This window comes from Gobius niger (assembly GCF_951799975.1).
Source record: "Gobius niger genome assembly, chromosome: 16".
Lineage (NCBI taxonomy): Eukaryota > Metazoa > Chordata > Actinopteri > Gobiiformes > Gobiidae > Gobius > Gobius niger.
The window spans coordinates 10234636-10514033 of record NC_136867.1 but is presented as its reverse complement, the minus strand read 5'-3'; the positions used below and the strand labels follow the sequence as shown (position 1 = coordinate 10514033).

The 279398-nt window shown below is 44.2% G+C and overlaps 25 protein-coding genes across 31 annotated transcripts; 15 read left to right on the top strand and 10 right to left on the bottom strand.

Moving 5' to 3' along the window:
- The first annotated feature begins 40955 nt into the window (after positions 1-40955).
- On the top strand, positions 40956-42744 carry id2a (inhibitor of DNA binding 2a). The gene is made up of 3 exons (XM_079573801.1): positions 40956-41352; positions 41534-41594; positions 42189-42744. The coding sequence occupies exons 1-2, from the start codon at positions 41038-41040 to the stop codon at positions 41588-41590; spliced, it is 372 nt and encodes a 123-aa protein (XP_079429927.1). The 5' UTR covers positions 40956-41037; the 3' UTR covers positions 41591-41594; positions 42189-42744.
- Positions 42745-43529: 785 nt separating this feature from the next.
- On the bottom strand, positions 43530-69722 carry kidins220a (kinase D-interacting substrate 220a). Its single transcript, XM_079573898.1, has 32 exons — positions 69589-69722; positions 66829-66991; positions 66294-66392; positions 65440-65538; positions 65006-65104; positions 64766-64864; positions 64586-64684; positions 64258-64455; positions 64071-64169; positions 63806-63904; positions 63586-63684; positions 63334-63511; positions 63076-63240; positions 62779-62958; positions 62420-62585; positions 62192-62346; positions 61969-62069; positions 61633-61818; positions 61406-61546; positions 60693-60930; positions 60524-60615; positions 59206-59350; positions 58373-58535; positions 52541-52719; positions 50595-50806; positions 50102-50221; positions 49034-49066; positions 47770-47886; positions 47604-47702; positions 45615-45833; positions 45290-45463; positions 43530-44768 (listed from the first exon to the last, which is right to left on the bottom strand). The coding sequence occupies exons 2-32, from the start codon at positions 66958-66960 to the stop codon at positions 44025-44027; spliced, it is 4929 nt and encodes a 1642-aa protein (XP_079430024.1). The 5' UTR covers positions 66961-66991; positions 69589-69722; the 3' UTR covers positions 43530-44024.
- A 354-nt stretch (positions 69723-70076) lies between these two features.
- mboat2a (membrane bound O-acyltransferase domain containing 2a) lies at positions 70077-86877 on the bottom strand. Its single transcript, XM_079573148.1, has 13 exons — positions 86503-86877; positions 81081-81226; positions 79967-80044; positions 78330-78425; positions 76103-76158; positions 75707-75761; positions 75248-75434; positions 74868-75060; positions 74317-74420; positions 74168-74232; positions 73958-74090; positions 73432-73583; positions 70077-72103 (listed from the first exon to the last, which is right to left on the bottom strand). Exons 1-13 carry the CDS (start codon positions 86584-86586, stop codon positions 71953-71955), a joined length of 1500 nt encoding a protein of 499 aa, XP_079429274.1. The 5' UTR covers positions 86587-86877; the 3' UTR covers positions 70077-71952.
- Positions 86878-90671: 3794 nt separating this feature from the next.
- Positions 90672-105630, top strand: asap2a (ArfGAP with SH3 domain, ankyrin repeat and PH domain 2a). The gene is made up of 28 exons (XM_079573978.1): positions 90672-91204; positions 94514-94586; positions 96307-96452; positions 97105-97179; positions 97822-97871; positions 98176-98305; positions 98388-98473; positions 98604-98679; positions 98766-98852; positions 99143-99246; positions 99394-99463; positions 99687-99774; positions 99911-99959; positions 100125-100291; positions 100382-100515; positions 100595-100689; positions 100797-100986; positions 101086-101171; positions 101295-101410; positions 101487-101554; positions 101633-101740; positions 101859-102066; positions 102146-102298; positions 102381-102468; positions 102611-102669; positions 102801-102880; positions 103021-103140; positions 104973-105630. Exons 1-28 carry the CDS (start codon positions 91079-91081, stop codon positions 105045-105047), a joined length of 2907 nt encoding a protein of 968 aa, XP_079430104.1. The 5' UTR covers positions 90672-91078; the 3' UTR covers positions 105048-105630.
- Positions 105631-105986: 356 nt separating this feature from the next.
- Positions 105987-108514, bottom strand: itgb1bp1 (integrin beta 1 binding protein 1). Of its 2 annotated transcripts, none has more exons than XM_079573897.1 (7): positions 108352-108514; positions 107576-107680; positions 107433-107511; positions 107139-107266; positions 106944-107036; positions 106681-106830; positions 105987-106607 (listed from the first exon to the last, which is right to left on the bottom strand). In XM_079573897.1, exons 2-7 carry the CDS (start codon positions 107645-107647, stop codon positions 106536-106538), a joined length of 594 nt encoding a protein of 197 aa, XP_079430023.1. In that variant the 5' UTR covers positions 107648-107680; positions 108352-108514; the 3' UTR covers positions 105987-106535. The 2 variants fall into 2 exon arrangements, with proteins under 2 accessions (XP_079430023.1, XP_079430022.1); XM_079573896.1 differs by having other exon boundaries at positions 107576-107687; positions 108352-108513.
- Positions 108515-108646: 132 nt separating this feature from the next.
- Positions 108647-113936, top strand: LOC306976043 (cleavage and polyadenylation specificity factor subunit 3). The gene is made up of 18 exons (XM_079573890.1): positions 108647-108873; positions 108951-109014; positions 109883-109980; positions 110050-110178; positions 110240-110417; positions 110540-110629; positions 110690-110840; positions 110909-111084; positions 111150-111308; positions 111432-111578; positions 111654-111806; positions 112173-112281; positions 112348-112446; positions 112578-112672; positions 112740-112827; positions 113353-113419; positions 113513-113609; positions 113687-113936. Exons 1-18 carry the CDS (start codon positions 108803-108805, stop codon positions 113786-113788), a joined length of 2073 nt encoding a protein of 690 aa, XP_079430016.1. The 5' UTR covers positions 108647-108802; the 3' UTR covers positions 113789-113936.
- Positions 113937-114052: 116 nt separating this feature from the next.
- LOC306975430 (dnaJ homolog subfamily C member 30, mitochondrial-like) lies at positions 114053-115546 on the bottom strand. Its single transcript, XM_079572965.1, has one exon. It carries the CDS (start codon positions 115465-115467, stop codon positions 114514-114516), a length of 954 nt encoding a protein of 317 aa, XP_079429091.1. The 5' UTR covers positions 115468-115546; the 3' UTR covers positions 114053-114513.
- A 183-nt stretch (positions 115547-115729) lies between these two features.
- Positions 115730-203189, top strand: iah1 (isoamyl acetate hydrolyzing esterase 1 (putative)). The gene is given in 7 exon segments (XM_079573894.1): positions 115730-115824; positions 115904-115956; positions 116027-116178; positions 116339-116500; positions 116643-116761; positions 116900-117145; positions 203174-203189. Coding segments are annotated over 6 exon segments (723 nt in total). The 5' UTR covers positions 115730-115761; the 3' UTR covers positions 117074-117145; positions 203174-203189.
- adam17a (ADAM metallopeptidase domain 17a) lies at positions 117227-126550 on the bottom strand. Its single transcript, XM_079573889.1, has 18 exons — positions 126405-126550; positions 124697-124830; positions 124523-124611; positions 124188-124359; positions 123852-123982; positions 123682-123768; positions 123368-123493; positions 123061-123205; positions 122319-122410; positions 122077-122229; positions 121227-121426; positions 121021-121124; positions 120735-120869; positions 120373-120500; positions 120213-120291; positions 119956-120044; positions 119819-119878; positions 117227-117995 (listed from the first exon to the last, which is right to left on the bottom strand). Exons 1-18 carry the CDS (start codon positions 126479-126481, stop codon positions 117624-117626), a joined length of 2373 nt encoding a protein of 790 aa, XP_079430015.1. The 5' UTR covers positions 126482-126550; the 3' UTR covers positions 117227-117623.
- Positions 127285-132044, bottom strand: LOC306975926 (14-3-3 protein zeta/delta-like). 2 transcript variants are annotated; one of them, XM_079573738.1, is made up of 6 exons: positions 131891-132044; positions 131109-131497; positions 130111-130237; positions 129403-129566; positions 129232-129327; positions 127285-128089 (listed from the first exon to the last, which is right to left on the bottom strand). In XM_079573738.1, the coding sequence occupies exons 2-6, from the start codon at positions 131400-131402 to the stop codon at positions 128018-128020; spliced, it is 753 nt and encodes a 250-aa protein (XP_079429864.1). In that variant the 5' UTR covers positions 131403-131497; positions 131891-132044; the 3' UTR covers positions 127285-128017. The 2 variants fall into 2 exon arrangements, with proteins under 2 accessions (XP_079429864.1, XP_079429865.1); XM_079573739.1 differs by having other exon boundaries at positions 131109-131417; positions 131891-132012.
- grhl1 (grainyhead-like transcription factor 1) lies at positions 143706-153844 on the top strand. Of its 2 annotated transcripts, none has more exons than XM_079574127.1 (16): positions 143706-143841; positions 145844-146033; positions 146339-146412; positions 146544-146680; positions 147128-147276; positions 147654-147736; positions 147989-148142; positions 148222-148333; positions 148470-148564; positions 150249-150492; positions 150741-150868; positions 151726-151754; positions 151896-151981; positions 152363-152448; positions 152523-152587; positions 153029-153844. In XM_079574127.1, the coding sequence occupies exons 1-16, from the start codon at positions 143822-143824 to the stop codon at positions 153141-153143; spliced, it is 1767 nt and encodes a 588-aa protein (XP_079430253.1). In that variant the 5' UTR covers positions 143706-143821; the 3' UTR covers positions 153144-153844. The 2 variants fall into 2 exon arrangements, with proteins under 2 accessions (XP_079430253.1, XP_079430252.1); XM_079574126.1 differs by having other exon boundaries at positions 147041-147276.
- On the top strand, positions 158192-161245 carry klf11b (Kruppel like factor 11b). The gene is made up of 4 exons (XM_079574054.1): positions 158192-158373; positions 159305-159556; positions 159665-160502; positions 160590-161245. The coding sequence occupies exons 1-4, from the start codon at positions 158335-158337 to the stop codon at positions 160886-160888; spliced, it is 1428 nt and encodes a 475-aa protein (XP_079430180.1). The 5' UTR covers positions 158192-158334; the 3' UTR covers positions 160889-161245.
- On the top strand, positions 162223-164100 carry dnaaf2 (dynein axonemal assembly factor 2). The gene is made up of 2 exons (XM_079573938.1): positions 162223-163718; positions 163799-164100. The coding sequence occupies exons 1-2, from the start codon at positions 162270-162272 to the stop codon at positions 164006-164008; spliced, it is 1659 nt and encodes a 552-aa protein (XP_079430064.1). The 5' UTR covers positions 162223-162269; the 3' UTR covers positions 164009-164100.
- lrr1 (leucine rich repeat protein 1) lies at positions 164407-167862 on the bottom strand. The gene is made up of 5 exons (XM_079573818.1): positions 167370-167862; positions 166941-167039; positions 166467-166719; positions 165049-165523; positions 164407-164967 (listed from the first exon to the last, which is right to left on the bottom strand). Exons 1-5 carry the CDS (start codon positions 167550-167552, stop codon positions 164712-164714), a joined length of 1266 nt encoding a protein of 421 aa, XP_079429944.1. The 5' UTR covers positions 167553-167862; the 3' UTR covers positions 164407-164711.
- Positions 171022-181906, top strand: rpap1 (RNA polymerase II associated protein 1). Its single transcript, XM_079573887.1, is given in 27 exon segments — positions 171022-171147; positions 171289-171482; positions 171686-171834; positions 171910-172002; positions 172087-172248; positions 172252-172471; positions 172749-172913; positions 173104-173219; positions 173292-173390; positions 173495-173596; positions 173787-173954; positions 174258-174422; positions 174504-174638; positions 174793-174963; positions 175038-175195; positions 175307-175474; positions 175558-175753; positions 175820-175926; positions 175998-176187; positions 176276-176419; positions 176800-176942; positions 177070-177496; positions 177841-177959; positions 178034-178265; positions 178596-178772; positions 180566-180622; positions 181289-181906. Coding segments are annotated over 26 exon segments (4224 nt in total). The 5' UTR covers positions 171022-171147; position 171289; the 3' UTR covers positions 181457-181906.
- ltk (leukocyte receptor tyrosine kinase) lies at positions 202271-220700 on the top strand. Its single transcript, XM_079573888.1, has 29 exons — positions 202271-202415; positions 209032-209109; positions 209663-209818; positions 210084-210294; positions 210764-210897; positions 211237-211374; positions 211451-211597; positions 212004-212104; positions 212174-212334; positions 212403-212497; positions 212578-212649; positions 212802-212976; positions 213484-213634; positions 213740-213871; positions 213971-214127; positions 214590-214775; positions 214903-215001; positions 215522-215677; positions 215762-215890; positions 217100-217286; positions 217372-217462; positions 217748-217812; positions 217901-218030; positions 218106-218203; positions 218285-218377; positions 218455-218556; positions 218816-218950; positions 219100-219190; positions 219261-220700. Exons 1-29 carry the CDS (start codon positions 202364-202366, stop codon positions 220107-220109), a joined length of 4371 nt encoding a protein of 1456 aa, XP_079430014.1. The 5' UTR covers positions 202271-202363; the 3' UTR covers positions 220110-220700.
- A 188-nt stretch (positions 220701-220888) lies between these two features.
- itpka (inositol-trisphosphate 3-kinase A) lies at positions 220889-225846 on the bottom strand. The gene is made up of 7 exons (XM_079573893.1): positions 225211-225846; positions 224171-224267; positions 223486-223699; positions 222134-222338; positions 221962-222063; positions 221781-221852; positions 220889-221710 (listed from the first exon to the last, which is right to left on the bottom strand). Exons 1-7 carry the CDS (start codon positions 225541-225543, stop codon positions 221468-221470), a joined length of 1266 nt encoding a protein of 421 aa, XP_079430019.1. The 5' UTR covers positions 225544-225846; the 3' UTR covers positions 220889-221467.
- A 165-nt stretch (positions 225847-226011) lies between these two features.
- On the top strand, positions 226012-227730 carry ak8 (adenylate kinase 8). The gene is made up of 2 exons (XM_079573891.1): positions 226012-226503; positions 226691-227730. The coding sequence occupies exons 1-2, from the start codon at positions 226112-226114 to the stop codon at positions 227697-227699; spliced, it is 1401 nt and encodes a 466-aa protein (XP_079430017.1). The 5' UTR covers positions 226012-226111; the 3' UTR covers positions 227700-227730.
- Positions 227731-228808: 1078 nt separating this feature from the next.
- Positions 228809-237023, top strand: ivd (isovaleryl-CoA dehydrogenase). The gene is made up of 12 exons (XM_079573892.1): positions 228809-229086; positions 229584-229673; positions 229748-229799; positions 229884-230053; positions 230288-230381; positions 230959-231089; positions 231762-231858; positions 232305-232398; positions 232544-232625; positions 232922-233026; positions 233098-233170; positions 236802-237023. Exons 1-12 carry the CDS (start codon positions 228934-228936, stop codon positions 236933-236935), a joined length of 1275 nt encoding a protein of 424 aa, XP_079430018.1. The 5' UTR covers positions 228809-228933; the 3' UTR covers positions 236936-237023.
- An 878-nt stretch (positions 237024-237901) lies between these two features.
- bahd1 (bromo adjacent homology domain containing 1) lies at positions 237902-247383 on the top strand. Of its 2 annotated transcripts, none has more exons than XM_079573133.1 (7): positions 237902-238033; positions 241696-243138; positions 243328-243658; positions 243884-244043; positions 244136-244215; positions 244815-244906; positions 245086-247383. In XM_079573133.1, exons 2-7 carry the CDS (start codon positions 241778-241780, stop codon positions 245273-245275), a joined length of 2214 nt encoding a protein of 737 aa, XP_079429259.1. In that variant the 5' UTR covers positions 237902-238033; positions 241696-241777; the 3' UTR covers positions 245276-247383. The 2 variants fall into 2 exon arrangements, with proteins under 2 accessions (XP_079429259.1, XP_079429260.1); XM_079573134.1 differs by lacking the exon at positions 237902-238033 and adding an exon at positions 240503-240871.
- Positions 247384-247439: 56 nt separating this feature from the next.
- ccdc32 (coiled-coil domain containing 32) lies at positions 247440-251629 on the bottom strand. Its single transcript, XM_079573132.1, has 4 exons — positions 251530-251629; positions 251070-251339; positions 250750-250903; positions 247440-248694 (listed from the first exon to the last, which is right to left on the bottom strand). The coding sequence occupies exons 2-4, from the start codon at positions 251305-251307 to the stop codon at positions 248532-248534; spliced, it is 555 nt and encodes a 184-aa protein (XP_079429258.1). The 5' UTR covers positions 251308-251339; positions 251530-251629; the 3' UTR covers positions 247440-248531.
- Positions 251630-251710: 81 nt separating this feature from the next.
- pcmtl (l-isoaspartyl protein carboxyl methyltransferase, like) lies at positions 251711-254331 on the top strand. Of its 3 annotated transcripts, none has more exons than XM_079574153.1 (9): positions 251711-251748; positions 252028-252166; positions 252486-252590; positions 252678-252709; positions 252796-252900; positions 252973-253093; positions 253227-253312; positions 253606-253775; positions 253893-254330. In XM_079574153.1, exons 2-9 carry the CDS (start codon positions 252046-252048, stop codon positions 253927-253929), a joined length of 777 nt encoding a protein of 258 aa, XP_079430279.1. In that variant the 5' UTR covers positions 251711-251748; positions 252028-252045; the 3' UTR covers positions 253930-254330. The 3 variants fall into 3 exon arrangements, with proteins under 3 accessions (XP_079430279.1, XP_079430281.1, XP_079430280.1); XM_079574155.1 differs by having other exon boundaries at positions 253858-254326; XM_079574154.1 differs by having other exon boundaries at positions 251717-251748; positions 252008-252166; positions 253893-254331.
- Positions 254332-254558: 227 nt separating this feature from the next.
- rpusd2 (RNA pseudouridine synthase domain containing 2) lies at positions 254559-256713 on the top strand. The gene is made up of 3 exons (XM_079574125.1): positions 254559-255221; positions 255406-255702; positions 255794-256713. The coding sequence occupies exons 1-3, from the start codon at positions 254574-254576 to the stop codon at positions 256562-256564; spliced, it is 1716 nt and encodes a 571-aa protein (XP_079430251.1). The 5' UTR covers positions 254559-254573; the 3' UTR covers positions 256565-256713.
- A 1752-nt stretch (positions 256714-258465) lies between these two features.
- On the bottom strand, positions 258466-266383 carry disp2 (dispatched RND transporter family member 2). The gene is made up of 10 exons (XM_079573147.1): positions 266151-266383; positions 264989-265133; positions 264515-264741; positions 264384-264413; positions 264184-264307; positions 263679-263794; positions 263298-263395; positions 262179-262276; positions 261843-262004; positions 258466-261770 (listed from the first exon to the last, which is right to left on the bottom strand). The coding sequence occupies exons 1-10, from the start codon at positions 266237-266239 to the stop codon at positions 258549-258551; spliced, it is 4311 nt and encodes a 1436-aa protein (XP_079429273.1). The 5' UTR covers positions 266240-266383; the 3' UTR covers positions 258466-258548.
- Positions 266384-267153: 770 nt separating this feature from the next.
- On the top strand, positions 267154-274910 carry pkdccb (protein kinase domain containing, cytoplasmic b). The gene is made up of 7 exons (XM_079574023.1): positions 267154-267812; positions 268846-268995; positions 270577-270845; positions 271391-271470; positions 271622-271729; positions 274073-274246; positions 274406-274910. Exons 1-7 carry the CDS (start codon positions 267258-267260, stop codon positions 274510-274512), a joined length of 1443 nt encoding a protein of 480 aa, XP_079430149.1. The 5' UTR covers positions 267154-267257; the 3' UTR covers positions 274513-274910.
- Positions 274911-279398: the final 4488 nt, after the last annotated feature.

Sequence of the window (279398 nt, the reverse complement as noted above, 5' to 3'; positions counted from 1 at the left end):
CCTGACTACAGGAGAGAGGACCTGACTACAACAGAGAGGACCTGACTACAACAGAGAGGACCTGACTACAGGAGAGAGGACCTGACTACAACAGAGAAGACCTGACTACAACAGAGAGGACCTGACTACAGCAGAGAGGACCTGACTACAACAGAGAGGACCTGACTACAACAGAGAGGACCTGACTACAGGAGAGAGGACCTGACTACAACAGAGAGGACCTGACTACAGCAGAGAGGACCTGACTACAGCAGAGAGGACCTGACTACAACAGAGAGGACCTGACTACAACAGAGAAGACCTGACTACAACAGAGAGGACCTGACTACAACAGAGAGGACCTGACTACAACAGAGAGGACCTGACTACAACAGAGAGGACCTGACTACAACAGAGAAGACCTGACTACAACAGAGAGGACCTGACTACAACAGAGAAGACCTGACTGCAACAGAGAGGACCTGACTACAACAGAGAGGACCTGACTACAACAGAGAGGACCTGACTACAACAGAGAGGACCTGACTACAGCAGAGAGGACCTGACTACAGCAGAGAGGACCTGACTACAGCAGGACTTGACTTCAGCAGAGAGGACCTGACTACAACAGAGAGGACCTGACTGCAACAGAGAGGACCTGACTACAGCAGAGAGGACCTGACTACAACAGAGAGGACCTGACTACAGCAGAGAGGACCTGACAACAACAGAGAGGACCTGACTACAGCAGAGAGGACCTGACTACAGCAGAGAGGACCTGACTACAGGAGAGAGGACCTGACTACAACAGAGAGGACCTGACTACAGGAGAGAGGACCTGACTACAACAGAGAGGACCTGACTACAACAGAGAGGACCTGACTACAGGAGAGAGGACCTGACTACAACAGAGAGGACCTGACTACAGGAGAGAGGACCTGACTACAACAGAGAGGACCTGACTACAGGAGAGAGGACCTGACTACAACAGAGAGGACCTGACTACAGCAGAGAGGACCTGACTACAACAGAGAGGACCTGACTACAGCAGGACCTGACTACAACAGAGAGGACCTGACTACAGCAGAGAGGACCTGACTACAGCAGAGAGGACCTGACTACAGGAGAGAGGACGTGACTACAGCAGAGAGGACCTGACTACAGCAGGACCTGACTACAACAGAGAGGACCTGACTACAGGAGAGAGGACCTGACTACAACAGAGAGGACCTGACTACAACAGAGAGGACCTGACTACAGCAGAGAGGACCTGACTACAGCAGAGAGGACCTGACTACAGCAGGACCTGACTACAACAGAGAGGACCTGACTACAGGAGAGAGGACCTGACTACAACAGAGAGGACCTGACTACAGCAGAGAGGACCTGACTACAGCAGAGGACCTGACTACAGCAGAGAGGACGTGACTACAGCAGAGAGGACCTGACTACAGCAGGACCTGACTACAACAGAGAGGACCTGACTACAGGAGAGAGGACCTGACTACAACAGAGAGGACCTGACTACAACAGAGAGGACCTGACTACAGGAGAGAGGACCTGACTACAACAGAGAAGACCTGACTACAACAGAGAGGACCTGACTACAGCAGGACCTGACTACAACAGAGAGGACCTGACTACAGGAGAGAGGACCTGACTACAACAGAGAGGACCTGACTACAACAGAGAGGACCTGACTACAGGAGAGAGGACCTGACTACAACAGAGAAGACCTGACTACAACAGAGAGGACCTGACTACAGCAGAGAGGACCTGACTACAACAGAGAGGACCTGACTACAACAGAGAGGACCTGACTACAACAGAGAGGACCTGACTACAACAGAGAGGACCTGACTACAACAGAGAGGACCTGACTACAACAGAGAGGACCTGACTACAACAGAGAGGACCTGACTACAACAGAGAGGACCTGACTTCAGCAGAGAGGACCTGACTTCAGCAGAGAGGACCTGACTACAGGAGAGAGGACCTGACTACAACAGAGAGGACCTGACTACAACAGAGAGGACCTGACTACAACAGAGAGGACCTGACTACAACAGAGAGGACCTGACTACAACAGAGAGGACCTGACTTCAGCAGAGAGGACCTGACTTCAGCAGAGAGGACCTGACTACAGCAGGACTTGACTTCAGCAGAGAGGGCCTGACTGCAACAGAGAGGACCTGACTACAGCAGAGAGGACCTGACCACACCGGAGTGCAGAGCCAGACAGGGGGACCTCCGGCTGGCAGTGCTGAGAGGAGAGCCTGGTCCTCAGGTCAGCGGGGAGCTGGGGTTGGCTCTGGCAGCGGCGCCCACGCCCGGCCGCTCTCCCCGGGACACCAGCGCCACCTGCTTACACTGTGGAGGCAGCTTTGGAGCGCAGTGGGGGGCTGGGTGGACCCACGCACTCACAACATGTTTCGACAGTTTGTTTGGAAACCTGCAGCCGGCGAGCCAGAGAGAAGGGAAACTACTGTGGGTGAGGGGGCGGGGGTCGGTGCACCACACGGGCCGTCCACAGATCACATGACCTGTCCCATGCCCCAGTGCGTCAGGTCATGCTCTACTGCCACGATGTCACCCTCGTCTGTCCTTACTCAAAGAGCCAGAGGGAAACGGACAGACAACGCGCAGTGAATCCTCTCGTCTGCAGAAACATAAAAGCAGCTCTGTTTGCTCTGGTCTGGTGCCACTGACAAAACTTATCTTGCCAACTTCGGTCAAAGTCAAATTGGCAGAAAGATCCAAATCAACAGAATGCAAAGGCCATGAGTCATTTCATATTTCTATGTTCTGCGTGCGCTCGGTGCCAAGTATCTCATGGCACGGATACAGCAATTGTTAAGATCTGCTGAAAATAATATGGCTGTCTGCATGGGGAACACTATAATAATTATCTCATTCCTTTAATTGCTAAGGGGTCTAGATTTTGTAAAATATGTCTGTCTCAACTTTTACAACAGTCTGCACAAAAAGAAAATCTAAATTGTAGAAGTAGGTTGTACATTGTCAAGCTACTGTCCAACCACCCAGGACATTTCTTTTACTCTCACAACATGAGAGAATGCGAGAGGCTTTATTTGAAAGACAAAACAATTACCCCCAGGACAACCACACATTAATATAACTCCCACTTTCTACCTTAGCACAGGTTCAGGTGAGTGGAGCCTGTTTTTTGTTGGGAAGCTATTCACGGACTGCAGCCTGGGACGAAGGAGACGGGAGGAGAGCACGACTTCAAACACAGCAGCAGTGAACCTCCTCTTGCCAAACCTGGGAGAGACGCTGAGCACCTGGAGGACATGCCCCACACAGGGATACGCACACACACCCACAAAGCAAAGGGGATAGGGCCCAACAAGAGATGGTTTCCTTTTTAAACATGATATCATCTGCTGAAAATAGGTTTATCATAGCGTAAGGCCTCGCAGCCGCAGGCAGGGCAAAAGATGTCAACTCTACCCAGAAACAAGAAACCACAAAGATGTCAGTTTGCATCAGATTTAACTCACAATATTTGGGTTTAGAAGGTGTTGTTTTGTTGCAGATACAAGTTACACAAAAGCAAAAGAGCGTCTGGAAAAGCGCTATATAAGACTAATGCATTATTATTATTATTATTATTATTATTATTATTATTATTATTATTATTATTATTATTATTATTATTATTATTATTATTATTATTATTATTATTATTATTATTATTATTATAAATTGAACAACACCACATCCCCTCCTGGAACTGCCACCTTTACGTGGTGGAGGGGTTTGAGCACCCGCATGATCCTGGAGCTCTGTTGTCGGGGACTTCGTGCCCCTGGTAGGGTCTCCCATGGCAGGAGGAGCCATAGGGGCTGGTTTGGGCAACTCCAACAGCTGCCCCCACGATCTGGCAACGGACAAGTGGAAGAAAATGGATGGATGGACAACAGCACATGATCTTCTACCAAAATGATACACTGAAAGATCTGATTGTGCATATCATATTGGGCTTTCTTAGGAACACACTTTAAAAGAGAAGACTGATCTGCCATCATGGATTCTCTTTCAACTCATAGTTAATATTGTGAATGGGATAGAGGTCTATTCATTTCTATGTCTATAGATTGAACCTGGGACCCTGTTGCTCTGAGACACGAGTGCTATGCGAAAATGTCCAAGGTACAAGGTGTAAACAATTGCTCAATGAAGGCACATCGACAAGATCATAACACGTCCTTCAGTATATACTGTATTTAAAAAGCATGGCGGAGCTTCATGAAATACTAAAGTACCATTCAGTTTTATTACCACCACAAAATGTGGGATAGAAACATGGCAATCTTGCTAATGCAGAGCTGCAGACGTCTTCTCGATTCCTATGCAGAGGCACGGCGCACCAAATGAACCATGAATATGCAGAGCCTCGTCATGAGAGGAGAGGTCAGCGCTCTGCTCCACAACATCCCTGCGCTCTCATAATGGCCATATCTTCAGATCTGCTCTAATGCTGTATACGCCCCACAGTGTTTACAAGCAGCCCTTATTAACCTCAGTGTAAAGATGTGGATGCAGATGAATAAATCAGCAGCTATAGAAATGTGAGTCTCCTCTAATTATGCACACAAATAGTCTTGTATTACAAAGATGGTTCATTGTGTGTGTGCAGTTCAATGGTTCCAACTGATAATCAAACTGACTTTTCCTTTTTAATTTCATTGGTATTATTGTGTTTGTTGTAAGACTAGCATTTTCACACTTTGTTATTATTGCCTTTGTATCTATTCTATTCTATTCCGAGATTTTACATTTTTTATTCGCAAACCAAACTTTAAATGTTCTATGTAACAATGAATAGTAGTAATTCAGCAAAGACTACAGTAATAATTGTCCCAAAAGATTAAAGTCTCAAATGATTGATCGTTGATTATGCATGTTTCTGATCATGACTCTTTTAGATTTGGATTCGCCGACCATCCATCACAAAGGGGGCAATAATAAATGTGTTTCACCACAATAAAAATTGCCTTTAATCCAGTTCAACAATTTAGTGGAGAAGAAAGCCCAGCCACCTGTACTCAGTATCATAATTGTGTTACTACTGGTAGTGGTTGCACTGAGTTTGTCCAAAGATTCAGGTGTTGAATGCATTGTTCAGAATCACTGGCATCAGTTCCGGTATCAGATAAAGGATTTCCCCAGTGTTGCCCAGTGAGGAGCAGGCATTAGGAACCGCTCTTACCGCAGGGAGCCCCACCGCACTGGCAGGAGTGAAATATTTCCACGTTCAGAAGATTGGAGCGTTATTTTTACTGCTGCACTAACCCAGCACGAGACGCACATTAAATACACAGTTGCTTGTAATATTTGTGTCAGTATTATTATCCGTTCAATAAAATATTAAAAAAAAATACCAAAGAGTAATTATGGGAGATGCCGCGCGCCTGGTTGGTCCCCGGCTCCTGCTTGTGTTCCCTGAGGCACGCAGCAGGAACAAACAAACGGAGAGGCGCATTTTGATGAATGGCTGTTGAAAGTGTCCGCGCTCGGGCCGCAGCAGGAGCCAGTCATGAGCGTCACCCACTCAGCCTCCCGCTCTCCAAATCTCATTTTCGGAACGCTCCCGGGCCGCCGCGCCTCGAAAGGGGAGTGTTCACGTTATTGCTTTACGCGGTGTGGGCGCGGAGGACCGACAAGCGCACAGCACTCACTTATTGTTCCTGCTGCTGTGATCAATCATCTACATGGCTCACGGGTTTAAGGGGAACAAACAAACGGAGAAAAGGAGCTGCTCATAATGTGGGAAAGGGCAGTTACTAATAAAATTGGCAAGGACAAAGTCGATTTTTTGTACAGTAGGCCTGAATGCTGATCTAAATTTACCATGATTGCTGCGGACTGAACCATGTTTTTTCCCCGAAGCAACATGAGCCAAAGTTAGTGATGTGATATGCGTGATTCCGGTAACAGATCCAGAGGTGGTCAGTAACAAAGAAGATTTACTCACGTACAGTTTCTGAGGATCCATACTTTGCTTGAGCGGTACAGCGTAACTCCACTACATTGGAAGTCAATTTTAGCCAGTGTTTTGTTTATTTTAAAATCTGTAAAATGCACACTCCAGAACAATAGGGGGCGCTGTGTGGATGAACGGTCAATGCCACCGTCCGCCCACAAGGAAGGGGTTTTGTCCCCGTTGTGTTTCCATATGGGAGGTGAATTTGGCTGCAATTTTAGTGGTTCTGAAGCTGCAAAATCATTCTTCATACCACTTATTTGATTTTTCTTTCTACTTTGAACACTGAAGAATTTTCAACAGCAAATACTAAAGTACTTTCACTTAAAGAGGGGGTGTTATTCTTTTTTCAATCACACAGCACCAGTCTATATCACACTACGATGATGACGAAACCTTCTGTTGGTCTGTAAATGCAGTAAATTAGAATAACTGCCTTGTATAAAATTTCTCTCTCAAAATGGCTGTAGTGAATGTCTTGAAATAGGCCTCTGTCTCTTTAAGAACCTCTGACCCTTTCCGACACGCCCCCTCCACACGCTGTCTGTGGCATCAGTGGGGAGGGGGTTCTGCTGAGGGGCAGTGGTTGGTTACTCGGCTGGTGACGAAAGCTCGGAGGCGTCTCCAGGAGGTGGGGGCGTTCCTAGGAGGACTCAGGCAAACCTATCCCTAAAATGGCCGCCATCAGAGTTTTTACAGATTACTCAAAAATACGTGAATGTGCCAAGGCAACACTTCAGGCATGTTTTTAATGAGGGAGTCACATAATAACATGATGTAAAGCTTGAAAAAGTCGATTTCGCATAATACCCCCCCTTTAAGTTAAATTTAGCGGAGCAACCTTTACTTTTATGGGAGTTTGCCTGCTATTTGAAGCAAGTATTTTGACCATGAGTGAACTGGTCTCATTTGTTAAAGATCTATTTCATTCAGCTTTTTTTTTTTTACACAGACGTGCCCGAACCAACACAAGAAACAGAAGAGCAGCAGAATACCCTACATGACCGAAAGGTAAATCCATTTGGTTTAGCAGTTGTGGCCTTTAATTGTGGCAGAAGTTTATGAGCAGACTCGCTCCAAACAGATCCTAAATATTCCTCTCCGTTTTAAGCGCTACGAATACCATCACTTTAGTTGAAGGTGAGATTTTGCCAGTGCGCGTGCCGCTCTGTGAGCAGGCAGCACTGTGTGGAGCCCAGATGAGCCTTCTTCATCTTCTTTATTAGATTCCCGCTCCAAACCCAATCATGGTAAACACTCACTGCATCATTTTGCCATATTTTTTCCACACAGACTCCTCCGACTGCGCCGCTGGAAATATTAGATAATAAAAAACTCAGGGTGATTTACTCCACCTGCTGCACTCTTGATGGACCAAACTGTCTTCACTGAGTCTGAGTGCTGTTTTACACTAAACGCCTCACGAGTTACCATCTCCAACATGCTCTGAAAAGTATTTCTAATTCCTATCATCTCACCTGGGCCGCCGCAGCTCAGGCAGGAGCTCGCAAGCCCCGCGCAGATGTCACGAGGAAGGTGAGACTCTCTCCCACAGACACATCCGCAAACCTGGTTCTGGGCTGAGCGCTACACGGAGCTCCTCTCCAAAACAAACACCCCCATTTCCCCTAACGCTCCACGTGTGAATTCTGTCCAAACTTTGCCCGCGTTTGATGTGAGCGCCTTCCACGTACACGCTGTAAAGAGAATTATTCATTGTTTTCAGCGAGCAACGAAACGTGTTCAAAGAGCAGCTGCCTCCCCGTACTTCATATAGCAGTGCAGGGCTGATCAGAGGGGTCCTGATCATTGCCATTCCATGACAGTGGGCTTATTAAAAATAGATGGCAGTGGAATCGGCCAAAAGCATGTGAATTAAGATCAAAACGCAGCTGTGCCGTTTGCTATTTACTTCCTATACTCAACAGTAAATGGCCTATTTTATGCCTTAAAATCTCTATGCAGGACCACTCTTACTTGTGCAATCAAAACAAAACTGCACTCCAGGCACAGTTTGATGAGGGATATGCATGGTTAATCCTCCGAAAAGTAAGTTTAGTTGACATAAGTCCGACAGCATTCACTTACAAACATGGAAAAGCAAAGAAACTAAAGTAGAATCATTCTCATCCAATCGACTTTTACCAGTGCAATTTTACCAAGTCTCAACTGGCCACTGGCATCGCCGCAGACAGCGCCACACTTTCTGACAGTATTGCGGTGTGAGTGGCAGCTGCTGCAGTTTGTGAAAGAGGACAGATGTTATTCTGGAGGAAGTGGGCTGGGAGCGGCTTGGGGAGCCGGACATCGATGGTTGGATGCTGGTGTCCTTGCTCTCCGCTGAGTGCTGCCAGATCTGCTGATGCTTCACTGATTGGGGGGACTTGGCCTGGGTTTAGCCTGGACCAATCTCCACTATTGTGTCCCGGCGCCCGGAGCTCAGTGCCCGGAGCCTCAGCCACGTGCACATCACCTGCCCAGCGCTCAGACTGGGCAGGTAACCTTCACCAAACACCAGACTCCATCCAAAAGCTAAAGATGGAGTCAGCTGCGGGAAGTGATCACGGACTGAGCGCAGGCTGACTGGGGCCAAAAACACAGTTGGTTGCATTTGCAATGTGTTAGGAGTAGATTTAATATTGTCTGAACAAGCAGAATATATTGAACCATACAACCTATTGGTTATGTTGTTCAGAGTGCTCCAGTTTTCCCTACCACTAGAAAAACATGTACAATAAGGTCCCTTCATGTGGACAGGACTCTGAAAAAGAGATACCAAAATCTCAGTGTTTTTATTTTTTCAGCTAAAGGAATAACAAAAATTTGTCATTTCACAATCGCACAAAAAAAAAGATTGATTATTACCCCATAAGTTTTCTGAAAGATAAAACATTTTAAGGTGCACAATGCAACTTTTTATGTAAAAAAAAAAAAGTTCACATTAGTGCGTATTTGACCTTTCAGTGACCCAGCGGCTGTATGGGTTTGCATCTTTACTTTCCATCCCGATGGCTCCGATGATGCTTCAGGATCAATGTGCTACAATTTACATTTGTAACCATGGAAACGGTTCAATCATCAGTGAAAACCTAAAAAAAACAATTGATCCTGGAGCGTCCTACAGGCCATTGGGATGGTAGGTAAGTAGGTCAAAGACGTATTAAAGCAGTACTAAGTAACTCTTCCCCCTAAAGGCCATAAGCGCAACTGCAGGTGTAGTAGCAAGTTACGATTTTTTAATTTATTAATTGTCTTGGAGAGTAAATACTACGCTGACAGGAAAGGCGAAGGGAGAGAGGGTTACTGTGCATCCAATTATACAATAGAAATATTTTTTTTCACTCAAACTTGGCTGTAAATACTGTTTAAAGTGACGTTAGCCCGCAGTTAGCTTTGCCCATTAGCATGTTAGCTTCTTCTTCGTGATTACATTAGTGTGTATTGCTTTCTCGGCAGCGGGGGCAGTCAAGTTGCAAACATGGTTTTCTGGCCAGAGACACCAGGGGGAGATGAAAGACCCTCCAATCATCCCATAAACACTTGTATTACCCCCACAGGGACTACGGAAAGGATTTATTAAGGTAAATAAGTTACTTAGTACTGCTTTAATATCTACTTGTTTTATAAATAAAAAGTTGCATTGTGCACCTTTAACTCTATGCCTCTATGTTATGCCACGTGAACTTATCCATTGGTTGCGCTCACATCATTATGGAGGCCATTTTGATGACTTTTTGCCATTCACAAAATGGAAAGTTTTGTTTTGAGTTGCATGGCGACGGCCTTAATGTTTCATCATTCGGGGACCCTTGGATTGAGAAGTAAACTAAATAAAGTTGTTGTTGTTGTGGCGGACGAGCCGAGTGGAAGCCGTCCAGTCATACATCTAGCGTAAACAATCAAACTCACAGACCGCCCAAGTGTTTGCTGTCATCTCATCATGTCGTCGCCGAAACACAATACTTTCATTAGATGCAATAATTGCGCGCACTGTCAGCTGGAACAACAAACCAGCCGTGACTCCAGACACCGCGCAGTGCAGTCCGCCCGCCGCTCAAGCTGTCAGAAAGTTAGCGCGGCTACCCATCCCAGCGAGCTATATAGCATCTTGTAATTTCGCTTTCCTTTTCTGTTCCGGTGCCAAACAGCTTCCAGAGCCAAACGAGGAAATGAGACTCTCTCTGAACTTGGTAGACTGAGCAGAATGTGAGAATTGACAGGTATAGCGGCGCGTGCCAAGCGGTGCAGCACTCCAGATCAGTCAGGCTCCCCGCTCATACGTCCACGTCGCCCCCCATCAGGAGCCGAGCTAATCTACAGGTTCATTATCGGAGAAAGCAGCGGTTGAGCCAAGAGCAGAGAGTTTTTAGGCCAGTATTGTCCTTCCCCGCCGCTGCAGTCCCGAACAACGAATAGAGACACGGAGACGGGAGTGGCTGACAGGACACCTTGCACTGATACCTCTCAGCTGTAGCAAAGACTTCTGCACACAACGATAATGAACTAAAAGCAACAATAAGTCACTAAAAGAACCCTTGGCTTACATCTGTTTCAGCATGGAAAAGACTCTATGTGCCAGACAACAAAGAAACCAGTGGAGTAATTACAATATTAGCTCATCCAAAATGTCCACCCTCCTTTGTTTCAGACTCGAGTCTCCGACACGAGAGCGGGGGTCACGTTCCAGCTGAGACGAGGTCAGGAGGACAGGCCCAGAGTGTGCCTTCGAAGCCTTGTTAAGATGCAGACAGAGTATGCTACATGTACCTACGATTATGAATAAAGAGACAACAAACAGAGACAACAGGGTGCTAAATAAAGGATCAGGGGATATTCAAAGAGCAGCGGGGGATATCCTTATCTCTATCTCTGTCGCATCCTCAAACTAGTTATTATGAACAGGCTGTTTTTGGCTAAACCTAAAAATGTGCATTAAATAATTGGGATTTATTTATGTTTTAGCATTTCCATAATCCAGCCGCCTAATCGAGCGTAGACCATGATGTCTCTAAGTGCATGATTGAGCTCCGTTGGCCCAAACCTTCCGGCTGCAGAGGAATTATTTCTGTGGAATCAGCTGTGTGCTGGATTGGGAGATAAAACTGAGCTCAGGGACAAGTCCTGCTTCTATCCCCGCTTCAGGCCCTTTGCAGCCAAAATCTGGACCCGCGATTAAGTGGGATTATGTGGTCCACACCGAGGTTTAGTGACAAGCATGTCCTCTGCTGAGCAGGAGGATCCATGCTCGTACGGAGCTGGGAGAGAGACTCCGACGGAGTGACAGTGCAAAGGCGAGCGTGCTTTTGTTCCAACTGAGCCCCTAATTAGCCAGGCTAATTGAGCTGTTAATTGAGCTGTTGTCTTAATTAAAGATCTCCTGACGCGTCCTCACCGCTGTAGCCGGGCGTCACGCACTGCCCCAAAACATGCACGTAATCTGACTCTCACACATTATCCTGTCCCCTCACGTCCCCGTCTCTGTAGTGTCCCTTCACATCTCTGTCATCACTAATGTCCTCTCACATTCATCTACTGTCCTCGCACATCCCTGTCTCTGTAGTGTCCCTTCACATCTCTGTCCTTCTAATGTCCCCTCACATTCCTCTACTGTCCCCTCACGTCCCTGTCTCTGTAGTGTCCCTTCACATCTCTGTCCTTCTAATGTCCCCTCACATTCCTCTACTGTCCTCACATGTCCCTGTCTCTGTAGTGTCCCTTCACATCTCTGTCCTTCTAATGTCCCCTCACATTCCTCTACTGTCCTCACTAATGTCCCCTCACATTCCTCTACTGTCCTCACTAATGTCCCCTCACATTCCTCTACTGTCCCCTCACGTCCCTGTCTCTGTAGTGTCCCTTCACATCTCTGTCCTTCTAATGTCCCCTCACATTCCTCTACTGTCCTCGCACGTCCCTGTCTCTGTAGTGTCCCTTCACATCTATGTCCTTCTAATGTCCCCTCACATTCCTCTACTGTCCTCGCACGTCCCTGTCTAATGTCCCCTCACATTCATCTACTGTCCTCACTAATGTCCCCTCACATTCCTCTACTGTCCTCACTAATGTCCCCTCACATTCCTCTACTGTCCTCACTAATGTCCCCTCACATTCCTCTACTGTCCTCACTAATGTCCCCTCACATTCCTCTACTGTCCTCACACGTCCCTGTCTCACTAATGTCCCCTCACATTCCTCTACTGTCCTCACTAATGTCCCCTCACATTCCTCTACTGTCCTCACACGTCCCTGTCTCACTAACGTCCGCTACATCTCATGCCTGTGGACTCAGTCTTTTGGATTGTTTTAGTCCCAAGTCAAAGCCACCATTTCAGAGACGAAAACATATTTAAGGTTTAATCGGATCACACGACTCTATGTGAGATGTACTTTGATAAAGCTGCCAATTTTGGTCATATGAGGACTGACGGCAAAGGATTTAGCTAACTGTGATTATCCCCTCTGGTAAATATGCAGACTACAATCTAATGGACCTTCATTATTTTCAACCGTTTAATTTAAATGATCCGTGGTGTTGGCCAAAGGGAAGATGAGAGGCCTAAATACTCACTGAAATTGCTTTGCAGTCTCCAAAACATCAAACCCGAATCAAGCAAAAACTATCCATTTGCCGCATTCTTCAGTACTCGAGTGAACTGACAAGAACGCTCAAAAACGTTCAAAGTGCAGGGTTTTCAGTTTGACAGGAGAATGCCAGAGGTTAAGTATAATCAGAGTTTGACACCAGTAACAGAGGCCATTCTCACACATTATTGTCATAGAAACAGGGAAAGCTCCAGAGAAATTTGACTCGCTCATAGCCCGATGGTGCAGTGTGGTTGCACGGTTGCAGTAACAGAAATGGTACCTCTTTGTAAGGTGCATCATCTTGAATGAAATTGTGTACCCGTGTCTCATTCAAACAGTAAAGCTGTCACAAACCAAGCAATTAAGGCAGGTTTATTTGTAGAGAACATTTTGTACATAAGATAATTAAGAGTGCTTTACAGCTACGTGAAATAATAGAAAAGCATAATAAATCCATAAAACATAAACATAATAATCAGTTTTTGAGAAAAGGCCTGTCTCACATCTAAAGCCAGGTGTTCCAGGTGTTCTAGTTTCAACAGCCCAAAAATGCTAAGCCTCAGACTTATGTGCTGTTTTAAAGGGACTATATACAGAGTTTAAAAATGTTAAAATTATTTTCCTCCCCCTACATGTTCCAGCCTGTTTGTGTAGAATGAGCCCAGACCTGTTCACCACAACTGCCTCTAAAATCCTGCACTGTCACTCAGAAAGTTGTTAACTGGGGTCTGAAGTGCTGTCATGCATGAGCTTAATATAGAAACTGCAGTTACGCGTAAGACCTGAGGTGGCAGTAGTGAGTATAAAAATGACCAACTTGCATCTAGCCCCTTTAAAGTCTATTTTCTGATAGGAAGCCAGTGCAAAGGCCTGAGTACTGGACTAATATGGTCTTATTTCCATTTAGAGCAGCCGGTGAGCACGCCATTAATCTAGTCTAACCTGTGGGAGGCAAATGCATACGAGCGATCGCGATGTCGTCACATCCGTTGGCCGTGGTAGGCATTTTACATTTTCATATTTGATAAACATTTTATTAAAATTCTATAATCAGCAAAAACAATGTCCATAAACAGGGCATTGCTTCTCTTGCGCTGTAACAGATCTATCATTTTATAAAACCGAGTTAGAGGCCTGTATGCATCAGCTGCCTACCAAACATCCGGTGAAAATTGCGGAAGTAAACAATAACAGCGATCGCTCGTATGGGTTCGTCTCTCAATTAGCTTCACTTATAGCGCCATCTACTGAACAAAATAACGGGCAGTATGTTTTTTTGCTAGTCTCGGATTCTTTGTTCAAGTTATTTAAAGGGGCACTTGGCAACTTTTTATGTAAAAAAGGTTATATTAAGGTCATATTAATGTGTATTTCGCATCTCAACAACAAGTGACTGGGTGGTTAGCATAGTGCCTTTACTTAGGAGGCCCAGGACGGTCCATGATCAATTGTTTTTCATGCAGATTGAACCATATCCATAGTTACACATACATTTCATTACGAAAACCTATCATAAATGAGATAACATTTATCCTGAAACATCACAGGAACCACTGGGATGGAAAATAAAGGCGCTAAGCTAACCACCTACACCTACAGCCACTGGGTCACTGGAAGGTTAAATACCAACAAACATTATGACGCAAAGGCCACATTGCGTTTTTAAACTTGGCACGAGGACCGGACAAGTTGCGAATGGAAATGTTTCAAATGATTAAGTTATTCTCAGACAGACTGCAACAGAATAGCGGCTGTTATGTACAATCTGTCTTTATGTAAGAGAAACATTTGTGGTTTTCACCTTTTTAAGCCAGTGCATATCAGGCTTGATCTGGTCTAGGCCTGACCAGGACTGGATCATCCCAGGCCCGGCCAGATTGGAATACGCTGCACCAGGGTAAAGTCTGTAAAAGCATTTGGGGTCATCCCTTTAGGTTTCATATTTATGAGATTCATTTATTCGGTTACTTACGATGTCCTGTTCCTTTTTATTGCGTGCCTCACTATAAAGGCGTTCCGCTCATAAACCCTTATTTGAATGGGCTCCAGCTTGACCCACATGACTGATCAGCTGACTCACACCGCACATGAAGGCTGTACCTGCCGCCGCTGCAGTCTCCGTCTCCCTGTGCTCACGCTTCACAAGATGTTAAGTCTTTAATGCATTTCAGAGAACATCTGCTAACTATCACTGAACCTCGTGGGATTTCCATTTAGCCCAGTTAATTACTCTATCAAGCCAGGTTCATTATCATATTCCTCTTTTTAAAAATGCAGCCGCCACCGAGCGCCGGCGTGCGCAGGAGCAGAGGTGCGTGTAGAGCTGAGCGCACGGACACCCTGGAGGACAGGAGGTGTATGCGCGTCTGTCTTCAACACTTCCTAATTGCCAGTGTTTGAGCCGTAATCCGTGCGTTAATGAAGCAGAGATGTTTAGAACAGGCTGAGGAGTCACCAAGGACCTCTCCGGGGAGGAGGAGCAACAACAGGCCTCGCCATCAGCAGCCCCTCTGAGGTTATTCCAGGTAACTGATGGTTAATACCCTGACGTGTCAAACCTTACAGTGCATTTCATTCGTCTATCCCGGCCCAAACATGATCAGGCCAAACTGCAACTGCTGTACTTCATCTGCTCTATTCACCTTAGGTTTTTCACCTTTTGTCTCACTTGAAATATTGTAATTGTGGCAACAGAACAGCTGCTCTCTACTTATGTACCTTGTGAATGTGTTAAAAGTGTTTTGTCTGTCTTCTGGGTTCACGTGTGGATATGTATAGAAACATTAACATCATTAAAATGAATATTCATATGGTTTAAACCAAATGTGCATGATCATATGAAGAATTGACTCGTGTGCTTAGAGCTTTGGTTAACAGTTTACAATCAACGTCGCACGTGGTTTGAGGAGCTTTGTGTTTATTGTTTGCCGCCTGGACCAAGCTTGAACAAACTGGAGGTCTTTGTAAAGGGGATGCTCAGTGGTTCTCAAACTTTTCACATCAAATACCACCTCGTCAAATATTCGACCTTCCAAGTACCAACAGGCCTGGACTGAGATCAAATCAGGACTTATAGGGCTGCGTACTGCCTTCACGGTACCTTTTTTCGATGTTATTTTTAATTTTGGGGGGTATAAAAATGTATCGCTCAGGGTGTCATGAAACCAGCAGCGTCACCTACAACCTTTGAGCAGAATTCCCCCTTGAGCGGCGATAGAAAGAGAGAAAGGACGTTATTACCTCCGGAGCTGCAGGGACAGATCCACATCTGGACACGGTCTTCAGCTAAACTTTTCTGAACGCGTTGCGCTGCGACGAAGCGAAAGCACTTCATACGTCGAGGATCTTTAGAAGAGAGCGAGCGCTCACTCCATCACTGATAGGCCCACTTTACCAAAACTGTACCAAAAATGTGTAGTGCAGAGTGAGCGCTCATTTTTCCACAATCAATCTTCGATATTCCCCTCGCTGCAGAGTTAACAACAGCCGCGTACGCTCTGCGTCCTCCGTGGGTCTGTCGCCAAAGGTAAAGACGTCTTTCTTGTTGTCACTGCTCTGTTTTGCTTTTCAATTTGTTCCCCATTCAGTCATGGTTTAGTAAGTCCTGGTTTAGACCTGGTCCTGCTCAGACCGCTCAGACCGCTTATAGGTTATTGCTTTGCTTTAAGAAAACACCTGCATTTGCGCCAAAGTGGTTTAATTATGTGCGCACACGTTCATGTCCATGTCCATGTCCATGTCCATGTTCATGTTCATGTTCTTCTCCTCCTCCTCCTCCTCCTCCTCCTCCTCCTCCTCCTTCTTCTTCTTCTTCTTCTTCTTCTTCTTCTTCTTCTTCTTCTTCTTCTTCTTCTTCTTCTTCTTCTTCTTCTTCTTCTTCTTCTTCTTCTTCTTCTTCTTCTTCTTCTTCTTCTTCTTCTTCTTCTTCTTCTTCTTCTTCTTCTTCTTCAGCACAGTTTAACGGTACCCAGCTCTAGTCTAAAATAAGTCTAAATTGGACCATGTCTGAGCTGGGTCTATACCACGTTTACCTCATAAGAATGCCTGATTAAATTCATGATACAACAATAGCTCTAATTAAAAAGAATGAAGTCTAAAATTGTAGAGAAGAAGCTCAAAAACCAGTGGTACACACACCGCAGTTTGAGAGCAGTTGGCTCATTCTGAAAGAGGAGCCAGTGCTTGACGCTTTGCAACATTATCCTTACACACACTTTTATTGTAAAATTGACATTGCTGTTATTATATAGTTGTGCACTGATGTAATTCATCTCAATAATGATATTAAAGGGCAAGGGTGCGTGGTGTGTACAAAGTCCTGGAGCACATTATCAAGCAGAAGGTGACATTTCTACTTCAAGGATCGACTGACGATTTGAAAATCCATCCAGAAAAACATGGTCTCTCCAATAAGGGGGGTGTGCACTTAAGAGTGAGGGGCTTGGTAATGAGCAGCCGTCAGATCATTTATAAAGAGCTTTACAGAGACTGACGATTGTTTCACCAGAGGTCACAGGATTTAAAGAAGCACCAGCTGTTCACCAAACAACCACCAAAAGCAAAACAATCAAAAATGCATTAAGTCAAATGTATGAGCTGGCAGCGCGTCAGATGAGCCGCACTCAGGCGAAGGGTCATACTTTTACAATAACACAGTTCGTTCAGCGTTATGGCAGAGTTACGCATCGCCAGTATGTGGAGTTGAATAATTAATCAAACTTTTAACGTTACTGTCTTTGCCATTTGTACTCGGATCAGTACAAAATCTGGATCTGATCATGTGCGTGCACTTTTTCAGCCATCTAAAGTTTGTTTGCTAAAGAACCAGTTGGATGTTCGCACTTCTCAAGAGGATCCTGCTTTGTTCTGCTGACTGTCACATTAAAGATGCTTGATGTCTGTGTGAAATTGACTCATTAATCTCAAGTGGAGGGCAGGGATAACCTTATCCATATGAGACATTTACTTTTCAGGCTTAACTTTTCTAACAGGAAATCCACAAATGTTGAACTTTATTTTTATTTTGTCCTCAAATTGAATTGAAATAGGAATTTGTGAATAATTCTGCCATTTCTTGCAGCTGTCGTGCGTATTGTGAATAATTGGTGCAGACAGAGACGTTTGTGTAAGCTATTCAGATGTTTTCCAGTGCAGACAAAGGTTTACAAGCCGTCATCTGTGCTGCGTTGTTTAACCTTTTGCCTCTCACCACAAGAGACTTCATCAGCAACTCAGGATCTTTTTGTGAAGAAAGAGAATTCCTCTCTCAAAAAGTCTAGATTTTTGACAGTAATCAAGTGGGAGACAGTTTTGCAAAAAGAATTTACAATGTTTCGGTGTACATGAAGCTGGCTTTCTGTTGTGTGCAATGGTTAAAATCCTCGAGCCAAGAGGATTCATCCTGGGGCCCGATGTTGCTGCTGTTATCACATAGACACCAGATAAATGTAAGTTATTGATACCAATGCTCACTAAGCTATAGAGGCCATTGAACAGGCTCAGAGTAGTTATGATGATAAGTAAACCCCTTTATATGGTATGAATACAACCTGCAGCTAAAGGATCATTAGCCTCTTGAGGCGAGAGGGAAACATCCTCAACACTACTAAAACAATTCAGGACTGATGAGCTTGAGAACCTTTGTCTATTCTAACAAAGAGAAGACATTGCACTTTCCTGGATATGTGTCTCTAAAAGTTTGAAATGAAGCAGGTTAAGAATGGCCGTGTGCGTATTTGTGAGCGTTTGCGTTTTTGCTCCAGGAGGGGCTCGCTCTCAGCTCATGTCTGCTCTTTGATGAGATTAGCTGAGTGCTGTACTTGAAGTAACCTTTCATGCGCTGCCATTATTGTATTAATCTATTCTAAAACAATTTGGTTGAATTAATTAGGCTGCACATATTTGAGCGGCGCTCGCAGGCTGCCTGGGAGCAGATGGCTGTGAGGGTAGACAGTGTGTGCAGGGAGAGAGAGAAACGCGTTTGTGACGGTGAGCACAGCCACTATCCACGGCCCCCCAGCGGCGAGGACGCCAGTTCAGACACCAGCGGCACGTGGTGCAGGGACGACACCATCCGAGAGAGGACCAGTGCTTAAAAAAATAACAAATGACACATGTAGGATAGACATTCACTATAATCTCAAAACAAGGCACCACAAATATATAGAGTGATGATTCTAGTTTGCCATACAGTCTGCACATTCTCCTCAGAAAGTCCATCTGGTATCTCTCCATTGGGGTTTGTTTTCCTCCGAAGTGCTTTTTGCAAACCAATTACAGCCAGGGGGTGGAGCCATATTATCCCGTGCCAAAATGTCTTTATCCAAAAACAGTCAAGATGGCAATCCCTCAAAGCGGTTATTTGCTATATCTTCTGTGTGAGTAAGTCCAGTGGAAATGAGAGCTTAAAACACACACACAAACACACACACAACTCTGTCCCTATTTTGTCCTGTACACTTAAACCAGTTGAGTGGCATTCTTTATTCCTTTGGAGGAGCCTGTACTCCTGTAGAGTAATACCGCACTCTTCCTGAGCCGCTGACACCATTATCTGAGTGCTGCAGAGCTGGATGCTTCACCCTGGAACAGCTTGTAGATGATGAGGCTGCCCATATGGTGCTTAAATCACTCAGCGCTTCCTGAGCCATTAACCTTCAGGACACCTTGCTCTTGTCCTACTCTTTGATTGACAGCTTTTTGTGAATTTCATGAAATAATGCTCTAGAAAGTTTTGAAGAAGTAAACGGTACGCGGAATGAAACGGCACGTCAGCAGAAATAGCAATCGCATAGCCCTTTAAATTGCCTTCTGTCACTGTCAGGCTGGACTGCAGAGGCAGGAGAAAAGCGTCCACGATAAAGGAGGAGGGTCATGGTTTCTTTGTGAAGCTAGTGTTTGTTAGTTTACTTACTTTAGTAGTTAGCTAGGACTGAGTCATAGTGAATACGTCAATGCCTGTATCTGAAACTTGCTCCAAAATGCAGGAGTGAGTAAGGATGTATGCTCCCTCATCCCAGTTGAGAGACCTCACTCGGCTTGCTTATGTTTCCCTGAATAGGATAAATCCTTGAGATGCACCAACTTGTGCTGAGTTGGAGGCAATAGATCACGAGTCCCTATTGTGGGGCATTACATTTTATATGTTCAAAAATACGGATCATGCTATAACAGTCAACAAAAAATTATTAGTAATGATTTTAACGTTAAACAAGCGTCACTTTCCAGTTATGTAATTCAATAAGAAGATCCAGTTTAGTTTATTTCACAACTTCACACATACAATCAGGAAATTCAGCTTATAACCCATCAAGCAATGCTACATTGTGAAAATGGACACCCAAAAGCTAAAAGCTTATCAACAGGGGTCCATAACCCACCACCCTGGGCAAAGATACTTTGCATAAAACAAGTAAGAATGGCTCAAGCAAACTAATTCCCACTGACATCTTCCAAAAGGTGAAGGCAGACAATATCACCACAAACAGGTGGCCTGTCAACAATATATAATGTTCATTTAAACATATGTTTACATATGTCTCTATCCCCTTTTTTTTTTTTTTTTTTTTTTTTTTTTTCAGTTGTTTCTAGGTGAGAGATACTTCATTGATCCCTGTAGGGAAATTTGTCCTCTGCATTTGACCCATCCTTCCAGTGCCAGATGTGATTTCAGGCTGATGGTCACCTGGGTGAAGGATTAACTTATTGATTGACTGCGGAATTCTTCCGCAGTCAATTATTGGTTTTCATGTTCTTTATTATTATTCCTCTTCCATCTTTTTCCCGATTTTCTAGAGCTTTCAGCACCTTCATGCTTTGTGCAATTTATGCAAGTTATGCATCAAAATGTTCCGCATGTTGAGGAGAAGGGTGCTATTACTTTTGGGACTTCTGCAACTTACGTTTTTTCTGCAATCGGCCAAAATGTCGGAGATTTTTCCCATTGACTTCTAATGGGGCTTCCGCAAATCCATGCTTTTCTGCACTTTTTTCTGCATTTTCTGCAATTTCTGCACTTTGTGCATGTTCAGCTTCTGCAACTTGTGGGTTTTGAGAAAAAATTGGCCTTCTGCAGTTTTCCAGTTTTTTTATACGAGAGTTTGAAATGTTTGCATTGGTGTGTATGTGGACCTGTCGCATTAGTGTGTATGTGCGAATCCAGCCAATCGGGAGACTCCAGGCCTTTCAGCCATTTGTGCAGCTTCTGCCAATCAAGCACTGAGGCCATTTCAACAGTTTGACCAGTTTATGGAATATAAAAGTTTATGCAATATTAATAATTTATGCAAATTAACCACTTTATGGGATTTAACCAGTTTATGCATTTTAAAGCATTTATGCAACTTAAGAGTTTATGCCATTTAGGATTTATGAATTTTAAAGAGTTTATGCAATTTACATAATTTATGCAAATTAACCCATTCATGCATTTTACCACTTTATGCAGTTTATACAGTTTATGCAACATGACATTTTATGCATTTTACCAGTTTATGCAAAACAGTTTATGCAATTTGAAGAGTTTATGCAATTTTCTGCATTCGCTTCCCGCATTTCCGCAGTCAATCGCAATGGCGCAGCCATTGCATTTCTTGTTGTAAATGTTTTAGTGGTTTGGGAAACCGGAGCACCCAGAGGAAACCTTCCCAGACACGGGGAGAACTGCTGCGCCACCGGTTCATCTTGATCTAAGCCTGGTGGCAGTCGCTGATCAACTACTTTATGAGGTGGTGCTTGTGAAAAGTTTGAGAACTATCTGCCTTTGACCTTATTGGTCATGAAAAACATCCAAGTGCTGTGGCCTTAGGTGTTCACATTAAAAGAGAGGACTGCGAAGATGTATCGGAGACTGTAAGGAACTTCAGGCAGGACAAGTTAACGAGCGGCACAAAGCAGTGGATCATAATGTACTGTGTGGCCCGGTGCCAACTCTCCCTCCACTTTCTAACAGGAACCTTATCTGTGCTGATTGGGACACAGCCGCACAGGGAGAATGAAAGGAAAGACGATCCATGCGCTGCGGTCCACCTAAGCTCCGGTTTCAGCGCACACTAATGGGCTTCAAACCTCTGGCAGTGGTCGGTGTAGGAGTGTGGCAGGGGCAATGGCACGTGAGAGCTTTCAAAAGAGCAGGCAGCCTGGAGACTGGGATGGCATCACTCCTTTTTATCAAAACCTAAAGTGTTTATGGAAGTGACAAGTGTGAAACAAGACTGAAGGAAACTGATGTTGCATGGCAAAGTACAGAAAGAAACATTTTCCGTATAAATGAACGGGTTTCGCGCTTGACCGGAAGTGTCTGGACAACGGAAGTGCCGAGACAACGCAAAAAGTGGCAAAAGTGGGCGGGGCAGAATAAGGTGAATACAATGGGAAGTGAGTGAGTCAAACTGCTATGGAATTTTACCTCTAGCTATGTCATGTATGTAGCTTCCTGTCAGCTTAAACATTCAAATAAAAATAACTTTTCTGCCCAACATTTCTACATTAAAGTTGCTGCTTCACCTGTCGTGGAAGAACTTGAAAAGTGCTGAAAATTAATGTAAATTCCTCAAAAAATTCCTGGGGGAGGACCCCAAGTCCATTAATCTATTGGAAAAAGGCATTTATGTAGCACAGACTGAGTTTGGGGCACCTTCGGGAGACTTGCCTACCTGGATGGGGCCTTTCTGTGTGGAGTTTCCCTCCGCTAAAAACATGTACAACAGGCAACAATGAATGAGAGTCTGTTTGAATGTGTGAGATTGGGACAACGAATGCAAACTAGCCACTGGCCACAAGCCGGTGTGGTGTGTTCATTAACATCCACTGTCCCGACCAAATAAAGCAATAGATTAAATAAATAAATAAAAATAGGCAAACACTACAACTTGCTATAATATATATATATATATATATATATATTTGCCAAAGTTAATTGTGGCCAGTAAAAACCCTAACTGGCAAGTGATTTGTCAGAAACTTGACAAGTAACAAAGGTTGTTGTCAATCGTGGAGACTTACTGCAGACATGGCAGACCACTCCCTCACTGCCTCGCTGTGCCGACTGTGGCCCAGCTGAGGCAGACCCCTCCCTCGGTTGCGGCCGGCAGCACGCGTTTATTACCTTGTTGACAGCAGCTGTTAGTTTGAAGCACTTTTAAAGCTGATTCGGAGTGGTGGCACAAATCACTGAATTTCTGTGCAGCGTCTTCTTGGCAGAGCTTTAAGCCCCAGACTTAACAACAAGCCTGGGTTTGCTGCTTTCAGACAGCTGGTGGGACTGAGGCAGCTGCCAGTGTGTTTGTGTGGGAGGGCATCTGAATATTAAAAAACGCTCTTTTAAAAGTTCCTTGTCACTTTTCCAATTTGAAAATGGCTGATTTGTCATACTGGTCAGTTTTTGTGAACAGGGATTATCTTGTGCTAAGTGTTTGGCATGACCAAAGGTAGGGAGTTGAAATGCAGGGAGTTGCAGACTTCGCCTTCTTCTTCTTCTTCTGCAGTTTGACACTTAGTGCATCTCTCGGTGTTGGCACGCTCCAGTACTACTGCGCTTGTGTGAAGCCACTCGGCTCCTTTGCCGCTCAGAAAAGTGTATGCCCCCCCGGTACGTGCCCACTGCCCTCCCCCTGACTTCACACTTAAAGCAAGCAGCTGTAGCTCTCCGTCTGTGCACAGTGTTGATCCCAGCTCCACTCGCACTCTCAGTCAACATATGTCCTCACAAACACGGCACACTCTGTTCTGCTCTGGGAGAAACTTCCACTTTCCAACTTAGCATGCAATCCTCTGCACCACCTCCGTTTTACATGCACACGGCCCAGGAATGGTGTGGAGAGTACCATTCACGACGACTCCAATTTCCAATTACTGACTGCCTGAATTAAGAAAGCAATTGGTGGTTTATGTTCCTATACTCAAAAAGGATGGAAGCGCATCTCTAGAATGTGTCAGTGCAGACTAGAGAGTACAGTAGTGGCCCACAGTTAACAAAGTACTTCTTTCATATCGTGGAGGGAGGCATAATCTGTCTCTTTTATAATGATCTCCCCAGATAGAGCAACAGAGCAAATCCCAACAAAGTATAAGTGACCGAGCCCCCTTTTGTTTCACTCCCGCTCAGAGGGTTAATGAGTGAAAATGGTCTTTGGCCAAACTTCAAGACGAGAGCTGAAAACCATCTTGACAATATGCCAAGATTGATCACATTAGCGGAGTGAAGAAGCGTCAGCGAGGAGAGGCCAAACATCCTTGCTCTATCCAGATGACAAACTTGGAAACCTGTCCTACCAGGGGAAACCTCAGGACGACTGAGAGCTTACACAAACAACGTGTCAGTACGTTATGTCCTGGTCCTCCCTGAGCTGCTTCGAGTTGAGCTGTGGGGAGCCTTCAGCAACAGAGTGCTACGATGCCAGGAGCACCTGTCGGATTTACATTTCCTAATCACAAACAAATGACCAAAGATGCACAACGCACCACACCGAACTAGTTTGGCTGGAAGAGGAAGATGTGGGCTGACTGTCCCGTCTTCAGCTGTTTCAGTGGCTTTTACTTGAGTGACAGTCTCCTCACCCTGTTACCAGCAGATGGCGACATACATATGATCCCCAAAAGAAAACTTTATTTTCTATATGCATGTTGGAATACTATGAAAAAAGGCATACTATACAGGCTCTTTAATGAAAATGCACTACGTTTTGCCACAGCTTGCTGCAGAGAGCACACCAGCCCTCATGACTCCCCGTCCAGGTGTGTGCTAGCAGGGGGGAGCAGCAAGACCACCAGCCAAACATCCGCTGGGAGGTGGAATCAAAGGCAAGTCCAACCGCTGATTGTTCCATAGACTCCTGCACAGCTGCTGCACCAGGGCCGCGGTCCCACAGATATTAGACGGCGGGGAAGGGGGCGTGCCGATCGCTCTGTACGTTGTGAATACAAATGCATAGAGCGTGAAAATGTTAAGAGAGCACAAACTGTTAAAAGACTCGGTGACACATAGAAAGCAGTTTACGTCACACACTAGAGGCAAGGTGTTAAGCGTCTTGACAGCAGCACACGCCAAAAGAAGGATGTCTTTCCCGGTGTCACGCCGTGCCCTTGAACAGAGCCAGCGCTGAGACTTGACTGAACCCTGACATATTCTCATTTGATAGCTCCTCTGCTGTGGGATGTTACAGCGATTAATTTGATCGGGGCTCCATTAATCCACATTCTGCCGCCCACCTCCCCGTCCTTAATCATCATTGAAGGCACTGCCAGCGTGGCCTCAGGTGGCCAAACACAAACGGGGTCACAGCGTGTTCCACCTCGCGCTGGGACCGCGGCGAACACGCGCACATTCATACGAGGCGCTCACAATGGCAGCCATCATCCATCTCCATCACACGCCAGCAGAGCTTCTTTCACTTCATCCTTGTCCACTGAGTGGGGACGCATGCTGTAGTTGGGGGATTATTGTATGTTTTTGGTTGAAAGGGGGCGGGGGATATGGTTCACGTCTCGAATGAACTTCATGTTGTGAGGCAAGAGCGCGTAAAATACTGATAACGGTTTGCATTTGAGCTTGGCCATGTGTGGAGAGTGGGCGCAACGGTTATCCGTGAGGCTTTCTTTAGGCCGCTGGGGCAAACCCGATAACAACAATGCAACACCTCAGGCCTCAATCCACAGACATCGGGCTGAGGCTTCTGGTCAAGAGATTATTGCAGGAAAGGAGAGCAGGAGGAAAGCTTCTCGGGCACTGGGAGAGCAGGCAACTCCACACAGAAGGCCCAAATCAATGATGGTGCCTCTGGGTCGAAACGTGTAGGCCATAGGCTGGTCCTATTTCTATGCATGTTCAGCCCTGTCCTTGATGAGCGCCGGTCACTGTCTATGTGATTTCCACTCGCCCTCATCTGCTTGACATTATTTCTGCCCAAATCAATGAATTGATTCTGGGACCTTTTTCACAGTGAGGTGAAATTGTGACAGTGAGCTGTATTTGGCGAGTGCGCATAGAGTGTGGGACTTGCTGTTGTCGTCAGCCTGATTGTGTAATAAACTTTATTCAGTTAAGCGTGAATTATTGTTAATTGAACTAAAAAGTAATTTTCTTAATTGAAACGCAGGGGTGGGTGTTGGGTGCAGCGGGGTATGGGGGGCTAAGACGGTCTAATTCCTGTGCCCATTACTGCGCTCATCACCATCACTTCCCTTCCCGCTGCAGCAACAGCAGTCAAAGCCTGTAATCGACTTAGCCCCAGCACACGGCAAACTGACACTGGCTGCACATTGTGAAAACCGTTCTTTATTTCTGCATTAAGCAAAGTCCCACAGAGAAGTATTTCCACGGGATATACGTTATTATTGGTCATGTTGGTCTTTGATTTTCTTTGTGTTTGAGCTGTATGATTGTCCTGCTGTTTACATACTTTACATGACCCCATCAGTCAAAGGACCCCACTCAAAATCCTGACCCTGATTCTTCTGATATCTTTACACACGGACTAGCGTGAAAATGCACATTGTAATGCAACAATCTCTCCCCCTGAGCGTGGGCAGATTGAAATGCTCTGGGACTCCACTGGTGCTCTGACTGTGCTCTCGCCGACCGGACACGACGCTAATCCTCCTGTAGCAGAAAATCAATACACCGCTATTATCTGAGGAGGGAACAAGTGCACAAGGTGTTCCCTGTCACCCCTCTCCCTCTGCTGTCACTTGCCGCGGGAACAGAGCATTGAAATGGGTCGGAGGAAACAAAACGACTCCAGGACTAATCCAAATACTACTGTACCACCACAACATCAGCGACTGCAGCACGGTGTCGTCTGCAGTAACGCACAATGCAACAGGGAGACACGTCGGAGTAGTATTTGGATGAATGGTGATCCATCGTTGTGAGAGTCGGAGGAAGCTGGGCTGGGGCCAGATGGGAGCGCTGTGCTGTTCACAGAGATGACCTTGGGTGTGTTTAATCAGAGAGAGAGGAGGAGTGGGGGGGGGGGTAAGAGGCACCTGCCCTGGCCCTCAGGAGACACAGAACCACCATGTAGGATTTTGACTTCCACACCATGACCGAGGTAAATACAGAAACAGAAAATGCAAAGATCTTGACTCTTGTAATTATGTTTGTGATTGGGTTCAGTGGATATTACTGAATGTTTTTTGTTTGTCTACTGACAGTAGTAATAAGTAACATTCAACAGACGTTGAACTTTGTGCCAGTTTCTGTTTCACGTGCATAGGTTCTAATAATAACAGAGATATTAACTATGATTAACCATAGTTAATCATGTCGAAACATAATTTCATTCCATGACACCATTCACATCAAGTTAATGGCCTATACTCCCACTCAATGTATAAAACAGCTAATGTATCCATTAATGAACATAGTTATAGTTTTGTGTGTTTCAAACCCCCATTTGCGACCTTTGGTACTGGCTATTTAAAGGGGTGTAGGGGTCAAGAGGAAAGGAGGAAAGTTCACTAGTGAACGGCCGGTGGCCCCTAGTGGCACACTTCTCATTTGGAAATGAAGGGAAAGAGGAAACAGGATTTAGGGGCAAATCATGAAGCGACTTACTAGAGCTTTGTCTATGTTTTTTGGCCCTGCATTTTTAAAACTCTATTGTTGCCTCAAAAGTTTCAGTGTTTGTCATTCACTGAACCCCAGCGTTGTCACTTCTTGTAATGCAGGCGACCATAATATTGACATCAAACTTGGATCATCAGGCTTCATGTGCGAGTTCGTGATTTGACACTAAGCTACTGGCTCAATGTAATACCGCAATGGGTGATGTATTATAAAGCGACATAATAAAAATGTAATTCTTACAGATAAAACAGCCTCGTAAATCTCCCTGTAGTGAAGGCAGCTGTCCAGTCCCTGAGGTGGCTGAACCGTGACCTACACTCAAAGTCCCAGCATGCTCTGCAGATGTGGGTCAATCGACATCTGTTTGGCAGCGCTCTGACTCACCCCTCTGCCATATTCATCCTAATAACCGCTGCCATAATCACCAGGGATTATTCTAATATTAGTGCGCACACGCTCTGATAAGGTATAGTGCTCCATATGCTCTGGAGCGGGGTTTGGGGGGATTTGGGTGTTTTTAGCCTTCAGTGAAAAGCTTTGAAAAAGCCAGCTTAGAGAGCTAAAAAGAGTCTGCATAAATAATACTGGAAAATAGCCCGGGCACAGGGGGTCAGAGTGGGGGGTCAGATTGGGGTGAACTGAGGAGAGCACCAGAGGTGTGCGACAAAGACTGCACCAGGGATTGTGGGTAATGAAGTTTAGGCTGAGAGAGACATCCCAGCTCTATTCTTGTCTATAAAGAAGGGATTAGGAAAAGAATCAGGATGGCACTAGAAAGAGGCGCAGTGGGGGACAGGCTTCAGTGTCACAATGAAGAAAGACCTGAGGAGTAAAAGGCCGAATGTGGCCACGTAAGAAAAGAAACATTTGTTACTCATGTCTCTCAAAGAGAAGCAGGCTTCTTATGATTCTAGTATTGGTTTTCAGGTGCCAAATGCAGCTTTATGGTTATGGCTGATGGTTTATTCCGTTTTTAACCGAAAACCCTTTATCAGAATGAATTGGATCACATTATTAGATAGAGCTTGAGTCTTTAGAGGTCATTACTTTTGTTGAAACAACAGGTTACAAACTCACTTCCCTCTGCTTCAGACATCCAGAATCTCCGCATCTCCTCTACAACACTTGGACAACATTAATACGCATCGTACTACTGTCTACATATTGGGATCTTCATGGTGTGAGCCATGTTCCTGTGTCATCAGACCAACTCACATTAACTGAGCCTCTCCACCTGCATGAGGAGGAGCTGTGAGGCCGGCTAAAGACTGGACTCTGTTGATCCCCCTCTAATGTCTTCATCTGCACCACAGCAGAGTCTGGTGCCACTCAGGGCTTTGACAAACATGCTCCCTCCTCTCCTTATGTTGCCGCTCAGCCTCCTCACTGGTCTTTATGAAGCGTAACCATGGCGTTTTATGGCTCTCCTGTTGTGAAGATAAAAATCTTTACTTATCCTCGTCTTGTCTGACTAGGAGCATCTGCTGCCAGAGTGTCATGTCTGAATTTAGCAAATGCCCAGGCACGAGGTGGCTGCGTTCTAAACGCCAATGCTCAAAGGAGTGTCTGTGGTGCTGCAGCTTGGCATGCCAAATGCGAGCTGGCTAGGATCTCCCTATAGGAGAACAGATGGCCATTACTATCATTTAGAACTTATTAGGGCCTATAATCCTACCTGCGTCAAACACACCCCGACGCATGGGCGCACTCACTTCTCGTTTCAAACTATTTTATGTGCCAGGAAAGTCCTCATCACCATTTCTGTATTTTTAATCTGCGTGGTTGCCCCATATGTGCAGGGATATTATAATATAGGCTTATCTTTCTTAGAAATCAACAGATTGCCCCGTTGTAAAGACCAGTTGGAGGCTAATACTGGGCGGAAATGCAAGTGCAGCATGTGGTATACCAACAAAAGTCATACATAATAATGTATATTTTCAAAACACTGCCAGAGTCAACTGTATGGAGCAATAAGCAACAATATATTGATCATATGTGCACTGCAGATGGTGCGAGTGTCCCACTCATACAGAGCTGATGAGTGTGTAGTGGCAGCAGATCGGTGCAAATAGAAGTCGTCCTGCTGCTCTGTCAGAGGCCCGCTCCGGAGGCAATCGCCAGTGATGCCGCACATTCAGCACCAAGCAGGTGTGGGCATTGACGTTTCTGCTGTGAACAGGCTGCGTCTGTCATGTGGCAAAGCAGAAATAGCTCCAATCAATGTCCCCCTTGGACACACTGGCTCCTCTTCCACACACACCTCAGGCACCGCTGTTCCCAGCAAACCAGGATCCAACCAGCAGGCGGGATCCATCTGGCCAGCTTCTGGAGGCTTCTGGAGGCCGCAGAGTCCAGCGCCTTTGATTCATATTTATATATGTATATTTATGTCACAGTGAGATATGTGTAATGTGTGCGAACTCTAAATTTCAAGCTTATCAACAAGTCTAAGTCTAATAGCAAACATTAAAGCCACACAGTGTAACATTTCAAATACAAACATATACTATGTTACAGATATTTTACTGTCAAAAAACACCTAAAAACCTCAGACCTGACAGTAACTTTACTGGGAACAGGGACGTCTTCAGCTTGTCATGTTGACTAAAGGCAGTCAAATGTGAGATTTAAATAGGTTAGGTCGTCATCCAAATCCATTCTTTGATCACCTACTGTAACAATAGCACTTTCTGTCTCTATGGTCATTAGGAGCATGTTTTGTATTGGAAACAATGTGATCCACAATGTTACGTAATGCGCCTTTAAATGGTATGGCCATGCATTTATGCAGCACCTTTCAAGTCACCCCTCTCTCACTGTGGGGGTAAGCTCCTACTGCCCTGGGGCTGACGTACACAACATTCATTCATATGCAGGACAGCGGTGTCTTGCCTAAGGACACAACAACAGTATGCACTGGACCAAACTGCTCTACCATCGGAGCCATTGTCACTTAACATACAAACAATACATCACCCATCAGCCAGGAGATGGACAGACATACAGGCAGACAGTGAGACAGAAGGAAGGCAGCTGAGCGGCTTTGTGGAGCTTTATGAGGCTGTGCGCAATAGCACAGGTGGACAAATGTGTGGGGACAGATGGACAGGCTGAGGGACAGACAGACGGGGGGACAGACAAAGGGACAGATAGACAGAGAGACAGAGACAGGAGGTATGAATGTGAGTGCTGGAGCTGAGAGCGGATGTCAGAGCAGGTTGTGTGTTCGGCAGTAGCAGAGATGAGAAGGAGAGAACAGGAAGCGTCCTCCTGGAGACAGATGGACTGCCATGCTGTGGACACATACGCACGCACACCAACTGCATACCCACAGCACCACGGATCAGCCCATGGAGCACTGTGCATGACTGGTCTATCCACAGAAACACGCCACAACATGTCGACTTAAAATGAAATTATAAGAAAGAAGAAATGGCACACTTTACAGCAAAGTTTACTCCACCACTGAGTGAAACTGCCATAAAACACTCAAACACAGCACAGCACTATCCCATGCTCTCAGTATCACCTTAAAAACATGTTAAAAAAACCGTAAATCCTCCAACAAGGTGCTCTGGAGATGGGTCCCCAGGCACTGTATTGCCCTAAAAGGTTGCCCTAAAAGCATCGAAGGACAATGAAGTACTTCACCTTATTCTCTGTGTGTGATGTCATGATATCCAAACTTAATCAATAATACTTTCCGCACTTCCTTTATCAGTTATGCATGGAGACATAATGCAAGCTTGTCTGAGGTGTAGAGCTCCAGAGGAGTGAGTGACTGAAGGGCAGGTGTGATTTGCACAGGTATCGTGCACTGTCGCAGGACGTGTTGTCTGTATACTCTCACCCTCGTTAGAACAACCAGGAAGAGGAAGCCGTCTTCACAGTCTCCTCTCCAGCAGCGCCTGCAGTGTGTGCATCATGTGAGGTGTGTTCACAGCACTGCCAGCACATCTCAGCCAGAGCCCTATAGGAACAGACATCTGTGGAGCTGAGGACGCCAGCTTGCACGGCCGTCTCTGGAGGAAGCCCGCCATGGTGAGACGAGGAGACTGTCAGTAGATAATTAGAGGAGAGCCTTGGACACAGATGAACATGTTTAATCCGAACAAGGCGCGAGTCTTCAGGCCGGACCAAAAACTGAAGCACATAGCGGGGGTTTGCCCGGACTCGGAGCTGATGCTGTTGGGCGACGTAACAGCTGAGCTACTGAGGGGCAGATGTGACTCCAGAGAGTTCCTAACACATCTTCACTAACATCAGCTGCTACAGCTCTAAATTAACATCAAATGAAAAACACTCAAATTGGTTACTTGTCTTTTTTTTTTTTTAAGGCTTGTCAATATCACAAAAAGAAAGTTTGGCCATTCCTTCAAAGCCAGTGGGGCAATCTGTCATGGGAGTTGCATCTATGGGGTGACCGCAGTGCAGCGCCGTAAAACCCATCTTGAGCTATGGGTTTAGATCAGGACTGCATCGCTATATTGTGCGTTTTTAGGTTGAGGGGACAAACTGATTAACGGGAGGAAACGCACCCACGCGCAGAGAGGACATGCAAACTCCTACACGGCCCAAAAAACAAACCTGTGACATGAGGCCTTCTGACAGAGTGGAGCTAATGTCACAGCGCCCAGACAGATTATAGGAGGGTTCAAGGGCACCCTCACAATAACAGTTCATTGACTTCTGTTTGGGATATAAAGATACTTATTGTCTTTACAAATGTGCCATATTTCTGCAGTCCTCACCCTCCCACACACTTGAACGTTTCAATGTTTGTTTCTCTACGAAGCTATAAAAGTCAATGTTAAAAATGTAAGTACCGTTATTTTGAGTACAAGCTATTACAGATTAGACATTCATTTTCCTGTCTAAATCCTGAGCCTATTCTATTTATTATATCAGATGTTGTTGCTTCTAAAACTCCCACACACCCATCACCCTACGCTACCTTTCCCCACTCCACAATTGCAACCCATAGTTTCAACTAAGGTTCAAAGTGGCTGGCGTCTTCAAACTTACCTCTAAATATGAGTCCAGGCCTGAGGCAAACTTGGACCGCCGAACGAAGAAAGCAGCACAGCAGCGCCTCGTCCTGGGGGCCGCTCTCTGTAACCATCTTGCTGCCACACGAGGCTCGGCGCTGGTTGCCAAAGTGCGTTTCCAGCGCGGTGAGCAGGTATACAGGAGAAAACATGTGCAGCCGGAACTCTGCCAGCGCCGACAGAAGGTCTGCAATGATGTTTCAGTACATAGATTATGCAGATAGCACGGTCCGAAATGAGGAACAGAACAGGAGCCAGACACGGCAGCGATGGAGAGGAGGTGCTGCGGGCCACTGTGCACGAGTTTGAAGGAGTTCGGAAAACATCATGGAAATCTGAAGGAGAAGGCTAAATACTGCATTATGTTAATATTATTAATTATACTTCTCTAAATCCTGTGACCAAAGGGCCTCTGACATAAGATAATTTAACAGTTGAACTTCTCATCTTTAATAGACAATAGATAGACTTGACTAGTGCACAGACCCCCGCAGGTGTCGTGGCGTCAAAGATACGACAAAGAAAGAAAAGAATTGACTTAATGCCGTATTTGGATCTAAATGTAACCATGTCTTAGGCCACTTGATATTGTAAATGTTCGTCAAAACTTTGCAAGACTGCATCATGAGAACAGAACTGCGGAATTTGTATTGAGCCGCGCTGGGACACAGGGGCCATTATGTCATTACAGTTAAGAATTTGCATGTCATACACAGATCCTGCTTCTGTCTGCACAGCTGCCGCTTGGCACAGAAGCGGCACCAGCTTTCATCCCAACAAACATGAACGTTTCACCACAGACCAGTGTTACAGACCCTAGACCTATACATCACTCAGAAAATAAGAAGGTGGGGTTCTTTGAGGGGGGGAAAAAAACCTTCTAAGCCTCTAATTCCACAATCTCCACCTGATCCTTTAGCCCAAATTGCTTCTCCATTCATGCCATGATTATCCGCCTGTTAGGATGAGAGGAGTGCTGAAGAGATAGTGAGTAGGCATTGGGATGGGGGCTTTGGAGATGCCTTCAGAGGGGCGGGGTGGAGGGACGCTTCCACTGGACGTGGAGATGTGTAGAGTAGTATAGAAGTGTGCACTACTAACAAAGGTTTAGGGTCCTTTAAAGTCTGGATGCGTCGCCGTGCCGGACCACCGCAGCACTGCGCTAATGGTCGGGCATTAGCATTTCAAGGAGCCTCCATTAAACGGGCCAAGAAAAGCTGCTCTCGGTGGGGGGAATCCATTCTGTCCCAAGCTCCAACATCTGCTGCAGCCGTCCCAGCCAGAAGGATGAAGCCGCACAGCCTCTGATTTACTGGAATGACAGACAGACAGGCAGAACGAAGGACCATATGCGGAAGAGGGTGAAAAAAGGAAAAAGATAAAAATCCTCCTCAGTCAACTGGGACCACCGCTCTATCACATGTTTAAATCCAGCACCGGGGAGCTCAAACTTTTTTTTTGTTTGGAGTTCCAAAACTGTCTGTGTTGGCAGGCTGAGGGCAGTGATGTTCTGCGTGTAAAGAGATCATTCGCAAACAGATCTATAATATTTTCCTCAATTGTGTTTGAATGGATGACTTAAAGGTGCATTACGCAACTTTTTATGTGGAATTAAAATGTTTATATTTGTGTGTATTTGACCTTGTAGTGAGTGGGTGGTCAGCATGGCGCCTTTGCTTTCCATCACAGTGGCCGCTATGACGCTCCTGGATCAATTGTTTGCGAATGGACCCTCTCACCAGAAAACTTACGTAACAGTCGATCCTGGGGTGTTGTAGAGACTCGGTCACTGCGAGGTAAAATACGTTAAAAATCTCAACCTTTTTGCAGCAAAAGTTGCATAATGCAGCTTTAACTACTGAGTCTGACAGTGCAGCTAAAGCACAAATTTAAATATATTCTATAGCCAACCCCTCGAAGACCAAATCAAATCCTATCGAGAGTCTTGCTTTTATAGGCCATGATCTGTAGTTTGGGTGGTACTTCGAACCTTTCTTTGTCGGTATAAAGTTACCTTCATGTATCTGAGGTGTTTGTGTGTGTGTGTGTGTGTGTGTGTGTCTGTGTGTGTGTGTGTCTGTGCGTGTGTGTGTGGTGGCATTGCAACATTGCAATCCCACAAAAATGAACTCCCAGTCTCAGCAAGTTTGTCTCCCCGTATTTACTCCGCAACAGGCGTAGACAGTGAGGCAAGCTCCACCACAAGGTCTGACGCTACAAACAGTCGCGAAAAACACACCGCGGACAGGTCTCTACGGAAATCAAAGGTCACGGAAAACAAGAGAGGAGTCTGATTATCAGTGTCATGAGGAATTACTTATGACGACGAGTAATGAAATAAGCAAATAACATTCACACTGCAGGGCGGTTTTTGACAGAGTGACTTTTGGCATTTGTTTTGAGCTGATTATAGTAGGATTTTTGCATTCTCATGTAACAAAAAGCACCATCATGATGAATTTACCTCCCCAAGTGTCTGGGAATGACATGGAAGGATTTTCAAGTTGATATTTACAAACTCAGAAAATGCAGCCTTCAAAGACTTCCTGGGACACGGCAAGATTTTTTATTCCTCTGCAAACGGCCGTGAGTTGAGGTCAGTCCAAGTCGAGACGCGGCTTTTTTATCAGTTTTAAAACTCACCACAGTGTAATAACACGGCGGACTCTAATGACAGGCTCTAATGGCAAGTTACACAAGAGGCGCCCACAGGTTGGTGATGTCATGGCACCACTCGGCAGACAGTTTCTCCTCATGTGCCCGACCCAGAGATGGAGAATCGACTTTGTGCTACAACGGAAGTCATTGATCGAAAAAGACACCTGATGAGCTAGGGCTCTCAGAAGCATCTTTTGTGTTGCTTGGAGCACCCTCGGCTGGCAGCAGGGGAGAATCAACATGACCCATTAAAAAGGAATAAGACACAGTAACAGGATTGCTAAAACCTGTATAAATGATGAGGGAACATCTTAAGCTCAAAAAAGTAGATTTCGCATGACAACAACATGACCAGACGAGAAGAAGGCCAAAGCCACTGGTCATTGGACACAGAAAATCCCTTTTCAGTTGCCAATGTGCCCTTCATTAAAACACTTGGGAAAACATTGTCTCCATCATTCCACTAGATTTGTAACTTTGCTCAAATTAAAGGGAAATAAACACCATACTTTTTGTCAAGAGAAACGCCTGGGGGAGAGTTGTCAATGGTAGTATTTAGAACAGCTTTTTGGATGGGGTAAGTTGTCCCGATAGGCTGTGTGTCTTTGGGGTTAGATAGAAGAAGACTGACAGCATTGAGATAGCCTGGCACCTATTTATAGTGCCAGGCCATCTGCAGCGCTCCCTCTTGTCTTTGGTCATGGTGTTCACAAAGGCTGCGGGCAGATTCCAACAGCCCCACTCCAGCCGCCCTTTTCAGCGGGGATCCAGTGCAGAGAGACCCCTCCATTCGCACACACGCACACACAGCCCCTCTTACTCCACGGACTCCATGCTTGTCGGACATTGGATTTGAAACAGAGACGAGGAGGGGAGAAAATGGGACGGGTAGGATAGCTTCCATTCTAGGCCTCAAAAACAGTGGGGTTTTGGTCAGCGCGTTGGTTCCAGGTCGTTCAATGCAATGTGTCCTCTGCCAAATCACGATGTAACAAAATGAACATTCATATTCTGACAGGTCCATAAAATATATTATGAAAGAGGCCGTGATTCAAAATGACCCAAGGAGTCACATGTCTGGATCCTGTGACCGCATCCTCTTTCTCGTCTCACATCCTCTTTGGCCTCGCGCAGTGGACTGGCGGCAGAGGAACTGGTGCTCCCGGCTCCCAGTGCTATGTGTCAACTTGAAATACACAGTAATAACGGAATCTTGTGCTTTTGATCAAGTTCTCAAATCATCCGGTGCTGCTGAGAAACTCCGCAGCTGCATAATCAAGACCCTTCTACACGTGATGTAAATACTCAAAGCTCACAGAAAAAATAATTAACATTATAACACAACATACATTCAAATGAGACAAAGTGGCAGGCATTACAAATACTTGTCAACAGAGACTTAAGCAGGTCACAGCTGTGAGACAATTATACCTGAGGTTGTGTTGTATGCAAATGTTTAGATGACTGATAGAAAACATTAGTGTGAGCTGCAGAGGGACAGTCGCCATGGGAAGTGGAGCCCGAGGCCTCGAGTAGCCCACTTCACTGCGCTGCACTGGCTTTAACTTGATAGAGACATCTGCAAGTCAATGCTGCTATGAGAGAGAACTTTCTTTGAGTGAACCTTCATCACCGCCACAAAGATGGTTTGTACTGAGGGCGCAGACCTTTGTGCTACACCTCTGCTTCTATCAACTCAGTGTACACATCTACACATTGGAACTACTTTGTTAGAGCACTCATTGTTTCATTTGACCTTGAGTCTCCAGGACAATAAACGTTCACTTGAGTTTTGTTTTACAAAAGCGATGCATAGAGGGACATACGCACACCCTCTTTCAGATTTCAGTCGTCAAACCAGTGACTAATTCCATTTACAGATAAAACACAGCCAGATTACCTTCTACACACGTTTCTCTTTGAGTGTGAAAAGATGGCACACAGCCACATCCTCCCACTGCTTCTTAGTTCATTAAAATACAGATGAGAGTGTAGAGCGCGGGCCAACACGACGCCTCCCAGCTAATCCAGCAAACACAAACATCACATGAATTATCTGTAATGGAGAGGCCTGTGTTCTGGCAGCACTGACGGAGAATGACACAAAGACAGTTTATTTTGGTAAATATTTGGATTTCATTTTGTTCATCTTTTCATGTACGTAATTATCTGGCAAATATAAATGTGATTAGAAAGGCTCTGCCTTTCATCAACAGGCTATAAATGTCTTTAGGTGTGGTTCCAGCGGTTTTCTTAGCACTGCTCCTCTCTGAAAACAAAACTTGGGGAAAGTTTGGGGGTTTGATCAACTTCAGCTTCTCTAAAGCCAGAGAAATATGCAGAGGGGAAGCTGCATCATCCACCTGTCTGAGGTCAGATAGCTCCTCCATAAGATCCACAGCCAACTGTGCAACAACACAAGTGCATCTCTGCCACGTGGCAATCTAATCTACTTAAAGTGCTATTTCTTCAGCACACTGCCTTTTAATGCCTAATCTTGGCAACAGCACATGAAATCTAGCACCTTAATTCCATTAGCTTGTTACTGTGTAAGGTCCAATAATCTACAGCTAACTGCTTCACATAAACTGAACCTGCACCTACAATAACCTCTGATCCATTTTTATTTCACTAAGAGCGTCAAAGAGCTGATTCATTTTGTTTTAGCTATGCAACCTATCTCATCAATGTTATGAGCCAAATTGCGGGGCGACTTTCATCTGAACGCATCAGAATTACAATCTCCAATTTATAAAAAGGTTCATGTCTCCACAGTCCAGATTCACATGGAGAAAGGGGAGTTTCTCTCCAGACTACAGACTCAGACAGGTACTGTAAGAACTATAGTCTGAGCTGCTCTCTGGTGAGTGTGAGCTGCGCTCTCCTCAGTGAGGCTCAGAATTTAACTTTAGTGTATGTCTGGAGTAAATGGAGAGATACAGTGACAGCTGTGCCTCACTGATAGGTGGGCGACACATATCTTAACGTGTGATGCTTTGCCAATGGGCAATATTGCCCAAAAGTAAAACAGTGGCCAACTTTTCCACTCTGCCAACTGGTTGGTGGTTGCCTGCTGGCCAAGAGATCTAAGAGTTTCATTTCTAAAAGAAATTTGTGGGATTTTAATAACTTACACTATTTGATTTAAGTAAGAGTAGTCAGTATACTGTACAGACATGTTAAACAGGTGAATGAGAGATTTACAGTAGGCTCCATTACAAGCACAAACGACCGTAATCCTCTGGTCCTCTCGTCCAATCTCAAGGCCTCATTCACCACACTACTCCACCACTGTCTCCCCATCAATGAAACTGAGATAAGAGGATTCACCTGGTTGTTCAAAAACTTAAAATGCATTGTAGGCAGCCTAAGTGAAGTTGCACTCAATGTAATGATGTACTAATCCTCTTACTGCCTCATGGCAAAACAAATTCAGGGTTTTGATTGAACTTTTGGTTTAGGCAACTAGAGCCTGATAAAAAAAAACCCTGCTCATTTGGCTCTATTTAGGCATCCTCTCCCCCCAAATGTAACGAAATAAAACCCCAATATTTTCCTGAAAAAGTCACAGAGCTGAGTTGGCTTCTACGTTTGAGTCAGACGTGTCGGTTCTGAGAGAGGAGAATGTCACAAATGTTACAGAAGTGCACATTCCCGCACACTGCGTGTCCAGTTGGAAACTCGGAGACAGAGGCCTGTTGTTCACTTCCTGCAGGTCTGAACTGGCCTCGGACCGAACTCGCCCCGGTTCGACTTCGCTGAACAGGATCAGCTGAACCCGAGCTCTCCCTCACAATCCCCGAAACCCCGTTTCCGTGGAAACCGTCTCAGCGGCGCCTCGAGGGCTGCCGTGAATGGGGTGACGTCACGGCAGCGGCGCCAGAAAGTCTGCTTCAAAAACACACATTACCAGGGAAAGAGCGGAAGGAGCGCAAGGAGCGGTGCAGGTCCGCGCTCCGGTGTCGGCATCGGCGTAAAGAGAAAGCACCTCCACTGTGGACACGAGGGTAGCGCAAAGAGCTAATTCATATGAACATGCTGTTGTTCCGAATTAGCCTAACAAAGATCTCGCTGTAAAGATCAGAAGTGGCTTGAGGTGATGGGGCGATAGGGTGGCATGTTAGACCATAGCCCAGTGCCTCTGTGGCCACAGCTACAACAATCATCTAGTGTGGGGTGTTTCATCATAAAGTGGACGCTGCTGCGCTGGTCCATTGCGCATTATTCCTATGTGTTCTCACTGTTCCCCAAATGCATCAGAACCCACAGCGCGCATTCTATCACAGCCTTCGGGGCCATTAGTGCAGTGTCCTATGCGCTCTCTTCAGTTCCAGACGGAAGAATGAAGTGTAGCAGACACGAGGAAACGCTACAGTGTAAACAGGATTAAATCAGCCCCGCACGTGCTTGGGCCGTGACTTAAGACAACACAACACATCAGCTGCCAAATAAGAGCATCATGACGCATGCCCCCGCACCTGCCTATATCTTAAGGCCAACAGATGCACAAATGTGCACATGCAAACCCTAAACAGAATAGTATTTTCATTTTAAAAAGAGGCCAACTTTGAACAAAGCCATATCTCAATACGAATATTCAGGATATGAAGGTTGAAAAATTAATTAAACGGCTCTTTAAGCTCATTCATTTGACTAATGCTAAATTGTAACATATGGGTTAAACCCACACCGTGAAACATTTCACCCAATAAATAGAGTAAAATACAAGCATATTTTTACCATTGCAAAATGCCTTCAAATGAACAAACATGTGTTTGCAGTGAGTGGCTCACCTCTATGACTTGTAACTTTACAGGAGCGGGACGTCTCCAGTTCGTCTCCATGAAGATGTTGACTAAAGAGATGAGATTTAAATAGGTTAGGTCCTCATCCAAATCCATTCTTTCATTACTGTAAATACAAATGCATTGTCTGTGTCTATTATAAGGAGCATGTTTTGTATTACTGGCAATAGCATGATCCAAATAGTAACACAGACCGATCCCTGTGCGATTGATATGACTTGAACATAAATATTGCAACCTCTGGCAGGAGCTGCTAATCAGTGTCTGTAAAAGTACAGATTGAGGACTCACATGCATTTGCAGTCATGCCACTCGAACCGGACCAACATTTGTGTATTCATTTGGTTGGAACAGTGCATGCTCATATGCTCTGCTTCGGCCAAAGCAAACCCTATAAACACACAGACCATAATTGCACTGTGCAATGATGTTGTGTACATGCAGTTTTTATATTGCATTATATTGTACCAGTGTGGGCAGGTGGCCTTTCGATTTCAAGGCTGGATTCATATGCGTAACTTGCATTTGTATCAGTTTGATATGCTGCTTGATGTTGAGCCTATCTGCTGAAGGCCTCTGGAAGACTGGCACAAACACGCAATTGCCTCTGATGTTTATTTATTTACTTTCCGAGGCTGGTCAGTTACTCCTCACATGTCACTAGTGTATTTATTCGTAGATGACTTACAGGTGCATTTCTCTGATTATTCTTCAAGATTACTTTTAGTGCAGCGTAGTCTTTGGTGTTCCCACCACAACGGCTCCATTTCGATCGCGCGGTTCCCGGCTGTGCCTCTCACACACCGGGACTGCAGCCGTGAATTAGGAATGATGAGACGCGCCTGAGCATCCTTATCATCACTGCTCCACACCTCAGCTCCAGCCCGCCGTGTCACGAAGCAGACGTGCCCTGAATAAAAGCATTAAAAGCATGAGTAGAAAGGTGCCCCCGTTTAAACCCCGTGTACAATCACGTGCCTGACTTGATTTGGAGCTGCGCGTGCCCACACTTGGCCATACGCAATTGACAACCATGCAAACCATTAATTTTCTTGATCAGAAACAGGTAAGGGCTTAATTTTCCAAATTGCCCACCGGAGCTGCTGAAGCGCCTTTTTGGCCCAGCCTCCAAACCGCGTTGCCCTTGGTAACGAACGGGAAAATAGGAGAGCTGCAGAGCGGTAGCCAATGGCCGAGCAGGAAACGCGTTGAGCGACACACCAGAAGCAACCAGTGAGTGCTTTCGTCCCGCCCCTATTGCACCTCCAGGCTGCTGCCTATTTAAGCCGCTCTGACAGCTCGCTAATCCACTCTGAACACTGGTCGTCTGGCATTAATAGGATATAAAGAAAACCGCGCGCGCAATAACTACACTCTATCAGAATGAAAGCAATAAGCCCTGTGCGGTCTTTGCGAAAAAACAACGGGAATTTTTCAGACTTGGGGATCTCTCGGAGCAAGACCCCGGTGGACGACCCCCTGAGTCTGCTTTACAACATGAACGACTGCTACTCCAAACTGAAGGAGCTGGTGCCGAGTATTCCCCAGAACAAGAGCGTCAGCAGGATGGAAATCCTCCAACACGTTATCGACTACATTCTGGACCTGCAGATCGCTCTGGACTCCGGTGTGGTGCTCTCGCGGACCCGGACTCCCCTGACCACGCTTAACACAGACATCAGCATCTTGTCATTACAGGTAAATACACTCCACGCGTCCTTGTGCGTATGCGTAATTGTCGGGGGAAAAAACAAAAAATGTTAGTTAAATTGATCGATGTGTTTTTATGAACCAAACACTGACAAAGCGGACTATGTGGCCAAATGCCAGAGAAGTACGCGCAGTAAACATGTGTGTTTGTTTGTTTGTTTGTTTGCAGTCCCCGGAGTTGCACACGGAGCTGACGGCAGATGACAGGCGGACTCTGCATCGTTAAAGCGGTAAGTAGGGCTGTGCGTGTCTGCGCGGCTGCTGCTGCTGCTGCATTCAGTCCAGGGCTCCGAACACACAGCCTGTCCATCAGCCTGTCCCTCAGTCTGCCGCAAATGCCCTTCCCAGACGCTCCATTTGTCCACTCCACTCGCAATATGTTCCCCATGACATTTGGAACGAGACTAAAGACACAAAAGCGCGGAGGCTCTCCTTGCGTATTCCGCGGCTGTCACCGGGAGTGTATTGTGCCCTCTTCGCCTATAATGAAGAGCATCTGCAACAGGGAAATAATGGCTGTTTGGATTGCTGCTGCTATGATGTCTGCACATAATTGGTACAAGAAGTGGGTAGGCGCCAGCTGAACGGCAATTACACTGATTCTTCCCCAGATTGTAGGCTCAAGTTGTGCGAGACGGGGCCGTATGTGTGTGTGCGCGCTCGCTCGCTGTGTATTCCTACATCTGGAGCGCAGCTATTCGCTCAGTATTGGGAGTGTTTTGTGAAATGTTAAAAGTGTGGCTTCCTCCCTGGCGCCACTCTGTCCGGAATCCCTGCCCTGTTTGCACTTTCTAAACACGCCTCTCTTTCTCAATCTCTTGCAGGTGTTCAGAGGACGCAGGGAACCACAGCAGGCCAGAGCAGGACTCTACCCTCCGTTCACTTCACCAAGCCCTTCAATGCCCTGGCTGGATTTTGCTTTTTTGGTTTCCTACTGACGCAAGAGACTTTTCTTATATTGGGACAATCTTACGTGACGTGATTTGTGTTTGGACACTTCATTATTATTTAATTTAAGAGTATTTTATTTGCGACTCCTTTCTGGAAAAAGGAAGGCAAAGTGTTGTCCCAAATCTATGGGAAACTGGAGATTGTCGCACGGATTATTGATCTTTAGACCCTTGTTGAAGACTTGGGTCTCTGTGGAGGTGGGGATGGAGACTGGTTGGTAGCTGTAAAAAGTTGAGTCTTGTCAGAACCGTTGGCACGTTGTTTTTTTGAGAAGCAAGTCAAATGAGTCTTGAACCTTTCTCGGGAGTTGATTCTGTACAGTTGCAGACATTTCTGCAAAAGTTCAATGATGTACTTAATAATGCTGAAACTTTTTATAAAAGTAATGTAAATTGTACATTTTTATAGAAAAATAAACAAAACACTCAACTCAAAATTGTCTTATTTGATAGTGACGCCCTCAGATATGTTGTGCGTGTAGAAGTGTTACACGAAAATGGGTGAGCAAATTTATGTGACATATTTAAAGTCTCTCAAAGACCGCACGAGGAGCAGCCACTAAACAACGTGAGCTCCTGGAGTTTCCACTTTTACTTTCCCACACGCTGTCTAAAGAAAATCGGATTAGAAGGTTCAGTTGTGCCAGGCGCACTGAGCGGCCGTATCAGTTGACGGAGGTGTATCAGGACAGGCTCTGGGTCAAAGTACAGGCTGTTAAATGAAAAGAGTTCAAAAGTTAATTTTTACTTGAGGAAAAGTTGGTGCAACTTTATTTCACAGCCCAATTAGAACACTTTAAAGCCCTTCTGCATGTTACACGGATACATTCGGATCTTAGCGGTTTAGTTTGCTATCACTGATCATCCAGTTCTCTGTAACCAGTAGGAGAGCAAAACGTGTCTATCTACAGCTGCTTGTCCTTGTTTATGCGCGGATTAACGCACGTGCCACTGCCAGAGCGCGGTTCCTTGCAGGTACACTCCGGTGGCTCGAGTCACAGACTCTGTGCAGTCAGGTTGACGTGGAAAGTGCGCCATCTATCGGATCACAGTGCTCAAGTAATATTCTATTCAGTGGCAAAATGATTTGCCAAAACAGAAAGGAAGGTAAACATGGGTAGTATAGGCCTACTCTTTACTGTATTTGATGTACTAATAATACAAAGGAAACACTTTATTTTACAACCACAATATTTATTGCATTCACAATTAATAGCCACAGAAATGTGTAAATGCTTCATGCACAAACATTTCCTAAATCACAGTAGGAATTCTGGCACACCTCAAATCACAATCCAACCTGTCAAAACACCTATCACTAAAGATACATGTCACATTACAACACATGTCTACTAACACTGACCTCTTAGTAACTGCATTATGCACGCATATCTACCTGGGGAAACAACATGGAAGTTTACAGCAACTTCAGTTAATTCAAAGACTGTCAATTTTGGCGTTTGAGATTCAAAGTATAGAATATCAAACCAATGAGGCACACACACACACACCAGCTTTTACCTTACAGATATCTAACACACAGAGGACTCTATAAAGGATTTTTGAGCCTAGCAACATCAACACAGTTTAATCATGTAAGGCGGTACACGGACATTATACTAGATTCTCATCAGATGAGAATGTTTTCATCTCAGTAATTAGTAATTCTGAAATCATCCCACAGGCCGTTTAAGGTTGGTGAGGTGTGGCTCAAAGCACGCTCTCCCGCTCGTCCCCCAAGCTGATGGAGTGCAGGTTGCGGTTGTGGTGCACGGTGGCCGTGGTGGTGGTGTTGCCTGGGGTGATGATGATGGTGGCCGGATCACTGCTGTGGGCTCGGTGGCTGTTGTTGGCGTTGCTGTTAGTTGGTGGTGTGTCTGAGCCATTGTTGTTGAGGTTGGAGATGGTCTCTGTGATGGGCCAGTCTGCATCAGGGCTGCTAGCCATCAGGCTGGCCTCAGACGCAGCCTCAGAGCAGATGGACATACGGGCCACAGTGCTCTCCTGCAGCCCGCTCAGGCTCCTCTTCTTCACCAGCCCCTCAAGCTCCGGGAAGTTGGCTTTGGACGGGTCCACCTCCTCTAGTGAGGGGTCGGATGAGCTGTCGCTGGAGCGCATCCCGGAGTCAGATGACTCCTTCTTGTCCAGCAGGATTTCTGAGAGGAAAGCGGGCTTGTTGAGCAGTCCAGTGGTTCTGTGTGTGGGAGCCCCTTTCTCTTTGTGCAACAGGGGCGTCGTGTTGTCCTCTTCTGGGCCAGAGTCCTCATCACTCGGCAGCTTTTGGTACGAGTCCCCTTTGACCCTGGACGAGGTGCTGTGGTCCAGCCTCTCGTCCTCCTCGCTGATGGGGTCTAACTGCTGGATGTCGTTCCCGGAGAAGTCCGGTGCATCACCTCCCTTGGGGCCTTGTTTAGAGAAGGGCTTGCGGGAATCTTGTTCAGAGCCCTCCTTGGCCTGAGGAATGAAGTGCAAAAAGATCATAGCCCAGGTGTTGTGAGAAGTGAAAACTAAGCAGAATAACCAACAACTAGGGAAGAGTAACTGAAGCACATGGCACATGTAAGACTTTTAACTGTTTCAGCATAAAATAAATAACGGTTTGTCACAAGCCAAGCAGTACATGTTTTCAAAAAACACACTTCAACATAGCAACATTTCTTCCACTAAAGCGTAGTTACAGTAGCCACTTCACAAATTATTGCTTTTTTTCCTTTCTAGCGGGTTGTTAAGGCTTTTACAAAACTGCATATATTCTCAACGTAATTTTAAACAATTTTCACTAACAAAAAACAAGTTGGACCTCCATGTGGATTCGTAACCATCGACAATGGCTGAATAGGATTACATTTTACAATTCTGTAATTCTTCATGAGCTAGGTATTTATGAAGCAATAATGTCATATACAGCATTGGCTGAATTTGCTTTATGTTTGTTCAAATCTTGTGAGGCTTGTGCTGCAGCGCAGTATACTCACTGGTTTGTCTTCGATGCGCTCAGGCCCGGACCCCTCCAGCTGTCCCACCTGAGAGATGTACTCCCTGTAGGCGTCGTTGTACTTGGCCTGCTGCCGGTCGCTCAGTTTGCAGAAGTCCACGGAGGATTCCTGGGAGGCGAGGCTGGACAGGCTCGATGTGCGGTAATTTGTCACCTGTGTAAATAATAGTTTTAAATACATTCAACCCCTGCTAACAGATACAGAAGCAACAGTTCTGTTTGCTCTGGGTTGGTTTGGGTCAGAGTTATGTGGGGAGCAGTATATTTCAGTAGAGTAAGTCAGTGTATGTTCATGTGAGACTGACCGGCCAGTGGGAGCTGCTGTAGCTGTAGCCGTTGCTGTGACGTGGTGGTTCTTCTAGACCCGCTCCGCTCAGCTCTTCGAAGCTCAGGTTGAGGTTGAAGGCGTTAGGTTCACTGTGGTCCCGGGCCGCAGGGGGGACCACGCTGCTGCCCTGCTCACTGGGGGCACAGGAGTCATCCTGGAGAAGGGCCTGGCTCTCACCGAGTCTCTGCTCCACCACCTACACAAACAGCAATCTGAGTGAGATAACTGCCTCTGCCCCGTCTGATAAGGGGTACTAAGGAGTGTAGGCATAACTACACAATGTCCATTAGCGTATCAATTCAATATTTATAGCTTTACAGTTTATAAATCAAAATTATACTTTCAGTTGTAGCCAGAACAAAAGGCAAATTATAAAAACATTCTCGATTCATTTTCAACATTTATCATTATTGTTATTTTATATATATATATATATATATATATATATACATATATATATATATATATATATATATATATATATATATATACATATATATATATACATATATATATATACATATATATATATATATATATATATATATATATATATACATATATATATACATATATATATATATATATATATATATATACATATATATATATATACATATATATATATATATATATATATATATATATATATATATATATATATATATATATATATATATTTCTTATACTTTCCTATTATAACAACCCTGTGCAGGGACGGCGAGTAGACATCTTTGCTAAAACCTGGCACATGACATATTATACTTTTTTTTACACAAATGTATTTTGTGCTTTTGTCCCTGATCAAGTAAAAGAAAAAAAAAATCTATTAAATTCAATTCCTGTGGAATTTCATGAGGTTTCAATGAAGTTTGCAATCATTTCTAAAAGCAAATGCACTTGCTTTGTCCGATCAATTGGCCGTCTAAAAAAGAACACCAATCCCTGATTACGATTGTTGCAATGTCCAGCAATTAGTTACTTTCATTCTCCTAACAATGGAAGCAGCTCTGTGAGCCACAGCGCGTCACCTCGAACAAATGTGTTATTTGTTGATTAGTTGCAACACATTGTGCGGTAGGACAATTTTGTATCCTCTCACGGCCCACAGAATAAGAGCATAAGTACCGGCGCTGTTTTGAAAGTGTGCTTATAAAAGTGTACCAGCAGCTCTGTCAGTGTGTGTTGAAAACACCAGAACTAAAGTAAATCTCTCAGGGTCCACGTGTGCAACTGCATCCTGCGAGACACTTAAGTACAAACACAAGTGGGCCCTCAAGAGGGAGACGGCAGCCTCGGCTCACAGTTAAACAGACCAATGTGTGACAGAACAGGCACACGTGGGAGTCATTTCGACAGTAGCCTCAGCTAATCAGACTTCTGGCCCACTAACAAGGGCCTTTCTTGTAATAGGCATTGTAAAATGTGTGTCCGAACATGTCATGGCAGCTGTAAGTGTAAACTAGTGTACATCAGCAAGAGGCAGTGGAACAGGAAGTCTTCAGACTATTAAGACCTTAATCTGTATTTTACTGCCCTAAATTTACTACACACTAGGGGAGTCATTTACAGAGCGTTTATACATTTTCTACTTTCGCAGCATCAGATTTGGGGTCCTGATACTGTAATAGAGGCAACTTCAAATGGTAAATTAAGTGCAACATGCAAGACAAGAGCATTTTTCATTTTTCAGCTTGCACCCGCTATTTAGCACCTGCCTTGATAAATGACCCCCTCAGTGCGTTTATATGTCTTTACGAGTCTAAGCAGACTATGCTAAATTTTCATTTTCCCAGTAAACCCTGTCAAACCAGTCTTGTCCCAGTCTGCATGACAGCCTGGGTTTACACGGGCTTGGTCAATGCTGTTCTAGTCAGACTAGGCGGGAGATCTGTCTTGTTCGTCGTCCATGTAATCACACTGATTATCCAAACCCATTGCACCCAAACAAAAGGCCTTCACTCACCATCCCCCTGAAGAGCTGCCAGTCACCAAAGTTCATGCCCATCTCCCTCTTTAGTTCGTCCAGGTTACAGTGCATCAGAACGCGGCCGTTGATATTCGCCTGCGACAGACAGAGCACAGTTAGATCAAACCGATCAGCGCTTGAGGCCGTGAGAGTGGGCGAGCACCTTCTTAATGGTGGCAGTGTAGCGAGGCAGCATGTTGGGATCTATTCCATCGATGACTTTGATGCGCTCACACACAGCCTCTGTGCTAAGAGAGCTGAGGGAGGCCCCCGGAGGCACCTGCGGATACAAATATACAGCTTCAGAAGGCATTTCATTAAGATGATTTGAGTCAAGTGTGCTAGTGCAACATAAAACGGTTAGCATTTACTGTTAGAGCCAATGACAGTCAGCATTTTTTTTCTTATCGTACCGTTTTTGTACAGTCTTTTACCGCTGATTTGATTAGGGCAAGACCAACAGTTCAGAGCAGGAATGTGGCAAGAAACCAGACAGTCCCCACAGTAACTCTCAGTGTGAGTAAACGTGCTGCCAGCCTTTCCAAATACTCCCATACCCGCTCTAATTCTTAGCCGTGTGTATACAAGGGAGAGTGCACCACACTTGGGACGGAGCCTTGAGGTCTGCCTGTGAACCCCAGGCACAGTACAAAGAGATTTGAGGCACGGCACCCACGGGTCCGCGCGCTGCCCATTGATCAGCTCCAGTAACATCATTAAGACATGCCGTGTTACTAAGCTCTCGGCTTTGTCGCAGCTTTCAGGGGGAAAATAGAGGAGCTTAGTCGGATATTAGGCGGAAACTAACAGCTCGTTCGATGTGGGGAAAAGACATAAGGTGCTAACTGGAGGAGAGTTCAGGGATGAGAACAGGTGCTCAGAGAGTTAAACAACAATGTACTGCTAAGGCATTCCAGTCTACAGTTAGTGGTTGGACCAGACGTCTACAGACATGCGCTCGGCTACTCTTTACATGGTAGTACATCATGCTGTGTGTGGTGAAGAAATGACGGGCTTGTTTAAGATGATGAAGACACAAATACAGTGGGTTCAGAGAGTTTTCAGAACACGTGAAATTACTGCTCTTGTATTATGTAGACTCACAATAACTTAAAGCTTATTTTCTGTTGGTAAATGTTCTACACTTATTACGCCTTATTAATACAACATGTTAGATATCAAAAGTTAATGAAAACACCCCCAGAGTCTGCTAAAATGACTGTTACCGAGCTGATTTCAGTTTTACAGGCTTGTTTAATATTTCAATAAACAATAATTTGTGGGGAAATACAGTATTTTACACTAGATATAACATATTCAAACTTAATAATAGATTGGAGTAAATGGACTTCAACATAATAACAAAAGAATAAATAAAGTGGTCTGAACACTTCCTGCACCCACTGCATGTGAAACCAAATGTGTACCTTTTTTACTCTGTAAAGCAGGGACTTTAAATGCTTCATAAGGAGAGAAAATACAACATAGAAATCAGCCAAAACACCAGTTCAACAATCGCATCTCCTCCTTAAAAAAAAAAATCAGAGCCTTGTAATCGTTAAACGGTCGTCATCCATGTGTGAGCTGCAGCCGGGCTGGGTAAAGGGCTTGGTGGGGGCATGTATATGGGCGGGGGTGGCAGTGCCAGGGAGGAAGTGTCTTGTGAGCAGATAAGCTCCCCCAGCGCAGGGCTCATTGTGGGGCTGTGGATGTGAGCCGCAGCCCCTTCACTGGCTCTCATATTAATCCCAGCAGACACACGTATATCAGACGCGCACACGCAGTCGGGCAAGATTACCAGAACATCATGTGACTAGACACACCACAAAAAGGTCTGCGCGGAATGAAAACTGGATACATATACTGTTGAACCTTTTTCCACTCGTCTGAAGGAATGAAGGAGTTTTTTGGGTGTATTATCTAAAATACATTTAGTTTGATCTTTTAAGAGGGTTACAAAGTTGTTACTTCGTCAAAATGTACAATCAGTAGTTTTATTTCTGTGATTAACTTATAAATATTGTGGAAGAAATGCATTCTGCTGCCCTCTGCCGTACATTCAACCCGTTTCTGAGCTGGGAGAAGGCGGTTTTAAGTTTGTTAATGTTTTGAAGTCTGTGAATTAAGCCATACTGTTCAAAGGGTAAATGGGTATAGAAAGCCCCCTTTAAAGCAGTACTAAGTAACTTGTTTCACGAAGAAGAAGCTAACAGGCTAACGGGCAAAGCTAACTGCGGGCTAGCGCCACTTAAACAGTATTTACAGCCAAGTTTGAGTGAAAAAAAAATATTTCCATTGTATAATTGGATGTACAATATCCCTCTCTCCCTTTGTCTTAGGGGCATAAGTTACTTAGTTCTGCTTTAAAGCACGTGAAGGGGTTGTGTTTACCCCTTGAAACATTTCATTCATCGACAACACAAATATATTAGACACACAAAACAGCTGGGAGGAGTATAGCACACAGTGAGATCAGGCTGTCTGGCGATACTTACAGGTTCCCCGGTGCTGTCCTTAGGCTGAGCTGCTTTAATGGAGGAACGCGAGGATGAGGAGGGGGGGTGGTGGTGCGAGTAATGCCGGGGCAGGTGATACACATGTTGGGGAAAATAAGGCTATGAGGAGAGAAAGCAATGGGAGGGACGTGAGGACAAACGCTAAAACAAAATCTAAGAAACACCACGGACAAATGGAAAGGGAGAAATCATCTAAAAAAAAAATAGAAATCTGAATAGAATGGATGTGAGAAAACAGAGTGAACCAGCGTGTGTGAAGATCTGTTCTGACTTACCAAGTAGGCTGATGTAAAGATAGCAGTTGTCACAGTGACGGGTTTGTCAGAAAAAACCCTGGTCTACTCAGTGCTGTCTTTGGCAGTGGTTAAACGTTATGCACAGTGCTAATGTTTGTGTAAAGACGAATGTTCACATTTCGATCAGCAGTCGGTGCAGTGTATGTGCATGTCCCCCCTCGGGCCTGCAAGCTCACCCTGTTGTAGAAGGGGTGCTGCGGGCCAGTCATCCCACTGAAGTAGGCGCTGTGTGGCTGGGGGGGCATAGACCCGGTGTAGGAGGTGCTGGGGGAGCAGGCGGACGAGTGCTGCCCGTACACGGACGGGCCCCGGGTCCCCGCCTCCTGCAGGGGCAGCGTGGGATAGGTCACCCCTCCCATATGCATCTGCTCCCGGGCCGCACGCACATCTGAGGGAGGACAGAGCCGGGGGACACAGCCAGTGAATGAAAAGACAGTTTATCAGAGGAAGTTTTGGCCATGACTGTAAAGGGCCCTTAGATCCACCCACACATTTTTAATATTTGGCACGATTTCAGATTCTTGAAGAAGTTCAGACAGTTGTAAATTTGCCGGAAGAAAAAAAAAAAAAAAGTCATCCAAGAAATAGATGCCTAGAACTGGAAGAATGCTACGAAACTCAAACTGCAAGTGGGAATACAGTACAAGTACAAAACCGTTTACACAACCAACAAGCGGCTAATGTGTGGATAAAAAGATTAGGGTGGCATTAAAAATAAAATGAAAAAAGGATCATATTTAAAGTGGCTCAATTTGTGAGTTTCGGAGCACGCACTGTACATTCGCTCACTCTGTTGGATGATGATGATTAAAATGACTTCAAAAACACTGAACCCTCGCATGCATTTGACTGTTCTGTCCACCAGCACATTGCTAGTCTGTGATAGCACACATTCACTGGTATTTCAAGAGGGGGACTTCTGCATTTTGCTGGAAATAATGTCAAACACATCTTTATCACTATCTGCACACTTAGCTGGTTAGAAAATAGCCACTGGAGAAGATTCAAAGATTACCCAAAGATGCGCGAGAGGGGCGAAACACAGCTCCGGGTCTGTTTACGATGAGAGAACCACATAGTACCATGATAAAAAGCTTTAAAAAGTGAACACCCCTCCCTTTTATGATTCTACAAAGGCATTGTTTGACAAGTAAACATAGCACTTCAGAGACAACAGATGTAAAACAGCATTTTGTCAAACTCTGGAGCACTTACTGTATTGATTCATTTACAATATATCTGTCAAATAAACCGTGAAGTCAAATTAAAACACAACTAAGGAAGACCGAGAGGGCATCACCATGAACTCAGTCACTCCTATTGTTGCCATTTCAGAGCTCAGTCCTGTAGTAAACTTGGCTGTAGTAAGTGTTCTCCCTGACAGCAGGTCGTACGCACGCTGACGCACACAAACAGCACTTTGCTTCCCTCGCAGTCACCAGGCCCTGTGATGTCACTGAATTTGCAAACTGTGAAATTCGGTGAGGCGCCGGTGGCACATCGGTGGGAGCGGGTGAAAATATTTTTGCCGACCTCGAAGTGTTAGCGCGGAAACCTGCTCGACATTTGATTGTTTGGAAATGAGGAGCGGTCCGTGGGCGTCTGCGAGCGCCGGGCGATCGCAGAGCATAGCCTGGTGCAATGTTCGGAGTAACTGCCAAAATGAGCGGGCAGAATGCACATCATGCAAGGACGGCCCTCTCCAGTTCTCTGCGCACAACTACACTCGACTACGACGCCAACATCTACATGGGAGAACAGTCACCGCTCCACTGTAGTTAAGATGGACTGTTCGCCTGGAGCTTCCATCTTATCTGTCTTGCTTTATCTATCTTTCTGCTGTTCAACAGGGAAAAAACGTAATGTGGAGAAATCAATTTGAAACTTTTGCTGTAGATTACTGACATAAATTAGAAATAATGTGGGTGATTTTCATATGTGTTACCACAACAAATGGCAGCAATTAGCCTTTAACCTACATTATAAATCATATTTCTAATAAAACGTCCCCAGAGCCAATCAAAGCATCTGGGACCAGACGCATCACATTTTTGAAACAGAACAACAATAATACGATGCACAAGGCACTATCTAATGTGCGCTGTAATGCGTGTGCTCTTACCTGCAATGATCTCCCGGAGCTTGGGGTCCAGGTTGACGGTGCAGGGCAGGAACATCTCCACATCACGAGCGGTGAGTGTGGGCTGCCTGGACGAGAGGAACACCTCGAAGCTGCGGATGTCTCCATCGATCTCCAGCAGCGGCTCCACGTCCTTCGTAGTTGGGATGCTCTTGGACATCCTGCACCCAAAGGAACAAGTCTAAAGGTTATTGTTTTGTCCTTTAAATCTTGATTAAAGTCAGTTACAGCAATAGAATAATACAAAATAAGTAAAGACCTTGAGGGGTCTTGTTTTAGCCATGTCGCTCAGCCCTTAACACACACTAAATGACTCAAATGATTGTAATTTGGAATTTATGTTTATCATTATAATGTCCATTTTCTGGAGTTCTGTTTTCTCTGTAAGCGCATTAAAACGCAGAGCAGCATATTCAGAGAAAAACAGGAGGAAATGCTGAGAAGTACTGCTCAGATTGTAGAGATATGCAGCAGCAGCAGCCGCCGCCATGATGAGAGCGTGGCGTGGATTTGGAGAAGGTGAGATAGAGAGGGGGTGTTAGAGGACTGATAGAAGAAGGGCTGTTATCTGGCCTCAGCAGAGGAGGAAACCTCAGAAGATGACAATCGCAGCATCATTTAGCGAGCAGCAGACGGAAGCATGATGTGAGCTACATTTAGCATCAGACCGTTATCACCAAATACAGCAGTCTGTGAGAATATGCCGCCGGATTAAACTTTAGTTTGTGAATAACCTTAGTACAACAAGCTACAAAATACCAACTTTGTTTTCATTCTTTTTATTCATCAATTCACTGACAGGTGTGTGAAATCTTGTTGGCCATTGTTTTCGATGCTACATTTGATTCAAGAGATGGTCAGTGATGGTCAGCAGTAGAAGCCAACTCATTTGTTATCAATACGCAAATATACTTCGAAGAGCAGAGGAGGGACATTCAAATGGCAATTTTGCGCAATATTTCATAAAGCCTAGTAAATGTGAATGTTGCATGCAGAGTGTTTATCAGATGAGACCAGAGGGAGGTCTTAAACATATCCTGCTTTGGGAGGCCTTTCTTCCCAGACAAACAGCTCTGCGATACCCTCTCACTGATAACTCCTAAACATATCCATGTGCCAGATGTTTTATGATCAATAGCTACATGAGCATGTGTCAAAAAACTGTGTTTAAGAATTAATGTTTCAAATACTACTGATTGGAGATCATTTCTTATACTAAAACACGAGGCTCTGAGCTGGGATTTTCCCTCTTACTATAGGCTCTAATAGGGTTGATAATCGGGGCAATTGTTGGAAAGTCAGATTGAGGTCAGCTTCTCAGAACTCTTGCACTATGCAGCAGCATATAGCTCTCTAGTTAGCTGATTCATTGAACAAACTGAACCAGAAATCCCACTAGTAATAGTCATATCCCAATAGTAATACAGTATCCCAATAGTCACTACAGAGATTCCCAACAGAATACTCTGAGTGCATGATTCAAAGTAATCATTTAGTTAAGAAAAGGAAAATAAAAAATATGGCTACTTTACAGGGCGTTTACCTTCACCACTTTCTAAATGGTCATACTTAGAGTATGGCAGATGGGGAGGGATGCACGGACCAAAAACGTTGGAAACTGCCGCCCTACACAGTAAGCATGTATCTATCGAAGCATGAAAGATTTAGAGAATCACTAAAATGTATGACTAGTCAGGGACAACACACAGTGACGCTGACGGACACTTACTTGGATTAGGGACAACAAGCTGCAGTGCTAATGTTGCAGAACACACAGTACCCATTTAAGGACAAGCAGTTTGTTGCTGAGGTTTACCACTCTGAGTGACATCATTAGCAGTCCACTAGTGATGAGCCACAGCCCTGGCATTAAGCTCTCGCACACATCTCAGATTTAGTCATCCTAACAGTGAACAGACGATACAGACCAAATGAACAAAGCCTTCTTATCAGCCAGCAGTTGCCAAATGACGAGATGAATGCTCGGTTAGGAGTGCTAAGGAAGCCAGTCATATTAGTTTCAGACTGGGACTACTTGCAACCAGGCGTCCCGGCACAATGGGCTCTTTGACAGAAGCAGCTTATAGCCACAGCATGGCAGTCTCAGGCCCAACTGCTCTCATGTGCTGCTGCCAATGGAGCTTTCTGCACTTATCCAAAATGCTACTAGGTCACAAGGATGACACACACTGCCCTTCAAACTCCCACTCACAGCAGGGAACACGAAAAAGCTAAATCATCCTGGTCCCTTCGATCCAAGAGCATACATACAGGCTGCAAACAAAATGGAGGTCAGATATTTCCTTTTAGGGTCAAAAAAGAATGCAGGACTGCACAATAATGTATGGCACTGTATCAACAGTCTGTATCCTAATAACTAACTAACTTTTGTCCATCTGAGGGTTTTTTTATAGAGCCACAGATCACCTCCCTTTAGTTTAACTTGCCATGGCAATAGCATGTCACTATTAAATGCTACACAAAGATAGTGAGTGTTACTTCAGAGGGCGGGATTGTGTACTCAACAGCCCTCTGAAGCGATACACAAGTTGATAGTAGTCACTAAACCTGGAGCAGGCAAGACACTTTGAAAAGAACTGCTCAGTAACAGTTCATTTCAGCGCATGGGCCTAGAGTGAAGGCAATATTCAAAGTGAGTAAACCAAGGTCAGCCAGGTATTACCTGAGTCAGCGTTCAAAACTGAGGCTGAAGAGCCGGAGGCACAAACTTATCACTGGTGGTCTGTGGTCGGCTACAATGTTCTGCAATGTGCTACAAAGTATTACTATGTGCTGAAGCGAGACAGCAATGTACTGCAGTGCACTGTGATCTACACGTACTGTGGTGCAGAGCAGTGTATTGTGATGTACAACAGAGAACTACACAGTGCATTACAGTGTGCAGTGGTGGCCGCTGTGTGCTCTGGTCTGGCTTCACCTCCGGAGACTGGACAGTATCACTGTGCTCTGTTCAGTGTCTCCCCACCTCAGCTCAGGCCCCCCCTGCCTCTGTGTCCCATCCACTGCTACAGAAGTATCAGGACAGTGACTGGAAAGGTCTGCAATATTCCTCAACATAGAGTTTTAGGAAGTTATATTTAGGTATTTAACTAAACAGAGACTTCACACAAAGGGAGTCAGCCGCATAAGCTCAAGCATCATTGTGACAGACTAACATTATCAGTGACTTTTACATACAAAGGCTACTTATAGAGCATTCATTGCCCATGTATATATTCATTTTAAGTTTGATCAAGAAAAAAAAAAAATGTAAACTGGGGTTCTCGTGGAAATAGAAAACTAATGCGAAAGGCTTCATTCTTTTGAATTTATGTCTGACAACTGTTGTACTGGACTGTTGAAAAGGAGCGAGTTATAAAAGAGGAAGCTGTATTTGTGTATTAACACTTCTATATTGATGCTTGTAATTCACTTGTCATGTCATGAAGCTAAAATAGTGCTAGTTCTATTACACAGGCTTCTGGTAACTGCAATACTCCATTTACATGATGAGCTTTTTGCTTTAAGTAAAGAATCATAGTGCAACAAATAACCATAAACCTGGAGAAGATTATCTGCAGTTATTACAGTGCAATGGCAGCCAAAACCACACAGCTCTGAGCAGAGTCAATAACAAGGCCGTAGGCTCCAAATCTCATTTACATGTGACAAGAAGCATTTTCAAAATTAGAATAAGGGTTGTTAATTTGATGGCTACAAATATGAGCGATCCAAAACACTTGTTTTGTTCCATTTCTGTCAGTGGGCCAAGACGCTGGCTGCCGTGAGCTGAAGTGCTCCCTGGAGACTGTGAGACAAACATTTTCTCTATGTTTGTGTGGAGGCTTTGTGACAAGAGCCAATATGTGCTCCCACAGTAGCACCTTTGTTCCCCCTCCTCTAACCTGCATTAGTCTGGGCAGTCCCTACTCTAACTGTTAATGGTAGGAATCGCTGAGGTTATTAACCGATTACACATTCTCCATCAGATTAGCAGGGCTGTACTGGTCTCACCACACTGTTCCTCTGAGACTTTAAACAGCTCATTACTAACCCAAGCTGCTAAAATAGAGTAGCAGGAATGAAACACTTTTTAAAATGCTACACCACTTGTGACAATCTTTTATTAGCTCTGACAATACAAGCACACGAGTGGCACTATGCGTGTTTCATACATACAGTAGCTAACATGTAGAGATACCAGTCAAGACACATAAAATACTCTATACTGAAGACATAATCGACATTTGTTTTGCTAAATCCCCAATTTGGTCAGGATGATCTACCTTAACTACTGCTCAGGACACAGATATGCAGTCATATCAAAAAACAACATTTTCAAGAACTCCTTTGTGCCCAGAGCAGTGAAAGCTGCTAACTCTTTAAATCTGTAAGGGAAGCTGTTCTTTCTCGTGGCCTGATTGGGTATAAGCCTGTATTACTTTGCCTTTTTAATCAAAGAGCAGTTCATGTTTTATTAGTTGCAATGACTTTGGCAGAGGTGATAAAAGAAATGTAGAGCCACGTGATAAACCGTTTGGATGCTGGATGTTGATGTGTTTTATGTGTTTTAAGGTGATAGCAAAGACACATTTCCACCTTGGTGGACAATAAGTTAAAATTTTTGTATTCGTATTCGTATTCATATTCATATTCGTAAGGACACAGCTAAATGCCACCAAACAGAAAACGCTCAATAACACACACAACACAAATGATAAAATATAATTTTGTCTATCTACAGATCTCTGATGTATCCAATTTTCAAAAATAGCAACACTGCAGAGGGTTTGAAATACCATTGAGACAACAAAGGCTTTTTAAAATGAAAATATGTAGCTCATATCAGCTGAAAAAAGCCACTTTGTGGGCTTTGGTCAGAGGAAGAGAGCAGCATGCTGCCGTATGACTGAGATCTGTGGCGACAGTTGACCTATAAGGCTGACTCACCCCCATGTTCACTTCAACACTAATATATTCACTTAGGAACGGGGGATGTGCACTTGTCTTATAGCAAACAGCACAGCAAAACAAGTTGTTTATTAAGATAATGCTTTTGAATCCAGAAGAAGAACAAAAAAACAAGGAAGCATTTCATATCTATCTATAGATAGATAGATGTCCGGCACAAAGGCAGAGGCCTGAGGTTATGAGAGGCTGCAGGAAACAGCAGCCTCTCATAACCACAGCACTGAAGCAGCTAAGAAAGAGGAAGAAGCGCAGAGAGATGCACAGACCAGCGCCTTATCAGCAAAAGATCACAGTTCGAGATAAGGGCTGGAGGCAATGCGCTGTCTTTAGGACGTTTGAGGCTTCCTGTCATCATCATTAAGATGTTCTTTGATGGCCACAGCAGAACAGAGCAGACATTCGGAAACACACAGGAAGAGGTAGTGATCATACTTTACTGAGGCCCTGTATCTCTTCACTCTTGACCTATTTTTGTTCATCTACAGTAGTTTGTAAAACTAATGTGTGTAATGGGTCTGGGTTTAGCCGCTGTGTGCTAAAGACAGTAACGGAGAGTGACACTTTCTCGCCACAGGACACAGGGCTGAAGTTTACTGTGAGAGAGTAACCTTTAAAGACCGGTCACTGATGCACAGAAGCACCCAAATTCAGTGTCATGGGCCCAGTGGTCTGCTTTCCTACAAACATCAAACACTCAATTCTTCTGTTGCTTATTTTGGGGATTGCCCATAGTGTAGGATCATGGGTAAGACATTCTACTCTACTCTACTGCCACCCGGTGGTTGCATTTCAATCAAGAACATGAAAAATGTTGAAACTATGGAGTCAATTGAGACTGTGTACCTCTCGTAGATAGTCTTGAGAGTGACCTGGTCTGACACACCATCTGTTTCCTCCAGGAACAAGATGATCCAGGAAGTCCGGTACGGCCACTCCTCAGTCAGGTTGATCCACGAGGCCAGGCGGTCCCAGTTAAAGAGGATCTGATTGGCCCGCAGCAAGCGGCCTTGAGGGGGTTACAGAGTGACAATAAGAATTTCAACAGGAGACGTTAACTTCTTTCTTTTATTTCTTTTATTTCTTTTATTTAAAAATTAAGAACCTAATTCAAACATATCGACCATTATACAGTAACATCAGCCTCTTGGCATAAAGTTATTTTTTTTATCAAATTTACATTTAGATTCATTCTAATCTTTATCCTCAAACTCTATATATATAACACTATATCTTTAGGTATTTCAGAGCACGTCCTTAACCAGAACATGTGTTACAGCCAAATACAAACACCTTCTATTCCAGCCCAGAAGAAGCCCTAAAATGGTCAAAACACGTCCTTTTAAGAACTCCCTCATATTTATTGAAGTGCCTGGATTTGTAGTCTGTTTTCTGTTATATTTTTCCCCATTTCCAAAAGCACCTTGACCATTTTTGCCATATTAGATCACCAAGCGCAACCACCCATGTTTTTATATACAAACACCTTCTGTTTAAGTCATTTTTATGAAGGTTCAGATTTCTTTTACCCTTTACTCCCGAAAACTAATGACAAATAATGCTATGGTAAAAGTACAAACAATTTTTATACAGAGATAGACGGATATTATTTAATTAAGTCTCTGAAAGCCAGCGAGTTCTGTTTTCGGAAGCATAAGTATAACAGTGCAGAGCGTTACCGGTGATGGAGACTATGTTGAGCAGCCTTCTCATGGTCTGAGGGCTGATGTCACTGAACCAGTCCTCAGTCACCAGGAGCTTGGTCAGGTCAAAGGACATCTGCCTGGTGATGGACCGCTGCATGTGCCGCCGCCGGTACGTGTCCTTCACACACACACACACACAGGCGCAAAGGGAACATGAATGACGTCCGCTTGTTCTACAGCTCCACAAATGATGACAGTGTGCCTCAGATATTAAAAAGCCTATTTCAGCACATTCTTTGACTCAACATTTAAGTGAAACTAATTTAAGAGAATTCATTAATTTGCTGCACATAATATCATCTGAGACACCCTCCAAAATCATGCATTTTCAGGCAAAACATGGTGAGCGTGTGTGTGTGTTTGAGAGAGAGAGACAAATGGGCAAGTCAGATTTGTAGACTCAGATCTAGCACAGAACATCTGTGATGATATCAGACAGCTGCCGTGGTCATGAGCCAAGCCCAGGCATTTGGTGGACTTTGAAGTTGTAATGTGGGTCTCATGACCTCTTCCTCGGAGAAATAAAGATGGCGTCCGCTCTGGCTGCTTCATCATACACTAAAAACAGCCTTGCTTTGTGCCCCATCACAGTGAAGTCGTTCTCTGTATAATGTTGAGAATGACTAGAAACATTGCCACTGTGTGCTTCATTTTACCTTCATTCTATTGGCATTAACCAGAATGTCATCAATGGTGTGAAACGATGAGGATTTCACACTGGATTCAACAACACAAGAAGCCACATTAAATGGAGAGCCACTGCATCACTGCCCCATTTTAACCTCCACTTGACGAGGAGAGCCCTCCTGCAAGAAACGGCGCGTGGCAGGGGGGTGGGCGATGAGTGCACGCCACCCCATAATGACAGGGCACACACTAATAACGGAGGGCAGTAAACAAAGCACCAGTATAAATAAATGTCAAACAAATAAACAGTTGGAGGTGGGGGGCATCGGGACTGTGGGCAGAGCCACTTAGCCTCCTGCCAGCAGACCTGTGCCAGCGCTCTGTCACAAAGACCCACTGCTGCTCAGCCTGTCGCGAGGCAGTGGCATCGCTGCATGAAGACAAACCGCTATTACAGCCATTCTACCACGACGCACACCAGAGATTACGCTGTCTCCTTTGATTGAATTTAAAGACGCCAGCATCGTGCAGATAGGGTATTAAACAGGATATACAATAAACAAATGCCACATGAACAAATACTGCCAGAGAGCATTTGAGGAGGAACCCATCATTGATTGATATGTCTTTTCAAATATTATTGTTAAAAGTTTTGAAACATTACCCTTCGGTTTAAGGCGTTTTTACTTCCCAACTTGGACTGGTCTTGGCCCAAGTTGTTTTGAGACACTTTCCTATCCATATCTTCATGCCATCCTAAAAATACATGAATGAGTGAATGACTTGGAACAAAGTGCAGAGACAAATGCGTGTTTGTGCTGTGAAGGCCTTACCCTCAGCCATCACTCCCTCCCCGTTGGTGGGAGTGGCCATACAGAGCTTCTTGGCCGTGCTCAGGCCCCTGCTGTTGAGGAAGACTGGCAGGTGGACAATGTTTCTCATGTAATCGTGGCCGTTGATGTTGGAGTCCCTCAGCACACTGTTAAGGTTTTGATTGATAGCTTTGATGATGATGTGAGGGTCACTGGCGAAAACAGAGATAAAAGGGCCTTTGGAAAATAGCACGCGCACCTGTAAAATACAGTAAAAACAGCATGAATGCATTTCTTTGACGCTTCTCGCTTGTGCTGCATAATTGTCCAGTGTTATGCAGCACATGGTTAAGTCATGGCTGTGAGAGGCGAGTGTCAAGCACATGCAATGGGGGATTTCCTCTGTTCTAACTGGGGACATTGTCTCTATGTCACAGGACGGTGATTTGGTTTAACCCCAGAGGCCTTGAGTTTGCAAGTCAATAGGTCTCATCCCAGAGAATAAAATACCACAAGATGACTAAATGGCGACAAACATCTGGACTGTGTTATTTGACTCTTTTAAGGGAACATATAACTTGTAACTCGAATTTTCTGATGGTACTGACAGAAATATATCATTGGCAAAGAATGCTGATGTTGAATGTTGAAGCTGGACTAAACTAAATGTTGTTTAGTGAATTCTGGAACAAACTGATAAGTTGACAGATGCACAAGCGGTCAGGAGTACACACCGTGTCCAGCATCTGCAGCACTCTGTCTTGTTCACAAGCGTCCAGTCCGTCGATGATCACAGCCATCCGCGTTTGGTTCTGTGTGAAGCCATCTATGGTTTTGGCCATTTTGGACATTAACTCCACCTCCTGCTTCAGAACCTAAGACAGACCACAGCTTCATAATCCCCATGCCAATGTAAAGTAGTCACAGGAAGGCTTGAAAAACGATCTGCAACTTTGTGTACCTTCATAAATCCTTCACTCTTGAGTTTGTGCAGGTTGTTGGCGGCGCTGTGCAAACGCTTCCTTTGAGAGTTGAGCACCGAGTCACCAACCTGCCACCAGGTTCTGCAATTCAGCAGTAAGGCCAGACCCACCACACTGGCCATTGCTATCAACACTGCATTCACCGTCAGGTTCCCGGGGTCCACCTGGAGGGCAGACGATAAATATCTAAACATCTCACTTCTAAATAGTGAAACTGCATGAACTATGACCCAAAATCCCCAAATCAGAATGTTGAATAATCCGTGAGGCAGGATAGGATTTATTAACAAAGTCATCTTTTTTTTTTTACACACCTTGAATATGGCCAACAAAGCCACTCCACTGATGAGGCAGCCAAACGTGATGGCAAACAGGACAAATGAGGGAACACAGCAAGTCTTCTTCCACTTTTTGCCTTGGTTTGAGAAACAATTTCAATTTAAGAAAGATTATCAAAAATATTAAACCTCTGGGATGAAAATGAGAATAAACAAACAACCAGATATTCAGATATAAAAATTTTAGACTGCCCCACACCTTGAATTTGATCATCATTCTTAAAAACCCTGAAAAGCCTGGTTGCCATGAAGCCAAACTCTCGCTCACAAGCATCAGAGAGCGTGGCGATCATCTCTGCCATTGACGTCTCTCCTCCAACGCTGGACAGGCGGTTATAATCCGTGAATAAGAACCTGTGGGAGGCAAATAAAAGGTGAAGAGCTTGGATGATAGCGTTTGCTCTCATGTTTCTGCTGTGAGGCTGACCGGACGGGCAGAGCGCGGGTGGTCTGCTCGGGCAGCTCCGGTGGATTCACGAACATCAGTTTGAGCAGCAGCTCCAGGTATCCCACTTGGCGGGCCAGGCGGGTACTGATGACCCAGGCCCAGTTCCAGCTCTCCCGTTCACGGCGACTCCCAAAGTACACCAGCACTGGGGTCACAAGAGGGGAGACATCAACTACTGCGCCCAGTCTGGGTTTAATGCAAGGAATAGCTTCAATACAATGGTGCCCTCTAGTGTTTCTTCACAGCAACAGCACAAACAACTATCTAGAGTTCATTTTCTATATATTCATTCAAGGTGGATTCGTGTCTGCAAATGTCATTAATATCAAGAGTCTTACCAAAGAATATGTAGAGCAGGGCCAGGAGGCTGAGGGACACAGCGATGGCCAGTTTAGGGTCCACAGTGAAACCCAGCACCACAGCCACAGAACCACAGAGCAGCAGCGTGAGGAAAACCACCAGCCACGAGAACTGGAAGAGCGGCTCAATCTGCTGTCCGGCAAACGTCTTCATCTCGTCTGAGGGCGGCAAGGACAAACTTTTCATCACATCGCAAACATGTAAGTCTCAGATATTTCTGTTGACAGGTTAAAATCAACTGCGCTGTTGTTTTAGAGCATTTGAATGGCTTTTACCTTCAAGTTTCTTGAGCAGAAAAGACTTTCCGCTGCCCCACTGAGCGTACAGTCCCACACAGATGGGGGGCTGCATGGTGGGCTCACTCAGGATGTCCGCGAGAGCACTGCTGTACAGGTCATAGCCGAGCATGTCTCCATCAGACTCAGACGGGGAAAGGTGCTCTGAGGCAAAAACAAACATTCAGATTTGACAAAGCCGATACATGGATGGGTAGGATTGAAAAGTTGTATCATGGAAGAACAAATGCGTCGTACTTGCTCCGAAGATCTGCGTGAGAATACTCTTCTGATGGGTGCAGTCGATGTTGTATGGAGTTTCTCCAGCCTTATTGGGACGGTACAGCAGGCGGCCATCTTTTGGGTTTCTCAGCAGCAGCTCGGCCAACTTCCGACTGCGCCCTCTGATAGCAATATGCAGCGGTGTGTCCCCTTTCTGAACAGCGTGGAAAGATCTTGTTGTATAGAATTGGTAAAATCTAAATAAGAATGATGTGTGTTTCTGTTTACCCTGTCCATTGCTGACACTTTGGCTCCTTTATCCAGCAGCAGCTCCACTATCTCTATATTACGCATTTTTGTGGCTTTAATAAGCGGAGTTTCACCCTCCTTGAAATCAAGCACACGCAAAACAGTGTTTATGGACATGTAAAATATATCTGATAACTTGTTTTTATAAATGCACGTCTTCTGTTTGACATAATAGATCAAGTCAAATGAATTTGAATACCTTAGTGCAGCTCTCTGTGTCTGGATTACACTGAAGGATGTCCCGCACCATAGTTGCGTTCCCTTTCTCAACTGCCCAGTAGAGGGCGGTCTTGCAATCCTGAAGAGAGAATCCCACAACAGTAATTATACAAGTACTGCAGAAGGTGCTTTTACTTTATGATAGAAATAACATCATGCACGAGACGATTATGTTCATGAAATAAGTCTTTCAGCTAAAAAAAAAAGACAGTTTGTATTAACATATCTATGTCGTTCCTTCTTACCGTGCCTCTGACATCAATATCAGCATATTTGTTGAGAAGCGCACGCACAATCTCCACATGACCTCCTCTCACCGCTCCAATCAGCATCGTCTCCCCGCTCTAAAGAGAAAAAAAGGGAATGAAAAGCCCATGTGACAGATCACAGAAGAGAACGAGATGGAAAGTGAGTTTGAAGAACAGTCCTTACCCTGTCCGGGATGTTGACATATGTCCCAGCGTCAAGCAGGTCCTGGACTATCTCAGTGTGGCCCTCTTTGGCGGCAATGGCCAGAGCCGTGTTTCCGTCTTTGTCCGTCATATTAACGTTTGGGTTTCGCTTCAGCAGCTCCTTCACAACCTCAGTGAAGCCTCCCTTCACCGCCACAATAAGAGCCGTCATGGAGTTCTGTCAAAAACAGGGTAATTTTAACCACTTGCTAAAATAGTGTACATTTCAACCTGATGTGCCACTTTGGCTTTTATTATCTGACAGAAAGGTCATTATTTAATAAAACATGATTATCTCCAACCCATACCGCTCCTTCTTGGTCTATATCAGCTCCATTTGCCAAAAGGTGCATGACGCTGTCGTAGTGGCCCTTCCTCGCCGCCCAGATAAGAGGGGTGGTGCCATACTGTACACAGAGACCAGAAAAAACATGAACGCATGGTCTCTAAGCACAGGACTCTTCTTAAATCTCTGTGAATATTGGCACCTTATCAGAGCAGTTGACCTTGGCCGAGTGCTGCAACAAGAGATGGACGATCTCCCCATGGCCCCGCCCTGCTGCCCAGATGATGGGATAGACACTGTACTGTGGAGAGGAGGACAGAATCACGACATGTTCAAATCAGTGTGTTGAGGCTCTGAGGTGCAACAAAACTGGATTATTCCATGATTCATTTGGTTCCACAAACAATAATGATCAAACTATAACAATCTACTTCTCACATACCTGCCCAGTAATGTTGGGGTTGGCGCCCTTTTCCAGAAGCAGCCGCGCCACCTCAGTCCGACCTTTATACGCTGCCCACATGAGAGCAGTCCAGCCTCCCTACAGCAGAGAGGATAAGCACAGGCTGATGAACAAATCAGACACAAGTTTAACAAGAGATACAAGTCATATTTGTGGCTGTTGCCGTCAAGGTTCTAAGGAACAAACTCCTTGAGTCTTTGTCTGTCTCCTAAATCCTAAATCCTGACTCTAAGCACACATTAACAGGTAAAATTCAGGTCAATTTCATCCCCTTTACAAACCCATAAGATAGTAGAACCATTAAAAAAAATAATGATCTGTTGATCTGATTTATACATATACATATATAATCATAAAAACATTAACACATAAATTATGGAAATCAACATACAAAGTAAACTTTACACACTCACCATGTCTCTGTGTTCTAGATTGGCCCCATTCTCCAGTAGCTCCTGGACCACCTCGATGTGTCCCTCTTTAGCGGCACAGATGAGTGACGTCCAGCTATCCTGTTCACACACAGAAGCTGCCATAAGAAAAAAACGAACTTGTCCACAGTCCGCTCTACAGTCCTGTCTCCCAGAGGACCTTGTACCTACCAGCTGGTCGTACCAGGTGCTCATGGTTCTTCTCGTCTCTTAAGTTTCTCTGTCAGTGTGAGACTATGCCATGTATAATACCAAGTTACATGTGTGCATGCGTGTGAACTACGTGAGCCTGTGGGTGTCTCAGACGAGGGCCAAAGCATTAGTGAGTGTTTTGAGAAGGCTAGCGTCGATGTCAGGGCGTTGGCCAGTCTGTGAATCCTGTCATTTAGCCAAAGGTGTTGGTAAATGTGTGCAGAAGTTGTCATTATGGTTCATCAGAGCTGTGGACTAAGCCCTGGTCTGCTGAGCTCAGCAAAAAGAATATAGAGTAACGCAACATCCTCCTTAAAGAAAAAAAAAACTGGTGTCACCTATTTCCATGACTTCACAGTTTCTGACCTCAGGAAATGCAAGTATTTCCTTTGACCAATTCACCAGGTTCAAATCCCAGGATGAATGGTCAAAATCCCCTGATTCATGCCCAAAAATAGGTCCGAACACATGATGGGATTAAACTGAGGCTGGGACATTATTTTGAGGCCAGATTTAAAATCTGCCAAATGAACTAATATTGCATAATTATTTTTTTCCAGTGATGCCTCCTGTTGGGCAATAATTCAGCTGGTAGCCAGCCAACTCTTTGTGACATCAGAGAAAGGGTCCATATTTAGGCTTACTATGTCATCCAAATTAACGTTGGCTCCTCTTCGGATGAGCTCCTGAACAATGTCCAGGTTTCCTTGTTCTGCCGCTACCATCAGAGGAGTCTGTCCATTCTGAAAGCACAAAGTTCACCCATCAGGCCATAGATGATGACTTTACATTAACACTACGTTTGTAGTCTATGCACAAATATGAAAGATTGTCTGATTTGCAGGTAGTTTATGTTAAACAGTGATTCCCCAGAAGCACAAACTGAAGTTTAGATTTTCCAGACAATCAGTTGTAGCATTTACATACACTTTACATGCAGATCAGACACTGTAGAAGCACATTTCACATTTCTACATTAAACGGTAAAAAAAACAGAAAACTCAATATCTATGTCAGCAATCTACCGCAGACCTTTTAAATTGATCTCTCTAAATGTATGCATTTATTTTTTCAATTCACCAGTGTCTTACACTGAACCTCGAGGAATCTGTGGGTTCAGACAACCCCACATGTGCAGGTTTGATATTGTCAAACTTTTGAGATCAGTGATTTACGTACGTCGCTTCTGCTGTCCACCTCTCTGAACTTGTCGAGGTGAGCTTTGATGGCCGGCAGGTTCTCCTCTTCCACATATCCAAACAGGCTCTGCACGGCCAGAGAGGTCATCTTCAGGGATGTGGTGGTGTCCATGGCTGCACGCTAAATGCTGCTTACACCCCACCTGTTCAGGCCAGAAGACAGGAGCAGGTGAGCAGGTGAGCACTGGCCTGATATAAAGCAGCTCATAAAAGGTGCATTAGTGCATGAGAAAAAGATCAATATATTGATTGGGCCTTTGAGTCCAAGCTTTGGCCTAAAGACTAGCTCAGGACAACTTTCTGACAAAAAAGCAACATTTCAATACTAAGTAATTCAAAGTTCTCACAGGCAAAATGAGGCTATATTAAAAGTGCATTGTTTATTTTTTTTTATTTTATTTATTTATTTGAGCATACATTTTGCTCAAAAGGAGTAGGCTGAAGCAAAAGCTTATGAGCGCCTACCCCCAACTCAAAATGATAAACTTTTCATTTCTCATAGTACAATCAATGTAAACAAAACAACAATGTATGAGTACAAATAAAACAATAATTATAGGGAAACAACAATGACTAAATGGAGATCAAATATGCTGTATGTTATATGTTATAGATATGTTATTATGCACAGCTAAACAGAAGTAAGATTAAGATCATTCTTATTGTTTTTTGTTCAGAAATCTGATTCTGATGTTACAACAAAACATTTACAGCCTTCAACCATTCAACCATGAGTGTGCATTCACATACTGAAAAGACAAAGTGCAACCCATGTCCTCTATTCCCTCATGCTTTTATTAACAGACTGATGGACAGAGGGACAAACGAGTTTAATCAAGAGCTCATCATCTTCTCTTCTCTTCAGAAATAACTGTATAAACTTAACTTGAAAAAAACTGAGCGTTAAAATCAAACCTCAAAACTGAGCATTGGCTATAGCTTGACAATGACAGCTGCTCTAAATTTGGGAAAATACTCATTGCAATCGACCCATCAATACAAGAAAGACAAAATATCACGAAATAGGATTTATTGGGATGTAGTGAAGAAACACTAAATAATCTATTCATCATGAGACCACTAACTACTGTTTAAACAGCCTTGACATCCACTGAAACAAAGTCAAACCATCTGAATGTTTCCTTATCTATGACCAACTGAAGGAATCAATGAAAAGACTGTATCTATCAGCACATTCCAGGCAGTTCAAGGTTCATTTCTGAAATTGTGCCACAAATATTGTGAAATAAAATAACAAGTACATATGGATCTGGACCCTTTGTTTGATAGATCAGAATGGCAGATAAATTATTGATCAGGAGTGCTCAGACTTCCTGTCTCACCTCCCCACAGTTGCCTGTGAATTATCTCTAACAGATCTCTAACAGATACAAGTTGTTTCTTCTACCTCTGTCCACTCAGTTGATCTGGGGAGAGTAAAGGGCAGATGTAGTTTGTCACATATATTTTTTTGTTAAATGCCCACGGTTTTTCCAATACAAATCCTTTGTTTACTGATGGGAGCAGGAGCCTGTTGACACACCCTCACTGTCACAACGGGACAGAGCGCATCATCACTGCTCCCTCTGTCGGCCAAATTAGATACAGGAAGCACATTATTGACCACACCATATAGAGTAGAAGATAGTAATACCTACGACAAGACCAGGAGACAAACTGGAGCTAGGAAAACTTCAAAATGTACACAGAAGACTTACCTCGATGCAAGCTGGAGTATGCTCCCCTCACTATGTTCTCTATCCACAGCACCGCTCCACTCACATCCCCCATACCTCTCAGCTTGAATATTAGATGAGGGGCAGCCCACGCCCATGTGTGCTACACAATAGGCTAAGGCCAGTCTGACAGATCAGGACCATGCTCAGCATCCGCAGAAGCCATTTAGCCACTCTAATTTAATTGGTGGAAACCCAAAGGAAGACTCAGGCCAGTAGCTCAGATCCTCAAACCATTACTCACACACAAACACAGCCCAATGTCTCATCTCTAATCTAGATTTCCCTTTCTCAGGTTGGTAAAGCTTTTGCACAAACACAGACATAGGTGAGAACAGAAAAGTGCTCCTCTCTGATGATTACAAGTGCAGGAGGGTCTGAAGTGGCCAAACTGGATCTGATCTCTAAATTTAACCAGTCAGCAAGGCCGTTTTCCAATGAGTCATGTGGGAACAGCTGCTGACAGCTCACTTCCCTAAAACCTGCTCTTCTGTGATCTTCAGAATGACAGAACTGCTTAAACATACAAAGCATTACTAAATAACAACATCAGGAGAAACACTTGTTCAGTAGCCAACTTAAAAGCTGAAGTTAAGCATCAAATTCCCAGATGATGAACTGACGAGCCTGACAATGATCGAGTCACTTTAATATAACCAGGCTCCTGTTTTTCAAATGGCACAAACATTTCTAAACACACTGAGGATTGCACAACACTTTTCACAGAGTTCAGTGAGTTGGCTGTGAAAACAAACATCTGGATGTCAGCCCTCACAGTTGAACTTTCCCAGAACCACATAGGACATGAACAACGATCTTTACTTGAAGACAACCCTGCGGACGCCTTTCCCCCTTCGTGTTTTGTGTCGTAGCCTGGAAGCAACACCAAAACAGCAACTCCCAGCGGCTAACAGGCTAGCGCTAGCTACGCTCCACAGGTCCTGTCTAAAAGTAACATGTCTGAAACAAGCAAGCGTGGATCAAGCAGTCGAAAGAAGACTTACTCAACTGTGTAGCTCTGTTCTGTTTCTTTTCCCCCTTGAACCCGCTGGTAAAGTGAAAAACACGGGTTTATAATACAGTAACCATATTGTATTAGATTGCTGTAACAGTACTCCGCTCCAGTGGTAGGCCCCGCCCACTCCTGTCACAGCCAGCCACAAGCCCCGCCCCGAACATCATGTTAGTGATTCAGCCAACAACCATAGGAATCACGTTTAGATTTCTTGATGTGTAAATTAAAACGAATTATTAAATATTAAATAATTAAATATTAAACAATTAAAAAAAGATACTCTCCTCCCTCCCCTTTTAAAGTCAAATACTGAAGCATAGCCCTTTTAAACATTTATGATTGTGGGGCAAAGGACTGGGACATATCAACATCAATATGCTGAAAATGCAATGACAATGAGGTGGCAGCAATAGTTTTACTTTCTCCACTGATTGAAGTGGTATTACAACTAAATTAAAATTCACAGCATTAGTGTTTAAAAATAATTCTCTTTATTTTCCACATAAATCAGAATTTGAATGTACTGTTATACAAATCTTTCAATAAAGTTCCTTTTTTCCCACACAAAAATAACTTATGTTAGCAGACACATACATACTACATGGACATGTGCACACTCAGTCGCAGGCTTTCAGACAGGTAACTAAGGTCGCGCCAGTCAGGGTTTGGCACTTTGAACACATGGAGCACTTTGCATTGATGTGCTGGTTCAGGGGACCATGCAGTGCAAGAATCGCTGTTTGGAAAATGACATCTGTTTTCCTTTGAGGGCCCCTTTACTTCAGCAGGCCCTGGCTACAAGAGTTCACTCCAGACAAATAGACCAGCCACATGAATACTAACACACCGTAATGGATGGCAGGAATACATTATACAACACAACTGCACCAGAATCCAGAATTGGAGATGTATGGAGCTCCACAGACTTGTCTTCATCAACAAAAAAATGTAAAAAGGATTCAGAAAGATGACCACTGTTTTACACACAGAAAAGCTCTGTAACATGATTGACAGAGTGGCAAGGATTTTGGCATCATAATGGCAGGACAAGATGGAATGATAGAGTAACAAGAGAAGGACTCAAACTATAAAAACATGGTGTGTGGCCCCGTACAGTGACTCAACCTTTGTACATCAAGCATGGCTATCACTGCATTCAAATTACATTGTGAAAGTCTTTTGTATCTTTCCTCATAATAGCTAATTGAACATTTCCAAATTTGAAGCGAGTCTATCCCCAGGGTAAAACATATATATTTCAAAGAAGTCGAGTCAGAACAGAGAATAGACCACAGATGAGTGAATAAAATCCCTTTTTAAACATGTAAATGATGGGTTACGTCGGCCAGAAAGCAGCAGATATGAAAGAGGCTATGCATTTACATCATTATCATTCTAAACAGAACCCTCAATGGACCGAGTGTCAAAACAAATACCGGTAATAACAAATGCCATAACTCAACGTCGACACTCATTTGACCTCTGTTGCCGTGCTGTGACATCATCTGCTCATCCTTTATAGAAGAAATGACAAGCTCATCAAGTAATTCTTGAATGCATACTTAAGGCCAGTGGTTCTCAACTGGTAGGTCGTGACCCCAAAGTGGGTCGCGGAACCGTTGTCAGTGGGTCGCGAGCCTTTCCCTTGTGACATTTCTTACAATATTCATCTTCTGAGAAAGTAGAGCACCACCATCAAGTCTTGTCTTCACCATGGTGCCAGCTTTTTCGGCTTATCTAATGCTTATTCAACAATTTAATAATTTGTGGTGAAAATACAATATAATACTAAATAACATGATAGTGGGTCCCGATGCCAAATCAGTTGAGAACCACTGCTTTAGACCATCTAAGTTGGACAAAATCATCATCCCACTTTAGAAGCCTAGCGGGTTCACAGTCTCTAAAATGAATGATGAGAATGGATTTCAAAGATAGTGTCATCACGAACATCTAAATACAAAACACATACGACATGAATTAATTTTCAGTTAAACTTTAAAAAAGACAGAATCAAACTAAGCTGTAAGGATTGTAAGGCCTGTTTGTAATTGGCAGCTGATAATAGGAGTTGTTTGTTGAACGTGATAACATTTCCCGCTCCTTCACAAAGCCTGTATCCGCCGTCTTTCGCTTCCAGTACACAGAGGGTTCAAGGCAACATTGAATCAGTTTGTCTTTGACTTTATACAATGCGCTCACTGCACTACATGTGATCTTCCTGTATCCAGATCGAAGTGGAATAGTTGTAATCCTTGCTACGGGACGATTTGACGGGACGTTGACTTGTGTTATTTCAACATTTAGTTCTTTGTAAACAGCCCGCTGCTCGCCCCAGTGCGTGCGCTCAGTCTCATGAGCTCTTGTCTTTCTGGTTGCAGTTGTTGTCTGTGCTGCTGTGCTCAGCCTGCAAGTCGTCCTGCTGTTTAGGCGGCCGGCGCCTCTTCACGGGCAGAGCCATTACCAGTAGTACACACAGAAGATGGAGGCAGAAGTACCAAGACCTGAAAGAAAACCAGAGCCAAGAGGTTTTAATATCATTTAAACCAGGGGTGCCCAAAGGGGGCCAAATTTGGCCCTCCGAAACAATTCTGTTGGCCCGCCTGAGAGTGACCTACTTTTGCGCCAGTATGATTAATACCAACTCTCTCCCATTTATTCTCAATGGTAAATATGGTTGTTGTGGTGTTATCAATCACAGTGTTGTAGCATCAACTTTCCCAGTTTTCCAATTTTTATTGTAAAGGTTGTTGACATCAACAAAGGTACATGTTAAAAATTTACTTATAAAAGAATGTATGCTGAATTGACACTTTCAAAATGATCTATTTTGGCATTTTCTTTGAGTTAACAAATTAATGATGTAAAGTCACTGTAGGTACTGTAGATATAGGTGTATTTGTTTACATTTTGTGCTATATTGCTACAATAGTTGATTTTGTTCTACTAAAACTAGGCTTTTGTCATAGCATGGTATTTGCATATATAGACTTAAATGCAAATGTATACCGAAAAGGAAAATAAAGTAACTATTATTATATCCAGTTATATGTGTTTCACGCTGGACATCGCCATGTTTGGCCCACGACCCACAGGCACTTTTTCAATTTGGCCTCAGAGATAAAAAGTTTGGGCACCCCTGATTTAAACATTAAAAAATCAGGTCCTAAATTGAATCCAGAGATACATAAGCTTCAGAAATACACAACTTCCTGAATTTCTATGTTTGTGTTAATGCAGCTAAATATTACTTCATGTATATTTGGACGTACAAACGTCAACACAGAACATAGCTCAAAGAAGTTTACTAAACATAATCCGGTATCTTCATTCCTCTTCACACAGTGGTCTGTCCAGTAGCTGGGAGGTTTTCTGTCAGCGGCCCAGTGATGTAAAGACTGTCCTCTCAAGCCGGGGCTCATTTAAGTGCCTCGTTAACTTTTACTATTACAATGGAGTGGTGCTAATGAGAGTGCAGCTCAATCTGTACCGCTACAATTGTACTCTAACATCAAGGCTACCAACTATTTAGGCAGAATATCCATTAGCCCTGTCGTGTATAGTCAGACTGTTTAAATTTCAAGAAAAAAGTACAAGCTACATTTTCTAGACTAAAGATTATCAATATAAATTTCATGACAAATTGACCTGTTAAATCCTTACATTTACCGTTACATTTTCTCTTAAAAGTTTTCCTCGCCTGAAATGACAGGCTATACCAACATCTCACTTATAGATACTTTTGATATTGGCAGATATTCCAATTCAGACAAAAAGTAAATTAAGTCAAAATATGGCAAGACATGCAATGAGATATGTTCATGGCGGGTACCTGTAAAATTTGAGCGAGGGTCCCACAGCGAGGAGGACGAATGGCACCACTGTGTAGCTGATGGCCACTTGAGTAGCAGCCCAGGTCATAACGTCATACACTCGTTTATGTGTGTCAGAAACCAGGAAGTATGGTCTGATGTTATGCCGCACCTGAAAAATAAAATAATAATCAGTTCATTCAAAAGGAACTCAGGAACTATGAAAAAAAAATTGATATCCAAAATTTGAAAAGTCGGATGATTGTAAAATGTTTGGTGAGATTTCACAATCTCTGAGTGGAATGTTCATATCATGTGTGATGAAGGAGAGTGATAAAGTGATGGAATAGACAGTAATGCTTGTTAAGCAATAATGTGTGAAGCCTTGATCATAACAAAAAAGTCTGGAGCCTTTTCTTTATACATTTTCCCCCCCATGTTTTTATTGTTGCCCCGTCTGACCTTTTAACTGCTGTTCTAAAACTTGATATTAATAATAATAATAAAATAAACCCAGTCCTCATTGAAGTCCATATGATTACTTACTGCACGTGCAGCCATTGTCACCACTATTCCAGTGACAAAGGTCATATAGTAGCCCGGATACACTCCATGCCACAAGGCTGACAGCAGGAAGGTGGCTGCTGTGGGATTGACTGGACATCGCTCATAACAGACCCTGTGAATCCACAAATATATTAAGCCACGAAAAGTAAAAGTAAAAATGACCAATTCACACAAAGAAAATTACTTTACCTTTTGAGCCAAAGGGAGGTCTGGATATTCCAGTTGTCTAAGAATAATTTAAAACTTGTGGCAAACTAAACAAATAGAAGGACAAATGTGTTGAAAAGACAGATCTATACTGCATTTATAAAGTAAATAAGTGAGAAAAAAAGATATACCTCAATATCGAGAATTCTAAGGTTGGAAATTAGGTCCCAGCGTGGGGAGCCATCTTTATTGTAGCCATTAAAACCAAATCCTGCTGCATTGTTTATGGCATCAGCTGCACAAAAACGAAATGGTTTTAGGGACTGCAAACAGTCACTGAACACTAGGTGGCACTGCAGTGTAGAAAATGACACAAAGGGCTACACTTCAATTTGCCCAGACATCCGTTTATCACGAAGTCAGGCCTGGTGTGAGCAGGATGATATAAAAATGCCTACATTTAGATAATAAAATAATAAAATAAATTAAGTGAATTTAGTTGCCTAAATCTGAAAAGAATTTATTCAACTTTACATTTTCCTTATTGTATTCAAAGCATATTTAATCATATGCACTGCTCTGTAGAGCTTCTCTCACATGGACAAAGCACAGATCTGTTCCTTTGACAGTAAATTCAAATGATATGAGGCTCCTTCAAACTGTGTCACAATAGATGTTTTTAGTCAAAAAACAAAAACTGTGACAACAAATTTCAGTTGATAAAATGAACACTGATACTCACCAAGCGTCCATACAAAGTAGTATTTGGGCCTGAGCGCCAGCATGGACAGGTATAGGTAGACCACCTGTGTGTGTATTGGCGTAGAAGAGAGGAACTTATCATCAAGGACATGTTCCACTGGGAGCACCTTACACAGTGACAGGTAGATGGCAAGTGATACTGCACACGTGCACAGCTTGGACACCACCACGCTCTACAAGAGAGAATAGTAACACCAAATTATGTATTCATACTCCACAAGCTTTCATTTTGAACATATTCACATTAAACAGTCTTTTTCAGCTACTCATTAATTTTGCAAGATCCATATGGATATTTCTGAATAGGTTCATTTTCAACGTGTCAAAATTAGCATCAGCACAAAGATCGGTATGTCCTACCTGAGGAGACGGCTCACTCGTCTTCCATTTGCCATTCTCTTTGCCATTGGCATTGTCCTGATGCCGAGGCTGGTAGTTTGTTCCTTCAATAAAAGCCTTGTAGTCATTATAAGAGCAAGTGGGCCCTGCCAGAATGCCCATGAAGTTACAGTTATAGCTGAGGTACTCCAGCAGACTGGGCATCCTCCTGCAGAAATAAGTTATGTACAGCAAAAGAATGTTAAATAGAATATAAATATTACACCATGCACTTCAATAAATCATTTTATATCATATATTATTTTTAACAGCGATTGTCTTTGAATAACCTCTCCAACCCTGGGTAACACAAATGCTGTCATTCAATCCTATGTAATTCGCCAAATCAATGACAAACCACTGCAGCGTCTGAAGGTTTATCAGATTTATAGAGGTGTTGATCTCACCCCACAGCAGCACACACATACCTGAGCCACATACCTGATAGCGAGGTACTTCTGACTGGGGCTCAGCTGCGCCTCACGTTTTGTCAAACCTATAACACAAATGGTACGTTTATTGTTCTATTAACACGACTGTGTTTCAGTGTTTGCCTGAACAACCAGCTAGTGGTATTTGAACATCCTGATGGAGCCTAAAGCCACTATGTTATTGTTAGTAAGTGATTGTTGCGCTCGTCAGGTTTTCTCACAGATAGACCCCACACGTCTGTGTACTTAGTTACACAATAATGTCAAGTTAACATTGGTTCACAGTACAATGTCAGGACAGGCCACATGTGATTGGTCGTGAACTCCCGAGGACAAGGGTCATCTTCAATTCTTTTCAATTTACACAATGCAACGGACATGCTGACAAACTTGGCCTTCAGCTTACCATCATGAATTTCAAAGACCATGCTCGTGATCTTCTGAGTTATAACCATCATCGGCCTGTGGATGAGAAGAGCAAGTTATGAACTTTCCAGTTGTCATGGCAATTTCTACAGTGCACTGTAAACCAAAATCTAACCCCATCATTTGGCCTAAAGTGGGGGGTGAGAGGTATAGCCTCCTGTGATGATGGCAACTGAGTAGGACCAACAGTACATTCAGAAAGATGCATGATAGGAGAACTATTCTCAGAGGGATAAATGAGTTGTTGTGGAGCACAGAAGCGCCCATCATCTCCCTCCCACCATCTTTCAGCAGAAAACCACCCACACAGAAAATTCACAAATGTTGACGGACAGTTATCAAATTGTCGGGGGGAAAAAAGTGATATTTCCAACTTAATTGAAGAGAAACTATATATGAATATGTAATCATAGTATTGCATTTGTATTCGGCATAAGCTGGACACAGGCTGCATCTAAAAAAGTGTAAATAAGCTTAGGAACCTCATTCTCCTCATCGTTGACCCGGATGTGCGTCATTGTCACAAGGAGCCTCCAAATGTGCCGTTGCAGTTAGGAGGGAGTTGGGAAAGAAGTTGTATGTTTCTTTTAATACTACTTTTGGCAGAGGAACCTCAGGATGTTCCTAATCAGCCCATAAGGAGCTAAGAACAATCCCACAAGCCCCACTGGCACCCAAAGGTTACTGAGTTCCAAGATCTCCGTACAAGTGTGAAATGATTGACAGTTGTGCTGCGTGACATTTCATAAAATAAAAACCTTAGCTAGCCTGCTATAAAGCAGGTCATGCAGAGCTAGAGCCACAGCAGCTACATTACACACTTTTATTTACATTTTACAAGAACAAACTTAAGCCACATGGCTCATTTGCATATGATCCACTGTGAAAGAACAGAGTGTAGCAGCAGCTGTCTGTAGTGAACTTAAGGACAGGATTTGGTGAATATCAGTAATTATTGAACAGTGATGTGTTCAATCACATCATTTTGACTTTTGTGCAGTTGCTCGGATTATGTTGGTAAATACTATAATACATTACATTCATTACAGTGCAGAAGGATATGGTGCCTATATTTTGTACCACGTAACTTCCTGGTTGTTTCCTCCATTGGGTTAAGAAGGTTCAAACTCTCATGACAGGCTGAAGGAGCAGCTGAAGCTCTTGTTCCTAACTGCAAAAGGTTCCTCAAGGTCGACCTCATGACGTAGGCCTCACACGTTAAGGAAAATGAGAAAGGAGAATGGAAAAGGATAGTTCCTTTGACACTGTTTAGATGCCGCCTTAGGTCGATTAGAAACAGAGAGAGAGAGGCAGTCTGCCTCGACTGTCTGACTATCTGGAAATTAACTTGATAAGCATCCTATTCAGACATTTGATTTAGCTTCATTTCAATCAGTATGACAAGTGAAAACTGACATAAGGGGATGTAACATGCCTTTACTGTAAACATACATGCATGTAGATTATGCCTTTAACACCAGTGTACATTACACTGTGGGGGCAATGAGTGTTTTGTAACATGTTACACAGATTACGTTTTTAAAGTAACAAGTAATGTAACCCTTTTACGCATTCACAAGTAATCTAGTACATATCACTCTTTTAACACAGTTAGTTGTGGTCATCTCCTCTATTCATCCCAACCTTTCCCTGCTCTTACAACAGCCACAGAGGAGGCACAGGTTATTGACTTATTTTGCTCAAAATTGATAATAATTGTTGGTAACACAGCAGTATTCTTACGAATTACTTTCACATAATACTTTACATACATTAAAAAAATTACTTTCCAGAGGAAACATTACTTTAAACCGTAACACTGCCCAATACTGATGCTTAAAGGAACTGTATGGAGTATTTTCCTCTCCATACATGTTCCAGCCATGTCCTAATTTGTAGAATGACCCCATACCTATTCACCACAACTGCCTCTAAAATCCTGCACAGTGACTCATATGACAGTGCCGTCATGCACAAGCTTCATATAGAGACTGCAGTTACGCATAAGACCTGAGGTGGCAGTAGTGAGCATAAAATGACCAACTTGGATCTAGTCTCTTTAACATCTCTGTATGCGTTGCATTGGCTACTGTAGATTCCAGACACTTTCGATAAGAAAGCAGGAGGAGCAGGCAAGACAGGCTGCTTAATATGATAATGCTACCGTTTTGGTTTTCTTGTAGTGCGTTTTTGTCAGCTGTGCTTACCCTGTGAAATCCGCAGAGTACATGCCGTAGTCAAAGACGTAGACACGAGTGATCTGACACAGGATCAGATAGCCCAACGTCACAATGAAGCAGTACCTGTAAGAGACACAAAACACATGAATGAAAGATAACTGTGGATTGGTATAATATCTGCTCTGAATGTAGAAATGCATGGAAAACCAAGACACTGAAGAGTACACTAGATTATTTATTTTATTATTTGAGTCTTAGACCCAACAGTCCATCCTGACTCTTTTGTCATTCTTATGTCATTCTCCCTGACATTCTCTTTTTCTCACAACTGGGACGGGAACAACAGCAGCTGCAACATGGGATGTCCAGGGACAATCTATTTGCCTGTTTGCCTTTGTTTGTTCCCTTTTTTCCAAAGTCACTTATACATAACTAGTACATCTCTCTCTGGGGCAGCAGTGGATGTGATATTAAGTTAAATCAATAGAATTGAACTGAACCAGAGTAAACTGCAAATCAATACACTATTGTTATAGTATTGAAGATGTAGTAAAGCGATGGCTCAGCCAGAAGGCTAAAAAGGGATGGCTCAGAAACCAGACAAAGGACAGTGTCAACACAGAGACAAAGGGCCAAAGACAGAGCCCCAGTCAGCTGGAGCCAGAGGAGGAGCGTTCAGTACCAGCTAGTCCAGTCCAACACATCCAACTCACACTGAGGAGTCGACTATAAATGTCCCAAAGGGATCAAATTACAGCCTAACTGGCAGCAGCTGCATTATAAACCTTTGAGAACAACTGTGACTGTGTAATGCTGCTCAAAACAGCCTTCAATTGATTTATGATTAAATATGAAAACCTTCTTTGCCATACTGTCCTGTGAGTGAAGCCACCAGAGCCGGCTAATGTTCCCAGCTTCCTGGTTTATCACCAGCTGATTGTTGATACTGGAAATGAAGTGGCAAAACACGTTGTACAGGTTTTATACGCCTTTCTCCTCTCTATGAATCTCCACCCAACTCAACACTGCTTTGATTAATGAGCACCACAGTGTATATTTATCCAAAGCTATAAGGCCTCTCATCAGACTTATAGAACAGTCAGGTCCACAGTGCTTCCTCATTTGCTCAATTCTTTACTGTTTGATATGAGTGTTTGAGGAGCGCCACTCCCTTCCTAATGTTAAAGCTGTAGGACAGCACTAATAATGCTGTTTGGTCTTGTCTTACCTCCTCTTCTAGATTAAAAGCTAAAGGAGACAGAGCGTTTGCAGTCGCCGGCCCCAAACTGTGGAACTCTCTCCCACTAAATATTAGAGTGGCTACATCAGTGGAGAGTTTCAAGTCACAGCTTAAAACACACTTTTTTGCTTTTAATTCAAGTTGAGCAACCATTAAATGTTTTACATTTTTGTACTTCATATGTTTCTCTTGTGTGTACTGAACTTTGTAAATGTGGTATATAAATAAACTTGACCATGACCATGTTATCATATGCCAAGCAAGCCGTTTGCTTATAGTGACTAGATTACGATCCATGTCCATCTAAATGTTGTGGCTTTCTTCAAACTCAATCAGCAAAAACAGGATGCAGATAAGGGCATGGCTATAAAAGGCAGCTATTTGTCCTAAGGGTGACAGTATGAAACTCAATGCTTACACTTACTTGTGCATGTGCTCCAAGCCGGCAAAGATCATGACGCCGTAGGAGAGGCCGCTCTGCACGAGGAAGTGGAGAGAATACCTGTGAGGGGCAGACAGGCGCAGGGTCAGGCTGAGTCCGGGGCTATATCTCATCGCACTGATAAAACTGTCTAATGAACAGCTCATTCCTTTATTACAACTAATTCAGACATAGAAGGCCCGATCTTGTGTCTCAAAACGGAGACGATAGCGTGACATTTTGCGCTCAGTAGGAGCACTTTGTGATCTTGCCACTCCAGACTTAGTGCATTTAAGTGGGTGGAGACAAAACACATTTTCCTCCAACCAGATCGACTCCGCGTCCAGGAGAGTGGTTGTGTGGGGTAAACATGTGCTTTTGTTTTGCTTCGCGTTCACGCCAAGCGCGGCTGATCCGCGCCACAGCGGACGCTGTAGCTCTTTTTCTCTCGAGACGTGAACATCGTTTAGCTCACGATGGGGTAAATAAAGTTTTTAGTTTGACCTGTGAGAGCCTAAGAAAGAAAGAACGCAAGACAGCGCAATCTAAACGAGGAAGTGAATGTCAGCCGTGTTTCCATCAGTGCAGTCGCCTCCTCTTGTGACGCCCCCTCACAGGTGGCGGAGGCGAATGGCACATATAGCGCCGCCACTCGGAAAATAATTCGCCAAGAGCCTGTGCCGCCCCGTGCGCCGCCACAAGATCTGGCCCTTAATCTTTATTTGGGGATTTTTCTGTTCGGTAAGAGATCTGCGGTCCGAAATATTTGGGTAACACCTGTATTTGGTAATAGGGAATGCACTTTTGTGAAGCTTCGTTTATTCGCCTCATTAAGGAAATTGCTGTTAAGACAGTCGGGCCTCGCTTTCACTCGAACATGACCTCAGTGTGACTCTGTGTAATACAACACTGTAGAGCCACTGGTCTCATGCAAATGATCGTCTGTCACAGCACCAGCTGACATTACACCTGCTGCACTGGCTAGATTCGTACCACTGTCTGCACTCCGATATGAGACTGCCACACAGACACAGCAAACCACTAAACCAACACAGGAAATCACTTTCTGAGAAGATAAGCATATGCGCATGCTTACTTAGTCAGAGTCGACACTTACCAGCCAAAACAGAACAATGCCAGGTAGAAGCCCAGCAGCGTGGCCACTACATGTCGGACAAAAGGGCTGGTCTTGTTGGGATGGAGGTAGATCCGGAACCACACAGCCATGAGAAGTGCAAAGAGCTGGCAGGCCACAAAATTTACCTGGACAAATGGTGACAAAAAGTTATGTTAGTATTATCCATGATAGTGTTGACAGAATCTTACAAGCATCACAGCATCAGATACTAGCTGAGAAGAGCTGTTTCACATTTAACTTAAATTCAAGCTATGGTCTTTTTTTGGTGCTTACATGAATTTAAGATGAATATTTTACATTTTATTTTACAAATGCAAGTATCATTTGAGCACCAGTGTTGCGGCATCAGTTTTGGAGATGTCACTGTCATTTCAACTGAATTTCCATAGTTATTATTAAGTCCTACTTCACAGAAAGTATCTTTATTTTCCGGGTCATAGTGGGAGTGGTGGCCACGCTGATGCTGTAAAGGGGTTTTGCAGACAATTGTGTGATTGACCCGATCCACTCAGAGCACAATAGTGGCCTGTGGCTGTGATGTATGCTCCTCTGCAGATGTGGGTTGAAAGGGAGAAGAAAGATCTACAGTATGTGCTATTGATCCTCCCATCTACTTGTGTTAGCCAGACAATCTAATTGTTCTACAGTGTCCATTCTCCAAGTGCATATCACAGCCACGCTCAAGCTAAGACTCCTTTATGAAGACCGTTTCATGGGCCATAAGGTGCATAGTGATTTGATTAGTCAGATCATATGCATGCTTTGCTTTTCTTGCAGAGATCATTTACAAATCATAAATCGGTGTGAAAGCATTTCCTCAAAGGCAGAAGCAGCACCAAGTGTTAGCTCACAACAAGTTGTACATCTGCTAAATGCGCAATTGAGTGGACAAAAACTCACACATTGCAGTGCACTCTGAATATCATCGTTGTGGTTTGTCCTTTAAAAATATAACTTTATTGAAAATTTTACTTTCTGTCATTTTCATGTCACTTTCAGCGTGCACAGGTTTGAGTCCTGCGCACAGATATGTCTGGCCACAAGCAACGAAAGGCTCTAGACATTATCCAAGTCTGCTGCAAGATTCATGAGACACATATTCCCTGTCTGGCCTCGTGTTCCTCACACACAGAGTTCCCAGAAAAAAGGAACTCTCTAAATGTTACAATACTCATTAGTGTCCGGATAAACAGTACAGTTCCCTTCTCTTTTTTAACTGATTCTCAACAACACACTTTGACCTTGCCCTCTGAGACTAACTCTGAGCTTCTGGGATACCGTTAGGAGCTGAGGGCTCTGACTCAGAGCAGTGCGAGGGGTGTGTGGACAGAAAGGAGAGGAATTTCACATGGAGAGAGTGACAGTGAAAATGTGGACACGGGCAGAGAGGGGAGGGGGGTTGTGACGGACTGTTCGCGAGGACATGGCGAGACTGTTTATGGGGAGAGGGAGTGAGAAGCTGCTCCACGATGGTAGAGAGTCAAACTGTACATGGGGAGAGGGTGTGATACAGGAAGTGCTCAGGAAAGGAGGGAGTGGCAGACGCTTCACAAGAGGAGAGAACGGTGAGCTGCTCAGGGAGTGTGGGTATGACACGGTAAAGTGAATAAACAATTTGCCTCAGACTGATTGTTATATCAGAGTGCCTTGTTTTATCATTCATAATACATGGACGCTCTTGAATTATTTATTTACAGACAGCAACTATACTCTGGGGTTTAAGTTTTATTGCTCAACTTTAGAGAAGCAAAAGGTCTCCAAAAGGTTCCTCTGAGAGAACACCTCCATTTATCAGCCCATCTGTCTACGATCCCCAGCATCTTCCTCTTGAAATCTCCAATTTGCAAATGTTTCAAATTGTTTGCCATCAAATCTAACAATAACTAGTTAACAATAATTAGAAAAATTTAGTAGTATTAGTATTATTATAGCTGTGATCGTTGGGATTCACACCAATGTTTTTTTCTCATCTTTAGAATTGTAGGAGGATGGAGTGGGAGAAGAATACTGCTTTGCTGACCAAACACTATCAGTTCCTATTCATCCTCACCTTTCAAAAATTGCCAAAAAATAAAGCAGAGATTTTTTTTTTCCCCTAGTTGACACCCTCCGGCTCTCATCCTCTGGTGGAGCGGTGGCAGGGCCAGTGCAAGAGGCGCACATGTGCAAAAACATGACAACTCTGAGTCACAACAGAATCATGCTCAAAGCACCTCTGGCCAGAAACAGTAGTTGGAAGAGTATCACTAGTAGGAGTCAAACGGAGACACTAAATAAAGCGCATGAGGTCGGTTGAAGCCAGGCATTACATAAGGCTGTTAAATAAGAGGCTGGATGCTTCGGTGGTGCAGTATCTGACCTCTGACCTAACAGCTTTCGACTGTTGAAGAAGTTCAACTTTGACCGTGTAGCCCATCCAAACTCAAAGCTCTCTATTTGTACTCACTCCATTGTGCTCATGCTGAATGGTGTTGTTATTACTCCACGTGAATAGCACTGCCGGCCGGTCGTCAAAGTGTTGTCTTTGTAAAGTCCTTTGGTAACGATGGTTTAGATTAGACAAATAAACTGCTGTTAATCAAATCAACAGGCAAATTCATGTTGACGAGCAATGCTGAATAATGTCTAACTGCAATGTGTGTGGTATTTTTACAGGCAAAAGAACTGCTATGATCATGATTTGTATTTTTTTCCACTTCTGTACACTAAGGTAACCAGACTTTGGAAAACTAACTATCAGAGCCTCTGAGAGAGTACTTTATTTTTATTTATTTATTCCAGTTTCATAGAATAAAGGGCATCGTTTATCCAGTGAGAGTGGGTGGCTGGATGAGGGAGGGAGGGTCCGTCCCGCGCATCAGAATGGCTCTCCTGGCCAACAACGTAAGGAAAGCTACAAGTTCAGCAAAATGGGATCAGGGCAAAGAGTAACCGACAGAGAGAATCCCAAAAAAAGCCGTCTCAGGACACAGTGGGACTCTTCCAGACGGGACAACTGAAAGTGCATCAAAAACTGAATCCCTTAACGTGACAAGGCAGGGCAGGTCAAAACATGTGAGCGAGATTAGCTAGCCAGCCTGCTCCTACACCAGTGTACCGATGTGCCCCTTTTGCACAGGGGGGTGCAATGTAGGAATAGGAATTCAGAATAGACTGCAAAACAGAGGTGAAGTTACAGTGAGATTAGAGAGTAAAACATTATAGATTTGTGATATTGCTCCCCTCAAAGAAGCCCTTCTATGCACTGTCTCTACACTTCATGACATCACACATCCCCATGTTTGGTTAAATCCACCTGTCACTCAAGAACATGACGGGGGGAGCAATGTGTAAGGAAAGTAGACGATGTGTGTCTGTTGAGTTCTCAAAGTGTGATCCTCAGAGGCTTGTCTACACAACAAGAACATTGAAGAGGGTTATTCATCAAGACAGGTGCTAAATAGTGGGTGCAACCTGGAAAAAAGCTAAAAAATATAGCTAAAGGACATGTTCTACTGTACTGAATTCAACATTTCAAATTGCCTATATACGAGTTTTAGGGTCCAAAATCTGACATGCAAATGAGAGAATGCTGCTGTTATAAACGGGCTTGACACTCTCAACTATAGGAATCACTTTTTAGAGCCTCATAAAAAGGCCTGAGTCATTATATAGTCTCTACAAATTGGGAGATTATCACAGAGTCAGACCTCAATGTGATTTCTTTATTGTTATATTGCCCAGCCCTACTAAACACAGTTATTTATATAAATGCATTGCTAAAAGCACATTATTCTGACAAAAAGAATAATAAGGAGAAAGAAAATTGTGCCATGTTTGATTATTATTTGAGCGGTCATAACAAAATTTGAAGTTCAACATATTGAATAGGGAAAATATCTGGATAACTGATGACATTGAAGGCCACGCCACCATGCCTCTAAATATACTACACTGTATATTAACACAAGAGGCACAATGAAAAACAAATAAACAATTTGCATCACTAACATTGTGCAAGGATTAGGAAAAAATAAGAAAAGAAATGCACTTGAATGTACAGTACTATTATTGGTCTCTATGGAAGAACACATGATCACACACATCCAAGAGACCGGAGTCTGTTATGTCAACACTTAGGGTTGACGCCACAGGTACCAAGTGTTTGAACTTTAGATGATGAGGTCATTGTCCAGAATAGGCAATTGTGGGAAAATCCTGTTAGTGGCAGTGTCCCGGAAGTAAAGCAGCATTACCTAAAAGACTAATACTTTTCATTTAAATTATTGGCTATATATTTCAAATACAATGTACTCCCTAAAACTCAAAAGTTGGTGGCAGCTATGCCCCGTCTCCTTCTGGATGTGTGTCCCTCCACTGGGACCGGTCTGCAGCCCTCTGCTCCTCCCTGTCTCTAATTGGTTGATCTCTAGAGAGTCGTCCGTCTCCAATTGATTGCATCCCTTGGCTCCATGCTGTATACTTTAGTACTGTGCAAGATGTTTTTGTGGAAATCAGTTGTTTACCTTGAGTTGACAGGTAAATTATGAGACACGGATAAAGACAGATTGATGAAACAATACTTTGCACTGTCATACCACACAAACCCGTCTTGCACTGAACCTCACTGACTTTACAAAACAAACAGGAGCAGTTAGTCCAGTCATGTTTGTGCAAGTATGTGCAACAAAAAACAAAAAACAAATCATTAAAAATTAATTTTAATAAAATGTGGTCCGAGCAGTTGGTGAAGATGTTAAAAGTCTAACTATGATGACTGGCCTCTTGAGAGAACCACATAATGGCACATTCTATGCTTGACATGATGTGTTGAACATGGCCAGGTGTTGGCTACATAGTACCAACATTAAACTCACAAGATGACTCTGATTCCTGCCTCATTTCTGTCTCTTTCACTGGGCTGTTCCCCCACCACATCTATTACTGAAAGTCCTGCACAACTTCATTACTTAGAGGGCATGTGTCTTGCCATAAAAAACAACAATATGAAGGATTACGTTTCGGCCTAAAAGCACACTCACTGATGACATCAAGTGACGGAAAATGAAACTACTTAATCCAGATTATGATGTTTCTGATCCAATGGGAGTGGACCAGATATCAGACAGCAGGCGCAATTTACGAGACCCTGAAAAGACCCTCGGATTAGACGGGGGCAGAGGGGAGACAAAGACAGCCTCCCCAGGGCTGGCCAGATGATGATACTCGCACACACATACACTGATTTCGTGCACGCCTTCCGCTAAATGCGCAGCGTATAGCCATGGCTATGCTAATGTTTTGGAATGTTATATGACTACAAATCAAGCAGCAGGCACACAGACTACACGAAGACGTGCTGTAATACAGTAATTCGAGCCAAACAGACCCTGTAATAACGCCTCCTCCGACATAAACCTACCTGGTCGAGTGGGAGGTTGATGATTTCGCTGATGGGCTGCAACAGAGTGGATCCAGTGCATGATGCTGTCGTTTGGGTAGCCATGCTGGCTCGGTGTCGTTGAGTCCTGCGCCTGGTCTGTGGCCTCAGCCGCCGCCGCTGCTGCTGCTGCTGCGGTGATAAATCCTCTCTGTCCGCGGCTGCTGCTGTGCCGAGGGCTGGACGCTGGTCAGCCGCGGCTCACATCCAACAAAGAGCCGTGCGTCAGAGAGCGCTCCGTGCCCCCGCGCCGCGCTTCGTCAGAGGTTCGGCCTGAGGGCGGGGCGACGGCGACGGGACGGGCTCGGTACACCGTGTTCGGGAGCTACGGGAGCGGGCACAATGCTAATAAGAAGAGAAAGTGGTCAAGCTTGTATCAAAGCTCAGTGTTAAATGTAGGCCTATATTGGTGCAAAAACACGCAGGCTAATGGCAGCGTAATCCATGCTATATTAAGGTTTCCCAGCAAGCCCCTCTCTCTTCCCTTTGTGATAGAGGAAGATAGTGATACCTCTGTAGCAACATCCCTGAAGCTATCGACTCTAGCTGCTTGTGTGTTAAACATTTGACATCGGTCATTTCTTTCAGGTCATATCTCTCATTCTGTTGGAATCTGTTGTGGACATGCACCGGCCAGGGCTGTGAGACTAAAGGCGCATCACGGTGCTGAAAGAGCGGGTTATCTCTGCTGGCTCTGACAGAATCCCACACATGTTACTGAAAGGAGTGGACAGCGAGACGATGTACAGTTTTAAGTCTGCCAGATGTGCACACTGCTCATCTATGGACTATTCAGCTCGTTACCGCCCTCCAGTGGTGAGACTCCTCCTCAGACTGTCCTCTGATATCACTGCTTTCACCTCCTGGACTCTGTACACAATCACCGGTAGATGGCAGCATTTGCGAGCAGGAGCTTTAATGAGATAATCAGTGCAGTCGCAACATTCAATTTAGTTCTATTTCTATTATTATTTTTGTAAAAGTGCCACTCTAAAAATTGGCCTCCATTATATTTGGACTTTTCACATGAAACTAAGCACTAGCAGTCAGCAGAAGGCTATATTAGGATGAGAAACACTGAACTTAACTGCTGACTAAGCTGCATGGAAGAGTTTGCCAGTGCTGGTGTCAAAGTCATGGGTTGTTCTCTGAAAGCACAAAGTAAAGACAAAACTTGCCCTTTAACCACCTGTAACGGTCTGAGCCTGTGAATAGTATGATCTGATGCTTGCCCTAAAGTGCTCTGCAGCCCAAGCCCAGATGTGATGTTCAAAAGTTAGAAGTGTTGAACCTTTATAGTCCCCCTTGCCGTAACTCTGAATCCCACAGGACCCCACTTTGCAAACCAGTGGCCTCCTTCCTGTATGGACACAAGCTAAAACCAGCTAAAACTCCAGGGAGTTGTACAATCACTGTAAAAGCCTCAGCCCTGTCGGCATGTCATGTTTGAGTGCCCTTCAAAACTACAAGGTTAACTCAGCATGGTGTCATCAAGAAAGACGGCCAGCGAAATGGGTTTACTGTGGGGTCAAGGCTGGAGCTGCTACATTGTAATTAATGAGGCTTTTAGTGGACAAGGATTATTAAACAATCAATCATCTCAGAGCACCATAAAGAATACAGCAGAGTAAGCCACAGCGGAAAGAGGGATTTGGCTCTGCATCAGCTCATTGGATTTTCATTGTTGACTGAACAATGAGGAACTGCATCCAGGGCCGACCTTTTGACCTCACTGATGGATCATGTGTGAGTTCAATACTATCACACTGCAGCAGCTATAGAAGATGATGATGGTGGGGGGTCTGTGTTCACCACCCAGCCAGTGTCAATAAAAGCAATATTATCATTATGCACTGTCAAAAGTCTGTCAGAAATAGTGATGTAAGCGCTGGACTGTTTGCTCTCTGAACATACGTCCTGACTCTGGAAACAAACTGCCTAATCTTCACGATAAGAGTGTTCAGATTGTGTCACCAAAAACATTTTTACACATAAAAGCTATAACGTCTTTATGTCGGCTGTGTCTTTTTGCTTCTCCTTCTGAAAATGTGTGATGAATGTTATCATGAAATGCTTGAGGTTTTATAAACAAAAAGGGGAGAATACTTTGAAATTGTATTTAGTTACAGAACACTGAATACCTGCCTTAAAATGTGTCTAGTTACGTATTCTGTTACTTTGTATAATCAGAGTACTGTATTCCAGGGGCGGACTGGGACTGAACAACAGCCCTGGAATCTGACCAATCTGTCCCAAATTAGCGTAGACTTCCATAAACACATATTTTAACCTCTTGCCCCCGGGAAAAGAGTGCATTATCTTCAGTTCGGCTTTACCCAAATATAAAAGCTTCTCGACTGGAGAGCAACAGAGTAACGCCTCATTTGAACACTTAAGCCAAAAGGGATTCTAACTTTTTCTCATGTTGCCGCGTTTTTGTCACATTTTTGTTGCTTTTTCAGTAGTTGTTTTGTGGCTTGATGTGTTTTTTTGTCACGTTTTAGGTCACTTTTTGTGGCTTTTTTCATTGCTTTGTTGTTGTGTTTGACATGTTTTTTTGGTCACTTTTTGTTCCAGCACATTTTTGTTCCGTTTGCCTCCACTATGTTCATGCTTTTCATTTAAGGTTTTAGATTTGGGTAAAGCTTGGTTAAGGTGGAGGGTAAGAGGTTAAGGAGACCGGTGGCCCTAAAGCCAGTGGCCCTTCTGTGCTCTTCCAGAATGGACATATGGTCAGTCCGCCCCTGCTCTATTCTAAATACTTAGAATACTTTCACGTTAATTGACATGATATTGCATAAATGTGGCGATTAAGAAGATGTTTAGGCTACACTTGTTCCAAACTTATTACCACTAATTTGGAATGCAGCAAAAGCACTTTGCAAATGCCCACAGCCCAGAAAGACAGAGCTGAACTTTTCCATGGCTGTTTTGATCCTTTTTGTCTTACGATTTTGAAACTGAAATTTAATGACTAAGTACTTTGATGTATTCCTTTGACATCAAGAAAGTAACTGTATTCTGTCTCAAATGAAAGTGAGTAGGCTGCATGTAACCAACACTGTGGGGAACATTTATTTTCATGTTGATACTGAAATAGAGTATAATAACTGTAATGTGAGTATAGGCCCATAACAGATTCTTCAGTAATGCACTTAAGTTAGGTGTCTTTTCTGGTTTAAACACTGTTTACACCAAGTTTTAACATAATTCAGTTCAATTTAGGTCTATTGTGGACACGGTTAGGCAGTAAGGGCCTGATTCCATCTTGATCTATTCATCAACCATAACAGTAATTGTTAGGCGCCTTTCTAATCACTCTAGGTCGCCTTACATCAAGGAAACTCATTAAAAGCACAAACATTAAAGTGGAACATGGTGTGAAAGGTTTGAGAACCTCTGACCTCACCCTTGTCCCAGCCTTGTCATCTTATGATCATAGACCGTGGATCAGGATGCCAAGAACCTCTGGTCTATAGTAACACAAATACAGTGGGGGGAAAAAGTATTTGGTCAGTTTCACATAGACATTGTATTGGATTTTGGCCAAATACTTTTTCCCCCCACTGTATGTCTTAAATTATACAAAGCATTTCTATACAACTTTTATGGGAGTAACGACGGCATTAAATAAATCAAAGAAACCACTAAAGAAAAACACAATTAATTACAGACACTAAAATAAATGTAATTGTTCTCAAATGCAGACCCCAAATGCAGCCTACTAATAAAAAATACAAATTACCCCCAAATTATGCTTGATTAACTCACCCATAGTTTTTATGAGATGGTTTATTGAGCCAATATATTTTACTGGCAAGTTTATTTGTCGTCGTAATCGTACAATTCAAAGGATGTGTTGAATGTAGGGTACATGCAATTACTAAAAGGCAGATGACATCTTTTAGTAATTGGTCAGTTTTAGTCATCCCAGCCTGGGCTCTCTCTGTGGTCGGCCCCACGTTTATTTATTTTCACTTAAAAAAAAAAAAAAAGGCCCATATTTGTGGTCTCCAATCTGCAATTCGAGGCAGATTCTCACAAAGTATTTATTTGTCAGAACTTTGAAGACTGGCAGTTACACAGGAACAGTGAAGGCACCGCGAACGAGCCGCTGCTGCCCCATAGGCCACTCCTTTCCCATCTAGTCCCTCCTCTACCTTTGTCAGTTTTCGTGCGCTCCCGTGGAGACGCCAAGGCTGCTCTTGTTCCCCCGCGCAACTCTCGAAGGAAGAACTTCTTTTGATCAGATAAATCCGCGGATCCTGCTGATTTAAACCCGCACTGGCCAACTTGAAGGCGACAGAAAGTGAACTCTCATTCATTGTTTGGAGCGAGTGGTCACCGGAGCAGGATCGTGTCGCGTAAAGAGAGGGAGAGAGAGAGAGCGAGGGAGCAGCGGTCCTGACATTGGCGCCGCGCGATGATGCACATTTTGGGGACAGCTCTACTACGCTCTCCTTCGTTCCTTGCGTGAACTTCTTCGCCCTGACCTCTCTCCAAACTGGATTAGGACGAGTTCTGCGGATAGACTGTGAAGAAGAAGAAGGGGTCCATCATGCCGGAGCAAATCACAGTTTCTGAGTTTGTGGGTGAGACTAATGAGGATTACAAGTCTCCCACCGCCTCCAACTTTACCAACAGGATGTCCCACTGCAGAAATACGGTGGCTGCACTGGAGGAGGTAAGAGTTATCCCCCCATCTTTCCATCCACCCATCCATCCATGTTATGAGGAGGTGATGTAGGTGAACCAGAAAGAAAGTTGAGAGCCTACACAAACCTGCTCTGACAGCTGTCAATAGCTGCCTGATCATTTACATTTAAGTAGTTCATGAAAAGCCTTTGTTGTCCAGTGTGTCCATCAGACAGTGCATTGTAGAGGTTTGATTGGACAGAAGTTGTGTTGAGCTGCACTTGCTTGTGTTTTAAGCACTGAACAGCAGGCCTGTCCGCAGTGATCCTCTGTGGTCCAGTGTTGTCAGTGCAGGTCAGCAGGAAGGACACTTCCGCTGGCTCCACAGCCTTCCACTGGCTCCTCCTCTGGCCCAGTTTCCCTACTTTTGTGCTCACAGCAGCAGCCTCGCCCTGTCTCCCATAAAAATAGATTTTCCCACATGAGCAGAATGGTGTATGTATGTCAGAGCAGTGGAGGTGTTTGCAATGTGAGTTAACTTATTACTCCATAGATAAATGAAGGCATAAAGACATAAATTATAACACGAAAGGCCCTCTTTTTAGAGTTTGTTTTCATTAAAAATGGCCTGTTGATTGATGTTTAAAACTGTTATAAAGAGTGAGAGAAATCCTTTGCGGTTTCCTGTCCAAAAGAATAAACGTTGGCATGAATGACCACTGTTCTGCTCCTCTCTGCTTTTGGCTGTGACCTGTTTCAGTGGGAGACTGAGGCGAGCTGACTGACTCCCCACACCTGCCAGGAGTTCAGCCAGCCTCACAAGATCATTAACAGAAGAGGGTCTATGTTTGTAGATGTTGATACTCAGCACCACTCTGCTTACTACCCTTTATTTCTCCGATCTGATATTAGTTTATTTTGTGCGGCTTTCTTAGATTTATCTTACAGCTTCTTTCTCCCAGGCTTGTAGCAGAGCCAGCCTGGGACAGCTGCCTCTGAACAGGTGTCCACAGAAAGTCTTACTGGCTTCAGACTGTGATTATCCCCACACACACACACACACACACACACTCACACACGTGCGCGTCCTGTTCCAGGCTGGCTCCGTGGGGCAGGACTAACTGTGGAGTTGTGTTTTCCTAAGAAGATTACCTCTGCCCAGGAAAGAGGCAGCATTTAGCTTAATTTGCAGTTTTATACAGACTGTTTCAACTTAATTTGTTTCTTGTGATTTAGTTCGTCATGCTATTGTTTTAGGTTGTCTTTGAATAGTTGATAATAGTTAAAAACTGAAGAATAACCGTTGAAGCACAGTCTGTCACAGCGGACTGGCAGCACCTGCTCTAATGTGTAATTCAGTGGGTCACAGAGTCATGACTCTCTCAACAGACTGGAGTCTTTTTGAGAAGAAAAGGGCGCTCTCTTCAGTCAGGGATCCAGAGTGTGTCGTTGGCTGTAAAGTAGCCAGCCTTGTGTCCTGACTAGAATGTTGTATACAAAGCTAAAATGTTGGATAACTCTCTGAGGGTTTGAGAGTGTAACTCGGTGAGGTTATGTTAGATTTGGGGTGCGTCAGATTGATGTGACGGCTCATTTTGTCTGTCAGATACTTCTGCCAAACATGGTGGTGTGATCTGTTTTGGTTCACGCCACGCGATTTGCTCTGAAGCAGACGCCCTGGCAAACGCTTTGGTGCTAACTGCAAAACCAGTGAGGTAAGATCTCACACAGGTCTGAAGTTAGCCCAATTAAAAGGAACAGTCCTCTGGCATCCATGTACTCCACAGTTAGTTGATGGCAAACGCTGTGTATAGTATCACTCCAGAGCAGATACTGGACTGAAGTCTCTTCCTGCTTTCACTTCTCATACACTTTGTTCAGTTTTCATCTGACTATACACAAACGAAATAGGGATATAATATTCAGGGGTCATTCCTGTTGCCAATTTTAATGTGTCAATCCAAGTATGATTCTATTCACACTTTAATCAATAGCTACAAGACCTTTAGTTTCAATGGGTACAGCATGTGCCTTTGCATTAGTTAAGTTGGTCTACTTTTGTCATTCCTGTTAGCGTCATTCCTGTTACCATTCTGAGGAAGAAGAAAAGGAAAAATCCATTCAAAAAATAAAAAAAGAGAGACCGAGTTGGCCCACATAAACACATGCCAATTAAAAAAATATCAAGAAAAATACCAGGCTGAGTTTGAGTGCAGTTGACGGACAATGGATGGAAATCAGTTAAATCCTCTGTGCCGTGTTTACATGCGTGAGTGAGTCCAACGTGTGTTGATTAACATGCACTGTCCCGACCAGATACACAAATAAATACATAAACTTCCATTCCATTGCTCATTGTCCATACCACAGAAACCTACAAGTAGAGTGCACAGAGGTTTTAAGTCATTATGTAGATAAATAGAGGGGCATGAACACTTCCTACTGCTGTACCTACTACAGTAGCATTTGTACTTCAGTACGTCATTGCTGTGCTTTTCCCTATTATTCCCTTGAAGCCGTTTGGAGGCTTTAGTCCGAGCAGCTGGAATCAAAACAGCTGAGCCTGCACTTGCATTGTGTGGTAATGGGCTTATACTGTCTACGCTGTCTACACTGACTGATTAGCTTGTTATAATGTGTAATGATGACATAAGCTGATTTTGTGAAAACATTCAGTGAAATGTAGGGATATTTGATGTCCTTTCTTGTACCTTATGTTACATACGTAAGCCCTGCCATTGTCTGGGCATGTTCTAGCAGTTTGGCTGCAGGACACATGTCACAACATTTCCAAGTTAAGGTGGTTATTTGTTGTTCAATGTGCCATGTGCAGTTTCTGTGTGAGTGTGGTTCTGGTAAATATGGGTGCATATAGAGATAGAAAACATACAATAGTTTTCTGACGTCTGACCTTAGACGATCAGCTGTTCTTTCTGCTTCCTCTGCTTTTCAGTAGTTTTTGTTCACGCTCTTGAGGTAACCAACGCCTGACTATGAGACGGGCTGGTTTGAATGCTTTAGTGCAAGTCTGCAGCATTAGTTTCAATCCTAGAGAAGGAAGGGGCTTTTCACTTTAAATTATTTATTTAAAACAAACTTTCATGGGTTTCAGACACGTGACTTTTTTTATTGGACTCTGTTTTGACCATTAAACATTTTCAAGAGCGCTTTTTCAAAATGTGCATAGTTTTCTTTGAGAGAGTTTTTTATGATTTTATGTTATTTATAGATTGGAGGAAAAATGCCAGATCTGTGAGAACCAATGCATTTGTTTTCCCATTGCTAACAATTTATTCAGTGTATATAGCTCTCCTTTTTTTGTTTGATGATGAAATGATTCTTCCCTTTTTGTTTCCAGGCCCTGGATGTTGATCGCAGTGTTTTATACAAAATGAAGAAGTCTGTGAAGACCATCTACACGTCTGGACTGGGTGAGTCTGCACTAAAGTAGGACTGGAGTTAATCGGGTTGGTCCACATTTGCTCAGCAGTCGGCCTAACCTTAAACACAGAATTTATTACGAAAAAAAAACAAAAAACTATACAATGGAATGATGGGTGTATTTAAATTTAGTTGAATTGTGGCTAGACCGGCGGTCACCAAATTGGCCTACCAATCGAACTTTGCCTGAATTCATGAGTTGAAAGTGCAAAGCAAGTCTGTATGCTACTTGATTATGCCTTTTCCTCTAAGAAATATGAATTGGGCAGGTTTTAGGTGTCCTTCTGGCAGGAAATTAGGAATTCTATTTGGAAACACTCTATACTCTCTGTACTTAATACCAGTAGCAGTATTGTAGTAGTATGCATCAATTTTAAACATCAATTACCTCAAGAAAACTATTCATAAGCATTTTTTTAAATATTTGTCAGGCCTATTTACAGTGGGAGGTCTTGTCCCTCACTCTAAACGAGCTTGGTGATCTTTGGCTGAAAAAGGTTGGGCACTCACTGGGGCCCAAGGGCCCACCCCAGTCACAGTCCGACCTCTGATGAGAAAAGGTCGAGCCATCTTCTTTACCTGTCGTTTCAAATCCAAAGTAATGTGTCTTTGTTGTAATTGCTGCGACTAAACGCTGGTCAGTTGGGTTCCCCCAGCTCGAAGTCCGAGAGGGGCCCTGTTGAAGAGTCTTTGTTTGGTGAAATACACGCTGCCCGCTGAGGGCCGCACACAGCCAGAATAATGTGCCAGAGGGACAGCTGCGGGCGCTGGGCCCTCAGAGAAGCCACTGGGAGGGGCCAGGGTTTGTGTGTGGCTGCTCAGGCATGGTGGGCCCGTCACACTTTTACATGTGTTTCAGCATAAACACCAGAGTCTTTGTGTGAGCTCAGCTGGACTTGTAGAGTACTCAGTGCACAGTACCCACACTTGACTGTGCAGTTTGGGATTTAATGCTGATCATTCAGAACATAACATCTAAATAAATGTACTAAGTCAGCACATCTGATAACCAGTTTTAGATCACCTATATTCATCAACACCAAAACCACACACAGGAAACTGCCCAGGCTTTGCCTTTTCCTGTAACCTGGCTCCATTAAACTGTCCCAGACAGAGGACAAGCAAGGGCAGTCACACTGTGATGAGAAAGGGTGTAAAACTAAACCTCTCTGTCCATCTAATTGATATGAAGAAAAAACAGTAGATGCTCCTATTAGTTGAACTGTGTAAGGGCACAGGAGATGGACTTTATCTGAAACTGCACAAATGAAACCTGATATATTTGAGCTTTCTGAAGTGAAGTTGTTCAGACACTGCCGTCTCCCTTCGATTGTTCTATGTTAACTTAAAGCTGAGTCACAGTGAAGAAGGAGGCTCCTGCTGCTGCCTCTCTGAGTTCAACATTCATCTGCTCAGCCCATGGTCGTCATAGTGACACCCCAACCCCACTGTCGGCATCACCATGGCAGCAGCCTGTCCCAGCGCTCCTCCTCGGCTCCAGACTGTCCCAAGTGTCGAGGTATTCACAGTAGCTCTGGAAAAGTCTCCCTCTGGGGTCGCGGACGTGGAACTGAGGAATGAGAGGCATCATTCATGACATAGTGGTTCTTCAAGTGGTTCTTCTGTTTGCTAAAAGAAAACATAACCATGATGACCATATCATCTGTACTGTTGAGAAGTGTGTGTCCGACTAACTATCTGTGTGTGTAGCTCATGTGGAGAACGAGGAGCAGTACACTCAGGCCCTGGAGAGGTTTGGAGAGAACTGTGTGTACAGAGAAGATCCAGACCTGGGCTCAGCCTTTCTCAAGTTCTCCGTCTTCACCAAGGAGCTCACAGCGCTCTTCAAAAACCTGGTGAGTCTCTTAATAATTCAATAGTTTCAGAGAGGAGTAGGTGATGAAGCACTGTGTAACTGTAGCGCTTACTTCCTAAATTAAGTCTTTTTATGGCCAGTGGTTAAACAACAAAGCAGACGATGTGTTTGGGACTTAATGAGCCTGGCTGAATGCTGCGTTTGATATTCACATGGCATGTCCCACAGGGGATTTAAAACAATGATAGGGGAGTGTCAGCATATCGCCAGTCTGTTGTGCGCAGTAATGGTTAATCTTGCATGCACACCACATTGCAGCTATGTTTTAAATTAGATTGGATCAGAGAGTGCTTTTACTTTGTGTGATTATAATCTTCAATGGTTCAGCTCTGCAGTGTTCCACACCTGAACTTGTTTAACCTCACTCTCCAATGATTCCCCAAAATGCTAGATTTCTGTTAAGTGCTGCAACCCATTTTAATTTGTATGTCTACTGTAAATGTGAGGACTGAACCGGGGTAAACCTTGGACAAACTTGGGTCCAAACAAAGAACTTGTTCCAGAAACGTAAAGCCAGTGAGCAATGCAAAAGAGCCATGAGCAAGACCATAGGCTATTCCTACCTGATCTACACAATGTCCTTCAGACGTAATACTTGTGGTAACTGTAGCATTTCCTGTGTCTGTGCTCAGTTCCAGAACATGAACAACATCATTACGTTTCCTCTGGACAGTCTTCTCAAAGGCGATCTGAAGGGAGTCAAAGGGGTAAGGCTTCATCGCTAAAACTGTTCAGTACTGTTTGACTTCATTAGTGAACATGGCGACTATATTAGTATTGACTGTGCCTAATGTGTGGTCAGCGCCTGTGTCCAGCCAGGCCCAGTATTTTTAGCTTCTGTTGCTGTTTTTTTGGAGCTTACACTTCCTTCCTCTGGTTCTTGTTTTTCGGAATTCTCTTTGACCTTCACTCAGAGCCGTTTCCTGTCTCTGCTTTCTCTCATTTTTTTTTCTCAAAGTTTGTCTTTTGCTCTAAACGAGATTTTTCTGCAGAAGTACGTCTCTACAGCGAAGCCTTTCTTTCACTCCTGTGCTACTGCATGCTAACACAAGTTAACACATGGGCCCTATTGAGCACGGTGGCAGTAGCAGTAGATGACTGTCAAAGGCCAAAACCCTGTTAAAAGCCCCTCTAGTGTCCACAGCTGCTGAGATTGTCAATCTCAGTGGGACTTTGCCGGCTAAATAATTGTGGTATGAATTTTCTGGCATATCGCCCAGCTGTTCAATTAATTTAATACCCCCCTGTCACCCGGAGTTTGATATAACTAATTCTCCAAAGAGGCACCTGCTGATCCAATGCGGCTCATATTTTTATGAACTTTTCTGCTTTTTTTTTTATCCAAACAGGACCTGAAAAAGCCCTTTGACAAAGCCTGGAAGGACTACGAAACCAAAGTGTAAGGAATCATTTACATTTTATGGATTAAAAATTGTCAGTATTTGGTTTTTTTTCAATGACAATAATTAAGACGGTTGTCGTCACAATAATTAACGGTTTATTTTATAATTGTGACACCAGTAATTGACCTTGTTACATTCTGAACATGCAGTTTGCTTTGCCACATCCACTGCATTTACACATTACTGTTGAAGCATTTGTGATGACAAAGCCTCCCACATAATTCTCTGTAGACCATGGTCTCTTTGTTGGGATTTCAACTTTAAATAAGTCCAATAAGATTTGTTTTTACTTCTTGTTAGCACCAAAATTGAAAAGGAGAAGAAGGAGCATGCGAGGCAACACGGCATGATTCGCACTGAAATCAGCGGGGCTGAGATCGCAGAGGAGATGGAGAAGGAGAGAAGGTTCTTCCAGCTGCAGATGTGTGAGGTGAGTCCGTGTGGCCTTTGCACTGACCGTTTGGAGTACGTATTTGGATCGGAGTAACGATGTGTTCTTCTCAATCTTTCAGTTTCTTCTTAAAGTCAACGAGATCAAGATCAAGAAAGGAGTGGATCTGCTGCAAAATCTCATTAAGTACTTCCACGCGCAGTGCAAGTAAGGCTCCTCCTGAAGGCATTTCTTCCAGCTCAGATCCAGTGACTGTGTTTTGATTCATGTGTCGACTCTGCACATTTAGTTACTGTATGAGCAATAGATCTGAAACAACTGACCTTTTGTCTCTCAGTTTCTTCCAGGACGGTCTGAAAGCCGTCGACAACCTCAAGCCGTCAATTGAAAAGTTGGCCACGGATTTGCACACGGTGCCCTTTTTGTCTTTATAATGATGCATTGTTATATTATCTGTCCTGTTTTGTTCCTTACACCAATCATTTCCATGCATTTCCAGATAAAGCAGGTGCAGGACGAGGAGAGGAAGCAGCTGACGCAGCTACGGGAAGTTCTGAAGTCTGTTCTGCAGGTGGAGCAAAAGGAGGTAAGACGCTCCTGCCCATGTATTGGTGCCTCAGTGCCAGGTTCCTGCGGCTTTTGAGGATTGTCATTTTAGAGTCACTTTAGAAATTATTATTATCTTGGTCTTGGTTTCATCTAAATGTACCTTTTTCTCTTCTGCTGCTTCCAAACCAAGTCTAGGAGAGTAAGTGCAATTTGCTGTGCTTGTTTGTCCTAACATATTTCATTTGATATTTACACTTTTTATTTGTCGGCTTCAGTAGATTTCTTAATTTAATGTGATGCTAATCGCCTTCCTCCTGTGTGCCTCAGGAACCTCAGGTGCGGCCGACTACAACCTACAGCCTCCACCAGCCGCAAGGCAATAAGGAACACGGCACAGAGCGCAGTGGATTCCTCTACAAGAAGAGTGACGGGTAACAAATACAGTCTGAATATATATGGTTCAGTGTTTAGTTAAACACTCACACTCTTTGCTTTGTTATACAGCATATATTTGCATGCTAGTTTTGTAGAACTAAATCCTATAGTTCCTCCACTACAGATTGACTTTTGTGCTGCAGGTTGAGAAAAGTGTGGCAGAAGAGAAAGTGCACTGCGAGGAATGGATACCTAACGATTTCACATGGCACAGTGAGTGAACTAAACTGTTGCTGGCCTGCACTCACAGGATTAGCACTGTCTGCGTGTGTTGTTATTTTAGATGTACAGTGTCTGATAATACTGTCCCATGACTACAGGCCTCCCTGTAACCTCCCCCCCACTTTTAACTCTGTGCACAGATGAACGAAAAGGCCTGACTTCACTTTAGAATTGCCTGCGTGCCTTTGATATTATTCCCATGTGTGTTTTTCAGGCTAACAGACCGCCTGCTAAACTGAACCTGCTCACCTGCCAGGTCAAGCATAACCCTGAGGAGAAGAGGAGCTTCGACCTCATCTCTCGTAAGATCAGCTTCTCCGACACCCCATTGTGTTTACATTACTGTATAAAGCTACATTACATTTTATACCATAGTATAATCAGACTCTTTAACAGACACTTTATTTGATCACTCTTCTGTCTGTGTGATTGTTTCAGATGACAGAACATATCACTTCCAGGCTGAAGATGACCAGGACTGTCAGATGTGAGTATTTCGACTGCAGCAGCCCTAAAGCCTCCAGCACACACTTGTGCCTAACACACGGCCCATCTCCTGCCCATTACAGAGCCATTCCAGTATCAGCTTACTCCTGCACCACTCCTTCTACCTCCTAACTCACTTATCTTCTCATTGTGTGGTCCATGGCAGCTGGATCTCAGTGCTGCAGAACAGCAAAGAGGAGGCTCTGAACCAGGCGTTTAAAGGAAACCAACACCTGGGAGAGAACAACATCGTGCAGGAGCTGACCAAGGCCATCCTGGGGGAGGTGAAGAGGATGAGTGGGAACGGCGAGTGCTGCGACTGTGGGGCACCTGGTGAGTGCAAAACATGAAACTTAACTCGCTGTATGTATGGCAGTAATACTTGCTTTTGTGTAAACCTCTGTGCTTCTCCACCTCTCTCAGAGCCCACGTGGCTGTCCACAAACCTGGGAATCCTCACATGCATCGAGTGCTCAGGGATCCACCGAGAGCTGGGGGTTCACTTCTCTAGGATCCAGTCTCTGACCCTGGACGTCCTCAGCACCTCAGAGCTCTTGGTGCGTCCTGACCTCGTGTAGCTTCAGCTGATGACGGTAAAATACTCAGAGACTGTTCTGATGCGTGTGTACTCTACAGCTGGCCAAGAATGTGGGGAATGCAAGCTTTAATGAAATCATGGAGGCGGGTTTAGCTGCTCAAAATGTGATGAAACCCAACCCAGCCAGCGACATGTAAGTCACCCTCCCTTTTATGTTTCTAGATAAATTACGTCTTTTTAGGGATACATCAGCAATTCTTTGAATTAGTGTGAACTCAAAAGCCTCCTGTGTGTCACTAGGCAGACAAGGAAAGATTTCATTGTGGCTAAATACACAGAGAAGCGTTTTGCACTGAAGAAGTGTCCGGATGCAGTGTCCCGGCTGCAGGCACTGTGTGAGGCTGTGAAGACTCGGGACATCCTGGCCCTTCTCCAGGTCTATGCAGAGGGGGTGGACCTGATGGAGTCCATTCCTTTGGCCAATGAACATGTCAGTTCGAGAAATATGAACATGATTATATCATGTTTAAACTTTTACAAACTAAAATTTGTAATTATTCTTACAATGTCACTTTTATTTGTTTTTTAGGAGCCAGGAGAGACAGCCTTACATCTGGCCGTGAGATTGGTTGATAGAACTTCTCTTCATATTGTGGATTTCCTCACACAGAACAGGTGAACTGCAATGAGCTACACTGAATCCTGTAAAAGTTGGCTTTACTGCTCTCTTTCATGTATTTCCTACAAGATTATGCTTGTCCTTCATTCTTCCTTCCTCTGTGTGTGCTGTGCTTGCAGTCTGAACCTGGATAAGCAGACGACCAAAGGCAGCACGGCCCTACATTACTGCTGTCTGACAGACAACAGCGAGTGTCTGAAACTGCTGCTGCGAGGGAAGGCAACCATTGAAATTGGTGAGAAAATGTGCATTAGGACATGTGATGCATTCACTGGACATCTGTTGTGTCATGTGTTGATGGTGTTTTACAGCTAATGAGTCCGGAGAGACGCCACTCGACATCGCCCGCAGACTGAAACATGTCCAGTGTGAGGAGCTGGTGAGTTGGACTGTCACACACTGGACTCTTCTCAGAGACAGAACTAATCAGTCAGTGCCCGTCCCTCTGTCTGTGCAGTTGACCCAGGCGCTGGCTGGCAAGTTCCATGGTCATGTTCACGTGGAGTACGAGTGGTGCCTGCGTCATGACGACCTGGACGAGAGTGATGAGGACCTGGATGAGAAGGTAGTGCTTTCCTTTGCTCTAGTTTTCAATAACATGCAGTGGTGATTGTTTATGTTTGTTATTAAGAATCACATGAATCTGCTCTGTCTTGAGTCTGACTATTACCTGTGTGGAACAGCCCAGCCCGCAGCGCCGAGAGGAGCGCCCTGTAAGCTGTTACACCCCCAGCACTAACACCCACCCCTCCAGCACTCGAGATGGCTTCAAAGACAAGCACAGAGCATTCATGGTCAACAATGAGACGTATGGCACAATCCTGAACAATAGCCCTCAGTCAGGACTGTCCTCCTCTGGCTCTGCCCCCCCACTGCCCCCAAGAAACTTGGGTATGTGCCACAAAAGCATCATAACACAGTATACTTAGGGTTTATGAATTTATTCAGTAGTATTTGTGCCTTGTTTCAGCTCAGCTGCCTGGTCTGGGAGAGTCAGCTCGAGCATCAGCATCCAGCAGCTGGAAACCCAGTACTTTGGACCTGTGTGGGCGACAGAGGTCCTCCTCAGACCCTCCCAACATGCACCCCCCTGTGCCTCCTATCAGACTGGTTTCAGCCGGAGGTATGAAAGCATGCCAGTACTACTGCAGTATCTGACTGTGTTGAGGTTCCCGTTTTCTGGACAGTTCACTTTTTTGTTTCAGGACTGACGAACTCTAAGACAGCAGGTTTAATGGAGACCTTACAGTCCAAGTCAGGCTCTAGAGCAGCGCCCCCCAGGTCTGCTGCAGGGTACGTGCACTGAGTGTTCCATCTCTCACTTATGCTGCAGGATTCAGTGGTTGATAATGGGTTTTACTTTTGTATTTGTTTTGGCCCAATGATTGTATAAGGAAGTTACTATTACAGGCATTGAATGAGTTTGTGTTTTCAGATATGATAAAAGCTTTATCCGCGGAGCCCCCAGTCAAAGTGAACCTACTGAGAGACTCGGTGAGTAAACCAATGCCAAAATGGCGACTTTTTTCTGCCCACTGTGCAGAATACCTTCCTGTTTGACACAGAGAGGAAGGGAAGCCCGTTTATTGTCAAACATGTGAAGTCATGGCCTGTTCCTGTTCCAGCAAAGGAAGTTCCTGGCTGCCCTCACAACTCCAGTGGTCAGGGTGTGACCCAGGGTCCCGCGCACAGAAAGGCTTTCACTGTGAGTAGCTCGCTCTCCATGAGCTGCTCACTTTTCTTTGTTGTTGGAGTATAATTTTATGGCCATTTGTTTCTAATATGATCAAGATTAAAGTTATCTGCCTTAAACAGTTTTCAAAAAGTGAATTGTGTCTGTTTTAGAAGCAGAGGCCAAAGAGAGTCAAAGCCTTGTACAAGTGTGTCGCGGATAACCCAGACGAGCTGACGTTCTCGGAGGGCGAGGTGATTGTTGTGGATGGAGAGGAGGACCAGGAGTGGTGGGTCAGTATCACTGCAGAACAGCATGAATGTACCACGGCTTGAGCACACTTGGGCCCTGTTTAAAGAACCAGGTTTAGAAAGGTGTTATACGTTTCAGAGATACATAACCTAAACTTAAGAGTCCGTTTCCACCCTGTTAACTCCGAGTCTAACTTGATCAAGTGCAGGTATACGTAGTTCCTGACGGCCTGCGCCTTGATTTTCAATTTCAGGAAACCTTTTTTTAATCTTGTTCCCTGCTAACCATACTTGAAAAGATAAGCTGTCTGATTGGAGCACTCATTTTTTCTGATTTCAGGTGTGAACAATATTATATGGTTTTGTCTTGAAAGAAAGGTAATTGCTTTTGAAGTAACCACCTACTGTTCCCCAGTGGTTGTGATAGTGATAGTGATAGTGATAGTGATAGTGATAGTGATAGTGATAGTGATAGTGATAGTGATAGTGATAGTGGTTGCAGTTGCAGTTGCAGTTGTAGGTGACATGTAGATTTCTTAAATCTGACCGAGTTGGCATCATCGACTCATCAGGTCACTTTTTTCTCCACGTAGCTTCTTCCAGTGACCAGAACTACCATAGGTGTGAAGTCTAAATGAGCTGTAACAGTATTGAGAGAGTTGTGCATGTGGCTGTATGTAGTTCGGGGCTCTAATAACCTACTGGAGCATTCTCATGTTATAACACTCTAAATACCCCATAGTTTAATATAGAGATTAGGGCTGCACACGCAGTATATTGCCATATTGTGGCGTCTTCCATCTGACTTAGATTTACACATTTTTTGTTATTGTGACCTAAGACCAAAAGACGTGGCAACTTGATGTGCAAAAGTAAAGTTTTGCTCTGTTCAATTTTGCCTCATTTTGATGCACGCACAGACTGAATTAATTTGAACAAAAAGCAAACAAACTATATTGCAATGATTTGTACAATAATGCAATAAAAAAATATCTGCAATATTCAATAAAGTGATTGTGCAGCCCTAATGGAGATTGACAGTAGCTAATAGTTATTATATGTTTGAATTTGTCTGTTTTGTCCAAATGCAGCTGTTTGGACCTGGTTTATAGTTAATATATCTTTAATTATCTGGTGTGCCCTTCATGATACAGATCCAAAGTTTACCACAGTCGTTATCTGAAAAGAAGGTGGTGTCATTTTTTTTTTTTAATGTTGCAGCTACAATCAGTCACACTGATGTGGTCATCCGGACCCAATGATGACAAAATCATTGGTCAATCGTTTGGAGATTTGTGTCAAAAACACTTCCACTCCCGCACAGTGATACCGTGTTCGTGCTGTCTCGGAAACTGAAAATTCCAACATTCGACTCGGAAAAACTGCACAAACTGAGAATGGAAATGTTTGCTGAAGTGTTTGGCCCCAAGTTACAGGAACTCTGTTTGTGATGGGACAACTGTTTTCCAATACTAGAGATTAATTGATTGATTTACTTCATTTATTTGATGGGACAAGTGTGAACAATTACCAAGCAACTCACTACAACATTTATAGCAACGGTTTATTTGCAATGTACGTCCTTAGAAGGGCTTTTAAAATGCAATGCAGTTAGAAAATACATTTACAGTAACATTAATTGCTTTTGAATGCATTTTGAAAAATTATTGTACACTTAGTTCATTTTTAAAAGCCACCAGAACACCTTTGAACTAAAATGCAGGTTTGCAACTATGAATAGTTAACAGTGATACAAATTCTCTCCATCTAGAATTTCAGCATGATCAAACTGCAAACCCATACGATAGAAGAAGCCGTTTATATTTCCATAGTTTGCTAGTGATTGGTCTATTAAAGGTGTGTTTCATCCACAGTTCGGACACATCGAGGGCGACCCGACGAGGAGAGGAGCCTTTCCGGTTACATTTGTGCACTATATCGCAGACTGAGGAGGGCGCTCCCACAATACTGCAGTTGATCCCTGTGCACGTGTCATCACAGGTGTCACAAGCACATAGTAAAACTGTGACTGCGGCCGCATCGCAATTCTGCCTCTGTACATCCTCAGTTCAACAAGTAGCTCCATCCACAGAGGAGCGCCGCACACAAGAAACTCTCTGTCATACGTTTGGAGAACTGAGACACACCCTCAGAGTCTGATTTGCCCTCACTGAATGAACGGACTTCTGATTTGTGTAGTTCAGTCTGTCATTGGTGAAAATTGACAAAACGGACTGACATGAGCGAATCGTTTTGCCGTTGATGTTGAGCCTGTATTGGTCAACTTGTCTAGAGGCTATAATAAATATTGGTGAAGATTGAAGCAGAGTCTTCCTTGTGTATTTCAGCGAAGGATGTGATTGAAGCTATTAGTAAGTTAACTCACTGGACAGTTTTGTTTTTCTAATGTAAATAGAGTTGTTCATATTTTAATGTTGTAATGGAATGTAATATTGACAGCCCTCGGCTGAAGCATAATTGTAGCTTAGCCTCAGTTAGAGTTGTGTGCATAAGAAAAAACAGGGAAATAAACAGAACTGATTAATACTTTCTGTCTTCGGATTAGTTTGTGTATGTTTGTGTACCCCTGCTGGAGAGAAGTGGTACATCACTTAGAGAAGTGGTGCAGATGATGGAGCGGGTCATCTCATGATTGGAAGGTCGGGGGTTCAAATTTCAGCTCCTGCAGGTGAAAGCTGCTGTTGTGTCCTTGGGCAAGACTCTTCACCGGCCTTGCCTCTAGTGTCTGTAGGAGAATGAATGGGTGTGTGGTTTCCACCTACATGAGTGCCTCATGTAGGTGGAAAAGCAATGTAAGTTGAGACCATTTACACCACATCATAAAAATTCCAGCACAAAGGGTTTGGCTCAGCTAATTTTATTGAAAATGTGGCCCTAAAATGCTTTGTTTATGTTTTGGGGACACGTTTGCTTAGTGACAAGATGTACCACAATTGTATAATGGGGAGTTCTCCAAACTCGACAGCAAAAACATTACTAATGGAATAAATAAAAATGACGTACCAAAATTGCACATCTTTTAGTAAAGATGAATTCAAAACAGAAGGTACCACATAAACAAGAGGTCTGGCTTTGAATAGCTTTGGTCTATTAAAGGTAGAAACATACAGTCTCTTCATCTCCCTTGTAAGTACAAAACAATCAAATTGCTGAAATGACAAAAAAGGGATGAGGCCTGGGTCTTGCGTACCAATTTCCATGTCCTGAAGTACAAAGTACCTGTGTTGGTTCAATCTAACAACATCCCTGATCCACATAGATTATGTTCTGCACACACTGATTCTTGGGCATCAGCGTGTGCAAAACATTTTGTACCAAATGTAAAAAATCTATGTATAAAAATACTTTGCATTTTAATTCACAAAAATAATTCTATTCTCTTTTCCGGAGAGGGTGGTGTATTTAGTTGCAGTCGGTCAGGACTTCTCAGACGTCAGAGCACAGTCGAATGCTGTTGACAGTACCTTACAGATGGCCTGGGCCTGCTCCTGCACACAGCAGAAGGAGAGTGGTTAGAACCGTGACCCTGCATTTACAGCAGGTCGGAGTTTACATACTCACTGAGCTGTGGCACTGGTAGACCCAGATGCTGCATTCTTTTTGGTTTATGTCTGTAGTTTTTAGAGCCAGAAGGTTCTTTCCCGCTCCGAGGCCATCATCATAACACAACATTCGTACAATGAGGTACAAGGGGTGACGATGCAAGACATCCTGCTCAAGGGAGCACAAAATGTATCACTGTATTAACTGCTGATCCACTGCTACAGGGACAGGACATAATACCATTAAAACATAAATAAAATGCAGTAATTTAAAGCACTCACACACTGGTCAATGGAGGCCACTTTGACTCCATACTTTGACACCACCAGAATCCTCTCCTCCTCAGCAGGCACAAAAGGCAGTTTCCCATCTTGCTGTAGAAGTCCACCAGCATCAGTTTCCATTGTGGTTCAACAGTGACAGTGCTGGCACCTCATTGGTCAGTATCAGCATATGGCATGTGTAGCATATGTTACCTGAGCCGTGTCGATGTAGTTGATGAGGTCAAGAGGCTCCTGAAGGGTCCTGCTCATGTCAAACTGCATCTTCTCTAAAGCCCCCACATACTTCACCCTGAACTCCGCACAAGCCTCAGAGCTGTTCCCTGCACACCAACAACCCATGAACATTCGAGCACACGCTCAATAATGTGCTGAACATGTATCTGAGCTATTGGTACAACTAGACAGAATGTGACAGCTGCTAAATGTAATGGGTGTATTATGATTATGTAAAGTTAAACCTGAAAATCAGACATCACAGTGGCGCACCTGAGCTCTTGGCCGAATCTGTGTCGAGGCTGGCAACAGTGCTGGACCTGGACAGCCCTCCCAGACTGGACTCCACAGACTGAAGGACAAGGCAGAGTTATCACATTACTCCAAAATACCACATCTGCGGCTGTGGGCTGTACTTTGCTCTTGGTGCTGATCTCGCTGCTCTGGGAGCTGCTGCTGCTGTGGCGCTTCTTCACTTTACGGAACATCCTTCACCATAACCATCGTATCCGGGCTTGTACCTGGGAACTGCACGAACAACATGGTCAAAACCAACCGTGGAAATGCCTCGACAGTGACAGGCATCACAAACAAAAAGAAGAAATCACTGTTTCAGAAATCTATGTGGTGGGCAGAGTAACCAATGTGTCAACAGGTAAGGATGTTGTTACTGTAAATATTAAAAACTTGAAACTGATATTACTCAAGCTGTATGTTAAATACTAGAAATAACGATGTCATTTTCCTATTAATGAAAGACCAACCCAAAAACACAATGCAATGTCTTCATGTCCTTAAATTTACAATGATAAATTCAAGTAAGTATCTATAGGACACAAACACCTCTGCCTCACGCACCAGTTTACCTCTCAAAGAAAGACCACCATGCTCTGCTCAGCTGTAACGCTGTAACTAATGTAGACTCGCAGGAGGGCAGAGTCAACATGAAATATTTACAACCTTAGCAGTTTTGCATTATTAATTCAATGGAATACGACTTGTTTTCCCTTAAGTTATATCAGTGTGTGTATCAAGCTCGAAAACCGGCAGTATCTAAGATGCATTTACAAGTTCAGAAAGGTGTGTAGTCCTAGAGCAAAACTACACTAAATGTCCATGTTGCTTTAAGGGTATGAAACGGTAGCGCCAGATCCGGAACCCCGCACTGTAATGTATTCGTGTGTAAACCAACCTTTTTTTATTTTTGAGTCAAATCTCCCTTCACTTTTACTTCATCTTGACTGTGCGAGCTGCGGAGCCTCCACCCAAAGCTCTTAAAGAGAGCGCAGCCGAGGGGGCAAACACATAAAATAAATCAACACCTTTTCTTCATTAATTCGCTAAAATATGCGTAACATTCATCTCTAAATTAATCCGAAGTTCTCTGATAAAAAAAGAAATGTGAGAATGAATGCCCTGTTTACGCCGAAACTAAACGGTAATCTATTCACGCGGAACCTTTGTGCTGGCCGCGGTTTCTCTCCGGACGTATTTTGGCTCTCTGGCGGAAGTGCACGGTTTGTTAGCGACAGGCCCTCCCATGACCCTCCCACTCATTCAAAATATGAACAGGTTCATTATTGGACAGTGATTGACAAGTGTCTCTGCATATTTACGTGTATATTACAGCTTATAGTAAAACGATGGCTGTGAGGCGTAAAGTTGAAGTCGTTGTCCCCGCCGAGGAGAGTGACCAGCTGCATATTCGCCCACTGTAAGTTCCCTCACTGTGCTTGTTTTATTTTATATCATTTTCAGAGCTTTCTTAAACTCATGTTGTTCGTCACACAGTGGTGCCGGTCAGGAGGTTGGCAGGTCCTGCATAATCCTGGAGTTTAAAGGAAGAAAAATAATGGTACTGTACAAAGTGTTAATTAGCCATATAGCCAATCTGTTGCAGTATTATTACCACTCTCATTCATCCTGGCCTATTGTACATGTTTTAATGCCCGCTTCAGTTGTGTCTCATGTGAAGTGTATATTTTCCCCTTCGCCATCAGATTCACGAACGAAAGCAAGACCCAAATAACTGTGTATCAGACTCATGAATGTAATAACCTGTTCCAGCCATTTGCACTGCTCTATTGCACTATGTGGTATGTCCACACTCATACCTGCTGCTAAAACTCAATGCACCCGCACATCTGTCAATTTTAATATCATGGAACTGTTTATTTATTTCCATAATTCCATTCAAAGCGTTAAACTTCCATAGATTATAGATTCGGGGCCCACAACTTCCACCATTTCAAGTATTTAGTTGTTTATTTGTACATTATTTGGGCTTCCAGCTCACAAAGCCCACAAAAACAGGAGAAATCGCCCATTTACTTCTCAGTTTTTGCAGAAAATATGATGATATGTCAATCTTCAATACTTTGTAGGGAATCCCTTTGCCTTAATCACTGCCTCGATGTGCCGTGGCATTGAATCAATCCAAATTATGGAAATAAATCAACTTTTTTCCATGGTATTCTAAGTTTTTTGGAAAGGTTCTGTACTCTCACGCTGTTGTTCTGTGTCAAATTCTTATCTTAATCATAGTTTAAATGTAATCTTCGTTATGCATGCCCTTATAGTCTTTTAGTTTTTATAGTTTATTATTTATCTGTCATATGTTTTATGTTTCATGTTGCACAATTGAACTGTAAAAACAAATCCTAGTTGTGAACCTGTTCATAACAATGGCCAATAAAACAATTCTGATTCTGATTCTGATTCAGCTGGATTGTGGGATTCATCCTGGATTGGAGGGAATGGATGCTCTTCCATACATTGATCTGATAGACCCAGCGGAAATAGACCTGCTGCTGATCAGCCAGTAAGTCCTTTGTTCACCTTTGTGTCTCTGCACCACTATCCCAAGTGTTTGATTAGATTTTTTGGGCAGTTTCCACTTGGACCACTGTGGAGCTCTGCCCTGGTTCCTGCAGAAGACCAGTTTTAAAGGTCGAACCTTCATGACGCATGCGACTAAAGCTATCTACCGCTGGCTACTTTCGGACTACGTCAAAGTCAGGTTGGAAAAGATAAACTCTAAAACTTGCTCTGACCGTCCCTAACCTAAATATTTCCTGTAGTAACATTTCGGCTGATGACATGCTGTACACGGAGACAGACCTGGAAGAGAGTATGGACAAAATTGAGACAATCAACTTTCATGAGGTCAAAGAGGTGGCAGGAATCAAGTTCTGGTGTTACCATGCCGGTCATGTATTAGGAGCAGCCATGTTCATGATCGAGATCGCAGGAGTAAAGGTGAGAATTTTCGTATGACTTGATCCCATTTCAGTAACAATCACAAAGCCCTGGATCCTCTTAGAAGAAGTGGGTGTTTGTGATTGTCTTGAAGGGCTTGACCTGGTCTTTTCCTTTCAAAGTTGCTGTACACTGGAGACTTCTCTCGACAAGAGGATAGGCATCTAATGGCTGCTGAGATCCCCAGCGTTAAACCTGACATCCTCATTATAGTAAGTCCATTGTATTTTGGAGAGCAACAAAAAGCACGGATTAAATGTGGTGAATTTCAGGAGTCTACTTACGGCACACACATTCATGAGAAAAGAGAGGAGCGAGAGGCGCGCTTCTGTAACACCGTCCATGACATTGTGAATCGAGAGGGCCGCTGTTTGATCCCAGTCTTCGCCTTAGGGCGGGCCCAGGAGCTGCTGCTTATTCTAGGCAAGCACGACCCCCGTGACTCTCAGAAGTGAAAAGTCAGGTTTAATAGCTGTTTTTTGCCTCTGTAGATGAATACTGGCAGAACCATCCAGAGCTCCACGACATCCCCATTTACTACGCGTCGTCACTGGCGAAAAAGTGCATGGCCGTCTACCAGACCTATGTCAACGCAATGAATGACAAGATCCGCAAAGCCATCAACATCAACAACCCATTTGTTTTCAAACACATCAGCAACCTGAAGGTTTGTTCCCATCAGCTCCAGGTGTCAGCTTTTGTGCAGAACGGTCATGCAGTGTTTTTCCACAGAGCATGGACCACTTCGATGACATTGGGCCCAGTGTGGTGATGGCGTCTCCGGGGATGATGCAGAGCGGTTTGTCCCGGGAGCTGTTTGAGAGCTGGTGCACAGACAAAAGAAATGGGGTCATCATCGCGGGTTACTGTGTCGAGGGGACACTCGCTAAGGTCATTTGACTTTCATAACCCTCTTGTTCTTTTTGTATATAATTTATTGAAAAATAATATATCAGTGCAGATTGAGTGTGGTATTTTGACTGTTTGAATCCCATTCTTGTTCACGATGTGCAGCACATAATGTCTGAGCCAGAGGAGATCACCACCATGTCCGGACAGAAGCTGCAGCTGAAGATGTCTGTGGACTACATCTCCTTCTCGGCGCACACAGACTACCAGCAAACCAGCGAGTTCATCCGGGCGCTCAAACCCCCACATGTCGTAAGACCAGCTCCAGACCGCTGCGGTTTATGCATCTGAAGTACAACGCTTCCACCATTTTCTTTCCTGTCTCAGATTCTGGTCCACGGGGAACAGAACGAGATGGCCCGGCTGAAGGCTGCTCTGATCAGAGAGTACGAAGACAATGACCAAGTGCACATTGAGGTCCACAACCCCCGCAACACGGAGGCAGTTACACTCAACTTCAGAGGAGAGAAACTGGCTAAGGTCATTTTCCTGAGTATTATAAAGTGGTTTTCTACACCCATTTTAATGAACTTTTATGCTGTATTAGGTAGAAGTCTATAACTAAAATCAAGACAGTTACATAATACAGTAATAAGTGCTTCAGTCATATGAAAACTACCAATTCATAGTCTAGTGCAGCCTCTATATAACAATTAAGATAATAATAATCCAAGGACAAAGGTAATAACACAGACCGCGAGGTGTGAACAAGGGAAAACATATTTGGGGCAGTGTTTAGAATGTTTTTGTTTGTTTGTTTCTTCTGTAAGTAACTGTAGAAGATCTGTTACGTTATAAAATCATACAGTGGATGTTTCTAGAACCGGCTTTTATGTCTCACTGCAGGTGATGGGCTCTTTGGCTGATCGGAAATGTGTCCAAGGGGAGCGAGTTTCAGGGATCTTGGTGAAAAAGAACTTCAACTACCACATCCTGAACCCCTGCGATCTGTCCAGTGAGTGCCTGCCTCTCAACCACCTGCTATGAGTTCAGCTTGTGCTCAACTGTTTGTGTTTGACAGCGTACACCGAGCTGACCATGAGCACAGTGAAGCAGAGTCAGGCCATCCCCTTCACTGGGCCGTACTCGCTCCTCGTCTGCCACCTCCGCAACCTCACTGGTACGGTGCAAATGTGGACTTCTGTTGTATTTCAGTCTTCTCTCAAATGTTAACACTACTGGACACGTATAATGTGCACCATGAACATAATCTAGATAATAAAACAAAGACTGTTTTGCACTTTGTGTCAGGGGATGTGGAGGAGCTGGAGGGTACGGAAAAAAACACTCTGAAGATCTTTAAAAGCATCACTTTGGTACATGAAGCCGGCATGGTGCTTCTTGAGGTTTGTTTCTAACTATTTCTCCAAAACTGAAAACTGTTGAGTAATTCAATGCTTTCGGATGTTTTAGTGGATAGCAAATCCTCTGAATGACATGTACGCTGACGCAGTCACAACAGTGGTGCTGGAGGTCCAGTCTAATCCAAAGGCTCAGAAAGGTTAGTCTGTCAAGATTTGATGGAATGGAAGCTTATTTGAAGAGCGCTTTTCACATGACACAAGTCACCCAAGTGCTTCACACAGTGTAGGGGATTTGTACTTCATTCACTCCACACATGGTGGTGGTAAGCTATGTGCTGTATGTAGCTCCAGTTTCCCCTGGGTTAGACTGACAGAAGCGTGACTGCACACATCTGCACCAACCACAATTCATCCACAGACACACACACATCATTCATTCTGGCCAATTTTACATGTTTTTAGTGTTAGGGGAAACCAGAGTACCCGGAGGAAACCTCTCACAGACATGAGGAGAACATGCAAACTCCACACAGAAAAGCCCCGGGACCTTCTTGCTGTGAAGCAAGTGCTACCTGCTGCGCCACCATGCCACTCATTTTAGATTAAGATAGTTTCACAACATAAAACCACAATGTCGTCCATGTCATTTATCTAAAGAGAGAAAAATAATAATTTGATGTTGATGCTTGACGGCCCATTTCTTTGTTTTGTTCAATGATCAGTTATGGAAACTCAGAGTAACATCATGGACATGGATGTTTTCCAGGCACGACTCGAAGTCATGCTGCAGTAAGCATAACTACCCCATCGTTTGTTTTCTCTCTGGGCAGCACTGTGATGCACTGTGCCCCGTTAATGGCCTGAGTTTTCTGTGCTGTCTAGGGACATGTTTGGAGAGGAGTGTGTGGCTTTCGTTGATAATAACACCATAGCTGTGACCGTCGACAGGAGAACAGTCCACGTCTGCGTGGAGAGCAGGGTAAGATGCTGCACAACAACTGTTCAATACAGAAGTGCTTCTTTCATGAGACAGACTGTAAACGCTTGTGTGTGCAGACGGTGGTGTGTGAGGACAATGGCTATGAAGATGAGCCTCTCAGAGAAATGGTGCAGCTGTCCGTGCAGCGGCTCTATGATGCACTCAACCCTGTCATCTGACACCCCATCTCAGTCGTTACTGTCCAACTTAATTTATTTACATTTGTGATTTTACTGTTATAGTTCATCTATATTTGTACAGTGTTTATTCACATAAGTGTTCTTTGTAATGTTTTTTTTTATCTGGTCTGTTGAATTAAGAAAACAAAACAAACAAAAGAGTTACTGTATGTAATATGACATAGACCAATGTGTTAGATTAACTTTCTGTACTGTATATTTTATTGTAACAGTAAAATAAGTATTGCACATATTTTGTAACTAATTAATGTGTTTGATAGAAGAGAGAAAATGTGCAATGGTTTTACTTGACACCCATTTATTTATCATCTGGGAATCACAAGCCCATATCCCAGTTTATCATTTAAAATCTGCATATTCTATTTAAAATATGTTTCACAGGTGTCTGGGCACTTGTGGCGCACAGATCTCTTAAATACACTGTGGCATTGTCTATTAAATAAAAGGGACAACTTTATAAAAGTCGTAGAGACAAAAACAGTTAACATACTTGACAACGGTGAATCTTGACATTAGTTTCTTACAGCTGTCTGAACTCTCAAAACAGGTGATATGAAGATAGAACGTGTTTGTTTGGCCCCTGGCACTGACAGACTAGTCAAGCGTTTCAGGGGGCGTATTATTGCACAACTTAAGACCTATTCAAGTCATATCTTTGAGTGAAAACCTGCTGAACAACGTGCATTGCCCTTAGCATTTCAGTCCTATTTGAAGCTCATGATAACGCACACAGTCATGAACAGTATAAGTCCCATTGTCAACTCCATCGTCCGGTCCAGATTCTCCTCCTCGAGGCTCTCCTCTTTCTTCCTGCGCATCTCTCTGCGCATACGGAGGTCCTTCTCCCTCTGCAGCTGCTCACCGTAGTGGGATTTGTAGAACTTATCAAAGTCGAACATCCGCGCACTTTCCTCCTGGTCCATCACTGATCTCCTGCTGCCGGTTTGCTGCTTGGTGGAGCTGGCCGCGCGGGTGTCTTTGGCGGAGGGTCTGGCCCCGGCGGTGAGGTCTGAGGAGCTTAAAAACCCTCGGTCGTACTTCTTGCGCAGAGCCTTGTTGCCCAGAACAGTGTACGCCTCGTTTATCTCTGAGAAGCGCAGCGTGGCCTCGTCACTGCCCGCATTTCTGTCCGGATGAAAGGCGAATGACTGCTTGTAGTAGGCGGTTTTTATTTGGGCCTGAGTGGCACTCGCAGAAACTCCTAAAATGTCATAGTAGGCAGTTTTGCTTTTGTACAACGGTCCTTCGTAGCCGCCATTATCGCTGTATGCCCTGCTAAAAAACAAGTCGTGTCTTGACTTGGAGCGTTTAAAAAGTGTCACTCTTCCATAATGAACCCGCCACATCGGTGTTGATCCAGAATGCGCTCCTCGTTTCCTTCGGTTATCAATGTCTTGGTCAAAAAACAACGACTTTACCCTTGTGTAACTGCCCCTTTGGACAGCGGCGGGGGAGTCCGACACAGTTCTGAGTCCATTTTCGTTGTCGTTTACGATATTTTTCAGTAAAAATCCCACCGACAAAGATGACACTTGCCGCTTGCCTTTAAACCACTGTGGTCTAATCTTTACATGAGCACCGAGCCCTGTTTTGAGTCCAATGTCAGACACTCTCCTTGCCAGACGCAGAACTTCATCCGCCATGTTTATGACCATCATAACAAGGAAGCGGCTCTTCCGCGTGCCTCGCACTACAGCGCCCTCTGGTGGGAAGGAGTGCACGTGCGCTGATCATACACACGTGAGCTGAGCGCGCTGCGATGCCATGTTTATTATATTTATGCCAGAATTATATTATTGGGCTAATAAGATAAGATAAACCTAATGGGCTGACTACGTCTACAGGAAAACACTGGCAGACACCCGTTATTGTTCGTTGAATAAATTATCGTCTGTAAAGAAAAAAGCACGACCAGGCGCTTTGCCATTTGAAACCGGAAGTTAGTTTTAATAATGTCCAAGTGCAGAGCAATCGTGTGGCCCAAAGTGATATTATTTGGAGATTCTATAACGCAGGTAGATCTGGCACGTGTGCAGCCTTTTCTGCATTTATTTCTAACCTAACAGCTGACAAAATGTATGCCCTTTGTTTCAGTTTTCTTTTCAGCCAAACGGATGGGGTGCAGAAATTGCCAACAAATTAGCGAGGTAAGTTGACCTCATACTAGCGCCAGTGTTTTACAAAGGGTTGTCCTGTAACGTGCATGTTTCGTGTCAGGAAGTGCGATGTAGTAAACCGGGGGCTGTCCGGGTATAACTCCCGATGGGCCAAGATCCTCCTGCCGCGGCTTCTGGAAACCCACGACTCCAGTGAGGGCCATATCGCAGCTGTCACGGTTTTCTTTGGGGCCAATGACTCCGCCTTGAAAGGTAATCGCTTATAGGAGCTGGGTGGTAAGATAACACTGTCCCATTGTGATCTTTTTCTATTATTTCTTTATTATTATTATTTCCAACCCCTTCACACCACCGTTTCCACTTCAGCTCTACTCTTCAGGTAGTCACACAGCTTTGTTCCTTGTTCCTTCAGAGGTAAACCCCCAGCAACATGTGCCGCTGCAGGAGTATTCCGAGAACATGAAAGAGCTCACCAAGATCCTAGCATCTGCAGGTGTGGAACCAGACAAGGTCATCTTCATCACTCCCCCACCAATCCATGAGCCGGCCTGGGAGAAAGAGTGCATTCTTAAAGGTGTTATAGATCAACCTTTTTTTTTTTTGTACTTTATAAATGTGTATTTGAATTGGCTTCCATACATAAAGGTGGTGTTTTTGTAGTGGTACAGGAGTAGAAACCGATGCCTACAAAATGACCCAGTCTAATTTTGTTTCAGGAAGTGCACTGAACCGATTGAATGCGGTGGCAGGCCAGTACGCTCAGGCATGCGTGGAGGCTGCGGGTCAGTGTGGCGTGAACGTGCTGGATCTATGGACTCTCATGCAGAAGGATGGATAGGTGCGCCCCACATCAGTTCTAATAATAATGCATTAGTCTTATGTAGCGCTTTTCCAGGCACTCAGTCGCTTGTTGAGTCATCATACAATTCAATCATCATTGTCCAATTATGGCGTTGTTTCTCCCTGACTTTAGGATTATACGGAGTACCTGAGTGACGGCCTGCACCTCTCACAGAAAGGCAACCAGTTTGTGAGCGAGCACCTGTGGAGGCTGCTGCAGAGGCGATTGGAGGAGCTGCCCTTTATTCTCCCATACTGGGCAGACGTGAACGCTGCAAGTCCCGAGACCACTTTACTCTGTGACTAACGCAGAGCAGAGTGGCCTCTTGTTCTATCATCACTTTGGTGAAACAGTGTATATGTAAAAAGATTTCTAAATGTAGTTGAGTGAGATTTGCAATAAACATTTTATTTTTAAGCACTTGCACTTCATTTACATAATCATTAGAAACAATCTGACATCACATGGGCCCACATATACCAGCTGTAACAGTGAAAGCACAATTGTTCTGACCTAAACATTGAAAACATTATTCAAGGCATAAGTGGTGACACAAAAGTGCATTACTCAAAAGAAAAGCATGAAGGAATCACCAAAGTCTTTAACAAACTTAAAAATGGATAGATTACAAAATTGGAAAGGCACAATAAATATACAAAAGACATTCCTGCAGGAATAAAGAACCTTCTGAAATGATGTGAGAATTATCATTTTAACACTGATGTGAAAGTTAGTTGTGCCCAGTCTACGTATAATACAGTAGAAATGTGATTAACTGAGAAGCTATAAAAACAAGCAATCCAGTGTATTTAACACTTGACAAACTTTAGACTCAAACATGTTTAAAATATCTGACTCAGCACTCCGTCTCTTTGGTGTCAATGCAGTCCTGTCTGAGCAGGCGGCGCCGCTCCCGGGCCGTTTGGTTCTCGCTCAGATCCTCGCAGGAGGATTTCGTAGCCGACGAGGAGGCTCCTGCGGTTGTGAAAGCGCCGGGCTCCTCTCCGAGGGGAGAGTCGCTGCCGTCCTCCTGGATTGTTGTCAGTCCTCCGTTGTCCGGACTGAGGCTGCAGTTCTCCTCTGGGGCCAGGGCTCTGCTGGGCGTGACTGGCTGGGTCTGAGGGCACAGAGAAGAGGGCCCGGTCCGGTCGGCGGGGGAGAAGTGAGCTCGAGGAGGCTTGACGATGCGCACGGATGTGGAATCCAGGTTGCTCAAGATTTCTTGACTCTGGAAAAGGTAAAACAATAAGGGCCTCAAGTCAGATTCATCCTCAGCAACACACATTTGAAACTTGATACTAAAAAGAAAAATGTCTAGGCATCAGGGATCAATCATTTAATGCCAAACTAAATTTGATTGGAGCATACAACAGTCACTTTCAAGTGACCAAGAATCTGAATATTTAGCAAAACAAAAAGCTTTCTGAAGCTAATTGTCTGCAGTGAAATGCACTGACAAGAGCAATATGTCAGACCAGCTTTTTATCTGATTCCTACTGACCTGGTGTCTATTGCATTGAAACAATGGCTCAATGGGTTAAGTGTTCACCCCTGAACCAGTGCAGAGTGTGAGGTGAACTTAACACTTGCTGAATTGGTACACAAACTCAACTGAAAAAAAAGCTACATAACCTTTGTTTCATATTTAATTTTGGTTGCTGTCAAATCCTAAGGTTCAATGAGGTTCATTAGGTGTTCTGATTGGGACGTGTATTCTTATAGTCCTATATGAGACATACTGCATAACACACAGGTCTGACTATAAGCATACATAATCAAACCTAAAGGTGTTCCGTAAACAGCGGAAAATAAATAGATGATTTAAACCGGGTATTAAAAAGTAAAAATTGATGAATGTCCGTTCTTTCTCACAGTGGACAGGCACCGAGTGACCGAAGCATGCTACTCCAGTGCTTCTGACTGTCATCACTCAACACCACCACTTACTCCAGTTTCCATCTGTGAGAAAGCTTTGTGCCAGAACCATTCAAAAACCTGACACAGAAAACCCACAGGACAGAATGTTGTGGCTGACAGAGCAGTTAATGCAAACTGAAGTGTCGACAGACAATGAAAGTTGACACAAGACGCAGTGTGGTGGGCTCAGTCCTCTCTCCATACTCATCACACTTTACTGTAGCGGCTCCCATTTAGTCTTTCTGCGCCTCGGGCCTCGCCAAGACTCAGAGTAAATGGGCAGCCAGAGCAGGCACAACATTAAGCAGTGAGTGAAGTGAATATTCAAACAGTGGGCCACAGACCATGCAGCGCCCTGAACGCATGGCAACACAAGCTCCACACACTCACCTAGAGCCGGAGCACGACTACAAACCTCCACCATCCGCTGCAGTTCCACAGTGTGTGAGGGGGTCAAGGCAGAGAGCAGGTCAGTGTCCCACCCCACCATGCACACAAAGCCCTGACTACAGCCCAGTGCGCATCCGTCTAACCTTTTGTCTGGGACTAGTATGTTGTAACTCATGACTTAACAAAACCAAACTGGGGAACGTGTCGGTTATCAACTTCGTCACTCTGATATCACTGATCAGACCAGGGGTTCCGAACCTGGAGGGTGAACTCTCTTGGCCATAAAAATGTTTGTGCAAATTATTTGGAGAAGAAACCTCACACTAAACAAGTACTAAACAGTTGCCTGTTATTTTTATCTTGTGATGTATTTGTGGTCTTGGACCGGGCGGGGGAATTCTGTCTCCAGTACAAAGGGAGAGCAGAGAGAAAGAATATCTCCTGTGTGTTTGTTTTACAGCCACTTGTGTGTGCTTTAGATTTGTTGATAGCTGGTAAACTGATGAATTTGGAGCAGCTCCAAAACAATGCTGTATTTATGAACATTGAGTTTGACAAGCATATAAGATTCCATTCTGTTTTTTAACCGAGAATCTTAAACTATTGTACCCCTAAAATCACAAACCTCAAAAGGACCAATGATTTCCTGATTAAACATGCGAGTTAGAAGTTCTGTTAGTCATGTTAGTGGGTGAGTGAGACTAATGCACATCATTTAGAGAAAAGCTGTTAAAGTGGACTTACACTGGGAGGATAGTACATGTTCTTGGCATTTTCCTCATACTGGAGGTCCAGCTTTTTGTCCTGCACACATAAATTGGTGAGCAACATGAATGGGTACAGAGAATGTGCATGAGCTGCTGTGGAAATCCGAGACTCACCACGCAGTGCACCAGGATGCTCAGAGGGATCCAGAAGACCAGGGAAAACACAACCACTGATCCCACAATGTTATCAGCGAGAAACTTCCCTGGATACAAACACAGCTTTAGAAGTACAACAAAAACCAGCCAAAGCCTCATTTTAAAGATGGATTACCCAACTTATTTACTTGTAGGACATTCTTTTTGCTCTTTCAATGGTTTGAAAATGAGAAAATCAGATATATAAATCGGAGCTGGCCGTTTTCTATACTCACCAAACGTGTTGATGTCGAGTTTATCAATGAAATTCCACAGCCTCTCAATCACATCCTGGACCTGCTTCATGCATTTGCCCTGAGGTCAAGCGATAAATACGCAGAACATCAGTGATTTTCAGATCTTTGGGAGTCTTTAAAAGACCGGCTGCAGCCTTACTCCTTCATCGCAGAATCCCACAGTGCAGGGCTTCCCTTTACGCAGATACAGGAAGCTCCCGTTGGCCTGGACAAAAGGAGAACACCTGCCGTCCTTCCTGCAGCACACTTTACACGAGTGCTCCGTTTCTACAGCAAACACACACAGTCACGTCAAATCAACAGTCATTTTATCCGACTGGCTTAAGAGGGGTCTCCTTTAGGCTCATCACCCAAACTGTGACATTATAGACCAAGTTAAGAATGTGAGTCCATCTTTGCTTTAACAATCTACTTCAACAGACTTTGAAGTGGCTCAGTGGTTAGAGCTCTGTCCAGTCACACTCGTGCTAAAAGGTTGAGTCGAGTCTGGTGGGTTAATACCGTTGCAAGCGCAGGACTGGAGGTTCTGCATGGCCTCGCAGAAAGGGTTACACTCTCCATTTCGACACCTGCCGTTGTCCACACACACCATATCATCTTCCGCGTTCACTGGAGGAGGGCACTTACTGCTGTTGCCTAAACATAAAAAAAAAACGATTATTCTACAATGGAGTTCCTGCACTGCAATCTAATATCCTACGCACAATATAAACCAACATCAAAGGCTGTTATGAGGATATAGTGAATAACAATGTAGCTATAACAGTTTAAATATGATTGTTCACACCTGTACAGGACGAAATGCCTTTACACGTGGCATTGATGGCCTCTTGGCACCTTCTTCCCATTGCCTCAAACATGCATTCCCGACAACACGCACTGTTCCGATCACTGTGTTAAAAAAAAAAGAAAATGGAAGTGTCACAGTGAAGGATTTTTCTGAAGAACAAAAGAACATCCTGTGAAGTTATGTGGCGTCTCTGGGAGCGTTACCTGCACTGAGCGGCAGGTTTGAACTTGCAGTCAGCCGTGCAGCAGGGGTCATCATTGAGGTGGAGTAGCCCGGGGTCACACTCCTCGCCCTCCTCCACGCGAGAGTTCCCACACACTTTGCTGTTTCGCTCCTTGAAGCACGCTGGAGCCTTGAACCGCAGCGTCTTCCCGATGGAAGTCTTGCTACAGTTGGAGAAACGCTGGAGAGAATGAAATGTTAAGATTGCATCGTCGTACCTCAACAGAATAATACCACAAGATAAGATCAAATGAGACAGAAACACAACTACACAACAACGCCTGTCATATACAACAAAAGTTGAAGTTCGAGATATTGAGGCTGGAACATTGCGATAAATGATATAATGAAGGATGCCACTGAAGCCAACTTAAAAATTGGGAATCTCAGAAAAAGTACAAATTAATATATATTCAAAAACAGATGAAGTAATAAAAGAAAATGTACTTCTGTAATATTGCATTTGCAAAAAATAGGATTCAAAAACAAGGTCAATATAAATAAATGTACCCATAATAAATATTGAGTGTAAGATTACATTGTATGTTGCCATATTGAAAGTCGATATAGTAATTATTATGACAGACCTATACGCAACATTATGTTTAAGTATTGTATTAAGAATTCTATTTCATAATCAATATTAAGAACATCAGGTAGAGTGGCTGCCATTAAATTGGCAGCTAATGGCATCCTAATAAAACAATGAACAATTAAGATACTGTATTGCTTTTTAACTATACGTTATTTTCACTGTGTTGTTCTGATGTGAATGCTACACTTAGATGTGAAGTACATGAAGTTATGAAAACAATCTTGAATGGACAGTACCTTATTGTTGACATGGTCGCCGCTCACAGCAATGGGGTACATGACAAACTTGCCCCCGTTGTCGTCACTGGGGGCACACTGACGGATGTTGTCGGGGTCGTGTTCAGCTCCAAAGTTGTGTCCAAGCTCATGAGTGGTCACCAAATCCGCCTCCTAATTAAGCCATTTAAAGCCTTTTTACTCTTAAAACAAATTTAATGGGTTGTGTTGCCCCCTCCCCAAAAAATAAAAAACACACCGACCTTCGTTAGAATGGTTTTGCCATAGTTCTTGGTGCTTGTCAGGCCTGTATTCAGATAGCTCGGTTTCTTGGCCGAGGCAGAAGGGTAGTATGCTGCAAAAACAAAACAAAAACAGAAATGTAGATGATTTAAAAGTTATAAAAGTTATCCAGAGTGTTGTTGATTTCTGGAGATTTTTTTTTTAATTCATGCAGTCCTTATATTTGAAGAGTTTAGTGGTGCTAGGCTAGTGCTAGGCTAGCGCATGTCTATGGTAACTAGTAGCCTGCATTAAAAACAGTCTGACCCAAGCAGTGTTATAAGTGAGGCAAATCACTTATAACACCAGACTACTGATAGAAGTGTCTGTGTTGACTGAATATTTGTTTAATATAATCATTTTGCATTAAAAGAACTTATATTTGAGCAGCATCAGCTTCCTGGTTGTAGCTGCGCAGCAGCGGAGTGATCTGCTCGGTTACTGGATCTACAGCAGTTTGTTTACCTGCAGCCGGCATTACTACACGTGGAATTCACAAAGGAGCTTTCTACAAATCAGATATGGCAACGCTTGGAGGACGACCCCATGATTTTGAAGAGGTTTTTAATGCAGGCTACTAGTTACCATAGACATGCACTAGCCTGGCACTAGCTAAGCACTAAACTCTTCAAATATAAGGACTGCATGAATTTAAAAAAAAGAAAAAATGTTAAATACACTGTCAAAAATCCTGAAATATCCCTTTAATGGCGAATTGCTTACGTTTGGGGCATAAACCCCCCAGAGCATGAGGTTTGGAGGGAGCCACGTAGGCCAAACCCAGGGTGCCCTCGTCAAAGTCCTGATATGTAAACAGGTGAGCCAGACACACACTGGAAGCGTTTGTTGCTATGTCTGCGCTGAATTGCTGAGGGGGAAAAAAGCGCATGTCAGACACACAGCATTTTGCATTGACTACTGTTTACATATTCTGTAGTGTTATGAAGGATTACATCCACACAGTAATATTAAAATAGCAAATTGAAAGACATAATCTGAATTCAACCTAGTTAGTCATAATTCAACCTACCTCCAGGAGCCTCTTCACGTCCCAAGCCTCCTTTCCCTTCACGTTGCCGTTTTTCATGTTGTAGTTCAGCCAAGATTCGGGGTCACGGTCCGGTGGAGGCCTTGTGGGTTCTTTGTTGATAATTATCTAAAAATGTACAATTATTACTTTGGCTAATTTCACAATATTAATAACATCATAATAGTAAAGAAGTTGACCACTTATGTGTTTTAAATCTAATTTATACATACGGTAGCTGTAGCAATGAAACTTGAAACAGTTTTAAATGATCATTTACATCTCTGGAAAACTGTAAAAATGAAAAGGAGAGATACCTGTGCGATCTGTACTCCATATCCTTTGAACTCATCATCCCAAGTTGTGTTTCGATAAATGTCATCAACTCGATCAATCAGCTCGATCTACAGAAAAAAATAAAAAAATAATGCAATTGTAAGGGGTTGTAATAGAGCAAATACAAAACAAAACAATGTAAAGTGAGTACCAGGTAGTTTAGAGTGACACTCTCCTGCCCTCTCCCCATGTGTTCGTAGAAGCGGTAGTCGGCCACCAGCAGCAGGGGACACGTGTTCTTCCTGTGATCATGGACGTGTCTCTTCTCTCGGCTGAGGGACTCTAAATTCAAACAAACAGGTTCAAAAACCTTCCAGAACAATTATGTGGCACAATATGACAAGAGGCAGCTCCTGTATTTACCCCATGTGTAAAACCTAATTTAATTGATTTAGCAGCTTAATCTCTACAATCTTTCTGGCCAAAACAGCATGCCACTTGCATAATCTATGAATATACGAATTGCACTGGAATGTCCGCTCCATACCATTCTTCTGGGCCCTGTGTCCTGGCAATGAATCTGGCAGAAGGTAATGGTCATCGGCGTGAACGTAGCCACACACTTTTGGAGAAGCAACTCGGCTCAGGTTTTTGATGTCTTCAGAACGATACACAAGGAGGCTGCCATCAGCTGCTGCGTTAGTGAACCTCCATAACGGCTGCAAAGATGTGAAATAAAACAAGTTTCATACGTAAATCAGCACGTCACTCATTTTGCCAAATGTGTTTTGTGGATTTTTTTAAATTTGATTTCAAGGTTGCAAAACAATCTATCAATTCAAAGGGTATATAATTTTGTGCCAATATGCAGTGTGTAGATACCTCTACTGTGTATTCAGATTCCTCGGTTAGTATGTGTGCCGAAAACTCATCCCCGTCTATGTGTGCTTGGACACGAGAATGCTCTTCTCCTGAAAGACAAACAACAAAAAGCAAAAATATAACCAACTGTAACAATCCTGCACACTATACACAGAGTTCAAGTCCTTAACTCACCTACAACATGGCCTGTAAAATAGTTTTGAAGCTGAACATCATAGTCTTCCTCTTTTCCATTTTTATCGACAAACACCGCCTTAAAGTCCTCCGTGAAGAGTTCAGTGTTAGAGGTCAGGTACAGCTTGAAATTCCTAAATAATAAACATAGAGAGATTTTCAAACAAGGTAGTGTAGGTAGGTTTTGGTTTTTGTAACTGTAAATTCTGAAATGTTGTTTACATGATCTGAAAGTTGCTCATGTTTAATTCTTTTTGTTTTGGTTCTCAAGAGGTAAATATCAGAAAGAAACGCAAGTTGCCAGATTCTATATTTAAAATCAGTTTGGAAATTAAGATAAGGGGACTTCCTTCTACTTCCACAATTCTAGCACGTGTCCCCAACCAATTCTTAATAACCGTAATTAACGACTGAATTCTGGAGGCTTTCATATTAGGAAGGGCTTTGTCAGTGAAACTTTCTACAACCTTGAAGGATTTGGAGTAGCACCAACAAATAATACTATGCTAATACAGTTGTGGCAATAGGTTTACACACCCTGGTGGATTTTTTTGGCCGTTTCTCCAGGAATATGAACGAAAACACAAAAACGTTTTTTTCACTCATTTCAAATCCCCATAACAAAATAAAATACCAAAATGACTCTGGTAAAAAGGTTTACACACCCCAGTTCCTAATACTGTGTATTGCCCTCTTTAGCATCAATGACAGCTTGGAGTCTTTTGTGGTAGAAAATTTCTCCATTGTGAGATCAATAAAGGGTATCTTATCTTATCTTATCTTAGTTGTGGAGAAGGTTCTGTAAATAATCTAATGGTAAAGCGGCCCACTCAGCTTGGCAAAAAGCCTCCAGTTCCTGTAAATTCCTGGTATTGTTGTTCACAACTTATGATGAAGTGCACCATACCTATAGAGGTGGTTCACTGATGCCACTGGCTCCAGCAAAATAAAGTGAAGGTCCTGTTAGTGGCCATCTCAGTCTCCTGACCTTTCATTTCATTCATGTATTTATTTGAATGGGACAGTGCATATTAATGGACAGTATCATTGAACCACTGTGGGGAAAGCTCAAATGCGCTGTTCATGCAAAACAGCCCAGGAACTTATAGGAACTGGATGCTTTTTCACCAAGAATGGGTCGCTTTACCATTGGATTACAGAACCTTCTCCACAACTACCACAAAAGACTCCAGGCTGTCATTGATGCTAAAGGGAGCAATGCACAGTATTAGGAACTGGGGTGTGTCATGGTGGTATTTCATTTTGCTATGGGGATTTGAAATGACTTCACCATTATTTTTCTAAATAAATGGCTTCACAACATCACTGACCATGAATGAAATTTTTTTGTGTGTGTTTTCACTCATACTCTTTAAGAAATGACACATCGGGGTGTGTAAACCTATATATTATCACAATATTGTGTTAGGTGATGCAATAATTTATCAGTTAACCAAGGTTCACCGTTAGTCTTTTGCTTTTCCAAAGTTGTTTTAATTTTAGCCTTTGTGGGATCCTGATGTAATATTTGTTGGCTTGCATTGATGAAAAAATCCTTTCTGAGAGCAAAGATGTGTGGAGAGGACTGTGCTGAGATGGTTTAGTAAAACAATATTGTGACAATTACACACTACACTAAGAATTGTGGAGGAGCATCAGACAGCCTTCTTGTTACAAGCATATTACGACTTCCTAAAGCAATACAAACCTGTGCAGAGCAGTGAAGCTGACCAGCCGCTCCAGGTGCGAATGGGTGTGAGTGTCTCTTCTTCTCACAGAGTGCATCTGCAGAGTAGACAGCGGCAAGACCTCGAAGTCCGAGAGAATTGAGCGAAGATCATCTAAATTGTAATGCAGAGCAACTTAATGTTAACGGAAATAAGTCGTTTGATCGGTGTCCTTGCAGATTATTAAGTGCATCTTTCTGAAGAGTAATTACATTAAAGAGTCATATTTCATGACAGCTCGAACACAGATGCAGTGACATCTAAGCACCTACCGTATTTCTGGCTCTCCTTTTTGTCAAAAATCGTATTGGCGTTGATTACCCAATAGGGAACCACACAAGCAAACACAAGTATAATTTTCATCTTAAGCGTCTCGGTGTGTTGGTTATAGCCTGAACATGATCAAAAGTTTGGCCGTTTGCCCATTGGGCTCATTGAAGTAAATATTGGGCTTGGCTTGTTTTCGGTTCACAGTAACCCGGAAGTGGACAGGCTGCAAATCATCCGCAGTAAACGGGTCGGCCGGAGGGACAATTCAATTGGCAATGTTGTAATGCGTTTTTGAACCATTTTGCATATTTGTACGTTCAGTCTTCCATATTTCTCTTATGTATGTTGTAGTTTGTAATAATGCCAGTAATGTATTTTATGCCTCAAGCCGCACGTGACGCGTCAATATAAAGGGAATTTCATTAAAATTGCCTTTTTTTTTTTGCGTACTTCAATAATTTATCCATCTATTCTAGATCAGCCGCATGCTTTCACGGTCACTGCTCTAACTGCTCATAGCCAACTATAAAATTAGCACGCTTTCAAGGACACTTCATAAAACACAAGCCAATGCAGATTTATAAAATGCTTTATTTTTAATGTTAGCCAATACACTGGAATCCAAACAGTGCCTCAAAGTTTTGAGTACTGCTGAGTGAATATTAAATCAATAGTGGTTCTGATCTTTTATGACAATCACTGGACAGATGAACAACTGTGTAAAAATCTGTATGGAAATTTACCAGTTCAACCATTTACAACGTGATACAGCATTTGCTCCCATTCCAGTGTGAAATCTAAGACAACCAAGACAAATGCTTATAATAGAACCCCGTTTGATGAGAAAAGCGCCAGAGCCATGCTTCAGTGGACATTGGATTGAAACAGCAAAGAAAACCATTTAAAACAACCGTTCTTAACAAGGTTGGATTACAATTGTTGCCAACTTGAAATGAACACCGGATTCTCCTGCGCTGTAGCCATTGATAAACCTCAAATGCTCCAACCGTACCACATAATCGTTGAGATGGAAACAAAAGGTTGGAGAAGGCATTTTATGTGCAACAATTTCTGTAAAACAAAAGTCCAAATGGCGTTCATTGAATTTCCAGTCAAAGGAACATTTAAAGTTAATGGCAGGTTATGCAAGTAGAGGTAAAACTGCACATATACAAGACAGTACAAACCAAAGGAATGGACGAGTTTTTCCATTACTTCAAATCTAAACAGTGAAATATTTTATTGACATTTCCATTCACAACTCTAAGCAACGGGAATCATAGGAAGAATGAGAAGAGCATTCAGGAATGATGATTAAGTTGTTTTAGTTCTCATTTTCGCCGGCGTCTCCGCCATCTCCATCACCCTCTTCACCAGCGTTGTCTGATGTCCATAGCTGTGAAGGCAAGAGAGATTAGATGCTGGGAATATACACACACATTGCATTTTGCATCAATTTTGTTCATGAAAAAAATGCTTTTGCCTCAGACTGGAGGCAGCCATTGTCAACCAAGTACTCTTGGGACAAGCCCCATGTCATTATAGACATATGTGCATTACATTACATTATGTGTCATATTAAAAATAATATAAATATATCAGTGTGGCAGGCGATGAAGTGACATGTGCCTTATATTTGGGCCATCAGCTGATAAATTAACCGCAAATCGCACAATTGTGATTAACGAGAAATTGATCAGGCTTTTTCGCTTAATATACTTTTACAATTACAATCTTTAGTATTGTAATTGTGATTGTTGTCACCAGATTCTTTTGAGCGGGACAAGTACCTGAAATGATTATAAATCGCATGTATACTTGAGGGTTGTTTAGTTTAATATGTGAACAATAAGTATACTAATCTTTAAAATTGAAAAGACTTTACTTTATTCCATTTCTAAGATTGTTCTTTCAAGTACAGGATTATGGCTGTGTATTGTTAAGAACAGTAACAGTATGGTATTGGAAATAAACTTCAGATACTACTGATGATGCTGAAAAGAATGATATCTTTTAGATATCAGGCTTTGATGTCTGGTGGTTCCTCAGATTGCACAAAAGAAAGTTACTTGGTTGTTCCCACTTCAATAAATGACTAAAGAAAGTTATGGATAAAATTGACACCGTTTCATGGTTGTAGATGATACCAAGTATAGTTCAGGTGTCGGCATCGTAAACCAAGTACCCTTAAAATATTGGCATCTCGAAAAAATTGAAAAGGCAGCCCTTGATATTGCAATGTCGGTGAATAAAAATAATTCCCCCTCTGAGCTTAATATAGCAATTCTCAATTCGGGTGCCAAGGATGTTGTCCATGATAGATTTTGTTATAAATTATATGAAATGTTCATTCCACAACAGATGGCATGTGGAAGAAAGAGCTCACAAACTACCACTGTGAGATGACACCATCTTATTCAAGATTAACACAGCAGTAGTTCTGATTAACTAACGCTCAAGTCGTTGGTGCAGTAGACAGAGTGCACACAGTCAGACTCTGTCACTCTACAGTGCAGCACAGTGAGAGCAGAAACTTACTGTCAGGTTGTCTCTCAATAGCTGCATGATCAGAGTGCTGTCCTTGTAGGAATCCTCACTTAGTTTGTCCAGATCAGCAATGGCATCATCAAAGGCCTACAAGAACGATGTGAAGTAATATTGATCAGAACTGACTGGTAATGGTGAAGTTATCTTGTGTGAAATACAAACCTTTTTGGCCAGGGAACAGGCTTCCTTGGGCGAGTTAAGAATTTCATAATAGAAGACCGAATAATTCAGAGCCAGGCCCAGGCGGATGGGGTGAGTAGATTCCATCTTTTCCTTACAGCAATTCAGTGCCTCCTCATACGCTACTTTGGACTTGTCAGTAGTTTCTGAGAAAATAAATAAATAAAAGATTTGGGTGATGGCACAGATTTGGACGGTTTGAGGTTTTCCACAAGAATTAAGATTAATTTTATGTCTCTTCAATAAAAAGCCTGTAGCAAGGCACATTGAGAATTTACAGTTTCTTACCATATCCCACCTTCTAATTTAAAAGATTATAGTGATTTGTTTTATTAAAACAGGGAAGAGAATCCACTTGTATAGCGCATTTTACAGGACACAGAGCGATGAGGATCTCCTCATAGCAGCTGGTGACTGAGTAGGTGTGGCCCTGCCAAAATGTTATCTTTCTTGAATAAATATACCTTGGATACGAGTGTGCGATGCGCCATTGTGTGAGGGATTGGGGAACATGCTAGGACAGTTACCAAAACACACCCATTAAGCACTATTGCATAATCTAAAATCTTTACCGGATCTTCAAAAAAAATCAAAACAGAGGATCAAATGAAGCACTTCTCTAAGGGAGAAGCTGAAACTCAGCTGAAAGTACGAACAGTAAGAACAACGGTGTCTAGGGAAGGAACCTACCCTTTTTATCAGCTTCACTGGCTACCTCAGCCAGGTAACGGTGGTAATCCCCCTTCATCTTCAGATAAAAAACATTACTATCTGGTTCATCCTTTGATTTTGGGATTAAATAATCATCCAGCAACCCCTGTGGAGAGAACGAACGGGTCAGCTGCTGCTCTCTCATGGTTTCACTTTGTGAATTTTCCAAGCATCATACAGAACACACAACTCCAGATTGAGAAGTTTGATTTCAAGAAATGGAGGAAAATAATGACAAGAGTCTTTAAGTGACTTAGGTATGCAAAATATATACTTTCAGTTTCAACTTTAAACTAATAGATTAATAAAAGTTTTCTATTTACAAATTATGCACATTTCAAAAACATACAAATTGCATTCATCTATATATTTTAACAGCAGAGCTTCCATGGCCTTAACAGAGTCAGGCTGTAAGTCTGCAGCAATGCCACAGACAAGTTAAGGCACGAGCTCTGACACATTTGGGCGTCAACTTCATATGAACAGGTACCATTCTGGGAAGAGGCTCAGAGGGGATAAAATGAACAGTGCAAATAAATCTGTTTGTAAATTTTAGAAACAATAGTTGCCTTATGTCAAATTTAAACATGAGGTGACATGATCATGACATAATCAGCATTTTAATCTCCCAAAAATCATCCTTTGATCCTCACACCGAGGTGCTCAGTGACTCTTTGTAAAAACAAACCCCAAACCCAAAGTTGAAACCAATTGTTTCAAATAGCCAAAAGGCAAGGGCTGCGGGAGGACTACATAACACTTCCTTGTGCTCCCTAGGCCAGTAGGCAACATTTAGCCAAGAGAACAACCTACAGAATATAGAAAAAGTGATATAACATTAGATTGTTTTTTGCTTATATAATATCAAAAACGAAGATAATAATGCCTTTTAAATATCAGGTCTTCAGAAATAATATGTTCGGTTATAATCTTTGGGCAAAATGTGAAATGTCAAAAATAAGAATGTAACAGATTACCAAGACAGTGTTGCAGATATCCCTCAGCTCATTCTCCACTTTCTCCTGATACTCCTTGACCAGCTTGTGTTTCTTGTCACTCGGGTCTGTTTTGGTGCCGATGCTGGACAACATCCTCCAGGCAGACCGCCTCGCCCCGACCACGTTCTTGTAAGCCACGGACAGCAGGTTCCTGTGCTCGATCTCCAGCGGCACTCCCGACTGTGTGACGGTCTTCATGCAATCTGCCATGTCTTCATAGCGCTCGGCTTGCTCTGCCAGCTTGGCCTTCTGGATGAGCTCATCTGTATCCATTCTTTAAATTGCTTTCTGGCCGGGACAGAGAAAAGATGTCGAGTTTCTGTGGTGCTTGGCTGGGAAAGGTAGCGATACCACTGCAATAAATTAACCTGGGGGAAAAGGGAAGGCGTGTGAAAAAACACATGCTAAAGAACGCCGTGTACGCATTAGAAACGGCATATAGTGACGATGTTTTGTTCGGATCAACAGACTGTGTTCAAACACAAAAGCTATCTACGATTATTCACGCAATTCCGAGTAAAATACCAGTGGAGTTCGCGTTGAGCACACGCCACAAAGCTGTCTGGAGAGGCTAGCTGCTAGCGAGGCAGGCTAGCCTGAGCCAAACCTAGCAAGAGCACACTGGCCACTCCTTTCTCCTCAACTCGACCATGAGCACTTCGCATACACTCACAAAGCTTTCACCACACTGATCTCGATCCAGCATAACCAGATCGCGAGTATGAACATAAAACAGTAAAATAATTTGGGTTCCTACCTACCGAATTTCAATTTTGCTTCACGGATTGATACGGCTTGAGGGTTGACCAGAGAGACAGAAAACGGCGGTGAAAAACCACCTAAACTTGCTGAGACGGAGCGGTAAGCCTGTGCGCCAGCACTCCAATTGTAAATCTGGATCGCTGTTGATTGACAGTAAGACCCCAGGGTATTGACCAATCACGATTCTGCTGTGGGAAAAGAGGCGGGTCTTGAGTAAAGGTTTGACTGCAGTAGGCGGGGCTTCCTACTTGCAGAGCGCATCGTCATGGCACTGCCATGGTGATAATCAGCCAATGAGCGCCCGCCTTTTGTCGTGGTTTTTACAGCCTCTGCACTGTGTAGTAGGCAGGCGTGGCACCCCACACAGCCCCACGCTTCAGCTTTTAATATAGACACGATAGACTGTGGCCTACACACATCACACGGCAGCTTAAATTCACCTGTCCCTGTATGTGAGGATTTTTAAAGCCACTTGTTTCTTGATCAACATTCTCCCCACTGCAAAATATCTTGTACTATAGGCAAATCATCTGTCGCGATTTGTCTATAGGCTTAGATTTCACAGCAGTGGTACCGGAGAATGTGTATTTGTGGGTGTATAGACACACAAATATCGTGATCAGTGACACCCCCCAAGCCATTCTCTTTTTAAACAGCACCTTTGTTCCAGTCCCACTCATGGTGCAGCATGGTCTGCTGTCATATACGGATATGGGTTGGGTTGGGTGTGCAATCGACAAACGGAGCCTCAGTATGGCATCGCTGCTTCTGAAATCATGGATGTATTATTATACGAAATGTGAAATGTACTGAGAACTTATCTTTGACAGTTCATGGACCACGTCACAGAAACATTTTAAATGGTCTCGTAGTGAATTGGAGGATTTCTGTTTTGGAAAATGCCAACTAATATAGGAATACCAGATCCTGTCCTCACCTGAGCAAAAGGGACTTAATCTGAACATCTGAGTCAAAGGTGAAATTGCGCAACAACATTACTATCATACGTTTTTCTTTTCAGATAATACATGACCATTATTTGTATTGTCATAAAGCATTCAGTGTTTGACGCATTTTCTTCTGGCTGGGTGTCTAAATATTGCCTTTTAGTACATACCATTCTCTCGATGGTAAATATGAGAAAATAATGCTCTGATTGTGATGTGCTACAAATGATTCTATTTCATTTTTCAATGTTTACAAAAATATTCCATAACAATGGCCAAAAGAAACATATTTATTATTATGCTGTGTCATCATTATGTGACCTGAGCAGAAACAAAATTATGAAATATCACTTCATGAGATTATGAACAGGAAGTCACATTGGTCATATTCTCTCTGACATAACCTGGAAAAGGATGTGTCCTAAACTCAACAAACAAATCACTGCTCGAGATAACCTGAGCTCACAAAAACATCCCAGCCTTTGCCCTGATCCCACTGAAAACAGGAAGAGATCACTTTATCAAACTGGATGCAATTTGGGGACCTATAGATTTTGAATTGAGAAAAGGACTCAAAATCATGCCAATGTTTTCGTCAGCTATTACGGTTTCTTGGCCAAAGGAGGCAACACAAAGCCTTTACAGGAGAGGTCAATGTGACACAAACCAACTGCATTTTAATTTTTATATTTCCAACTATTTCTATTTGGAACTTCTTCTTTTTTGGTATTGAGTATTTTTTGTGAATTATTATTATTTTTTATTACAATTATTATTTTTCATAAAAGCGGCGCTTGGGCAGAATTAGAATCAACCGAATATGTCCAGGTTGAATGTGTCCGCCTTGCATACTGTATCCACAGTAAATAAACAAATAAATAACCTATCTGCTAACCTTTTTCACTATGTCTTCTCTGTTACATATATATTACAGAGCTACACAACTGACCAATTGTCTTATTCCCAGACACACTGTCTTTGCTGAGATCATTGCACAACACTGCAGCACTTGATCATCTAATTACAGTCCTCATAAAACACTGTCCTCAAACGTCACAATGACTATTGTTAGTGTTATTTCAGTGATTCTCACAAATGAAGTACCTTGTCTGCAGTAGGCCAACAGTCTATAAATAGCGATAGTTAATAGGTTGGGTATTCCCAAGGCTTTAGTTCTAGTTTCTGAACTGCTTGTAAGAATGTTAGTAGCACATGTCTGGTTCTCATGGCGTGCACATAAGGGAAGAGTGTGAGCTAAGGTTGTCTGAGAATGAAAGTGAACAAAAATGAAAGGTACAGGCAAAATACTGTAGCAGCAGAAGCCTTCACAAAGGAGCTGATTTAAGGCAAGGTCCATGGGGTGTTGGTAGACCAAATAGTTTGAATGTTTATTATTTTGTTCCTTCAAACAATTATATTGAAGTTTTTAAAAAATCTAATCTCATCTAGATTCAGCTTCTACACCCATTTCTTCCAATAGCAGCAGAGGCATCAGCCTGCTCAGCCTCTCCATCCAATCGCTTATTCTCAAGGTGCAGTGGAGGTTGTTTTCCTATACTGAACTGAGTAAAAGAGAACTCACGTTGTACCTTGGCATTTCTTAAATGAAGCAGTACCAGTCAGACGACTTTCACTGATGAGTGATAGTGAAAAAGTCGTCTGGGTATGATGTCACATCCTTATATCTGCCAATGAGTAAGCACAGCCTTTCTCCCTAGCAGCTTATTTTAACACCTTACTCATTTAAATTAGCCTGGTCAGTCACACTCACTTCTTTCTCTTTTAAATTTGAAATGTATTCAAAAGTTTAGAATAAACAGAGAATATAATGTAGTATGGCTGGCTAGGCTACATTTAAACCCCATAGTGGAGGATCAAGTAGCAGCATCGCTCATGACACTCATCTTTACAGCCGGAACTCAGCTCAAAATGTGACCTCAGGGAGGACTGAGTGCATCATTATGACAAGTTGTAGGTTTGTTTGTACAATTTAGTCTGGTGTAAAATTGCTTTACAGGACATAAAACACAATCCAAATACAACAGTTTGTGTATTAAATGAAATTATGTTAGCTGCTGTCAGATTAGCAGTCACAGTGATATGTTGACTCAATGTTCCTCCCTCGTCACAGATGGACAGTTTTATGTTCTGCATTTGAGAGGCATCCTTTTAAATGTGGAGCAGCGGGATGTGCAGAGGTCATTTCCCGTAAAAGGGTCAAAGTGTCAATGATTCAGCAGCAGCCTCTTGTCCAAGCATGTTGTCCATATATCGATTAATGGGATAGCACAGCTCATTTGGGTTGCATTGACCTGCTGCTCACTCTGGTGTAAAGACATGTATTTGAGCTCTGGAGCAAAGAAATGTGACAAACAAACTAAAGTATCCTTTTGACTTACATGTAAAATCTCTCTCTCTCTCTCTCTCTCTCTCTTTCTCTCTCTCTCTCTCTCTCTCTCTCTCTCTCTCTCTGTCTCTCTCTCTCTCTCTCTCTCTCTGTCTCTCTCTCTCTCTCTCTCTCTCTCTCTCTCAATGTATGTATGTGTGTACAGTATGTACAGGCTTATAGAGCGACAGCGAGACAGAAGATATTTTTAGATGCACAGAAGTAACTTGGAAAAAATTGGGCAGGGCTGTTAGAATGTGTTGTCTCATACTGCCCTCTGCTGGATCAAAGACAAAGTTCAGAGCTCTCTTCCTTAAGAGAAAAAAAGGCTTTCCCTAAGCCCTCCTTCTTTGTAACTGTCTCTCACCTAACGGCTGTGTATCGGAGTCCTCAAGAGCTCCAAGCCTCAGAAACTTGGCCTCAGTTCAACAGAAACCTCCCGATACCAACTGACACCAAAAAGACCATCTTAACCAGAACTAAAGCAAGAGCTTAGAAAACAGGACCTATGATGACTGAATCAGGAACCACCCTTACTCCCTGCAGACTCCGACCCCCAGCAGACTCTGACCGACAGAAGACTCTGACCTAAAGAAGACTCTGACCCCCAGCAGACTCTGACCTAAAGAAGATTCTGACCTAAAGAAGATTCTGACCGACAGCAGACTCTGACCGACAGCAGACTCTGACCTAAAGAAGATTCTGACCGACAGCAGATTCTGACCGACAGCAGACTCTGACCTAAAGAAGATTCTGACCGACAGCAGATTCTGACCGACAGCAGACTCTGACCGACAGCAGACTCTGACCTAAAGAAGACTCTGACCGACAGCAGACTCTGACCGACAGCAGACTCTGACCCCCAACAGACTCTGGCCCACAGCACTCTGACCCACAGCACTTGTCTTTGGCCCACAGTAGCAGGCTGCATCATGACCCACCGCAGACCCAAGGCAGTCTGCAGGGCCGTGGGTTGTGCTTGAGCTGAGACGGTTGGACTGAAGACAACAGAAACTGGTGCAGGCTCATACTTGTCACAGAGATTCTACTGAATGTGTCACACGGGCAGACTCATGCTCAGACAGTGTAGTGTGAAGGAAAACTGAGTCAGTGTAGAGGCCTGTAGCATTCAATCTAGCAAAATCCATATCTGATCTATTTTTTTCACACACGCGCATGCACACACAAACACACACATACAAAAAACAATTTCCCATCGGCTGAAACATTGATAAATGACAACAGATTTGTTGGGTGTTTAAGTTCCACGCACCTGTAGAGTGACCCCTACAATCGGATTATTCATCCATCCATCCCAAAAGGAGGCATTTAATTCAATAATTCAATTGTAATCCAAACACCAACTCTGAAGGAAAGACTATTTTGTGGACCCGAAGGTTAGATTAGTGTGATAAAATTATAAATTACTCCCTTTCATATCGGGAGAAATAATGATTTATCTCTTTACGTATTTGTTTATTCATGCTACACAGCACCACCAAAATGGAGTGCCTCAAGGGTATATACTTGGGCCCTTGCTTTTTACACTGTATATAAATGGCATTGGAAGAAATATCCTATTCAGCTCCCAGCCCTGCAAAGGCCTTTGAGTATCTTCAATCACCCTTTGATCAAGTGCAGGATCAGTCGTGTCATCTACGACTTGTTTTGAATGCAGAAAAACTAAACTGATGTTTTTCTCTTTGTTGAAAGAGAGAATTAGTTTGTGTGAGTCAATCTACAGTACACTAAATCTGGCCAGAAAATTTAATTGGTATTGAGTTTTAAGTTTTATAATTGATTATAAATTGTCTTTTAAATTGCATATCGAAAATTTCAATAATAAGCTGAGTTTTAATAGGAGTTTACTATCGAAATTCCTGCCTATTATTGACTATAAACTAAACTAAACTGTGGAGATGTCAGTGTCTTGGATTTGTTGGACAGTGTATCATGATTTCATAACCAACAGTCGGCCTCTTACTCACCACTATTTGTTACTCTACTACTAAAGTGAATTGGCCTGGACTTCAGGCTTGACGACTCTCTCATTGGTATGTTTTTATTTACAAGGCACTTCTTGGAAGGCTGCCTTCTTATTTATCTTGTCTTTTAAAAATGAAGCAGAGTCAGCGCAATCTTCATTCTGAGCATGACACAGTATGTTGTGCCTAAAGTGCAGACTGAAGTGGGAAAGACTGCTTTCAGTTATTCGGCTCCATTTACATGGAACTCACAGAAGGACTTAAAAATCACGGACCTTATTTCTTTAATAGTTTCAACTCTCGTGTGATATCAATCCAGTCCAAATCATGTGTTTTATGTGCTGATGTGCATGATCTGGTCATCTCCAACGCTGCAATGAAGTTGCTTGCATTACATTACAAATTGAAGGGATGCAAATCAAAGTAGAGTGGAGTGTTTTTAGCACCCAGTGCCATGAGTGTATTATTGGGCCACCCAAGTAAAAAGTGTCTGAACCGTAACAACGAGGGGCCCATAAACACAAACCCATTTGTTAAATTATTTCAAATGGACATATTTCTAAATGTGTTTTTTTACCCCCCAAATTTCCCACATAAAAAGCTATGGGCAAAAAACCTGATATATCAAATAAGTGTCTGAAGTGACCCATATCAAATAAGTGTCTGAAGTGACCCAGGACCTACTCTGGTCCTGAACAGTCCGAACCCTAAGAGGCTGTTAGAGCACTCCTCCAGGACACTGTCCACTCACTTCAAGGATGATATCCTTTATTCCAAATAGATGCCTTGTGGCACAGATATTGGTGCCTAAAATGACAATTCATGGTTTCATTACTGGAAATGCTGTATTCCAGCATCTCACTGACCTCAGCCTTCAACTGCCTCTCCTCCTGAAGACGTCTGTCAGGTTTGACTGCAATTCTGTTCTGGGAGGATTCTCAGCTGCGCCCTGAACATGCCATTAAAAACCTTAGCATTAATATGTTAAGACTGCAAATCAGAGTGGCTCAAGTCAAACCAAAGTATATATTTTGCGGACAAATTGTCAAATTCTAAATCTTTGACTTTAGTAAGGTCATTTGTGACTTATTTCACACAATTATGTTGAATTATTGTTTTTGTCATCTGGGTTTGAATTTTAGTTTTAAACTCACAGTCCTTGGTCCATGAAGCTTACAATAGAATGATTATATGACTGACTATCTTCCTTCATATTCATAAAGTGGGTGAGCTGTGATTTGTGCTATGTTGACTTCAAATTCACCCACAGAGAGCAAACCTGACGAGCGAGAGCAGTTGTCACAGCAAGTGGCAGAGCTGGTTTTCAGTCCTTCACTAACCTGTTACCCAATGGCCATATGTGCATCTAGATTTGTGCAGGAGGAAATTCATCATGGACTAAAACTATTGAACCCTCTGCATAAATAATATCAATAACTTACAAAATATAATGAATCGATCAATTTGTTAAAACGATAGAAAAAGTAATCAGTTATTCAAATAATATCGACACCACAGTTTGAAAGGGAATTCCAAGCAGTGCAGTTAAACACAGCATTCCTACATTTCTATAAAAAAAATAGACTACAGACAACACATTTCCCAGACACATTTTCCCATAGTTTCCCAATCATAGTTTTCTCTGGGGTGGCCCCGAGGGAACCCCCCACAGTTGCAGCACAGTGGAGGCGTCATAAGAGGCGCTACAGGAAACAAAAAAAAAGCCACACATGCCTTCTATTGATCTGGCTAATGGATGTTCGCTGGAGAATTTTTGTTATTTTTAATTTGTCCTTTATTTAGCCAGGAAAGTCCCACTGAGATTAAGAATCTCTTTTAAAGGGGAGTCCTGGAATAAAACAGATTAACTGCTAAACTCTTCCCAGAAGATGATGAAAGACTGTTGTGGGGCAGAGGGAGCTGTGCAGGAAGATGGAGGAAGGAGGAGGTGCTGACCAGTGCAGGACACCACGCTCTGAAACAGGGTCAAACCCAGGAGGCAGTGTACTGTTTCAAAGTATTTCAGGGGTGGCCGTTTATAAGATTTTGCTTCGGCCCACTCCTTTTGAGCAGAATTTCAACTGCTCAAATAAACAAATAAACTTAAGGATCAGAGGAGCACTGAAGGTGCTGGCCAGGTTTTCTCCGGGTGCTACGGTTTCCACGACCTCCAAAAACATGCTGCTAAGGTTGACCCACGAGTGGTGGCACGGCAGCTCGGGACTAACACCTGAACACTATTTCGTTGTACGATTGTACAATTAAAAAAATAAAGCACTTACTTACTTACAAATGCATTATTATTATTATTACTGACTTACTTACTGTATGTGAGTGACCACCCCGATAGACATACTGTATACACAGTCAACAGTGCTGGCAGCTGCCGTGGAGAGGATGGCCAGCTCTAAGTTCCTGGCTGTGCATATCACAGGGGATACTACTCTACAAACAGTATGCCAGACGCAACACCCATCGTGTACACCTTCTACATAGGGACAGCAGAGAGCACCCTGACCAGCTACATCACTGTGTGGTACAGTGCCAGCACTTCATCCAGGGACAGTGCACAGTCAGAGCCACTGTGAAGATCATCAGAGCTCCTCCACCCTCGATTCAGGGCCACCAAGCCTTCTGAATTGTGGAGGGTGCGGAGTCTACGGGCCAGGTCCAGCCAACTGAAGAACAGCTTTATCCACCTGACCTGAAGCATAAGCAGGAAGACTATCACCCATCTCCTGTCTGTCACATGTCCATCACTGACAGCCTGCCTCTCTACATTAACAAACAAAACAAGAAACATCACAAATCAAACCAATTGTACTCATAACCTTCTCCACTGCAGGAGCAGAACAGGCAACCTCGTCAACCTTCCAGTCTGCATTCATGCCAACTGCCCCCTTCTATTCCTTCATTACGACACCAAAATCTATTTATAAGTTTATTTGCCGCCACGTCTGTTAGTGAAAAGATACTGATCTCATGAAGACTGGAGTATTGTATTATTACGCAGTGTACTTTTGACACCTTTTCTATGGTGTTGGAATGCAGTGCGCTCTGTTTGACTGCGTTCCTCGAGCAACAGCCTGTTCAAAGTGTCTCTGAAAACAGAGCTTTTCAATCAAAGTTGTAGGTGAAGTGACTTTTATTACAAAGTACTTTTCACTCGTACGTGAGTAAAAACATTCCCCTCCCCGTGAGTAAATCTGTAGGTGACCAAAGCTATTGACATTGGAAAAATGTCTTTCTTGTACCATATCTAAACATTTATCTTAATGATGTATTCTTTAAAAAAAAAAGTATTTTAACATTGTTTTATATTTTGTCAAATTATGTCAATACTCAGTTCTCAAGCAGTAATATACTCTTACTTGAGTGGTTATTATTATTTTTATTTGAAGTTACTTTCTGAATAAAATATTCTGTCTATTCTAATGAGCTCTGTTGCTGTGAGAACAAACAGACAGGGCTTTCTTAATGTGTGTTGGCGTGCACAAGCAAGACCGTACGTGTGTGAGAGTACAGGTGTGCCAGGCCCTCACTGTCTCTAACTGTTTTTACTGTCATCACTGAGAGGCTTGTGATAAACATCTCAGGCCCTCAGCAAAACGCTTTCACTCTGTCCCCCTCCCAGCGGCAGGTATAAGGCAAATAGACTCTCACCAGCAGGACCAGCCCGCAATGTCAATACCGACATGAGTGAACATCTTCCCCTAGTCCCGCTACTAAATTTGGGGAGAAACACTGCTGCTCTTTCCGCTAATTTAAAAAAAGAAGAAGAAGGAAGGGTCACATGTCTGAAAGCATGCCAAAAAGATCCATAATGTCTCCTCTGCAATGCAATGTTTACTGCACAACACCACAGCCCACTCAGGCACAGGTAATGCCTCCTCAGATGGGTGCAGACATGTCCCACTGTGTCAAGTGGGGATGGATTTGCATCTGATTTCCATCCCTACAGGAGGAGTGACAGGAATAACGGTCTAAAAGGTATCTGTGCGATTGATGGAGGTGCCAAATAGAGAGATCTTCAAAAATCCAGTTTTGGCTGCTGCCCATCAGTGTTTTCTCAAGCCAGTACGACAGCAACAAGTGACCATAACGTTTTAGGCAGTGGTTCTCCTTGGTGAAACCTTCAGCGTATCTCCTTTCAAGTCCAAGTTGTGAGCCAAACAAAAATAGCAATTTAAATTTGCAATGAAAATATTTCACAGTATAGCGAATATTGTGAAAACACTATTGTTGATTCGAACAGTGATCATAAGTATTTAGAACGCAGTGTCCGAGGCACTATGATGATGTCGTTGAAAGTCCTCTATTGAACGAGAGACACTTCTAGTGACGACAAGCCCTGATGAAGAAAAAACGATCCACGACTTTTAACTACTTCAGTGCTTCAGACATTGCATTTTTCTTGCAATTTTAGGTTTTCGCATCTATTTTTTTACTGGACCCACTGATGCCCTTTTTTGAATAAAAACTGTTAATTGACAGTCAAACATGGCCCCCGAATTACCAGTTGAGCATGACTAGTTTAGACTTAAAACTATAGCAAGGAAGACACTAAAGATCACCAGAATCATACTCATTACTTCATAGTTCTTTCTCTAACTGGCGTCTTGGATATTGAGTGCTCTCGAGGTTAAGGGACAAAACCATTGATCCTTCACCAGAAAGCCGGGGAATGAGGTATTCACAGCATCATCATTAGATGGCTTACAATGGTCAAACATCTTCAATTTGCATGTTGTAATAATTGTATACTAGCTGAATGAAAAATAGTTTCTTAACATCACACAAACTTCACATCTGCTAGGTTTTCCTTGTGTGAAAAGCCTGTTTTCTGTTTTGACTTGGAGAACCGTGTCATGTCAGCATCCCAGAGTCCTCGTGCACACACCCCTTTCCTGGTGAAGCAGGACAGCTAACAGAGAGCAGGATGCAGAGCTCCGGGGGAGGGGTGGGGGTTTCAGTCCCCCCCCTGTGATGGGTTTGGGAGGGGTATGTACTTTGAATATGGCTGATAGCATCTCTTAAGCCTCTTCTCTTCTGAACAAAGCTGTTTGTTTTCTCTCCTTTTAAGCCATGCATCTGGGTTTCAGTATTTGTCGTACATTTGATTCCAAAGGGAAGATTCAACAACAGGCCTGCATGTGTGGCCCTTGGGCATTGCGATACCTCAGAGCAAAAGACCCAAAATGTGAGCCCAGTAGCAAATGTTTCAGCAGCAAACAGAAAGTCAATGGAACTCCAGGCCAGTCTTCCACACTTCACTGCCATCAAAACGTTTCGCAACAAGGCTTTGAAATCAGACAATAAGCCGTGAGCCTCTTCGATAACGCTGATAATATGGTCAGATTTGTGCAGTGATACGCTGACAGCTGGTGCTTGGGAGCCCCTCTACGGTTTATTTCTGATCAAACTGTAGCTCAGCTTAATTTGCCTGCTCTTCACCTGCAGCCACTGTAAGGGATCTGAGCCAAGACTGAGCAAACAGCAGCTTCACGGATGTGCACCAGACACATATGAGTGAGGAGAGGGCCCCACCGCTGCACATCCTCAGCATCAGTAAAAAAAACACTAAAGTCTAAAATAAAAAACAACAACTTTGCACTTGATCATGTAATTAATACGCTACCCTTGTACTTCCTTGATCTTGTATTTTCAATTGCTTTGTTCTGCTTGGTAAAATATATATACTTTACACTGACAATATTCTCCTGCCTGCTTGTACACTCTGCATGCTCTGGGGGGAGGGGTGATGATGCCTGAATCAGAAGCATGTGTCATGGCATCACCACTAAACATGACAATCCACCTGTTACGTGACACTGTGTAGCTATTGTTTAAATTCACATCATTTTATCCACACACAAATCGACCAAAACCAGCACCAAACATTCAGCTGATTGAGTTGAACGTGATTAACGCATTGCAACACCGTAATAACTGTGAGTGAGTGAGAGTGAGTGAGTGAGTGAGTGAGTGGGTGAGTGAGTGCAGAGCGCGGTTTCTCTCACCTCTGGCTCTGGTCTCATTCTGCTTTCACCTCAGCCTCTGCTCTCACCACCGCCTCAACATCTGCAGTAAACACACGCGGCTCTAAGATGACCACAAGCGAGTTCACTTCATTTTTACCCAACATGCAGTTTTCTCACAAGTCAACCGACTGCTGACAACTGGCACGGTGGATCTAATTACGCGAAATAAACAAGCACGAAACACTTAGACTTTCTGTAGTTTATTTGTGCGGGACCTAATAATAACTCCCGATGACGCAATGGTCGCGGTCTTGCTGTGCCGTTCACCTGCAGCAGCACCCCCCCCCCCCCTGCAGCTCAGGTTGGACAGCTCTCCGTCCAATCACAGAGCGCACGCACAGACTTCGCGCGTTAGGCCCCGCCTCCCGGTTCACCTGTAATCCAATCCGCGGGCCTGTCACAGGTAAAACCGGCCTCAATTTCTCCGTGTTGCCCCAAAAAGCGAGAAAAGCCGACAAAACGGGTTCTCCTGTTGTTTGTTGCCGCAGCCCTCATCCACTGCGTTAGAGTGAGCCAAAGAAGACGGATCGGATTTTCAGTACCAACTAGAAAGTCCAGTTCGACCGTGGAGATGTCACAGGAGCATGACAAGTAAGTCGTCCCAGCTCAGACCGCTCACAGCCCCTTTGCCCTGTCCCATGTCACTGTGGGCACTTTTCTCCGTTTTAAGGGTTTTAACCTTTTCACCTGTCCATGTACCTGCTGCTGCTGCTGCTGCTGCTGCTGTCCGCTGATTTCGGCTCCAGCGCACAAGGCCTTCGAGGCTTCATTGGGTGCTAAAGATTTCGGAGATTTTAATCTTGTTTAAGTGTGTATAAGGGGGTTGGAAAAAAAGTCTTAAAATCCAGCAGTAATTTCCACGTCGCCTACTTAACTTCTGCCCAATTTCTGTGTACATAGCCTTTTTGACAGCGGTTATTTTGTTCCTTGCATTTTTGGCTTTGGCAATAAAAAACTTCTATCAATTTTTTTCTTTTTTTTCTTTCTTTTTTTTCGGTTTCTGTTTTCTAAATGCTTTCGCGCATTTAGAGGGGAATGCTGATCTTTGGCACGGCCCCGCAGGTCCAATGTGCGCGTGCAGCCCCCCTTTCGTTAGTGCTGTTACGGTTGTGACAGGCTCGTTCATCAGAAAGACCCCGGTGAACGGGAAAGATCTGTCTGCGGTCGCGGTGTTTTTTTTTTTTTTTCCCCTTTCTTTTTTTTTCCCACGCAGAGCCTCGCGCGTTCACCTGTCATGTCGGAGCGTGTACAGGTGTATCTCCACCTGTCGTGCTGAGAGCGTCCCGTGATCGCGCGGGGCGGTGTGTGTGTGTGTGTGTGTTTGGTTTAGCTGTAAGCTTCAACAGTTCTGTGGATTTGTGCTAATTATGTGTGTTTAGCCAACTGAGCCACAGACATAATTACTGTCTGTTTGGAGGAGATCGCTTTCCAGTCCCGGTCGCGCTGGACTGAAAATATGTTGTGAAAAATGATCTGAATTTTGAGGGCATATGACAAGACTTTTGAGGGGAATGAAACTGTACACCTGCTAGGCGTTGGCTCACTGCTCATACACACAATGTAAGCAGCAGCAGGCTTCACTCTTTTCACTTCTCTACTAAACCCACCCCATCCCCAAATTATTTCAGCCACTCAAAATGTCAAACTTTAAGTAGGCTTACTCAATCCAAGTCCAATTTTGCCAAAACTGCAAACCCATACTGTGAGTTTTACTGAGTTTACTTTTCAAAACAAATAAATCCACATGAGCATGGGTCTGTTTAAATGGACTCTTTGTATTAAATCTGTCTTTGTTCGAACTGAGGCCCACTAAATGGTTCTTATCAGGTTGCAATTTGTCAGTGGCACAATCAGATCTAGGATTACTAATCATCACTTTTGTTGGACTGTGGCGTTTAAGAGCAGTATTTGTTGTAGATACTTCACTTGGAAACTGAGTCCGACCGTTTACTCCTAACAGTGAGATTTCCATAGCAGAACATGAGCTGTGCTAGAGGCATGTGGGTGTCACAGAGCAACCCCGACCGAGAATCACGACGTCTTTGACATCAAAAACCGGACCAAAGATAAAACTATGAGATGTTTTTTTTTAAAAAAGGCATTGTATTTGTGTGACCCGGCTTAAGAGGAAGCTGTCTGGTTAGGGAGCTCAGAGGAGTCTATGTATAAGGCTGCACTGGGAGGCATTTTCTTTGATTGAGATTCATTTCATATTCTAAACAAGTTCCTTCACAGCAGTGGCACGACTTTAGTAAAGTACAGGAATGTGGCTGGGTCACCTGCGTCATCTGTGCTCAGCTCCCAGCCAATCAGACGTACCTGAGGTCGGCTCCGAGCCAATCACGGGCCGCACGGAGGTGGCAGAGTTGTCACACTGGACAGGGCTGTGGAGCATCTTTTCCTTGCTCAGACCATGGCTCTGATTTGTTGCACAATCACTGAAAATCTTGTACAACTGGTCCAACCAATCCACCAAGTCCTCTGTCAGACCGCTCTTCAGTGTGTTGCGAACCAGTAGCTGACTTGATGAACTCTTGTGAACTTGTACAAAAATAAGTTGCATTCGATTTTCTTTTTTGTTTTGCTTTTGCAGTAAGCGTGCTGTGCTGGTTCTCCAAAATGAGGCGGGATATGGCGGGCAACGCCGGTCCTTCACCAATGAAGACGAAGCGTGGAAGTCGTTCCTGGAGAACCCGCTCACAGCCGCCACTAAAGCCATGATGAGCATCAACGGGGACGAGGACAGCGCCGCCGCCCTAGGCCTGCTCTACGACTACTACAAGGTTCACACAGGACTTTTTATTATCGAATACTATGTTGCTAAATTCATCCATTATAACACTTCCAAAAACAGGGCTGCAGCATCCCACTTTGGGTTGCACAATGTTGGCAAATTATGTGGTGTTGCTATGTACATATCGCAAGAAACCAAATATACCCCATTACAAGGTTACTAAGGCCTTTGATCTGACTTAGATTTAGACTTTAGATTTATTATTTTTCTGCTCCTATGGTCTCTCTGACAAACACCAATCAAAGACCCTGGGGCTGAGTGCTGTGGTCTAAGCGTATGTTTACCTTCTCACAGGTGCCCAGGGAGAAGAGGACAATAGCTCAGAGCAAACCAGAGGCAATGCTCTCTGATGTGGATCCCAACAAAAGGTACAAACAAGGCCCTCTGAATACAAGCACGAGATGTAATATCCGCTATTTACTGAAATTACACATTTTAGACCGCGTTAGAGTGTAGTAACTTGGTCATAACCGAGAGTAACCTGTGTATTTGTTCGCAGGCAGCAGATTCAGACAGCACATGGCCTAGTGCCGCTTCAGGAGGCTACTGGGATGGAGAGCCGCATCCAGGTCCTCAAAGGGCCTTTCAACCTCCTCCAACTAAACGCGGACAAACGGGGCCAGTTTGCCTCTCCAGGTGAGACTGCAATGGACAATGGACCCGTACTGTGGTAGGGCAGCATGATTAGCTCACAGTGCACATTTTCTACATGTGTCAGAGAAGTAACATTTGAGAGAAGACTGACTGAGAGATGAACTGCAACACTAATGCGAGAATCACATGTATCTGAGAACATGTTTGTGGAGGTCAAAACTACAGTCTTTTACATGTTAACATAGGGTAATGTGATTGCAGTCATTATTAAGTAATGAACTATTCACATTGAAATTTCAATTCAATTTCAAACCATTATGCAGCCCCTCGCTGTGATTTTGAATTTGTGAAAGATCTTTGCTTTGCACGTGGCAACAAAACAAAATCTCTTGCTTGTTTTAGACACAACGGTGACAGTGTCCATTGCCGCCGTGCCAAACTTCGGTCCCATCAAGACAGAAGTGCCTACTCACGGTTTCTCTGTGACAGTGCCCAACAACTGCAACGAAACAGAGGCCCATGTGGGAGTGTTTGACCGGCCGCTCAGCCACAACACGGTGCAGTTTAGCCCCAGCACCCAGGTCCGCACACCCCCCGACACCACCTTCTCCGAGAGCTTCAAGGACGCTTCCCATGAGGTACGTTTCCCTCTCACGTCCACGGAACAATAGAACCTTTCACCTGATCCATGCAGCCAGTGGTGGGCTCAGCCTTCCCCTGTTTTATTTCTGTGTTATTATGCCATTGTCTCACCAACACAATAAAGTGCTGTACTTACTCCCACAATAGCCAAAGCCCTGTGTCTCCTCTGTGCTCTGTTTAACCTAGAGGGGAATTACCTCAGAAAAAAGTAACACAACAAAAGGCCTGTTCGGGAGGGGCACGGTGGGGGTAGACCATAGAGAGACAAATGAAAAATGTTTAGGAATAATCTTTAAAAACATAGACTAAAAACAGTAAGAGGCACTTTTTGAGCTGAGTGGACCTGATATGATTACGTATTGTGTTGTTGCAGGTATTTTCCTTCCCTGGGGACCTCCAGCTGCGGATGAACTCTATGACGCCGGAGGACTACACTAATTTTGGCAGCGTGCCAGGGTAAGGACAACAGCGCTGCCCCCAAACAAGCCTCCACAACAATCAATTGATATGATAAGACAAGATAGCCTTTATTGACCTCACAATGGAGAAAAAAACACAAGGATTTTAACACTAACTCAACAACGCAAGAACGATTTATTTAGAAATCAAAATACACAGTAATGAGGCCAATCTAGAACCAAGGAAAAACATGCACTTACACCTGAGTGATGACTTTTTGATGATTTAATCTCCTTTTCTCTGACACAGGAATAATTTTGAGTACACGTTGGAGGCATCCAAGTCTCTTCGCCAGAAAACAGGTGATGGGACAATGACCTACCTGAACAAGGGACAGTTCTACCCCATCACTCTGAGGGAGGCGGACAGTAAAGGCCTGCAGCAGCCCATCACCAAAGTGCGGGTGAGTGTGAGAGCGCAGATAGCAGTGGTAGGTGCGCTTTGAACCTCTCTCAGGGACTAAAAACTGGTCTGTGTGGCAGAGTGTGGTGATGGTGGTGTTCGGAGAGGAGAAGTGCAGAGAGGACCAGCTGAAGCACTGGAAGTACTGGCACTCCAGACAACACACTGCCAAACAGAGGTGTCTTGACATCGGTGAGATATTAATATCTATTATACAGTAGCCTACTACACGTGAAAGGACAAGCAAAGCCTTTTACTAAAGCGTTTCTACAATATACCTCTCTTTCCCACACCGGCCTCCAAGAATTCAAAATCTTTTGTTTTTCAGCTGACTACAAGGAGAGCTTCAATACCATTGGAAACATTGAGGAAATTTCATATAACGCTATTTCCTTTACCTGGGACACCAATGAGGAGGCTAAGGTAAGATGACAAAGTATGCATTGAGGGGGTTGGGGAAGCGTCCAAGGGCTGATATTTTGCAATGGTGTGAAATGGAGACTATGAATGTGACAGGCATATACTGTAGGTGTGCAGCTCAACCACTGAGCCACATGGCAGTATGTGGAAAAAAACGTTCACATTCATTTACATTGAATCCAGTCATGAGGAGCGTGTTGACGGAAGCCCTTCGTACCCAATCACGCGGCTGTTTATTGTGATCCAGAGGGTGATGTCATGTCTATGTGCTGCTGGGAAAGAGTGTCTGGACTGGTCCAACCTGCCTGTCTTCACTATTGTAAAAGCCCAATGAAATGTGAAGGCATTTTTGTGCAGGAATGAGGAAAGTCTCTGGGGTGAGAACAGGTTGGGACAGTCAGTTGTCCTGTTCAGCAGGTGGCTGATCTGATGTTGAAGTGACAGGCGAGACGACCAGGGTACAACCAGAACACACGGCTAAACGTGTGGCTCCGACATTTTGCTTTGACACTCATGTTCGTCCAAAATACTTTGCGTGTTCTTACTTTAAACATTTTAAGGTGCTACTGACAGCCTCCCCCTCTTCTCCCCTCGCAAACAGTGTGCTGTGTTTACTAAGGGCAGGTCTGTTTACCTGCTGCACAGAGGCTGTTTGTTCAAATGATCTGTGATGAGTCTTTTCTAACTGTCCTGACGCCGCAAGGCTCAGTGTGTGCGTTTGTTTGTGGCCCCGGATGAGAAAGGTTGCATGCGGAAGGCGGGGGATTAAGTTCTATCTACCACTCCCTTTTCATGACCTCAGAGAAGAGTATGGCTGACAGTGCATGTGGGGAAAAAGGCAAAGGCAAAGATTTAGTTTTCTTTGAGACGTAGTGGTGTAATATTTTGTTTGGCCTGCAGAGGGAGGCAAATAACTGTTAACAATTGCATGGATACATAAAGCACACAGGCTGCAACGAATCAATGACCTGGACATGGAGAAGGCCTTGTTACACTGTTAGAAATGAAATATGGCTTGGCATATTTTTTGCATAATAGCCTAGACTTCAACTATTTAAAAAAAAAACATGTATCAAATTTCCAAAATAATGAGGGGAAAAAATGGCACACATCTGACCTAGATTGAAACTGTAAATAAAGCATAAAGTTTGCAACAGTATAAACACTCCAGTAGACCCTTGGGCTGCTCGATTATTGAAAAAATAATAATCACGATTATTTTTGTCATAATTGAAATCACGATTATTCAAACGATTATTTGTTCCCTATAAAAAAAAAAGGCCTTTATTTTATTTATATATTTATTCATAAAAAAAACTATGCTGAATATTTTCTGTTTTCTGAACAGTCATAAAAGTACAAATGATTTGAAGTTTGCCTCGATTAAGGAGAGGTCTCTGTTTCACACCTGCCCCCTGCCGGCCAGCCCTCACACCTGCGCAAGCAAACTGAGCAGCACTGTTTGTTTTTAAGTCAGGCAAAAACATGAGCCATGACACGTGAAATGCGAAGGGGAAATAATCCCAGCGCCATGAAATATGCAAGTCTGCTTTGCAAAAAAATAAAAAAAATGATTATGCTAATTTTGTAATCGTTTAGTGGAATAATCGAAATTGTAATTGAATTTCGATTAATTGCACAGCCCTAGTAGACCCCACTCTTAATAACTTGCTCTGCCGCCTTGCAGATCTTTGTCTCCGTGAACTGTCTGAGCACAGACTTCTCGTCTCAGAAGGGAGTGAAGGGCCTTCCTCTGAACCTCCAGATCGACACCTACAGCTACAACAACCGCAGCAACAAGCCCATCCACCGCGCCTTCTGCCAGATCAAGGTGTTCTGTGACAAGGGCGCTGAGCGGAAGATCCGCGATGAGGAGCGGAAGCAGTCCCGGCGGAAAGGCAAGGTGTCTGACCTCAACCCCAGCCTGTCCTGTGAGTGCTGCTCCCAAAACCTCATTGGAACTGTCCAGGGTGTTTTAGATTTGCATTACTACATTGACCAAAAGCAGGTAGACGGTCTTATAACATTTGAAAAAGATTAGCCTAAGTGACTTGGCAAGGGAAGTTTATTTGTACAGCATAATTTATACACAAAGTGCTTCACAGTTAAAGCAGGGATTAAGCTAAATGGCCCTACTACTGCAATGGGCTCAAGCTAATATCTACATATCTGTGTACAGTTGTGGATGTGAAAGTGCCCATTATCCAGAAGCGCAACGACGTGACCATCTTCAAAATGATGAACGACCTGGAGACGCAGCCGGTGCTCTTCATCCCAGACATCCACTTCAGCACCTACCAGCGCCACGTGAGTGCCCCCTACCCCATTAGCCAGGCGGCCTGATATACTGGAGGGAGTCATACCCCTCTCTTTAGTTAGTATGTTGAAGCCTGTTACTGAATTATTGCTTTAAGTATTTAAAAAATAAATCTTGTTTTTAATCTTTGCAAAGCCATGAATCATCCACAAAACAAGATCCACGTCTGTCTCAACTTGTGGGCCGTGCCCCACTTCACATGTGCCTACATAATCCCACTAGTGAAGCTAGTAGTGTGCCTCCTGATGGTGGAGAAGTGCAGTTTTCCTTCGTCTCTGTGTGAAAGGTCTGTGCATGCGAGGCCCACGCAGCAGAGGCGCAGTATTTTTAGAGCCTCTGCCGCTGTGAACGTGACTGGCCTGTGGGAGGCTGGAGATAAGGCCGGGTCATTGCTCAGAGCAGACTTCTATTAATGGCGGCACCTCGGATCAATGTGTGTTTGCAGAGTGAAAGGTCCCATCCAATTCTTGGAATCCAAAACAGGCAGTATATAATGCAACTCCCGAAGAGATTTCACAACATTGTTTTTGTTGAAAACGTAGGACAAATACTGTATAACGAAGAGCCAAAAATGGTTTACCTAAAACAAATGACCCATGTTTCCAATACAGAAGTGTCAAAGTAGCAAAGGCATAGTTATTCTGCACTGTGACCTGACTTTAAGGACAGTTGCATAAAGCGGGTTGGACGTTACCGTCGGCTTCACCTTTGGCCCAGTTTGCTCAACATCCAAAACGCCTCAGATTCCCCCGCTCACTCTAAGAGACCTATCTGTAATTTTCCTATTGCACATAACAGAGTGACATGATCCGTGTATTAAAAGCTAATGTCCGTTTTTATTTTGCAGCCATTCGCAGCAGAAGAAGGAGAAGACAGGTGAGAAACATTCGGCCACATTCCTGTCAAACTTCTAGGAACTGGAGGGCTCAGTGACCTCCCTCACCTCTTGTGTGCGGGGGTGTGTGTGTGGGGCTGTGCGAGGAAAAACTAATGATGTGATTTATGTCTCCGCTGCAGCTCGGGCATGAAGCGATTACCCTTCAGCGAGGATGAGTTTGCTTCACCTCCCAACAAAATGGCCAGACAGGACGAACCAAAGAAAGGTATGTGTGGTGGTGCTTTCTGGCCGTCACATGCTGATCAGGGGAAGTTCACCCCACCCCCAACCGCAGAGCCATGTGACCAGGAGCTCTTTCAAAACACACACACACACGTGCCCCGTGCTCGCTGTCCCAACAAACACCTCCACTAAAACTGTCCTTTCCCCCGATTCACACTGGCCTGCTCAAAGCGCCGCCTAATCTGCAATGACACTGCAAGCTCATTGTTTTCCACCGCACATTTTCGTAAAAGTTTTTTGTTATGAATACTTCCTGAACCCTCTGTACAATGCCCAATTCCCATGTGCTACATACTGTGACATGCTCATCTCAGTGTGACGCAGGGAGATGACAGACGCGCTTTTCTTGTCTTTTCCCACACAGTGCTGCTGTACGTGCGCAAGGAGGCAGAGGAGGTGTTCGATGCCGTCATGTTGAAGAATCCCACTCTCAAAGGCCTGATGGAAGCGGTAGGTGCACATGCAACTGAGCTGCTGCACACTTCTTGTTGAACTTATTAGACTAACAACATGTGTTTTTTCAGATATCAGAGAAATATGACCTGCCTTTTGACAAAATGGGGAAAGTGTACAAGAAGTGTAAGAAAGGGTGAGTATTCTGTCCACCGACTGAGGTACTTCCGAGTCAGGATGTGCTGTGTTTACTTTTTAAAAATGCATAAAAGCAACCAAGCAACCCTACAGAAAAGATCAGTCGTGTTCAGCCGCACATAGAGTCATACACAGGGGTCTTGATCTCCATTATATATAGTTACAGGTACTGTCCTGACTTTGATCCATATGTGGGGTATCTATGAATACTGGCACGTTCACTTCTCAATATGAGGTTTAATGATGCAGGTTCACAGTCAAACACCCAGCAAAGAAGAAGACTGCAACACACTTCTTATACAGTAGATTCTGTTCTGGTCCAACATCACATCTCCATGTTAGGATTAACTATTTTTGCAAGGCACAAGAGCTGCATTATTGCTTGACTGCTGTATATCTAAGAAACAGATTTAAGGAGCTGAACTGTTAATGTGTGCAGAATCCTGGTTCACATGGACGACAACATCATCCGACACTACTCCAACGAGGACACCTTCCAGATGTCCATAGAGGAGAGTGGGGGCCTGTACAAACTCACTCTCACAGAGATCTGAGCGCCTTCACTGGACTAACGTCTCAGGAAGTGACTAGAACAGGTTAGGACAGTGTCTTCCGGAGGTTTACATGTCCCAGGACTTCTCCTTTGTGTCAAACTTAAATCCACAAAGCCATATAGCTCTTAAAACAGACACTGTGTGTTGTACATATTTACCTGATTTGTCTCTTCTGTGAAAGTATCACTTGCATCTGAGGCCTTCCTTTTGAAACCTTTGCACTGATTTCACTGTTAACACATACTCTGGGCCCTCAGGAGCCACTCACTGTATTCATACAGCAGTATTTGGTGTGTGATCATGTTCAGCAGCAGACAATATAATTATTGTAAATATTTTTTAAAAGTAACATGTTTTGATGATGGACTGTAAGTATTACATGCTGGGAAATTCCTGTTGTCCCCTCTGACAGTTTTAGAGGCATCATGAGGGTCTGTTTTTCTGAAAGTTTCAATTCATACTTGGAACCTTCAAAAAATGACTATAATTACATTTAATATAATATAATTGAAAAGGTATTTCTTGTATATATGAAGTGGTATCAAAGTACTTATCGAGTATTTATTATGACACGGGTATGGGTTGATGTTTTTCTTTTATCTTTTACAATATATAGTATATTTGTATTATGTACATGTGTGTTTTATAACAACATATCCGTAACATGCAAAGGGCACCACAATTTAAACTTTTCTAAAGGTTTGATGCACTAAGTACTGAATTAAAGTTCTGAGCTGTGCATCTGTGTAAAAAACGTCTCTTCATCTTTTGCCACAGAGAGTAGAGGCCAGGGTTCATAGATTGTTGCATCATAAATGACTGGTCTACACTATCCTGAATGGTACGAGAGTGAGATGAAGGCATGTCAGCTGACAAGGCAAAGGAAAACCTTTCAGTGGTGCAAGTCAATACAGCACTCTTCATCCAGAGAGCATGCGGCTACCGTTGTCGAGGACGTTGTCAAAATTCCAGTCATGTCAGATGGTTTTAGCTGTTCTATGTAGCCAACATGTCAGAACAACTGCAACGTATGTTCTGGATGGGCCTGGAAATTACAACATATTAACCACAAACCAAGCTCAAATGTCTGCTTTTGGACAGTTTAAAGGGTTTCACACAGATGTAACATGAGGGTTGTTAACATAGCAGAGAATTTAAAAAAAACATTCCTATATCCAAAAATATCTTTTGAAAGGTGAAAAGTCTCCGAAATGCCATTGATAACGGGAAAAGTCACATGATTAAGACCTATCTATAGTTCTTTGTGTTATGAATGTCATGTAAATGCAACTTAGTGATAACTTAAATAACAACATTTTATTTGCTTATAACTAATTCATTAATGATAAAATAGGTATAGGAGCTTGCAAAACAATGTGAAACACGGCTGTGAACTTCCTACGGAGCGTTACATAACAGCGTGTCCTGATTCAGTGATTCGAGAGTGCCAGTCCTCACCATTCACAGGCTGGCACAACCGGGGCACGTTTAGTAAGCACTTGTGCATCTGTACAGGCAGGCAGTTCAACTATTAGCTTTGCACTTGCTCTGATGCTTCGGGGGGCTGACTGTAAGTGGAGGCTCAAACCTGCCTCTCGCTGCTGCTGTTGCCAGGACGACAGACAGCAGCTAGCAACACACCGTCACCGTCTCATAGCAACAGATTGGCTTTGGAGTCTGGCCTGGACCAATGGCAGCGCCGGCTCTTGCAGCATCCGACAGTGGGGAGTGAGGGAGGGGCAATATCAATGGGAGACCAGTGATGTAAGACTACGAACAACCAAAACAAAAGGATTATGAAACCGAAAGATCACGTTTATACTGTACATACTGGAATCCCATTCTCGGAGCTTTATATTGTGAAAAATGCATATTCTTCATATTTCTATGTGGAATTAATAGGAATTTTAGACAAATGAATGTGAAACAGCTATTAAGACAAAGCACAGAGCAAATGAAGTGCATTTTTAAAGCCACACCGCCAACATTTCATCCAATAAATGGAATAAAATTACAACCATTGATTTTATTACAGATATTATTATTGTTGAAAAATCACATATAAATGAACGAATAAATGTATGTTTGCTTTGAGCCTCTTCTCAGACCTAGCTATAATTTTACTGGAGTGGGGACATCTCCAGCTCGTCTCCATGGAGATGTTGACTAAAGGCAGCCAAATATGAGATTTAAATAAGTTAGGTCCTCATCCAAATCTATTACATGTTTACCCTGGCTAAATGGCTGATATATTTGGGGCCAAACTGGTAGCACTTCCAGCCATGGGACATGGGCATAACACAATAAGGAGATGTAGATTTTAAATATATTATTCACTTTAAGGCATTTCATAGATTATTAGCCTCAATCCAAAAGATGGGGATGCCATTCTCTGTAACTTAAAAGGCACTGAATGTGGTTACATTATCAGGAAAAGTATCTGTAGGGTTATTATACTTTTCCAATGCAGGATCAGGAGTGAGTAGCTAAGACAATAAAAATCTAAAATGCTGACAGCTGGTTGGTTATTTGCTGCTCTGGTTGTCATCAGCTAAGAAACCAAAACAAAAAATACATATGAGTTAGCATCTAGTTTTAAAGCACATCACATTGCCCCAAATTGTCTTGACCAAAAGCAATAAGCATCAATCTGCAGTGTCTTGTCACAATAAAACCAGGACAAAATGCAGTGCAACCCATTTATTTGAAAGTGAAAATACAATGAAATGTCTGAACAACAATAAAAATATGTTTATCCACCTGGGTAATTATTGTTCAGGTAATAGAGGTCCCCCCCCAGCTGCTCCTTTCATGTCATGTGGAAGTAACATTGTGGACATGACAGTGGATCTATGCGCTGACAAAGCCCGAATCTGTATAGTATATTTAACTTTTTCCTTTTGGAGCAGAGTCCCAAAGAGCAGTGTAGAGTCGAGAAGTTGCTTGGAGAGGTGGTGCTGAAAGCTGAGGCCTACGTCAGTTCGTAACCTTTCCTCCAGATTTCCTGACTGGCCCACTTCTGTAACAAACAGGCAGCTGCCAGGCATCACGCACACCGCTTTTCCTCAGAGCGCCGCCCTCACCACCTTATAGCTCCACCCGCTGTCCAAGACCAGTGAGGTCACAGTGTGTGGCAGGCTGCTGCTCGCTGCATGGCACTATCCAACACACCTGCTGCATTCCCGCTGCAGAAGGCCAATCTGATCCAAGAAACTAAGGGCAACAAGGCAAATGTAGAGTGAGTTACCAAATGGCCAAGCATTATCTGTGGGCATCAGCAGAAAATCTGTATCTGGAGACAATCTACTGTAACAAGCATGTGACCTGAGTTGCACGGTGGCTGAGTGGTTAGTGCTCTTGCCACACGACAAGAAGATCGCACGTTCAATCCAGGCCTAGTAGCACTAGGCCACTTAGGTCACTTTCTGTCCCACTAGTGCCTGTTTGGAGTTTGGATGTTCTTCTTGTGTCTTGATGGGTTCCCTCCAGGTGCTCTGGCATCCCCCATCAATGCAAAGTATGCATAAGTTTAATGCTCTTCACCTGGATCACCATCTGGAGATTGGTCCTGCACTGTGGTCACCCTCCTATCCTCACAGGTTGCCCCAGGGGCATCAAAGGATAAAATGTGAGACAAATTTTCCTCCTGGGACGATAGAGTACACAGAGGTGCCCAAAGTGCAGCCCTCATTTTTGTTGGCCATCAGGCTTCTTCTTTAATTGGAAAGCACTGCCAAAGATAGTTATTTTACAGCATGTTGAAACATTACAATTCCAACCTTGGACTATTTTTTTTAAAAAGAGAGACAGAGCTGGTATAAGGTTCCAAGCATGGTTAAAAACTCAGATAAATGTACCCATTTTAAACTTCACTGACATCCGGTCTGTGGCCCTGAACAACGTATGCTTCAATATGTGAAACGTCCCTGCTTTAACTTGACTTCTTGATCCAAAAGGATATTATGGGCCATCAACATGAACCCTGTGGCCATATTCAAACTCATTGGAAGCTACTCATATTTGCATATCAAAAAAAAAAGATCTAAATTTCATGGAGGCCTGACAATGCCCCCCCTGCACTGATAGGCAGCGTGCACACATGCCTAACTTTCAGGACACTGTGGTATCAGAGTAGCCCACTTTGCAAAGGAAACATTCTTTTCAGCCATATGTGTAAGATACATTAAGGGGTGCTGCAAGCCCCACCCAGCCGCTGCTCCAATGTGGCGACACCCAGGGCCCGAAAAACAACCTAAAGATGAGATCATGAACGTGTTAGTAGGTCAGCAGTTACACAAGACCTTCATTTGGTTAGTGTTTGGATTGAGACATCAGCACTTGACTTGAACCAGTATCAGAGTTGATGTGACATAATAAACAATTATGTCATTTTTACTCGTTTAATTGAATTCAGAAATTAAGGAAGCTGTTCATAACACAATAAACTGGCTGGAAATTAAGTCTATGGTGAGCACATACTGGCACTGCTGCTGCCTTCACTGCATGTGGTTAAGAGGAACGCTGTTGCCATTGCGGAAGGGAAATTAAAATATGCTCTGTTGATGAGAAAAACTACCCACAGCCGTCGCTCAGACAAATACACCTATAAACAAAAGCCTTTCTTCATCTAGAAAATATGTGTTGTGCTTTTAATCCATTAATTTACTGATGTGTTGAAGTTATTGTTACGTGATGCACGCGGCACCGAGGAAAGAACGAGGCGTCTCCGATGTTTCGTGAACGCCTCATAGACTCGCTCGACCTTTTGCCTAGTTTAGCGGGCGGCAGTGGCGGAGGTTCATCGGGTTTACTCTGACACGGCTGACTCCTCTGTGCTCCGGAGGCCCCGCCCAGGCCCCGCCCCGCATCAGCCACGCACCCCGTTTCCTCCAACCGCCCCGCGAGCACGCACTGTTCACGCGGCCGCAGCGCGCGGATTGGCCACCGCCCCGCACACACTCCCCTGTGATTGGTGGAGTGTTGCCACCCGCCGGTGCGTGTTGTGAGTTTTGTTTTTCTTTTTTTTTCTCCTCCCATGTTTTACTCACACAGCTGAGAGAAAGGGGAGCCAGTCAGAGAAAAAAGCAACTCAACCTCCAGCCGAGAACAGGCAGCGGCGCTGGAAACCGCCACCTCTTTGTTCTGGACGGGCTTTGACAACTTCAGACACATTTAAACAGTTTTTATCTCCATGGCATTGCGGAATTTCGCTGAAATGGACTCAGACGGGGTAAGGATAGTCCTTTACTACTGTTTTAGCTTTACCAAACCTTTTGTCTTGTGGCGCACCATCATAACATTCACTTGTTTACGCTCTCTTATACTTAAGGGTTTGAGCTACAAAATAACTGATTATGAACGAAATTTAATCTTTGTTTGAACTGGTCACAGTGTATATTATTGTACATGAAAGTCTAATAACAGGCACACAGCTGTAAATCAAACAAGAATATATATATAAATCAAATGTTGCGTTTTTACGGCTCAGTTACTCATCTGTGACACGTTTACCAAAGACAATCAATATGTGTGTATTTTACAAACAACTTGAAGGGTGTTGTTCTGTGTTTTGTTAGTCCACGTTTATTCAGAACGGTGACTTTACTAAATATTCATCTCCAGTGTGGTTAGGAGAGCACTTCCTCATGCAGTCCCGCTTTATGGGGATTTCACATGGCTCATCCAGCAGCACGTCACTCTGTTGGTCTATATTTGGCGATGGGAGGTGTCCTGGCCCCGAGCCAAAGGCAGTGAGTGCACGGTGCACTGGGGTGTAGTCCCAACACCCCCTGCCTGCCTCTTCTCCCGGTGCAAATAGAGAATTACACGCATATAGGCAGACTAAACAAACTTTCTGATTAGTCTGCCTATTTTGACTCTGAAGCTGGTTCTTGTCAAATTACAAAGACACATCATGTCAAACTCATATGTGTCTTATTCCTTTGCACATTCAAACAAACTAAAAAAAACATATTGCTGTGTCTTTGTGTGAATGTGAAGTATTCCATGGAAACTAAACTTAAGAAGATTTATATTCATAAAAAGAGAACATATGAATATTGTTGTACTGTGCGCCTCCAAAAGTAGTGTACTTATACAGGCATAAGTTGTTAAACAAGTGGTTGAATTGAGTTTAATACTCGTTCTGTTTGTGTGTACAGACTGTTTGTATAGAAAAGAGCGGGCCCCAGTCGAAGCGCAGGAGACATGACAGTGAGCAGTGCGGGGCGGTCACAGGGCTGGAGTACACAGACTTAGAGGCTGCAGAGGCCCTGGTGTGTATGAGCTCATGGGGCCATGCTCACCCGCTGCGAAAACCACGACCCCTCACACCAGCATCGGACTCCTGTGACTCACTGCTGCCTCCAGAGATGTCCGAGTCGCCCAAAGACTTTGTCTCACTTTCCTCTCTGGTAAGACATTTGAAATTGAACAACATTTGTACTTTGATCAGCATTAGGTTTGTTGAAAACGTTTTATTTGTTTTTAAAGCCTAACTGATGTTTGCCTTGTTTTTCCAGTGCATGACTCCTCCTCACAGCCCTAGTTTTGTGGACTCAGCAAACTCAGGTTCTGCTCAGCGGTGTTCCTCTGCTCTGGCTCATACTACAGAAAAGACCCCCACTGTCCTCCTGCTACCACAGCCATGCAAAGCCATGGCCACCAGTGTCATCAGACACACAGCCGACAGCAGCCCCTGCAATAGTCGTGTTCCAGCAGCACCCAGTTCAGAGAGTCCAACTGTTTCAGTGGTTTGCTTACAGCAACAGCCAAAGACTGTGTGTATAAACAGCCCACCCTGTGCCCCCTTCTCTGCTGCACAAACACAGCAGCAGACCACTTCCATAAACCCATCTTTGGACACTATTTCGCCTACCCTGCCCACCATGTCCTCTTCTCCTGTCACCAGCTCCTCCATCATCTGCCAAATGTTTCCTGTTAGCACCCAATCAGGCATCATCTCAGCATTCATCCCCAACACAGTGCAGACCACGTCTCCACTACGGCCTGCCTCTGGAAGCTCCACACCCACGATGTCACATTCTCCCTCTGGAAGCAGTTCATCCCCCGTCCCATCGCTTCTGGTTGGTTCAGCGGTACCTCAGGGGACTGTCATGCTGGTACTACCCCAACCCACTGTTCCCCAAACCCATCACTGCCCTCAGACTGTCATGACCCTGGGCAACACCAAGCTACTACCTCTGGCACCAGCCCCTGTATATGTACCGGCAGGGCCGGGGGCCGCCGCTACAAAAATGGACTTTTCTCGCAGAAGAAACTATGTCTGCAGCTTTCCTGGTTGCAGAAAAACATACTTTAAAAGCTCTCACCTCAAAGCCCACCTCCGCACACACACCGGTATGTACTCCTTAGCACTGAGACATTTTAGAGCTACTATGCAACTGCTTATTTACTATGATGACTCATGTGATTCCTTTTTTCTAGGAGAGAAGCCTTTCAGTTGCAGTTGGGATGGCTGCGATAAGAGATTTGCTCGCTCTGACGAACTGTCCCGTCACCGGAGAACCCACACAGGGGAGAAGAAGTTTGTGTGTCCAGTGTGCGAGCGCAAGTTCATGCGCAGTGATCATCTCACAAAACATGCCCGACGTCACATGACCACCAAGAAGATCCCCTCTTGGCAGGCCGACGTCAGGAGCCTCAACAAGATGACTGTTGGCAAAACAACGTCCAAACCGGCCCTTGCCACCCTCAGCATGCTGGTACCTGCTGGCTCCAAATAGACTCTAAAAATGCCATGCTACACTTTGTGTTCATCAGAAAGACAGGGAGCAGCCAAGCACAGACGGCTGCCACTAATCTGTTCATGAGAATATATAAAAACATGCACTGGAAAGACATTCTTTACTGCTCATTTGTACATGAATATTTGTTTACTTTAAAAACCTGAATATCGATGCACATTGCCACATTGCCAAAGCCTTTGTATGAAGAGTATCTTATACATTTCATCCTCTACACCTGTGTCTAAGATGTGTCATAAATGTATATGTGAATGTATAGATTGTTGAACTATGAAAAGCATTTATTTGTCTCCTTTGGGGAAATATAACAAGAGTACAATACATTTATAATCTATATTAATCTTTACTTTAATTAAATATTCATGTTTAACTTTTCATATTTAATACATACCTATTTGTAATAAAAACGTTGAAGAAACATGCTTGTTTGTTACTCATTATTAGTCATCATAACCAACCATTAGCCACTTCGTTAACAAAAGTATGACTGAGAAGACGTGCGTTTCTTTGGCCTTCAGTGATGCCCTCACATCCCGTGTGCGTCACCGCCCTCAGCCTCCTCCAGGCCGGCTCGAGCCCAATGTGCTGACTGGTCTGTGGGCGCTTCCTGCTGTCCCACTCACTTTTTGGTGTTATACAAGCGCTGCTGGAGAGGCCGTCTGTTGACTTGGGAACTGACAGACAGAACGCGGAGTGATTCAGAAATTATATTAAAATAAGCTGGTTTATCAAGTGTGGTAAATGAGAGCGCGAGGTGAGAAAAAGCGAAACCTCCTTGCAGAAATAGCTCATACAAGCCTACGTAACCCCTAGTGTGGGTTCATGCCGTACACACACATGCAGTGGTCCCACACCTAGTAACAGTGCAACATAACCAATCAGATTGTGGGGAATATGAACAGTTGGGGGCGCGCCCAATCAGCTCTCTACCCTTTGGACCCACCCCTATGCCTTACTGACCGACATCCAGCGACTCAGAGCGGCCTTACCTCGCCCGCATTGAGCTCGCGCAATCCGCAAGTTATGGCGCGCAGCGGCACCTGCTGGCGAACCACTGCAACATGACGAGGTAAGACGGAATCCTTATCATTTTTGGGGGTACAGTAGCTTTAAAAAGTCACTTGCTTCTCGCTGATCAGAAATACAGTGTGAGCTATTTAACTATGGTTATTTTATTTTCGTTCCTACGTGTTTCGAGGGGGGAATATTTTGACGCAACACTGCAGTTCGTTGCCATGGCAACATCAACACTGTCCAGTCACTGGCCGTATTTCGGTTTTTACTCACCGCTCAGCTTCATCTCCAACTTTTTGTTTGTTCTCAGATTATTACAAACTTCTAACTCCAACACACGATAGCCATGGAGCACGGAGACAAAGTTTCGGAGCTGAATTTGACAGAAGAGGAAATGGGTAGATTCACAAAAGCGTTCAAAGATGAGAACTTCAGAAAAATGCTGCGAGACTACGCCGAGGAGATATCCGACCCAGAAAACAGGAAGAAATATGAAGAAGAAATTGCCATTCTGGAGCAGGACCGAGGCAACAGCGTCCAATTCATTCACCCGACTCCATTCAAATGTGTGAGGACCAGTGTCAATGGTAAGATGAAGTGCTTTGTTAATGTGTGCGCCAATGACAAAATAGCAAGACCTTCATGTAAATATGGAGTCTCAGAGAATGGCAACAGCGGACATCACTGGTCTCTTCCCCACAGTCTGCACCCAGAGAGGAAAGAGATGAACGCAAAAGGGAACAAAATACTTCTTTATGATGTCGTTTTCCACCCCGACACCCTTCACATGGCCAGTACTAACGAGAGGTTTATGGATATGGTGACGAGTGTGGCACTGGAGAGTATTCAGGATGCTTTTAACGTCCGTCTTGATAAAAACAACATCAGAACCATGAAGACGAAATATAAAGGGAATCCACAAGCCTGTGTCATTCGTAAACCGATACCTGGATTTGAGGCAAAGGATGCTTCAGACGGTCCTGACCCTCTGGCTTTCCCATATCCAGACAATAAGGCTACAGTCTACAAGAAAGAGGGGTCGCAGAATAGCCAAAGTCAGTCAGAAATGTTTCAGAAAAGCCAGGAACCAACAAAACCTCACCACTCCATTAAATATCGCTCATTCATCGACCTCCAAGACTTCAGGTGCTCTCGAGATTCCTGCCAGAGTCCAAGGCCCAGAGAGATTGTTATAACCATTGAGCTACCTCTTCTTAAATCTGTGTCAGCCGCAGCTCTAGAGGTCAAGGAGAAAAGTCTTCTGCTGGAGTCACAGGATCCTGCCTACAAACTGGAGCTGAATCTAGCCTATGCAGTAGATGAGGACAAGGGAGAGGCCAAGTTCAACAATCAGACCAGGCAGCTCGTGGTCGTGCTCCCGGTACGGCCTTCAGAACAGGGGTTCCAAATCAGTGAGTCTGCCGATGACAGCGAAGAGGAGGCACAGGAGAGCACAGATCTAGCAAATGAGGAGAGGCAAGTAAACTCACGAGAGAGCAACGCTGCGGAGAAGACTGGTGGATTTATTGAAAGAGAAGATGAGGAGGGTGCTGCACAAGATGTGAAGCAAGTCAGTGCAGATAGAGGTCAGCAGCAGGACATCATAGCTCAGAGACAGTGTGATGGCCACCAAGATGGAACAAAAATGGAGAAGCATGAGAGAGTAACCTATGACCAAATAGGAGAGACGACAATCCAAGCCGGCGGCGAGGTGAAGGAATTAGAACAGGAAGCAATACAAGGGACAGAATCGAAAACTTTGCCAAAGTTAAAAACAGAGAACGATCCGCCGAAGGTAAATCGTAAAAATATAACACAATTAACTTCATTTGAAATTTGTGGAAATTGTTGACATGTGTGTGTTCTGTTCGCTAGGCACAAGTGTGCACAATGAGACCCTCAGGGCTGGTTGCAGCAGCAGAAGAGATGGACCACCTGAAATCAGAGAAGAGCGTTGATAAAGCCAACGTTCTGCCGGTTTTACTGAGGGAGGTGGGCAAGGATGGCTCACATACGCTCATCAGCGATCACGTGACCACTGCTGGCTTCAGCTTCCACAACTCTCTCCTGTTCGAGCTGGACTAGAGTAATACACACTGGACTTAGAGTAAAAACTTTGTTAATGTGTTCCCTACGCTTCCATGATGGTACATGTTATATGGCCTTAGGCAGAGAAATTCAAAAATCCAATGTTGGGGCAATATATTACCAATTACAATTTTTTCTCTTAAAAGTTGCAATATGTTACTTTTTTTTGCAGAAGAAAAGTTGATATTAGTGCGTATATGTAGCATAAAGGCGCTATGCTAACCATCCAATTAGCCACTGGGTCACTGAAGAGTCAAAAACACATAAAAAGATTAACTTGGGTTTGGAAAAAAAATAAAAATGTTTTCAAATGAGCCAGCCAAGTGGGTGGAGTTTGTGCTTAGGTTTTCCCTAAAAAATCTTCATGTACTGATGAACTGTTACTACAGACAAGATCAAGAATACTTTCATTTTATTCAATGTGTAAACATACAAAAGTTGGACAAAACTGCCAGCTCATCTTAAAAGCTTTCAAATGTAGTGAGGTGCATCTGAAGCAAGGACAATCATTTTTGCACTGATAAGGTTCTTACACAGATGTCGTAAACAGTTATAGATACTGTTGTCTCATGATTGTTACTTGCTGCTTTAAAAAATATATATATGTAAATCCTAGCGCAGCTATGTGGATATTTTGCACGCCATGTTTAGGAAAAGGATAAAACAAGCAGCATATCAACAGTTCAGTCTTTAAAAGCTCTTATCTTGGTGCTCTCTGAAGTGAGCCGTCTAAGAACTGTGAGTAACAGGTGAGTGAGCAGAAGTACTGCTGTACAGGGGCGTCAGTGCCCCCCATGTCGTCCACTAACACCACAGTGTGGGACACCTGGTGCAGGTTCATGCTTACGCTGCTCTGGATGTACAGGCTGATGCACACTTGTCCACAGCAGCAGGTCTTAGCCACATCCAGGTCCCGACAGAGATGAGCCGGGATGAGCTGAGGGCCGAACACTATCCTGTCACAAAGCACAACCATGCCTAAAGTTACAATTAATTCATCAAATTTGGCACAATAAGAGCTAAAATATGGTTCTGACCTCTGGTTTGCGATGGCTCTGAAAGCGAGCTCCTGCAGAGGGAGAGGGAACGTGAGTTTGATGGTGTGGTCTAGGGGGTTAGGTTGGATAAAAGGGTTCCCAAAAAGGTCAAGGTTCTCCAGACTGAGCTTCCTGAAGTCCATCGGCAGCACAGACAGTTGGTTATGGGCCGCAGACAGGAATCGGAGCTTGGACAATCGGCCAATGTGGAAGGGTAAACAAACCAGCTGGTTGTCGTCCACTTTGAGTGTGGTGAGCTCTCGGAGCTGACAGAACTGTGGAGGGAGAGAGCGTAGTCTGTTGTGGGCCAAATCCAGGGCCTGCAGGGTCTTCTGAAGCGTGGACAAACACAGCGCCTCGCTGAACGCCTCCAGCTGGTTGTTCCGCAGGTTCAGCTGCGACAGACAGCTCAGGTCGCCAATAGTCGCGGGGAGCTTCTTTATGTGGTTATTACTGAGGTCCAGGATACGCAATGCTACACACACAAAAAACAGTAGAGCAAGATGTAACAATTTTGGCAATAATGAAAACTCAAAAGTTTGATGATAGTTGGATATTTAACTGTCAAATCCGGAGAAGATGAAGCTGGGAACGCATTACAATTTTGTCAAAAGTGGGGTATCAGTGTACACAGCCGGGGAATTAGTTTCAAAAATGGATATTCAAAGTTTCAACTGAGGGGAAGAAGCTGGAAAGGCTTCCCGTAGGTTTTATACAAAGAAAAGGAGGAGAACAAATGCCTGGACAGAGTCCTGTGCAACTGAGCAGAGTTGGGTGAAAACTGGAACGCAAAAGCACGGTGGCGCAGTGGTTAGCACTCACGCCTCACAGCAAGAAGGTTCGATTCCCATCAGAACGGGGCCTTTCTGTGTGGAGTTTGCATGTTCTCCCCGTGCCTGCGTAGGTTTCCTCCGGGTACTCCGGTTTCCCCTACCACTAAAAACATGTATAATAGATTCCCCTCTGGGGCCAGGACTCCCCTGAAAAAGAGATTCTTAATCTCAGTGGGACTATCCTGGTTAAATAAAGGTCAATAAATAAATAAAATAAAGCCTTATAACCACAAGTGTCTGGTTAAGTTTGTTTGCTTTTCACATCTTGTTGTGAAAGCTGTTCTTATGCCCTGTTTGTAATATAATATGACACAGTGAGGCATGGTCTGTGTGAGGCTCAATGTGGCGCTTGTATCGCCGTTTGGGCTGCTTTGTTATGATATGGGAATAACAAGGTATGTGTAATAACAGTATGTGTTTAAGCAGTATCTCCGTCATTGCATTGGCCGTAAGTCTCACTCTGTGTGTGTTCATATTTGGGTCATAATTAATTTTACATTGGTTTGAAATCATGTATCCCCCGGTTAGTACAACTAACAAACCAACACTTGCTCTGCTCTTTCATCTGCGGTAGATGGGACTCGCCTTTCAAGGAGAGCATGCGCATGTCGACCCGCGTCAGTTTGCACCAGGACACCTGCAGCTGCTCCAGAGAGTACGGAAAGTTGGAGGTTAGAGGGTAGTCCTTCTTTGACTGGATAGTGAGCTTCTTCTTGGGCTGCTCCACGTCCCGGGCCCGAACAGGAGTGAGCGTGGACAAGGGCAGGCTGCTGGTCTCACTGCCCCTATCTGCCAACCGCGCTGCCGACAGGAAGTTCTTCAGGCTGTTTGGATCTGCCTAAAATGTTAAGAAGACTACATTTACTTCAAAACAATATAAAAACAAGTCTAATACGTATCTGCGTTTAGCTTAAGCTGTATAATGGTAGAGTGGTAATCTATAAAGAAGTCAGTAATACACATGTAGAGCTCACACTATGCGATCTTACTTAACACACATTTGTGAGATCCCTCTTTAAAATGGGAAAGAGCGATTAGCATGATGGGGTATGGCAGTACCTTGCTCAAGCAGATGTCAACAGCTGGCTCCTTTAATCGAACTGTGGCTTTCCCCTCCTCTACAAACCATGTGAAGAACTTCTCAATGTTTCCTTTGAGCTGCAACAGAGAAATGGCAACATTCACAGCTCACAGTGACTCATCACAAAAGTGTCACAATATTGTACTGAGACTAAAAGAAAACCACCTATTTTTGTGAGGTCGGGCAAGTAACGTGAAACACTGAGAAGTACCATTTCTATAACAGTTTCTGTACAGCCATGGGCAAACTAGAGTTCTTAGAAACCAATGATTTATATAACAAGGTGTTGAACTATGATTACTGAGCATCACGAGCACAAACCCACCAAACAATGAGAGAATAAACTGACACTCATGCTGCTTCTGTCGCGTCATTATACATGTTTTAGGAGGTTTCGCAGGACAGACCTTGTACTTGGAGCCCGCCCGGTCCTTGGCGGTGCAGATCAGCAGGTAAACACCGGCCCGTTGACTTGTTTTGTCTAAATGTTTCCCGATGGACAGAACAGCTCGCGTCCCCTTTCCCCGACCTTTTATCCCATATGAAGGAAGCTGACGATTAAGTACTTCCACGTCACACTGGAGCTTCATCTCAATGGCCGCACGGTGGTATTACTCTGGTTGGTGAAAGTGCAGAGAAGTCGGCAACATTGACAGAAATGTTCGGGTGTCTTCGAGCTGCCGCGGCTTCTTCCGCTTCATGGATGGACGTCAACAGAACAGCATTTCCTCTAAACAACGTCTAACAGCCTCAGAAAACACGTGGCCAACGCAGAAATGCTTCCCCACCTGCAGCAGAGGACAGTATAGTGTCAAGGGTTTGACTCGGACAATCCAAATATCCAAATAAGATAAAGTTTTGGTTTTGTTCCGACAGATAGCAACAGCCCGTTAGCGGGATCTCGCGCGCAGGAAATGACGTCACGGGTGACGTATATTTATGACTTTTGTGATAGTCTGGAAGTCTACATAAAACGTTATTTTTTGTTTCTACTGAAAGTAAAAGAATGAAGACGTCTATTTTGTTTTTAATTTACTATCCTTTTGACCAAATTTTATATTCACAAACGTAAATATTCTAAGTAGAAACCCAACTTTACACATTTTCATAGTGATACTCTCTCATATATAAAGATTTTGGAAGGTTTTGATAACATAAAGGCTCTGAAAACTATCAGTATTTACTCAAAATACAATATATGTGTAACTGAATAATTGTATTGTACAATTCTGTTAACCCCTGGCGTCATTTGTACTCTGTATATGTTTGTATATTCATATACTTTTCATTGCAATAAATAAAAATAAATAAAATAAAAAAGTCTACATGTTACAAATGTTATAAACCACCTGGTCTTGCATTTTGATGTAAAGTAAGTAATAATATATATTTATTATTTTTTGCATCAGAGAAATTATATGTTTCAATCATAGAAATATTCAATACACTTATGAAAACACGGATACGGACACAATAAAGAACACACGACTTTACAAACCTGTTTAAAGGGGATTTTATCATGACATGAGGCTGGACAGACAGGTACTGCACAGTCCAAACCATACATATCGAAATAATACCCGGGGGAGGCACAAGGGAGGAAAGTGGCGAGATTTGCCAAAACACTGTCAATAATAAAATCCATGGAGTCAAAAATGTGCAGTTAAAAACTCTTTAGTGAGTAAAAACACTGCGCCCCCCACGAATGCAACACAGCATGCAGCGTCATGATATAGAGACATACAACCAAACAAAATATGACAAAACCAAAATACCAAACTTATGATTATGAAAATGATTACTTCACCAAATAATTTGAAGAAAAGTAAATTAGGCCAAAACAACCATCAACCAAAACCATAACAAAATTACCAAAAAGTTACTAAACAAAATAATTGTGGCTTAAACTAATAAACTATTTACAGAAAAAAACATAATTTAGGCTCCTACAGTTGCACTGTAGACACAAACAATCACGTTCTCTCTAAATTTCATTGTCTTCAGCTCAGCTACATGCCCTCTCTGCCCTGCATGATGTCGTCATACAAACCCTCCACTTCAGAAAAGCATCTTGCCAGTATAACTGATATAAGGACTTGTGAGGTGGCTGAGTGGTTAGGGCTCTTGCTAGTGAATTTGTTTCTCTCCCCGTTTCTCTCCCATCAACCCCCCAAAAAACAAACATGCACAATAAATCAAGTGACGCTGACCATTAGCCGGGCTCGACATTTGGAGATGGGCCCCAGAGCGCTGCACGCAGGTGCCCACTGCTCCATACGTTTTTCCCAGCAGCAACAAAGTATGGGTCAAAAGCAAAGAGCAGATCTTTGTACAGTTGTATAATAACAAATAAAGCACCTTAACCAAAGTCTTGTGGCCGTGTGCACTTCTAACCCTTGAGGTCATGAGAGACGTCTCTCAATCCACAGCGGTTTTAACCAAACTCCCTTTTGGCGAGGCGCGTGATCATGTAAGACACTTCAACACTCCAATACTGATCATCAGATGAGTCCGCTGGAATAAGTGGCTTTCCTCCAGATGCTGGGCTTGTTTGCATCCTTAGTACACTCATAGTCTCTGTCAACATCAGCTGTACGCTGCAGCTCACTGCCCACTCCAGACGGACCAGAGAGGACAGCGGGCAGTCCAAAGGGTGTGGAAGGAACATTTTAACTAGGGCTGGGTATTGTTAAAACAAGTATGATCTTTGATGCACGTTTTAATGCCTGGTAGGTCCTGAGACAGCTCTAAAGAAAGTAACTACCAAGTTGTAAATAAAGTATCAAAGTATTGGAATGGTGCCCATACCCAGGCCTGCTTGAAACTGAGCTTGGTGACAGTGGTGAGTGGACACCAGCCCATTGCACCCACACAGATGTACATGAGCGGGCAGAGGAGCAGGCAGCACCAGTGGGCTCCGAGACTCCCAGGCACTGCTGCTCCAGACGCTGCTGTAGAGACAACAGAGGCATTAACAAATGAACATGCACATAAATACCATTTAATACGACTTCGTTTCAGTGGAAAATTACTGTAAGTATAGTTCTACAACAGCTAAGTGCCAATTTTAAGGGGAATGATTTTGACCTTCGTGTACACTATGGCTTGCATGGAAACCATTATTACTTCTTCACGTCCTGCGCCCATGTCCAACAAGGCAGTAAAACAATAACATTAGAGTGCATCATCATGGTTAATGCCCTCCAAGTGATGTCCATTTAACCTACATCTACTGCAGGGCTTGACTGTTACATACAAGATCGGGTCCAACCACAATTTGTAAGAAATCTGTATTCTAGATTCTATTCTATTTGAGTGTAAATGAACAAAAGCAACAAAAATGAACTAAAGCATATCTTTATCTTCCCTTGGTCCCATTGGATCTCACCTTCCCCCAATTGTCCCAGGATCTTCCGCTGGAGCAGGTTTCCACGGGTTCCTCCAGTCCACACACTCGGGGAGCTCATCCTGCACTCTCTCGGCACGCCTGAGGATTAAGTTTAGCATGTTTTGTTTATTTGCTGCTTAATGATGGTTTTGTCTCTGAGCGACTCCTTGGAGCCCTGTGCGCCGGGGATCATGGGGCCTCCACTGTGCTGGTGCTGATGCGGCTGGGAGTCCTTTCGCGGAGGTGCTGCTCGAGGGAGGGTCCGTGGTTCAGGGATTTCCCCACAGCAGAGGCAACAGAAGTTAACCATGGTGCAGCTAATCAACCAACCAACCACGTATAACACGATTCACTTGAGCGTTTCAATGAATGTGAACAAAGCAGCTTCCAGATTTACAGCGTCTACAACGTGGTCTAGTCACAAAAATAATCAAAAGAGCAGCTTAACGTTCATTTGTGGCCAAAATGACCACAAATGTGGCCTATCCGAATGATGAAAACGCAAAAGGCATCCTCACGACGTCCTCCTGTATCCGTGCGCTGTCCGCCTTTATTTTGAAACCGGAAGTCCATAAAGCGCTCGGTGTCACACTCAAATATTTCCGTCAGTTTGCTTGTTGTGGCTCGTGAGAGCTGCTCTCTGTCAATTGGAACAACTTTTCATATGATTGGGATTTCTTTTTTAATGTAAGGCTTGCAACCAGGCGCCTAAATACGGTTTGGCTTTATTCAGTTCACGTTAGTTTCTTTCTCCGATGTAAACTTGCAGTTCCACGTGAGAGTCATCCTCCTTCAAGGTAACAACTATGTGGGCAGTATTTGCAGGTCAATTAGCATCATTATTTCCGAGTGACTCTATGTCAAAGGGTAAAAACCTACGTGTGTAAAAAGTGTGTAAATAAATACAAATGGTTAAGTAACAGCTGAATCCTGTTAAGGATGCTGCGGCGCCCCCAGCCCACAGACTCAGAGGCGGATCTACTGAGAGAGCAGGAGCGCTTCCTAAACTCAGGAGCCCAGGCGGCTGTCAGTGTGATCCGCCGACCGGACAAGAGAAGACCGCAGGGTGGAGGAGCAGAGGACCAACGGGACAGCGGAGAGGGGCAGCAGAGGGATGTGGTCTCCATTGAAGGTCTACATTATTCACACATCCACCGGCTCTTGTAGTTAACATAAGAGAATGCAGAAAAGAAACTAATACACGTCAGGCATACATGTGTGCTGGCTGTATATAGCTGATTGTAATGCCTTTAATGTTGTAATAATTTATTTGAACTCAACCCTACACGTCTGTTTTATTGCAGTCACATGTGTCTTCCTTCATATCTGTTGTAGACCTACCAGATGAAGTGCCCGCTCTGACCCCGGCTCCACCAAAGAAGTCTCGCTTCAAATCGAGCCGTGTGACCTTTGAGCATGAGGATTCAGAGGACTGTCTGGACAGACATGACACGCACATCAGTGCGGTTCTCTCCAGGATCATTGTATGAAAACTAAAAGCACATCTGTTATTCTTGTTTTGGGGACGACTAATCAACATCACAATATCTCTCTTTAAGGAAAAGGATACCAGCTCTGTCCCTGTGACACTCCCTGAATTTACTGGGATGGCTTTCCCTAAAGTACTCCATCGCTCTCACCATGAAAATACTGTGGGTATAGTCTTTGAAATTAAGCACTTTGAATAGATATCACTCACATTGGAGTTTGTGCGAATAAATTGCTGTTGTTAATAGATGCCTGCAGCTTCTGGTCCTGGTCGCAAAAAGAGCATCTTTGCACAGCAGATCACTGCTCAAAGACTAAAAGAGGGAAAGGTGCCATTAAATGTCTCAGGTTTACCTTCTCAGGCACAAACCAAGAAAGTGTCACTGATGGACTGCAGTGCAGATACAGGTTAACTGCTTCATAAACAATTATATTTGTCTTCAACGTCTCTGCCTAACAGTTACTGCATGAATGTGTTCTCAGCAGGCTCCAGGCTGATTTCTGGACAGGGTCTTGGAGTGATAGGAGGCTCACAGGAGACCATGAGAATCCACAGAGAGAACCAGGAGAACCTGCAGGCTATGTCAGCATCCGAAATCATGGACGAACAGAAGAAGCTCCTCTCCCGGCTTGGTACAATATGTTAACACAGACCTGATTGATATTTAGGCATGATCCTAATCCAGTGAAATCATTTCCTTATGATGCATAAAAGGATTTCGCTGGATCAACCTAATGTTTTCTTGCTTTTATCAAACTACCAAATCAGCATTTAATTCAGTCTCACAGTCTCATCTATGACGAAACAATGAAGTCATGATCTCTGTAATTTGAACTTTATCACTTCTAACTGATCCTGATCTGTATTTTGAATTAAAACATTTATATCTAAATTGTATGTGTTCCCTAGATCCGAGGCTGGTGGAGTTTGTGAGGTCACGTAAGGCCCAGGACATTCCATCCTGTGCATCAGCGACCCATCCGTCTGGAGGCCAGCAGCAGCAGGACATTGTTACTCTGCCTTCGAGCACTCATGAGGATATGGAGATGGTTCCAGAGCAAGGACCTGTCACTGGTGAAATGTCTTTTAAATAGATGTTTTTATAAGAGCTATGACTGTTTTTAAACAGAATCTCTTTGCAAAAACATTAAGGAAAAACTTTTAGATACTTTGAAAAACATTGTTTTGATTGGATCTACAGTCTCAAAAATGCAACACACAGTGTAGTGATTTCAGCCGTGGGTTTGCTTTGCTCTGTGTGTAGAAGCTGATCTGCCCGTGAAGCCACATAAGGAATGGGTGAATATGGATAAGTTGGAGCCTGAGAAGCTGGAGTGGATGAGAGACTTGCCTCCACCGAGAAAAAAGGGAACAAACAAAGTAGGAAAGTTGTATGCTGGAGTTGTTTTATGTATCTATGGAAAGCTCAAAACTGCTGTGTTGTGCTCATAGGCCATGCAGGCGCGCTTTGACTTTGCAGGAACATTGATCCCACCAACAGAAGACCTGCCCACTCACCTGGGTCTGCACCACCACGGAGAGGAGCCTGAGGTCAGCTCTGCTTCATCACTCAGGCCATGCTCACTTTTGGACAAAGAGGAAATACATTGATCAAATCCATTCAGTCTCTTTTATTGTGACTTTTTTTTTTACAGCGTGCAGGATATTCTCTCCAGGAACTCTTTCTGCTCTCTCGGAGTCAAGTGATCCAGCAGAGGAGTTTGGCGCTGGGCACCCTAGCAAATGTTATATCTAAGGTAATCTCTCTTACATGTTACAACTTACATACGGCATAGTATGTTTATGTATATGTGGGGGGAAACCCATTAAAGACCCTATGCCACAACAATGAACCATGATAATGTGTCTCCATGTTCGCCTGATTGCTCTTAAATCTATCTGTTGTACAAGATTAAAATCTATACATACTGGATCCTGTCCTTCCAGGCCCGGTGTGGCGAGTACAGCTCTGCCCTGAAGGGCTCTGTGCTCTCCTCGCTGCTGGATGCAGGTCTGCTCTTCCTGCTGCGCTTTGCTCTGGACGACAGCGTGGATGGCATCGTGTGTGCGGCTGTTCACGCACTCCATGCTCTACTTGTGTCTGCCAACGAAGAAGTAAGTGGTTCTACCTGTGACTTAACAAAGCACGGCCTTTTGTTTGGAAGTGTTGTTTTGAAGTAATATCAGCCTAAAATTCCCTCTCATGGTAAAGATTTAAAATTTGTAATGCTTTTGCAAACTCTTGACTCTTCACCATTTTGTTAATCCTAGCTCGCCCCCTAGTGGTGACTGCGCATTACTTTACAGCCCATTGTCACCTCAGGAAGTTTGGATTTTTTTCCCCGTGCATTTAGTGTTTGCCTAAGTCTCCATCCTCAAATCAGAGGCTTTTAATAATGCACATGCTTTTTCCTTTAGGCCTGTTTAGACAATACTTTCTCCTGGTTTTGCGGCATGTCCTCGTTTCCTCTGCTGCCAACAGCTGAGGAGGAGGATGATGACGAGGATGAGATTCTGAAGGAGGCGCCCGAAGAGAAGCAGCAGAAGAGTGACTATAAGGTGGCGCGTCAGGATGTGGTTAAGGTAAGACAGCCGTGCAGCCAGACCATGCCCTGTTTACCAACTGATTACTAATACTGCTACTCCTTTTTTGTGTTTTTGAAGGGTTTGATCAAAATAAATCTTCTTCCGAGACTTCGTTACATTCTGGAGGTCATGCGTCCCTCTCCTCGTGCCGTCCATGACATAATGGAGATCATCATCCGACTCGCAAGGCACTCCACTGCCTCTGCCACTCAGGTGCTACTAGTTACATTACAGTAATAACCGTTACACAGTGTAAAGTATTAGATCTTGTCTGAGATGTTCATGTTGCTGACGAGGACATATTTAGATCCTACTATGCCTACAGCTGCAGTTTTGGCAACACTAATGATGTACTGTGTCCTGTTAGGTGCTGGACTGCCCTCGTCTGATTGAGATGATAGTGCGTGACTTCCTGCCCACCTCTTGGACAGCCCCTCCGTCAGACCCCCCTACGTCTTTGTATGGTGTCCCTCAAGCCAGTGCACTTAAGCTGCTCAGAGTGGTGTCCACCGCTGGTCGAAATCTCTGCGCGAGAATTGTGAGTGCCAGAATCCGAATGCCTGTCCCGACTCCAGATGAGACAGCAGCTTTAAATGTTCCTGTGTGCTGTAGTTGAACTCTGCAGGGGTGAAGGAGCGCCTCTCCTGTCTGCTGAGTGCAGAGCCTGGTGACCTGCTGCTGGGAGAGGCTGAGGCTCTGAGGATCTGCGCTGAGGCCTACAGACTGTGGGCTGTGGCGGCTCGATACGGACAGGCCTGCGACTTATATGTGTGAGTGAAACTATTTCTGATCATCCAAGACAAAAAATGATTTTGTTGACTTCTGTTCTGCATGAAAAGCACATGTTTAATAATTACCGTATGTCCCTTTGCCACTCCAAGTGACCTGTATCCAGCCCTAGTGAAGTCTCTCCAGTCTGCCGGGCCCCTGTCCCCATCAGAGCCTCTGTTACAGGAGCGGCTTCAGAGGCTCCTGGCTCTGGTGTGTCTGCTCACTCAGATCACTCACACCGCGGGCTGCCACCAAGAGCTGCAGTCCACTATGCTCAGGTCAGACTATTATTAAGATGATGGTTACACGTCAAATAAACATGATAGTTTAGATTATGTATTTTTTAATTGTGTTTTTTTAGTTCTGGGGGTGAGGAGTGCCTGCCTCCTCCCCCTGTGTGCTGGAAGCATGTCTCTGGACTGCAGCAGACTCTGGTCTCACACTTGAAAGGTTTTGTCAAAGGTCTTGACAGTGATGCACAGAGAGAGATCTGCCTGGTTCTTATTCCTGCGTACCTCGTCTACCTACAGGCCTATTACCATCAACTGTCCCTACAGGTACGGAGTACACAGTAGCCCTCATAAGTCACTCTTCATTAATTTGAATAACACGCTACTCCACAGAGTAGCTTCAGTCCAGTAGAAACCCTGGAGGAGCTGGAGAGCCTGGCCTCAGAGCTCGTCACGCTGCTATCCCACCGTGTGGTACAAGCCCTGATCAAAAATCTTAAGTGGGTTTTATGAGAAATGTCATAGTAAAGATGCTATGTAGCTATTTCACATACTCCTCATATTTTCACAGGGCAGTCTCTGTAGTGTGTGACACTCTCCCGTGCAGGGCTGAGACCACTGGCAGTCTTCCTGGTCTGGTTTGTCCCGGTTGGAAGGACGGTCCTGGGCTGGCTTCTTCCACATCATCTTTCCCTCTGCTGACAGGACTGGCTCTGGTGCTGGACGCGGTCACAACCATCCACAAAGGCCTCACTGCCAAGGCAGGGACACTTCTGTGGACTCTTTTGGATGTCTTTCTGGTCCTTTTATGTCTGACAGATATCGATGTGTGTGTGTCTCTGACTCTAGTTCACTGCTCTTTTTTCTGAGCCTGTTCTTGAATACCTGCGCTGCACTGCACGGGCCACCCCTGACCTGTCCCTCAGCAGAGCCTGGCTCCTGCGCCACGAGCACAACCTTCTCTACCTGCTGCTGCGGCTGGCACACAGGCTGGTACGCTTCACTCCGTCTGCTGTCCAACACAATATAAAAGCAACATAGCAGTTACTCCAATTACGACTGTTGTTTTCAATCAGAAAGAAAGAGAGCCATTTCTCCAAAAGCTGATGTGAACATTTTTGCTGAACATGTTGCTGACATATGAAAGTTATAATTTTTACTTCAAAGCAATCACTGTAGGCAAAGGCTTGGCATTTGTAAACACTTATCTCTGAAAGTTCAATGCAAAATCTTAGAAAGGGCATAAAGCTGCGTACCTCTATGTCTATCAAGGCCAGCTTTTCTGTGACAAATACCTCATGTGACCCTCGAAGATTTGACATTGACAATTCGAATTTATTTAAGATTAAATTTTGGGTGTTTTATATTTGCAGATTCCTGTTGATCCAGAAGTAGCAAAACAAGCCCCACTCTTCCACCAGGTGGCGCTGGTTCTGTTGCCATGGCTGTTTCCAGGGAGTGAATTCTTGGCTCATGAGCTAATTTCAACCATCATTTTCAGCAAGCCCTTCATACCGTGAGCACTTCAGATTCATCACCCTATATGTGTAGTACAGTATAAGCATGAACCACTTTCTCTGTAACTTATCAAGTCTTATGAAGGTCCTGTAAGTTTGGCCGTTTTGTTGACTCTTTGTCCTCAGGGAGGGCCACAGCGGAGGGCCTGAAGCGGTTGAACTGGGGGCGCTTCGGCTGCAGGAAGAGCAGGCTGCAGGCTTCAACACCTCCCATCAGGCCGTGGGATCTCTGCTCAGAGAGGCCTGTGTACAGCTGCCCTCCATCCGGGCCTGCTACCTGACCCAATTGGCCCATTTAGAACCAGCCGTGGTGGTGTCCCAGAACTCGCTGCTCGGTAGAAACCCTTGGATCTCATCCCAGTTACTCCCAGAGCTTAGTGGTCCCATCCTGCCCTCAGACTGGCCCTACCTGCCCCTGCTGAGCCTGTATGGGCGGGGCCCGGTGTGCGATGGGCTGTCTTTGCCTGAGCTCCCCTTGGGAGCGCTGCTGGTTGTGACCCACTGCCTCCAGTGGATACTGGTGCTGGAGGTCTGGAGAGAGGAGGCTTTAAAGGTACGCGCTGAGGCAGAGCACTGTATTAAACAATGTCACCTGGAATATCATTGCTTTGCTAACAATTATTAGTGTTCAATTCATTATGCTAACTCTATCAGTAATTAATGCTTTTTCAGTTTATGGAGTTATTCCATTTCAAAGAGCTGCTACAAAAATGCTCCTCCCATTCCTACCACTGCTAGCTTAAGATTTATGAACACCTAATGGAATTTAGAAAAGGTTTTTATTTATTTCTGCTAATACCCAAAAATGAGTTAATGAATAATTACACTCCTCTCTATTGCGCTTGTTCTGTGAAGTCACTTCTCGGTATTTGTGATTACATGTTGTTGCTTCTGCAGGTCATTCTGCCTGTAGCCAAATTGGCTCGCATGTCCTGTGTGTTCCTCTGCTCCAGCGACCTGTTTTTGGAGAGACCCATCCAGAACCTGACCTGGGCTCTGTTCCGGCTGCTCTCCAGGTGACACCAAAGCCTCCCCCTCCTTAAATCAGACGTGGTCACAGGAAATGTTACTGTTCTGTTTTTGTTTTCAGACCGTCCCGACTGGACTCCCTGGACCTCAGCCTGGCTCCCCCGGGTCTGGCCTCTTTCCAGGACCTGTACTCGGACCTGCTGGCCCAGTATGAGGCCGTGTCATTTGGGAACCCTCTGTTCGGCTGCTGGATGCTGTTGCCTCTGCAGAGGAGGTACAGTGTGGCCCTGAAGCTGGCTGTGTTTGGAGAACACGTGGGGATGCTTCGCTCACTCAGTGTCACTACTGAACAGGTAATAGCCATGCAGGAACCTACGGCGCACCAGTGATACACACATTTATTTGTAGAAGTCAATAGAAGATCTGCTACAAGCAACTACTGGGCTACTGGCCTTCTCGCCCTCTCTGCTAATACTTTTTTCTCACCTTTACTATGTTCTAATATGCAAATTTGGTATTTCTGTTCCCTGCTGCCCTCTGCTGGTCATGTCATTTACTGTACATTTTGTGATGTTGGAAATATAAACATAACATGCTGTCCTAAATATGACAAAGATTTGTTTAGAAATGCAATCGAAATCATAGCTTCCTGTCTTTAATGAAGACGTTTCTGTGTTTTGTAGCTGTCCATCCCACTGGAGCGTTTCACCTCTCCCCCAGAGGACTGCCTGGCTCTGCTGCGCCTGTACTTCCGCTGCCTGCTTACTGGAGCTCTGAGGCAGCACTGGTGCCCTGTGCTGTATGTGGTCGCACTCTCTCACCTCAACGCCTTCATTTTCTCTCAGCATGCTGCTGCACAGGTAATAAATGCCATTCACTGCACTACTAAATCTATCCACTCATCAGATGCATCAGTACTATTGTAGGTGACTCGCTGAACTAGGACTTCACAGGGATAACATTTTTACAGTACTTAGTAAGTCTCACTTTACCACAAAATATTGCTACTTGTTGCATCTCAAGTCTTCTCTTGAAGGCAGCTGTTTCCATCCAAAATGTGCACCGATTATGTTCTTTTTAAGCTCCCCAATTCAGAACATAGCATGAACATAAAGACTGAATGATGAATGATGTGAGTGATTTAAAGTGTCAATTACTGATTAGCCTACCCTACTCTAACATTTAGCATCACACATTGACCAAGGGGCTGCATGTGTGACATAGTTGGAGGAAAATGATTATTAACGGTCACTGCACAGCCATTAATATAATTGAAACCATGCAACAAACTGTAAAATGTCTCTTTCTCACAAACATACCACAACCACAACCATGTTTCGGCTAAAACTAACAGTAGCTAGTTTATATGACTGCATATTCATTCATGAGCAGATAATTTATGTCACAACACTTCTATGTTGTGTTTCACATCAAAGACAGTATGATTAGCTCTGAGTGGTGATGAGACAATCGGAAGGTGAAAAGGCTGATTATGATGATGCGGATCACAACCAGAGTACTAACTAATTACACCAACACAGGGAAATGTCCATCTTTACTAGAGTAAAACCAAAGGCTCACAAACACACCATGGAGGAAAATAAATAGTTTGATAAACTCACTCACTCCATTTTTCCATCCTGTAAAAGTTCCAAAGGCGAAGTTGCCAATGTAAAATGACCTAAACTTAATGAAAGAAAGTGTCTCACGCACATGTCCTGCTGTTAAAATATTTACACTCAGAAATTAGTGTACAGCAGAAGTCAAATTAAACTACATGTGAAGCCTGTTGATCACCCAGCGACAATGTGAAGGGGCTTAATGAAGGCAATGTAAAGGCAATAAATGGTTGTCCTGTGGTTTTTCAGTTCATTAGACATTTGTTTATCCCAAAAATGTTGAAAAAACACATGTTTGGCTGTGAAGAGAGTTTTTTAATGAAAGCAAAGAATTATATAAGCATTGTTATATAATAAAACAAGCTGCGCATTCCTCTGATCTGAGTAACAGTCCCCTACATAGTTGTTCATTTGCACAAGTATTTTTAAAGCCTCCAAACGCACAATTGGGTGCAATTTTCATATGATATATGATCCAAATACCTGATCATAGTGTGATCGAGGATGTTTGAAGCTAATAAATACCAGCAAGTAAGTGCACCCTCTGCTGTCTCCTCAGTCTCAGCAAAATCACAAATGAACAGTCTGACGTTGTTATTTCAACCATAGATTATATGAACATTTACCTCACAAACTGCTATTTTAATGGTATAAAACTATGATTATTTCACACCACAGATATTATCCCACCGAAAAAACATCACAAAGAGATCACAAGAGTGATTTGCACTTGATCTTGAACTCATTGAAGCCTGGAGCTCATGTGGAATGGTTTTGCATATTTCACTTATCCAGAGAGATTCTGTAGCTGCTACATTGAGGGAAGCTCAAGTGTCCAAGAATGATTCCTTGTTGTTTTTTTCCTTTCTGTGTCCAACATTAGCCAAGTGGAGGCCATAAGTCTCCATTAAATGTACTCCCTTTCATAAGTGTATCATTTCCATGAGTTTGTAGCATATGTCCTTATGCACTCAATAAGGTGGTCTAAATCTAGGAATGCACGGGAGCCTGCAGTGATGATGTGTGTGTTACAGGAAGTGGAGGCCGCTCGCGTCAGTATGCTCCGGAAAATCTTCTACCTGACTGATGAGGTACCTCTGGAACAGACTCTGCACATTCACAAACACTCCGCTTTTAACTTCACATCCATTTTCAGCTTGATCTCTGTTTCACATGGTTCCTGCTGTTAGATCTGCCTTCCTTCACACAGTCGCACAGTACTTGTTGCAATTTCAGGACGTAGCTCGGAATGACCCACAAACATCTGATCTCAACCCAGGGAACCTGAGGGGTGCGAGAATTGCCACTCAAGTCACCAGATAGCGGCACATTTGCGGAAACATTACTTAAGGGGATACAATACCGTTTTTGTTGAGCTTGAAAAGAGACGTGTCATTATTCTGACTGTCGTGTTCTTGGGCAAGACACTTCACCCACTTTGCCTGTGTGACTATAGTGTGTTAGTGAATGTATGGTGGTGTTAATGTAGTGGAGAGACAGATTGGCAGCCTCACTTCTGTCAGTACAATGGTAGCTTACCCCACTTAGTATGGAGTGAAAGAATAATGACAGTGTAGTGCTTTGAGAAGCTTGTCAATTCTATAAGAAGTAATAGTAGTGCTTCTGTTGTGACGTTTTTTTTGTGACAACATGAGTATGTACATATACAAACTGTCGACTCATGAGGCGCATCATTGCCCGAATTCTACGCTCTGAGGACACATGGCTAACTGTAAATCTGTTAACTTTTTCTGCAGGTTCTGAAAAAGCACCTCCTGCTGTTCCGTCTGCCCCAGCAGCCGTCTCAGTGCGGATTTGACCTCTACGAGCAGCTCCCTCCCATCAGGGCCAGGCGTCTGGAGCAGGTCCTGGGTTCACAGCACAGCTGCAGTGACCCGGGCCAGCAAGATGAGAACGAGAGGTGAGACAGGGACTCTCTTGTTCAAGGGCCCAGCTCTGTGTGGACAACCCTGAGCAGCACTGGTAAAAAGAGAGACTCTGCATCTGAAGTGCAGTTTCTAATTGATAGCAGAAATGTTTACATACGTGAGATTACTGGCCATAAACCTCATCTGTTTTGTGGATATTTGTGGTTGTTTTGAAACCACAAAACAGCAAATGTTCAAAGTAAAAAAAACTCTGGGATGAACTGCAGATGGGGTGAAAAATGGGTTCCACAGATTTGTCCGTCGGCCAAACAAGAATGCGAGGTTTTTCCATGATTTGAAGTCTGAATAAATGCTCCCTGGTCCCCTGGATTTGTTTGTCTGGGAGTAAAGTCTGGATCTCGCAAAGCCTCATGCGTTTTCTCATTATTGATTACTAGTAAAAAAGGAAAAATGTATGGTTTCACTTTGTCACCACTAAATAAACATTGTTATGCTTAAGCCTTTTGTAGATGGCCATGTATTATCTTGTTAAGCCATTGATCAGTCCCTCACTTAGCAGAGCTGTAATGACGAAACCCATTACTGCTCATCGATGCTGGATTAATTGCTGTTTTTTAAAGTAGGAGATTGGAAAAATGCCCAGAGGGGGAGTCTGTACTCGGGGTTTGACAAAAGCCGGTGGTGATCAATGCTGCTCAGTCAGAGTGCTCAAAATAAGTTCCATCACTCACATTTATGGACTGCTCCCCACAAACAAAAGTGAATCCCATGAAAAACAAGCGACCCGACTGAAATGAAGAAAAGTGTATTGTTTGTTAGAGAGATTGGTCCATGTTCTTCTCTGGGCCTCGAGTACAGTCGCCCTTTTCTCCAACCGCTGTATTTTGTTTAATGGAGTTGGGATCAACCGTGTACAAAAGCTACTTTTTCTTTACTTTATAAACAAATTGCTTTTTTTTTCTTGCTTTTTTTGAATACTCCTTGTTAACTTCAATTTGGCTACTATGGTCATAAAAGAAAACTCTCTCTTGAAACGAGCACAATTGTGACGACACCACCCACTAGCACTGAGACAGGCATTATACATTCAACTTGGAATTTGATTTTTTTACAACTGTATACACTGCCTGTCCAAAAAAAACTGTTCTGATCTGGGGCTGCTACAGTTGGTCAGGTCTAGGTTCAACAACACACTGTGCCCAAAGAATGAGGTCGACGACGTGAACATCCTGAAAGACCAGGTTGTTACATCAGGGGATTTCTTCTTCCCAGATGGCACGGGTATATTCCAAGATGACGATGCCAGGATTCATGGGGCTCACACTGTGAAAGAGTCCAGATCTTACCCTCATTCAGAATCTTTGGGATGTGTTGGAGAAGGCTTTGCGCCGTGGTCACACTCTTCTCATCAACACTAGATCTTTTGACGTTGCAGAAGCTCATTGAAACAATGCCACAGCGTATGCATGCTGTAAACGAAGCTAAAGGCGGTTCAACAACAAAAGATTACAACGTGTGACTTTTTCTTTTTGTCAGGTAGTGTATGTGTGGTGTCTGCTATTAGTGTGATACGTAATGACATAACATAACATTACATAATAATTATCCCACACCAGACTTTAATAATTACTTAATATTTGCCATCTTTGCACCTAACATGTGTTTCTTATTCGTTAGTACTTATTTCTCCTGATGGAGGCAGATTCATCTGGTTCTTGTCAAACTTGACGAGTTTTCTATAGACGAGGTTCTCAAATGTTGCTTGTGGATAACAATGGGCCTTACTTCACTTTCCAGTAATAAAGTTGATAAAGTTACTTAATAATAATAATGATAAATCTTTGAACCTACATAGAGTTTTTCACAATACTCAAAGTTGCTTTATCTGGCATTATTCATTCATTTTCCACTTTGGTGGTTTTTGTTGAAACGCCTGCCCTGCGGCCGACTGGCGGAAAGCGTGACTGCTAATCTGCACCAACAGCAATCAGACACACACCACATATTCTACCATGGCATCAAACAAAACAAAAAAGATGCATGGTCCCAGGACAGGTGGGCTGTTCTGGTTCAGAGTTAAACACATGTGTATGAGCTTGGAAATGGTCTAGTAGCATGTAGCCCTTCAGTGGTTGGTGTGTGTCCCCAAACAAACGTCCCTGTCTGCTTCCTACGGGAGGATTCAAGACCGTCACACACAGCCTCTTAAACTCAGTCATAGATACCTCTGGGGGAATACGGTCATAAGAATTAAGAGATTATAAGAGAATAAGTAGGTCTACACGGAGGCTAATGCTCCGCGGTGCAAGGAGACCTGAACAGTCCTATAAAAATAGGCACTGTATGGCACTATTACAGATGCAGCCACTGTTCTGTTCTAAGATCTAAAACAAAACAACACTCATGCTGACTACTATAGGGGAAAATGCAAAAACCTCCACATCCCGATGTTCTCCACATGCATATATTGATAAAACTAACTGAATACTGGAAATGTCACTAACCTCCCTGGCTCTGCTGCTGTCTGTATGTAGCCCTGGGAGAATCCGGTTGTCACCACTTCAGAAGCAGAAATGTGGCCGGGGGATTAATGCCCTGACGCCTGGAATTCATTCAGCTCTGCTGCTTTTTTCAGCTGATTGACGTGCGACGGCTTGTTTGAAATTGTATCTGCTTTTTCGTGATGTATCCATTTTAATATAGCCTAACATCGGCCACACACACGCATTACATTTTTGAGGAAAATATTTGATCTTTGTGAAGTTGAAAGAAAGTTTGAAGCTGCATTGTCTCAGATGAAATGATTATGGAAAGCAGTGAGGTCGGATGAATTACTTGGATATTACAAAATGACAAAGATATTAATTTTGAATATGTAAAGTCTGACTTGGCCTGCAGATAAAAGGGCGCTCTGTTCTTTTTCCCCATGAATATGTGTCCATGACTGAAGGCACAGATTATTCATAATACATTTAGATAGCATTTAGAGCTGGGAGTCTCTTTAGTCTTTTCTTGTTTTTGTGAGAAGAACTCATGTTGCTGGCTGAAGGTGTGTCACATGTCCTGGTGGTGGCGCTCTTTATACTGTCCTGTCCAAAACCAAGACATGCTGGACTGGGCTAAATGAGTGTCAGCAGGTCCTAATGCCATTAGGCTGCAGTAATTCAGTGAAACTGATTTGATTAGGAGCAGGACACATATGCTCTCATGTTGGACCTGAACAAGGGCTCATTCAGCGGCAGCTTCAACATAGCTCTGAAAAACAGAGAGGCCTCCTGCAGCGGCTCACACCTGAGAGAGAGAGAGAGAGACAGACTTCAGCTCTAAAGTGCACTGGTTTTCCACTTTTCCCCATGTCCCTTCATGCTGTGCAAAATTTTGTGAGTGAATAATTTAGCAGCTTGTATTTCCAGCATGTAGAGCAGAGCAGGAGAGTGAAACACACTCATTTAAAATGACTTTTAATGAATCCTTGATTAGTCATGTAGAACACAAAATAGTTTAGTTTTTCTTAATGTTAAACAATTAGTACAAAAAAGGGAAATAAATCTTGCTACAACTTGACACTTTGGGTTGGGGTGCAATAAATCTGATGAAGATGTGACTTATGTACAGTTTGACGTCCTGATTAGTGCTAACTGTTTGCTGGAGTGTTGCTCAGTTTTTCATCAGCAGCACAAGGGGACGGCTGCGTAAACAAGCTCTATCCGAGAACTGGGCTTTCAAGTCATGAACGAAACACTACAAACTGTGCTTGTTTTTCATCTTTCTAAAGCCAATGATTTCAATTGCTTCTCACAGTCACAATAGTGCACAGTGAAAGCACTTACAGTATGTCATAATTTCTGCATTATTTCCAGAGTCAAAGAATATCTTTGTGGGGCCACATTTATCAAGTGGCCCCATGGGGTGCCCCGCGCCCTCTGATAGGGGGAGGAATGAGCCACTGCTGCAGCTTGGAGCTTTGAAGCTGTTCATGTCCAGCTGATTTTGGTCTAATCAGTCCCAGTGGCTCCAGATATCAGCAGCACACGCCTCTCTGCAGTGCTTTTATAACATGGGAAATTGGGCATACAATTCAGACGTGGCGTTTTGCAAAAGAGTGATTTAATTAAAACATGAATGAAAAATAAATGTATATTTATCCATGCTGTGCACAAATGGAGACCAATTGCGTAAAATGCCTTGCCTTACGACACTATCAGCCGTGTCAAACCTTTACCCCAAGAGCTCCCAGTAACTCCAGCCTTTTCTACATTTCTACGTCAAGCTTTATATACATTCATCAGGTCACATAAAGATACATTTTCTATGAACATGTGTCTTTGAAACCATACTGCATATTGCTGTAACCTCCACCATTTTAAATTCATATTTGCTAAAGGTATATTGTATTCAATTCAGTGAATCGTCTGCTCTGCATCCTGTGCCCTCACAGCAAGTAATTTTCTTGGGCTTTTTCCCAACATGCGGACGGACCGCTGTGCTTGTTGTGAGGTGGAAACTTCACTGAAGCTTCTCCATTGATGGCATTGCGCGTGAGGTCAGGGCCTCAAATCGCTCAGCACTAATGAATTGGACTGAGAAGCACTTAGCACAGGCCAATCAATGCTCCACAGCGTGCAGCCTACTGCACAAACCCACATCAGCATACTGCCACCTGAAGCTGTCGCGTAGCTCGCTGTGCCTGGCACGGATGGAGGGTAAAACCATGGTCTAGTGGTCCATGTCCTTCTCATATTTTATGATAGTGAAGACATAATAATAATGTAAGAAATAGAGCTTTAGAAGGTGCGGTCAGACCCTGAGTAACGGAGTGGTCTGGTTCTGGTCCTCCTGAGTCAGAGGCTGGACAGAGGCTGACGTCACAGGGCGCTCGCCTCCCACTGCACTGGGCCAGCTGGCAGTGACGACCAAGTGCACAAATCTATGCGCACTCAGCCACTGCACTGCATAAGCCTGTCAGATCAACTCTGTGTATGTTAAACAGATACAGTGTAGCTAAAGGAAGCTCTGCAACAAAGGACCAGAGCTCAGAGACTTAAACTCTTAAGGTTATTACAGGTAGACACTGCATTTCAATTAAAGTCTTTGAAAATGCAAGGAGTATCAGCGTGAGTTACTGCAGTGCACACAAAAGCACACGTCTTTTGCGATATATTGTGATACATTTTTGTCATGATATTATTATTTCAAATGTCAATACTACAATATTTGAACTTGAAGTAAGTTCAACTATACTTAAATGTAATAAAAACAATATTACCATGAAATATTTCTCAAAATGGCCATATGATTTTATGTCACGTGTGCCTATTGTGTTTGCCAGACTGAAACTCAATATGTCCTTCCTTTTTCAATTTATTCAAGGTAAAGTTTTGCCATCAATAATAGTGACATCTATTTTGATTTATAATAAGAATCGTGTTGGCCCATAGATGTATTGAGACAAAAGCGTATCATTTCATTTAAAAAAAAAAATTAAAATCCCTTGTATTTGTTAGTGCAGTTGTTCCTAATCTTGATTGACCTGTTTAGACCCATTTTTTAGAGGGTGATGAACTAAACACAGATTCATTCATGTATATGTAGTAGAATGTAGTGTTCATAATAAAGCCAAAATCATCAACTACTTTTACTGCCAGACATCATTCAAATGACCCATCCTTTTAAAAAAGTTATTAAAATACGATTCATGTATGGGGTATGGGTGTAGCCTCCCAGGCTGGGAAACATATTTTTATGAACACTGTTGCGGAGGTTCATACTGTAGTATGTGGAATCAGCTCATCACATGCTTGGACTCATTATCATCTGGTAAAAGAATCATTATGCTGCAGTAGAGACCAAACTCTGGTTGAGTGGGCCATTATTGTGAGAACAACACTTAATACTGTGAACTCTTATGGGGGTAAAAGCTGCAGGTCTTGCTTGGAATACAGTATATATATATATTTTTTTTCCAGTTTAGTGACAGTTGTGGTTTGTGGAGCTCAACTTTCAAGTGTCATGCCTTATTCTTGTACACATTCATTTTCATCTTGAGTATGAAATGGACAATTGCTTTTTACATTTTGAGAGAAGTAAAAACTGACAAACAGTAACTAGTTTTGCGTTTGAATTACGTCCACAGATGATGGAGCCAGTGACAGCAGTTTAAAGCAGTCTGCGTCTTGCATTGACTACAAATGAATGCGTCACAAGCTAAATGAAGCTCGACTGTAGTGTTAGTGTCTGTGTTACACCTCAGGGAGTCAGCCTGTCCCCTCTTTTTACCTGTACAGCTGCACTCTGTTGGATCTAGCACTGGTTCTATAAATAGAGCCTAAAACCTTTGTTTCACAAAGAAGGATTCACGTCAAAGTTACAGTAAATCTCATTTGGAACTCATTCAGCTAAACACTGCTGACTGGCACGAACTGTTGTTTCAGCAATTTGTAGAAACGTGGCATAGTGGATGAACTACGATTCCTAGTGTGACATGGTTCCCTCTGAGTGCACTTCTGCATCCAAATCTGTACAGGACTGCCATACTGTAGCTAGAGATATTTAAAACCTTTAGCATTCTGTTGTATCTTTAAAAAGATCCCTCCCCTCACAGCACACATCTAAAAGTGTGCTAGATATATCCTTTGTCTTGATGATGGTTAGATACATTTATAAATCTAAAGATGATTGGGTTTGTATTTATAGAACAAAGTTATATTTTTAGATTCATTTCTCAATGAGAAATATTTTGTGACTTGAGTGATTAGTTTTGAAAATAAGAGAAACATGCCACAAACATGAAAAATGTGCCAAAGCAATCGTAAAAACGGAGAAAAGCCATAAACAGATATTTGTTCAAAACAAGCATCATGCGGTGCTTTCTAATGATTTAATCATGTTTAATTTTTCCTCACAGACCACTTTTGTTGTTTTTCAAAATGTAATTGCCTTTTCTTCATTGTATTTTGTAGCACATGGTTATTTTAATTGAACACATGTTGTTGTAGTTTTTTTATTCTATACATGACTCCTTTTTGTTAAAAATATACAAACTGGCTAAAGTGAGAATGGTAATGCCAGGCCTCAATGTGAACTCAGACTGAAGTAAGGGGGCATTTGTCACGCTCTCTTCCAGAGGGGCTGGACTGCAGTGTCCCTGAGCTCAGCATTTGTGCCATGTGACAGCGTCTCCTGTGGCTTAGTGCTTGTCCCGTCACCAGACGCTTGACACTTTGATCCTGGCTCCAGCCAATCAATCAATCAATCAATCAATCTGACCCACTACCTCATGCTTCTTGTTTGTTAGCTCTGCATTCACCTTTACTCTGCATTCTAATGGAGATGAGCAATGGTTCCTAAAGTGGGGTCAGGTGGTTCCCTGAGTTGAGGCTTTGAGCACTGCTTCTTTACTAATGGTTTTAGTGTTTCTTCAAGTATTAATCTCTTGCCATGATCATTTTGTTTACACTAAAATGCTCAAACGAGTCGTCCGTCTGGAATTTCTCTTTGAGAAGAAAAAAGATAAACAGGAAACAAATGACTTGCCTTCATATCTTCAAAAACCTGCATCTACATACTGACATAGACAGTTTTTGCCCTTCTATTTATTTTGAGCCCTTCTAGTCTAAGCTCAGAGACGTTTTCCAGTAGTGATCTAATGATAATGAAAATAAGGATTCATTTTACAATTCAACATGGGGTTTTAGCCTCAGTGGTGCATAAAATGTTAGACCAAAGAGGTCGCTATGTAACCCATTATTTATAATAACTGTATCCAAGTGAGCCTAATCCCAGTGTGTAATTGTACAGTCGCTGTAGCTGCTTTCATCCTGATGTGCTGCCCAGTTAAGTATAGTGGAGTAATGAGGACACTTTACTGTTGTAGAGTGTTTACTGCCACAACCTCCACGTAATGCATCATCTTTCATGTTTTTGCTTCACTGCCAATCATCTGCATCTCTGTAGTTTTCAGTTCTAAGTAATTCAGTGTTTATGTGTTTATTTATTTAAGCCTTACGTCAGTGGTTCTCATCTTTTTAGTCACGACCCCCCATTCAACAACTGCTGGAGTTTGCAACACCCTCCAGTTCAAATTGAAAACTTTTTTTACTGATACACATCGTTTTATGTGTGTGGCCATCGCAAAGTGAGGACGTTACACATGTGGCTTAATAATAGTGAGCGTGGATTATGACAAAATCTGACGGTGCTGGATATTTAGAGCTATTTTTTATTGTAGTAATTGTATTATTTGCCTTGACTACGTTTGTTAACTTGAGTAAACAATGTTTCAGACAGTGCAGGAGCATTAATCTGCGAGCCTCCCAAGCAAGCTCCTGACCGCCAAAAAAAATAAATGTGGCCAAATTGATGCTAATTAACAACGTGACCACGACAAACAAAACATGAGGTATACTGCTACATATAGCACAAACACAAATAACATCTTTCAAACTTAAATATTTCATACATTTTCACTCTGCTTTATCCAAATTCCAGCTCTTCAAACCGGAGCGATCCCAGATTGGTATCAGTGCTGATGTTAATGGCAATTTAATATCAATCAAGCGCATGTATTTTTGGCTAAAAAGGCTGTTCTCTTACATCCATCACCCATAAATCCTCTCTTTGGTGCTCTCTAAGCCTTCAACCCGCAGCTCTGTTGTCTTCCTTCTTCTCATAATATCCCTGTCTTGTACTCCCTAAAGCCTTTAAACACATCTGATCAACCTGCATGCACTATATTATCCACCCTTTCTTTGTTTTTGACATATTTTTCAAACAGATTTGAGCAGAGTTAAGGCAAGGCTTGAATACGTTTGAAAGGCAACTAGTTCATTTTGGAAGAAATGTCAAGAAATTAAACCCAAGACAAAGCATTAATTCTGCTGCCAATTCAAAGTAACAAGCTTCTTGTAATTCAATCAGCTGATTCGATTTAAGATGATCCCAGGAAACCGCGCATCTGTAAAGGTCAGGGGCGCACGGCGAAGCAGGGCTGACTGTGACCTAATGGTTAAAAACACCGGAGAACCCAAATGTAGCATGACAATATGGCTTTACTCAGGCAGTAGTCAAAAGTACTGTGGTACAAAAGCTAGCCTTCGCAAAAATCTTAAAAAAGTCTATACTGTAATTGTAACTGAGTGCTACCCACCTCTTGATGTGGTAATAATAAGAACTTGGTGACATATTGTTTAAATTTGAGCGAACATACACACCACAACAATGAGGTGTGATCAGTAATTTGGTGGTGGGTTAAGAAGAGCAGCTTCTCTTTCAGTTGATCCAGTTTTCAGCTCACCGGGTTTGGCCTCTGACTTGATCCAGGATTGATTATTGTTTCGTAGTGGACAAGGCTTTTAACTGCGCTGTCCTCTCATTTACCCGGCCACTGCTGATTTGGGCTGAACGATTTTGGAAAATTATCCTAATGGAAAGAAGCAGTTCCGCGGCACACCTACAACACGCTCTGAGGTCCAAAGCATGTTTCCAAGTATTTGGTATTTTCTTTGTTGACATGATTTTTCTTGCTCATGATGTTTTGAGGGGTGGTCACGATCCACTGGAATTGTTCTCTAGGCCATGTGGGATTGCATTGATTGCAGAATTCACAAATAGACTATTATCGTATATATATATACAGCAAAACTAGCAATCTGTAGATGGCATTGTACATTACCTAAATTACTGCCGCTTCTGCACCCATCCGTTCACATTGTTATTTCGGTTCATAGGGTCAGGGAAAATCCATGTGAGCAAATGATCAAGTCCTACAGGAAAACAAGCAATTACAGTCCAGTAAAGTTCTAAGTAACCAAACCAGACCTATTTTTTCACAGCAATACTATTATCACAACACATAGAATTACCCGTTTCGTTAAACCATGCTTTAAGTTCAAGTGATGTTGTGGTTCCTGTTTGTTCAAAGTGTTTAAAATAGATTCCCACTGCACAGGTCGGCACTAGACTCCAGCCTGACCCAGTTTTCCATGTGTAGGTTTTCAAATTTGGCTGTCAGTGCATTGTGTGCGACCTCGAGGAAGTCGTGGTGGTGCACAGTTCTTTGGTTGTTCTCTTCCAGTGCAGCATTACGCTCTTTAAACCCTCCATCTTCTGCTTCAAATCAAGCTGTGACTCCAGCTCATTTCTCGAACACAGTTGAACCGAATCAGAGCACTTTGTTCTACTTTCAGCGAGTTGATTGCGGCCTTAGTGGCTTTCTTGAACCATAACTGCATCTTGTCTCTGTCTTTAATTACTTTGTGGAGATAAATTACTTCGTAATTCATTCATGTTTTTTGAGATGGACTGTTACTCACCCTCCACCGGCTGTTTGCATTCTAGCTGTAGATGCACATGCCTCATGGATTGTCATATGCAGACTCTGATTTTCAGAGCAGATGTTCTCATTTTTACTGTCCACTGCGTCATATCACTCGAGTTGAAGCTTTTAGTTGCTGCACTTTTCAACTATCTGCTTGTGCAACTCATGGAGGACAGTATTTTCTCGCAGCACTTGAATCACTGGGCCAGCTGTCTGTTTTCTTCATCTATGACCTCTGTCTCCCCCAATCTGTAGTAGAAAGCCTGCAGCTCCTCCACTTCTCCAGACCTGTCCTGAGCTGTAATTCTATCACAGTTTGCCTTTAGGTCGCTGTTTGACGGATCGCCCGTTGATGACATCAGCTCAGTTCTTCCGTCAGGTTTTCTGCCTGATTGGACGACTTTTGCACTTGTTGAATCTTTTGAGTGGAGCCAATTACATGTTCTCATTTTCTATTTCCTCTGGTTCCTCTTGCAGAGAGATGTTCTGTTGTTCTGAACCACGTTGGCTAGCTCCTGCCTTGGGAGCTCAGTGTTCTTCAGCATAGTATTCCCTACTCGATTACAGCATTTCCATTTGCTTGAGTTGAGAGGAAGTTCTGCTCATCCAAGTCCCTTTTCTCAGCATTCATCTCGTTGTACTTGGCCTTGTGCTGTTTCACCTCATTATTCGTTGACCTGTACTCTGGTTCTGCATGTGAGGGTCCTGATTTTGCGCTGTCAGCTTGTTGCAGTTATCTTGCAGCTCTGTGCACGGGTGGACTTGCTGCCAGAGCAACTTTGGAGACTTCTAGGTGTGTGAGCAGCAATGTGTCGCGCTTCTCCTGGAGTTTCTTTCATTAGTTGGGATTGGACAAGAAGAACTGAAGCTGGACTGGCCAAGGACTGGACGTTCTTCTCTGATCTTTGCTCGTCTGCTGAGGGACTCCCATCAGCCCTGGGTCTATCAGTAGCCTGTTCATCCATGGGAATGGACCTCTCCTTCTGTGGTTCTCCCCGAGGATTCTTTTTTCTCCCACTGGGATTCTAGAGTCTAAGGGTGGGGGACACCAACACGCCTCGTCACCACCTGCTTCTGACGCTTGCCTGGACAGTTTGCCTGGATACTTAATTTGCCTGTACATTTCATTGTCTTGTTTACTGTTTTGTTTCATTGCTTTAATGTTTGTACAGTGCTGTGAGGTATACAGGTATACAAAACAATTGATTGATTGATTGGTTGATTGATTGAGTCGTCACTAAAGTGTCGTCCATTTCCAGTTCAGCCCCGATAACTTCATAATTTTCTTTGACAGCGCTGTAACAACTTCTTCATTTAAGTTTCATCATTTTAGCCCTTGTTGTCTTGATATGGCATTTCAGGAACCACCTGCAGCACAGGAATGTGAGACAGTGTCATGATATTCTGTTACCCTGTTTTGGTTTGTTTTCGTGTTTGTATCTGTTCGTGTCTTTGTTTTGTTTTAACGTGTCTTTGTGAATTTCTGTTTGACTTCCCTCTTGTTAATTGCCTGCCCCGCCCTAATGTGTTTCCCTTGTTCTTTGTCAGTTCATTGTCTTCATGTCCGAGGCCTGAGTTTGGTTTTTCAGTTGCTCCTGCTTTACTTTGGGTTTTCGTCAGTTTCTTGTTTGGACTTTTTCACTTATCTTCATGAAATAAATAAACAAGGAAACACCAGCGATCAATTAGAGTCAACACTGAGTTTTTGCTGAGGGTTATCAATGTAATCATTACTCACTGTATTAAAATTTCTAGTCAAAGCAAACCAGTTACATCCCCATGGAAACGGGCCGGTGATGTCCTGTTCCCCACGTGTCTGGTCTGCGGAAAGGCCACGCAAATAAAAGATGTTTTTGTGATATTTCTCACTAATAAAGCCACCTGAAATTAAATAAATGCTTGAACTGTGTTTTATTTACTGAGTGAAATGGTATGCTGTATACACCTAAATATTAAAAGGTTTATTCTTAATAAGACATCATTATTTGTACAAAATAAAAATCTATTGGTTTGATTTTTTCACACTTGCTCAAAGAAACAGTGCAACTATTTAATTCACATAAATTCTCCTCTTTAAAGCAAGACCGTGATTTTCCTGATAGCTGTCATCAGGGTTTAGTTAAGTCATTTGATATTCTTTATTATTTTATGAAGTGTTGAAGCTGTGTAAAATGTTTTTAACGGTTAGTTGTCGTCCAAACTCATTCTGAACTTTTGTAACACATTCACCACTTATTTTACATTTCACAACTTTCAGCGAGCAAGAACAGTAACAAGTTCACCAATAAAAAGGCTTTATAAATAGATGCACAGCACTCTGACTTTTTCTCAGATATCTTTTACAATACACAGAGGATAAAATTATATTTCAAACTACTTGAAAAGAAAATATGTGATGAAAAAAAGCAGAAAAACATGTCATTGGGATTTACGTTAGCAATCATTTCTTATGATGCTGGTTTTTCCCTGTCACAGCATCAAACATCAAGAGTGTGACTGGATCTGTTCTTTGTTCAACAGGACAATGGCTCAGCTCCAATGAGGAGGGGACTTCAGGTCAGTTATGATTTTCCTCTAAATCATTGAAACTCAGTAATAAACAAATCAATCCTTCACAACAACAGTCACAAGGTGTGTCATGGAAATGTGAAGACAAACTGAACAACAGCAGTGTCCTGCAGGCCTGGTCAATACTGTCATTTCTCACAGCAATAGAATTAAACCCATTAGACTCCTGCTTTCCTCACACTGTGTTTTTGAGCACTATGAATGTCATTAGGGCAGAGGTGCAACAAAAGGCCTACAATTGATTAGTTCATTCAGAGAATGTGCTGTGTGGATGTTAAAGGACTAGTTCACCGTTTTTCCATGTTGTGATATGTTCTTACCTGAGCTTAGACGAGTTGATATGTACCTGTCTGGTCTTTGTGCGTGCCTGTTGAAGAGCTTTGTCGCTTCTAACTTCACCCCGTTTGGAGCTATAGGAATATGCTGGGAGAGGCCAAATGCTAACAACATCTTTGGTCTTTTTGCGTGACTGAGGGCACGCACAAAGACCAGACAGGTATGCACCAACTCATCTAAGCTCAGGTAAGAACATAGCTCAGTATGGAACAACGGTGAACTATTCCTTTAACTCCATTTGCCAGACTTATCTGTTCTATGGATTGGAGTTAAAGGGGTAAATTGCACGCAATGCTAAATAGGGTGGCCTAATAGCCCATGGTGTGGGGTATAAGTCAACACTCTTTTGTGCGTTTTAAGCGCTGTGTGCGCTCTGAACGTAAACGTTCTGTTTCGTATGGGCTTCGCCCTCTACGGGCTTCGCTATTGGTTATAACCCGAGGCATCGCCTCGCGCCTGAGAGATTAAAACATCTACCCGCTCCAATCATACCAAGGTGATGGCACACCCACCTGGGGTATATAAACCCCCTCTGCCCACCGCTCATCTCCTTTTTTAACTCAGCGTTTGAGAGAGCAAGTTCTTCTTAGAACTCACTTCTACGAGCACGTTCTTCTCAGAACGATACTTCGACTTACTTACAGGATCTTCTTGCCGTTTCTCCGCTCGAAGATGTCTTCACCTGCCGGTGTCGAGCTCCGTAGATGCGGCAAGTGTCCCTCCATCCTCCTCCCTGAAGACCAGCACGAGTTGTGCTTCCGTTGCCTCGGTTGGCGCCACACAGCGGAGGATGCTGACTGCCGGGCGTTCTTGGCGCTCTCCAGGGAAGAGCGCGAATGCCGCCGCGGCTTTATGGGTCCAGATCATGGATCTATTATAAACTGGATAAGGCATGCTGTCCCAGCTCCTATCTCTTTACATAGGGGTGCTCAGTGGCGCATGAAACCAGTTTCGTCCGCCATTGCGGCCCAAAGTACCCGTATGACGCGTAACCTGTATCTATGCTCCCTACGGCCCAAGTGGGTGAAAGCAGCGTGAGCGCGCACGGCTGCCGACGAAGCTTCAGAGCGGAGCGGACGCCATTACGCAAAAAGTCAAATCTCTTAATATCATCGTTCTTTAAACACAAAATGTTTTTTTAAGGCCATTTCAGGCGAATAAGCTACCATGCTACGATGACTTTGGGGGTTAGTTTGTCAGTGCGGGGCTTAAAAAGCTAGTTTAGCCCGCTCTTTGAACAACCGGGCGCTTAGCGGCCCTTCGGACGTACGTAGCCGCGCTCATGAACTTCCGCTCGGTCACTTTTCTGGGAAGTTTCGTAAGTGCTGGAAGTCTTGATATTGTGATAGAATTGATAAAAATCGAGTTGTTACTTCACTGTATTTGCTAGTATAACATCACAACTAGAATTGTTTGGCTGAAATACAAAGAATGAGCACTGCAAAAGTGTTTTATATTACATTTTCATTGGTAAAATGTGATAAATTGTTTTTTACATAGCATTTATCTGTACTGTACTGTACTGGATCCAGGACAGATGCAGAAATCATGCATTTTTTTGTGTTTCATTCTAATTACACAAATAATGGTGTAAGTACATAAGTACATTAAATGCTGCTAGTATTTTTTTAATTAATAAAACAGTTACAGGTTATTAGTGCCATTATTTAATTTTCAGAAATGAGTTTAATAACATGTAGACTAGTTGTTTCTTATTAACCATAATCCAATGCTATAAACACATGCTATATTCATCATACATTTCGTATTTAGTTTTTGGCTAAACTTACTTGAGATGTTTGTTATTTCGCGTTTATCCTTGTTTTTAGTCCAGTCCGTTCATTTGTTTTGCTCAGACTTCAGCCGCTAAATCACACGAGGGATAACTCTGCTCGTTCATGAGTCATCACGCACACGCTCGCGCACGTCTGCGGCCCTGGTGACGTCACGTCATTAGAACACTTTTAAAAATGTATTTTTGATGCTTTACAATTTTTTTACGAAGAAAAAAAGTCCATGTCCTAAAAATAGTAATTTTAAAGAAATATATTTGCCTCAGTCTGAAACTCCAGATGCCCTGTGGACCATTTTACAGGCTGCTCCTTTTACATGAGTGTCTATGACAAAAAGGGCTTTTTGGGCTGCTGGCTGCAATATCACGGCCTGCCACTAGCACGTACTCATTTCAGAGTGAAGGGGGCGGACCCCCCCACTGGTCCAGATTCACCGGGACGGCCAGCTCAGGACGCTGTGCCGCCGGACCAGGATCTGGTGCCTCCAACAGTTCCCGGGAGGAAGGATTGGAGTGAATATGATGAGGAAGATGATCGTCGCTGTTACGAGGAGGACGTTAACTCCATCTTCTCCGAGACGCCGTCAGAGGGTCAGGGGGATCGTTATCCTCTGGATTATCTCCCTGCACTGTTTGCGTCTGCCGCGGACCGTATGCAGGTTCCACTGCCCCCGTCTCAGTCCGCTGCTCCGGTGGAGGATTTCACGGAAGGCTTGGCTAGTCGTTCCCGCCGAAAACCTCGCCCTGTTGTGATGTGCCCGGCTATGCCGCCTATCATGCACTTTGCTCAGCGCGAATGGGTTCATCCGCTCGCGGCGAAACATCCTGCGCTGGGGTACGGGCCGTATTCCACGGTGCAGGATTGGGCGTGGCGGTCCGGGGTCCCGCCGATTGAGGACGGGGTCAGGATGTCCCTCCTTCCGTCCTCATCCCCTTGGCTGGGGGGTAAATCGTTGCTTCCCTCTGACAAGGACAAGCTAACGATGGCTGTCTTGGACCGCTACTATGCTAACGCCGCTCAGGTAGTGGCGTTAGCTAGCAACATGGCTTTTCTGGCGGGCTCGCTGGATAAGCTCGTCCACGGGCGCACCGAGCTGGCCCTGGAGGAGCTTGAGGAGGTGCAGACTACAGTGGCGGCCTTCCTCCGCATGTCCCAGGCTTTCGCTATTGACGGTGGCCGGTCAATGGCAGCGGCTCAGGTGGGATCTCGTCACTTGTGGCTGGGGCTTTCCTCGTTGAAGGAGCAGGATAAGCGTCAGCTACTGGATCTCCCTGTTTCCACGGCCTCGCTGTTTGGGCCTGACATCCAGGCGATGGTCGAGCGCCTTGATGCTGCTTCCAAGGCTTCCCAGCAGCTGGGTCCTCATCTCCGTCCCCAGTGGGACCGCCAGCGCTCTGAACAACGGCGGAGGTCTCAACGGCGCGAGCGCCGCTTTCAGCCTCCGTCCCCTCCGCGGAGACGCGACGCTCCGGGCTCATCCCAGACGACTCAGGCGCGCTCTCCGAGGCGGGATCAGCGGAGGGACCGTGGACCTGGACCAGCGCGTGGACGCCCGGGCGCTGTCTCCAAGGGGGGGAAGCAGGGGCGCTTTTCTTTCAATAAAGGCCATGCTTCGGCCCGTTACATTGTAAAAGAGCATGCTTCGCCTCTTATTCACAGCGGAGACGCGCTGAGAGCGTCTACTGCTTGTACTTCTTCTATACCTTTTGCTGTGTTTCGCAGCGCGCCACGGAAACGTATTCTCCTACCAGACCGTACGGAGGATGCGTCACGGCGGCCGGTACCTATGACCCATCCGCGGGGCGGCGGTGCGGCCTCGGTTAAAGAGTACAGCGCTTCACGGTCTGCCTCTAAACCCCCTATTGACAATAGGCGGGACGGCTCCCGGGCTGCGCGGGGAGATGAGACGGGTCAGTCTAAGAGGCTTAGGTCTTCTCTAGGCTGCACGCTGTCCTTGCCCGCAGCGGCGCCGTTGTCCGGGGATCCGGGTTTGGGACCCCCGCGGCCCTTTTCGGCAGGGCCCCCCGCGTCCTCCCCCGCAGGCCGGGGTGGAGGTGGGCGGGCCCGCTCCGTTTCTACTCTCCGGGCCGGTGAGGCCCGTGACAGAGTTTTACCACGAGTGGAGAAGCCTGGGGCTTCTCTCCTCTCCCTGGTTGGACAGGACGCTTCGCAGGGGCTACGCGTTGCAGTTCGCTCGAAGACCGCCGCCTTTCAACGGGATCCTCAGGACGAGGCTCCAGGGTCAGGCGGAGGCCGCGGTCATCAAAGAGGAAATAGCCTCGCTGCTGCGGCGCGGGGCTATAGCAGAGGTGGCTTCGGACGCGGTGGGAAAGGGATTGTACTCCCCATATTTCCTAGTCCCCAAGAAGAGCGGAGGTGTGCGTCCGATTTTGGACCTGCGCGTCCTGAACCTCTGCATCGCGGAACGGCCTTTTCGCATGCTGACAGTCAGGCAGCTCCTGGAGTGCGTCAGACCAGGCGACTGGATGACATCTGTGGACCTCACAGACGCATACTTCCATGTTCCTATTGTGTCGGAACACAGGAAGTTTCTGCGCTTTGCAGTGGGGGAGAAGTGCTACGAATATCACCGCCTCCCCTTCGGTTATTCACTGGCCCCGCGCACGTTCTCCAAGTGTGTGGAGGCAGCACTGGAGCCGCTCCGTCGTCAGGGTATCCGAGTTCTTACATACATCGACGACTGGCTCATCCTGGCCTCCTCTCGGCAGGAGGCGCAGACTCACACAATGGCCCTGTTGGAACACATCTCTCGACTGGGCTTTGTGGTCAACCTGGAGAAGAGTGTGCTGTACCCCATCCAGCGTGTGACGTATCTGGGCCTACAGCTGGACTCCAGGAGCATGCGCGCCTCCCTCTCGGCCGCGAGGATGGAGGCGCTGTGGACGCTGGGGAGGGCAGTCTTGGACGAGCTACGGATACCGTCCCAGTCCATTCGCTCCCTATTGGGCATGATGGCTGCCGCTCACCCTGTGGTTCAGTTGGGTCTACTCCACATGAGGGGCCTTCAGCGGTGGTTTGGTCGCCTCAGGCTGCACCCAGTGCGGGACAGGAGGAAGGTTGTGGTAGTCCCTCCGTCCGCGCGGAACGATGTGGAATACTGGCTGGCTCCAGACCGTCTCCTCCTGGGGGTTCGGCTGGGGTGCGTTCCTCATTACACAGAGGTGTTCACGGACGCGTCTCTGACCGGTTGGGGCGGAGTACTTGGACGGTGCTCCACCGGGGGGACGTGGGAGTCACCTTTGGGGCATATCAATCTCCTGGAGATGGAGGCTGTGCGGAGGGTGCTCCTGCATTTCTCCAGTCAACTGGCGGGCCGCCATGTCATGGTGCGGTCGGACAACACCACTGTGGTGGCCTACCTGAACAGGCAGGGGGGGACCAGGTCTCCCACCCTGCACAGGAAAGCGGCGGAGATTCTCTTGTGGGCGGGCTCGCACCTGTCCTCACTGAGAGCCCGTCACATTCCCGGCCTGCTCAACGTGGGCGCGGACGTCATGTCCAGGGGAGGCCCACTGCGCGACGAGTGGAGCCTAGCCCCAGAGGTCGCAATGGAGGTCTGGCGCCGGTTCGGAGAACCAGTGGCCGACCTTTTCGCCAGTGCAGAGAACGCACAGTGCCCACTTTGGTTCTCGCTCAGGTGGGCAGACGCCCCTCCACTCGGGGTGGACGCCTTGGCCCATCGGCCGTGGCCCACGGGTCTCTTGTATGCGTTTCCGCCGGTTCGCCTCATGCCTCCTCTGCTGCACAGGGTGAGGACGGAGGGGTTGGTCATTCTGATTGTGGCCCCAGACAGTCCGAGCGCCAGGTGGTACCCGGACCTGGTGGGGATGGTGGTGGACGGCCCCTGGCCTCTACCGGACAGAGTGGACACGTTGGTTCAGGCGGGAGGGGCTCTGCACTCCCGCCCAGTGTTGGGACACAGGCTCTTGGTTTGGAAGCTGAGAGGGGGAAGTTGTTGCGTTTAGGCCTTCCCTCTCCGGTGGTGGCCACCATTCAGGGTGCGCGTGCGCCGTCCACAACGCGAGCATACAGCGCTCGCTGGCGGCTCTTCGAGGAATGGTGTTCAGAAAGGGCACTTGATCCCACTTCTTGCCCAATACGGGGAATATTGGAATTCCTGCAGTTCCTCTTGGATAGAGGGCGTGCTGCTGCCACTCTGGGGGTGTTTGCAGCAGCCATTACGACCGGCCACGTGGGGTTTGGCCACCTCACGGCGAGGAGCCATCCCCTGGTCAAGCGTTTTTTGCGCGGCGCACGGAGGCTGAGACCGCCTGTGCGATGTACTTCGCCCTCATGGGACCTTCAGGTGGTTTTGGAGGGTTTGTCTGGCCCTCCTTTTGAGCCCCTGGACAGGTCAGACCTTAGTTGTCTATCGTTTAAGACGGCGCTTCTCTTGGCTCTGGTCTCTGCCAAGAGGGCGGGGGACCTGACTGCGTTGTCGGTGCATCCTTCCTGCATGTCCTTCCGTGAGGATGGGGGCCTGCTGGAAATGTGGCCTAATCCGGCTTTTCAGCCCAAGATCGTCACTTCTTCTTTCAGGTCTAGGGTTATCAGGATTAGGCCCTTCTCCCCCCCCCCACATGCGTCTGTGGAGGATGAGAGGCGGCACCTGCTGTGCCCGATTCGGGCCCTGCGTTGCTATTTGGACCGCTCAGCGACGTTCAGGCGATCGGACCAGCTATTTGTGGGTTTTGGAGCCAAGTGCAAGGGTGCCCCACTTTCCACCCAACGGTTGGCTCATTGGGTCTGTCATGCCATTCGTATGGCATACGAGGCTCGAGGCCGTCCTGTTCCTAGTGTCGTCAGGGCCCACTCTACACGAGGGGTGGCTGCCTCTACGGCGTTGTTCAGAGGGGTGTCGGTAGAGGATGTTTGCTTGGCGGCTTCTTGGTCATCCTCGTCAACCTTCGCCCGTTCGTACTTAATGGACGTCACTTCTGGGTCGCTCGCTCATTCGGTTCTGAGCGGCGGCCGTGTTTAGTTTGTAGTTAGCTGCCCAGTACAGGTGCTCTTGGGAGAGGCTGCCTGTTGGGCGTGGAGGTGCGGGCGCTCTTGGGAGAGGCGGCCTGTGCACCTTCACCATCTTCTTGTCGGTTGTGAGTACGCGTGTGCTCTTGGGAGAGGCGGCACGCGTACTTTGCGTTGTTGTGGTGGCATAGGCGCTCTTGGGAGAGGCAGCCGTTATGCTTCCTTCTATATATATAGGGCATTAGGTGCCTTGGTGCTCTGGAGGAGCAGCTCGAGGCCCTTGCTCTTATTGCCCATGGGTGCGTCTAGTTAGTGACACTGACTTCATGACGTTGTCCTGGGTGCGCTCCAATCATGGGCCGTTTGTGCCTGCTGGGAGTACATTCATCCCTACGACCTTCGCGCAGGTTTTTAACCAATAGCGAAGCCCGTAGAGGGCGAAGCCCATACGAAACAGAAATGACAGTTACTTAACGTAACTATAGTTCTGTGAGTATGGGCGTAGCCCTCTACCTGCACGCCCAGCAGGCCCATCCTGTCTCCTATGGCTGAGTTTCAAAGGAGATGAGCGGTGGGCAGAGGGGGTTTATATACCCCAGGTGGGTGTGCCATCACCTTGGTATGATTGGAGCGGGTAGATGTTTTAATCTCTCAGGCGCGAGGCGATGCCTCGGGTTATAACCAATAGCGAAGCCCGTAGAGGGCTACGCCCATACTCACAGAACTATAGTTACGTTAAGTAACTGTCATTTTTGCTCGTGCGTCATGTGGAGGAAACGGAGTGAGAGAGTGTCGTCAGACACGCTGCTGCATCAGCAGCTTCAGCAGACGCCCAGACAGAGAGAAGAGGGAGAGGAGAGAGCAGCTTCTCCCGGAGCCCCGGGCAGTATTCATCCATGAAGACGCACCGTGGATAAAAGTGCACGGACCTCCGCTGGAACCATGGAATATTTCAAACTCCTGTCTGCTCTTCTCTCGATTGTTATTTTGACAGGTAAGAAGGAGTTTTTAAACTCGGCCCAGAGTTTTCTTCAGAATGTTACAGCCTCATGTATTTGTGTTTCTGCAGTTTTTGTGTCGCTGCATTTCACAAATAAACTTTATTGTCTTTACTGTCTACATAGCCTGTAGGCTATAAAGCTACTAAACCAGTTGCTTATTTAAGTCTGCCCATGCCTTTTTTTTTCTGTTTTTCGAAACCTCTAACAGGTAACGTCACATGATGAATTTCATCAACCTAATTTTCAGCTATTTTTGTACTTCCCAATGCTGTGTGCACTAGCCTAAATCCAGCAGAGCTGACTTTATGGCATTGCTCTGGCTCCGACTGTGGCTGCTGTGCTTTATGTACAGCAGCTCATTCATTACGTTTGTTAATGCATTTAACTAATGGGACGAGAGCGGCGAGTGCGCGCGCTGCGCTGGAGTCTATTCGTCCAAGGTTTGATGACTCTTTAATACACTTATAATAACTTGACATTTATTGATGTAGCCTATTTAGGTAATCTATGTTTGTTTGTTTGTTTGTTTGTTTGTTTGTTTGTTTGTTTGTTGTCTTTTTACAGTAGCATATTGAACTAGTACTAATTATCCTACATTCTATCTTTGCCAGATTATGTTTGTGTTTGGATGTGAGGCTGGTGCCCTGGGGCTTGACTCAGGACAGAACCAAGTTCAGTCATGTCGACCCTTGGCCCAGTAGACTTCATGACAGGCAACTCAATAGGCGTCCAAGGAAAGCCTGTGAAGCAGATTTTAAATGTGGTTGCAATTGTATGGGCTAGCGATCATATTTTTATTGAATCATTCTGTTGCAAACTAGACTATGGCAACTATGGCAAATATACTGTATGTGCATTGAACATTATTTCATCAGAATTGCTGCACATTGCATTACAAAAATTAGTATTTCCTGCTCAAAATAAGCAGGAAATAAAAGTAAAACTGAAATCTGTTAAAATCTGTTTTGTTGCTGTTTATTGGTGAGATGTACTACTCATGCTCATACACTTAATGACCTACAGGCCTCTGTTCACACTGTAACCCCAGAGAGGCAGGTTGAGAAGTAGCATGCTTCATGCAGGCCCAGGTGGGATATCAAATGATTTTTCTTGTAGTAGTGACGAACTCCATCACGTTATGTTTGGCCTGAGCCCTATATGAGCAAGTAGACTGGCTCATAGGGCTTCACGTTGAAATGGCAGAAATACTTGCCACATACCTCAATTAATACAGTCTTGAAAGGAATATACTGTTACATTCTTCAAGCAACACCTAGGCCAAGGGTTTTCATGTTTTACGAATTAATGGGAAAAGCCGGTTTTTCATGCTTGAAGATCTAAGTTGTTGTTGTTCATGTGACTGATGGGTGAAGATATGACAGCTGTCCCTTTTTACTCAGCCTTGTAGCCCCTGGATCCTCAGCTGAAGCTTCTCAGACTCTCTGAAGCATCTACCACTCATTTTGAGCTGTTCTGTGGCAGGATGCGCATTTGTGTGTGTTTTTGCTTGTTTTCTGTTATTGTTTTGTTCAGGCGCTTCACGTAAACATCAGGCCTGCCCAACCCTCGACATTTTCAATCTCCTCTTGCCTGTGGAACTTTCTGTATTATGGGCATTGCCAAACTCTTTCATTGGGTCAGCTCTGTGTTGGCACCAGGGCAAATCTTTAAGGTTTGATGCACAAAGAGTAAAATTGACCATGCAACAAATCTCAATCGAATTTCAATAGCAATTTGAATGATTATATTTAGAAGATAGAAAGACTGCCAGTATTTGGGCAGTATGCGGCTTTCCCAAACAACACAATATGTCTCTATTTGGCATTTTACTCCTGGGTGGACCATGCTGCTCCTGGCCACCCTTCGATACGGCCCTGTTCTGCATCAGTCTGCTGTGGCCATTCATATCGCTGTATACAGTGCCTCTCGAAAGTATTCATACACCTTGAACTTTTGCACATTTTGTCATGTTTACAACCCTAAACATGAAGATTTTATTTAGATTTTTTAACTGAACGTTCACACACAAGTAACCAACAACTGTGAAGTGAAAGCAAAATGATGCATGATTCCGTTATTTTTCAAAAAATAGAAAAGTGAAAAGTGGGGCGTGCATAAGTATTCATACAGCATTTTCTAATTGCATTAAATTGCCTTTATAACATTCCTAATGACTCCAGAATGTTCACACCTTGGCCTAACGGTTAAATAGAGTTCACCTGTGTGTAATCTACTCTCAGTATAATTTCAGCTGTTCTTTTAGGCCCTCAGAGCTGTGGTCGGAGTGTATCGGTCACTAAACAACATCATGAAGGCCAAGGAGCACCAGAGAGGTCAGGGATAAAGTTGTGGAGAAGTTTAAAGCAGCCTTAAGTTATACAAAGATTTCCCAAGATTTAAACATCTCCCGGAGCAACTGTTCAATCCATTGTTCGGAAATGGAAAGAGTGTAGCACCACTGCAGACTTACCAAGACACGGTCGTTCACGTAAACTAACAAACTGAACAAGGAGAACACTGGTGAGAAATGCACCCAAGTGCCCCATGATAACTCTGGAGGAACTGTGAAGTCCTGCCGCTGAGCTGGGGGAATCTGTACATGGGACAACAATAAGTTGTGCTCTACACAAATCTGGCCTTCATGGACGAGTGGAAGAAGAAGGCCATTATTGAAAGGAGGCCATAAGAAATCCCGTTTGAAGTTTGCTAGAAGTCATATGGAGGACACAGCTCCATGTGGAAGAAGGAGCTTTGGTCAGATGAGAGAAAAATGTAACTTTTTGGCCCAAATGCAAAACCTGACACTGCTCATCGTCCTGAGTGCACCATCCCCAGTGTCAGATATACGGGGGGGAGCATCATGCTGTGGGGCTGCTTTTCCTAAGCGGGGACTGGGGAGATTGTAAGAATAGTTGTGAAGATGGATGGAGCCAAATACAGGGACATTTTGGAGGAAAACCTGCTGGAGTCAGAAAGAGAACTGAGGCTGGGGCGGAGATTCACCTTCAGCAGGACAATGACCCTAAACACAAAGCTAAATCTTCAATGGAATGGTTCAATAAAAACATATTAATGTGTTAGAATGGCCCAGTCAAAGTCCTGACCTATATCCTATTGAAAATCTGTGGAATAATCTGAAAACTGCTGTTCACAAACGTTCTCCTTCTTATTTGACAGAGCTTGGGTTGTTTTGTAAAGAGGAATGGGCTAAAATGTCAGTCTCTACATGTGCAAATCTTGTAGAGTCAGACCCCAAGACTTGCTGCTGTTATTGAAGCAAAAGGGGGTCCCACAAAGTATTCATTCATGCTGTATGAATACTTATGCACGCCCCACTTTTCGGTTTTCTATTTTTTGAAAAATAACAGAGTCATGTATCATTTCACTTTCACTTCACAGTTGTCGGTTACGTGTGTGAACGTTCAGTAAAAAAATCAAAATAAAATCTGGATGTTTAGGGTTGTAAACATGACAAAATGTGCAAAAGTTCAAGGTGTATGAATACTTTCGAGAGGCACTGTACATCCCTGTGGATAAATCACATTTGCTCACGCTTTTTTTACTCTCGAATGTTAATCCCAGCACCTCCTGCTGCGTAGTTACATGATGGAGAACGCGAGGCAGGATTAGTTGGTGACAGCGGAGGGTGGGCTATAATGAGAAGTGGGCATCGTACTGATTAAACAGCAGGAAGTGTCTGCGACGCTTTAATCACCCACTGATTTACCTGCACCAGAATGCCTCACAGGAACAAGAAGATCCATGGTGTGTACGTAACAAGGAACTTAAAATGACTTCATAAATCCACCCTGATGCTTAGCTGGGGTGAGAAGGTGGAAACATTTGTCCAACATGATTTATTTGTTTTTCAAAATAGAATACGCTCAGGAAATGGCAATAACAGAGCTGACACCGAGAGAGAAAACAGAGAGTCAGTACTGAGAAAAGCCAGGATTGAAGCCACGTGTTACTACATCATGAGACATGCTCACACTTTACCATCTGTGTCATGGTGATGTCCCGACTTCTGCAACGAGGTGCTTGCTGAAAATTCCTGGTTCATGAGATTGGTGTGTGTGAAGCAACATATTGGTGATGATGGGACAGTTCACTTGTTTTTTGTTTTTTTCCTCAATTACATAATGTACGAAATTGACTTTGATGTAGTACTTGTTCTTTTTCTTTTTCGGCTCTCTCAATAATTGTCTAATGCATTACAGTCTTGATAATTGACTCTAAATGCATCAGCTGAACTTTGCACACAGTTCCCAAACCCGTACTCTCTCTTTGTCAGAGCACTATGCACTTTTTTCTCTTTATCAAGCATAGTGATTCACAGCACATACGATGGAAAAGTGAACATGTTTTCATTTGTAGCAGCAGTTTCTTTCAAAAATAAGTGAGGGATCGGTGATCAAGTGCTTTTCAAGGAAGCATATACAGTGGGAAGAAAAAGTGAGTGCACCGTTTGGAATTTACTGGCCATAACATGTAAACATTCACAGGAGAGTGTGGAATAAGTAAGTGCACCCCCTGAATCTCACTGAACTGCTGCAGTTTTGCAAAGAGGAATGGTCCAGCATTCATCCTGATCGTTGTGAGCAAACATCTTTGTTAAATTGAAAACTGGTGATTTTGTGATATATTGCAGCTTCTTAATAAATGAATATTGCGTCAACTAATATTGTAATCGTGCTATAAATTGTGCAGCCTTAAATTGGGTTCTTGTAAAGAAATAGTGTATGTGTCAAAAACTCCCTAGATATTGTATGTGTTCTGAGAAACTAAAAATATTCGACCTCCATAAACAAAGCAGGTTTGGTGCATTATGTTCTCTAGTACTTTAAGTGTTCACTGCACTCAGAGCCCCAAGCCCATCAGGCCTAAACAGATGCACTCATTTGTATGTTCAGCGTCCAGGGTGTTTCTGTGTGTGCAAGAATGTTTTCGTAGACGGCAGATAATTTCACCCGAGCTGCAGCCACTTACATCTAAATTGAATTACAGGACTCTCGACAAAGCGCAGAAGACATGGTGGCTCGCAGGCAGAGGCGCGCTGTGACCTGCAGGAGCCGAGCCGTGATGCGCATTTGCAACTGTATATTTGGGAGGTCTGAAGGATCTCTGGGGAGCACTCCGGGCGGGTGACACCTGTGGCCGCTGTGTTTAAAGCAGGACACACATGATAGATAGACCAGTCTTTTACTTTTACTATTGATAATCCCCGTCATGATGAGACCCAATGAAATTACTGAGATAGAGCCTACTTAACAAAGCAGGTCTGCAAGAGGACAATAAGTAGTAGACCATATGAATGTAGAATTCTTTCAAATCTGTGGAAATCTCTAAATTGAACAGATATTTGCAAAGTATCCTGCATACTACTGTTCTAAAGCTAGTACTTTGGAGGCACCTGTTTTTGTCTTCAATCTGAAATTCAAGATTTGGCTTTGTTTTGTTTTTCATAGAAAGATTAATGGACTAGTAAAAGAACATACTCTGGGGTCTTTTCCCAGACAACATATGACGGGCTATTTTGCAACACTTCAAAGGAGAACTGGAGCATTCATGTCTTGGACAAGTCAATTCTAGCTGTAGACTTTGATTCAAAGTGATTAAAGTCTTCGAAATAAACAACATATTTTTTGATTTTCTGAGTTTGGTCATACAGCAGCCACTTAATCCAATAACTGCAATCTAATTATCCAAATAACGTGCGTATGACTATAACCATATTTAGTTGATATACCACTCAATTGATCAACAGAATTACAAACATTGCTATAATGACGAGTAAAACATGAAATGCATGCATTGATTCGTACCACTGCGATCCTGCTGCACAACACACCTCCTGTGGCTTCAAAGCAAAAGAAAAAACAATTTCTGAAACGTTGAATGGTTTATTCATATTCCTTTTAGTCTTTCAGTATCTTTTCGTCTGCTGCAGACGGAGCCTGTGCTCTGATGAATACAGCCAGTGTTTCGCAGACATCAGTGCTGGGTCCTCTTAGGTAAAACCTTTGGTGCAACACTCCGCACACTCTTACCTCATGCTGGACCGAAGGAGGCACACACATGTTTTACAGTTGCACATGCACAACACAAACACTGCTAAATGACAGTGTGACATAGGAGATCATTTTGATGTTATCGCTGAGTTTGATGGGAAGATATGGAGATAGAATAGACTTACTGTATTTCAACGATCATTTTTAGAAGTCATAATGTTTTTGTTACTTTTCCTTTGTGATCCACTGAAAGGATCCTTAAGGACTCTGGGTTTTCCCAAAAATCCCGGATTGTGTGTCTTTTTTTGGCCAGTTATTACTTTCCGGTTCAAACATTAACTAACTATAGCCCATTTGTATAATAATAAGCTCCCACATGAGAGGGGCCCTCCTAATAATGTGTGTCTCTATGAAAGGCGCTGGTCACGGCTGATCTTTGACCCTCCGCACTCATAGATTAAAGCCCTCTTTAGGCCCATTGTGTGACGTTCCCCCTCACCATTTTAAGTCTTTTTTCATATTTTTTTTTACATTGTAGTGTTATATTTGTGTCCAAAAATTAACTAAAATATTCTTCGCGTCCTGTTCTCTGCTGCAGTGATCGGCTCGTGCCATGCCTTGAACTATCACCTGGAACCGTTCCTCTCCGATCCACTGGACTCATACCTCCATTACGGTAAGACACTACTGCTACTACTGCTCCTACTTCTACTACTGCTCGTTTAATCATTATTTTTAACTTTGGCTCGATGCCTGGAGGCGGTTGGCCCTTGTACATTAAGGGCCAGTTTCCTGTGTTGATGTCACATGCTGTTTGCCCCCTCCCCGTGTCCCCACCCCCGCGCCGCCCTCAGAATGTCGCTCAATCTATCAGCCTTTAGTTTCAGGGCTGTTAATAGCTATGAACTAAACTGGGCACGTGCACAAGGCCCCACAAACTCTGTACCAAGGAGGTCCCTCAGTTTCCATCGACATAATGTACGGCCCTGGTCCTGTTTATTGACTGTAAGAGGTCTGTGGAGGACCAGCGCCGAGGTACTTGGCCGCAGACAGAGAGATTTGATTGATTTGATTTTCTCACTAATCCATTTGAGATGCATGCATGTCTGGAATGTTCAACGGTGCTGCTCTGAAACCTGGAACAGTCGAATAGCTCCGGCGTGCATTCCAGTCTGTCGTTGCTTCGTCTTTTGACAAAGTTATACAAACACTAACTTTATTTGCCACAGATCCTGCAGTTTCTTCTTGTGACTTTGAATCTTCGTGCCTCTGGACTACTTCTAACCACAGTGAGCGGGGTGACTGGTTCGTGGCCTCTGCAGATGACGGCGAGCCGAGCAGAGAGTCAAGGCCCCACTGTGACCACTCCCTGGGCTCCTCTGAGGGTAATCCACTGCTGCTTTTCACTCCAGGCCTTCTAATAAACATTCAAGCTGACATTCTAGCCTGTACCACATTAGCCGGCCTTTGCCTTGTATGTTTATCTCAACTATTTGCTAAATTTCTCTTCTCACTTATAAACTCCTTTCATGTTGTCTATTGAGCTGTGGTCAACACAACCGCGGGAGACACTGCAGTTCACCTAAAGTGAAAGGTGCCTGTGTCAGTGTGGGGCCTGTATGTACATGGATATCTCTTGCCTTTGCTCAGGACACTTCCTGGAGCTGAGAGCCTCTCCGGGCCAATGTGAGTACCACCTGACCAGTCCAGTGCTGCCCTTCAGCTCGGAGCTCTGCAGCCTGCACCTGGCCCTTTCGGAATGGACCCCAGCGGTGGGAAACCTCAGCCTTCTGATCGTCCCGGTGCACCCAGGCTCTGCCCACAACCTAGTGCCTCTGTACCCCCTCCCACACAGCACCAGGTGAGCAGTTCATACTCCTCCACAACGTGTGGGTGGATAGTGAGGCGGACACAAGTCTTACAGACCAAGGACAGTCCCAGCGACCTGTTTTTGTTCCCGTCGCAGACATCACTGAGGAAAGCATACGTAATTGATTGGGACAGCGGAAAGATGAGTGGTCTTGCTCTTGCACTTGTACAATGGCTTTGGTCTCTATGGTCTGCTGAGTAATAAACTGCATACCTTTGTTAAAGCTGACCTTACTTAAACAACAAAAGCTCTGGTGCTGGTATCCTTTCAGTGTGACCCACAGAAAACTCTGTTCAGTGTGTGCACAAGGTCACAGAGCCTAGTGGGAAATGACTGCAGTAACTTTTTCTTTCATCAGTGGTCACATCCACAGTATCTATCTGAAAATTCCTGTTTTATTGCCATAAGGACAGTGTGTTCCTCTGGTAATACTGGGATTCGGTGTGGTATGTATGCTCAGGGCACAGTGGGAGGAGCTGCAGGCTGTTATTGGGAGAATGGATGAGCCCTTCCAGGTCACTGTGCTGTACTCGTCCTGCCAGGCGGAGGGCAGCTCTGTGGCTCTGGACTCTGTGGAGCTCCGCAACTGTGAAGGTGAGACCTGCTCAGCTGGATGTCTACATCACTTTGTACACACATTTGTCCAGTACCACCTCTGCCCCACTCTCACCTACAGTAGTTTCACTTCATGTCTGTCGTGACTTCTACAGCATTTCTCTGGAGTACCCCAATGTCTGTAATTAATGTCTGTAGTCTTCAGTAAATTTTACATTTAATATTTATGAATAGATCAGCTTCAGTTTGTTAATGCAATTCTGTCCTTCACACTGACACCTGAATTTACCCAGATTTTTCTCCTGTCTCTAAAGTTAGGGTTCACTGACCACATATCATTTGTGCAATCCTGATTTTCTATTGTGACACCGTGTGCAGAGCAGCTGTTGTCGGAGCCGAATGCAGCGTGTGGTGATTCCTTTCACTGTGAAGACACAGGGGACTGTGTGGAGCCAAGTCGTGTGTGTGACTTCCACACAGACTGTCCGTTTGGAGAGGATGAGGGCTTCATCTGTGGTGCGACACTTGCCTGTTTATGATGTTGTTCATGTTGTGTACATGACTGTAACTGAAACTCCATGGTGTGACCCAGGCGCCCTCCCTGCTGGCTCCTACTGTTTGTTTGAGCTGGACGACTGTGGCTGGTCTGTCTCCACGCTGCACTCTCACTGGAGGAGGCTATCTGCACATGAGCTGGACCCAAAGGAGCGGCTGGGAGCGGCTCTGCTCTCCACTCCAGGTGAGATAAGACTCTCCGCTCACACACTGCATGGTTGTTGACTGGCCTCATTTATAAACCTGTTATACTCCAAAACCAAAGCTGAAGTGCGGTGAATTATGGCACTGAAATATGGCGATCCATAGCAAGGCAGATCACACAGTGCAAACCCCACTAACAAGGTGAGACGGTGCAGCAGAGCTACGGAGAGAAGGACAAGTATGGGATTTTGTAATTCAGAAGTTGCTTGCACCCATTGTGTGTGTGCAAGCAACTAGGGTTGGGCTTGCTAACCTTTCTCAACCTTTTAAAATCCAGGTCAGGCTACTACGGTGTGTCTTTCTTTTGTGTATGTGCCTTGTGGTGTGGACACTTGTCATGTTGTGTACTGTTACTACACTGAGCTTGTATATTGTGTGGCCCACAGGGCACTTCCTGTTTCTCCAGGTGAGAGAGAGCAGTGCTCACAGACAGGCGTCCATCCTCAGCCCATGGTTCCCTGCTCCGGTCTCCTCCAGTGACTGCCAGGTCAGTGTCTCTTGACTCTCATCACTGATGACTGACCTGTGTTTATATCTGAACTTTGTGTCTGTGTAGATGCATTTCTCCCTGTACCTTTATGGAGACTTTAACGGGACTCTGGTGGTGGCCGTAGAAGAGAGTGACACTGCTAATAGCCCCCTGGTCTGGGAGAGGAATGGCCAGTGGACTGATGATTGGGAGGATGTGGCCCTACAGCTGACTGGCATCGAGCACAGGTATGCAAAAGGGAGGGGTCGGGTGTGGGAGAGGAAAAAGCTTGTCCTCACCTCTGCATTATGCACAGGTTTCAGATGAAGGTGACTGCTGAGTGGGGTCCTGGCTCTGGGGCTGACATCGCCCTGGACTACATCTCTCTGGGTGCAGCCTGCTTTCACACAGGTACCACTGACCAATACGCTTCCCATACATGGCTCTCAATAACACTGTGTTGACTGAGTAGTGTCTCTTTACCTTGTCAGATGTAAATGAGCTGATGCCTGTGGTGGACCTGGAGGATCTTCTGAGCCCTCTCCCTGAACCTTCAGCTTCAGGTATCTCCGCTGCTGCAGATTTTACACACTTGCAATCAAATCGAAGTATAAACAAATCCGTCTGAGCTACTGGCTCTTTCACCAATAGTACATATTATATTTACCTCCAGATGTGCCCTCTCTGCATTCTGTGACTTTGTCTGTCTGTGCAGATGTGTCACTGATGACATGGTTCTTCAACTCGTGCGGGGCCAGCGGTCCACACGGCCCCACCCAGACTCAGTGTGACAACACCTACAGGAACAAGAACGTCAGCGTCACTGTGGGAAAGGAAGGCCCGCTCAAGGGAGTCCAAATGTGGAGGGTCCTGGCCACTAACAGATACCTGTGAGTCTGGGAGGGTACTCATGATTCAATATATAGACACTCGTTTTCCACATGACTGAAAATGCGTAATATAATCAATTTGAATGGTGTTTTTTCTATTTGAGAATTTGTTTTTATGTTTTGCTTTTTTTTACTATATATATTTACTATTTAATGTTTAGGCAGAAACCCCGTTATATGCCTTTAGCTCTTGTCAAACTGCGCAGCACAACTTAAATGACTGCAGCATCACCGGTTTATCAAAAGCATTGCCTCCTTTCACAAAAATGGATTGTAATCCCGGGACACAGCAGAGTGCATCGCTACAGTCAACACAGTAGTAGCTTCTGCTAATAGTACCACAGATGTTCATTAGTCTTCTGAGCGAAAAATCACAATCTGTCAGACATAAGTGGTTTGCTCAAGTGCGCTGCAGTCTGATATAATAGAGGGTGGAGGAGTGCCAGAAAACAATTTCCTTCAGTCACTGCATTTCATTTTCTCTGTGGCGCAATGCTGTCCCCCCAGGATCACAGCATATGGAGCCGCAGGAGGGAAAGGAGCCAAGAACCACAACAAGCGCAACTACGGGGTCTTCATATCGGCCATATTTGCTCTGGAGAAGGGGGACACTCTCTACATCTTGGTGGGCCACCAGGGAGAGGACGCGTGCCCGGGGGTGAGTCATGGGGCAGATTCGGAACGATAAAGCAGACGTTAATTAGGAAGTGTCATTAATAATCAGCTCATGAAAGATGAAGTGGCCTTTTTTCCTGTGGTGCAGAGAAACCAACTGACCCAAAAGATCTGCCTGGGGGAGTCCTCAGTGATAGAAGCGCAGAACCTGCGGAGAGGAGCTAACGCTGAGTGGGCAGGGGGAGGAGGAGGCGGGGGAGGCGCCACGTATGTCTTTAAGGTAGTTCTGCAGTGCTTTCTTGTGGCACACATAGAACTTTTTAAAATGGAAGTGTGGCTGCGTGTGTCTTGGGATGGTGAGGATCTGCTCTCCCGTCAGATGGAGGAGGGTGAGATGGTGCCTCTGCTGATCGCAGCGGGGGGAGGAGGAAACGCCTACCTGGAGGACCCCGAGTCCAGCCTGCACCAGATCCCGCTGGAGCAGTTTGAGAACAGCACCGCCGCCCCCAGCATCAGTGGGCGCACGGGGGCAGCAGGTACAGCGGCGCCACTCTTGCTCCGAAACTGGAACCTCAAAGTGAAAGTGTAGCAGGAGCTAGCGCATACAGATGAGGAATTGATAGTCCACTCATATCGCCCTCTTTGACAGAAGCCCACAGTCATCAGAACACTCTTAAGTTCAAAAACGAAGAGCAGGCAGGGCAGGATCAAAGACATGTTGGTCTGAGATTTTAACTTGTATCAAGGCAAAAATGCTACATTATACATTTGTTTTTTCCTCTTTATTTTAGCATACTACAAGGGGCTGGGAATAGCGTTGTTTAATAACATTACTCATGAAGACCAGGTTGATTCCTTTGTCCCTTTTTTCCCGTAGTTACCATGCCAGTCCAATCCAATGTAATAACTGACCTGTACATTTTAAGTGTAACTCTTTTTTTTGTCTTCACTGAGGCTTTAACTTTTTGTCATAAATATTTTGATAATTTGATCTGCAGGTGGAGGTGGGGGCTGGAGGGACAGCTCCAGTCCGCACTCCCAGGCGGGACAGTCCCTTGTGGATGGTGCTATGGGAGGGTCTGCCTGTCCCCTGGCTCTAACTAAATTTAGCTGGGCCACATACGGAGGCTTTGGCGGCGGTGGAGGGGCGTGCACTGCAGGGGGAGGTGGAGGAGGCTACAGAGGTTTGTCTCTAAATGACACTTTGTCATTTCCGATGCTAAGCTTGTTTTAGTTTTTAAGGATGTGTTTGTGTTGAAGTCATTGTAAAAGCCCGATCATTCCACAGAAGAGAAATGGTTTCTGTTGTAGGAGGCGACGCTGCTGCGACTGACAAGATTACGGCTGACGGCCAAGACGGAATCTCCTTCATTCATCCCTCGGGAGAGATCTTCCTGCAGCCGCTGGCAGGTGCGCCTCTGTGGAAAAATGCTTCTGAAAATATTATTTGAAAAGCCATTAAATAAAGACTTTCTAGTGGCAGAACAGTATTTCACTAACAGTTCTCAGAAAACTATTCTACAGAAAAGAGAAGGAGACTAGAGAAGTGACTGAGGAGAATTCAATTCAATTCAAAAGATTTATTGTCAATTCATTGATATGAATCAAAATGTTCATTCTCTCAAGTCCTTGGTGTGGAGTGGGGGGTGGGGAGGGAGGGGTGGGAGCACAAGGAAGGTAGGGAAGGGAGAGAGTTCAGCTTCCTGTTAGCCTGGTGGCTAAAACTGTTCTTTAGTCGACTGGATCTGGCTCGTGAAATGAAGGGGAGCTACATCTGATTTCTTAAAAACAAATGAATGGGTCCCTTGTTTAATGTCACCTCTAGTCAATTTCTGTACACACAAAATTATTAGTGTTGTTTATGTAGGAAATCATTTGTTCTGTGGTAGATGCCTGAGGGCCATTTGACATTTATGTGTTTGTGGTGCAGCCGTGGAGAGTCACGGTGAGTGTGAGATCAAAGTGCAGCTCAACTGCAGCCACTGTCAGACGCAGAGCTGCAAACGGGACAATCACCAGATCCTCTGTCTGTGCCATGATGACGAGGTGCTGGCCAGTGACAACGTCACCTGTGTCAGTGCTGTAGGTAGGACATCACTGTGGCGCTTGTATTCACTAAGGTGTTTTAGCCTGTTTACCATGGACTAACTGAACCTTGTGTCCTCTACAGCTGCCCCCCAGGGCCCTGTCCCTCTGGGCCCTGTCCCACAGGGCCACATGTCCCTGACGCTGATCCTGGCGGTGGTGGCCTCCACTGTGGCCAGTGGCATCGCCCTCATCTGTGCAGGAGTCATCCTCAGTAAGAGGCTTTTTCACTTCTGTGTGCAATCTGTGCCGTCCACGTTCCACCGGCTCTGATGGAGACGGGACATTGTACTGACCTAGAGTACTGACATGGAGTGAGCACAATATGGACATGTACTCAATGACCATAATGTAAAAAGAGAGAAATAGTCTTTCATCGAGACCTTAAACGTGAGAACTGTCGGAGAAACGTCTGATTACTTCTCCCTAATGGCACTGTTGGATTTCAACTCTTTGGTTTGTGGCTGATAAAGGGATTGTTACAAACCAGTGCTTCTTTGTTTTCTCTCCTGTGCTCAGGGATGACTTAATGGCACATGTTACACTATTGTCAAAATGATGAAGTACACAGGGGTGGTTTATGAGTGGGAGCTTGTGCTGCCTAAGGGAGAGTACGCTGTGGAGTCTGTCAGTCTATGTGATAAAAAAAAAAAAGCAAAAACAAAAACATACATACAGTACATTTGCTTTTATTTCGTTGTAATTTAACATTAGTTAATGCAGGGTCTCTTGCTAAATACAGTGTACACTGTATCACACTTTATTAGTGTAACTGTTTTATGTGATGTTGACCTTTCAAAGGGCTTTAAAGGGCAGGAAGTCAGCTGTAGTCCATTCAGAGTCACTCTCTCCCCCATGCAGGGAGGTAGTCTGTTCCCTGGACCTCTCTCATCTCCCATCTCTCTTTCATCATTTCTCCTTCCTGCTCCCCATGGATCCCTGAGTTCTGCATCAGCACCAAGCCAAGGCTCATCAGCATCCCTCATATGCACGCACCTTTCCACCCCCTCCCATTCAGACTACCATCTGTACCCCAATATTCCCCACCGCCCCATCTACTTCCCAGGCACCTGCCAACTGTATCACCCAATCACCCACCACCTCCTCCAAGGGGGTCTTGTATCCCTGTTCCTCCATCTTCTGGGCAGATCCCCCCCAGGCAGACTACCACCTGCATCAGGGACATGGCTGCCTCAGCGGCGGGTGAGTGCCCCTCACTTGCCCCGGGTCTAGAAGCTGTAACCAAGGAGACGACAGTTATGTGGATACATTTTGACTTACTACATGACATTAAAAATTAAAAATCCTTTCATTATTTTACAAAAATGTTGCCAGTGTGACCATTCTTGCCTCTCCTTGTGTTACAGCTTCAGACCAAGGCTCTGGTAGATTTTATATTTCTGACTGAAACTTGTGTGTGCAGTGTGGTACCGTAGGAAAAGCGACCTGCATGCTGTCAGAGGGCGTCTGCAGAGTCCAGAGTACAAGCTCAGCAAGATCCGCTCCTCCACCATAATGACCGACTACAACCCCAACTACTGCTTCGCTGGAAAGGCCACGTCACTTAGTGAGCTGAAGGAAGTTCCCCGGAAAAACATCACGCTTCTTAGGTCAGTTTGATATTCTGTATCAATACTTTCATTCATTACAATGCATGTCCCCCTATTAAAAGATGGTAAATGACTGTGTTTTTAGGGCTCTGGGTCATGGAGCGTTTGGAGAAGTGTATGAAGGACAGCTCCTGGGGATGAGTGCTGATAATAGCCCAATGCAGGTGGCTATAAAGGTCAGCTCCCACTGTGGTTTCCTCTCTCTGCATTTGTTCAAACACATCACTATGACATTAAAAGGTCATAGAAGATATATTTTCCTCCAAACTTAACACAATTGTTTGTTTGCTTTTCTTTTTAAACCTCAATTAAGAGACTGTAGTGCTTTTTAAACAGGAAAGAAAATAATTTCGCCGTTACTGCCATTTACTCTATACACTATATCTGGCTCCGATCATAACAAAGGATCACAAATATCATGCTTTTTTTGTGCACTTTGCTGTTACAACATGTGTCCCCAGACTCTTCCTGAGATCTGCTCGGAACAGGACGAGATGGACTTCCTGATGGAGGCGCTGATCATGAGGTCTGTCCCACATAACCTTTTCAATTCTGCACTCTCGCACCGTAAGCAAAGGGAGAGGGACTTGAGCAAAGATGTGTTTCTTCCGCAGCAAGTTCAGCCATGAGAACATCGTGCGCTGCATCGGAGTGAGCCTCAACATCCTGCCGCGCTTCATTCTCCTGGAGCTGATGACCGGGGGCGACATGAAGAGCTTCCTGAGACAGCACAGGCCGCGAGCTGTGAGTGTGACAATAGTGTGTGAGAGCCGGGTGTGAGACAATCTTCGTTCTTTTCACGCGTGCTGTTGTGTCCAGGGCCAGGCGTCCTCCCTCACCATGACCGAGCTGCTGCGGATGGCCCGGGACATTGCCTGTGGTTGTAGGTACCTGGAGGAGAACCACTTCATCCACAGGTTCAGCCCCACATGACTCCAAACAAATGACAAGAATGTTCCCCTTGATTAAACTACCTCTTTTTTTTTTTCATTCTGTAGAGACATAGCTGCTCGAAACTGCCTGCTCACCTGCCCAGGACCAGACCGTGTGGCCAAAATAGGGGACTTTGGGATGGCCCGAGACATCTACAGGTCAGTCCTCAGTCCTGTGACAAACATGGAAGTCTCTGGAAACCTCCTCTCTGTGTAACGGCCCGTGTCTCCATCAGGGCCAGCTACTACAGAAAAGGCGGCCGAGCCATGCTTCCTGTCAAATGGATGCCACCAGAGGCTTTTTTGGAAGGAATTTTCACCTGCAAAACTGATACATGGTAAACAAAATTACGATCTTCACAATGTATGTGGAAGTTAAGCATGACAATCCAGCATGAAGCCAGCCTAAAGGCATTAAAGCAGTAAAGACAGAGGTGCTTCTCATTCTCCTGACATATTACGGCATCATCCAGCATACTTTAGTGCTTATCTGGAGATGGAAGTTGATGCTGAGAGACACACCAAACATTTAGTCTTTATACATCACTTACCGTGACAATTCTGAGGTTATGTTGTTGTGCATGTCTCCCCCTGGAGGTCATTTGGAGTGCTGCTGTGGGAGATTCTCTCGCTGGGATACATGCCCTACCCCTGTAAAACCAACCAGGAGGTTCTTGAGTTTGTCACCAGTGGAGGCCGAATGGACCCCCCTAAAGGCTGCCCTGGCCCTGTGTGAGTTACATCCTGTGATGTTGCTGCAATCTTTATATCCAAATCTTATCTTTTTGGACTATAAATTAATCAAACGCACTAAGACAGTATGGAATATGTGCCAAATTAGAGCAGTTGCCTGATGTTAAGAACCATTTCACTTTGTTTAGCTATCGGATCATGACCCAATGCTGGCAACACTGTCCTGACCATAGACCTAACTTCTCCACAATTCTGGAGAGAATCAACTACTGCACTCAGGTAAGAAAGGTTTTGATGATAAAGTACTGTAGTCTTGTTAGCAGTAATTTACCACAGACTGCCTCTTTAGGACCCAGATGTGATCAACACTCCTTTGCCAGTGGAGTATAACCCAGCCCAGGAGGAAGATGCAGTGTTACGTCCCTCTGTACAGCCCTTCTCCTCTCTGACCCCTTTGCCCTCTCTCAGTGTGTCTCCTGCTCCTGTTCCCTCACATCTTTCCAAACCGCGTTTACTCCTGCACCGGGGCCAGCCCCTTCACAACACTCCAGAAATTACCCCGGGCCCCTGGATCCACCCTGAAGCTCAGAACAAACTCAGCTCTAGCGATAATTCATCCTCAGGAAGTCAAAGAAGTCAACTTAAGAATAAAACAAAGAATCTGTGGAACCCCACGTACGGCTCCTGGGTGCTAGACAACTTTAGGGGGAAGAAGGCACTGGCCCACACTCAGTCCATGCCCCTGTCACCTACCAGCCGCCCTTCTGAATGCACTGACACAGCCAGTGGTGGAGCAAATGACCTCAGCACTGGGGTCCCTGCGGTGGTCTCCCATCGTCTCGCTGCAGGAGGTGCCTCAGGGAACTCTAAGGCTGGAATTGATCTGGCTAAGCTCCAGAGCTTCCCTTGTGGAAATGTCAACTATGCATATGAGGAGCAGAGCTGTGAGGCAGAGAGCCTGCCTTTGGTGAAGGCTAAAGCCCCCGAGGCCATGACCAGCTGCGCCCTGAGTGTGTCTTTGGGCAGTGGCCTGGGGCTGGGGCTCCACAGCTCTGCCACAGCCCCTAAACTACTCCTAAAGAGGCACGCCAGCTACGGGCACGAGGATGTAAAGAGGCACGCCAAAGCAGACAAACCACCTCGTGACCGTGACTCAGGATTCTCTCTGTCTGAAGACCTCAGCGTCACCCCAATCTAACCCACAGGACCATACTGTCACATGTTCAGCTGATCTGCTCACTATGAAATGCTGGAAGATCTCTCTCCTCAATAAGCGCTCCATGCATCAGTTTGCTGTAAGGTCTTTATTTTATATGAAGTTGATATGTGATATGTAGCATTTAAGGACATTTTTTCTTCAGAACAGCTTTAAAACTACTGCCGAGGAGCCAGTACAAACACACAGTAATGTAGTTTACTTTCTGGGTCCAGTGGATATTTGGTAGAGATAGTGAAGTAGCATTTTAGAGTAGGTCAGAGCCTGTGTTTGGTCCATGAACTAGTATGAGCCTGTGTTCAAGTTTTCATAGATCGGAGATAACTATTGTGAAAATGATATTTTTGTACTCACACAAGTAGGCTGTATGTAGTTTTTTTTTATCTTTATTTTTATTTTTTCCTTTTTTACATTGCCTCATAAAGTCGTAGTTGACTTTGAAGCAGATCACTGCCATTAGATGCTGTGTGCTGTCATTTAACTCTGCAGGGAGCCTTGTTTAATCATCAGCCACCTGCTGCTCACTTTGGTGTATCTTACTCTGTTAAATATTCAGGGTGTATTTAATAGTTTGGTAGTTGTAGCTATTTTGTGTTTAGTTCCTTTATGATCACTGCATGTTAAACCTTGTAACAGGTTGCTTTTTGCAACCACTTTTAAAGATATACTATTATGTCTAATTGGAATGACATTTACATTTTATAAAATAAAATCTATTTTTTACAGTGGAATGATTCTCTAATTGATTGTTATGTATGTAGCTTGTGGACTATTCTATGCAATATGTAGTCTATCGAGTATGAACTATCTCACTTGTCCCAAACACCAAAAACAATTGTATATACAACTTATGCAAATAAACACACTGATAGTTTGTTCTAAATGTTGTGTTTGTCATTGTTACATTGTTACACTTGCCTTTTGAAGGTCATATGAATAAAGTGAATGTTCTATACAGAGAGATCATAGCTGTCAGAGCGTGACCAGTTGTTGTGCCCGTTGTCAGCGGACAATCTCTCTTCCAAAATAACTCCCAATAACAATTCCATAGTGTTATTTACAGTTGACACAATGGTCAGAGGTTGGCGGTACAGTGGCTGAGTTACACAGCAAGAAGGCTCTGGATTCGAGTCCTTTCTGTGTTGAGTTTGCATGTTCTCCCTGTTTCTGGTTGATTTGTTACTTTTGTGACCAAACCTGGCCCAAGATCTGGAGATGAGTTCTGGGAAACTGGACAGCGTTCACCAAGTGCTTCTCATAGATTGCCCAGAGCGAGTCACCCAATGGTTGAAGAATGGGTCAAATACAAAGAACAGCGTTTCCCAGTGGAAACCTGGTGCTTAATCCCTGTCTGTTGTTGGCACAGTTTGATTGTTTAGGCTGCAGGACTCTTTGGCGACCTCTATGGTGCGGATGAGGTTCTGTAGGCCCCACAGGTACCCGTCCTCACGGTTTCCCTCCTGCCAGGGCACGTTGTGGAGCAGTTCTCCCTCTGCTAGAGCCGTCGTCTTACCAAAGTCTATCATCCAGACCTCTGCCCTACCCGACAAGTCATGAAGAAAGAGCAGAGAGCTGCCAATCACCTGGGGACATCCACTTCATTGAGATCATGATTTGTTTTAAGTCATAATCTAAATAACAAAAAGAGGTTACCTCATGTTGCTTGAAAAACTGGGACTTGTGCAGAGCCTGCTGAATCTCTGTGAGTCTGCACAAGTAGGCTTGCTGTGTTAATGAAAAGAGAAAACAAATCTATAAACACAAAGGCTAACCAGGGAATAACATTGTCTGTGTGAAGCGTGCTGAGTGTTTCTCCATGTTCTGTGTTGGATACCATGATGTCAACGCTGCCAACAACAAAGTCCTGGAACACTTGGATGACATCATGCTGTGAGTGTGTCCTCTTAAAGTCAGTCCGACACGTCCCATCACTTTTCTGAGGACAAACAGCGGCCTTGTTATTATCTGACCACTGGCCTCACCTTTGTACTGCTGGTGCCGTTTACCTTGACGCCTTCGATCCTGTAGCCCAGCGTGTGCGTGGAGCTCATTGTCTCCCTCCATTGCATGTAGCGGGGTTTGGTGACTGCACGCTGGGCGTGCTCCTGTGCTGTGGGCCCCCCACTGTCCACCTCCACCATCTTCTTGTACAGGTCTTCTCGAAGGCGGGGCCGCTCTCGAGCCCGCGCTAGATCATCCTCCAGATACGTCCTGGAATAACAGGGTAATAACTCTTTAGATGTACAAGCAAAGTACAAAGTACCAATCAGCTATTAATATAGAGAGCCATAAATTAAGATGAGCTTCAATGTTTAATACTCGTTCACCGACTGCAATACAATAGGTGTTGTATTGTTTGGATTGTTTTTGAGTGCTTCTATATTGGCAGAACTAAAAGAAAGGCTTGCTGAATATAAATATGCCATTAGGACCCGGAATCTTGATTACCCAACCGCAAAACACTTTAAAACCATGGGGCACTCAAACAAACAGGATCTCAAAATTATGCCAAAAGTCATTCAGAGCAACCCCAGAGGGGGACAATTCAGCCCGACCCGAGCCCACGGGCATAAAGCCCGACCCGACCCCGACCAATTATCGTAAAATGTAGACCCGAGCCCGAAATAAACCCGACGTTATTTTTTCATTTTATTGCTGCCAGAAGCGCGGCGCCTCGCGGCGGGGGTGGGGGAGGGTGGGATGGGCTCGCGCACACATGCACCGCAGCTCTGCCCAAAAGGTAGGCAGAAGACCAGACAGGACAGCCCGTGCGTGGAGTGCTGCAGAGTCAGACCTGACTGAAGCGCGCAATCATATTTGTGTGCACTGCATGCTCTGCTCGTGCTGCTTAATAACAGTTGTTACTAAAGTTTATGTCTTTCCACAAGTGTAGTAAACTATTCGTCCATTTTAAAGAAGGTTATGATCAGATTTCGTATTAATGAAACTAAAAAGGTGATGCGTGTATCTTATTCGAGATTAAAAAAAATTAAAAAAATTAAAAAAATTAAAACCCGACCCGACCCAAACCCTACCCTCATGCATGATATCTCGGGCCGGGCTCGGGCCTAAAATCTAACCTCTAATTGGGTGTGTGAGTGGTTGGTGGTGGTCGGAGAGGCCGATGGCGCAGATTGACAGCCTCACTCCATCAGTCTACCCCTCGGCAGCAGTGGCTACAATAGTCATTTACCACCACTGAGTTTGGTGTGAATGAATAATACACAAAATTGTGAAGCATCTTTGAGCGTCTGGAAAAGCCCTGTTGCATTTACAGTAATGAATGCATTTGGATTGGTGTTTGTGGGCATGACTAAGGCCGATATCAAAGTAAAATCAGAACAGAAGACGTTCTCACCGAACTCCCATCTTACAGTCCATGACACAGGGCTGGTGGAAGGGGACAAGCAGGTCATTCAGGTGGAGAAAGGACTGTCCGTCACTCTCCACCACACCATGGTACTGTGGCACAAAGGGCAGCAGGACGTCCTGTTGGAGCTTCTCAAAACACTGCCTCTCGTTCTCTGAGAGCTTCTTCAGAATGGTGCCCTCTTGTGCTGATTTAAAGTTCCCTGTTGAGCATGGAGCAAGTTCTGTTATTTCTCAGACTAGATTAGCGGCTCCCCAACTTTAAAGTGTGAGATGCTGTTTTTGAATAATTGAGAGTTTTGCCTCTTCATCTGCACCTCGAGTAGGACTTTCCCCCAACTTTTCACATCACATAGCACCTCAAAAATATTTGACCTTCCAAGTCCCACCAGGCCTAGATCGAGATCCAATAAAGCACTAAAAACATGTCTAACAATGGTGTTAATAAGACTTAAATTGGACTAAACTGTGTGTGAACCATGTGTAAACCAGAAAAAAACAATCTCAAATGCATTACCCAATCTAAAATGAAATGATCATGATTAAAATGAATAAAGTCTAAAATTTACAAACCATTAGAAGAAGCCAAAGAACCGCTGGTAGTACATTCATATACTTAAATAATAAATGTAATAAAACTAGAATTATGAAATATAGAATAACATGAGAGTTACCTTTGTGACCGGCCAGCTGCACCCAGTTGACTTTACTCTTGGGAGAACCACGAAATGGCCAATGAACCAAAGTCTTCAGCTTCCACCACGACTTGACCTGCACACACCAAAAGCATCTTTACCTTCACACCTCTGTTCAGCATATAACATCATCAAACTAGATTGAATTTGCATGGCTAGGTGTTTTAATTACAAAGCAAATCAGCTAAATGTCTTTGGGCAACTTTAGTAGTGTGATAATAAGCATGCAATAACAGTTATGATATAGATAATATACATCGCAAGCCCTCAAGTTGTCATTTCGCTCTGGTCTATGGTCCTGTGTGGAGGAAATGAAGCTAAAAATATTGTTTAAAAAAAGTGTGTGTTTCAGCTGACTGAGTGCGCTCTGATTCAAAGAGGAAATGAAACAGAGACAGTTTACGCTCAGGCAGAAGCACTGTTAAATGTCAACTCTCAATATGTAGCCCTGGTTGTAGGCTCTCAGGCAGTAAGGGTCCACTGTCCAGACAGACAGAGAGAGCAAATACAACAATCGAAGGACCTGATCGCGGCATGCTTTGGTGTGATGTGGGTCACATCGGGCCACACCTTTGACACTTCTTTTTTTGTTTTTTGTTTCTAAGTGTCATTTGGCTGTTCAGCCTTTAGCACCTAGACCTGCCAGTCAGACAACATGATGTTTGTCAAAGGAGGGAATCCTAAATGTCACAGCAAGGGAATGGCGGCTTCATTGTGCATTCACACAAGAAAGATCTTCTAAACTGATTACCGAAAAACATATTAAAGGTCATCTGACAAGTGAACTTAAATGGAGCCTTTCATCAGGCCTAAACATCCAAACAAACGCACTGACTGATAGGAAAAAACGCCAAGCTTTTAGGAGTATAATTTTGTTATCTTTCACTAGACTTTCCTTTGGCTTTACTCGCACATTGATGTATGTGGAGCCTTAGCTTGTGGATAGAATGTGCACACCTAAACCCTTTCAGATGCTGTGCACAAGGTATTTGTGATTAGTGTGTGTGTGCTATATTCACCTCTACCGGGCCCCCCAGCTGTTCCAGGGTGACGATGCCTCTGCTCTTGCTCTCGTTGTCACTGAGAAAGTCGTCCTCCGACTCTACGGCGGAGGAGCCCGTGGATGACATGGACGAGCAGGACCGTGTTCTGGGGAGCGTCCCGTCCACTGGGAGTCCCCAGTCCTCCTGTTGCAGCTCTCGTGACGAGTCCTGCTCCTCTCGGGTGATGGTAACCTGCGGGATGTCCATGCTCTGTGCGTGCAGCTCACGGTGTCTCCTCTCCGAACTGGATCCCTCTGAAGGTCTCGCAGCAAACAGGTTGGTACTCTTCTTGCGGATTTGTTTGGGCATGTTGGAAGCTTACTTGTTGTTTTCACCTCCCCTCATTCTGCTTTGACACAGCGCTGAACAGTGCACTGTCCACTTCCTGGCCCTCTGCAGCGCGCCCTGACGCATGTGAGTCCCAGCTGCAGGGAAACCCCTCTGGCCCTGTTTCCGTCAGCGCACTCTCTAGTGTAACCAGTAACCACAGTCTGCAGGCTTCACCAATCATCTTCCGCGTAAGTAACTTTCTCGCTTCCTGAGTTCGCATGACCTCGGGTAGGCCTTATAACTGGAGATTCACAGCGCAGCTGTTTTCACAGAGCATCACCATAGGGCTGCACATTGCGCAAACCAACTTAATAGTCTTCCAAGATATAAAGAGATAGAGTTAAAAAAAAAAAAAGAAACGACACAAGGTTGAACAACAGGATAGATTTTCCGATAAACTGACTATTCAGGTTCCGCTATTTTGTTGTTGTTCTTTTGCGCGTCACGTGTGTGCACTCAGTTTCCATGGTTTCAAAGCGTAAACAGAAACCTAACGAGCGGAGACGCTTCTCTCTTATCTGCTCTAACCCAATCGCCTTGGTAAACCATGGACGCGGTGAACCGTGTGAGGATTCCTCCTGAGATAAGAGCTTACGCTGAATCCCATCACATTGTGGAGCTAATTCAGGAGCTGGTGCGCGGTTTGGTGATCGAGCAGCCGGAGGACCCTCTGGAGTGGCTCATCAGAGAACTGAAGAGACCCGAGCGCCTTCCCCGAGTGCTGCTGCTCGGACCCCCGGCGGTCGGCAAACGCACCGTAGCGTCCCGTTTAACCTCGGATCTACGAGCTGTGCATGTGACCACAGACAGTTTGGTGGACGGCTACACGGAGGACAGCGTTCAGGCGTGCTCTTATTTAAAAGAGGACCAGGACATTCCCCCCGAGCTGCTATGTTCTCTAATTCAAAAAAGACTGAGAGAAACGGACTGCTTCAACAGGTAGGCCTATGTTACTAATAATACGATTTCCAGAATGGTGTTCGGGGCCTCTGGGGATCAAAACATTTAGGCCTGATTGATGTCTATGGGCTAAGTTAACACAAAGTCTATAAATGTATTGTGCTTGTTGCATTAAGACATAGTCTTTGTTGCGTATTCTTCTATGACTGAGTGACTATGTTGACAGAGGCTGGGTCCTGGATGGAGCTGTCCAGAGCAGACTGCAGGCTCTGGCCTTACAGAGAGAGGGAGTCCTACCTGAACATGTGGTTCATCTGTCAGCTCCTGAGGATGTGCTGCGGGAGCGGAACCGAGGGCGAATGGTCGACCCAAACAGTGGAAACGTGTATCATCAGACTTTCATTTGGCCTGAGGACCAGACTATTGCAGAGCGACTGGTGAAGGGCCAAGTCATGAATGAGGAGACACTCTCAGCCCGTTTACATCGATATCACTGTGAGATCACCGGACTGAGCGCCGCTTACAAGCCCACCCTGAAGACGTTCAACAGTGACCAGCCGCACGAGGATGTGTACCAACAGGTCCTGTCATTTGTCCAGACACGGTCCTGCCAGCGCACCCCCAGAGTGCTGCTGCTGGGTCCTCCGGGCGCAGGGAAAAGTCTGCAGGCACAGAGCCTCTGTCTCAAGTACAACCTGGTCAACATCTGCTGCACCGAGCTCCTCCAGGCAGTGGCAGCTGATGGCTGTGAACTGGGGGCTCAGATAAGGCCGTATCTGAGAGCGGGACATCCTGTGCCAGACGCCTTGGTCCTGCAGGTCCTGCAGAAGAGGCTGGATAGAGATGACTGCTCTAGAGGGTGGGTCCTCCATGATTTCCCAGAAGAGATTAGTCAAGCCCGGGCTCTGAAGAAAACCTTTCACCACCCAAACAGAGTGTTCTTTCTGGATCTCTCAGATGAGGAGAGCGTTCACAGAGTGTGTCTGAGCGCGACAGACCCAGTGACTGGGCTCAGCTATCACTCCATGAACAGTCCAGCCCCAAGTGCCGAGGTCCAGAGCCGCCTGCAGACCAGCCCTGCACACTCCAGAGAGGCCGTACTCCAGCAACTGCAGCACTTCAGCTCTCAGATGGCTGGCCTCAGGGCTGTGTATCCCGGGGCTATCCACATCGATGCACAGCAAGACCCACAGTCAGTGTTTGAGATCCTAGAGAAGAAACTCACCACAAACTGAGAAAAAAAACAAGACTGTGAGGAAAGAGGCTTGCAAGCCTTTTCAGTTGATAATTTAAGAATGTAAAGTTACATTAAAATAATATGTGTGGACTGCTGCTCTATATTCAAATAATAAATAAAAAATCTAAGAATAATCAGAAAACGTTCTCCTTTTCGGTTGAGAACCTTAGAGGAGGTGGGTCTTAGCCAGGAGAGGGATCTGAGCGACTTTCTGCAATTCTACAAATTAGTTGAGTCATAAGATGCATTTTGAACATCTTGAACACAATCTACTAACATTAAGGTAACTGTGACATACAGAGCACACTCAAGTCATTTTCTGTGATCAAGTTGAAAGATCATCTTGGCAAATAACTCCACTGAAGTCACACATGTCTGGGAAGTAAGTAGCACCCTGCATTTTTGTCGTATGAAAGTCGCTCATATAGAGGAAAGGGTTTGAGATAATGCATTTGTCTACTCTTGACAACATTTCCATGAAAACTCCTACGACAACAGCACATTTTCCAGTCTTAAACTATGTTTACTTACTTTTTTTTAATTTATTACATTTACTCAGTATATCCAAAGGCCTCATTTGCAGGTAGCGAGTAACAGTTCGGCAAGTTCATGTTCAAAAAGGCCCACAAACATATGCTTTTAGCATATTGGAGGACATGTTTATTTTGTTTTACCTCAAGAAAACTACAGACTTTGCTAAAGATTGTACCCAGCTTTCTTTAATTTGACCATTTTTGTGATGTTTATAGATCACTTCCTGATTGGACACTGACAGGAAGTGACATAGATGAAGGCAAACAATTTAAAACTGCTCTCGTGTCAACCATGTTAAGTCAATAAGAAATTTGTGAGTCAAACTGCAAACTGTACCTCATCTATGACACTTCCTGTGAGCAGCTTAAAAATAACTTTTCTGCCCAACATTTCTACATTAAAATTGCTGCTTCACTGAAATAAAATGATAATAATGCAACTGATGAACTTGCAACTGATGTGTTCCTTCTAAATACGTCATATATTCAAAAGCATTAAAACCTATCACAGAATGAGTCTCACCTTGCCGGACTGCTGTGCTCCCTTCTGTCCACCAGACGGGGCTGCAGCAAAGAGTAGCTTTTAAAGGCGAAGAAGAAGAAGGTTGGTTTGTTGTAGCAGCAGGTAGCATCGGCAGAGAAGTCATCAAGAGTCTGAGCCGTGTTTCTCAACTTGAACTCCCGTGACACACTGACCCAATGGCCGTGAGCATGTTGGCCGTCCGGACTGCGCTGCGCGTCGGCTCCAGACTCTCCCTGTCCCCGGTGCAGGGGCTCCAGAGACGGGGCTGCGCGGGAGCCTCTATCCCCGTGGACGACGTGGTTAATGGGCTCACGGACGATCAAATCCAGGTCTGTCCGCCTCGTTTGGTCACTGAGAGGAGAAAGGCACCCTTACCCTTGAGTTAGAGTCTGAATGGCAGCGGTGCACGCGAGTCTGATGACATAACCTGACGTGACCTGTTTGGTAACATTGTCTGGGAAGGACTTCAATGACAGGGCAGTCAAATGTCTTTGGGGAGGGGGGGAAAGTGGTCATCTTTCCACAAATGAAAGTCACCATGCATAAATATGAAATGAAGTGAAAGTTCACTTGGTTAAGAGGGTGGGGGGTGGAGTCTAGAGGACGAATTTCATTGGACGTAGTGGACCTCAAATCCCACGTGACCCTAAATTATGCCATAACAACAAACACATCATCAATAGTTTTTCTTACTAGTTTGACTGCATTTTTGGTGTGATAAAAGTGTAATCTCACGAGCTTCAGGCATAAACAGTATCCATTGTGTGCTTAGTCTTTTTTTTTTCTTTTGCAAACATATTCAAATGTCTTTTCTTATTTTACACAGCTCCGACAGAGTGTCCGTAAATTCTGTGCTGAACAACTGGCTCCACATGCAGACGAGATAGACAAGATGAATGAATTCCCAGCAATGCGAGTAAGTCATCAAAAGTGTTGGTATTGTAATATGGACCCAATACTCTATATGTGATGTGTACGTGTGCTTTTCAGGATTACTGGAAAGCTATGGGGGAGATGGGGCTCCTCGGCATAACCGCTCCAGGTATTTTATTTTAGCGCAAGACCTATTTGGGATAAATCTATGAAACTTGTATGACACGATTCCTCACTGTCCACCTTGTCCCAGAGGAGCACGGCGGCACCGGGCTAGGTTATTTGGACCACGTTATCGTGATGGAGGAAATGTCCCGAGTGTCAGCAGGCATCGCCCTGAGTTACGGCGCTCACTCCAACCTCTGCGTCAACCAGCTGGTCCGTCACGGCAACGAGATGCAGATGGAGAAATACCTGCCCAAGGTTGGTACTGAATGTGATGTTCTGATAGTACAGGATGTCACAAAACAATATTAATTAAAGCATGCCCTGAGCTCTCAGAAGACGCAGATAGATTAGCTCTTGAAGGCAATATAAAGCTGCATGCACGAATTCTATTAAACCCAGCGCGGTTATGTAGCCTTTAGGAACATTTGGGTATGACGTTTTTGCCAGAACATTCACCGCTGACTTGAGCATCGTCAATATTCTGTGTAGCTGCTGACGGGGGAACACGTGGGGGCCTTGGCCATGAGTGAACCGAATGCCGGCTCTGATGTGGTCTCCATGAAGCTCCGGGCCAACAAACAAGGTGAGCATTTATGGAGTTTTGAGACTCCCTCTTGATATCCCCGCTTAAGTCTTAACTTAAACTTACCATATTTTATTCCTTCAATCGTTTATTTGATTTATGTGACAGAAAGATCATGGGCAGCATATCATTGAAAAGCTTAGTTTAAAGAGAGGATGCAAGTTGGTCATTTTATACTCACTACTGTCACCTCAGGTCTATATTAAGCTCGTGCATGACAGCGCTTTGGACCCGAAGTAACAACTTTTTCAGTGAGTTTTGAGTGCAGGATTTTAGAGGCAGTTGTGGTGAATAGGTCTGAGCTCATTCTACACATTAGGACATGGCTTGGACATGTAGGGGGAGGAAAACACATAATTCTAAAATGTTTAAACTCCGTATAGTCCCTTTTAATATTAAACATACCAGATAATCCTATTGTAATTATTGTTATTTTATCCTTTTACATAGATGAATCTTGTAAAAATGCATTGATAGGGGTAAAAAAAAATAAAAAAAATAAAAATACAAGATGCATTGCAGGATATCTCTGATATTGTTTGTAATAATCTGTATCCAATTCTCTGCTCTTTTCTAGGTGACTACTATGTACTTAATGGCAACAAATTCTGGATCACAAACGGGCCTGATGCGGATGTCCTGATAGTCTATGCAAAAACAGATCCGGAGGCTTATCAAAAAGGCATTACTGCTTTCATTGTGGAGAAGGTAAGTTGTTGCTTTCTCTGTACATTGCACATTAGTGATGCGCGGGTCAGGGTTTTTTTCAACCCGCGGGTCCCGCATTTGGAGCAGGTTCTAACCCGACCCGGCCCGCCCCGCAACGTTGTTCTATTTTTACAGCCCGCCCCGCCCCGCACCCGCAACCATTAAAAATTACGCGTTACAACTATGATCCGTATGAACAGCACCGGCGTGTCAGCCCCTCGCGCGCGCGCGCGCTCTCTCTCTCTCTCCCTCCGAAGAGCGCTGGACAAGAGGGAGAGAGGAAGAGCAGAGGTCGGCCTAACGCGAAGTCACACACAGTCGCACATACGGTGGAAAATAGGAAACATGAGCTCCACAAAAGCGTTCTCTGGATCACAAGCTGCAAAACGCTGCTTGTTTTATGAAAATCCGACGTATATTTACGCTAAAAACCTGCTGTAAAGACGACGGAATAAGTTGTGAATGAATTCAATGAATGCACGTACGGAGGCATAGAGTGCCCGCGACCGGCATTTTTTGACCCGCCCCGCGATCGAAGGAGAATTTCACAACCCGACCCGACCCGAACCGCGGGCAGACCGCGGGGCCCGCGGTGGAACCCGCAACCCGCGCATCACTATTGCACATCCATTTGAAAGGGTGACCTGGTGTGGAATCTGATTCTTTGTACAGGGGATGCCTGGGTTTTCTACGGCACAGAAACTGGACAAACTGGGCATGAGGGGCTCCAACACATGTGAGCTCATCTTTGAAGACTGCAAAATCCCAGGTTACTTTAAAGATTTACAAATGACACTAAAAAGAATCAGCAATGTTTTTTTCTCCTAAATGGCATCAGAACTGAGTAGGCCGTGGTTCCTTAAGTCGGGGTCGTGAGCACTGAGCTGGGGTCCCAAGTGGAAATAAAAATATTGATGATGCATTTAATAGGAGAGCAATTGTGAATTAAGACCTAGTAATGAGGTAAATAAATAGCCTTATACTAAACTACTTCTATTTTCCTTTTCTTTTTTTTGCTTGATATCGTCTATATCATTATTAATTTGTTTTTACTGTGGGGGTCCCAGATGGTTCGCAAGGTCATTTTGGGGGTCACAGCCTGAACATTTTGATGAGCCCTGAATTAGGAAGGCACTACCTTTTTTGTTGTTTTTTATAGTATTTAAACGTTGTGCTCAGAACATTGACTATTATGCTGTCCCTGTGTGTGACCAGAGAAGAACATACTGGGCCCCCTGAACAAAGGAGTGTATGTGATGATGAGCGGGCTGGACCTGGAGAGGCTGGTGCTCGCAGCCGGACCTGTCGGGTGAGTTTACATTATAATCAGAACTGCAACATAGAATGTGCGCTCAAGCATTGTCAGAACGGCTCTGTTGTTAAATGTGGGAGTGGGAGAGTGGGATTTGAGCAGGACAGTGCAGTGTTACATTTGATTGCTCTTTCTGTCCCAGGATAATGCAGGCTGTTCTTGACTCTGCTGTGCCCTACCTCCACATCCGAGAGGCTTTTGGCCAGAAGATTGGACACTTTCAGGTTTGCTATAACCAACAAGTAATGTGAGCAGTTAGACTTACAGTAGCTTTGACAGATGAAAATTCAGCGTAATTAAGTTCTGGACTTTGCTGGTGAGCCAGGTTTTTTACTGCTTTGAAAAAGAGACTTAAGCCTGAAAGTCATCTGGTGAATGATGAACTTTAAAACAGCCTGATGACCCTGTTAAACTTTTTAAATTAACTTCTAAACATGTGCTGTAAATCAACATTATCAGTAGTTGCTGCTTAGCCCCCTTGTTTTATCCACTCTATATGACATTATGCATGTGTTTACAGTTAATGCAGGGAAAGATGGCAGACATGTATACCAGGTTGAGTTCTTGTCGACAGTATTTGTACAACGTGGCTAAAGCCTGTGATAAGGGGCACTTCAGCGCAATGGTAAGAAACACTTATTTGGCCTATATATTGTCAGACATCTGTGGTTTTAACTGTACTTCTCTGTTGTTCAGGACTGTGCTGGAGTCATCCTGTACTGTGCTGAGAATGCTACACAGGTCGCTCTGGAAGGTATTCAGTGTTTAGGTGAGTACAGCCTCAACATAAAAACTCATACATGCTGACAGGGCCACTGCTGGCCATGTTCTTATTTATTTATCTTGCGGCATTTAGGAATATAAAAAGGCTATTGTAAAATTATGATTAAATCAACAGGATTTAAAGGTTAAGTGTCAATTTCAGACGAGCATGAGACACAGATTTCTCTCAATATAAAAGGCAAATTTTAATAAAGGCTGGTTTATACTCCAGCAGCACCTTCGCTTTGTTTAGTGCTGTTCTTCTGATGGTCTGTGTTACCACACAGTGACACACAAAGGGGCATTGAACAAGTAAACAGGCTGTCAGTGTTTTATCATTAGATAAAATGATGATAAAACACTGATGATACCTCATGATTGTGTCACTCAGTGTCTGTGGGCTACACTGTATAGGCGCCGTCTGGTGCAGCAATGAGCCTGAAAAATAAACTGAACATTGTCTTTATTCTCGTTCAGATATTTGAACCAATTGGTCATGAAAGCTTGTTTAACCAGCTAATAATAAAACTATTTGGAGATAGGCTTTTAAGTTGTTTTTGGAGATATAGGCTCCTTCCGAAACCATCAAATTGCTAAGAGCTCTTACGCCAAACCGGATGTGCGTCAGCGTCCGCCATGGCAAGTTGCTTCCGAATTGGTAAGTCAGTTAGGAAGTAGTTAGGAAAAGGAGCCTTGATGCTAACTATCATAGCTACTTTAGCATAGGGACCTCTGATGCTAACTAACCAGTGATTAGGAGCTATGTGCCATCCCATAAGCCACTGCACCAAACCCCCCCCCACCCCCCTCGCCCCCACCCTCGAGTGATTCATGCGCAACCACTGTTGATTGACAGGAGCACATTTAATAATAAAAATAATAATAATTAAATATTAAGATTCTGCACAAGCCAAACTTTATAAAAGTGATAAATCCATGTTGTCGTCCCCACAGCTCAGTCACATGTCAGTGTTAAAGAGGAAACTCAGTAAACGGATTAAATGCTTTTGTTTTCATTTAGTAGAAACTTAAGCCACATGGATCATTTGCATAATGTAGCTTTATGAAACAGCTGTTGAAATAAAATAACACTAAAGGGAAATGTATGGATCATTTGGATTTATTTTTCTCCTTAAATGTCTTTGTTTGGACACTATGTTGTTGTTGTACACTAGGGGGCGACATGCACTTTTGTTTGGCCTCACTCCACCAATAACTTTAAAGAAGAAGAAAAACAGCTGTTGGTGATGTCACTTCCCTTTCCCCTGTTTAAGGACGGACGGATTGTTCAAATTCTGCTGAAGCTCTAGTTCACTAACTGCATAGATCTAACAGTCGACCCCATGAAAGGTTAAGGAGTTAGTTGCTAGTGTTAGTGCTTAGAGGCTACAATTTGATGGTTTCAGACGCAGCCATAAAGTTTGCATAGAATTCAGGTATCAGAGTTCCCCTGTCCACTAAGGGGTGGTATCGCAGCAATGTCAGCACCTCGCCAAGATTACCAAAGAGAAGTGCTACCCTAGGCCCAAACCTATGATTACTGAGGAATTGATTACATTTTAGTCTGTGGTAAGAATGCAAGATTTGTCTGTGATTTTGGATTGTTAGCGGCACTGGCAGCAATTTCATGAATGCTTCTTCTTCATCGTTCTCTACTACAGGAGCCAAGATAAGCCTATGCACATTGAAGTGTAACATCTTCAAATTTACAAACCCAGTCCAGGGGATGATATTTAAAATCTCTTCAATGTCTGAGGGGCTACAATAACATTTGTATCATAGATTAGTAAAGACTGTGTTCCTATGGCTCTTTCGATTATATTTTAACTGAAGGGTCTTAAGGCAGTGTTCGGGAACCCCTGGGAGTCCTTGAGCAGTGACCATGGAGTACTTAGAAGTATTTTTTAAGTGAAACTATGTAGTATTTCAATATTAATTTCAAAGGAAAGTTAATTTTAATTATGTTTTTCCGTAAAATATTTTTTGAGAACGTCTGATCTACACTGCTCACAAAAACTTAGGGCACACTCAAAAAACACATCCTAGATGTCAATCAATTCGATTTTTCGGATGAAAATCTTTATTCATAGTGTAGGGCAATGTGTTGAGAACAAAATAACATAAGACTGATAAATGGAAATCAAATTCTCAGCCCCTGGAGGTCTGGATCCAAAATTATAGTCAAAATCAAAGTGACAAATCAGGTCACTGGTTGATCCAAAGTCTGTAGAAATTCCTCAAAACGAGTCTGTATCATCCTCAGTAGTGTGTGTGGCCTCCACGTGCCTGAATGCACTCCCTACAACGCCTGGGCATGCTCCTGATGAGACCACGGATGTCCTCCTGAGGGATCTCCTCCTAGACCTGGATTAGAGCATCAGTTAGCCCCTAGACAGTCTGTGGTGCGACGTGGCGTTGATGGATGGACCGAGACATGATGTCCCAGATGTGCTCTATTGGATTTAAGTCTGGGGAACGGGCAGGCCAGTCCAGAACATCAATACCTTCATCATGCAGGACCTGCTGACACACTCTTGCCACATGTGGCCTGGCATTATCATGCATCAGAAGGAACCCAGGGCCCACAGCACCAGCATATGGTCTTACAATAGGTCTGAGGATCTCATCTCAGTACCCAATGCCAGTCAGGGAACCTCTGGCTCGCACATGGAGGGCTGTGCGGCCCTCCAATGAAATGCCTCCCCAGACCATCACTGACCCACCACCAAACCGGTCATGCTGGATGATGTTGCAGCAGCAGAACGTTCTCCAGGGCGTCTCCAGACTCTGTCACGTCTGTCACATGTGCTCAGGGTGAACCTGCTCTCATCTGTGAAGAGCACAGGGCACCATTGGCCAATCTGCCAATCGCTGTGTTCTCGGGCAAATGCCAATCGGGCTGCACGGTGTTGGGCAGTAAGCACCGGCCCAACTTGTGGATGTCGGGCCCTCAAACCACCCTCATGGAGTCGGTTTCTGACCGTTTGAGGACCAACATGCACATTTGTGGCCCTCTGGAGGTCATTTTGTAGGGCTCGGGCAGTGCTTCTCCTGTTTCTCCGAGCACAAATGAGCAGATAGCGGTCCTGCTGCTGGGTTGTTGACCTCGGTCGGCCCCTCCCAGGTCTCCTGGTGTACTGGCCTGTCTCCTGGTATCTCCTCCATGCTCTGGACACTGCGCTGGGAGACACAGCAAACCTTCTTGCCACAGCACGAATGGACGTGCCATTTTGGATGAGCATCACTCCCTGAGCAGCTTCTGTGGGTTGTAGATGCTCCTCATGATGCCTCTAGTGGTGAGAACACTGGACAAATGCAAAAGTGTTCCAAAAATACGGTACAAAGGATGAAGACAGGGAAATGGTCTGTGGTCACCACCTGCAAAACCATTCCTCTTTTGGAGTGATCTTGCTAATTGCCGCTCATTTCCACCTGTTGTCTGTTTAATTTCCACAACACCAAGTGAAACTGATTCACAATAAGCGTGGCTTCCTAACTGGACAGTCTGATATCCCAGAAATTTGATTGACTTGGAGTTACATTGTGTTTTTTGAGTGTGCCCTAAGTTTTTGTGAGCAATGTAGAATATCAGAGAGGAATTAACGGGTAAAGATTTGTTTGCTTTCATCTCTCCACAGGTGGGAATGGCTACATCAATGACTACCCAATGGGGAGGTATTTGAGGGATGCTAAGCTGTACGAGATCGGAGCAGGCACTAGTGAGGTCCGTCGCCTCATCATCGGCAGATCCTTCAATGCTATGTACAGATAAAAGGACTGCACTAAGTCCTCCTGCGTGAATGAACAGTTACTGATACCCACTGCCTTACGCGTGACTTCCTCATCCAACAAATAATAGAACCAAGCAACAACGATGAACAGCCTCTTTATCATTGGCCAGAAACAACAACCTGTCCTGAGTGATCACATTTGCAACTATACAATAACCACGGGCTAAATGTAATGATGATTTCTAATCCAACACTCCACCTTAGCTCAAGGCAGCTCCATCAAATACTGCAAATATACGGTTTTATCTTGTTGAATTACTTCTGAAATGTGCATAACAGAAGAGGATGTCGCAGTTTGATTGGTGGCTGGTAAATTCTCTGGACTGTATAAGCCTTCAGCAGGGTATATGTGTTTCAAGCTGCTGCCTGAGAACTATGTGTTTAGCAACATTGTTTCGCTGAGATTCCACTCTGATTCCCTGTGATGGCTATTTAGTTTAGCCTTCTGTAGTATTTGTGTATTTGAATAAAGTTTTTATTTATGTCTACACTGATCACGGCAGTTTAATAATGTCCAATAGTAAAAACAGTGTTGGTGTACCACTAATACTAATACTTTGAAATTGGATTTGTATATTTTAGTGTATTTAGTTGCAGGATATTGAATAATCACCTTAAAATATATTTTGTAAATGCCCCTCCCCCAAATAACACTGAGCTAAACTTTCCCCCGGCTGCTTTGGCCTTTTCTATTCTGTTCATGTTATGATTATGAAAATAAAATGTAATGATTTAATGAGTATTGTAACGTATTCCTTTGATTTTTAAGAAACTTTTCTATTCCCTCAAATTAAATAGTAACTGTACTTGAATACAGTTACGCAAATCGAGTATTCTAAATACATGTGTTACGTTACTACCTGAGACAGTCTCTGGACACTACTCCACATTAAGTACAGAACAGTGTGAGACTCGGACATGCACAAAGCGCTGTGTCATGGCCCTTTAAGAAACTCCATGTTGTTGCTCCGAGCTCCGTGGTGCGTCACCGTGGAAGAGGATGATGCTGTTATGTAAAGCACGCTGAGCTCAACTTAACCGGAGCCTCGCCGTGTCACCGATGGCTGGATCCAGCTCAGGTTTGTATTTGATCTAGAAATGTGATTTTGGAGCGGTGTTTCTTGGGGAGTGTCGGCCGCGCACTCGCGCACGGGGAAGCTGCGGACTTCGGACCACCGCGCCAGTCTCAACCGGAGTTGCTCTCCGCTCCCAGTTCCTTCTCGTTTTGTTTTGCGCGAAACGCACACCTGAGATATCGTTCTAGCTGCTTCCACGAGTGACCCCGAGGCTTCCTGGCTGATGTTTGCCTTTGGCGATGTAGTAGCAGTTGTCTGTTCGCGGTTGTCACGCGGCTGTCACACTGCATGCAGGAGGAGAGCCGCGCGACCACCACACTGGTCGGAGCTGCAGCCTGCAGGTAACAGTACCTTCTCGTGACAGATATTGACATTGAACGCTTAGAATGGAGCTTCCCCACAAACTTCCATCAGCCTTGTCTTGTAGCTCCAGGGCACACAGAAACGTGTGTCTAGAAAGGCGCAGTTAGGCTTAACTTTAGCAGCTCATGACATCTCGAGAATACATAGGGCTAAAAAGTATTTCACACACATTTTGTAAACTCTGTAAAGCCCAAACCATTAAAAAAAGAAGAAGAAAAAAGATTATTTAGGAGGGCTCAGAAATGTATCAAATATGGCACAAAATGCAAAATGGGCTGTTTGTGTTGTAGGCTATTATTAAGCTGTTCAAACTTCAAATATTAAATGCGAAACTGTTTTTTGGTCAGAACAAGGTGATCACTGACACACAGAAACACTCAAAATACTTCTATGTTTAATCTCTTAAACAATGTTGTGGTCTGTACTCATACAGGTAGTAGTGAAGTGAAAGTAAAAAGTATTCATGATAACATTTCAACATAAATACAAGTAGATCTATCTAAAATGTACAAGAATATAGTCTTCTGTTACTTTTACTGGGATTTCTATTGGGGGAACAGGACTGCATGGCCCTCACCCACCAGATCAGTAGCCCTTAAGTCCTGACCTATATATAAAACAATTCACTTTCTTGCATCTAGTTTCTTGAAAAAACTTTTTTTTTCCTGTTCTTATAACCACCTATTGTTGAATGACATGAAACAAACACACTACTAATGGAAGTTAGTTAAAATAACTGACTTCCAGTAGCCTATTTAGCCTATTTAACATAAAAGTTTAATTTTAAAATGACTTTTGTGTCATCAGACGAGCACAGATGTTTTGAAATTCCTCGTATCTTTGATCAGTTGAAGATGCTTCTGTTTTGAGTATAGAGGCTTTCTGTCAACTCTGGTGGTGACATCCACATGCGGACTAGAGCAGGTCTTCTCCAGCAGCGAATCAAGGAGAGCTTTGAACCACTGTCAAAGTCATGATTCATGGGCTCACATTTAGCTTATTATATTTCAAAGTCAAAATATGTTTCTACGGCATTTTCCCCCCTCATATTCACTATGGTAAATGGTAAATGGTGTGTTTGGAGGCATTGTAAATATTTATTTATTTTTATTTCAGTCATGTTAGTTACATGTTTTCACATTTCAACAACTATACATGCTTTTTTTTTATACATGATTGAAAAGGAGCACGATGAAGACAACGCTTATGCTAAGTGCCCCTTTCTTCAAATACAAAAAGTAGACAAAAAAACAAAACATAAATGGTCTGATTCGCAGGTATTATTCAAAAGCTAGAATAAACAACACAGGTACTACTGTTTTTAAAGTTGAAATCTAATATTTACAGTAGTGTGTAAGAGTTGATGTTTGTTGATTTGAACTGTTTTTTAAATTGGTGAACTGTGGAGGAGTTCTTTAAATTCAAGGGCAGGGTGTTCCACAGTTTGATGCTCATCCGCTTCTGGGTTGTTCTGGCAAAAGGGAGAGTAAAGTTAAGTTTTCTACGACTGGATGCATCGGCGTTGAATACAAACATCAATTGTACAGATTGAGGCAATCGAAAAAATCTTGGTTTATACATTATTATCAATGTTTGTAATTTAATGAGATCTTGTAATTTTAATAGTTTTGATTTTATAAACAGTGGATTTGTATGTTCTCTGCTATGCGTTTTATTTATTATTCTTATAGCTTTTTTTTGTATTTTTATCAGCGGTTGAATTGTAGTTTTGTATGTGTTTCCCCAAACTTCTGAGCAATAAAGTAAGTGAGGAAGTATTAAAGTGCAGTATAAGACCCTTAAAGATTCACGATTTAAATAGTGGGACACACCAGCCTGTCTCTAAAATGTCCCCTGTCCTCCATGGACATGAGACAATTTTGAGTAGAGCCAGTTATTCACCTCCTGTAGAGCTACAGGACAGAGGTGAAGCATTAAGACTCGGCCTAAAACAGATAGCATGACCACCGTTGCCCTGGGGCAGACTGATGGAAATGTGGCTTTGTGTTGTCTTTGCCTAATGGCTGTAGCGGGGATCGAACCGCCAACCTTTCCCGTTAAAGGGCGATGAGTAAGCGGAGTTAGTGCCGCCCATTCCCTCCCCCTGGAGTCTCTTGATCGGAGGTCAGAGCCTGTGTGTAGAGGCTGTCTCCATTACCATAAAGCGGACAGTTTCCCCTGAGGAGCAGCTTCTGGTTTAGCGCCACGGCACGGTAGGAAGTCCCGGTGCATGAGCGCGGCGCATGAATATCATCTCCACCGCTGCCACTTCGGAAGTAGGTCACCGCTCGTGGGTTTGTTAACCACGTCTCGAGCTTCAGGGGTCTGCTTGCCTCGTGGATGTGATTTTGTTTCGTCATGCGCCTCTGGAAATTATTCGAACTGAATCCAGAACCGTACGAAGAGGGCCTGTCAAATAACGAAGGCACTGCTGCTTCGAAGTTGGCGACAGCGAGCCAGGTCCGGTGTTTTGTTTGGGTATGCGTGTTTTTGACTTCGCCCTCTGTTTCCGTTGGCTGTGCGCTGTCACATTCACCCGACTCTCGCAGCGTGTCTCGCTCAGCTGTGGGTGTGTAGGGCAAGCCCACATCAGTCTGTTTTTTTGAGTATGGTCAGCGGGTGTTGTGCTGTGTGCGCGGCTCGCTGAGGAAAGTGGACTCTGTGAAGCGCACTCTGCACGCCCAGGTTCCTGCGGCTCCCGCCTCTGCGCATCTCAGCGCTTTTTCTGATTCCGAGTCCTCACCACGGTGTGACAGCCACCGCTGACCTCCACTTCGGTCAGAGAAGGTGGAAGAAGCCTATTACTCACTGGCCATTGGCAAACTCTTCAAACCGACATTTTCCTTCTGAGGAGGCGTGTAAATGTAAAGATGATTGATAATTCATGGAGTTTACTATTGAACAAGAAACTAACTTTGCCTACAAGAAGAAAAAGATGTGCATACCAATGATCTGCGTTATTCTCTAGATAAAGCTTTATGGACTCAGAGGGGTCACACACAGACCTCAATGGGCTCAGCATTGCTGTTGTAGGACCGGACTGTCTCTGTCACAGATGGTCATGAGTGACTCCAACAGTGTCTAACAGTGCTGAGGATCTGGCTGAAACATTTTTAATAGTGAATTGTTATGCAGCAAAAGGTTATGAATTAGTCCTACTTCCAATTCCAAGCATTCCAAGCCCCAGGAGTAGACTTGAAATAAAAACAAAAACAAGAGCCAACTTTAAATGGTTTTGTTGAGTTAGTTGTGCTGTGATTCCTCTTTGTATATTTTGCTGAGACTACCCTTTATGTTTACAGGATGTGTTTGGACTTGGACACAGTCCACAAACATGATGAATGAAGCCGTCACCCTCTGAGCAGCAGGTTGGTTCTCTTGTGGATGAATATGGGGAGAGCACAGGGCCGTAACAAAGACAAGGATCACCAATGTAAGGAGAAGAATTTAGTGGTCCTTAAGGTCAGAGAGAAGAAGAAGAAGCTAAAGAGAAGAACACACATAAAAGTGAACAGGCGCCGGAGGAGGGTCTCCAAGGTGAGAGGTGCATTGGACTGCCGTGTCATGCTCACACGGCTGGACAGTGGAGATGTCAAGGAGGCACCAAAAAAACAAAACAAGAGGAGAGCAAAAATCAAACAAAGGACCAAATGTGATCAACTTAAGTGTAGAACACTGCAACAAGCCCAGGAACCAAAGATGACCCACTCACCTGCTTCATTGGAGTTGTCGTGGGAGCCTCGCAGGCGCAGAATGGCCTCTCTGAACGCTGAGGCGGTCAACTCGCTCCTGCTGTTCCGAGAGATTCCACAAAGTGTCTCCAAGAAACAGGAGCTGTCTAGTGACAATCCTAAAGAGCGCACACATGAACGCAAGGGCCACAAAACCAAAAAGACTGCACAAAAAGACAAAAATCAACGCAAGAGTAAAAAAGACACACAGGACCAGAGCATTGACTGGTTAAGTTTGTTGGCACCCACACCGCGGCGACAGGCTGGGCTCACAGCTGCCACCCTACTCAAACTTACCAGTACTCAGTACACAAGCAAGAGGCAAAAGAAGAGGGAAGTCAAACTGGAGACTAGCACTGAGGGCACCGCTCAAAGTGCCACAACGAGAAAATCAAACCACAGAATACAAAGCCAACACAAAGAGCAGCTGAAGGACAGGGAGAGGAGCCGACAGCTGGACCCAGCTCCCCAGGGCCGCTCTGTCTGTGCAGTTCACACTGTGGAGTCTGAGTGGAGCTCAAGGGACAGTCTGAAATCCCCTGTGCACCTTTCTCCAAAGGTGAAAGAGGAGCAGCTGGAGAGCCAGGTGTCATCTTGCTACTGCTGCACTCAGGAGCAGTGTGTCCAGTACTGCCACCGCCTGGCCCTCTTCCTCCGGGACAAGTCCTTCCAGGGACAGGACGGTTCACTGTCCAGTGTGTTTCACCATCACCACCATCATCACCATCTCCAAGCCCTCGGCACACACTCATACACTTGTTTCCCTGGATACTATTTTCATTTGTGCCACCCCTCTGACGCCTCACAGGACCATGTGTTCCCCCACAGCACAAAGAGGGCCAAGCTGCTGGGGGGCCAAAGCTCAGGTGCCCCGGGGATCTCTCACCCTATCTACTGCTGCACCTCTGTGGAGCCCTGCTTTGACCCATGTCCTATCAGTGGTTATCAGGCCTACTCCAGCGTGATTCCAGCCATGGGCTGCACTAAGTGCAACCACGCTATTAAGAAAGGTGAGTCACAATTTAGCTTTAGCACTGTCTGTGATGCCCTTTAGATTGTTACTTCTTAAAATGAGCTCATAATCTTGTTAATAACACATAATAAAATCTAATAATGCGCCTGTTGAACACGTGTTAACCTCTATGGTCTTCCCTCTGGTGTCTCCTCAGAAGAGTACACCTCAGCCCTTAGTGACCTGCACAGCCCCTCGTCCCTCTCCACGTGCCCTAATCCCAGAGTCCCCAGTGCCTGCCCCATCTCTCCAGTGCCTCCAACCAGACAATCAGCTTCTTACGTTCTGCGTCCGCCCTCTGAGCCAAACCATCCAGGTGCCACTTTGCCTTTGAGTCACAAGTGTCCACAGAGTGCCAAGGCTCCCAGAGGCCTGCACTTGGACCTGAGATCCACCTGCGACAGAAGACACACTCCTCCTACTGCCAACGGGGGGCGCTCTGTCCCCAACAAGTGGCGCCATAAAAACACCAATGGATGGCAGCCAGTGGGTCTGTCCTGTCAGAAGGAGGTGTTCTCTGTGGTATGTTATTATCATTTGTATTTTTGTACACTTAATTGTGACATTGGTCTGTTCATCCATAAACAAGATTAAAACATCTACATTTTCATTCTTTGAAAAACATTGGCTGCAACAACAGAATAATCTAATTTCCAGCACCTTTAATGCTCTCCTGTTGCAGAATTCTCTCCTTATGGGAACAAAGCTAGGTAACAATGTGCAATCATGGCATCTTGCTGTTAACAGGGTGAAGAGACGCTCGTGACTAGGACTTGTTTTGAGGCAGTGCAGCGGGACAGGGATGTGGTCCAGGTGCGAGACACTGTCCTTCTTAAGTCTGGAGCAAGGAAGAAGTGTCTGCCTTATGTGGCCAAAGTGTCGGCGCTGTGGGAGGATCCGGACTCAGGTCTCATACATGTTCTGTCCGACTCACGTCTTTGATACTCAGACATACTCAAGCTCCTGTTTTTGTCTCCTTTTTTTACGGCTGATTTTTAGGGGAGCTGATGATGAGTTTGTTTTGGTACTACCGTCCAGAACACACACAAGGAGGACGCAAGCCTGATGTCCACTGTGAGGTCAGGCATTTCATATGATTAGGAGCGACTGGTAAAAATGCAGGCATAAAACATAGTGCACATATTTTTGTCATACTTCAAAAGACGGAAAAACAATGTGGTCTTTGTAGTTTACAGAAGAAGAAGAAACTTTGTTTATGTGGCACCTTTCGCAATCACAATAAGTACAAGTAAATGAGTAAATATTCAAGTGCTTAATTTCGATTTATAAGATGGATGCAGATTGTCTTCTTCTTTCATGCCATTTTCTGGGAATTTTCTTGAATCACAATTTCCACATGATTCGTTGCAATTCAATGACTTACTTTCAAGCAGTTACTCAGTTACTCACAGCACTCAAGTAACAAGTACTTTTTTACTGTAATTGTTTGGGGAACTACTTTTTACTTGTACTTGAGAAATGTATTTCATAGTAACGTTACTCTTGCTTGAGTAAATATTTTTGGCTGTTCCACCCACTCTGTACACAGCCGGCAAATGTATTTTTGTATCATAAGGGCAAATGAAGAAACCCTATCTCACAAAAGGAGTGTCTTACATTTTTGTAGTAAGAGTAGTAGTACATATTTCTGGACTGAACTCAGATGTTGTTTCTTTAGAATGAGGTGTTTGCGTCTCGACACCAGGATGTGAACAGCGTGGCCTGTATTGAAGACAAATGCTATGTTCTCCCACTGGCGCAGTATTGTCGGTAGGTAACACCTTCTGTTATAACAAGGTTTTCTCTGTTTTCAATTGATTGATGTAACAAATTGTAACTTTTATCAGCCGGACTGTTTGCTCACCCATTATATTTTGTTCTTATTTTTAACACTAACATAATTTCTATACAGAAATCTAACATGATGTACAAAACATGTAATTGTACAGTTTCTGTGCCTCGGTGAAGCGGCAGCAGGAGGGACTTGGCTGCAGTGCTCCCTCATTGGTGCCCCCTGCTCTTGAGCATGGCCTGCTCACGCATCACTGTGTGCCCCCGGACGTGGACCCCCAGCTGGTCTTCTTTTGTCGACACGTGTATGACTTCCGCTACGGCCGCCTTCTCAAGAACCTGCAGTAGTCACATGACCCACACCATCATGTGACACAGCACCGGGTTAGTCACCCATGGGACCATCCCAACACTGGGTTTAGATGAGCGTGTGAGACGCATGGGTCTGATCAGGTCTGTAATGATGAGAGGAACATTAACTGCTGAAAGTTTTATTAAACGGGACTAGCATGACCATCCAGAATAACCTTTACAAAAGTTAGAGTTAGTACCTCTGTTTGAATTGTGCTCAGAAAGAACTGTGCCGTTACCCCTATCAAAACAAATGTAGCAAAGTGTATTCACACCTGTTGGTGTGGGACTCTGTGCACCTGATATGTGGTCTTTATGCTGGGGTAAAGGTACACACCGTGTTCAATAACCAATAACTAAACTTATAATGACAGATGTGAATGCAGCCCAGATGACTGCAACTACTGCTTTAGAAAGCAATGTAGGATGGGCTGGCCGGCCCAGCTTGAAAGACACCAGTTTGATTCATATTGTCACTTATGTTTCAAAGTACTGCCTTTGACCCAAATGATGTCAAATCAACTACTTAAGATTTCACTGTTTCAATCTAGCTTTTTCTGATTTGTGTCTGGGGGGATCATGAGATTCATTCCTATCCCAGACTTTCTCTGCACTTGTTGGATCATGTTTTCATATCTGCGTGGTAATGCTATGTTGCATTAGTCAAATGTATTCTTGTATCTTACAGTGACTCATGTATTCAGTGGCATTTGTGGACCGTGACGATGAGTAGTCCAATTTGTATTGGAAAAAGAGAGTTATTTATTTCTATTATAAGAGTATTATATTTATTTAGATCATTTTATTTCAACAATGAATGGCTTATATAACTGGTAGATGTGGTGTGTGACTGCTTGCTTTTTAGTAGCATCAGAAATAATAGTACAACGATAAACGTATGACCACAAATGTGTAGATGAGACCAAATCTCCCTCTTCCCATTCCTCTCCTCTTGGTGACAAATCTTTCCCCTTTGTCCTAATGCTACAATTCTTTCTTGCCCTTGATATTGCTGCCTTATTGACCATACCCCCGGCCTTTTCATGCAAGACGATCAAACCTGCAGCTCGACATTCTGTAGTTTACCAATTTTTATTCATTATTCTTCAAGACTTTCTTCACAGACATACCAAAACATTTAAATCTCGCACTGACATTCCATAATTAATGACATAATAGTTCATATTTTACTGTATGTGTAGGATTCAAATTGATTAGAGTTAAAAATAAATCATAAATAAATAAATCATATGTTTACAATAAAATAAAAAACAATTATCTTGTTAATCTACATCCAGTGGTCAATGCAGCTTTCATCTACTGTTTCTTCTCTCTCTTCACCTAACAGTATCTCCTTTTTCTCCCCTCTTTCTAATATTCATGACGTATTAATATCAATTTCATTCGCATAAAGGATCTCTTTATTGAAAATCCGCAGTCACCACTGTTCCGTTTACATGTCCTGCACCACCATAGCATACTTTTCTGCAACTATAATGTCTATCTTTCTCTCAATCTACATGAACCTAAGCTGTTCTGAACTTCTATTTTTGTATATCATAAGGGTTGATAGCATCCTCAAACCAAATACAGAATCTGTACTACTCAGCTCTACTGTACTTTCTACTGTTCAAATTGCCTTAAAACTTCAGACTTTTCATATTTGAGCTGAGGTAGAGTGGGAGGATGTCTTGAATCCGGATAAATACATGAGCTCTTTGTTTGACAGGGGATGTAGTGCACAAATCCATGTGGGGGAATCAGGGTTGTTTTGGTTCTGAAGCAGGTTTTCACTGAGGGCCACAGTAAAGAGAAAAAGGAAAAAAGCAGAGGGTCAAAATACAATGCAATTACTGAAACTGTTTTTTTGACTTACAAGAGACAAGTCTAATTAATTTGGCAACTCTATTCTGTATTTAGTGATGCTGTTTCTACTTAAAATGGTTGCATTTAGCAGAGATTTCAGTGTGAATCTTATCTGCCACTACAACTTTTTTCAGGGATTCTTCAATTCTGTTCCACCCTAAAATGTTTGTTATTGAGCTTAGAGTGACTACATATTTTGTTACATAATAAAAGACAAAATACAAACTCAAAATGATCACAATTTTCAACCAAATCAGCAGGACGTTTTAGAAAATGACTCCCTGGCTTTAAGGGAGGGAGCCATTTGCTGTGAATGGACTGCAAGGGAGCGAGGTGTTATGCCGGTCCCGTCACTCGGGTCTGGACTCTGGGCCTCTTAGTTTGGTCCAGCTCCTAAGCTTTAACATCATTTCAGTCAGATGAAATCAGAATCAACCAAGGATTGCTGTTGCCATGACTCTTGATTCTGCAGTCACACTGTAGGCTCATTTGTTGTTATCATTGATTTCTCTATAGCCTATAGCTGCATGGTGGAAGTATTTTTCTGAAATTGTATTGTAACCACTGCAAAGATTATTTGTATAGATTTGAATAGACCTCTGTAATATAAAGACAAATATTTATATGCAATAAATATTTATGAGTTTAAACATGGGTGTGAGTTCTAGTGTCCTAAGATATATGTGATAATGTATTATACCAGTAGAGGGTGAACTTCTCCAAAAACATTTGTTAAAAGGTGCACAATGCAACTTTTCAGGTTAAAAGCTTGGCACCTTTGCTTTCCATCCCGGTGGTACCTTTGAGGCTTCAGGATTTTTGGTAGGTTTTCGGAATGTAATGTATACGTAATCATGGATACGGCTCAATCAGCAATGCACTATGATAACCACCCAAGCACCCGCTGGGTCACTGAAAGGTCAGATATGCATTCATGTAAACGTTTTTACTTTAAAAGTTACATAGTGCACCTTTAATGTTTTTCCCAGATTTGTTTAAGAAACCTTACCTAATATCAGTAACAATATCATAGAATGGAAGTCAAATAAACATATTTTTCATACACGTTTAATGAGGCATATGCAGTAATAAGGATCCAAATCATGTCATGGTTTCAGAACATAAACCATTACTGATGTAGAGTAACTAAATAACTAAAGACAATATTGATACATTAGGAATGATACTGCATATGATGTACACAACATTTTAAAACGGTAACAATAGCAGTCTACAGGGACTACAATACAAATTTGACGAAATATGGGAGGTTCACAAAGGCGCAGGATGAAAAGGATAGTGGCAAGGACCTAACCCTCACCACAGCGAATACAGACGTTACAGATCGCTGGTGCTGGGGGTGGGGAGGGGTCTTGTAGTGATGAGGTCATTTCTCCGGGCAGGAGGAGTCGTCATCCTCGGAGGGCTGAGGCTCTGGTGTCCCTTCATTCTGTCTCTGGTTCTGGTTGGGTCTCAGGAGATACTCCAGCTCTTCTGCACTAATGGCTACTTTCTCTGGGACGAGCCACCGCTTGACGTGTTCCAGAGCACTGTAAAAGGAGAAATTAAGGATAGATTTCAATCTTCAATTGTTTGAGCAGGATGCAGTGCGAACATGGTAGAGATTCACCCACTGAGGTCAGTGCATTAATTCTGACTCTCTATTGAATACTGCCATTATGTGTATGGGCAAGACACTTAACCCAGTTTGGTTTACAACTTTTACAAAATACAGCTGCTCGTGTCCCAACGAGGACCAGGAGGCGGGACCACATTACACCGGTTTTAGAATCGCTGCATTGGCTCCCCGTGTGTTTCAGGATCAACTTTAAAGTTCTTTTAATGGTTTTTAAATGCCTTAATGGCCTGGGCCCATCTGATCTTTCAGAACTGCTTTTACCTGATGAACCTTCACAGCCCCTTCGCTCCTCCGGTAGTTATTCCTAAAGTCAACAAAAAAGCTCATGGCCAGGCGTCTTTCCAATATTACGGCCCTCGCCTCTGGAACAACCTGCCGGAGGAGCTCAGGGCTGCAGAGAACGTTCATGTTTTTAAGAGCAGGCTCAAGACCCACCTTTTTAGCTTAGCTTTTAACTGACATCTATTTATTTAGTCCTAATATATAATATATATGGGAGGGTATGCCAGCCGTGTTAGTTTAAATGTTGTTAAATATTAAAAATCTGGTTTAGTAATGTTAGTTTGGATACTGTATTTTCACATTTGGTTTAAGTTCACCGTACAATACTATTCATCATCAAAAATACATCAAATCCAATGTCAGAAATGTAAAAAGCACTGTCTCAAAATCCTCTTGCGACCTCTACTTTAGTTGCCTGGCCCGCCAGACGCTGCTCCTTTCTGTTCAAAAGAAGAACCATCTGGGCAGTTGCTCGCAGCCAATCATTTCACAATTTTACCAATATTGGTCCAATCACGCACCAAGAGACGGAAGCCGTTTTCTTCTGCTCTTTATTGTCTTTTTTGTTTTGCTTTAAATGATTTGGAAAATATAAAATCCCTTAAACCGAAGCAAGAAACAGAGTTGGAAGAGTTCCTCATGAAAAAGGACGTTTTTGAAAAGGCTTCCTGCCGCTTGCTCCTGCGACATATCCAGCGTTTCTCTAATTGGTTGATCCCATCTGTCAATCACACCCACCAGGAAATCGTTGAGATTCAAGATATTTCTCTCATCCTTGATTGTGGAACAGGGGGAGGGGTAAGAGGGATGGGAGGGAGCAAAGGGAGTTCAGCTTCCCGATGGCCTTGTGTATGAAACTGTTCTTCAATCGACTGGAACTCGTAGACTCCGCAGTCTCCTCCTTGAAGGCATTACCTTGAAGAGACTGCGTGATCCGTCTTACCTGCAAAGCCGCCAAAATCGCCAGGGACCCTTCGCACCGCAGGTTTTGGCGGCTTTGCAGGCGAGACAGGTGGAGTACATGTTCTTAATAGAGGGGAGAGGGGCTCCACAGATCTTCGCTGCTCTCACGCTGCGCTGGAGGCTCCTTCGGCAGGAGGCAGTGCTGGCGCTGTGCCACACAGTGATGGAGCTGATCAGGATGCTCTCTATAGTCCCTCTGTAGAGGTTGCACATAACGGAGGCTGGGACTCTGGCTCTTCTTATCTTGCGGAGAAAGTAGACTTACTACTCAAAAGATCACGCTTTTGCTCCCAGACCACATATCTTTGAAGTGTCCCGCGACACTGGTTTAAAGCACACATCATGAGTAATTCAAATAAAGAGCATTACAGAGTAGGAATGCATTGAAAGTAGGCTATATACTGTATACTGTAATATATATATATATATATATAATGTACTATATACTGCCAAAAAGGCAAATAAAAATTGTACATTTTAATAAAAGGAATTGTGAAAAGTGGCGATAAAACTTTCAGTTATCATGTGCACAGTTAAAAAGAATGACAGGACTTGAATATTGTCAAAGTAGAGTTATTTCTAAAGTTAAACTGAATAAGATTGAAAAGCAGCCTCACAATACTTAGTCCTTGTACACAGCATGTACACTGTGTACACTGCGACCTCACAGAAAGGTCTATTGATAACACAGGTTTGATCATAGAAACCATTTCATTCATACCTTTCGTCTAGGTCTCCTCCCTGGAAGAGCTCCGATGTCTGGGTGTCATGCAAAAAACGGTCCCAACATTCTTTTTTGGCTTGAGACAATGACCGCAGCATGTCTCTGGACGTTACATCACTAGACTGGCCCTTCAGTCTCTTCAAACGGTTTTCTGTAACACAAGGACATAAAACAAATGCCTAAGCCAACCTTTTTGAAATGTATATTTAGAGCCTACCCGTTTCCCCGTGTTCTGTGGTGTGGCATGCGTTTACCTGTTACATGGTACATATTAAGTGCATAAGAGCAGTCCATTGGTCATGATGTGGTGGACCTACCTAGGGAGGCTATGTAAATTTCTGAATCCTCCATCGGCTCCCATTTGGCTCCGGATGAGCAGGTAGAGGCCCCATGAGCTTGACCGTTGAATTGCACGGTCCCAGGCTGGAATGAGTCACTGAAGTCGGAGTTGCTGTCTGCAGGGGGGGCGTTTTGAGCTTGTGGAAGGCTGGAGCAGATTTCGGACCAAAGCTCACCACTGGACCGAACGTCTCCACCCTCAAAGTCGTCCACCATGGTCAGAATTACAACAGCAGTATGATATGTTCCTATAAATATGGTACAATGTTTATTATCTCTGCTAACCCGATGGTAATATGAATCATTGAATGCAACACCAAGACACAACACTGCAATACAAAATGGCATTAGCTCAACATCTCTGTTTCCTCGAGGCAAGTATAAGTATTTCTTGTGAGCTCTATCGATAGATAACACGAAGTTAGGGATTTTGTTTACCTGCGAGACTACTTTAAACCAGAAGATTATTGACCACTCTACCTAGAAGCCACCATTGTTGAGAAAATCAACTTCCGTGTTAGGACACATGTGATTGGCTATCAAACACGGCCAGCTAACAACTGATTGGTCCTGGTTTACGTCGATGTCTCTGTACGTAGCCAATCGTCTTGTCTGCTTGAAAGAAGAGTCCGGAAGTCACATACAGCAAGAGGGAAGGTAAACAATTCTGCTGACCTTTTTATTTTAATTTTAAATTGACATTGCTTTTCATTGCAACATAAAACAACTTTAGATCTATTCACATGTACTATGTTTCTTAATTATTTATTTTATTGTGTAGCATATATAGATACGTCGTGGACAAAATTGTATGTCAGGCGCAAATTATGCATTAAGTATACAAGTATAGTCTGCAAGAACTTGAAGAAGTTAAACATTTTGTTCTAATTGAGAACTGAGCTTGTGGGGTTTTGAGGCGCTGTCTTGTCGCCACAGGGAGCCGCGCAGTAGGAGATGCGAGCAGCGGTGCTGCGTTTGGCTGTCGCGGCGGTCCCTATGGGTTTACTGCTGTCCCGGACTATGGCCTGGATGTCCAGCGGCAGAACACACGGAGAACTTGTCAGCAGACTCAGAGGTGATCTGTGTGAGGCATGAGATGACACGTTTTATTACCAATAAAACAAACTACAAGCAAACTACGTTTTACCTGTTTCATGTATGCAGTGATTTAAACCAGAATCACGTTTGCATTTTTAATTTTTATCCTGATCCTACCATAAACTTCAGACTTTTCCTCTATGTCATTTACACTGTAATTCACAGAATTATATGATATTTCAATGCAATTGCATTGAAATGTCATATAATTCATTAATTCTCAGGAAAATTAAACACCAAATTCGTCTCCGGTCACCCCCTGTTGTGTCATATTCTTTTGATTTTGTTCCTTGTAGATCATGGTGTCATCAAACATGACCGAGTCTTTGAAGCCATGCTCGCAACAGACAGAGGATTGTACTCCAGAGATTATCCGTACGCAGACTCTCCACAGTCCATAGGTGAATAGATTAATTTTGTTGTAATAATCTCTTACTAAAGCATTAACAACAAGTTCTTCTGTTTCTGTTTTTTCTTTTCTTTTGCAGGCTACAGAGCAACGATCAGTGCTCCTCACATGGTGAGTTCAATATAACAGGAGGTGATAGTGAATTGTGCAGATTTTTTTTGGTTTCTTGTAAAGTAGTGTCTGTATACACTTGACAGCATGCCCATGCTTTGGAAATACTCAATGGCAAACTAACTGAAGGGGCTACTGCTCTAGATGTGGGATCTGGAAGTGGTTACCTTACTGCCTGCTTTTCTCGAATGGTAAGTGTTTAAACAAGTGCAGGTAAAATATGAAGTTTTATGTCATTTTATATATATACTTCTTTCTGGTAGATAGGTCCCACTGGTAGAGTGGTGGGTATTGAACACATTGATGAGCTTGTAAAAATGTCTATCAGGAACGTGCAAACGGATGACCCAGAACTTATCTCCTCTGGACGCATTAGGTTTGTTGGTGAGTAAAATGATCATATAATATGAGTAAAATGATAATGATGATGATGTTGATGATGATGATGATGATGATGATGATGATGATGATGTCCAAAGCAGATCAGCTGCAGAGTCACAGTGTTCTCTGCCCACAGTTGCAGATGGAAGGCTGGGGTACCCAGAAGGCGGACCTTATGATGCCATCCATGTTGGAGCAGCTGCAGCTACTCTTCCTCAGGCAGTGAGGGCGGGACACATGAACACAAGCTTGACTTTATTTTTAGTTGAAAAAGTTTATTTTTGACATTATGATTAAATAATAATATATAAACTGACTTCTTGACTCATAGCCACTATCAATTAAATTTGTATTGATTGAATACAAATGAATATGAATACAAATAATCAATACAAATCAATGTGAGCAAAGTAGTAAAGTCAACGCATATCTTGTGGACACTATAGTCCCTCTATTCCTTTTGACATCGCTGAGTCATCTTTATGTCATGTCCTATTTTGTCCATGGATCTGAAGCTGTTGGAGCAGCTGAAGCCTGGTGGGAGGCTCATACTTCCAGTTGGTCCAGACGGTGGCAGTCAAGTCTTAGAGCAATATGATCGACAGAGTGATGGCACCTTCCTGAAGACTGCTTTAATGGGAGTGATCTATGTCCCTCTCACTGACAAGAGGCATCAGTGGCCTGGGTATGTCTGCATGAAAGGCACATGTACAAATACTAAATTCACTGCACATAGAGTGACTGAATAAATAACATTCTTTCTTCAGAGGGGAGCTCTGACGGCCTGTTGTTGCCCCTGCAGGAGATGGTGCTGGTGCTGTGTCTGTAGTGCCAAATAATATGAATCTGGCCAATTTCCATCTACAGTGATCATCAAGAGCCATGGCTGTGTCTTCACACCAGCTTTTCTGAGGAATTTGTTTTTTTGTTTTTTTATCCCCCAGTGAAAATAATCTGCTGCTAACAAACTCCTTCTGGAGCTTAGTAGGGCTTTTACATTACCTATTGACCAATCACAATTTTGCCCTTTACTTTATATCATTGGTTCTTAAGATCACCAATAATCCATTATGGCCATTATATTATGATCAAAGGATAAAATAAAAACAACAATTTCCTAAAAATAAACAGTTTGTTTTGAATAAACATATCTTACACCTAAACTGTAAACTATGACCTTGTTATGTAATTGATATATGTAAATTATATTATACTATACATACACTTTTCTCACAGCTGTATGTAAATAATACATTTATGCTCTGCCAACATAAGGTCTTTCAAAGGTTTATTACTTTTTTTTAAAAATAAACAACAAATCCAAGCACATGCGTTGAATTCATTCGGTAATAATGAAAACATAATTTATCCAAAATCATCTTGATCTTGCTGTGACTAGACTAGACTAGACCAACAAACTACAATTTGACGTCACTCTTGTGCGTCCGTCGCATGACAGACCTTAGATACAGAGGAGAGAGTAATGCGCTTGAGTTTTTTCGCAATATGTCGAACTTCGGCGTGTTTGTTCTCAAGAAATAATAATTTTCCAAATATTTCCATAATATCGTCGTATCGCCCTCAGTCCTCTTCTAACATTTGCTCCAGAGCCTCCAGAAGGAAGTGCTCGGTTATGGAGCAGGCAGCAGCAGCAGAACACACGTTGTCGTCGGCAGGTTGTGAAGTTCCCACCCTGGCGACTACAGAAGTCACGAAAGAGGACGGAGGCACAGAAAATAATCAACATGACTGTGGGAAACGCAAATGTGATGAGCCAGAAGACACCGAGAGAAGAGGCAGAGGGAAGAGGCGAAGAGGAGCGGGAGGGAAGAAACTTCGTCCGGGCGAGAGGTACATCCCTCCGCCGCAGAAACGCAACCCGGGAGTCAGCTTCAGCCTGGAGCATTTCAACGAAACCTCTTATTATTTTGAAAATGGTCTTCGCAAAGTGCAACCCTACTATTATGATTTCAAAACGTACTGCAAAGGACGCTGGATAGGCAAGAGTCTCATGGAGGTGTTCAAAAGCGAGTTCAGATCTGAGTCCATAGAGTACTATCAGAGAGCTGCCAAAGAGGGGCGCATCCGCCTCAACGACACCCCAGTGGACGACCTCTCCATCATACTCCGGGTCTGTGCCATTGTCTGGAATGTGTTCTACGACTGTACATCTAATCTGAACCTAATTATAGCATGTTTTGTTGTGCATATTATAGAATGATTCACAAACCAGAAGCCAAACCAAAATCAATTGGTTTTAAGCCCAAAGTGGCTCAGAGCATTAAATAATTTAACTTCTCCATCTTCTCTTGCAGAACAATGACCACATGCGGAACACGGTGCACCGCCACGAGCCCCCTGTTGTAGGAAAACCTATGGAAGTCCTGGCGGATGACGGTGAGGTTCTTGTTGTGGACAAACCTGCCTCTATCCCAGTGCACCCCTGTGGCCGCTACAGACACAATACGGTTATCTTCATCCTGGGCAAAGAACGGGGCATCTCAGAGCTCCACACGGTGCACCGGCTGGACAGGCTCACCTCTGGGGTGCTACTGTTCGCACGAAACCTGGAGATGTCCAAGAAGTTGGACCAACTAGTCAGAGACAGACAGGCATGTTCAAATCGAAAAATTGAAGAAATAATGTTGCACCATTCTTGAATTGACTTTGATGATCTGACATGTTTGTTTCTTTTGATTGCAGCTGGTGAAGGAATACGTTTGCAGAGTTGAGGGGGAGTTTCCAGAGGAGGACATCACCTGTGAGGAGCCCATTCTGGTGGTTTCCTTCAAAATTGGTTTGTGTCGAGTTGACCCTAAAGGTAAAGACTGTCGGACTGTCTTTCAGAGGCTCAGCTTCAATGGTAGAACCAGTGTGGTGCGTTGTTTACCACTCACAGGCCGCACCCACCAGATCAGAGTGCACCTGCAGTACCTGGGCTTCCCAATCCTTAACGACCCCATCTACGGCTCCTCTGCCTGGGGTCCACACAGGGGCAAAGGAGGTCTGGTGAGCGGGACCAATGAGGAAATACTGCAGGCTCTGGTGGAAGAGCACAGGTCCCAAGAGAGCTTACTTCTCTTAGACATAGCAGAGGATGCAGTTGGGGAAATTGGAGAGACTAAAACTGTTGTCAAAGATGAGGACACGAGTGGAACAAATCTTTCATCAATGAGATGTGAAAGTGATATTATAGATACCCCAGTGAAAACAGCTGGCAGCATCCATACAATTGACACATACTGTGACAATCCAGGGAACAACCCTGAGTCCAAGAGCCCAATACCCAGTGCAAGTGCATTACAGGGAAATGAGCAGGATCACCTGTGCAATGAATGCAAGCTTGTGCGGGCTGACCCCACAGAGAAGGAGCTTATTATGTATCTGCATGCTTTACGTTACAAAGGACCCGATTTTGAATATTCAACTTGTTTACCAGACTGGGCCAAAGAAGACTGGAAAGAGAACCAGTAAGGCCCCCTTGTATGACTGTATCTTCTACAGAATGATTGAAAACAATTTTAGTTCCAAATACATTTTAGGTGCTTTAATGGTTGATGTCTCATCATATAAATGATTTTACTGGACTACAGCGACACCATCACTTGTAATAACTGTTAAGCTTACCTGTTTTGTTTTCACAACATTTTATTTAAAAAATAAAGTGGAAAAAGAAAAGGAATATTTTTTTCGTTGTTTTGTCAATACAGCATCAAAATGGGTACTGGGTCACCCTAAAACACAGCAGGTGCTACTTATAAAGGCTTTACACTATCATTACTTAAAACACTGTTAACAAACAAACAGCTTCAGGGAAAATAAAGCTGCAGTATTTCACTTGGACTCACAGATATGAAATTATAATCATTATTGTGTGGATGGAGAGAGCCCTTTAGAACTCTATGCAATTCATTCATTGGATTTTCAATGAAGTGAAGTATTATGGTTTAAGAGACCTCGCAAATGGCACATTGTGACAAACCTTGCTTATAGGCACTTTACAGACAATTTATTTTTTGCTTGTATTATAATCAACTCTCAAAGCTACATCTGATGGATAAGCATGTGCAATACAAGGAAACATCCCCTCAACCATGACATACTACTGACAATACTGACATGCTGTTCCTTTTCTGCCGTCATACATCAGGACACAACATACAGGACTTTACGTCATGAACACTTCTGTGACAGTCACAAGGCGCTTCTGCAGCTGTTGCATTATCAAAGATGCTGTCAGCAGCTTTTCTTATTTCAATGAAACCTTTGAACATTTATCTCACCAACACAAACGGGCTGCATGTAATATAAAATAATATTAGAGATCTGTACAACATTAACAAATACAGTAATAATCCCAGTCCACTTCTCTTGCAATATAAATAAATGAATTATGCTCTCATGATAGCAGCCTGGACAGAAGGCTGCTGCACACTAGACTCTGTACCAGCCTCAGCTTTGAGATCACTACCTCTTTCACACTGTACTGTCCTATCAAATTATGGCAGTGAGCCTTAAGTCTTAAATTCTACTATTCATGACATGTTAGTTTAGTTTAGTATGTAAAAAAATATATTGCTGCTGAAATACTTGAAAAAGTGCTTCCAAACAATTTCAAGTGTAATGCACAAATAGTTGCTACTGTTTGTTTGTTTATTTGGTTGGTTGTGCATGTTAATGAACATACATAGGACTCACTTCCATCTGTGTGGAAGTACACTCCCCTAGCATGAGCCAGACGGCCCTGAGGGTAACACTCAGCCAGTAGCAGACTCAGGCATCGCTCAAATACAGCAGGAGGAAATGGGAAGGTTTGGTGACCACAGCAGAGGTCAGCCGGGTCATCACCCTCTGAACAATAGCCACGCTGGATTGTAGCCTTGGGCTGGTTTGCATCCATTGCGCCACAGTCGCACTCTCCAACACTCTCTCAGTCATCCTGGCCTATTGTACACGTTATTAGTGAAAACTGGAGTACCCGGAGGAACAATACGCAGAAACGGGGAGAACATGCAAACTCCACTCAAAGGTGGTCCAGGTAGGAAATAAATCCGGGACCTTCTAGCTGTGAAGCACAAGCAGTCGAGCACTAACCACTGCACTACCATGCTGCCTGATTTGAGTGAAAACTTCACAGTGCATTGTAAATAGTGACCTATTGTGTGACAAACCTTCAACTTCATGCCTTTTTAATAAAGATGTATTTGGTAAACTTATACTGTATGTATGCTGATAGATGAGGATAGGTCTTTCTGCCAGTAATGGCAATTGGGGTTTTAATCTGTAAAAAAGTAAACTTACTGCACATGGATTATTGTTGACCTTGCACATTAATAACAAAATATTTTTGATCGATATAGTGCACATCAATACATGCTATTGGCTACTATATACAGCAAACTACAACATCCAAAGTGTCCATACTTGGACATTGCAAACATTTATTTGTGAGTGAACCTCAGCAGCTGTCCTCCTGCTCCCCACCTCTTTTGATCCACACATCAGGCATGTCTGGTTCACTGTTGGGCAATATTACCATTTCACTCTGACTACTCCTGCCTCTGTTCCCACAATCATAAAGTGTTTCTTTCAGAGGAAGGCGAAGAGTGTCCCTTTTTTCATTCAAGTGTCCAGGTGGCTGCTGTCGCACCTCTTCCTCCATTGATTGCTGTGATGTAGAGGCCACTGCTTCTATGATGCTCAGACAAGTATCATTAGAGTCCTCCATTCCCTCACAGGAGCTTTGTGACTGGGTCCATAGTGGTTTGTGCTGTGCCCTAGGCTCATCTTTGCATAGAGATAGCTGGTCTAGTGTCTCCAGAGTGTGGCTGGCCATAGTCTCCTCTACACTGGAAGAAGATGAGATGGAAGTGTTGCTCCAGTGTTTGAGTCTACTGGAGTGACCTCTGCAGGCTGTGCAGATTCGATTGTCCTGGGACAAATCGCAAGACTGCACAATGCGCCCTTTGTAGGGAGAGGATGTCTGCAGGACTGGAGGAGTAGGGCACTTGTGTTGATGACTGCACACGTCTTCTTTGCTACAAAACTGGATCTCGTCTGAGAGCACAGAAGGCCTGTTGGACAGTTTACTGGTACAAGTACTGTTCTCAAAGCTGTCGCTGAGACGGTAGGCCAAAGGCTGCAGTTCATACTGCTCGTGCCCCTGACCAGTGCCAACTGCTAGCCTCTGTCTCTGCTGACGGTGGTGATTGGAGTACAGATAACCCCCTGCGTCCTGGTCACAGCTCCTCCTCTCTCTTTTGTCATAAGCCCCATTTGCAGCAGATGGGGAGCCAGAGTTCCCCGTCACACAAGATTCAGTCTGTTCCAAAAAGCATGGAAGCATGATTCTACCACAATTTTGCCGTGGTCCAAAAAAACAGCACAGGGACTGGAAAAAGAAAGTAGCAAATCCACAGGCCACACTTTTCACCAAAAACAAAAAAATCCCTAACTTTCTAAACAGTAAAGTGGCTGACGGTAGCATAATAATCCCCATACAAAAGAAAGCTCCAGAAAGCACAGCAACAGGGCAGCCCATCCTTTTAGTGGCATGAGCCACTTTCCCAAATTTGTCTGCGTGTGGAGCCAAGCTGTACGATACACAGTAATTCACAATGAAATCGACAGACAACCCAGCAGCACAAGATATAAAGAGAGCTTCGAGACCACTCAGCTGCCACTCAAGCAGAACTAGGAGACCAATGGTGACAAATACACTGCCACCAACAGCCATCATACCATACAGACTCAAAGGAATGTTCCAGGTACTAACCAGGAGAAAGGTAAATGTCAAGGCCACAGAAAAGCCTGCTACCAGGAGTGTTTCTGAGCTCAGAGACTGCTGCAGATCCAACAGAGTAAGCTGGCTCACGAACCAACCTTGGGCCAGGCCCAGCGGGAGGCTGGCCTTCTCCCTGGTAAACCATGTAAGAATGTGTCTATAGTAGACACTGGTGGAGGTGAAATTTAAACTGTAGAGGTATGTGGTCCTAAATGCTAACACAAGGGCAGCAACTCTTCCGTCTGTGTGGAAGTACACTCCCCCAGCATGAGCCAAACGGCCCTGACTGTAGCGCTCTGCCAGTAGCAGACTCAGGCATTGCTCAAATACAGCAGGAGGAAATGGGAACGTTTGGTGACCACAGCAAAGGTCTGCCGGGTCATCACCCTCTGAACAATGGCGCAATGAGACCCACTCTACTAACTGCTCCACCAGGCAGATGTTTTCTACCTCGCCTTTGTCTTCAGAAGACGGAGCCAAGTAAAAACTTTGGTTCTGAACACGGGCACACAAATCCTTCAACCAGACTTGGGAGTCAGGACTGCTCATATTAAACTCTGGATCCAGGACTAAAGAGCCATTGCTTAGTGGGTCTAAGTGATCCCCATTATCAATGGCCTTGACCCCCCAGACTAATTGTAGGCTCACAGGCATATCTTCACCATTTCTCTGGCGCTCAAACATAAACATGTGGCGGTACTCCGCGTCATACCTCTCAAATGGGTGACTGGAGCGGAACAGTTGGGTCAGTTTGCTCTCCAGAGTTGGCAGTTTCATGCCTGGCTCCACACAGGCCATATACGTGCCCCCAGCGGCAAGCACAGCAAACCAGCACACCCAAATGTATCGAAACTTCACCACTCCACATGGAAGGATCTTCATAAATATCAGGTGTGAAGTATCACTGAGCCCTTTTTTAATCTCTCTTGTTTTCTGACTAAGATTGAAAAGGCATTTCTTACGTGAGCTCGTCTTCCAGAAACCATTAGTGTTTTTGGAACAGCAAGGTTTCCATCCCTGAACAGCTATAGGGGATGAATCCACGTATCGCTCACGCAAAATAAAAGAACATGGCAGCCATACCAATGACACGAGTGAACTGAGTCCGGAGGCTGTACCCAGGTAAATGGCAAAGCACCGGATGGCTGGGAGGCTGCTAAGATACCCAGAGAAAAAAGCAGCACTTGAGGTCAGCCCACTGGCTATACTTAGATAACAAACTTCCTGGAGGATTCTGGTGACTCTCTTCTCAAGAGAAGCTGACGGTCTCTGGGAAAGAAGTAGATTCCAGAAATCTGCAAATACAAAAACCTGATTGGACCAGCTCCCCAGGACAATAATTGCAGCAGTAAGGTTGACTAGAGGAAAGAATGTCATACGGTAAATAACTTTGTACAGGAAGTAGGACGTCAGGAGTGAGCCAGCAATGGGCAATACAGATAGCACTACGACAAATGGGGACTGCACATAGAGGGCCATACAGAAGAGGAGGGACAATACTGCCAGGACAGGGTAAACACAATCCTTGGAAAGGTAGAGTTTGAAAAGGCTCTGCTTGATGCCAAAGTCCATGCCAGTGATAGTAGTGTTATTGTAAGTCAGAGCTCGCCCTTCCAAACTGTTCATGTAGAGGTCCATCATGTGCTCCCCTTTCTCCAGTGGGAGGAACAGGAGGCTGTACTTTAGGGTTGGGATTTGGTATTCCACGGTCTGAGGACCGAGGAAGTCCTTATCCAGCAGGAAATGCAGAATCTGGAACACCACATGGGACTGTTTACAGCGACTGGGGACAAGGGCACAGCCGCCATGTTTGGGTCTGTCCACGCAAGTGTCCACAAGATGTCCTTCATGATAGAATGGAGCACATTTACGCAGCAGGTTCAGAGACTCTGAAACCTAAACACAGACAATATGCTGTTAGAAACGTGGAAACAACATGTATAATAATCTGCATTTTGTGAAAGTGACCTGGTGTGTAGTGAGGCTAAGGCAGCAGGACGCATTTGTGAGGACAGCCAAGTAGTTCCCCAGAGACCAGCTGGGACAGCAGCCACTGCTGAGAGCCCCGTCTTGAGATTCAGTTCTCAGAGGCCGCTGGCACACATCCTGGAAACGTGCCTGGGACCGGATCTTGAACATCACAATACCAATGTTTACTATTTAGGGATAGATGGATGTAAACAACTTCAACTTTATTTTACATCTTTGCAGCACACATCTTGTTGTACACTTTGAGCAAATAAAGCACGTAAAATGTAGCAGACCGATGCTTGTGTGGACTTCCAATGCATGAGTGAGACATACCATGGACTGCTCCATCTCACACATGGACTGGATGGTTTTAAGGCTCCACAGACTGGCTGCATTTTCAGCCCTGAACACAAACTGGGCCAGATGCTCATCTGCACACAATCAATAATAAACATTTGTGTGGGTAAATTGCAGAAGATAAAAAAGTCATTTGACTTATAGGACCATTGCAGTATCGTTACAAACGTGCACTTTGTGATGACTTCATTAGCTGCCATAGTTTTTGACTTGAATTGTCTGCCCTCCTTTGATCAATTCTACTGCTGTTTGGTTCATCATATATCATCATACTGGCTCAGTCACTTTGTGTGAATGACTGAGAGCTAATGTTAAATCATTTGGTTGAATCCAGACCTGTGACAGTCAAAAGTAATGGCTGACAGATTTGAAAAATACAATTAAACTTGGGTTACTGCAGATGAGGCACAAGTGTAAGTTCCCTTGTATGTGAACAGGCTATTCTACATTTGGAAGAACCTTCAGAAATCTGTGTCAGAGTTTCTGTATGTTAATTTCCTAGCTGATTTGACAGGATTTAGTAACTATAAATGAGGCTTTTTCGACACCCTGTGACTGGATGATCATTAACCAAATCTGAAAATCTAAACATAAATTGAAATCGTGAACAATTAAAGGGAACTATACAGAGTTTAATGTGAAGTTAAATGTTAAAATTAAGTATTTTCCTCCCCTTACATGTTCCAGCAATGTGTAGAATGAGCTCAGACCTGTTCACCACAACTGCCTCTAAAATCCTGCACTGGCCCTCAAAAAGTTGTTAATTCAGTCCGAAGAGCCGTCATGCAGAGCTTAATATAGAACCTGCAGTTACGCCTAAGACCTGAGGTGGCAGTAGTGAGTATAAAAATGACCAACTTGCATCTAGTCCCTTTAAAAACTAATATTTGATTGAGCATGTTAACACAGATGGATCATGTTTATTTAATAATTAAAACTCTTACATATGTACCCAACCTTTACAATGTATGGTATTTCATTCAATTTGAACTTCACTTATGTTGGAGCACCCTGCTCATTTACACTGGAGTGAATGGATTAGTGAATCGTGAGTGAAGTGTGAGAGTGAAAGGCTTTATGAGCAGAGCAACTGACCAGGAGCTTCACAGAGGAAGGAGTCAGGAGTGGAGTGTCTGGCCAGCATCCTCCGGGTGCGGGCTCTGCTGCTGTTCTCACTGACAGCTCCACCCACTCTGTCATGTGCATGAAAACAAACACAAATGTTTGGTTATTGGCCATTCAGTTTTGTTTTGTTTTTACAATATATATATATACATATACTCAAATCATTTGAATATGTTATATGTAGGAGCCAAATTGCCTCTAAATTAAAAAATTTAAATTTGAGGATGACCTACAAATATGGCCACATATATGGTCATGTGACTTGGTCACTCAGCCCAGTCCACGTACAGTTGTGTGTGCAGGCACAGAGCACAGTCGAGCAGAGAGCAAGTGGCTCTGTGAGCAGCTGACCTTGCACTGAGTGCTTGTGGCAGCAGAGACAGAGTCCTGCCTGGCCCAGTGTTCTCCAGCAGCGTCTGTAAACTGGCCTCACGCACGCTGATGTATGTCCCCCGTGGCTCAAAGCCCTGCATCCAAACACAGACACATCAAAGAGAGCACTGCTGTCCCTCAGTTGTAATGAGTCACATCTGAACCTCCAGTGGCAGACAGCTGGAGTATTCTGCCTGTGAAGAATGTCTATTTTGAAGAACATTACATGTGAATCAAAAGTCATGGAAACAATCTTGTTAAAATAATGGCCTACGTCAAATCTTAAGGTTTCTGGAAAAAATCAAATCAAAATCCTCTTATATATGACTTAGAAGATTAAAGAAGCCTTCTGATGGACTGAGGGAAGAATTAATGCTATCTAAAGATTCCGTAGTGCTTGAAAAGTGGAATGAATAAGAATGTGGTATTCTCAACACAATTGAATAGACATGGATTTAAGAAACAACTGCTTTCAGTGACTTACCAGCAGAGGGTTGGAGAAGTCTGGTAATGGACCTATGAGAAGTGCTGCTCCAGAGAACACCAAGAGCAGCAGTGCGCAACCCAGCAGCAAACGTATCGGGTGCTCCACCAGCAGCTGGCCATACCTAAACCACACAACCAGGAAATACAAAGATGGTGAGAATCATGAGTACAATTTAACCGTTACAAGAATACACTTACATCCCGATGACCCATGGTAGACCTCCATCTCTGAAAGAAATTTAAAAAGGCAGCTTTAAATGTAAGCAATGTGCCGTTTCATGTGATACAGTTGTTTGAATTGGAATAACATGCAGCAGACACAGTGCTACCTGACAGTCAGTGACTGCGTTGTGTTGTATGGACCGCTACCAGCTGAGCTGTGCAACCAGTGACAATGGACTGGTCCAGGACAAGAAGACTGAGCAGGGCTGCCGCTGTGATCCCCCCTCAATCCCACAGCCCCTGCGGAGCACTGGTGCTTTCCCCGGCAGCCGGAGTGAGGACAGGTCCTGGCCAAAGGAGAGTTGAAAGGTCCCAAATTGGACATCTGTGGGACCTGCAGCCAAGAGAAGCCTGGTTCAGTTCTCTGCTTCATAGATTACAGTCACGTTGAAATTCCCACGGCGTTTCTGTCTTTATTGCGATTAGCTATGCATTCATGTTCTGTTTCCTATAAAACAATCTCATGTCTCTTATTGTAATAAACATGGGCATGAATGTGAAACACATTGGCTGGCTCTGAGTCTGTTGCAAACACAGTGTACTCATGTCACAGTGCTGCTGTAGCAGAGGGGTGGTGGTACCTGATGATAGAGCTTGCAGGAGGAGGAGGGTCTGCCCAGGCTGCTGCAGCTGTCACACAAACCCGCTTCAGAGAGGAACTCCTCCTCAGAATGGTTTGCTCCACATTGGTGCTCAGGGGGGCATAGAGAGATGGACGGGGGCTCACTGTGGAGAAAGAGACTGTTGGACTGAAGAAGGCCCATGAGCTTACCATCATATCACACATGGCCGAACACTGCCACTGTATTTGCATTTCTCTATGCTTGGGCTTTTTTGTGTGTTTGTTTTTCCACTAAATGGTAAAGTTTGGTTTAGTGGACTTCCTGCTCTGTCTCCAGGACGACAAAGTCAACGGCCGATTCACTGATAATGTTAAATAACCCTGAGTTAATGTGTAGTCTGAGTACACAGTCAGTCAGACTGTTTGCAAACGTCTCTCTTCTTCTACAGTAGCCATCCTTCCATTTACCACTGCCTGATGACACAAATGTTTTAAGACTTGCTTTATTTTAAATTCTGTTGAAATTGTTGTCTTTGTAAAAACAGATAGGCTCGTTTGAAAAAAGAAATAAACATCTGCTTGTAATTTTCTCTTTGTGTAGCGTTTTTTTATCGCTCAATCGATTTAAGTGCAATAAAATCATTCAGAGTCACTCTGTCTTGATCAAAGCAACTCAACTTTAGTTTTACTGGTATTATCTCAAGGCTACAATAACGACATTAAAAACGTTTTTGAAGAGAAATGAGCAATGTCTGTTTTTAATGTGTCTATCTAATTGGCACATGAGCTATTGCATGTGTGAACACATGCAATGTATTTTGCAGTAGCAACTAATAACAAGGGTTGTGTTGGTGTAAGTCAGGTGTGTAGAGGTACAATGTGATACACATTTTAAGCACATGAGACGTAGGCTAAATAGTAGCGTGTTCTTTATTCATGGTATGATCCCAATCCAACCAATTTGGCCTATAAAGAAAAGGATGATAAGGATAGATTTTTATATTTAAATTGTTATCACGAGGTCTGGAGTGCGCCAGGAGTGGCTCCACAGGCCGTCATCACACTTCTGCCCCAACGTGCTGCACGACTCTCTGAATAGTGGTGCTTCTCGCTCTTTCAGCGACAAAGCGACCTATAGTTCCCCGCTCATACTTAAATAAGATGCACATAAAAGCGCCCACCTCTGAGCTGCTCCCCGCGCCTTGTCTTCTGAGGGGAAATCCTCCATCACTATTGCGCCCGTGCTCTCCCCGATCGAGGCTGCGTCCATCGCGATCTGATGGCCCAATTCCGCACAGGTATTGGTTGAACAGTGTTTACCTCAACCTGGCCAAACACCGTCTTATCCTCGCCTGTCACAGCTCGTTTGTTTGTGATGCTCCTCTCCTCAGAAACCAGTGAGGCAGAGAAGCGCGCTGATTGGCTAGAGCTGCTGATGCTGCACGTCCTTCCCAAAGGTGGCGCACTACGCACTAGACGCAGCCGTTCCCAGCCCTTTTTCTTTCTTTTGAAAGCGTTGCTTTCTCCTCTTTTCCTAATTAAATGGTAACAACAAGCGACTTTACTAGTCTAGCCCACCAATGTAATGCATTGCATGCAAAGCATTTATACCCAACTATTTGAATAAGCCATTAAAGTAGGTGCAGAGCAGAAGCCACGATTATGCCATGATGCCATAGGCCTGACTACTTGAAATGATATTTTAAAAAGAAGCTTCTGCATCTTTCTTGTTTGGTTGGGCCTACTCAGTGATTTACTCTTGGTTCATTGCTGCCACCTTATGGACACTTTATAAAGTGTGTGGTTTTTTGTCTTCCTTTCACAGTTATCCTGAGAATAAGACATTGACTCTGTTAATTTAATATGAATCAATTTGCTCAAATGTGACTAAACCATGATTCCGTTGATCGATGTTATTCAAAACAACTACTTGCCCGGAAAAAGATAAATAGGTCTTTACACGCTGAGGTCGAACTCATCTCTCCCATCTTTGCTACAAGAAGAGTTTAAAGAGTTGTGTACAGTTTTCAGAAGTCCGCCGGTGCTGCGGTGCCATCATCACCGGTGTCAACACGAGGTCGCTCTGAGCGGCCTTGTTGAGGGGTGTAAAGTTACACGGACAGGACACACCCCTGGAGGGAGTTCCATGGAGGAGGAAACCAGGAGCTGATCACGTCTTCAGTACGAACACATACCGAGGACTTTCACTGAGCGAGAGCGAGCTGCAGAGAGGGGAGCGCAAGGACCCGGCGGCGGCGCTTCATTTTCGGAGTGGCCCACAGAAAACCATGGGCAATTCTCTCCGCGCGGCCGCACTGCTTGCCTTTGTGGTTCTTTCTATTTTAGTGTCACTGCTGATAAGCAGCGTGCAGCAATTTGGAGCCCACGGCGTCTTCAACGTGACCCGCGGTGAAGAGCAGCTCCCCGAGGCGCTGATATCCCAGCTCTCCGAGAGGCGCAGGGAAATCGTCCCGCTTCTCTCACTCAACGGGGATGAGGACAACTTTTCTGACGAGCCTCTGGACTCCACATGGGACGCGAGGGTGTGGGACAAGAGTGCGCGTGGTGCGAGTCGCGCGTCCGTGGATGGAATGGGTTGTGACTCTCTGGTGGACATGCAGGCGCTGGAGGTGCTCGGGTCCGGCTACACCAAGCTCGTGGTCAAAGCGAATCTGGCCGGAGGTCTGTCCGTAGCGCTGAAGCTGGTCAACGAGCAGGGCATCGACATGGGCAAGTGTTTAGAGGAGTTTAACGAGCCCGAGGCGTGTCGGCAGCTCGTGGCTTATAAACTGAAGAAGGAGATGGTGCTGCTGAAGCGACTCCAGCATCCGAACGTCATCGGGGTAAGGCTTCACAGAGCGGCCGTGGAAAAAGTGACTGCTCAAACTTTCATGCAAGTCAGCTCGGAGACGACAGCCCTTTTTTGCCTGCAGTTGGTGCTGAATAGAAATATGGCTGTAGATCATAAATAGTTTTTTCTGAATAAAATAAGTTGGTCGTTTCATTTGTAACGTTGTAATCCAAGTCAAATTAGGCTCCCCACTGAGATTAAGATCAACTGGCATCCGTTTATGAACTGCAGTTAAATGTTTAGGGGGACAAAAGAGCTCGTGTGTTTTCTCTGAGGTTGAAGTATAGGTTAAATGGACCAATGATGAGGGTTCTCAAGAGTCCAGACTATACCCCTTCAGTCATTGGCATATCTTTTCTGTGAAATTCAGTAAACCCTTGTCGACACTGACTTTTCAATAGACCCTGTTCATCTGCTGACCATGTCCTAATGTAATAATGGCAGCTTGCATAGTTTCCATAATTATGAGCACTCTGCTTTCTGCCCTTAGTTCCGCGCAGTGAGGTGGAAGAAAAAGCTCCTTCAGTCTCATACCAGCTTCTGATTTACTGACCCCGCGGTGACCTTTGTCCCTCTCCCTCCAGAAGACAATGTCCCTCTGTCTGTCCTTAGGCTACTGACCCTGCTGCTTTACCTGGAACCTCTGTGCAAACCCCCCAAACCATTCAGTGGTTACTCTGTGTGTGCATTTGTCTAGCTTCTGGTTTCATCACTACATTTTAGTAGCCAATGGTAGTCAGTCAATTATCAAATGTGCACGGATTTCATAATAATGAGCAGCTTGATTTTTATATTTTTTACTAGTATGCAGAACTACATTACTGCATATTCCTGTATACAGCTCTTGTGTCTGTGTGTGTGTGTGTGTGTGTCTACAACGACGCCGTAGCAAAAATCTAAATAGTTTTAAGCTCAAACTAAATCACTTCAGTTTTAAAATGAAATGGACTACACACACACACCCAATTCTCTCGGCTTTAGTGAACGCGTTGACTCTGCATAACGCCGTTTTCTCCTCACTGCAGCTCCGAGGGCACTGCGAGAGCCAGCGAAGGGCCGCAGAAGCAGAGGGCCAGGGGGGAGCGGAGGGGGGCCGGCTGGCCGTGATCCTCGAGCAGGGCACTCCACTGCAGATGATCCAGCTGCTGCAGAGCCCCTGGGAGGACCGCTTCAAGGTACTGACACACAAGCGGAAAAGTCTGCCAAAACGGCTGATGGTGGAGGCCTACTGAAGAGATCAAAAAATGTTGCCAGGTTCTCTTGGTGTGAAGAGTTTGAGAATTTAGTTTGCTATAGTTCATCATTTCATAGGCTGGCCATTGTTCAATCAATAATTAATTCCTCTGACCTGACCTCAATTTGCTAATATTTTATTGTTGAGTCCACAGTAGTGCGGCGTCATTGGTGCAGCTCTCATGTTGCATTACTACACTGGATGTAAGCTGATCGGTAAATTCGCCCATTGTCATTTGCGGTTGAATAACTGTATGACAGTTGCTGCTGTGGCCTTTGATGGGACTGGGGTTTATGGCTGTAGCCCTCGGTAAAAGTGCAGTTTGACACGGTGATCTGAGGCGCTGCGATAAAAGAACGAGTGTGGCCGACATTCGAAACTGCTGTGTCGTGTGTCTGCGGGGAGGGCTGGCCTAATCCGCTGCAGCCCAGGAATTTGAGCCGCGCTAACAGAGAGGGGCTTAGTGCATCCCCCGGCCCAGGTATGCTCCCGGCGGGGGTCCCACCGCAGCCCCACAGCCCTGCATGAGAGGATCTGCCAGAGAACAAAAACTCTGTACATGCTGAGCTGCAAAAAAGTTGATCAAAGGAGTCTACAGTAGGATCAGGGTTTTTATGATCAAGTATGATTCTGAAGATTATTTTTACTATTAAAAATGATGCACCCAGGCCTATATAGAATGCCGCCCCATGGGCATCACATGCAGTCCATCACAGATCTCAAATGTAATGTTTAATGTTAATGTTTATGATTGAGCGTCACGAAAAGGTTCTGCAGTTTTTTCCAAGGCTTCGGTTCCGCTCGGGCCTCTCCAGCTCGCTGCCTCTGTGCGGCTACAGTAATGCAGGGTGTTGGGTTACTCCCCCCCCAGCGCTCGGGACGTCCCAGGGCCGTCCACATGACCTCAGGCCGCAGCAATGTGAGCAGCTTTCGCTCCTTCACGGGTTCCACTAATGCAGTTATTTGGTTTTGAGTAGCCTACTTATTTTCTCTTTTTGTTTTTATTACGGTGTTTAAAAGGCACTATAAAAACAGGCGCAGGAAATGGCTTGCAAATGTGGTCAGTGGAATCGCAGCGTGTTCGGGAGACTTTGGAGTTGCTATTTTTATCTGTTTAATGAAAGAGTATGAAATTGAAGATCGGGTCGGCGGCCTTGTTAAGTGACCTCTGTGAACCGAGCGCTCGTTGCACACAAACAGAATCTTACTAAATTAAAGGCATTTGGCTTGGATGGTCTTATTGATAGATTTTGGGCTCCACCATATTGGGAAAGAGACATTTCGTTGTCATAAAAGGATTTCTTGTAACCTAAACTTTCAATTTGGTTGCATTGTACAAATTGTGCCTCCCAACACCCATTGGATAAACCTCAATCTCTGTCATAGGGAAGGAGAAGTCACCCTAGGTCAAATCATTCATGCCCTAGGAAAGACTGACCAAACACCCAGTTACCTGGTACTCCAAAACGGTCTCCCATCCTGGCCCAAATGTATGTTAATCCTAACTGTTTGTGCTCTGTAGGTTTGTCTGGACTTGGTGCATCTGCTGCACTTCTTGTCGCGCTCTCCCCTGGGCTCCGTGGCGCTGCTGGACTTTCAGCCTCGGCAGTTTGTCATGGTGTCTGGGACTCTGAAGCTTACGGATTTGGACGATATCAGCGCGGAGCTGACTCACTGTCGGACCGGCGCGGACTGTACCCTGCTCTTCCCCCAGCGCAACTTCACCGTCCCCTGTGTCCGCGGAGTGTGCGAGGGGCTCAACCAGAAGAGAAACATGTACAACGCCTACAGGTAAAAGCCACCGCTTTACTGTCATGGCAATAAGGGGAAGAAGACTTGTTTGCGGAAGACCTTTTTTCATGATTGCAGTCTTTTTTATTTGCCACCAATCAAACTGCGATCATTTGTGGAGCCCCATGTTGAAGCTAGCTGCACTGTCATGTCCTAGGTCTATGAAAACGACCACATTGATAGCAGGTCTGCCCAGTGCCTACAGCTAACTGTAGCTTTGCATATAGTCAATTTTAGAGCTTTTCCACCTACATTAGGCACTCAAAGCACTTTACAGCAAAGAGTCAACCAATAACACTCTCATTCATACACCAATGCACGCAGACACTGGAGGTAAGGTGGATTTCCCCAGACACAATTACAATGTGCGCCTTCAGGAGCCGGGATTCGAATCCTCGAAGTTCACATCATGAAATGACCCGCTCTACCATCTGCGCCACTGTCGCCCTGATAATGACCATTTCCATTCTAAACAACAAACAACCCATGTGATGTGATCTGTGCCTGTTTGCTGTCCCCCTAAATCCCTGTTTTTCTGGCTGCAGGTATTTCTTCACGTACCTCCTGCCGCATCAGGCCCCACCCACCCTCACACACCTGGTGGACCACATTATGAACTCCACAGGTGAGCCGCCGCACAGATCTGACAAACCCTTCGCATTAGTCGTGTGTTGACATGTCTGCAGCAAGGCTCCGTGACTTAATGAATAGCAGTCCGACAATAGCCGTGAGTGGAGGCCGCGCTCGCTGAAGAAGATGTTGTGCTGTGTGTGCAGGGGAGCTGAAAGGCGACATCAACGAGACGCTGCAGGCTTTTGAAGAGCTGCTGGCTCAGTACCAGTCGGGAGCGCACCTGCACAACCTGCCGGCCGCTGAACTCACAGGTACGCTGTGCACCGAGACGCGCTTTGTTCTCCCCTTTTGAGAAGAGCTTATCCTGTTGGGCACACTTCAGTTCATCTGTACAGTCGTATGGCAGCATAATGGCAGCCCTGAAAGCGCTCAGATTTCCACGCTTCTATGGCTTCTTGCATTTTTACTGCAGTCAAAATCTGTGGAAAATATTGCTAAAAATTAAGCTCTTATTTAAAACACTTTTGTAAACATTACTAATATGGATAAAGGGGCCAATTCTTTTGAAGTGCGTTGCATGAAATCGTAACAACAGAAAATGATTTGCTGATATGATGTATGTATATGAAATTCCTGGCTATTTCCCAAACCTTTTGTTTCTTGGCATCAACAAAGTAGTTATTTTTACAACTGAAAGGGCACTGATCCTACATGTAGAGCAGACGGGTCGGTCTCTGTTTTCTGTGGGAATGGGAGAAAAGTCAGGGGCAGGGTGTCTCTGCCTCTCCAGGCTGTTTTGACAGGTTTATTAGGCAGCTGGAATGAGAGGACAAGCTCAACAAGGAGGGATTAGTCCAAAGTTTCACCAGGTTAACCCATGTAAGCCCAAGTACTCTTTGAGGTCTCACACGTATCATCATAGGCTTGTTGTAGGCTAGTCATTTTCTGTAAGTTAAAAATCATTTTTGTATCCAAATTAAATCAAGTTCAACCATCCCTGTAGTTTAAACTGGTGTAGGCTGGAAGTTGTAATTTCCTTCTATTTTTTCTTTGGTAGGTACAGTAATCTGAAAAAAAGTTTCACAAACTTTGTCAGCCCCTGAAAGAGCACATAATCTCCCTCCTTCTGGCCTCCGTCATTCCTCGCTCCCCCGCTCTATGAAATATTAATACCAGAACGACTGGCTGGCTGCGTTCCTGCGCTGAGAGTTTCCATCCCCAGATGCAGGACTGTTTATATAGCGCTGCTATGTGAATCGAATCTCTGATGGAGGAGTGTGGAGGCTCACACGGGGAGGGAAGGCTTTCACTTAACAAGAAGGTGCCAGGGGCCAAAGGCACAAAGGCCTTGGCTTATCAGGCCTCCAGAGGCTGAGGGGACACGGCACAGTCTGGTAGCAAAGCCTGTTTGATCTTTAACTCAACGTTTTTCTTCGCTCGAGATTTGGAGGCTAATTTAATCACCCGTTCTGGGCTGGGCCTGGGCAAGAATTTCTCAATTTAATTCATGTCACAACAGGAAGTGTTATTACAACTCATAACGATGAAACGCAAAAACATAACCAAATGTTTAAAGTGTACAGTTTATCAGAACATTTCCCACTATTCTAACCAACTTGGTATGCACTCAAAGCGTTTAGGTTGAGAGCTAGTGTAGAAAACAATGCAGATGATGCATATCTGTGTCTCTAAATGTATCATTGTCAGACGTGTCTTTTACACACATCCCACACCCAGACAAACTCTGTACTCAAACTATGGGAGTGACCAAACGGATGACATATTAACTACAATGTGCCCAGCTCATCCAATCCCAACCCATGCCAAATGCAATTCTTCCACAGCAGAGATGTTATCATAGCTGTCTCGTGAATAATAGTGCTGTGAAAATGTGTCTGGTTTGTGTACCCTTTGATGGTTGACTCGGACTGGCGTTAGAAATGCAGTTCCTTCTGTCTGAGACACAAAGAGAGTTCTCCAGTTAGTCGGTGACAGAGCGCTGATTCAGGCCAGTCTGTTGCACCAGGCTCGGGTTCTCTTCTCTGACTCGCCTCGAACACTCCGCCTCTTGTTCACTTTTCTTCTACGGTCTCAAAAGCCAGGAGCAGATCCTCGTGTCGTTTTTCCCCCCATCAATGCCCCGCCCGGCGCTGCCAGTTAGAAGGTTAACAGGCTGCCCTCCTCCGCGCAGCGCACACACCCGCCTTTGTCCGCTGCATGCACAAATGTGTGTCTCTAATGCGGAGCAGATGATGCGGGGCTTGCGAGCAGAGCGGCTGATGAATGGAGCACAGTTGGCGGAGGAGGAGGTCAGGGCTGGAGCCTGGTTCACTGTGAGGAGAATGTGGAGTCAACTGTGTTTGGCCCACGACCAGGAGACAGTGACAGTTAAACCCGACACAACTTCCATCAAATGCTAGAGTTGGAGAGAAGCTTTTCGCTCATGTCTACAAGTAAAACAGCTCAGCTAGAATAAACTTCTGCTCAAACTATGAGCCATAGTTTGTGTGCTTGTATTGTGGTTTGCAGTGTCTTTTTCAATACCTATGCAACATTAATCCTTATCTAGATCCATTAAACATAATAGTAATGTTGGTTTGTTGATTCCATAATGGTCTATTTCTTTTCATAACTTTGTGTTCTTTGTTTTTCAGACTACTTGTTGCTGCGGCGTGTGGGGGGCTCCGGGGGCGAGTACCGCTGCTGGCTGTCCTACAGTGCACAGGGCTGTGTACTGTCGGTGCACAGCCCCAGAGAGGCTGCTCACATCTGTAACTCTCACTCACAGTGCTCCAGCTTCAGCCTGACGGGGCAGAGGACGTGGAGCGGTACGTCGGAGTGTGTTTGTAGTCAGTCACATGAGCGCTGAGTGATCAGTGTCTTTAATCTTATAATGAGCTTTTTAAACACAAACCTACACAGTCATTACTCATATCACGTCTGAACATGTCTCTGTGCTGTGGACTTATCCTCTCATCTCTCTTCAGGGCGGCTCCTGGCCTCTTTCCGGAGCAGTTCAGCCCAGCTCGGTCCTGATAGCACATCAGATGTGTATGTGAAGAAAACCACTGTCTCTGTCTCGCCTTCGCTTTGACGAGGATGGAGTTGGACTGTTCGTCTGAAGGATTGGACAATAAATGGCACTGCTAGTGCATCCCCGTGAACACAGCGATCTGCAGGGGAGATCAGTGATGTATTTCTGCACTTCCACAGTGTCTGAAGTGGAGCCAAAGGCTGCCTGTGCCAGCTGCTATTTACAGGGATTTCCTTCAGGTACTCTGAGTGGGATGGCCTGAGCCCGAGGACCAGAAACAAGCGCTTTGACAAATCCACATGAAAATTCTATGCACCGAATCATTCCATGTTTGTAGCTCAGCGTATTTATGACTGAATGTTTGTATGTATGAGTATATGAGAATACATGTGATTTTACATTCACCTTGTGGGTGATTCTATTATTTTCAATGAAAAATTATTTTTGCATTTTCTTCTTGTAAATCTGGAGTTTTTATAATATAAATGTCTGCTTTTTACAGCCCTGTGTTGTGCTTATTTACATGGCCCATTGTCTTTGTGCAACTGTTCTTAAGCAGCCTGTTTGTTTGTCATTAGCACCTCCATGAGTACGGGCGGGGGGCACAGGGAAGTGTGGGGGTGCTGACTCACCATTGTGTGTTTTTAAATCTTTATCTGTTCGCGTGCCTGCCCTTCTACAATCTGTGCACCATCTGAAAAGGCCAGCTCACAGCACACAGCCCAACACAGTTTGCACAATACCAGAGGAATGCATTCACATGCCGCGCCATGCTGGGCTCATTATCAGCCTTAATTAATACATGTTAATACATGGAAATGAGCGCTGCATCAGGGGACTGGCCTGGGACAAAGGCGTGAGCTTTGCACCTGAATGGCCCCCCATCTATGGCTCAGGCCCAGAGGACCAGGGCTCCGGGCAGCAATGCTGTAAAGCGTGGTACCCAGGTTCTGCAGAACAGAACACGGTAAATACAGTAAATCATCTGAGTTTATGAGCTGGCGCCGTACATGTTCGTAGAGGTTCTAGGCCTGGCCCTTTGTCCCTTGGTTTAACCAACCCTCTGCCTTTAGTTCAGTTGAAATATTTGATCAAAACCTACCCTTTGAACGGCACAGTGAGGCAGTGGTTAGCACTCTCACCTCTCAGCAGCAAAGTCCCATGGTTGATTCACAAACCATAAGGTCTTTGTGTGGAGTTCACATGTGCTCCCCATGTCAGCACTTAAAATGTGTCCAACAGGGGCCCGTCTGAGGGAAGGACTCCTTGGACTTTCCTGGTTAATAAATCTTTATCTGGATGATATCAATCTTTGTTGGAATTCAACCAGAGTGTGGCAAGTTTGGCCTGGTGACTGTGCAATCTACAGAGTATGTCCACTATGGTCACCACCTAATCTACCATGAGATGGGACTCAACAGCTTTGGCCCTTTGAAGAAGAGAATTAGATGATTCTCAAAATGTTGGGCAACCATGTAAAAAAATAAAAGTCCAGTTGAATTGACTTAGCTTTCTGTGTTGTATCTACCTGGGTGATATTAAAATCACATGCTACGTCAGAATGAATGACATTTTGCCTGTGGTTATGAATAAAGTGAAAGTGGTGAATCTTTGTTTTCTGAATCCAAAAACACTTGAAGGGTTAATTCTTTGTAGGGAATGCCCTCAGTGCGTGGCTTGAGTGGGGATGTCCTTTCTACAGATTACATGTTTATAGACTCTGAGGGTCCTGGCCTCTGTTTTCCTGCCGTTGGCCCTTGTTGTGTGCACAAAGTCGGCTGGTTTAGAGTCTGATATAGCAGAGATAAGAACTGTGAGACAAGACGTCAGCAGACAGACCGGAAGGACCAGTGTGAAGTGGACATAATCCCTCTGTACTGTGTGCAAACAATACAAGGGTCTAAAGGAGTTACAGCGTGTTCATTTGGTCAATAAGAAAAAAGGATAGTAGATCATAGTGACACTGAAGCTACTTTTACCAGCTACTTTTTTTTTTATTTTACCAGGGCTCGCCTTCTGAGCATTTTCTTTTTGGGATATTTGTTGTGCTGAAGTTTTCTCATTAGTGATAGTAGAGTCCCGAAGGAGGGTAGAAAGCCTGTTGTTTCACTCTGCCCCATGCTTTAGTGCTGGTTTTTTAAGTTTCTAGTTTCACTCGGCTTGTTTCCATGGGATTGATTCATGACCTCCATCTGGAAATAATATCTGTTCATGAAAACAAGCCATCAGCAGATCTGGAGCCGAGTGGTGTGTGCTCCATGTGTGAGCCCTCTCCGATGTGGGAATGAGTACATGGCCTGGAATGTCTCTGCTCAAACTTTTATTCTTATATTTTTACGAGGGCATTTTAGTTCTTGGATCACGGCAAACATGGAAAAGCTGTGTCCTGCTTTAAGACAATCTTTCTTCTAAAGCACCACAGTGTGACACCAACCCTTTTGACCAAAAGTTAAGCACATAAGCACTGCCTCACTCCACCTTCTGGGCTGTTGTGTCTGTTGGAACTGACCCATAGAGCTCGGTGTTCAGCCAAGGAAAGAGAGCTCATCTTCTGGGGAAAAATAACATGTCAGCAGTGTAAGTGTGAGCTTGGCTACAACTGACTATATTCATTAAGTCAATGGAAGGGTAGTCGGTGTGTAGGAGAGGGGAGGAAAAGGAGACTGGGCACATTTCCTGGTTGGTGTTGGGCTGTAAAGGTTTACTATGCCAACACTTTAGCCTGTATGCTTGCACAAAACGTTTTTTTTTCAACAATCGTTCATAATCTGTCTGCATGACAAATACAAGAAAGGCAAGGCAGCTAATAATAATATCTATTGGAACGTTGGACAATATAAACCCAGAGAATGGACACAAATCCAGGACTGTACTGTATGGCCTTTATCATTTCTGATGTGATTCTTCGACGGCCTCTGGTCATCGATGGAATGCTGCCCGTCTGTGTTTGTTTAAAATATAACCTCTGTCTTTCTGTCCCTGTTTTATGGCATTCTGTAGCACCCTCCCCCCACACCTCCCTTTTCCCTCCATCTAATTCCACAGACCCATCCATCATCCGCCTCTGTTTGGACAACCCCCCCCACACACACAGATACGCACTGTCATTAATGTGCTGCTGGTAAACTCCTACACTCCATGCATTACTTGTCTTTACCCCTCCCTTTACACTCTGGGAGCATCTGGAGCCCCCCTTCTCCCCCCTCCCTCCCGCCCGCCCTGGCCCCTTTAGCCCCCCTCTGCGTGTAGGTCATCCCTGAGGGCACGGCCTGCTGAGGATCACAAACAGTGGGACAGTGGTGCGCTGTTCCAATCAAAGACCTGCCTTTTGTTGCTGGAGTTTCCCCCATAGCACCTCCACCAGGGCAAGTTCCCAGCAGGGTCAACCCCTGACCCCCAGCCCCTTCCGCTCACGTACACGGGACAGAGCCAAGGAGCTATGCTAAGCTTCACTGTAAACACTCGAATGTAAGCTCACACTCGATTTTCTTTCTGTTCATTTTATTAATCATGAGAAGTAGTTATTTTTGAATTAGGAGTGAAAAAAAGCATTTGTTTGTGATGTTTAAACCATACTGTACCAATGGGCAAAAACTTTCCATCCTTGAAATATAAATGTCTCCCTCTTTTTTTTCAGAACATGCACTTTTTTATTTGACTTTCCTTAATAAAATTGACACTTCTCTGGTTAATCTCATCAAACTAGGTCATAATTAGTAAAACATAAACCATGTCATCTGCTCTTTAAAACAGTTAGGTTAAAGATACGACATAATATATGCTATTAAAACCAGCACACATTTCTATCCCGTTTTTGTGGCGCATGACTTTCCTGCGGCGTTACTCCCAGTAGAAACTTGTTGTAAGTCTGACTAACTGTACATGACGTTTGTCTTGTCTGAGCCGCCGCACCAGGAGAAAGTGATTGGCCAGCCCTTGCTGCTCAGGACGGTTCAAAGACAGAGAACATTTGGCTGAGTTGACCTCTTGTCGGGTCACATGATGAAAGGAAGGGTCATCTTTAAAGGAGTAGTTAGCGACATCAGTCCTTGTGTTTGACCACACTGAGGCGTGGCTTCTGTCTGACTGACCCTTAATAAACTCATGTATTATGGCACAGAACGTTTTGTTATCTTAAAGCCATACTGCAAGACATTATTTCCGTTTCTTTTCAATTGTGTATTGGTGGATGGGTGGATGATAATTAACTTTAAGTCGACTCAAGTGTTTTCCTAAGGAGCTGTGATAGCAAGTGCTACATTTGTCACACTCACTGTCGAATGATGTCCCCCTTATCTTCAGCCTAACTGTTGCAGACGTGTTCGGGTCCCTTATTGTGCCCGAACACAATAACATTAGTGAAAGCTAATGTCGTCAGCGAGGCTCTAATGGCTGCTGCAGGCTGTTAAACCTGTGAAGTGCACTTTCCTTGCCACAAGTTCCCAATTAGGCCTCTGCCCACAGCACCATAAAACAGTTAAAGCAATGAGTGGGGCTGTTAGATTTCACACTATTAAGAGTTGATTAGAGCCACGGTGTGGACCAGGAACATTTACATATGACTTAACCGTTGAGCAAACCAACAAATCTGGCCTTTATAATGTGAGAGACTGTGATGTGGCATAGCTGGGTCAGAAAAGTCGTTATACTGTAGCTGTCTGCCCCTTACAGGCGTTAATGATGAGGTGAAGGACTTTTCCAGCTCAACTGACCCGACCAGGATCATTTTTTGTGTGTGAACTTTTTTTTCGTAGCTAAAACACACTTTGGAATATTCTACATCAAACGAGCAACTTAAAGTTCCTATGACAGGTTTTTAATGCTTTTGAAAATACGACTTAATTAGATGGACATCTGTTGTAAGTAACAACGATCATTTTATTTCAGTGAAGCTGCAATTTTAAAGAAGAACTGCTGGACAGAAAAGTTATTTTAATTGTAATTTT

Coding starts and splice junctions, on each gene's coding strand:
- id2a (XM_079573801.1), top strand. CDS start 41,038: ATGAAAGCAATAAGCCCTGTGCGGTCTTTGCGAAAAAACAACGGGAAT. Junction 41,353..41,533: donor TCAGCATCTTGTCATTACAG/GTAAATACACTC, acceptor GTTTGTTTGCAG/TCCCCGGAGTTGCACACGGA.
- kidins220a (XM_079573898.1), bottom strand. CDS start 66,960: ATGGACACCACCACATCCCTGAAGATGACCTCTCTGGCCGTGCAGAGC. Junction 65,105..65,439: donor ATCTAGAACACAGAGACATG/GTGAGTGTGTAA, acceptor TCTCTGCTGTAG/GGAGGCTGGACTGCTCTCAT. Junction 52,720..58,372: donor CTCAAGACTATCTACGAGAG/GTACACAGTCTC, acceptor CTTTGGGTGCAG/GATGTCCAAGAGCATCCCAA.
- mboat2a (XM_079573148.1), bottom strand. CDS start 86,586: ATGGCTACCCAAACGACAGCATCATGCACTGGATCCACTCTGTTGCAG. Junction 78,426..79,966: donor GGCTTGGAGCACATGCACAA/GTAAGTGTAAGC, acceptor TGTCTCTTACAG/GTACTGCTTCATTGTGACGT. Junction 75,435..75,706: donor CAGAAGTACCTCGCTATCAG/GTATGTGGCTCA, acceptor TTATTTCTGCAG/GAGGATGCCCAGTCTGCTGG.
- asap2a (XM_079573978.1), top strand. CDS start 91,079: ATGCCGGAGCAAATCACAGTTTCTGAGTTTGTGGGTGAGACTAATGAG. Junction 98,680..98,765: donor TGGCCACGGATTTGCACACG/GTGCCCTTTTTG, acceptor ATGCATTTCCAG/ATAAAGCAGGTGCAGGACGA. Junction 100,292..100,381: donor CTGCGACTGTGGGGCACCTG/GTGAGTGCAAAA, acceptor CACCTCTCTCAG/AGCCCACGTGGCTGTCCACA.
- itgb1bp1 (XM_079573897.1), bottom strand. CDS start 107,647: ATGTTCCGTAAAGTGAAGAAGCGCCACAGCAGCAGCAGCTCCCAGAGC. Junction 107,512..107,575: donor AGATCAGCACCAAGAGCAAA/GTACAGCCCACA, acceptor CTTGTCCTTCAG/TCTGTGGAGTCCAGTCTGGG. Junction 107,267..107,432: donor AGATTCGGCCAAGAGCTCAG/GTGCGCCACTGT, acceptor GTTGGTGTGCAG/GGAACAGCTCTGAGGCTTGT.
- LOC306976043 (XM_079573890.1), top strand. CDS start 108,803: ATGGCTGTGAGGCGTAAAGTTGAAGTCGTTGTCCCCGCCGAGGAGAGT. Junction 109,015..109,882: donor TTAAAGGAAGAAAAATAATG/GTACTGTACAAA, acceptor ATTCTGATTCAG/CTGGATTGTGGGATTCATCC. Junction 111,807..112,172: donor GAGGAGAGAAACTGGCTAAG/GTCATTTTCCTG, acceptor GTCTCACTGCAG/GTGATGGGCTCTTTGGCTGA.
- LOC306975430 (XM_079572965.1), bottom strand. CDS start 115,467: ATGATGGTCATAAACATGGCGGATGAAGTTCTGCGTCTGGCAAGGAGA.
- adam17a (XM_079573889.1), bottom strand. CDS start 126,481: ATGCACTCTGTGAGAAGAAGAGACACTCACACCCATTCGCACCTGGAG. Junction 123,983..124,187: donor ACACAGGGCCCAGAAGAATG/GTATGGAGCGGA, acceptor GTTTGAATTTAG/AGTCCCTCAGCCGAGAGAAG. Junction 123,206..123,367: donor ACGTGAAGAGGCTCCTGGAG/GTAGGTTGAATT, acceptor TTTCCCCCTCAG/CAATTCAGCGCAGACATAGC.
- LOC306975926 (XM_079573738.1), bottom strand. CDS start 131,402: ATGGATACAGATGAGCTCATCCAGAAGGCCAAGCTGGCAGAGCAAGCC. Junction 130,238..131,108: donor ATATCTGCAACACTGTCTTG/GTAATCTGTTAC, acceptor TTCTCTCCACAG/GGGTTGCTGGATGATTATTT. Junction 128,090..129,231: donor TATTGAGAGACAACCTGACA/GTAAGTTTCTGC, acceptor TTGCCTTCACAG/CTATGGACATCAGACAACGC.
- grhl1 (XM_079574126.1), top strand. CDS start 143,822: ATGTCACAGGAGCATGACAA. Junction 148,334..148,469: donor ACAGAGGTGTCTTGACATCG/GTGAGATATTAA, acceptor TTTGTTTTTCAG/CTGACTACAAGGAGAGCTTC. Junction 150,493..150,740: donor CCTCAACCCCAGCCTGTCCT/GTGAGTGCTGCT, acceptor ATCTGTGTACAG/TTGTGGATGTGAAAGTGCCC.
- klf11b (XM_079574054.1), top strand. CDS start 158,335: ATGGCATTGCGGAATTTCGCTGAAATGGACTCAGACGGG. Junction 158,374..159,304: donor CTGAAATGGACTCAGACGGG/GTAAGGATAGTC, acceptor TTGTGTGTACAG/ACTGTTTGTATAGAAAAGAG. Junction 159,557..159,664: donor TTGTCTCACTTTCCTCTCTG/GTAAGACATTTG, acceptor TTGTTTTTCCAG/TGCATGACTCCTCCTCACAG.
- dnaaf2 (XM_079573938.1), top strand. CDS start 162,270: ATGGAGCACGGAGACAAAGTTTCGGAGCTGAATTTGACAGAAGAGGAA. Junction 163,719..163,798: donor CAGAGAACGATCCGCCGAAG/GTAAATCGTAAA, acceptor TCTGTTCGCTAG/GCACAAGTGTGCACAATGAG.
- lrr1 (XM_079573818.1), bottom strand. CDS start 167,552: ATGAAGCTCCAGTGTGACGTGGAAGTACTTAATCGTCAGCTTCCTTCA. Junction 166,720..166,940: donor TTGACATCTGCTTGAGCAAG/GTACTGCCATAC, acceptor TTAACATTTTAG/GCAGATCCAAACAGCCTGAA. Junction 164,968..165,048: donor AGAGCCATCGCAAACCAGAG/GTCAGAACCATA, acceptor GCTTTGTGACAG/GATAGTGTTCGGCCCTCAGC.
- ltk (XM_079573888.1), top strand. CDS start 202,364: ATGGAATATTTCAAACTCCTGTCTGCTCTTCTCTCGATTGTTATTTTG. Junction 212,105..212,173: donor TCTCCTCCAGTGACTGCCAG/GTCAGTGTCTCT, acceptor GTGTCTGTGTAG/ATGCATTTCTCCCTGTACCT. Junction 217,813..217,900: donor ATGGAGGCGCTGATCATGAG/GTCTGTCCCACA, acceptor TTTCTTCCGCAG/CAAGTTCAGCCATGAGAACA.
- itpka (XM_079573893.1), bottom strand. CDS start 225,543: ATGCCCAAACAAATCCGCAAGAAGAGTACCAACCTGTTTGCTGCGAGA. Junction 224,268..225,210: donor AGCTGGGGGGCCCGGTAGAG/GTGAATATAGCA, acceptor TGGTGTGTGCAG/GTCAAGTCGTGGTGGAAGCT. Junction 221,711..221,780: donor AGTTTTTCAAGCAACATGAG/GTAACCTCTTTT, acceptor GGATGTCCCCAG/GTGATTGGCAGCTCTCTGCT.
- ak8 (XM_079573891.1), top strand. CDS start 226,112: ATGGACGCGGTGAACCGTGTGAGGATTCCTCCTGAGATAAGAGCTTAC. Junction 226,504..226,690: donor GAAACGGACTGCTTCAACAG/GTAGGCCTATGT, acceptor CTATGTTGACAG/AGGCTGGGTCCTGGATGGAG.
- ivd (XM_079573892.1), top strand. CDS start 228,934: ATGGCCGTGAGCATGTTGGCCGTCCGGACTGCGCTGCGCGTCGGCTCC. Junction 232,399..232,543: donor CTCGCAGCCGGACCTGTCGG/GTGAGTTTACAT, acceptor TTTCTGTCCCAG/GATAATGCAGGCTGTTCTTG. Junction 233,027..233,097: donor AGGGGCACTTCAGCGCAATG/GTAAGAAACACT, acceptor TCTGTTGTTCAG/GACTGTGCTGGAGTCATCCT.
- bahd1 (XM_079573133.1), top strand. CDS start 241,778: ATGAATATGGGGAGAGCACAGGGCCGTAACAAAGACAAGGATCACCAA. Junction 243,659..243,883: donor AGAAGGAGGTGTTCTCTGTG/GTATGTTATTAT, acceptor TGCTGTTAACAG/GGTGAAGAGACGCTCGTGAC. Junction 244,216..244,814: donor AGCCTGATGTCCACTGTGAG/GTCAGGCATTTC, acceptor TTGTTTCTTTAG/AATGAGGTGTTTGCGTCTCG.
- ccdc32 (XM_079573132.1), bottom strand. CDS start 251,307: ATGGTGGACGACTTTGAGGGTGGAGACGTTCGGTCCAGTGGTGAGCTT. Junction 250,904..251,069: donor AATTTACATAGCCTCCCTAG/GTAGGTCCACCA, acceptor CTTGTGTTACAG/AAAACCGTTTGAAGAGACTG. Junction 248,695..250,749: donor GGAGGAGACCTAGACGAAAG/GTATGAATGAAA, acceptor CTCCTTTTACAG/TGCTCTGGAACACGTCAAGC.
- pcmtl (XM_079574154.1), top strand. CDS start 252,046: ATGCGAGCAGCGGTGCTGCGTTTGGCTGTCGCGGCGGTCCCTATGGGT. Junction 252,167..252,485: donor ACTTGTCAGCAGACTCAGAG/GTGATCTGTGTG, acceptor TGTTCCTTGTAG/ATCATGGTGTCATCAAACAT. Junction 253,313..253,605: donor CAGCTACTCTTCCTCAGGCA/GTGAGGGCGGGA, acceptor ATGGATCTGAAG/CTGTTGGAGCAGCTGAAGCC.
- rpusd2 (XM_079574125.1), top strand. CDS start 254,574: ATGCGCTTGAGTTTTTTCGCAATATGTCGAACTTCGGCGTGTTTGTTC. Junction 255,222..255,405: donor ACCTCTCCATCATACTCCGG/GTCTGTGCCATT, acceptor CTTCTCTTGCAG/AACAATGACCACATGCGGAA. Junction 255,703..255,793: donor AACTAGTCAGAGACAGACAG/GCATGTTCAAAT, acceptor TTTTGATTGCAG/CTGGTGAAGGAATACGTTTG.
- disp2 (XM_079573147.1), bottom strand. CDS start 266,239: ATGGACGCAGCCTCGATCGGGGAGAGCACGGGCGCAATAGTGATGGAG. Junction 262,277..263,297: donor CTTCCTCTGTGAAGCTCCTG/GTCAGTTGCTCT, acceptor GATTGTGTGCAG/ATGAGCATCTGGCCCAGTTT. Junction 262,005..262,178: donor GTGAGATGGAGCAGTCCATG/GTATGTCTCACT, acceptor GTGATGTTCAAG/ATCCGGTCCCAGGCACGTTT.
- pkdccb (XM_079574023.1), top strand. CDS start 267,258: ATGGGCAATTCTCTCCGCGCGGCCGCACTGCTTGCCTTTGTGGTTCTT. Junction 270,846..271,390: donor AACATGTACAACGCCTACAG/GTAAAAGCCACC, acceptor TTCTGGCTGCAG/GTATTTCTTCACGTACCTCC. Junction 271,730..274,072: donor GCCGGCCGCTGAACTCACAG/GTACGCTGTGCA, acceptor TTTGTTTTTCAG/ACTACTTGTTGCTGCGGCGT.